The sequence below is a fragment of the Ixodes scapularis genome, unplaced genomic scaffold, assembly GCF_016920785.2.
Source record: "Ixodes scapularis isolate PalLabHiFi unplaced genomic scaffold, ASM1692078v2 PGA_scaffold11__112_contigs__length_91849675, whole genome shotgun sequence".
Classification (NCBI taxonomy): domain Eukaryota; kingdom Metazoa; phylum Arthropoda; class Arachnida; order Ixodida; family Ixodidae; genus Ixodes; species Ixodes scapularis.
Genome location: NW_024609837.1, coordinates 86,675,599 through 86,961,108, shown reverse-complemented (window position 1 = coordinate 86,961,108; position 285,510 = coordinate 86,675,599). Strand labels below are relative to the sequence as shown.

Sequence of the window (285,510 nt, the reverse complement as noted above, 5' to 3'; positions counted from 1 at the left end):
CATCAGTGATGATGACGATGTGGATGCCGGGTGACGTCATCAGTGATGATGACGATGACGATGTGGATGCCGGTGACGTCATCAGTGATGATGACGATGATGATGTGGATGCCGGTGACGTCATCAGTGATGATGACGATGACGATGTGGATGCCGGTGACGTCATCAGCGATGATGACGATGACGATGCGGATACCGGTGACGTCATCAGTGATGATGACGATGACGATGTGGATGCCGGTGACGTCATCAGTGATGATGACGATGACGATGTGGATGCCGGTGACGTCATCAGTGATGATGACGATGACGATGTGGATGCCGGTGACGTCATCAGTGATGATGACGATGACGATGTGGATGCCGGTGACGTCATCAGTGAGGATGACGTCATCGGGGGGCTCACGCGACATCGGCGGGGGTCACGTGACCTCGGGGGGTCACGTGACCTCGAGGAGGGGGTCACGTGACCTCAGGGGAGTCACGTGACTTCGGGGGGTCACGTGACCTCGGGGGGTCACGTGCCCCCCACGAGGTCACGTGACCCCGGTGGGGGGCTCGCGCGGTGCATTATGGGACATTTCCCATGATGCACCGGGGTCACGTGACCTCGGGGGGGTCACGTGCCCCCCACGAGGTCACGTGACCCCGGTGGGGGGGCTCGCGCGGTGCATTATGGGACATTTCCCATGATGCACCGCGCGGTTACGCCGACGCCGACGCCGACGCCGACGGCGACGGCGACGCCGACGGCGACGCCGACGCCGACGGCGACGCCGCTCAAGCCGGAAACGGGCCCCTAAGAGCTGCGCTCTAAAATGAAAGCCGTTTACAAATCCCTGTAACGCCGAATTGGAGCGCAGCTCTTGAGGAGGAGTAGGGAAGGGTACTGAGGGGGGTCACGTCACCTGCGGGTAGTCGCGTGACCCAGAAGGGGTCACGTGATCTCGGGGGAGGGGGGGGTGCCACATGACCTCGGGAAAGGGGGGGGGGGGGGGTGGGGGGGGGGGTCACGTGACCCCCCCCCCCCCCCCCCCCCCCCCCCCCCCCCCACGGTTACGCCGACGCCGCTCAGGCTGGAAACGGGCCCCTAAGAGCTGCGCTCTAAAAAATGCATGTGTCAGAAGGCACTTATAGTAACAGCCAGGGGTTGGGTTTCAACAAAGGCTACCTCGTGCCATTTATACTAACTGGCAAAGGCTCAGTTTCTCATGACAATGTTTCCCAACAACACCCTTTTCCTGCTTTTCGCAATGCCACAAACTTTTCAAATAATAATACACAAACGTGGTGCTGAAAATCTATTTGACAGTTGCTGTAGTCAGATTGAATCACCTGGAATAGAAATCATTCCCCTCAGCCAAAACAATGCATGCCAGCAAGAATGACTTTTCTTAATGACTCAAGTGAACTTGTTTGTTAGGGCAGTTTCTCAAAACAAAGCAGAGTTTGTGCACAACTATCAGTTCCAGCTCTATGTTGAGTTGCGACTTGTATGCTGCTTTCGTCGACGCCACCACTGAAGTCAAGTTCACATTATTTCAAGTTCCCGGCTGCTTCGCAACCTCCCCCCCACCCCACCCTTGCCGAATCTATCGTGACCCCGAGGGGAGTCATGACGCACATCTGGGAAACACTGCCTTGCGAGATAAAGTCAGACTCCAATAACTTCCGCCAAACTTATGACTGTACAAGGCCACAAGATGATGATGATGATGATTAGGAGTTTATTGGCGCAGCAGCAACGAGGGCCATAATGCGCCAAACTTAATGTATTTAGAGCATATTATAACAAAAGTTTACTTTGAGGCTACATATTTACAAATGGTATAAATATCCAGTTTGTTTTAAAAAGTCTAAGACACGGCTGAATGGAACTAAAGGTTTATCACCAAGCAAAAAAGAGGGATGAAATGGGAGATGATCCCTAAAAAGTTCAAGAAAACATGATTGACGGAGTGGTTGATGGGACGAACAATGCCACAAAATGTGCAACACGGTCAGAAGCTCTCCACAATGTTCACATAGTGCAACATCCTCACCACGAAGCAGATACTGATGTGTCACACGGGAGTGACCTATTCTTAGACGGCATAGAAGAACCTCCACACGACGTTCCCTGTTGTAAGAGCTCTCCCAAACGCCCAAACGGGCTTGATAATGTAAAGTTTATTGTTGCTCTCTGTATCCCATTCAAGCTGCCATTTGAGAAAAATAGATTTCCTCAGAAGTGGTTTCAAGTCTTGGTAAGGTAAGCAATTGAATGTTATAGACGTGCCTTGGGCAGACACGGCCAATTTATCCGCCTCTTCATTGCCCAAAATCCCAACGTGGCTTGGCACCCAGCAGAACTTAATGTCCCGACCGCGTCGCAGGGCGCTATTGATCTTACCATGTAGATGTTGTGCAAGGCGGTTCTTTGTGGGCATCAGGGAGGACACAGCCAATAAGGCACTCTATGAGTCGACAAAAATTACAGCTTTCATTATACTATTGTCGAGTATATGTTCGACCGCTAGTAAAATAGCATAAAGCTCTGCAGTGAAAATGCTTGCCCTAGAGTCAACTTCTGTGGCTTTGCTGTAGGAGGCGGAATAGAAAGCACACCCTACAAAAGACAACGATTTGGACCCATCTGTATAAAACTCCAGGTAGTCTGCATATTTTTGTTGCAAGGAGAGGAACTCCTGCCGGAGGATTTGTGGTGAAATGACCCTCTTACTGTATTTTGCAAGTGACCAGTCACAGAAAATCGGCAGAACATCCCATGGAGCAACCCTATGAGTGTTTTTAAGCAAGGGAATCTCATGGAGGGGGATATTAAGGGATTGACAAGTACTTTGCAAACGGAGGCTTAATGGTCTAACAATGCTCGGCTTGTTTTCGAAAAGTTGTGAACTTCTGCAAGCATGAAGGGCACTGTAGGAGGGATGCTTTGGATTTGAAAATACTTTGTAAGCATAAGAGACGCTGAGGTACTGCCTCCGTTTCTCAAGGAACATTTGATGCGTATCAGCATACAAACTCTTCACAGGAGATGTGCGAAATGCACCTGTAGAAAGTCGCAGTCCAAGGTGGTGTACTGGGTCAAGCATCTTAAGAGCGGATGGCCGCGCTGACCCATATACTACTGCACCATAGTCGAGGCGGGATCGAACTAAGGAGTTATACAGTCGTAGAAGACAGCGCCTATCAGCACCCCACGACATATGCGATAGCACTTTTAGGATGCTTGATGACATCAAGCATTTCCGTTTCAAATTCTTCAGATGGGGTACAAAGGTAAGTTTCTTGTCAAAAATAACACCCAAAAATTTGTGTTCTTGTTGGACTGATATCTCAATGCTATTAAGATGCAAGGAAGGATCAAGAGACAATCCCCGGCGTAATGAAAAAGGAACACAGACTGTTTTTTCAGGAGAAAATTTGAAGCCGTTTTCGTCTGCCCACTTACACATTCTATTGATTGTAAGCTGCATTTGTCGTTCACAACTGGAGAGGTTACAGGAAGACACAGAGATTTGCACATCATCCACATATAGAGAGTAAGTTACTGACGATGGCATAACCTTAGCTAGACTGTTAATCTTTACAGCAAAGAGGGTAACGCTCAACACTCCTCCTTGAGGAACACCATTTTCTTGAGAAAAAACATCTGAAAGTGTGGAGCCCAATCGGACTTGAAAGGTTCTTTCGCTGAGAAAGCTCTGTATGCACTGAAGCATGCGGCCCTGTATACCACAGTTGTACAAGTCACGAAGTATTCCATACCTCCATGTGGTATCATATGCTTTGTGTAAATCAAAAAACACCGAGACACAATGCTGCCGGTGTACAAATGCCTCACGTATAGCGGTCTCTAGGCGAACCAAATGATCGGTGGTCGCTCGTCCCTCCCGAAAGCCGCACTGGTTTACATCAAAAAAATTCTCAGTCTCTAAGAAATGGACAAGACGACGATTCACAAGCCGCTCATAAGTCTTCCCTAAGCAACTTGTGAGTGCGATGGGACGATAGCTCGTAGGAATGGAAGAGTCTCTCCCAGGTTTCAAAAAAGGGATTATGTGGGCATGTTTCCAGCAACGAGGAAAGGCAGCAGCTTGCCATAGATGATTAAAGAAAGTTAACAAACCGTTCATAGATTCAGGGGACAGTTTCCTCAACATTTCATAGTGGAGTCTGTCTGGCCCTGGTGCAGACTGCTTCTTTGCACCAAGAGCAACTTTGAATTCGAACATTGTGAATGGTCTATTGTAAAAAAATGAACCACCCTCCGACATCGAGATGGGCTGCTTTTCAACAGTCGACTGGAACTTCTTGAATTTTTCGCTAAAATTAGAGGAGCTACTAATAAGATGGAAATGCTCCCCAAGAACATTTGCTTGATCTTTCAGGGATACAGAGGGGGAAGAAAACAGAGGAGTTCGGAAAGATTGGTAATCTCCTCGAACTTTCCGCAGGCGATCCCAAACTTCTTTAGCTGGGACAAAGCTATTTAGAGAAGATATATATTTTTCCCATGATGTCCTCTTTGCCTGTTTCCGTGTCCAACGTGCCTTGGCCCTACATTTTTTAAATTCAATCAGGTTCAAAGCAGTGGGATAACGGCGAAATATACCCCATGCCTTGTTCTGTTTCCTGCGAGTGACTGTGCAGTCCTCATTCCACCAGGGTTTGCATCTCCGGGGTAGGACGCCGGATGTTTGCGGAATAGAAGATGCAGCAGCATTAATTAGACATTCAGTGACAAACACCGTCGCCTCCTCGGGGGACATACTGCGAAAAAGCGATGGATCCAGTACGGCATTTAAACCAAAAAGAGCCCAGTCAGCCTTCTCTAATTTCCACTTTGGAAGACGGGTCGAAAGCGAAGGAAGGGGTATTGAACTTTCTAAAATTATGGGGAAATGATCGCTGCCAAATGGATTATCTAAAACCTTCCATGAAAAGCATGGAAGTAAAGCTGATGATGATATGGAAAGGTCTATTGAAGTAAAGGTGTTATGAGCAGCACTAAAAAACGTTGGCTCCTTTTTATTCAGAAGACAGAGCCCGGAGGATAATAAAAGTCGTTCTAAAACTCCACCACGGGAATCCTGACGAACACTACCCCACAGAGGGTGGTGAGCGTTAAAATCACCTAGAATTAAAAAAGGCTTAGGCAGCTGATCTATGAGTCCTTGTAGCTCGTGGAGCTGCAGTGGAACGTTGGGTGGCAGGTAGAGAGAGACGAGGGTGACGAGTCGGTCAAGGAGAACGCGAACTGCTACTGCCTCGAGTGGTGTTTGTAGAGGAACCTGAGCACACACAACCCCGCTCTGCACTACAACTGCGACACCTCCAGAAGGGCTAGGAGAAAGGCGATCCTTCCTAAAAACCTGGTGCCGGCGTAAGACCTGTGTGTGTTTGTCAGTCAGATGGGTTTCCTGCAAACAGAGTGCCACAGGACGAAGCTCATCGAGAAAAAAATTAACGTCATCAATATTACGAAGAAGGCCGCGACAGTTCCACTGCATGATACCTAATTGTTTACTCATAGCAGTGCTAAAATTAAAATAAACTTTACCTTATAAACTGCAAGAATGGGTAAAAACGGGTTACTAAGGTTTAAAATCGATTTTTATGCGCGGAGCGTTTTTCTTTTTCGCGCAGTCATTCTGCTTCCCACTAGAGGTAGTGGGAGCAACGAGGGAGGACTCCGATCCCGAGAGGATAGGCTCGTCGTCGGATCTGAGCCCACACTCTTCCATGGGCTCTTCCGGTGGCGTCGTCGGTTGACCCTTAGGGGCCAACTGCTTCGACGTCTCACCGGGCTTCCTCTGGGGAGCAGAGGAGCGAGGGGGTAGGCCTCGGCCCTTAGGGGCCAAAGGGCCAGGTGGAGCAGGGGGGGGTCAGCCCCTGCCCTGAGGTGGATGCAGAAGAGGCAGCATCCACCTTACGGTTCGAAAGCGGTGTCACTGGCACCGCTCCCGAGGACGGAGACCTCGACGAGAGGCGCAGACTGTCCGTAGACGTCTGCGTTCCCGTCGAAACCATTGGCCGTACCGGTCCCCTGCGTACGGCCTCGGCATAAGAGCCTTTGGATACAAAGGCGAAACGCTTCTTTGCATCAGCGCATGAAATATTTTCGGTAACCTTCAAGGTGAGGATTTCTTTTTCCTGCTTCCACAATGGGCAGGATCGGGAGTTCGCTGGGTGCTTACCGCTACAGTTAGCACAGTGGGGCTCATTCTCGCACACATCAGCAACGTGCTCCTTGCTAGAACACTTGGCACAAGTGTCACTTCCTCGACAGTTCCGTGACCCATGGCCAAACCGTTGGCATTTAAAACACCGCTGAGGGTTTGGCACATAGGGGCGGACGCGGCACTGGAGATATCCTGCCTTCACAACTTCAGGAAGTGTAGTTGACTCAAATGTGAGGATGATGTGCTTCGTCTTGCGTTCAACACCATCGCGGCGAAGGGTAATACGCCGAGCAGCGATTACCCCCCGTGTGGAAAGCCCCTGAACTACTTCGGTTTCTGTACACTCGAGCAGGTCGTCTTCTGAGATCACTCCTTGAATTGTGTTAAATGTTCTATGAGGTGTGACAGTGACTTTGTAATCAGTCACACAGTTTAATGCTAATAGTGAATCACTTTGTTGCTTACTGTGTATCTCCACTAGGAGATCACCAGATGCCATCTTTTTTGCATTGTAGTTCTTCCCAATCACTCCTTCAAGAACTTTTGAAATGAGGAAAGGGGACAACTTGCCAAGCGGTTTTTCATCCTCAGAATGCATGACAAGAAACTTGGGGAACTTTGAAAATGTGTATGTTGGTTTTTCTATCTGTAGTGCTTCGGTGCGGACCCTTTTCGGGGCCCGATCAAAAGGTGTTTTAGCTTGAGAACCCATATGAAGGGGGAGGGTTTTCGGAAACTGTGGTGCACCGCCCACCACCGAGCCCAACAAGGGAATAGGTAACGCTCCATAACAAGAATGGCTTGGCTGAAGACGTTACGCTATTAGTGCTGCCCAGTCTCTATAACCAAGAGTGGTTCTGGACAAGGTGTCTGTCGCCACCCAAGGTTAGCCCTCGCCGCCAAAGGAGTTGAAAAGGAAAGAAGAGAAATGAGAAGAGTGAAAAGGAGGAGAAGACAAGGGTGAAAGCAGAGAGGGGATAGTAGAAGTGGCGACTAGACTGAATCATCCTGGCCGGGCCTTACCAGGACTCCCGTCTACGAGAAGCAGGGGCCGAAGTGGTGTATTGCCTCACCCGGGGGGCCCCGAAGGGTCCAAACCTACCCCGGGCTCGGCTCAACCACCAGGATGCCCTTTTCCCCGGACACGGGAAAGCCACGCACAGCCAGACGTGGGGGGGGCGAACCCGCATGGCTCGGGGTCCGTGGAGACGCCACTCTCCAAACACCTGCTTTCACAGGTGCCCCCTGCGGGGGTACAAGGCCACAAGGATTTCTCCATACTTCGTTTCAACTGAAGTCCCGACGCAGCCGACGCTACGAGCTAATGGACCAATCAAACAGTGTCAAAGCGCAAGTTACTGTGCCTTATCTGTTTATAGTTAGTTCAGCGATGATAGAACACTATGAATACCATGAAAGTGCACTTTTGACACTGTTTGATTGGTCCCACCAGCTTGTAGCGTCGGCTGCATCTGACCTGAAACGAAGTAGTCACTCTTCTCTCATGCTCGCCCACAATTGTAAACATCAATAAAAGAGAGGTGACACACGTGCAACCTGCCACGAGAGGCGACTTCCAGCTGCAGCTTCAAGGGACCAACTGTGCTTTCCAAGTCCTTCATTAACCCTTTGGGATCATCTGTCGGGTATCTCCCGACGAATAAATTATTCACATCCTCGACAAGTGTAAAGGCTGCCCCGACAGGTCAATTTCTCCTTTGCGGTCAAGATCAGGCGCCTCCCAAGAATTTCAACTTGCGCCATTTTTTATCGGGTATGTAAACTACGCTGCCGTAAGAGGTGCGACAATCTCTTTTAACTTTTGCTAGATGCATGGACGGGCGTTTTGCACGCACTTTTGGATGTTCAAGATGGCAGCCTTTACTCCGTCTGCGTTTTACGGACTGTACAGTTCTGCAGTGACAGGAAAGTCAAAAGGCAAAGACGTGAAAATGTTTTCTACTGTAAAACCTACACTCGACACCCTGGCTTGCACTCCGACATTTGCTTTCAAAAGTATCAAACGCTGCGAATATTGCTAGTATAGTTCAGTAATTCAAATGAAAACATTCAGGACAATGCAGAGTTATTTCAAACTGAACATAGTGAATTTTAAAATTTGGTCTGAAAGGTTCAGTCTCTATTGATAACACTAAAAATGCGAAATCAAACAAGGGGGCAGTGTTACTCGTTTCTCATGGGTTACAAGACGTTTGATGGTGTGAGCAATCTCACGCCAGCAAAACAAAACAAAATGTGCAAAATATTGTGTTTCTTAGCGTGCCTCCTCGACTTGCAAGTCGCATATCAATGCAATGTCTCCCCACTGGAGAACGTGAAGAAATCTGAATGTTGGTTTCGACGTAACCATTGCTTGCTGTTTTCCCTATAGCTATTTTGAATTCAGAAACCTCAATGGTAGACTTTTCTTAGACTGTGGGATGCCCTGAGAAGGTATGAAAGAACCGCCCCCATGTCTAACAAATTAGTGCTTGCATGACGGTGTTGTCAAAGTATGCGTCTGCCACGCGGAGAAACGAGGTTCAAACACAGCTCCACCCGGTTCTTTCTTTTAAGGTTTTCTCTACTCTTCTGGAAAGTTCCAGGCCTTTCTCAGCTGTCATTGTGCGTTCTGGTTTGGAATGTTCCTTAACTTACCGCTTGTGTAAAAGCGGCAGTAACGGGCTGCTCTGGGCAGTCACTCTACCGTCACTGAGTCAGGATGCTCAATATCTTCCGTTTTGGCTCCCAGGCACAAGTTTGCCTCATTAAACATCTATTTTAAGTTCTACATTAGTCTACCATTTTCCATCTGTGACATATTCGTTGTCCTTAGCCTATTAATCGTGTGTAACGTAAGCCCAAGGGCCTGATTCTCGACTTCGTCACAGCGTGAGGTATGTCTGATACATCTCTGGTTCACAAACGACGTCGAAACTAGCAATGTTTACCAATCAAGGCGGGTAAAAGATAAGCCTTCTTGGACAGTTCCGTGTGAGATAGGACATTCACTTGTGTTGCACTGGATATTTCTAGTTTCAGCATTGCACAAGCGCAGTCAACGTGCTTTTGCTTTTACGGAGTTTACTCAGTTTCTGCAATAAATAAGTGCAGTACCTATATGCTGATATAAAAAAGGCATCGGACTATATACATTCACAAATGCGACTAGATAGCAAATACCACTGCTAAGAGAAAAAACAAGCCACAAATTAGGTTTCTGGGAAGATGTGGTGAGAGATGAGAAGAAACCTGCAAAGCATTTGTGTTGACCCTCGGAGATATTAATGGCAAAGACCCAGGGGCAGCGTTATCAGTGAGGTCATGTCACGATTAGTGATATCGCTATCTTCCCGACCATGAAACCAAAAGCGGCAGCCTTGAGCACATCACCTTTAAACAACACCATGGACGAAGGGGGCAGGCAGTGGCCAAGTTGTCAAGTAAGCAGAGAAAAACATTCCAAGCAAATGGCAACAGACAACACCCCACAGGACATCATCTGCAATGCAAGCTACACTGCTCCATACTGGTATGGCCAATATCACACACAGCTACGAGCTGGAGCCACACTTTCTCCATGCTGAACATCAATTGGGTCACCAGACAACCTGCTTAAGCAACTCCACTCAATTTAGGAGAAACTGTTAAAGGGACACTGACAGGGTTTTTATTTGTTTGTGACATATGAGAGCCCAACTACCCAGAACAGAAATTGCGGCTCGAAATTCGGTTTCTTTTTTGCCCAAAAACCACCGATCGAGAACTGGCCGGTTTGAGTCGCGCTCACTCTCATCTCCGTGGTCACGGGCCGTTGTCTAAGGTTCAGATACAGCCACCAAATCGAATCAAAGTCGTAGGTCATCGAAGGCACGTACACAATATTAAGAATAGAAAAGAAATATGATACCCATTTTTTGTGGCTTGTAAGAAGCTACAAATGCGTTGCTTGGTAAGAAAAAAGTATCACGGGCCACGTGACTTCCGTCACCTTTCTCCTCCTCTATATTTCTTCTTCCTCCCCAGTCCAGTTTCCGTTTCGAGGAGTTGCGTTTTTTTACTTTATTAAAGATATATGTGATGCTGTAGCAAAACAGTGATTGGGTAGTCTTTCGACATCATAATAAATCGCCCGGCAAAAAATAAAAAATTAATTTCGGGGGGTGTCAGTGTCTCTTTAAAGCGGGTGATTTGACATTGATAAGTATTAATGAATGGCTCTACACCATTTCATTCTCGAAAAGATTAATATTTTTCAAACAGCCTTTGATTTAGATATGACCACAAAGCCAAAAGTTTGGTTGCAGTGGGCAACATTGGCTCCAGACAGTGAAATAGCACACCCACGTGGCACAATCAGTCCCACGATCCACCAAGCAAGCGGGCGCAGCACAAGTGTCACCTGCATCCAACCACGCCGGAGCTACTGCGGCCCGTGCGCGTCTGGTTCGGGAACACGTCCGAAGTTTGTGAGCAAAACGGCATCGATGCAGAAGAGACATACACCATGTCGGGATTAATCTCTAGCAGGTGGCCAGTGCAATGTGTTTGTGACGTTGCGTCCAAAGCGCAGGCACGTGCACATCCCGCAAAGCGTGAATGCTGCTGCTGTGCCACCTGTGGGCTTTGTCCGGGAAAGTAAAAAAACAACCCAAAAAATAGTGAGGTCTTTGATGTAGTCAATGTCAGACATCACGAACAGATATAGCAGATTTCATTCACTTCCGACATCTCGAACTTTGCTGACCAATTCAATAAACATTTAGACTAACACAAATCAAGCGGAGTCCCCCGTTTAGGAACAAACGTAAAAGAACCTGATCGGCAGAGCTCGAATAACCACGTCGTTGTTGCCACCCCACTCAAAACCTATCTGTTGCAGCACAGTATAAAGTCCGAACTACAAAAAGCTCTGGTTTTTGTACAAGGTAGGTAAGCAGCATGAGAAAAGAAAGCAATTACAATGCCAAACAGCTCCTATTGGTAGCTTTAGTCTCTACTGCAAAGTTAAAAATAAAAAGGAAACAATAAAACTCGCAATGCCAATGCGCCATCTGCAAGAAACTGAACCTACACTCAAGGGTAGAGTTCGTCACGAAAGCTAATCAGTTCCATCCCGCTCCCCTCTCCTTGCAATACAGTATGCACCACTTTGAGCTAACACGTATGTGTGTAGAGTGCAGGCATCGGTCACATCTAGTTGTATGTAAGGGACATGCCAGGACAAAGCCACAGGAACCTGATCCGGAGAGCCAAGAAAGCCAATCTACTAAAGGCATCGCCCTGCTGTTCCAATGTGCACAAGTCATCTTAGCAGAAAATTAGCAAGCAATCTAAGCACATGACTTGAAAGAAATCTTAGTAGACGAACAGTAAATTATCAAATTCAAGATGCTGCCTACGATCTTTCGGATTGTAATCTAGAAAATGTATGGTTTGGGATTTGAACTTGAAAGTTCGCTTGTCCTACATTTAGCAAAAATGGCACCAGAGTGTCTCAGGTTGATTGGCGCTCTTGTTTTTTGTGGGCCCCAAGATCCTAAGTGCTGTGAATATGTTACATGGTGTTTTCTCGTGAAGGTACTTGCATTCCATTTTTAGTTTTTGCCGAGGAAGCCGATAACTTGGAGCCTAAAGACACCCTCACGGCCCAAAGAAGGCCAAGCAATTTCAACGCTGCCCCCAACCCATGATGCTGAATCTTGAACAGACACAAACAATGAGAATGAAGAAGCGCTGAGCATGAGTTTTTCCTTCTGATTCCAAAACAGTCAGTCCTCATTAAACCACTAACAGGAACAGACTCTCTTTGTGATAGTTATCTCTGTGACGTGGCGCTGAACTCGAGTATGCACAATATACAAAAAGCGCACAAAAGGCGGGACAGAAAAGAAAACGCACACGACAAAAAAGCAACGAGGGATTGTGCTTGTAGCTAAGTGATCATGATCAGTTTTTCAGGTAGTCTTGAAAAGAGAATGGGGATAGTAGCTCTTATGAAATTAAAGCCAAGGGATTGTAATGCGCATTAACAAACTGGGGTTGGTTTTTTTTTTTTTTTTTCATTGTGCACGACGTTTTAATGAGCAATCACTTGCGAACAAGCAACTGTCTGTCGTGCTTTTTTTTTTTTTGTGTGTTCTTGTTTGTATGCTTTTTCTAGACCATTAACCTATACCAACGTGCCCCATTCTTCACCACTCTGCGGTTCAGAGCGCATCAAATTAAACAACTATAACTAAATCTTCCGCTTTATAACGTGAAAAAAAAAAAAAAAAAAGCAAGATCATGCTTTGTTGATATTGTCCGCGCAAACAATTTATGTACCCGAACCAAATCTTTTTCCAATGATCGGATTTCCAGGAGGTCAATAATCAGTATATGTTAGCAAAACAGATATTAACAAAAAAATTAATTAATTGTTTGGTGTCAGGCGGAGAGCTAAAAATGCTTGCATGGCCATTTCTTAGCAGACAGCACGACACAGCCCCAACGCGGCCATCATTCACAACTCTGGAGATTTCGCAGAGAGAATGGGCAGGTCACGACTTCCCCAGCAAACCAGCTGAAACCAGGCGAAGGCTATCCGATGACACAACCAACAACCTCTGAGCCAGCAAAGCGATCATGGATACAGCGTCAACCCGCGGGAGCGCCAGACCTTGAAAAGCGGTCAGCGTGTGATCGCCGAGGCCGCTACAGAGTCACGCTCGCTGGCTCACTGCTTGAGGCGCGCACAGCTCACACACAGGCTAAGGTCGCGGCTGTGAAACGCAGCTCACCAACCAGTCGCGAAAACCATCCCATAGCGACCTTTAAATAGAGCAGTTTGAAAAGCGCGTTGCGTAGGCCTAGTCCAAACCGGGGTGATCTCCCCCTACCCCGTCCTGTGCCCGCTTTGTTTACCTTGAAGTATCCGCCTTCGTATAGCGTGTCCGGCGGTCCGAAGATGGCCACTTCCCACTCGAAAAGATTGTCCTCGTTTACCAGTTTCACACGGAAACCTTCCACGGGCTCCTCTTGCAAACCCTTGAATTCGAGTCCCAGCGCACGTAGAGCGCTGCTTGTCGGCTGTTGAGCCATGGCGTGCCTGCTTCCGAGGAAAGGTGCCGCCAAGCTGCCGGGGAACTTGTAAAAAAAAAAAAAAAGAACACACGGACCACCCTTGCTGTGTTCGCGTTTGAGCACCGACACAAAAATCGTTTCCGCAGTATGAACAATGAAATCGCCGTCTCCCTGCGTCAAAAAACACCAACAAAGATGGCCGCCAATGACGTCAGAGGAAATTGCAGAACAAACCGGAAGTCGCGTGCCGGTGATGATGATGAGCGCTGAGCCTCCGCACGCGGCCACGCCGCCACGCGGCGACGGCGGCGACCTAGCGCCAGGGGGGTAAAGGTGGGTGAGGAGGAGTGGCAAATCAACACGGCAAATCCCGTGCGCCGACACCCGGGGTCGCGAGTGAACGATCGCAAAAGAGAGCGTCAGAACACGAGAGAAAGAAAGCAACGTTGCCATGGTAAACGCGAAGAGTGAAAACTCTCAGCAATATAAACAGTGATAATTTAACATTGTAAACTAAATTCTGAGCTATCCTAACGCTTATAAAAAGCAATAAAGTCATTACGCTGCATTAACTTCCCTTCTGTCGAAATCTCGGATATCTGGTGGTTGCGCAGTTTCGTATTCCTCAACCGCGCCCACTCGCGCCCCACTTGCGAAGCCGGGTATATGGTTTAGTTTAGCGTTAACGCGAGGCCGTACATCTGCGCGCTATGCAAAAAGAAAGCTTCGAAAGGAACGCGAATATCTTTCCACCGGTAAGTTCGTGGATTGTTGAAGTTCACGAAACTGCTCTGATGATGTAACCGTGTTTGGGACCCCGAGGGTCTGCCTGGATGATCCGCCGCTTGCGGCAGCCAGAATGTATGGGAAAATGGCGGACCTTTTCCTCTAGAGTTAGTACAAGTATGTATGATCTCTATGCCTAGCGCATACTAGAGCACTATATAGCTCCTTCGGAGCAGAGTAGCGTAGAGTGCCTTCATACACACGCGCGCCTTTGCTTGAGTGATGACATCTCAGCCATTTTTCCGCTCAATTGTTTTTCATGCCTTTTGAAGTGCGCGCAATCCGGTGTCAGTCAGCTCGAGCGCGTAGCTTTGGCTAATGCATAGACGCCATTTTACCGCCCAAGTCATGCAGCGAGTGCGCGAGAGCGTCACGCGCTGGCACATTCAGTGCAACAATGGATGTCTTCACCCTGAGACAGACAGACATGCAGGCACCCTCTGGAGTAGCGCAATCTAGAACGCCGCCTCTCGGCGACTAGCGGCGAACGCCCGGGGGTTCCAACTGCGGTGAGAAATGCATGGAGAACGTGAGAAAATCGTTGTTTCTTCAGTTTTGTGGGGATGTGCGGAATGGAAATCATTTTTGACATAATAATGAAACATTTTAGAATAATGTGCGATAAGTTTTGTGCCGTACAAGGACGTAACTTTTTTTAAAAAATTGCCTGAGCGGCATCATGCAGCAGACGACACGGCGACGTCACACCATTCACGTGACCCGCTCCGGCCAACCCGAAAAGCCCATCTCCGCTGCGAGCAAACATCGTCTGCTTCAAACGCCATTGCCTTGGAAATTGCCTTCTCAAAATCTGCACACGCATCCGATATTATTAAAACTTTGATAAAGTGTTTAGCGCTTTAATAATAATAATAATAATAATTTTTATTTGCACGAGAAAGTTTGCCCACTCAGCGGCGTGCAAGGCTAGACAGAAAGGTTTGTACCCTTACGCATGTGCGCCTGCTAGCCCGCCGCTGAGTAGGTGTAAACATAAACAGTAGTCGTAAATACAAGATAACATATATACATGTATAAAAACAACGAATAATCATAACCCAGAGGGGAAGATATGAAACCTCGCTGTGCCCCACCCCACGGCGGAGGCCCCAGCCACAAGCCCAAACACGCGAGCGCACCGCTGTGTGCGGTGCAACCCGCGCAGCCGAGCCCGCAACCGCGGCCCCCGCCACGCCCCGCCCCAGGGTGACACGGAGCACGCGCGAAACCCTTGGGCGAACCTCTTACGGGCCATCAACTTGTGAACAGATGCTGGCCGTATCGTTTGCATAGCTCATGGGATTCCTCCCTGCCCCGCGGAAGAGGCTTGCGCTCCCTCAGCGGAACAGAGAGAAGCTCACTTACGCCTGTAGGGATCGCGGACAGACCATGTCTTACAGTCCTGGCATGCAGTGGCTCAGGCTGGCCAGTACGTCTATTCACACGCACTGCCGTTGATAGGTACGACCCGGTCAGTGAGCCGTCCAGCGTGCGGCAAACCAGGCGCACGCGAGCCATTCGCCGACGTTGCTCAAGTGGCCGCCACCCCGCAAGTTTAAGCGTGGTTGAATAATCTGCGTCCGTGGAGCCCGAAGCGCGTGCGCAAAGAATCCGGGAACCGCGTCTCTGCACGCTCTCAATGCGGTCCACGAGATGCCGCTGAGACGGGGACCACACTGAGCTACAATACTCCAATGACGGCAGCACGATCGATGTATACAAGGTGCGGAAGGCCGAGGGTCCACATGGCCTGGACACCCGAGACACAAACCCCATGGATCGTCGAGCCTTGGCCACGACACTGGCTATGTGGACAGAAAAATCCAGTGTTCTCGTAAATGTGACCCCTAAGATGGTGAGAGAGTCGCATGTGGCTAGTGGCACACCGAGCAGATGGTAACAGGGTTTTTCCACCTTACGGCCGCTGCTAAAGCGCATCACGGCACTTTTCGCGGGGCTAAGCCGCAGGCAATTGTCAATCGCCCAGCCCTTTATGTTGTTGATGTAGTCTTGGAGGAGGAGGCAGGTGTCGGGGGAAGTAAGTGGGGCCAATATCGACGTGTCGTCCGCGTACTGGACGAGGGGGAACCTGTCGTCCCGGGGCATGTCATTGACGTAGATTAAAAATAATGTAGGACCCAGGACCGACCCTTGTGGCACACCGGAGGGAACGTTCATCGCAGCCGAGCGCGCACCTCGGTAAACGACTTGTTGGCTTCTTCCGCTCAGAAAGTTCGACAGCCACTTCAACAGGAAACCTTGGATGCCGGCGCCCGACACCTTGCGCCGCAGGAGACCGATGTCGAGGGTGTCGAACGCGTTCCTGAGATCAAGCTGAACGAGATTTGTCTCTGTGCGATTGTCGATGCAGTTGCTTACGAAATGGCTCAGGGTCGCCAGGGCCGTCTCACAGCTACGGTTGTGTCTGAAACCATGCTGTGACTGCGATAGGTAGCCAGCGCCCTCGAGGAAGTCGAGAAGTTGGCCGTTCACCACGCGTTCGAATGTGCGGCAGATGATCGATGTTATTGAAACCGGCCGATAATGCGTGACGTCGTCTGTAGGCTTTCCTTTTCCCTTGTGGATAGGGGTAACCAAGGCGTGTTGCCAGGAAGCAGGAACAGCTCCCACGTCGAAAAGTATCTGAAGCACACGGGCGAGCGAGGGCAAAGTGTGATCCGTGATCATCTTGAAAAAGGCAGGTGCCACACCGTCTGGGCCAGGACATTGCGAATGCTTGATCTTGGACACCGCAATGCTCAGTGCTTCGGTTGAGAAAGTGATCTCCTCCAGGCTCGATGCGTCGGTGCCAGATGATGATGGTGCGAAAGCAGCGGAATGCGCAGACAGCCGCTGTCCGTCGGTGTTGTAGACAGACGAGAAGTGGTCTGCGAAGAGTGCAGCAATCTCACCGGGGGCATCGATCATTCTTCCGTTGGCGCTGAAGCTGGGACGTTGGCAAGGCCTTCTGAGGCGACTTACGTACGACCAGAAAACCTTAGGGTCGTCCTTTGCTTTTTGTGCTATCGTGGAGGTGTAGCGCTGGTGTGCGACATGTATGGCAGCCTTTAGAGCGCGCTGGTGGTCTTTTGCAGCGCGTAAAGCCACGGGACAGTTGGAGCGGGAGGCCTTCCTGAAGAGTCCCCTCTTTATTCTCGCTGCCTTCATTATGTCGGGGATGATCCATGGGCAATAATTTCGTCCCGAGGAGCGGGTGCGGAAGGGCACGCACTCCTTCTGAATTGCTCCCGCCAGGTCGCACCACAGATCGAAATTACCGAGGGGGTCATTGCCAGTCGTCGTCATGCACCAAGGTGCGAGGTGTGCCAGGCGTGCTAGGTGTCCGTGGTCGGTCTGGTCGAACTTCCATAGTGTGCGTGCATGGTGCCCCCTACGTGGCAGCACAGCGGCGTACGTCACCTCGATCGCCAGGTGGTCGCTACCGGGCAGTCCCTCAGAAGTCTCACAGGAAACTATTCGGGTCGGGTCTACCACGAAGAGAAGGTCTAGAAAGCTGGAAGTTCCGTCGCGAGTTGAGTACGTCGATCCAGTTCACGCCTGCTTGAGGCCAGCTGATGACGCAATGTCGAGTAAGAAGTCATCCGAACGATCGCGGGGAACAGGCTCCTCGTGTGTGAACCAGTCAATGTGCGAGTTGAAGTCGCCGAATACCAGTATGTTCTCATAGTTCCTGAGAGAAGCGGCCCGTAGCGATACCTCCAGGAGCCTGTATGACTCCTCCCGTATCGACGGCGGGCAGTAGACACAGCCCACTAGGACTGTGCTGTGAGGCAGGCAGAGCTCCACGAAGAGTGCTTCGAGATCGTGGTGTTCAAGGTCCGTGCGACGAAAAACGCGTGCCGACGCCGGGAAAGCCAATAGGACACCTCCCCCCCTGCCACACCTGTCTTTCCGGAACACGGTGTAAGCATTCGTGTCGAAAAGTTCGCTGTCTGCTACACCTACGTCGAGCCAAGTCTCCGTGAGCAACACAACAGAACCTGGGGGCAACGAAGACACGTGTGCCTGGAGGTCTACCACCTTGTTTCGAATGCTTCGGCAGTTGCCGTCATAGGTCGGCATTTCAAGCTGTCCTCACTCAAACTCACGATCACCATTTTTTCCTCAATCAGAACTCACGCCCACTCACGATCACGATTTATTCAAAATAGGGTCATCACCCGGACTCACCCTCACGGTTCAACGCAAAACCAAAACTCACTCGCCGTCATCATCACGGTCGTCACGCTCACAGATCATCACGGTCATCACGCTCACAGGTCATCACGAATCATCAAACTCACAGGTCATCACACTCACAGGTCATCACACTCACAGATCCTCACGGTCCTCATACTCACAGGTCATCACGGTCCTCACGGCACTCACACTCACAGCTCCTCACGGTCCTCACACTCACAGGTCATCATGCTCATCACACTCACAGGTTCTCACGGTCCTCACACTCACAGCTCCTCACACTCGCAGGTCCTCGCGGTCCTCACACTCACACAGGTCCTCACGGTCCTCACACAGGTCTTCACGCTCATCACACTCACAGGTCCTCACTCTCACAGGTCATCACGCTTGCCGGTTGCTTTCTTTGTGCTTTTCTTTTGTTTCTCTCAAGCCGTTGGTTTGTCTTCGCGTGAGTCGTGCGGCGGGGAAACTACCCCAAAACAGTGAACATTTGAGCTACTAATCCAATGTGAAAGAAATGTACTATGTTAATGTTTATGCTCCGCAAATTTCTACCAAATTTCGTAAACCTGGATGAATTACGAAAGAAACTAAATGCAAGCTGACGAAAGTGGGTGTGTTTAACTCTCGCCCGCTGACAAGGGTGGCGGAAAAACACAAACGCGCCTTCCGACCGGTTACACAGACAACGTCGCAGTGATTAGAGCATCGCCTCGCTGTGCATTCCTCGCTCATTTACACACAGATAAGCAATTACTACATATATCACCCCCGTTTCTTTTTTTGTGCCACCCACACGTACTTCTACGGAAGTTTATGCAGAATGTATACATAGTAAACATACGCATCGACAATTTTTTTTTTCTTGGGCGGGGGGGGGGGGGGGGGGGGGAGGAGGGAGGGAGGGGAGGGCGGAAATATTAGGTAGGGTGGTTTCACGTGACGGCGGTTTGAAATCTCACCATAATCCCTGTTTACACTGGTGTCTGTCAGTCGTATGCTATTCTATGAACAGAGGCCGCGGTGGCCGAGTTTTCTTCTCACTCAAGTTGCTTCTGCTTTTGTTGATCGACCGTGCTTGCCGGAATAGGCTGCGATTTAGGGAATCATCCACCGGCATTGTTTTTCAGTCATCTCGGCCTTTATAAAATACTGTCAGCATTTATTATCTTCATACATGCAGCCGTCCTTGAATTGATTTCGTTTGGAGTGGTTTGACTTTGGCATGACTTTGCATGGTTTGGTTTGGGGGTTTGGGACCGTCCCCATGTGGCTCTTTGTCGCGCTCTCGATGATGTAGGGCGCACCACTTTCCATGTGGCAAGCCGCGTCATTCTTGACGCGCAGTTTTATAATGGGCAATCAGTTCGTCGAACAAGGTTTCATAGACAGATTGTTTCAGCGACACTGCGATGTTTCATCGGAAGATCGTTTCTTCGACATTTGTTTCATCGATGTGTCATCCGAAGATCGTTTCTTCGACATTCGATGCTCGACAGAGCTTACTACTCAGCCACCATATTACTACATTTCGTCGACACTTTTTTTGTTCTTTTTGTTTTACTCGTACGTCTAACAACATTTCTCTTTCTCTTTCATCGACGCATCGCTGGCTCCTTGACGTTATGCGTTCTTCGCGTGTTCGCAGCGCACTACGGTGTCCGCTTCGGACAGGGCGCAGGTGGCGGAAGCGCAAATGCTCCTCACTCTTTGTACGCATGCAGTGCAGTGTGCCGTGCGTGGTGTTGGCTGTGCGCTTACGTCGCTTACGTTGCTGGAGTGGTGCGTGCGGTGCGGCGGCCTTTTGCACACGTATGGCCGTTTGGGCGCGTGCTCGGCCTGTCTAGCAGATATTTGTTTACGTAAGGAGCGTGCCCTATATGAGAAGCTGAGGCTCGGCACTCGGCAGCCAGACGGCCGGACGTAATTGTTGCTTTTTGTCGTGCTTTTGGCCGCGTGCACACTCAAAGCTCGCGAGATGCTGAATCATTCTAAACTTTTTCTAAAAGGAGTGTTTCTCGACGCAGTGGTGGCTTAGTATACCGCTCATTTTTTGTAGAATCATGTGAGGCTTATTTTGTGCCCAGTAATGCACGCGAAATACCAAAACTGACGTTTTGCATTCTCGTCTTTCGAGTGTTCCGAAATAGGTAGTGACGTAGAGATTAATCTGTCGGTTTCGGTAGTCTTTAAAGGCGCGTTCACACTCTTGCAACCGAGTACGACCGAGAAAGACTTCTTGAGGCCGGATGCGCTGAGCGGAGCTGGTCCTAAGAGATCGCAAGAGGCTTGAAAACCGGTTTGATCTCTCTCGGTCGTACTCGGTTGCAAGAGTGTGATTGGGCCTTAATAGAGCACTATATAGCTCCTATACGGAGCAGAGTAACGCAATCCTTTGATCCGCGTGTTTCGCCGACAACATGGCGCACGCAGCAGCGCGGCGCGAGTCACGTGGTATTCGGGGTTCCAGGAGGCAGCCCGCCCTATGGGAGAATACATGGAGATCGACTCCACACGGCTGATTAAAAAATAAACGCCAACTTCACACTTTTCGAAACTAGTCTGTCGTGAAGCTGGTAAAGCAATAAACATTTTATCAACGTTTTCATAATATCGGATACGTGTGAAAATTTTGAGAAGGCAATTTCCAAGGCAATGGCGTTTGAAGCAGACGATTTTTGTAGGCAGCGGAGATTAACTTTCTGGGTTGGCCGTAGCGGGTCACGTGGACGGTGCGACGTCACCGCGTCGTCTGCAACAACTTAGCGCAAATTATTCTAAACTGCTCTTTTATTATGTCAAAAACTATTGACGTTCCGCACATCTCCACAATATTGAGGAAACAATGATTTTTTCACGTTCCCCTTGCATTTCTGACCGGAGTTGGAGCCCCCGGGCGTTCGCCGCTAGTCGCCAAGAGATGGCGTTCTAGATTGCGCTAGGCCAGTGCGCTAGGCTAGAGTTCCTGTATATGCTACCTACGGTTTCGGGGGAGCTATACAGGAACTCTACGCTAGGCTGCTCCGAAGGAGTAGGGAGGCTCAAGTGAGGGTGGGTGCAACTGCTAGATCGGCGATCACGGGACATGGACGCCATTTAATTGCTAAATTTTGCTGGGAGTCTATGGGGCAAAGGGTCGTTTTCTTTCCTAACTCTGGTCATAACAGCCCATTAAGGTGCTTGAATAATTTACACAAGGTATAAATGATTACTTTTCCATAGCCACCAGTTTTGTTGCGATAGGTTAAGTATTTTTTTAACGCGAAAAATGGTAAATTCCGCCATCTTGGACGTTGCTGCTTGTCTGGCAACTTTGCTTTCTCCGCTCGACGTTTGCAATTCTCGGAGCGAGAAGGAAGCGAGAGAGGCTGCGCCAAGGCGCTCGTTGCTTGCAATGGGAGGCGAGAGGAGGAAAGGCGCATGGAGCAACAGAGCTGCAACAGAGCGGGCGCCTGCTCTCGTGCAGGCAACACTGGCACATATCCTTTCTCGAATCCTCTCCCTCAGGCGCCGCCATTAAATTGCAAACGCTCTCAAGGTTTTGAGTTGCGCCCACCCTCACTACAGCCTCCCTACGAAGGAGAAGCGCACGCGGCGCCGCTAGCGGAGGAGCTGGCGTTCGACAGTGAGGCGCGTTCAGCAGCCTGCGGCGCCTTTTCGCATGCCAAGCTGTGGCGGCGTAAGCGCGCACGGACGAAACTTTTGCTTTTTGAGCCGATACGTTGAGGGTGACGTTGCACGAGTGCTGGGGCAGTAGGGCATTTAGCTGTTCTCCATTTCTTATATATTGAGTTTGAGTCGTTACTAAGGGTAATTTCTCTAGTTGCGGCCGAAAAAGGAGTTGGAGCAATTTTCCGAAAAACAAGACGGCCGCTACCATAATTGCTCTGAGTGGGAAATTTATTTCGCTCGTCGCTGTAAACGTAGGACTGCTGGAACGATGATATTTTGAGGCGAGTGAGATGTTCACTAAGTTTGTGCACGAAGTGTGCCAAGTTTCATTAAGACAGCAGGTGTGAAAGTTATGTTTCTAACGAATAAAGAAATAAAGCTGTACGGGATATCCAATATTGGACCCAAAATGTTGTGTTATAGCGGGCTGTGCAAAGCGGAGATTTGGGCACACAGGTGCTTGGACCTGACAAAAACGTGACACAGCACTTTTATACCAAAAAGGGCATAGGGAAACCAGGTGGAAATTTGATTTGGGCGGCATAACTCAATGGGAACCGGTTTTGACCATGAAAGGGCTGTCAAGAGAATACTACTGGGCGTGGGAGGTGGAGATTTTACAGGTCGGAAGGAACTAGTGGACTGTACTTGCAATTGAAACAACTTTACGAAAAGTGGTTCCAAAGCCGAGAAAACAAAGTTGTTGGCCAACACACGGTTTGGCCATCAAGGGCCTTTGTGGTCGGCTGTTCTGTAATAACCTGTTGTTCGAGGTGCTGATTTTCGGCGCACAGGTACTTTGACATGACCGTAACTTGACACAACACTTATTATACCAAAAAAAAAGGTAGCATAGCGAAACCAAGTGGAAATTTAGTTTGGGCGGCGCGTAACTAAATGGGAACCAGTTTTGCCCGTCAAAGGCTGTTAAGATAATGCCACTCATCGTGGGAGGTGCACACTTTACAGGTAGGAAGGGACCAGTGGACGGTACTTCTAGTTCGAACAACTTTGTGATAGGTGGCTCTAAAGCCGAGAAAAAAAATTGTCTACAGAACTCGGGGTGTCAGCGTTTCCACATCTAAATGGAGCCTGATCAAAAACGAAAGCACACCACATAAACTTCCATACTCAATCGTCGATTCTCCAGTGATTCCGAGTTTCATTGTTGTTTTCTTTAGATTCATATTTGTCACTTTTGTTTTTGCCGTTCGAATCTTTCTTCATGAAGTACAGATTGCGTGCCATACTTGTCCGGAAATATCATCGACACGTACGATGGGGACGAAACTTCTTTGGAGGGCATTCCTCCAACGAAATTGACACTGCATACCCGCGAGTGTGGGATGGCATTTCAGTTCGTCCCATCGGCGCTGACACATGTAGGCGTTACTGGTACGAAAACAAACGCAGAGCGCAAAGCGGCAGTGTAGATTATGTCAGCCGTGCCGACAGAGTAGCAGACATATTCGGGAGACCAAATGTCTCGCGTCCTACGGCACGGGTCCATCATTGCCGCTGTCCCACCAAACATCGGCGAGGTGAAAAACTGTGAAACTTTGTTCCCACGAGATACGACGCATAACTATTGAAGCACTTCATGCTGTGAACCCAGCGCAACTGCACAGCTCCGGCTTCAATGCGTACCAACGTACGCGGCGTGGTTTCGGTTTCGTTTTCTCTGGGGTTCTCACTACCTACCTTCGGTACCTGCCGCGCGGCGGCGCGCCAGTCGCGTCGCACGGGGTGTATATAGTGCTCTAGTCTTTAGAAGTCCAATGAACGAGGTATTTGCATTGTTGTAGAGTCGGAGCATGAGGAGTTTCAGCGAATATAGGGGGCGCTCTGATCGATCCAACATGGCGGAAAAGAGGGGGATAGATTGGATAGATTTGCGACGCCCGTAGACCGGTAGCGTATAAATTAAACAAAGCGTGTCGTTCTCTGTTTGCTTACGTTTGCGAGACGATCATCGCTTCAACCAAGACCTACCGTGATGCTACAAATGAAGTGTTCAAGCCAGTCGAAGGCAAGAAATCTTGCCATAGTCAAGATATGTGTGCAAGTGTTCGACGTGAGCTCTCACGCTTGTGCAGCTGTCATCAAGTTGAACCGAATGTATTCGGGTCCAAAGAAAAGTGCATATCAACAATGTTGGCGCGTTGAAATTATGACGCGTACTTTATCTAAAACTAAACTTATCGGTCTGCGGCTACAAACATTTTTGTTGACGTTGCTTAGATGAAGTAACCATTCGGGCCTCGCATTAAACGGTGTTGCGAACTCTTCGGTTCTAGTTACTTGTGCTAAAAAGCGGTTGGATGGAAAGTATGACAGCTACAGCATACAAGGGAGGATTGAGGTCTTTATACTGCGTTCTATCCCGAAGGAAAAATCCACCAATGTAACGCTGCTTGGCAGTCAATGTTTTCTAGTGGACCGCTGACTGTGCCTGACTGTACGTCAAGCATGTCTGATTGGCCAACAAGTTACTCTGACCGACAGTCAAACTCCAGTCAGACCCCGCTTGTCGGCTTTCTGATGGTTTCCTGGTGGCAGTCGGCCGCCGCGAAATGCCATCAGGATGTCCTGGTGGTGATTCTGACTGTACATCGATTGTCTCTGACTGTACGTCAGAAAGCTTTGACGTGCAGACAGAAGTACGGTCAAAAGACGTAAAGTTCGTTCGGATACCACTATTTCGTCAAATCTATGAATACGAAAAGTAATCTATGCACGAGAAAACGATTTCGGGACGTGAGCCCATAAAACCGCTGACGTTAGAGATGTGACACGCAACCGACCGACAACCTTGATCAGAAGACCGCCGAAGCCGCCGAAGCTGCCGAAGCGTCGAACGCTCGGCAGCTTCGCACTTCGCTTCGCCCATGGAGGCTTCGCCGAGCTTTCATGAACGATCGCTCTCGACTCGTTTTGTTTGCCCGCTTGCTCCAACCTGTCGATTCTGCCCGGGCTCTACAATGTCTTACGTTTTAGTAGAATTTCTACTCGACAAGACCCAGCCTGTTGTGAGTTCCGACAATGTAAGGCACTTTAGCGGTGTAGTTGAAGACGACAAGGTGTACTACTGGGCCGGAGACGCTCCAACGAAAGGAGGATTCTACGACGCGAAACTACTGTGCTTGGCAGGTGAGTAGAACTGAAGTACGGCGATTGATGTACGATTGCTTGGTTTAACTGCATATGCAGCCGAAGCACTTTTTAGAGCGATGCACTCATTGTCGGAACCTCTCGCTGCAATACTGAAATGCTCTTGACTCGGTCCGAGAGGTTTAGGCAAGAAAGCTTATCTCTTTCTATCAGGTGTGCACGGTAAAAACGTTCCGTAAAAAAACGTAGAGCTTCTCATTAAAAGCTACGGAGAAGCATCCGTAATCTGAAATACGATTGACTTGTCCGTAAATCTAAAGTTACGATTCTTTAAACAACTAAAATTGTTTGCGACAAGCTGAAAGTTGTTTTATTTGGTTTAGACTAATAGACAACGGTTCTCACATTTTAAAGAATAATTTATTGCACTGTCAATCAACTAATGATAAACGTTCCGAAACGAGGTAGCGCTAGTTACCGCTCAACTGAAAAGCACGAGGTAAGACTTTTGTCTAGTATAATCACACTGCCGCTATCTCTTCATCTACCCATCTCCGCTCGGTCGTTTTGCTGCCGTTACGGCCGTTACTGCCGCGCTTGTTTTGTCGAGGGGTAGAGGTACTTGGTGGTTTTTGTGCGAGCTTTCCTTGTTGTTATCAAAACGGTGAGTTTGTTCTGCTCTTTTTATTAACATTGATGGGGGACTGTCGTATATACGTTCGTATTTTTGACACTTCTTTCCTCGAAAGAAACGAAACCACGGATTTGCGTCGCTTGAAACTTTCGGGTTCAATGACTGTCGCTGCTATCTCAGTTCGTGTTTGACGTTCTCAGAGTTGAAAGCTCAAGTCGGGTGCTCGTTTGAACTTTGTGTCATGTCGTGAGCTCGCTGGGACCAATGGGACGCGCGGTTCGTGTTTTGTAGCGATTGGGAGGCTATTCGCGCGTGCTGGCTCGCAAGAGTTGCAGTAAAGCACGTGACAACCCATCGTCTGAGTGCGTGAGTGCGCTTTACGAGTTTCGCATCGTTGTTCGCGCTTCCTGTAGCCTTCTCAGTTCGCCGAGGGGTCCATATCGTTTCGTCGAAATTCGTTTCGCGGCAGTACGTGTCGTGGACAACTTTTTATGGACACGTTTCGTCGACACGAACGTTTCATCGACACTCGTTACGCGAATTTCATGCTGCAGTGACGTTTCGCCACTCGTGTATCACTGAAGTGCGCGTAAACCCACACCCCCGCCTGCGTTCACACCACTTCGCGGCGACAGTCTGCGGCTGCTCGTTACAAAAATGTTAACCCACCTAACCGACCCGTACAGGTCGCTTCGCGGCGATAGTCTCATGCAGCTTACCCCCCCCCCCCCCCCCCCCCCCTCGAAAAAAAAAAAAAAAAAAGAAAAGAAAAAAAAAAGAAGGTTAATTCGAGCTGTCGATGAAACGATCTGTCGAGGAAACGTCGTTCGATGAACTGATTCCCCATTGGTGTATCACCACAGCGTACCTCACGTTCACTGGTTGGTTAGCAGTCATAATGCAGCCAATGAATTTCTCATTTCACAGAATGCACTTGTGTCACTGTACGCTGATTCCCCCCAACCAGATGGTCTAAGATCATCGTATTGATATTCATTTTTATGCTCATAATATTCTATGTGTATATTAAAGCAATATACCTCCGCTCAATACTTGCACGGCGCCACTCCGGCGGGCACGTAATACCACTGTTCCACGGACTGCAAAATTGTGTGCATTAATCTTGGCTCCTCAGTCAGACTGTTTGTAAGGAACATAGCCACCGTTCCTGCAGTTTCAAATTGTCTGAGATGCAAGCTCATATTTTTTTCAGGAGGCGTCTTCAACGACAATTGCTTCCTTGTCACTGAGCATCGGCCAATGTTTAAAGAGCCTATGCCATTCTTGAAGGCGGTATGCGTCTTGTTTTGAGCTTTTTACGTGTTGAATATACCTATTCAACGGAAGCCTTGGCCACTCTCGAGTTTATGCAAATGTGAGAAAATCTTGAAATGCGTCAAGTCCACAGGATGTGTCATAGAATGACATAATCTAGATTACCCTATCATTTATCCTGCCGTAGCGCCCTTTTTCACAACTCGCACAAACATTTGAGCTGTACTAATTTTACAAAGAATTACGCTGCTGCATATTTATAATGAATTGATAACGTGGGAACACTGGTTGTCATTAGGCTGTAACTTTCAAGTCAGGGAAGCATGGTTATCTTGTATAGACCAGAACGCAGCACTGACGTCACGCAGCTGTGGTGGCGCTGTCGGCGGCACAAATTCGCGTAAAGTGAAGCGCAGACGCTTCACTTTACGCGAATTTGGTTTTTGCGCACGCACAGTGCTCACACCTGTGTGGGCAAACGCGGACTTGCTTATAAACAGGGTGTCGGTCTATAGAATGTGTGCTTGTTCAGCAGTCATTCAGGTTTAACATGTTCCAACACTACCATAGTCTGACTTGATAGTAGAAAATAAATGGCTTCACCTTCACCAGGCTGAGTATGCTTGAAGCAGGCATGGCATTAATGTTAGATGATGCAATATATCCTCCTAGACCAATCTTCCAAATCAACCTGGAGAAGGGCTTGAAGAGAATGGGAGCAGTGAAGCGAACGACGGCCCAGCTCAAGATTTTAGCGATGCTGAAGGGCTTCAAATGAAGTCTCCACAGAAATTCCTTGAACCTGTATGTTTTTTTATGGTAAGTGCAAATTTGAATTCCTACACATCTAGCATGTACCTAAGAGGAAGACAACTCTAATGTGACTGATGCCAATCTTTTGAGAAGCGTAACAAAGGGCTTTGTGAGTATTCAGAACTTTCAGATATCGAAGCGAATGATGTCATATTTTATTTATACTTTCATCGGATAGGACGGTTCGGCAGTTGTACGAATTTTCAATCTGAGAATGCTCCAGGACACACCATCGTAAAAAAGCAACTGAAACGACTCACAAAAGCCCACACAGAAGTCTGGGAACTGTATGCAAATAAAACTTATTTCAACTCGTTTATTTAGAACGGGAAGGCATCCTGTAATTGTAACCACAGATGGTTGATCTGTAAAATGTTTGAACCCCCAGAGCCAATACATGATTTGCTGCGGTATGCTGCTGTGAACCGGTGATGCATGCATGCAGTGCGAGTGCTACAGTGTCAAGGCAGATGTGGGCGACATGATATGGTATTCATATCCCGTGTTATTAGGAGTCTGCGTCTGTTTAATTACAGCAACCGGCATCCTGCCACTTTACAAATTATCTCCTTGCAACTTTTTTGCCCCTTGCTCTCGCACAAAATAATTATTCGTTTGATATTTAAATGTATTATTATTAGAGGGGGGGTGCAACGATTTTATGATTAAGAGAATTTGCATCTCGTCATTTTTATGTTGTTTATCACGTCCCGGAGGATACAGAAAACATCTCCTTCATTAAGAATGTTGCGATTCTGCTGCATAATCGCAAAACAAAAGCCAAGCTTTTTCCCCCACCTGCAGCCGCAAGTGGCAGCCGAAGGAACTACGGCTAGAAGATTACGTGCCCTCGCTCGGCTCCAAGCTGCAGCATAACGCCCGCTAATGTCAGCAGAGAGAGGGAGAGGAAGCGTCCTCCGAGATAGCACACGGGAACCTACACGGCACTCCGAATGACGTCACTAGGAGTGCGACCAGGTGTGACCCTGAAGATTGGGAGTGAGTTGAGGGGTGCCCGAAATGCCAATAGCTGTCTTTTTTTTTTACGCAACAACTAGGACGCGCAGGTGAAATCGGTTTCCTGTTCTTTACTTCAGAAGTGTCAGAGAGCAACCTCCACAAATTTTTGACCGAAGTCCGGAAATCGTTGCACCCCCCTTTAAATAGTAACTTTTAAGCTTTGAACTAAGTGAAGCCTCATGGTTCTTTCTTTTTGTTTTATAGAGGTTTTTCAAAGCACAAGTCGGCCGGTCTGCCAGCCACCTGCAGCCATGCTTGCACTGCATGATTACTTAGCATGTCCAGTGCCAACTGCTATTTAAGCTGCTCTAACCTGATTAAATTGACAGTCTGACAATCTTGTGTCTTGTTTTTCAGAAAATACAGTGTGCACCTCAAGACGTCGAGCTATGTTTGACGATTTAACCATTCGAACCAGTTGAATTACGGAGTCAACTTCGCTTTTGTATTTTTTTTGTGGTAAGTCTCCAGTCTGAGTTTTTACAGAATGAGCATGTCCCTGAGGGGGAGGCAACGCTGATGTAGCTGATGTCACTTTTTCGACAACTGTTGTAGCAATATCAGCCACATCTAACATGTTGCCCGTAAAGCCCCAGTTTGAACATGTATCAAGCCTTTTTCTAATGCATATTTTAGCAGATTATGAGTTAACATCAAAATGGAACTGCATGGTTTATTCTTGTTTTGTAGAGGTTTTTCAGGGCACAAGTTGGCTGATCTCTTGCAGCCTCCTTCAGCCATGCTTGGACTGCAGGGTTACTTTGCATGTCCAATGCCAACTGCGGTTTAAGCTACTCTCACTTGCTTTAACTGGCATTCTGACAGTCTTCTGTATGTCTTGTTTTTCAGAAGATACGAAATGTCGAGCAACGTTTTATGATTTAACTATTTGAACAAGTCGAGTTACGGAGTCAACTTCGCTGGTGTATTTTCATGGTAAGTAAAAAGTGAGTTATTACAGATCGAGCACGACTCTGAGAGGGAGACAACGCTGATCCAGCTGGTGTCACTTCCGACAAGTTTTGTAGTAGTGTCCGTCGCATGTAACATTGTTTTGACCCCAACTGGTGTTACTATTCACTATAGCTAGATTCAAACCTAATATGCTAAATTCATTTGAATCTAGTTACTATAGCTAAATTCAAACATACTAGGTCACCTGCTGCTGGCTTTTTGTAGCCGATGAACTTGCCACGTTTGAATCGCAGGTAGTATTAAGTAGTGACACGTTGCAAGCGACATATTGATGTAACAATTGTTTTCTTGGTAACACTAACTGTCACACGCTAAGTTTGTGGGAAGTAAGTTCTGTATCACATTATTTTTACTGAATAAAAAAGTAGCAATGTTCTTTTGGAGTTAATTTTCTAATTACAGTTACATTGAGGAGCATGATGTGATGCATACCTTATATCTAGATTGTCATGGATAGACAATGACCAAAAAGATTATGCACTTCGGATTATGGATGACAAGTGCCAATGACAAAGCGCAGCTGGCAATGCAGAGAAAACACTGACAACAGATAAACAAGGAGAATATTTTTTCAACTCCCTCCAAAAGTTGTGCTTACAGTGAGGAGCAGTGGTGGAGAAAGGTAACCTCGGAGGCAATGGCTTTGTATATTGTTGAGGTTTTAACCAGGAACAAATCCTTGTGCATGCAAGCCATTCCACCAAGTGTGCCAGTTGAAAGCTTGTTCAGCGATGGAAATGGATGTGCTTGCCTTCAGTAATGTAAAACTTTTGGATGAAAATTTAGAAAAGCAACTGCTGCTTCAGTATAAGATGTAATAACACTGATACAGGCACTTTGTGCAAAAAACCTGAGCATAGCCGGTTCCTAGTTTTCCTTGTTTATTTGTTTAATAAAAGAAGTAAAGTAGGATAATGGAATTACCTCTTAGGAGTAACCAATATAGGCTACGTTTTTCTTAACTAGCTTAATTAGGTAGTCTTTTTATATAAAGTATCTTGCCCAAGGCGACAAATATTGTAAGGGTCCTCTAATCGCATAATTTTTTCGCTTAGTTTATGTCGATGCCTACAAGGTCTTGCTCTAAGATTTGAAATCTGTTTTCTTGTATATTCTAACACATTATAAGGTAACCTTTAAGTAAAGGGAACTGCATGGTTCTTAAGTCTTGTTTGTAGGAATTTCTTGGAGCACAAGTCAGCTGATTTCTGGCAGTCTCCTGTGGCCATTGTACTGCAGGATTACCTTGGATGGTTATAGCCAGCTACGATTTTAGCAACTCTCATTTGTATTGATTGTCATTCGTGTTTGTCTTTTTTTTTTTTTTTTTTTTCAGGAACTACATTTGGAATTGTACAACGTGGAGCAGTTTTTTGACGATTGGTCACTTTGAAAAAGTCATTTTGTGGAGTTGGCTGCACATGTTTTTTGCTGGCAAGTAAATAGTTCAGTTTTTAAAATCTAGCATGGTCTGAGAGAAAAGCAAACTTGATGTGACTGACAGCACCCTTCTGAAAACTGTTTAAACAATATTGATCACATCTAACCAGGGTTTTTCTCACAGTGGGTGGCAGTGGTTTCGCTGCCCACTAGTCCTGCTAGCTGCCCAATTCTTTAAAAAATGTCTTGTGGCCTTCATGTCTTGGCACAGAAATCGCTGTGCTCGGCGGACTTCTGTGCCAAGACATGCAGGTACAGGTCCCCACAACCCAAATTAATACGACTTGGTCGAGGTGCACGCAGAAGAAAGATGCAACTGCTGCCTTTGTCCCCCTCCCCTCCACAGTCATAGTCGGATGCCTATTTGTCCACAATGTATGGAGAAAAATCTGTGTCTAACATTTATTCTATCCTAACTTGTACAGCTTCGCTAGATCAAAGGCCACAGTTATTAAGAAGGCCTTCCACAAGATTGGCTTTTTCCTCATCTGTGCAGATCCGATATGGTCTCTATAAATTAATTTTATGCGGTTGGCTTCGCATATTTATTTCTTGTAGATATAAAATAACTGGTGTAATGAAAGTTTCATGGTACCTTTTTTTTAATGGGTTGCTCGTCTCGGCTTGACCTATTTTCACTTTAAATTCGACAGCATTTGTGGGCGAACATTTTTGTCACTTTTCATTAGTCGGTTGGTCTGTTTTATGGTTTGTGTGACCGATTTGACTCTAGCACAGGCAACGGCAGAGGCACATGATGACAGCTTGGTTTGTATGAGCGCTCACGCAGAGAGAAAGCTTTTTAAAATCGTGCATCTGACCCTATGCTTTTGTCAGCTCCAAATCCAACTTGTAAATTGGAGTATATGGCATGCAGGTACACCAAAATGCATCGTTCGCACACATCGGAACAGTCTCTCAGAGAAAATTATGAAGAAGGGTCCGCCTTTCAACGGGCAACAAAAGAAATGCGCAGCCAGAATGCGCTGACGAGGTGGCCAAGCAAGCTCCTTGAGTGGTAGGCACTCGGGGCAAAGGGAATGGCTAGATCACATTTTGGGGGTAATCAGGTGCACTAAGTGTGGAGCTTGCAAACAGACTTGCATGCCATATATAAATACTCTAAATTTTTACCACTCGCTCAACTCAAAAGCGTGTGCACAGGTGTGCTCAAACGTGGGTAGGATGGAGCTCCCAAATTGTAAGATTGGGGACTATGGACTAAGCTACTGCTTAGTCCCCAGTTTTTTTATAGCAGTTTTAGTACACATGCACTCTTTCACCCGCTCAGTTCTGTGAAAACCTTCAGGGATATCTTAAGAGAAAATCAAGTTTCTATGTTCCCACACTCTAAGCACTCGAGGCTGACCACCTGATTCGACAACGAGAAAGAGTGCAACTAGCCCTTCGTCCTAATGGGAGATTTTGAGTGGCTGCCCAAACTTATGAAAGTCTGGGATATGAGCTTAGCCAGTTTTACATAGACTCTTCTGCAACATCTCATGAACCTTAGAAATAAAGCATTACTCAAACTGAATCGAGTTTTCCGGTTGGTTCATCAGTTCTCAAGAAATGCTTCACATTATAAACCAAATCACTATTGCAATTCCGGCCTTGCATTTTTTTCTAAGTTTCGAACGAATTTAGGCTTTAAGTGTATCGGTTTTGACTAAGGAACGGGAGAACAAGACCCTCAAGTCAAACATTGGTTTTAGATATCGGGTCACAGGATGAACAATTAGATGCAATGTCCATTTGACTTTTGTATAAGATTCATGGCTAATAATTAAATGGACTGAGGGGGCTGTGTTTTATGCACAAGCTCAATTTGCATCTGATATAGATATTTAATTATTTTTTCTCTGTTTTCTCTTTAGCACATCATGCTACATGCAGCATCTGAAAACAAAGGCCAAACACCACGGGGGGCTCTACTTTGGCTCTTCAAGGACCCACATAAAGTGTTCGAAGGTACTTTTCTTATTTTCTCATTAATTATTCAGGTGACATTGCATGATTGCTGCAAGCAGCATAGGAAAGAGTACTCAGTATTCGTTTAAAGAGATCCTTTTCCAATTCAAAATTCTGTAACTTTTTTTTTATAGAAAACCTGGTTGTATCAGCGTCATAATGAACATTACTTTATGTATAGGGCAGCATCACTAAGGGACTGGCTGTTAAATGAACTGGAGAAATCTGTACCTACAAGCATTGAGCTCATTTTCTTAACAAAGGTCTATTTTAGCAGTGAACACCATTGTGACATGTAAAGGCACAGCTCCGTCTCTGTAGAATGTGAAAACAGCATTCTCTTTATTTTCAAGCATGAGTGCCGACGCAGATGAGTGAGAGTAACGTTTGGTGTTGCCGAGAAGGTGCTTTATATCGCTGTTTAAAAATGCAATGACTGGGGTGGTCAGTCAGACTACAGATAATGTTTTGTAATCCCACTACCTTCTATAATTCTGCACATTGATCTGAATGCCAGAACTGACAGAAGAAAAAACAACTGACATTGAGAAAACTTGCTGCAGATGCATTGCTCAGCTGTGTTGCCTGCTTTCCACAACAGGTTGTGGCAGCTCGCGATTGTATACATTGGTGCCCATTGTCAAATTTAAATAATGTAGTTCTATTTTTCACAGACTGGAGTTGCACCTTAAAAGTTTTCATGGGAATCTGTGTCTCAAAAAGAAAACCTTTGATAAGTTCAGCTTGCTAGATGAAGGCATTGATTCTTGCTCATTTTACAGCCTACCTTTCTATGGACACCGCCCTATGCGGAGAGTAAGTCGTCTGCTTTTGCACAGACATTACGGTGATGTGAGAAGGGTGACGATCTCTCATTGGCTTTGATTGGAAGGATATAGTGGGTAGACCAGAATGCTAGACACCATGAGGTCTACGCACTATTTTTTTTGTTCAATCAGACAATAAGAGCTTGGCCTTCTGACATTACCGCAACCCCTGTGCAAGAAGCAGACAAACTTGTGCTCCGCATAGGATTACGGATACTCAAGAGTGCTTTCCGTAATATAAGTTACGGAAAGCCTACTCTGTTTGCCCTTTTACCGACAACGTTTAAGCACTTTTACGGATACTGGAGCGATTTCCGTAATAGGTTTTACGGAATGCATATTCCAGTCCGTTGTTTTATGGACAGCTCTTGAATAGCGTTAAGGATAGTAGAGCACTTTCCGTAATCTGTTTTGCGGAATGTCCTTTTATTTACGGATAGTGTATATGTTTCAAAGGATTTTCCCGTTATTAGAATTACGGATGACCTTTCCGGCGGCATAGGTGCCAGAGAATTTCTCCATAAAAGAGGCAAATTTTTTTACAGATGGGCTATTGGCATTACCGCTATGTCGCAGCTCATTATTATTGTTTCATGAAGAGCGCAGACAAAAAGCATCCGTGAGCATAGTTCAGATATGTCTGCTGCTCGTGTTCATCCGTGGAAGCAAGGGACTGCCTGTCGTAGCATGCATGCTTGCCTCTAGCTTCAGCTGAGTCGCATATGTTTTGTGAATTAAAGTATACGGTCGTCCCGAAAGGTTCAGACATCGAGGGCGTTTCTCTGAAACATGCTTTGGGTGCACGTGGGCCCGTTTGTGAAGGAATGTCCCTGTTGCCTAAAAAATCAAATTTCAAAAGTGAAAGAAAAAAAAACAAGAAATAAGGACGGGTACACACTTATTCCCTTGTTCGAATTCAATATGAGCAGCTGTCACCATTGCTGAGAAACCCTCAGCTCCGGCATTAGGTTCCAAGTTGTTATAGCATTTTTGAACTTCTGCATTGGAAATGACGCAATAACATTGGTAAAATGTTTGCTCCAAAAGTGAGAATGTCTGCCCCAAAACCAGTTTTTGCCTGCTACAAGAGCTCCAAATCACCATTTGTCAGTTCCACCATTGCAGTTACCACTTGCTTTAACTTAATTTATTCTAACTGTGCTGTTTGTTTTACCTTTTCAGATTGAGCATCGCTCAAGGCAGGCGTTTTCTGTGACCTAATAAAGATACAACAGGTTTGATTTTGCATTTTACTTGTCATTTTATTGGCTGTTCTCCTTGAAGTTAACTTACAGTGATCCTATGGCAGTCGAAAGTATGTAATAGTTTCTCTGGCAACGCTGCAATTTGGTTAGGCTATCCTATCAGCTCAGCAGTGATCACAATCACACCTTCCATCAAATATGTTCCATCAAAGACCACCGCAATACGTTCCATCAAAGACCACCACAATACGTTCCATCAAAGACCACCACAGTACGTTCCATCAAAGACCACCACATACGTAATTTGGGACATTCCATCAGTGGCAGTCAGACGTCGTCTGATGGACCATCAGGGCACGTTCCACCAGGGCTGCTGACTGGCAGTCAGTGTCCCAAATTACGTACCTTGATGGAATTTTCAATAGGGATGTATGGAAACATCGGTATCCTTGGTGTTATATTGCGATCAGCTGGTCGCCGATCGTCCTGTTTTTATGCATAATGTAAACAAGCCCCGGAAGCGCCAATCTCATTTCGATGTGCTTGTGCACCCCTATAAGCCTCCTTATGGCTTTTGTGGAAAGCTTTATTATAATAGCAATAGTCTCATCGGCCGTTCGAGTTGTATGTACCACGGTGATATCTGCTGTGTGTGATGTGCAATATAAACAAGTCTGTATTAAATGCCAGAAGGAGAACAAAGATAAAGCTTTTTTTAACTTTTTTTTCTTTTTACAAAACAGGGCAAAGTTTTAAAAGCAAGAGCGACCTAAGCTGATAGTTGAGTGTGCTCAAGAATGAATGGCAAAAGGTGCTTATGCTAAGTGGTAGATGTACACAGTTGATTTTTTTTTTTGCCTCTGCTTTGTAAATTGGAAGATATGTATCAGCAGAAGGCACGTGTCCTTTTGAAAAGGTATTTTATTAGGGCAAAAATAGGTTTTCATACACAACCAAAGAGTTCGCAACACCATTTAATGCACGGCCAGAATGGTTACACCATCTAAGCAACGTCAACGAAAATGTTTGTAGCCGCAGACCGATAAATTTAGGTTCAGATAGTACGCGTCATAGTTTCAGCCTCAAACGCCAAACAATATTGATCCGTACCTTTCTTGATGACAACTGCACCAACGTGAGAGAGCCCACGTCGCCGAAAACTTGCACACATATCATGACTATGACATGACTAAAGGGTGAAAAAGGGTGTATCGTTACACCTTTTGTCCCATATAATACACCCCAAAACTTAATTTCGACGTGCAGAGCCCTATAGTCGAACAGACAACCACAAATTTTACGAGGGGCTTGATAACGGCGCGATATACCTTTTTAAATAGCTGAAGTACGTATCAAAGACCACACAAAGAAAGCACCGAGCTTTTACAGTAGGGCCAAGAAAACCCCGATTATTTTTTTCGTAGTCAGTAACACGTACATTAGCTACTTTATTATGTTGTACCACACGGCTACCAAGCCGCTCGTAAAATTTCGGGCCGTCTGTTCGACTGTAGGGCGCTGTACGTTGAATTAAAGTTTTGGGATGTATTATATGGGACAAAGGGTGTAACGATACACCCTTTTACACCCCTTTTTCTTGAGAGTGTATGGCAAGATTTCTTGCTTGAAGTGAAGATCATCTCGCTACGACTAGCTATGACCACCCACCGCAGCGATGCAGGCGTCGAAGGGGCGCAACGCAGTCAGTCGCCGTCACCCGACGCTGCTCGTTCACGGCTTTCCGCCCAGGTTCTTCGTTTGTACTTGGCACCGAGTGTTATTTTCTGTGCTTGTGTGTGTGCTCAGTGGCTGGATATGGGCCTCAAGAGCAGTTCTTCAGGGTCAATACAATTCGCCGAAGAAATTGGGAAGAAAATGCCACCCAGGAAAAAAAGCACTAAGACACAACGCACCAGCTTGGCGGACTATGCACTGGGCGCGGAAACCAGGCCCTGCGGATTATACACCAAACACAAACTATCTGAAAAAAAAAAAAACATTTTTTTCGGCTCAAATTGGCTTTTGCGGACTATACGCCTGGACACTGCCTGTTATTATGCATTGTATATTCACTACTGTTTGTTGCGGCTTGAGATTGCCTTCCTGTAATGATGCAGAGGGGTCAACTGTAAACCTTGAAATAAACATATTTAAGCACATCTAGACGCGATGTTCCATGAAGCCAGATGGTCAGGGAAAAGGTGTGCCATTACCTAATTTGCCGACAGCACACCAATGGTCACAATCAAAACTCACCGAGTCAATGGGCAGTTTTCCACCGCAATATTTATCGCCGTGTATTCACCCATTTGGACCATTAAAAACCTTAAAGGTGTAGCCACGAGCACACCCATTCTGGATCTGCAAAGCTTATGCTGTAGACATGCATCATCACATGAGCATGTTTCTTATCAATCTTAAACGTAAAACGCTAGTTATGCAACGAAATTCCCATATCATCACATTTTTAGCGAACTGAATGGTCCCACCTGTTACACTTTTAGCTTTGGAAGTAAACCAGTTCACAATACCACCAGTGGCATACATCGTGCCAAGCATTAGTGCCGCGTGTGGCAGCAAAATGTCTTAACTATAGGGAAGCAAACCTAATCGATCGTGTTGATTAAAGCACCTAGATACGGGAGAAACTATCGATCAATCAAAGAAGGTCACTCGAAAGGGAAGTTTTCTCGCCGAACGAACATTACTTTTTATTGGGCGTTCCGCAATGTAAGGCCGAAGTCATTCACTCCGTGATCGGTACAGAAGCATTTGCTTAGTAGTCGGTCGTGTGTGATAAAAAGAACAACAAAAACAAAGGTGGATTAGAAACGCGATAGATTCGCCTTTGCACGGAGTACTTAAACTTAAAATCGTGTCAACATAAAGCGACTATGGTCCACGATGCTAGCAGGTATCTTAAAATTTACCCGTGTAGTCGTCACACCCGTGCACCAATCGAAAGCGTTGCTGCAAGCCCCTCCGCCGTCAACTTTGAGTCGCTGTTGAGCTCGACGAACTGCTCTATGAGGTCCATATCCAACCACTGAGCACATACACAAGCGCAGGAAATAATACTCGGTTCCAAGTACAAACGAAGAATCCGGGGCGGAAAGCCCTGAATGCCAAACGATCTGCGTCGGGCGACGGCGACTGATTGCGTAGTACACAGGTTTCGCTCCTTTGACGTCTGCATCGCTGCGGCGGGTGGTCGTCGCTAGTCGTAGTAGATCGTGTCAGCTCTGTTGCTCGTACCGGAAAACTAGAGCCACGTAATATTCTTGCTGCCGAAGTTTATAAGCCTACGTTCGCGGCCAACGCATTTACACAAAGCCAACGCCCAGCGAACCTATCCCCCTCTTTCTCTTTCGGCGACCGGCCGCCAGGGCGGTGACACCGTCGCTGAAACTCCTCAATCGTATACGTCGTCTTCTTTGCCATAGGGCAGCTGACCGATTCTACGTGCGCGAGCTCTCGCTGGAAGCGTAATCCTATTTATATAGTGCTCATCCGTGTGTACTGTAGTGAATATTTCAGGCCCAACATATCAATAGTTTATTGTTATCAACCAGGAAAACGCAATATCTGTAAACACCCCCCGACAAAGAAAGAAAACGAGAGCGCGCCGTTCGCTTTGACCAATAGACCGATCTCACCAACTGCCTGGAGCGTGCCTGACGCAGCCATAGTTGTACTTCACAGGAGGCAGCGGTAGTGCACGAGACGGCTCGTGATCGACACGCGCAAAGTGGTGTTTACCCTCGTGCGGAAAGACCACCATTGCGACAGAGAAGGCGTTGCGAAACTGGCGGCGAGGTCGGTCTATAGTATCCCAAGCCCGGTTCACAAATCTGCGTTTCGAGCGACAGAAACGACAAAAACAACACGAACGACATGACACCGGGACGATTATGTTCTTATTACAGAGCGTGACAGATAATGCAATGAGCAGCTTTTTCAAGCAATCACGTGTCACGGTTGTCCCGGTGTCATGTCGTTCGTGTCGTTTCTGTCGTTCCTGTAGCTCGGAACGCAGATGTGTGAACCGGCCTTTACGAGCCTACTCTGATGGTACTAGGGATGCCGCGAACTTTTTTCGAATCGAAGTTTCGATGATCGAATCAAGCGGTTCGAGAGGTTCGAAAGATTTCGATTTTTCGAACTGTCTATATCGTGAAATTCGACGGAGGTCGAATTTTCGAACTTGTTAAGCTAAGAGGTTCGACGCTTTTCGAACCGTCGAACTTATTACGCTAAAAAATTCGATCTTTTTCGAACTTTCGAACTTATTGCGATGCAAGGTTCGATGCTTGTCGAACTTTCAAACTTGACTGACCAAAAAATCGATAAATTTCGAACTTTCGAGCTTATTTATCAAGAGAATTCGAAAAGTTTCGAACTTTTGAATTCTGAAAAGTCAGAAGTTCGACGAACTTCGAAAGACCGGCGGACGGTTTCATTTGATTTCAAGTAGTGGGGTACATTTGTAATTTTTTTTTTCGAACTTTTACACGCGGTGTTGCGTTCCTTACGAAAGAAAATGTCGTTTATTTCAATTTTCTGGCACGCTAAGGTTTAAAGAAATAAATCCCCGAAGGGGCGAGGAAGGACGACGGGTTTTTGACGATTATCGTTTGTGCCAGATTTGAAGCACGCTGCAGCCGGAGCTATTTATGGTGGACTTGTTATACTTTTTTAAGAATGATCTATGTATAGCTTGGTAAGTGCCGTCTTAAGATGTGATTATTGTTATTCAACGTGAGTTTCGAAGAAATGTCCAAACGTTTATCTGCATGCAATTTTGACCTAAACTTGATATTTATTTTCGTCTAAGTTGTTTGAGGTATCGCATTTAAATTAACACCACAGACAGTACATATCATTGCCATCTGCAGAATACAAAATAATATGTTTATTGTTTTTTCACGTTAAGGAATAAATTAACTCATGGGAGAAGATTTCTAATAGTGTTCAAGTTCAGCACGTCATTAAAAGAAAACCTTTTTTTTTCGCTTCACGTTCCTGGGACGTGTTTCTTTTAGCCTGTACACATCTTGGTAAAAGAAACTTGTTTAGAAGTTCTGAACTTCTGAATATGCAAGAATAGAACACTTCCGACGAATTCTTTACAGTTTTTTTTTCTCCTGCTTTTTACTCCCGCATTTTTTTTTTTTTTTTTTTTTGTTACTATCGGCACAGGTATGTAGGTCGAAAAGACAGCTTTGAACTTCCGAACCACTAAGCATGTGACGAGTAGTGCCTTCCGACAACAAGTTTCTAACAATGACCATCTACGCAACCTTTTATGCAGTGAAGAGCGACAGTAGCTATACATATGCATAAATAATTTCAGATTAAAATAAGCTCGACCACGCCCTCTTTCCCCGTATTGCTTTCTTTAACAGTCCGAAATACCTGCAAGGTAGAGAAGAAGGCTGAAGAATTGAATTGTAAAAAGTTGGTTATCAGATATATTATTTTTGTTTTACAAGAAATTCTTGCCTCACTCTGAGCACCTATGTATTCGGCCATAATAACGTAAAAAAGAAACATGAGTAAACAACGGCCAAGGGGAGCACAGCGTCATGCACGGAGCCCGAGAAGCCCGGGCAATTGGCGCCTCGGAGTCGCGTCCAGCCGGCGCGCCGGCCACCCGGCCGTGGCCGTGGGGCGGGCGCCGCGACGTTGCGGCCACCGCGCGCCTCCGTCATCGAAGGAAAACGGCACACGGCGAATTCTACGAATCCCGATAAGCCAGTAGATTTATTGGAGTGAAACACGTGACAGCGTCTCACAGGCGTCCATTCTAGATGCTCTAACTCACAGTTTGCTAATAGCGAGTTCGTTTCACGGCACTCGTGTCCACGCGTGCCCACTCGCGGCGTAAAACGAGTTCGTTTCGGCAGGCACTCCACGAGTAGTTGCACTCTCCGAGTTCGTTTCAGCGGCGGCACCCCACGTGCGCATGCACTCGCTGCACCGAGAAAATCGGGCGTGCGCCAAGAGGGTCCATATCACAATAGACGGATGGATGGATGGATGGATGGATGAATACGGCTGAGCCCTTTGGATCGGGCGGTAGCTTACGCCACGGGTACTTATTTATTATTAGCGCCATCTCTCGGCGGCCACGGGTACTATCAGAGGTTCGGTGTCATCTTTGAGGCTTCGCCTCCCCGCCGTCCGCCGTAGTACGAACCCCTCGCCGCGCGTTGCGTTCGTGCATGTTCTAGGGTGCCTAGATGTCTGTCTGTCTCAGGGTGAAGACATCCATTGTTGTCCGGAATGTGCCAGCGCGTGACGCTCTCGCGCACTCGGTGCGTGACTTGGGCGGTAAGATGGCGTCTATGCATCAGCCAAAGCTACGCGCTCGAGCTGAGTGACACCGGATTGCGCGCACTTCAAGATGCATAAAAAAACGATTGGGCGGAAAAATGGCTGAGATGTCACCACTCAAGCAAAAGCGCGCGTGTGTATGAAGGCACTCTAGCATGTTCCTGCGTTTTCCTTTTCTTTCTTTTTTTTTTTTTTTTTTTTTTTATATTGATGGTGTTAGTTGCTCGAGAATAACTTGCGAATATTAAGCTCAAGTTTGTTTTCAGCGGTTTCACTAAGAATCTATTTTTATAAAAATGAGCTTCATTCCAGCACCAGAGCAGGCCGACTCACGCACTTTTTTTAGTATCGTGCGTTAAGTTGCCTGATAAGCCGATTATGCCTGTTCGCACAAAGACGATTTATAGGATAATAATACAAAAAAATAAATTCAGTACTAGTGCATATCTTGGCCCCTTGAGAGAAAATGCATTAAATAAATGTCCGCGATATTTTAATGTGCTCCTCCTGATAGCGCGGTTCCATAGGGTTAAATTTCATGCTTACTCGCAATAGAATATGACTAGTGCTCATCATAGTGGCTGATTGCAGTATTGGCTCCAAATAAAAAAGCTTCTCCCGCAGCGCGAGCCCAATTTGTTGGGAAGCGAGCAAGCGCGACTGTTGAACTCGCCAACAGGTCCAGGTTAGCAGTCAAGAAGAGCCCGCTCCTATGCTTTCGTCTACATCTGGAAAATGTTTCTCGAAATGTGAGAGTCGAGTGATAATGATACAGCGTAAAGTAAGCGGGCGTTCACCTTCGGTTTTTAGCACCGTTGTCTTTATCACTCATGTGTTAAACGAAGTTGTTACGTTGCCAAGCTCTTCTGCACTTTTCACCGGCCTTCAGTCGGATGTAAAAGACTTACTTGAGCGAGAAAAAAAAACATCAATCTCGAACCAGTGTATCTGAGTGATGTTGACTGGACCTCGCCGTTCCTCTGCGCGAGCGAAGCTACGATGCTAGCCAGCATCGAGCTCCCAAAACATCACATGAAATAATAGATGCTCGCTGTTGCTACATGCAAATATCCAAGCCCTTCATGCCATGGTGGAGAGTGTCATATATTAAAAGCGGTTTAAAAGCCTTGTAAAAGCACACAACACTAACGCGCGGGTGGCTCTTGTTAGGAGCATAAATAGCGCAGCAAAGCGCTACGGCTATTCAAACGTTGGCTATAATACCTTTAACTTGAAAAGAAAACAATAGGATTCGAATCTTTACATCGGTTGTTTTTCATTTGATTTCCTCGTTGAATACGAGAGCGGAACAGAGCAGTCGTGCGGTCGCTGCGCGTCGCTTTCACGCGCCGCAAACGGCCACAGCGCTTTGCCAGTCGCCTCAAAGATGGCGTCGGAAGGAAGGTTGGAGCCACGTCCGGTAGATGGCGCGCAAATCTGAATAAGGTCTATTGCGAATGACATTTTAGCGAACGGCGACATTTGAGCGAATGGTCGTTTTAGCGAATAACGGGGGCGCGCGTTAACCCATCCGTCGCGCTGCGCTTTACGCCGCTTCGCGACGACAGTCTGCGGCAACTCATTACAAAAATATGAACTCACTCGGCCCACCCGAAAACGCCGCTTCGCGGCGTCCGACTATTCGCTAAAGTGTCGTTCGATGAAACGTGGGCGTTCGCTAAAACGTCATTCGATCAAGTGAGTGCCTCCCGCTGAGATCGGGGTCGCCGCCGCTCGCCACGGCCCGACGGGCAGACTGGCCGACCCATTAACACAGACACCTCCGCTTGTGGCGCTGAATGCAGCACTCTTGTGGAGCCGCCTGGCCATTGCCGGCTGGCTATCATGCACTTGCGCCAACTTGCCCCAAACGACACTTAAAAGCATGATATCGCACAATGTGAAAGACCTCACTCGGAGCTTCGATCGATCATGACACCGCCTTTGTTGCACTTCCTGAGTGATGACTCATTTGCGAAAGGTACGTTGAGGTGCGCGAAAAAATAAAATTCCGGGTGCTGATGAGGACCATGCGAGTCATTTAATTTTATTGCAGCCGTGCGAACGTTATAGTTGACGCAATCATACAATTCTGCGCCCACTGACACCAACTTGACAACAGGAGCCGAAATCCACATGAGCCTTTCTATGCCACAGAGAGAGGAGCGCTAACCGTTTGGAGAGTTTCCCCAACTCCGACGTTACCGTGCCGCCTCGAGGCGCCATCAGCCCGTCGGCGTCTCGCCGTCTGCCGGGAAGCGAAGAGCGAACGCCGAGGAGAGACGAAAGCAACCCCCCCCCCCCCCCCCTCATACCCCCTCTGCCCTCTAGAGGTAGTTGAGAGATTGCGGAGGGCGCTGGCAAGGAGGAGCCTGCAAGAACAAGCACCTCCCTCCCCCCTTCTCCCTCCAAAGGAACCGGCGCGTTTACATGGCGAAGGAGCAGGCGAGCGACACCCAAACCAACCCTGAAGGCCTGAACCCCACGCAGTAGTTGCGAAGCGAGAGTCTCCTCGCCCACTAAGACGGCCCGGGAGCTCACGTGACCAACCCAGCTAAGATAATACCAGCGCTCACCGCGACTCATCATGGCCATGGTCCTCAGGCTCACGTCATCACGCAGACTAATGCGATCACCGGACTCATATCCACCCTAAGACTCACGTCTTGATTCAGGCTCATGCTCATGAGCCTCGAAACTCACAATCACACTCAAGAGACCTCAAAACTCACTCATGAGTACTTCACTTAGCGCTCAAGCTCACACTCACACTCAAGAGTTTTAAGAACTCACAATCACACTCACGATCAAACTCACGCGCATGAGTTCGCAGGGCTCACACTCGCACTCACACTCATTTGTTCCCAGAACTCACGATCACACTCACGGTCAGACTCACGCTCGTCAGTTCTCAGGACTCACACTCACACTCGCACTCATGAGTTCACGTAACTTACGATCACACTCACACTCACGCTCACCATTTTTCGAGACTCGCGGCCTCACTCACGATCACCTCAAATCTGACGGTGAGCGTGAGTGATCGTGAGTGATCGCACTCATGAGTGAGAATGCCGAGGTATGGTTGCCGTACCAGAACGTCGTCACTTTCCTCCCTCCGCCGGACGATCTCCCGGTTGCAACAGGCGTAGGTACCGTAGGAGGCTGTATCGTGGAGGCCACGGGAAGGTCAAACAAGTCGTCCGCGAAAGGGGGCAGGGAGCAACCCAGGCAATACCACAAATCGTTGCTGGAGCTCAACTTCCTGTACTCCGGCAGAGAGACATACACGCATGCACGGTGGGACCAGCGGTCACATGCATCACAGCACAGCGCGGTCTGGCAATCCAGAACACGTTTGGTACAACGGGTGCAGGTGGGGTGCTGAGGTCCTGGGTTTTAAGCGACTTCACGACAGGCTAGTTTTGAAAAATGTGAACTCGTCGTTAGTTTTTTAATCAGCCATGTTATGTCGATCTCCATGTATTCTCCCATAGGGCGGGCCGCCTCCTGGAACCCTGAGTACCACGTGACTCGCGCCGAGCCGCTCTGTCGGCCATGTTGTCGGCAAAACATGGGGTTCAAAGGATTGCGCTACTCTGCTCCGTAGGAGCTATATAGTGCTCTAGCGCATACCAGCGCGTTTCTTTCGAAAGGTGTATTTTTGTCGTCTGGGCTAACGTTGGTCTGTTTGGGCAACCTGCTAAGTTTTCGAAACTTTCTTTCGTCACATACACCGTTTTAAGCCGGAGAAGCGGGACGAACACTGATCTCTATTTTAGTAGGCTGGATCGCGGATCGGGAGCCCGTCGGTGTCGCCACCGGCGGCCATTGCTTGACACCAGGCAATACACGCAAGTCTATGGGAGAAACGCACAGAACCAAACATATTGAAGCATGTACGCTGTGCTCGGAGGCGGGTATTTTATTGTGCGCTGCGATCCTTATGTCGGGTGTTTGGAGATCGAATCGGTATTTTGTAGTATTTCAATTTTTTCATTTAAGTAGTTCTCGCCACACTAGCCAGATGGCGCCACCGTTACACCATTGTCCGTGTTATCAGGGTTGCGTCCCCGTGGCGCTCAACCCCCACGTTGTTGACCGTTAAATAAATGAGTTACGACCCAGCCACCGACCGCGTCGGACGACTCTCTCTCTCCGTCCGGGGCTCCCGCGCTCGGACCCGCCGGTGTTCGCCGCCGTTCACCTCTTCGGCATGTAAGACCCCTCGTTTACGCAGGCCCACGCAGGCCCTGCTCTTCTTTGTTTTTACGGGTGTCCGAGTTTTTCATTATTACAACATTTTTGGCGCATCCCGAGCATGGGAAAAAAAATTATCCCGAGCATGGGATAATTTTTTTTCCGCATTTCGAACCCCCGCGCCCCCTGAGGCTTCGTTTCGCCGCTTTTCGTCGCGGCTCTACTCTTTTTAGCATCGTTTTTGAGAGCGTCCGAGCGGTTGGTGGGTCGTACTCCGCGTCTAGACGGGACGTGCATTTTTTTTTTAACAAGGAACGGCGCTTTTGTCCGCCTTTTTCAAGATGGCGGCTGCGCAGGGTCGCGTTCCCGCCGAATTTCTTCCCACGCCCGGCGAACCGTCAATGCCGTGGCAGACTTGGAAGCGCGGCTTCCTCAATCACCTCGAGGCGATCGACGCCGAGGATTTTCCGCCGAAGCGGAAGAGGGCTATTTTGTTATCTTTTTTAGGAAAGGAAGGAAATCGCGTCGTAGAAGCGTTCAACCTAGCGGGTCCAGCCGTCAACGCGGCACAAGATGAGTTTCAGGGTTTGTTGTCCGTTTTGGACACCCACTTCGCTTCCGCTCAAAACGTCGTAGTTGAGCGTAGAAAGTTCGCCATGAGGGTCCAGGGTCCAGAAGAGACCGTCCTCGAGTATCTTGGGGCGCTTAGACGCCTAGCATCTTTCTGCGACTACGGAGAGTCGTTGGAGAGCCGCGTCGCGGAAATGTTTATTTCGGGGATCCGTAGCGCGGAAGTCCAAGATCGTTTAATCAGAGAGTCCGACGGAACTAAGGCACCTAGCCTCGAGCGTGCTGTCCAGTTAGCGCAGCAGTTCGAGCGGACGTCTCGTGATTGCGATCACTTCCAACGCTTGTCGTTAGACGCAAGTCCGAACACGCCGCACGTGGTCGATCGGATTCAAGATGGACGCGGTCGCGACCGAAATGGTCAACATGGCGGGCAGTCACCCCGCCACCGCGAATCTTCTTCCCCGAGGCGTGAGCGTCTTCCTCCTCCCCCTTCCCCGTCAACACGCGAGCCATCTCGCTCCTGTCGTCCGAGGCGCGAGCCTCCCCCTCCTTCGTCGGGATGGATGGATGGATGGATGAATACGGCTGAGCCCTTTGGATCGGGCGGTAGCTTACGCCACCTAGCCATTTTGTTTTACCATTTTGTTTTACCATTTAAGCTTAGAATATTTAAATGTGAAATCTATATTCACTCCGCAGTGCAAAGAAAGTGAGGCTATGAAACCCCCTTGCCATCAGTGATTACGAAAATACCTACGCGAGCTACGCCAACACCACCTAGAGGAGAAGGCCAGCACACGCCTCCGGTGACGTCACGGCAGCAGGCTGACGAGCGCCGCGCTATAGAGCTGAGCTGAAGGCTTCGCGCGTAGCTTTGACGTCGTAGAAACGCGGGTTTTCGCACAATTTATTTTTTATGAGCTAACGTGAGAGCTGTGAACGCCGAGTGATATAAAGAACCTATTTTAGAACGCAGGAAAATTCTTATAACCTACAATTATTGTAGTCAAATACAAGAAAGTGATATCTTGAGACAGATGTGTTATTTTTTTTAAGCGATAAACTTGGTGGTGCAATTATCTCTGAACGACATGGGACTTGTGTAGTAAAAAAGAATTCCTATGAAATGACAATAATCGAAGTAGTAGGACCAGATAAAATTAACTAAAGTAACAACTGGAAAAATGATGCAGAGGCATTCATTTCATTTCATTTATTCACCTCAAAGGCATCCAAAGACGCATTACATCAGGGGAAATTAAAAAAAAAAAATAAGACAAAATAGTAATTGAACATAAAAAAGACACCAACAAAAAGAAAATGTCACACACACACACAAAACCGCTTTTTAGCATGTTATTGTTATGATGCAGTTTTACAAATCAAAGTTTTGTTACACAAATTGATGCACTTTTTAAATGAAATGGGATATCTCTCAGTTACAATATGGTCAGGTAGTTTGTTCTAGTCAGTGTTGCGAAGTACTAAGGAAGAGGAAAGTGCAACTATGGCACTGAAATGGTTCAATCTTGAAGGAATTATCTAATATGAATGATATGAAATGGGCAGCCCAGCAGTAAGTAGATTGAAAATTGGAATCTGAGTAATATACATCTTAAAAAAAAAAAAAAAAAAAAAAAAAAACACAATTAGACTATTTTTTGTCTTCTTTCTGGATTAGGAAGATTATGCTAGCTTTTAAAGCGGAGACACTTGTTTCGGATGAATAATCACTACATATAAATCTGTCTGCTTTGTTCTGAAGATTCGCGCCTCTAGATTATAGGTAACTTATTAGTGGATTCCAAATTATGCTCGCATATTCTAAAGGTGGAAGGTTTTGTATGCAAGTAGTTTTGCTTTAATAAGAGCTAGATCCCTACTGAAAAATCTTATTTGTATGAGAAACTTCTGTGTCCAATAAACACATATGAATCATACAAGATATATAAGAACATATAAGAGCCCTATAAGAAGTAGATTAGAATATAAGAAATTTGTAAGAAGTTTCTTATATAGTTCTTATATGGTTATTATATATCTTGCATGATTCATGCGTTTATTGAACACAAGAATTTTCTTGTACAAATGGCTTTTTTCACAAATTAAGTGTTTTTAGTGCACTATTTGTTATTTGCTCAATCCATGATAATGAGTTTGTAAAATACACGCCCAAATACTTGTACGACAGTGAGTGTTCTAGTGGTTCGGAAAGTAACAAGTACTGGGTTAGAGTTTTAGTGGAGGACTTAATTATGGACATTTCTTTGCATTTATATCTGTTAATGTTCATCTGCCACAGGGAACACCATGGTGATATTGTATCTAAATCGTCTTGGACAATATTGTGATTAATAGAGGAGTAACTCAAGCATTAGCAAAACGTCTAATTGTCGATTTAATTGATAATGGTAGGTCATTGATATATATTACAAACAATAGAGGCCCGAGTACACTACCCTTAGGGACATCTGATGCAACAGCAACGGGACCCGAATTGCCAGACAAGTATAAAAGTAATAACATTCTAAAATTGTGATGTGCTGGTTTGAAAAATGTATTGCACATAGTTTGAAAAACGTATTGCGCATATTTTGGCAAACTTTTCTTAGACCTGTGATCAACCTGCATAGGTTTAGCAATTCAAAGCACTCTGCCTGTTCAAATATAGTACTTGTTTTGCAGCAAGCAACCTATCTGGTTACTACATCGAAAAACACCTGTGACCTATTTCTTTGCAATGTCATAATGTGAAAACTTTATATTTCCAAAAAAAGTACCGTAATACCCAAGCGTTGCCCCATATGCAGATGTACTTCGACAGTACCGAGTCTGTGAAACGACACAGTTAGGGCGGCTAAAAACAAGTTTTGCACACAAACAGAAGTGGGCATGGGAGCTTGATATTCAAAGTTGCTTGCATTTACGATGCAGAAGAGTCATAAAGAAGAAATTGGTCACCTTTGAACACTGCGAAACGAGCCTCCTGGTATCCATAAGTTCTGATAATGTCCGTCTTCAAAAACATTTACACACATGCATCTTAGATGCTGTAGATTATGTGACACCGAGACACACAATATCTGTGCAGCATGTTGGCATTTCCGTTGTAGCACCACAAGATACCCAACAGACTGCTACAAGGACACCGATTATCTGCACACACACACACACAGATCCACCGACTTCAGAGAGCAGTTGCCTTTGCATGAGGATGAAGCGCAAGCATGTTGCTGGCCGGACACGAACTAATTTGTTTAGCCTTGACCTCTCAGCGTATCTTGCAACAAAGGTTCCTCAGTTGAAAGTTTTCACTGCAGTCCAGCACATGCTTCAGCTCGAACTCACGATGGGTTCATCATCACAGGCGTCAGACATACTCTTCCTTGGTCCGAGTTCGCTTCTTGACATCCATGACGGTTGGCAGCGAGTGTCTTTGATCGAGTTTCAGCTTTTCATTTCTTCTGTTTAGCATTCTTGGCATTAATGCAAACATTCATTTCGCTACAGCATTTACACCAGCTTCGTCTTCCTGTGCGAGCAAACTGTAGCCAACTTGTTTCGTGCTGTCGACGCGGCCTTGCATTTTTCGCCCCTTAGGTTTTTTAAAATGGTGTAGACTGCACAGCTGGCCACATAGCCCAAGGCCGGGAGGCTGTGCCTTATTTTTTTACAGCCCAGGGCCACATTGCAGGTATACCACGTTGCAGGTAGGGCGTCAAGTATCCGCTCGCTTGGGAAGATCTTTCTAGTTTCCATTGCTAGCTGTAGTGACCGTTGACATTGAGCTCCACAGCAGTATTCTGTTTTCATCTTTGCAAATGTGCCTTGTAGACACGTGATATTAGAAGCAAGCCAGTTGTCTATACATTCCGAAGTACTCTTCTAAGGTGTCAGTTTTCAGCTTGTCCCATGGAGGCCGTAGAGTAGCCAGAGTCCATCAAAGCAGTATCCGGGATGTGTGACCGCTTCTGCAGGAAATAGAACGAAAAAGGAGGAAATCATATTAACCTAAAGAAAGGTAATGTAATCAAAAATGGTTATAAAAAGAAAAAAAAAGGAGAAAGAATGCTCTTCTTTAAGCTGAAGTGGTTCCGTATTTGAGAAAAAAACACTGGCAGTGTTTTGATCTGGTACTTTGGATCACAAAAATAATAATAATTAATAGAGCTTCCTGGTGCGTGGTGGGATTCCTTGGGGAGCCTGAAGTGGCTCCAGCTAAATCGTTAGTATATGGCTCTGGTGTATGGATAAATAACTGATCAATGAACCATATTCCGGCTTGCGTGCACTCCAAACTACTGCTCAGAGACCCGCTAAAATATAGGTCTTACTAGTTAGTTGTAGCGGATCATGTCTGCGCTCCGATGAGGATACGCAGAAAAGACACAATGTACTTCTGTTGTTGTTGTTTTTTAATTGATGTGCTGGTTGCAACCGCGGTAACCTATCACTTGCGTACCTTGCGAAAACATTCCAACATGAACTCATAAGTCGGGTCATTTTTATTTAGTTCTGCACCTGCAAGTAGCGCCAGCATTTGAATGTGTTGCTTCCAGGCCACAACCAAATCACTCCCAAGCATGCATTCAGCGAAAAGTAAAAACAAGAAACGAAACCACGATCATAAAAATTAAAAAGTTCTTACCCTGCCATGCCGTCAAGGAGCGAGATCTTCCCATCGATTCGCTGTATAGTCCACGCTTTCGCAGTCATCCTTGCAGAAATTCAAATATGGACACTTTCACATCCAGTTTTCCGTCAATGCACGAATAAACAACATCTGTACCGAATGACAGCACCGACCACGCACCGACAACCGAAAAGCTGCTTTCACTGCTTTCACGTCCACACACGAGGCCGCGAGAGGACATTCCAAAATGTGCTCGATCTCACTCGAGAGTTGGACTTCTGACCCTCGACGTCCAAAAACATACTCGCGTCCAGAGTTGTTCTAGTTGATTCCTCCAGCTTTATTGTCACGTGACTCAACCCGCAGGAGTAAGTAAAATAAGCCGTCGATGAAAGGAACGCGACAAACGACCGTTGAAAAGAAAAAAAAAAAAAAAAAAAAAAAAAAAAAAACGCGACGCCGTGGCGCCTTTTTTTTTTTTTTGCGCCCCGTTGAGCGCAGAGGGAAAGAAAGGAAAAAACAAAAGAGAACGCGCATTGCAAAGAAGCCAACTGTCAAGGGGAGCCTTGCGGAGAAGCGCACTACCAGTTCAGCCTACTCATGCCGACGCTCCTTGAAGGGAGAGAGGGAAGCGCTCCGGCTTTCCATCTAGGTGGTGTTGGCTACGCGAGCGGCCCTTTCCTCCTTTCCCGCCGCGTCGAGAGCGCGACCGCCGGCAGTCGCGAGCTCCCTCCCGACCGTTCTTCCGTGCGCGCCCACGCGACCCTCCCCCCGGGGCGCGTCGTGTCGTTCGCGACGACGGTTGTTTTTTCTGTGGCAGACGAAGCCACCCCCGAGATGAGTGCCCAGCATCCGGAGCCACATGTTTCTCGTGTGGCCGTGAGGGACATTTTGCAAATGTGTGTCGAAGCCGACCGAGGCACGACCGGGATCATCGTCAACTGGCCCTTCCTGCTGGCCGGCGGGTCTCTGCCCGCGGCTACTACGAGCATCGGCAAGCAAGGCCTGGTCCTACAAGGATTCAAGGCATCACCTTCCCGGACTACGAGCTCCCGGCAACAATCTACACCGTCGTGCCGCCCGATGATTTTCCGGAGCGGTGCCGTTTCTGTGGTGGCCCCTGCCACCCGAGGAAGTTTTGTCCGGCCGCACACCGTCGCTGCTTCTCCTGCCAGAAGCAAGGTCATCTAGACCGTGTCTGCGAGAGTCGACCCCGGTGGCCACGACTCGACCGTGGGGGGCCTAGCAACCCTCCCACCGTGTTCGCGTCCGCCCACCGGAGGCATCGAGAGATGCGTCACTTTTCGGCGCCCCGAGCGCCATGGTCCCGGCCCCGGGGAAGTACCTTGCCCCCGGAGCCCCCAGTTCCTGCTGCAGCCCCGCCTGCAGTTCTTCTTGCTGCAGCCCCGCCTGCAGCCCGGCCGGCTCCCCAAGAGCCGCCTGTTCCTGTTCTTGGTCCGGCCAGCCCGGACACCACCAATCCAGACCCCGAGGGTCCACAACCAGCCTCGAGTTCCCGAGGCCCCCCCCTCTTCTTCCTGAGGGTCCTGTTCCAACTGAGAGTGTATCTTCCAGCACCTCCTTTGAGGGTGCACCAGAACCAGTGCCAGTGCAATCACCTGTGAGTGGGTGTTCGGTACCCATCACAACGCAGCCCAAGCCGTTCCCCAGACCGGAGCCACCAGAGCCCCAGGGTCCAGACGCCTCCGCGCAAGAGTGTCGTCGGCGGCTACCAGACGTCCTGAAGGACTATTTTATTAACTCTTTTGGACTGGGTTCAAGATATTTGTGAACATTCAGTGAATTTTTTTCTTATCCAGCTTACTGCCCCAGCGCAGCCTTTTCCATTGTGTGCTTTCCGCAAATCTTTTGCGACGTGCTTTTTCCTTTTCATTAATTTCACATTTTCCAGTGTCTTGACATAGAAATGTCATTTCATTTCAGTACATTTCCATACTTCCCAACTGCCCTGCAGTTTGGCGTCAGTTTTCGGGAAAAAAGTCTATTCAATTTTTTTTCCTAAGAGAGGGAAGGATAGGTAGTTATTTTTTTTTAAGGAAAAGAAAGTGTATTTCAATTTTTTCATTTAAGTAGTTCTCGCCACACTAGCCAGATGGCGCCACCGTTACACCATTGTCCGTGTTATCAGGGTTGCGTCCCCGTGGCGCTCAACCCCCACGTTGTTGACCGTTAAATAAATGAGTTACGACCCAGCCACCGACCGCGTCGGACGTCTCTCTCTCTCCGTCCGGGGCTCCCGCGCTCGGACCCGCCGGTGTTCGCCGCCGTTCACCTCTTCGGCATGTAAGACCCCTCGTTTACGCAGGCCCACGCAGGCCCTGCTCTTCTTTATTTTTACGGGTGTCCGAGTTTTTCATTATTACAACATATTTGTCAAACGTCCGGTCGCCGAATAAAAAAATCAAACGTACCGGAGCACCTACGGCTGAGCAGGGAAGCTTGCTCTCGTAATGAAGTAAACAAAGGAACTTGCCGTCAATTAGACCGTCCTCAGGGAAGGCCAGAGGTTGATGAATGACAAAGAAGTTCCATCTCGACAGCGGCTTTCCCGGAGTCAGCGAATTCCGCGTTGCAAAGCCTTCGAGCTTGTCGTCTGCTAAACCCAACTCAACGAAACCGCCCCCGACTCCGCGGTAACTCTAGGTAACTCGCATCATTGAGCTGCACTACTGCGGAGTCACTCTCGACCACAAAATATTTATTTATAAGAATTGAGAGGGCTGTCAGTTTTAATGTTTGTAAGCAAGCTATTTGACGGGCTTATCGAAAAGCACCCAAAAAGTTTCAGTGCCGAGAACAGCTTAGAAGCAGGGGAAAACGGCACTTTTTCTCGTTCTTCCCATAGAGTCCCATGCATTGGCTGGTGTCAATGAATGGCCGCCGGTGGCGACACTCGGCCCTGTTCGGAACGTTCGGAACGGACGACGGCCAAGTGACAGCAGCTCAGCTCGTGACCACAACCAAAAAAGCCCTTTAATCTCACGCGCCGCTCCTTATATAATCCTCTATAAATGATGGTGTCCTCTGGTGAGCAATAAGAAAAAACACCATCACTTCAGTAGCGCCCGCTACATCTCCCCTCTTAAGATCTATAAGTCCAATCGCCTTGGCGGTCGAATCTCACGACCGCAACGTGTGCGTCTCAGCCGAAGTCCTTCTTGCTGAGGCTCTTGCGATGATACTCGTTGACCCTCAACAGGCATAGACTGCTGTGAACTAGCCGACGGTTCTTCTTCTGCTTGGCCGTTTGAGAAAGGGACAAGATGCTGACGGTTTCGCTGCAGAGTGCCCCTGGGCGTTTCCACCATATATGACCGTGGTCGCTGAGCGGGGCTGAGTATACGGCCTCGACAATTGACGTCCTTAACCCACACGTCCTCCCCCAACTTCAAGGGAGTCAGAGGACTTGAACTATGCCGGCGATTGTAGTTCTTTGCCTGCTGTAACTTGTTTGCGGCATCTCTTGCCTTAAAGTTCTGATGGCTGGGCAATGCTGGCTCAAGTCGTTCGGGTAAAGCAGGAAGTCGAGTTTGGAGTTTTCTCCCCATTAACAACTGTGCAGGAGACACGCCATTGACACCAGGTGTGTCTCGGTAGGCTAGGAGGGCCAGGTACGGATCAGAACTTTTTGCGAACAAGTCCTTCACGGTACGCACCATACGCTCTACTTCGCCGTTACTCTGGGGGTACCGCGGGCTGCTAGTCTCATGGCGAAATCCGTACGCCTGAGCAAAGTTTGCAAACTCGTGAGATGCAAACTGCGGTCCGTTATCTGACCGCACGACGTCCGGGATCCCATAGCGAGCCATGCAACTCCTGACAGCCGAGATGACTGCTTGCGCAGAGATCCGAGAGAGATGACCTCAGGAAACCTTGAGTAGTAGTCTACAATCAGAACGTAATCACGTCCTTTTAGCTGGAAAAGGTCTATCCCGAGGCGCTGCCACGGTCTTTCTGGCGTTGGAGTCTGCATCATCGGCTCAGAGTGTACCACACGAGTTTCGGCGCATTTGGCACACTCGGCTACAAGATGTTCGATGTGTAAATTGCAGTTCGGTCACCAAACGCTTTCTCTGGCGCGTTCTTGACAGCGGCGAACGCCCTGGTGCCCTTCGTGCAGTAAGGCCATTATACTCTGTCGGAGAGCGGACGGAATGACGATGCGGCGATCTAGAAGTAGTACGCCTTTGTAGACGCTCAATCGTTCTCTCTCCTTCCAATACGGAGCAATGTGAGCTGGCACTTTGTTTTTGCTGGGCCAACCTCTTCCACAGTAAGTTACTACCATGGAACACTCCCCATCTTGCGTTTGGTGCTGGCGGACGTCTTCCAGTCGACTCGCCACCGCTGGCGGCAGGTCTTTGAAGACTTCGCCAATGAAGAGTTCCACACTCCCTACTTCTTTCGAAGCTGGCGCGTCACAAGGTGCTCGTGAGAGTGTGTCGGCAGTCGCCAAGAGCTTTCCCGGTACATACTTCATGTTGTACTGATAACGCATCAGCTTGATTCGCATGCGTTGCACCCGCGGTGGCAAAAGCTCCAGGTCCTTTCCCCCGAGAAGGGCGACAAGAGGAAGGTGATCTGTCTCGACCTCGAAGTTCAGACCACGAATATACTGGTCGAACCGTAAGACGGCCCACGTTACGGCTAGAGACTCCTTCTCCGTTTGACTGTAGCGACCCTCCGTGGGAGTGAGGGATCTGGAAGCAAAGGCGACAGCCCGCCGAGTCCCCGAAGGTTGCTCTTGAAGCAGCACGGCTCCCAAACCCAAACCATAAGAACTGGCATCTGCAGATACTACGGTAGGGTAGCGCGGGTGGTACTTTGCCATGCATGTTTCAGAGCTAAGCAGTGACTTGAGGCGGGCGAAAGCCTCCTCTTGGCTAGGACCCCACATCCAGACGCTGTTCTTGTTTAACAGAGAGCGAATTGGTGTGGTAACGTCAGCAAGGTGTGGAATGAACCGTCCGATGTGATTAGCCATCCCAAGCAACCGGCGTACACCGCTGATATCTTCTGGTGGCATCAAATTCTTGATGGCTTTGATCTTGTCTGGATCTGGCGAAATTCCTTCGGCATCCACGACAACGCCTAGGAACTTGACAGAGGTGACGCCGAATTCACACTTTTTCTCGTTCAGTGTAACCCCAGCTTGTTCCAGGCGACTCAAGACATCGGCCTGACGTTGATCGTGTTCGCGACGATCCCTCCCAAAGATTAGAATGTCGTCAATCATGTTGACGACACCCGAGAGACCTTCAAGAAGTCTTGACATCAGGCGTTGAAAGTACTCCGGTGCCGATGCGATGCCAAATGGAAGACGCTTGTAGCAATACCGGCCGAAGGGAGTGATGAACGTCGTGAGCTCTTCACTGTCACGACTAAGTTTCACCTGATGGAAGCTGGACCTAGCATCGAGCTTGGAAAATATCTGAGCTTCACCCAACTGACCCAGTATGTATTCGACAGTTGGCAAGACGTAACGTTCTCGCTGAATCACTTGATTCAGCTTTGTCAAGTCCACGCACAGTCTCTACCCGCCTGATGGTTTGGGAACAACGACTAGACCGAAACACCACTGAGTTGGCGTGTCGATTTTTCGAATGACACCTTGGGCCTCCATGTCATCCAGTTCCTTTTTCACGACACCTAGCAGAGGGATTGGAATCCGTCTTGGAACGCTCAGAGAAAATGGACGAACATTCGGCTGGAGACGGATGTGATACTCCTCTTGGAGTTCCCCCAAGCCTTGAAAAATCTCGGCTTGAGTTGATGGAACGTATTCCGTCGAGTCCAGGAACTGAATAACGCCCAGAGCTTCAATGGCAGGCAGTCCGAGAAGAGACGTGTGCTGATTTTGCACGACGTAGAGACGCTGGACCGTGAACTTGCCACGCCACTCCAAGGTAGCCTTGAAAGTCCCCAGAACGTTCAGACGTAGGTTGCCGGGACCCGACACCTCGCCGTCGGCTTCGTCCAGGACAATAGGAAGCCCCGGAAAAGAGGGTGAAACAACGGTGACCTCCGCACCCGAGTCAATTTTGAAGTTGGAAAGATGACCATTCACGCGCACCTCGGTGTATCTTGCATGCCGTGTGCTGACTGCGTGAAGCTCCACGGAGCCCAAGAGTTCTTTTCTCTTCTTAGCTTTGCAAACTTCTGCAAAATGGCCCTGCTTCTTGCAGAAATGGCAAGACGATTTCCGCGCTGGGCAATCTTTCCGCAGGTGAGGGTGACGTCCGCAATACTCTCAAGTTGAACTGGCGGACTGCTCAGATTTGCCGTGATAGCGTGCCGATTGACTGGTCGCTATCTTCTTGCGTCTCGCGGTGTCGACGTTCAGGTTTTCGGGGGCGGTATTCCCGCGGGCAACACTGGAGCGTGACAGCCGCTCTTTTTCGGCGTCCTTGTGAACACGGGCCTGACAGAGCGCTTCTTCCGCAGAGAGCCTCGTAGAACGACACAACTGGTCAGAGAGCTTGTCATCCCGCAACCCCACGACGAATTTGTCACGTACCAGGCGGTCTTCGACGTCCGCACTGTTGTAACCGCAGCGCTTGACCAGGTTACGAAGCGACGTGAAGAAGTCGTCGACAGACTCGCCTTGCTCTTGCGTCCGACGGTGGAACCGGCGACTCTCGCATATTTCGTTGACGGGATGCACGAAATGCGCGGCCAACTTCTCTTTGACGACCGCGAACGACAGGGTCTCTGGAGTTGGCGCTCCCAACGACGACAGGACGCTTCGAGCTTGCGGTCCCATGCAGTACAAGAGCGTGCGTACCTGCGCCTCGTCGCTGGCAGTATCGAGACCGGCTGCGAAGGCGTAGTCCTGATAAGTCGCGATCCATGTCGGCCATTCCGCCGGGCTGGTGAAAGTGAATGGAGCCGGAGGATGAAGTCCCGACGCTCCGACGCGAACCACTTGGATACGGGGTTCACCTTCCGCCATAGTGACGGCGTTAACCAGCTTCTGACACCATGTTCGGAACGTTCGGAACGGACGACGGCCAAGTGACAGCAGCTCAGCTCGTGACCACAACCAAAAAAGCCCTTTAATCTCACGCGCCGCTCCTTATATAATCCTCTATAAATGATGGTGTCCTCTGGTGAGCAATAAGAAAAAACACCATCACTTCAGTAGCGCCCACTACAGGCCCCAGCTGCCGACGCCGCGATCCATAGGGACGAAAGCTCTCATACCTCCGGTAGCTCTACAACCACTGGATCATCCGTGGGTCATATGACAACAAATGACTACAACGAAATTTCGACGCTTATTTCTTGGTCTATTGGTGTTCAAGGGAGCATTATCACATCAGACACACCAATCTCTTGTTGAAAAGACACGAAAATTAATTTTAAAACGAATTAAATTATTATCAACTAGCACCTAGTGGATGTCGCTACCGCCTCGTTTGTAATTGACTCCGTAAGTGTGACGTCATGGGTCCAAGCAAACCGTTGCTAGGGTCGTTGTTATGGACAAATACATGTGGCTAGGTTTCGCTACGAAAACCAGACCGTTCAAAAATCAGGAGTAGGATTTAAACTTCTAAAAATCACAGATATAGAAAGCTTGAATGTCATATATGTTTCGGCAGAAGTGCTCTAGTAATCGCTTGTTTCTGAAATATTTCCGGTTCTCAAGATGCCGGCAGCCGACGACGAATGCAAGAAGAATGCCGACTGCCACACGCCCGCCGGCCAAGCCGGCGCCGGCGTCTGAATCGGGTGAATAAAGACGATATTCTGATATTGCATTTGTTTGAAATATAATGAGTTTCAGACACTTATAAGAATTTATAGTGGGGTGCGATGGAAAAATATGGTTTGTCGAAAGTCCGGGCGTCGATCGAGATGATCGTCTGCTAAAAGATCGCAATGCACCCGTGAGAAAAGCACTTCAGGCGATCGGTAGAGATCCCAAATTTTGTTTGCAGACTCGCGCTATGGGAGGGTGCTTCGTACCTGGTTGTAACCATCGCGTGGAGAAAGATTCTTGCAGTTTCTTCAGATTTCCGCAAAACCCCAAAACGTGAAAGAACTGGATAAAAACATAAGGTGAGTTTATTACAGATTGTACTCTCATCGCGGGTTCGAGGAGGTCTTCACCGAAAGAGCACATCCACAAAATTTAATGTATACAAAAAAAAAAAAAAAAAAAAAATTGCGAAATTGCGATAGACATGCAACTTTTAATAACCTGACAACCTCAATAATAATAATGCTAGCAAACGATTTACCTCGACGGCGTACGATTCGTTTCTCATGCTGGCCTGCACTACGCCGGTAATGCACTCCAGGTCGTCGTCGTAACTTATCTGCAGGACGTGGTTTGATTTTACGGAATTTTCGCCCTTCTGAACTAAACTGGGTCCTTCAAAAAAAAAAAAAAAAAAAAAAAAAAAACGCACATTGCGGAGGCCTTTACGGTTACGGCGATGCACTTGCTTGTGTTGCTTGTGTCGTCTGCTACCAAAGCAAAGCGGAGTGGAATACTTCAGAAATTGCTTTCATCGTTGCAATGCGACGTTGAGATGACAAGAACATTTTCATAATTAGATATCAAGAAGTTAGGTTGCTTAACAAAAATTATTTACTTACTTGTAAGCGAAAATCTAGCCTCGTGTGGAATCTCCATGCATTAGTGGTAGTCCATAGCAACGTCCCTAGCAACGGTTTGTTTGGACCCAGACGCCATGTTGTGATGTCATCATTTACGGGGTCAATGCTCGTCTAGAAACTTTGTGAGGTAGTGACGGTAACCACAGGTCTCTGTGACAATTGCTGGATCGCGCTTCCCCGCACCGAAAAATCGGCCACCGTCGGCCATCTTACGAGATTCGCTCTAGCGCTGTCAAGCCTAGACTAGGGTGCCTACACAGCGGAGCGGCGGAAACATGTAGGCACCCTAGTCCTTACTTGCCAGACGCGGGGTTCCAGAAAGTCAAGATCGGGGAAGCATCGAGAAATCGCCGATACACGTCCTATATTTTTCGCTGTCATCGGACGAGCTCCTTTCCCGAAAACGGGAAAACAAGAGGCGAAACCTGCTCGCCTGTCAGCAGTGAATCCGCATCCGAGCGGGGGAACGGAAAGAGGTCCCCCCGAGACAGAGTGAGGGGAGGGCACTCCAAGGCAGGGGACCCTCCGCTTCACGAACAGGTCGGTGCTCACGGCAAAGGAGGCCGAGCGTTCCGATCAGCGACCGTTATCGCGGCCATTGGGGAAGGGAGATCACAGGAATCCCCACATCTTTAATTTAATTTAACCAATATGCAGCGCCTTCCTGTGAAACAGTACTTTTATGGTACATTCGGATGGTGACTTTCGAGCGCTCCAATCATCCGAGTCGGAGCTACCACCCCAAGGAGGTTAGAAGTACTAGGAGGGGGCACGTTGCAATACTGGTGAAGCCTAGTCATAAAAAGTTTAAACGATTCTGTGCCCAGCGTGACCGCAGATCTCTCTGGCGATTGGTGCGCGTGACATGTCACGTGTGAGATGGATGGTTGCCCGAAGGAAAAATCCATCAATGTAACCCTGTTTGGCAGTCAATGTTTTCTAGTGGACCGCTGACTGTGCCTGACTGTACGTCAAGCATGTCTGATTGGCCAACAAGTTACTCTGACCGACAGTCAAACTCCAGTCAGACTCCGCCTGTCGGCTTTCTGATGGTTTCCTGGTGGCAGTCGGCCGCCGCGAAATGCCATCAGGATGTCTTGGTGGCGATTCTGATTGTACATCGACTGTCTCTGACTGTACGTCAAAACGCTTTGACGTGCAGACAGACGTACGGTCAAAGGACGTAAAGTTCGTTCGGATACACTATTTCGTCAAATCTATGAATACGAAAAGTAATCTATGCACGAGAAAACGATTTTGGGACGTGAGCCCATAAAACCGCTGAAGTTAGAGATTTGACACGCAACCGACCGACAACCTTGATCAGAAGCCCGCCGGAGCGCCGAACACGACCAACACAACACTTCGCACTTCGCTTCGCCCATAGAGGCTTCGCCGCTTCGCCGAGCTTTCATGAACGATCGCTCTCGACTCGTTTTGTTTGCTCGCTTGCTCCAACCTGTCGATCCTGCCCGGGCTCTACAATGTCTTATGTTTTAGTAGAATTTCTACTCGACAAGACCCAGCCTGTTGTGAGTTCCGTCGATGTAAGGGACTTTAGCGGTGTAGTTGAAGACGACAGGGTGTACCAGGTCTACCGGGCCGGTGATGCGCGAACAAAAGGATCGTTCTACGACGCGAAAGTACTCTACATGGCAGGTGAGTAGAACTGAAGTACGGCGAGTGATGTACGAGTGCTTTGCATAACATGCTGACGGCTTAACTGCATTTGCTGCCAAAGCATTTTGTATAAAACGAATAGTCAAATCGAGTTTCTCTAGCGGTGGGGCGTAGCATGGGGAGAAAGAAGAAGACGCCGTTTCGAACGGACGTGTTTTCATGATCTCCAAGGAAAATCATCAATCGGCCTCAGGCCGAGGAAACCCCAGTACTTCAAGTTTAAATGGCAATAACGATCTTCGAATGATGCACCCGGAGAATACTGTGGCGACACACATAGGCCCAGGAAATGCCCAGGCTCAGGCGGTAAGCCAAGAGGAGTACCGAATTCTGCTTCCACGATTTCCGCCGGCGGCTTTGTGCCTTAACTCTGTGTTTCTTCATGCTGACCTCACTGGTCGTCCTTACCGTGCGATGGACTTTCGCGACGGCCTAAAAGATGTGATAGATCTGAGTGAGGTGCTGTCCCTCGGGCAGTTCCAAATGAGCCACTTCTGGATGGCAACGATGTCAAATCCTGCAGCCGCGGAAAAGCTAAAGGCGGTGAAAGAACTCAAGGTAAAAGGGAAAAAGTGCCTCATTATTGATCCCAATTCGAAAGATGTCAAGATCAAACTGCTCTGGCTACCGTTGCACTTGGACGAGAAAAAGGTCGCTGAAGCCTTGGCGCCTTTTGGAACGGTGCGGAGTGTCGCGAGAGAGAAGTGGCGCGTTCCCGGGATGGAGAACATGGAGACAATGAACAGAGAGGTCTGCATGACTCTTCACGACACCGCGACTTCAGAAAGCATTCCTCATCTGTTAAAAGTTGCCGGATCGCAGACTCTTGTCGTCATGTCCGGACGGCCGCCCTTGTGTCTGAGATGCAAGAGAGTTGGCCACATTCGACGACAATGTCGTACTCCAAAATGTGCCCGATGCAACAGATACGGACACCAAAGCGATGAGTGCTATTCCAGCTACGCAAGCATACTTCGAGGCCCCGGCGCTGAAGCAGATTCCAACTCCGAGCTGTTGATGGACATCTCAGAGGTTGTGGATGCCAGTGGAGACATCCTTCCCACCCAAGGGGTAACGGCAGAACACACGCCCTCAAGTCCCAATGAGTGTCAGGCGTCGGCTGAGAAGAACATCGAACCGCCTCAAATCGGCGTAGCGACGGAAGGTGAAGCTCCATCTACACAGGAGTGTAACGACGAAAGAACTCCGCAACCATCGGAAGCACCGAGGCAGTCGGCGGACCCCGCAGGCAAGCCCACGGATTACGACAACGAAGATGACCCTGAAGCCACCATGGACACAACCCTCAGCACATCAAAGGACACTAATGAGAGCAAACGAAAAAAAGAAGTACCGCCAGACACCATCGCGAGTAAGCGGAAAACATCACTTGCGCGCTAGATGATAATATAACCCCTCCTCCCCACCCCCACCCCCCTCACCCCCATACCTCCCCTACCTCCTCCCCCTCCTTTTTCTCACGAGGGCATTCGTTTTATGACCTTGAATGTTAGAGGCTTCAATTCCCGCAAAAAGCAATATCATTTAAAGCGCCTCCTTGACGATAAGGATTTTGACTTTGTGGCACTGCAAGAAACAAAATTGTCAACAGAGGAACACGTAGAAAATGCCTTGAATATTTTCCTCCATCAGTATGAAATATGTTTTAGCCATGCTGTTGGTTTCTCTGGCGGTGTCATGTTGTTTATTAAGAAGTCTTTTCAGTTATCTGAATTAATGGTCACGACAGATCTTTGCGGGCGCTTCATCATGTGCGACTTTCGAGTTACTGACGTATATTGGCGTGTAATATGTGTTTACGCACCAAATGACGTTAATCAAAGAGTAGCGTTCTTTCATCATCTACGACCCTATTTAATTTGTAACAAATTGGTAGTTCTTCTAGGAGATTTCAACTGTGTTTGTGAGGAAGCAGACAGGACGCCTACTAAATCGCGCATTGACAAAAGTGCACAAATACTGCTAAATATGGTTGACGAGAGCAATATTTTTGACGCAGCTTCATTTCAACAAGGAGGAAAGCAACTGCAGTTTACGCATTTTCAAAACTCCTCTCACGCACGCTTAGATAGAATTTATTGTTCCGTAGACCTTATCAACTGTCTAGGGAGTTATACGGTGGATCCAGTATTTTTCACTGATCACTGTGTGGTCTCGTTAACAGTAGGGAAGAAGATAAGAAAAAAGGAAATAAACTGGAAGCTATTGAAACTCAACTGCCAACTACTAAAAGACGAACATTTTTTGGCCACTTCTAAAGATCTCTTAAAACAAGTAGGAGAAATGACTGAGCACATTTTTGTTAAGTGGGAACTATATAAGCAAGATTTAAAACAGTTAGCAATTGAGAGGAGCAGTATTCTGAAATTTGAGAAGTCAGAAACAGAAAAAGCACTGCTACGTAATTTACGCGTCTTGGTCGAACTTGAATGCACAAACCCCGGACAGGGATTTGAAGACATAACTCGCATGAAAGCCGAATTAGATACATTGTACCAGGATCGTTACCAAGGAGCTGTTGTGCGCACGCGCACAGAAAAGTATCTTATGGGAGAACAGCCTACAAAAAGAGCAATGGAGGAGGAGAAGAGGTATGCCATAACTAAAGAAATTACGGAAATAGAAGATAATAACTTGATAATCACAGATAAGGAAACCATAGCCCACGTCTTTGTTAAACATTACCGAAAGATGTTTGGGAAAAGTGCTTCATCGATAGATAACGACTACCTTAAGGAACTGGTAGCTTTACTGCCCCAATTAGATGAGGAGTGCAGAAAGGGGCTTGAGGAACCCATCAGCTTACAAGAAATAGAAAAAGCCATTGATGACCTTCCGAAAGGAAAAACTCCTGGTCCAGATGGTATCACAGGGGAATTTTATAAACTGCGTAAAAATGCTTTAGCTCCCATTCTGTTAGAAATCTTTCAAGAGGCTTACAAGGCAAACACATTACCCCCCTCTTTTTTGCATACTCATACTATTCTCATACCAAAGACTGACAACAAAACCAAACTTCTGCACGTGAGTGGTTATCGGCCCATCACGTTATGCAATGTAGATTATAAGGTCTTCGCAAAAGTTTTGACCAACAGATTACAACATGTTATTTGTGCTTTAGTCGGGGATCACCAGACTTGTGGGATTCGTGGGAGGGCTATACAGACCAATGTTCACATTGCGAGAAGTGTACTAGAGTGCGCCACGAGTAATAACGACCAAATTGCGATGCTCCAAGTTGATCTAGCGAAAGCATTCGACCGTGTTTGTCATACCGTTCTGTTCATGATTTTGTCGCACGTTGGTATCGGAGATATTGTTTTTCAGGGTGTTCAAATGTCTTACCGCAACTGTTCCACAAGTTTAATCATAAATAACAGTGTCACAGAGAGCATCCCAGTGCGTTCTTCAGTTCGCCAGGGCTGCCCCCTTTCTCCTTTACTGTTTACTTTGTATTTGGAACCCCCATGCCAAAGTATAATTAGAAGTAAAGACGTCTACGGTTTCACTCTATGCAAAACCGAAATTAAGGTCCTGGCTTATGCAGACGATATTGCCTACTTTTGCAAAGACAAGAAATGTGTGACCAAGGCAGTTGAACTCACACGTAACTTTTGTGAGGTTACTGGGGCTTCAGTGAATTTAGAAAAGTGCAAAGGATTCTGGCATGGAGCGTGGGCCACGACGCCTGAACATTACGAAGACATACAATGGAGTTGTATTCCCTGTGACTATCTCGGAGTGCCCTTAAGACACTTCCGGAACAGCAGGACCTACTGGTCTGGAGTGGCGAACGATTTAGAAAAGCGAACGAAAGGCTGGTCCCACAGGAATTTGTCAATTTTCGCCCGTTCCACAGTCTGTAACGTATTTTTGGCGGCTAAACTGTGGTACGTTCTACAGGTACTGCATTGTGCCCGGACAAATATACAAAGACTGCATAGGGTGTTCGCCGTTTTTGTATGGAAATCTGTTTGGGAACCAATGCGTCGAGATAACTTGTTTCGCCGGGTACCTGACGGAGGGATCGGACTTCCGCATATGTTTGTTCGCCAATTGGTTTCCCGCTTTCTTTTTCTAAGAGACCAAGAACATCCCTTTCTTCGAGAAATAGTACAGAATAGACTGGCAAGCTCTCTTACTGACTATATTGTATCTTCGGGTGGATACCAAGAAACTGTACTGGTCGGATATTTAAAAGAGGTGGTCGAGGCATTTCAGTTTTTATCGGTAAGATTTACTAGAGACTACCTAACGAGTGTAACGCGGAAGAAGTTGGCAAGAGATCTTTTAAGTATTTTGTTTCCTCTACCAATTTACCGAACGATGGCTGACGGTGGATCCAGTTGCGATGTCCTAAGCCGGGTCAAAAAGATGTGCATCCCACCCGCAGCAAAAACTTTCTTTTTTAAACTACATTGTTTAAACTACATACCTACAAAATCATGGCTCAGAGAAAAGGGTTTATTTGTTCCATGGTCAGAAAATTGTACGCTATGTAAATCGCCAGAAACAGTTGAGCACGTTTTCATCCACTGCTGGGATGCTGTATTTTTCTGGGATGTTCTGCAACGCACTTTAAAAAAAGATATCGATATCACTTTGTTTACCATTCGTTTCCTACCTGTGTCCTCTAGAGACGCCTTCCCTTATGACCTTGTAATGCTGCTTTCATTATACAGCATGTGGAAGTCCCGTATGGACATTAGAAACGAGAACTTACACCCTAAGACTGTAAGACTTCATTTCATTGAGCTTGTTACCCGCATCAAAAGTGTTTATGAAACCCAAACTGTTGTACCTGAATGGGTATCCTTATTTAATACTCTTCAACATATAAAAGATTTTTGATGTAAAAACAATGATGTTAATCAGATATTGACCTAAAAAGGTATTTTGTATACTCATCGTACTTTCTTCCATGCAATAAAGAAAGAAAAAAAAAAGGTAGGGCGTAGCATAGCGGTTATGGTGTCCGATTTGTACGCATATGGTCGCGGGTTCGATGCGCGGTGGTGCTGCTTCTTTTTTTTTTTTTTTTCGAACTTTTTGTTTTATCGAGGCATTTGGCGATATTTATGAGTGCGTATAGCTTTACTCTTATATAAATGCTGCCCTTGTTGACGAAATTCCCTTGGCAGTGGCAGTCAGAAGTCATCTGATGGACCATCAGATGACGTCTGATGGTCCATCACGTTCCACCAAGGCTGCTGACTGGCAGTCAGTGTCCCAAATTACGTAGCTTGATGGAATTTTCAATAGGGTGATTGTAGAAGGACTCCTTGCAGGCTTGCGCGCGCTCCGTCCGGTAGGTTTTATCAGGTCGAGGTCTAGACTGTGGTGTATTCTAGTACCCCACAGCAAGACGAAGGCTAGCTACGGCCACGTGATGTGGTCACGTTGGCATGGTAAGTGAGGAGAGTAAGGAGAAAAATGAGAAAGAGGCGAGGCGTCAAGGGAGCATGGCTTGTGGAGGCTACGCGGCCGACGTCGTGCCCTCTCCTACCCTTCTATTCTCCATGTACCACCCGGAGCGCCTCCGCATCGGAGCGAGAGAATCGGCGCGCCCAGCCAACACCATCTAGAGTTGCCCAGCCGAACGCTGCTCAATTTTTCGGAGCTGCAAGCCGAGCGGATAGAGGGTGGCCTGCGCCACTAGAGGACGGCGCGAGCCGCTCTCTAGCGGAACTTTTGCTTCTCGGATTCAAAGGGTTCATCACTGACCTCTATGACAATTGCTGGATCGCGCTTCCCCGCTTGTTCGCTGCAGCGCAAGTGAAGCCACCGGACTTCACTCGCTTGGGATACGATTTGCCGTTTTAGCTCGCCTTTGCTGCGGTTTTCCAGCGTGCTGTAGACACGTTTTCTACTCGTTCATCGTCATTCGCCAAAGACGTTTTTTGAAAACTCTGTGTATTGTTGAGACTTGCCGTTGTGAACACGTGGAAAATTTTACGAAAGTGCAGTGTCGCAGGAAAAAGGCACAACGCGTCGAAAGGAAGGGCTGGCAACGTGTTCAAAGCTTCCTTGGCACGCCGAAGTGCCGTGTCTCTGTGCCTTCGCACGCTTGGATACCGACCAAAAACCGACGCCGTGTGTATGTGTTTAGCGAGTGCAATGTGCGTGAAGCTGTTCGTGCCTCTGGATTAGCGTCTTTTCCCCCTCGCGGTTTAGGAACGAGCTTAATCCAGCGTCCACTAGCGACGGAAGATGGGGGGAAGGTACGTCTTTTTTTCGTCCTTAGACGATTTACACAATACCGTGCACAACAGCTCCTCATCACTGATCAGTGCTGGCTTATTATCAACCTACTTAATTGCACTTGACGTTTGAGCGCGGCTCGCCTAATTGTAATTGGTCAACAGATTGCACACGACCATATCGGCCGCGCTTCAAAGATTTTCATTCTCGCCGTCTTGTACTTTTGCTTTCGAAAACCCCCCTGGCTCCACAACGTTGCCCTATTCGTGCTCCCACGGAATCTATTAGAGGACATAGCCATGGTTAATATAGTACATAAGAACACGTACAGATCTCCCCCTTTTATTGATAGCAACTCACCGGAACAGCTGGACGATCCAGAACTCCGTGGCCGATATATATAAATGATCTAAAGGCATCTACGCGCGACGTCAATTCTTGACCGGTATCCAAGCGTGCGAAGACACAAAGATGCATCACTCGGCGTGCCAAGGAAGCTTTGATCACGCCGCGACACCGGCGACACGTTTTCGGCGAGTTGTACCTTTTGATACGGCTTCACGCAGGAAGGCACTCACTTGATCGAATGACGTTTTAGCGAACGCCCACGTTTCATCGAACGACACTGTTGTGTGTCCGCCGACAAAGGAGATACTTTGGTACGGAACGTGTCTTTATTCCGCAACCAACATGGGGAGCGACTTGCTCCGTAGCGTCCAGCTCAAGCGGCCCAATGAAACAGACTACTCGCCGCCCGGGTGCCCCACCCCAGAGTTCCCCGCGGCGTTGTACCCAGGGTGACCCGACCCGAACCTCACTCCGCCAAACACCACATTCTTCCGCACTTGATTGAGTAAGTCCCCCTTAGGTCAGTCCCCCGGTGAATAACGATCAGGAGGGCTGCGCACTCTTGTTGGATAGCGCTGAGTCGGCGTTCGAGGCCTTGAAATACTGGTCGACCCCGGGTCCGTTGAGGCACTTGTAGGTGGGCTGGCAGGGGGAGGCTGCGCTTGGCTTGCTGTACTTAAAGCTTGCGGTATGAAGCTAGCTCCATCTTCCTCCCGCGACGCCGGCGTTCCAACTTCCTGGTCCCCCTCCTGCCGAATGTGATCCTGATGGCGTCGCCAGATGACTGTGTCATGGTCCCGGTACACACGCAGCTTGTACGAGACAGGACCGCTCCTTGACAGTATAGTTGCCTTTAGCCACTTGTCTGCCCGATGGGGGTTCCACACACGTACCCGGTCCTTTATTTTAAACTCTCGGGTGCGGCAGCTTCTTTGCAACATCTGGCGGAACTGATGCCTGGCCACTCTCTTTTCTACAGATGGCTTGAGAACATCCAGTCTAGTGCGAAGGCGTCTTCCCAAAAACAAAACTGCTGGCGCCTCCCCCGTTGTTGCATGTGGAATGTTTCGGTAGGTTTGCAAAAACTTTCCTAAGGTCTGCTGCAGTGGCTCCGAGGCAACTCCCTTGCGCAGCGCCGATTTTAAGGTTTGCACAAATCTCTCCGCCAGGCCGTTGCTACTGGGGTGATACGGTGCTGTTAACACATGACGTGTTCCGATCCGTTTTAGAAAGTCCTTGAACTCGTTTGACGTAAACTGTGTACCTATGTCAGAAACCAACGTCTCGGGCATTCCAAAACGCGCAAACACCTCCTGTAGCTTTTCAATAGTCTTTGCCGAGGTTGTCGCTTGCATAATAAACACCTCTGGCCATTTTGAGTGGGCATCCACAATTACCAAAAACATAGCTCCTCGAAATGGTCCAGCGTAGTCTACATGTACCCGCTGCCATGGTTTGGTGGGCCACGACCAAGGATGCAAAGGCGCTTGCGTAGGCAGATTACGCTGTTGCTGACACTGCTCACACGCCTTCACATGGTTTTCCACATCCTGGTCCACTGAGGGCCACCAAAAATAACTCCTAGCTAGCTCCTTGGCTCGCACTACTCCTGGATGCCCTTCATGGATTTCGTCCAGCAGCACGCTCCGTAGCTTTTCCGGCACTACCACTCGCAGTCCTAACATAAGGCAGCCCTGTTGTGCCGACAGCTCCGTGTTACGTTGAAACCAAGGTTCCAGCGCTTGGTCTCCCACGTAAGGAGGCCACCCCTTCAAGACGTAGTCGTACACCCGCCTCAGCAACGGGTCTCGTGCGGTTTCTCTTGCAATGTCCCGACTGTCCACCGGCAAGGACAGTAATCTTAAGGAACAAAAAGACTCCACTTTTTCGTCACTCTCTTGCCGCCCTTCCACTGGAAGTCTGGAGAAACAGTCCGCTTTAACATTCTCAGTCGACCGCTTGAACACCAAAGAATACCTGTAGGCAGACAGGGTCACTGCCCACCTTTGCAGACGTGCAGCCGCCATTGCCGGGATCCCAGTCTTTGGTCCAAAAATAGTCTGCAAGGGCTTATGGTCCGTCACAAGCTTAAACGTGCGTCCATAAAGCAACGCCAGCGCTTCCTTTTCCAACTGGCTGTACCCTTTTTCTGCAGACGTCAGTGTCCGTGACGCGTATGCGACTGGCCGCGCAGTTCCATCTTCCAATATGTGAGACAACACAGCTCCAACACCGTAAGATGATGCGTCACACGCCAGTTGTAAGGGTGCTGTTGGGTCGTAGTGTACAAGCACTTCTGAGGACATCAACAACTTTTTGACTCGTTGGAAGGCCTCTTGACATGTACGGTCCCAGTGCCACTTCACATCTTGATGTAGTAGCTTGTAGAGTGGAGCCACTATGGTTGCCAGTTGAGGAACAAACTTGCCGTAGTAGTTCACGGCTCCCAGAAGCGATTTCAGCTGCGACACGTCTGCTGGTGCTGGTGCCTTTACGATAGCAGCCACCTTCTCCTCCGACGTCCTTATTCCTTCAGGACTTATCACATGTCCCAGGTACTGCAACTGATCCTGGAAGAAGGCACACTTTTCTCGCTTGATGCGAACGCCTCGTTCCGCAAAACGCTTGAACACCTCCTCCAGACTTCTTAGATGCTCCTCCTGCGATTTTCCGGTAATTAGCACGTCATCCAAATAACATGCCACCCCTGGGATTCCTTTCAGCATGTTATCCATTACCCTCTGGAAAATTGCTGGGGCCGACGCTATTCCAAAAGGTAAGCGATTCATGAGGTATAGGCCTTTGTGTGTCGTGATGGTCAGTAATCGTCGGGACTCCTCACTCATGACAACCTGCTGATATGCTCTGTTGAGGTCAATTTTTGAAAAACTCTGACCTCCCGCCAACACTGAGAAGAGCTCATCTACTCTCGGCAAGGGATAACGCTCAACATCCAACATCGGATTCAATGTCATCTTGTAATCGCAGCACAATCGTATGGTGCCATCCTTCTTGGGAACAGGCACTAATGGTGTCGCAAACTCGCTACTGGTTGTCGGTGTGATGACACCAAGGGCTTCTAGGTTCGACAGTTCCTTTTCTACAGCTGGAACCAATACAAAGGGTACACTCCTGGCCTTCAAAAACTTGTGATGACGTCCTTCTTTAAGGAACAGCCTCGCTTCCTCTCCAGAGATCTTCCCCAGTTCGTCCTTGAAGATGGCCTGATACCTGTCTAGTAATACTTGCAACTTGTCCACTGGCATCGGACTTGCCCCTTGTGTGCTCCTCTGAAGATTGTTGAAGCCCGTCACTTGCTTCCAGTTCAACCGCAGCCTCTGTAGCCACTCCCGGCCAAGAAGTGGTGGCCCTGACTGGTTCAGGACATACAATGGCAGGACTCTTGTTTCCTCTTGATGCGAAACTTTAACTTCCAGAACTCCACAGGGCTTGACAGTTTCCCCGGTGTACGTCTTCAACCGCAGCGCCGTCGGCTTCAAGTTCAATGCCGCAAACCTCTCACGGTACTGCTGCTTTGAGATGACTGATACCGCCGCTCCGGTATCGATTTCCATTGTCACCGGCGAATTCTCAACCAGCACTTCTACCGTCAATGGCTGGTCCTTTGGAGCTGTAATGCGGTTGACATGGGCGTCCTTAGTCACCGTTAAAGTTTTCAGCGACTTCTTCCTTCCTTGCGGCTTCCTCTCCTGAAATGAGCGGCATGCTCGCTGAATATGCCCCACTTTCTGGCATTTGTAACAGGTCGCCTCGCTGTGTATGCACGTGCGTGCGAGATGCTTGCTTGACCCGCAACGGTAACAAGCCACCCCTCGCTTCTTAGTATCTTCCTTGTCACCTTTCAACTTGTGGACGCTGGCGCTTTCCACTTGGTCGCTGTTGCCACCAGACCCGTGCACCTCGGATGTGCTTTTTATCGCTGTCTCCAAAGCCACGGCCCGGTCAACCGCTTTCTGGAAGGTCAACGTCTTATCTTCGGCGAAAAGTGCTCGCTGAATATCCACGCGGCGCATTCCGCAAACGAACCGGTCACGCAATGACTCATCCAAAAACGTGCCAAAGTCGCACGTTCGTGCGAGCGTCCTTAGCGCGGCGACGAACTGCGCAATAGTCTCGCCCTCCTCTTGAATTCGGCGATGAAATCTGGCTCGCTCTGCAATAACAGACGGCTTGGGTTCTAGATGGTCTCGTACACTCTTAAAAAAAAGGGTACTGTAGTACCCTCCTTGAGGGGGAAACTGACGAGCACACAGGGCAACCCCTTTTGGAGGTAACGTTACCGCCTGCAACGAGGGTGCAAACTTACCTCCTTGGTTAGGGTGCAACATTGCCTCCTTTTGGAGGTAACCTTAGTTCCTTTTGGAGTTAAAAGTGCATCCTTTCAGGGTCAGCCTTTACCTCCTTTAGGGGGTAATTTCAACCCTTTTGGGAGGTAAGACGACATAATTGAGGGCGCTGCTTTTACCTCCTTTTGGAGGGAACTATGATCCACTTTGGGGTTAAATGTACACGACGAGGAAAACTGCTCAGAAAACGCGCGCTACGAGGAACAAACACGTCAGGACAGTGCTGTCCTGTCGTGTTTGTTCTTCGTAGTCCGCGATTTCCGAGCTGTCTTTCCCATCATGTATAACAGCAACCAACTGGCCCAGTTCACCCCCTAATACAGGTTAAATGCACACTTGATGGAATCACTTTTGCCCCCTAAAACAAGGTACTGTGGCCCTTTGTGGGTGTGATAGTACATGTTTCAATGGTGGGCCTTACAATAGATGAAGACGGCCTAGTTCTGAAAGTAAATGACAATGTTTTATTGTGGCTGTCACAGACAAAATGGCATAAAAATCAATGGCATGACTATACATCTTATAAAAATTCTAAGATGAAACCACTAAGCGCCATAAAGGCATCGGGAACAACACTTTCGGGCCTCTAGTTCGCGACAGTCAATAAAATTATCACAAAAAGTACATAAACAATCGATGTCTACCCGGAAAATAACAGTGAATGCTTGGAACACTGCTTGGAATAGCGAAGCTTCACTGGGGTGAACTCAAATGACTGAGTTTTGTACAAACCAGAATCAAAATGAACGCACTGTGATATAAAATAGATTCTTTATCATATATATTGCAAACAGCAATACAAACCAATACACGACTAGCAATGACTAGTACGTTGCAACTCAAGGAGAGCAGTACACTATGCCCGTCCTATCCACAGTAGTGGAATGAACGCTGGAGTGGAGGAAATCAGACTCCGGGATTTGCTCTTCCAATGTGGAAAGAAGAAAGGGCTTGTATCTCCTGCTGCTAATGAGCTGTATTTAAACCTTGCAAGCACAAATCAGTGTGAACATGGAACCACAACCCTCGAATGCTTTGAGGCACCAAGTATGAAGTACACTGAAATAAATTAAGTATGCCAATGCTGCACAAAGCAAAAAGCTGTGAGTTCGAAAATTACAAAAATGTGACTCTAAAGCAATATCATTGACCTTCTGTAACTCTCAGAATCAACCATCCTGCCTTATGTCAGACAAAAAAAAAAAAAAAAAAAAAAACATTAAACAAGTGACATAAAAAATTCCTAAACCTGCATAAAAAGGCATTAAAAGAGAAACTACTTTTTGGCATTTCGTTTAGGTTCGAAAGCAATTCGTTGCACGTGACTCCACATTTGAGTGTTTCAGATCAATGAAGTACTCTAGTGCAATGAATCTGCCCCTGAACTGGTGATGATACGTGTAGTCAAAGATGAAGTAGAGGCAGAATGCAACCAGGACTGCCTCAGCAGGCGACGCGGCTTCGAGGTCTCCCTCCACTGCCACATCGCTGAGCGCCCCAGGATTACTTAGGCTTGAGCTGACAGCCACCGGGTAGATTGCACCGCCTACCTGGAACCAAAAAAATGTGGAAATCATGTGATATGAAGTTGAAACATATCATCTCCAATTTAAATAAACTGTGAAGAAATATTAGATTTTTCTAAGACGCATTTTGAGCATTTGATGGGCCACTGATTCTAGCATTATAAAGCATCAACCATACTTACCAGACGTGACTAGTTTAACTGTTGACTAACCACCACTGACTGAAATTATCATATGGCTGGTGGAAATCGTAGATTAGTAAGCACTTTGTATTCGCCGGTCATGTTTAAATTTAATGTCACCCCGATTTACTTAGAAGACTAACAAATCTTAGTCAAAGGGGTACAACTACTGTAGCAGGTTAGTATATACAAGTGCTGATTGTTGGGCGAGTTGGTATCGTACGTGAAAAAACATGAGTGCGCTTTAAGACAACGACAGAGGAAGAACGTACACCACAGAGCGCTACACCACATTAGCTACTCAGCACCACAGCAGACCCACATGACCGCCAACCCTAACTGCCGAACTTCGGCAAATATGCAAATATTTTTGCCGAAGTGCTCTGCCAGATTAAAATTGAATGTATGTTTTATTTGAACATGAGAAGAACAGTACACAAGGACGAAAACAAAGAAAAAGAACACACCCAAAAAGAACACACCAAAAAAGACACGCTCAAGCGCCTTGTGTGTCCTACTCTAATTTATTTACTCGAAGTATACCCTCAATTTTCTCTGGAAAATGAACGAACACCACACACACACAAAGAAAATATTAAAATCAAGAACCTCATTTCAAGTGCCCAAATGCGAACAAGAACATCAAAATAATATACCTGACTACGCTTACCTGCAGTTGCGTCCAAGGTAGCAGGCATCCAGTACCCTCGACGAAATCACCCTACAACGTTGACGCAGTAGGAAAGAAATATATTCAATCAACTTCAAATAATGCAAACTTGAGCCATCTGACTCGCCCACTGCATGACCAGCTTTTAAAAATGCCTGATCAGACGCAAAAAAGAAAAATGCCAAGACAACAATATAGTTTCTAGTCTCTCTGCCGACAATAACTTAATGACCTTATTCAGTAATATACTAGTACTAATGTTTGCGAAGCGCACGAATAATTTCTAACTGCCGAATGTTGAACTTCGACAAATATGTAAATTTTGTTGCCGAAGAACTTTGCCAGATTAAAATTTAAAATTGAATGTATGTTTTATTTAGACATGAGAAGAACAGCACACAAGGACGAAAACACAAAAAAGAACACAGAAAAAGACGCACTGAAGCGCCTTGTGTGTCTTACTGTAATTTATTTACTCGAAGTATACCCTCAATTTTCTCTCAGAAATGAAAAGAACAGCACACACACAAAATAAACATAAAGATCAAGAGCCCCATTTCAAGTGCACAAATGGGAACAAGGAAATCAAAATAAAATATCGTACTACGCTTGCCTGCAGTAAGCAGTATTAAGAACGGTCACGGGATTTGTCCAAGGTAGCAGGCATCCAGTAACCTCGACGAAATCACCCTGCACTTAACGTTGCCGCACGACGAAAGAAATATATTCAATCAACTTCAAATAATGCAAACTTGAGCCATACCTAAAGCGCCTACTGAAAGATTAGACTTTTAAAGAAACCTAATCACACGCAAAAAAAAAAAAAAGTCATGACGACATTATAATTGCTAGTCTCTCTGCCGGCAACAATTTAATGACCTTATTCCGTAATATACTACTTTTAATGATTGCGGAGCGCACGAATAATTTCTAATTGCCGAATGTCGAACTTCGGCAAATATGTAAATATTTTAGCCGAAGTGATTTGCCTGATTAAAATTCAATGTATGTTTTATTTAGACATGAGGAGAACAGCGCACAAGGACGAAAACACAAAAAAAGAACACCGAAAGAGACGCACGCAAGCGCCTTGTGTGTCTTACCCTAATTTATTTACTCTAAATACCCTCAATTTTCTCTCGGAAATTAACAAACAGCACACACACAAAATAAACATAAAGATCAAGAGCCCCATTTCAACTGCACAAATGGGAACTAGAAAATCAGAGTAAAATGTCGAACTACACTTACCTGCAGTTAACAGTGTTAAGAACTGTCACGAGATGAGTCCAAGGTAGCAGGCATCCAGTACCCTCAACGAAATCACCCTACAACGTTGCCGCAGGACGAAAGAAATATATTCAATCAACTTCAAATAATGCAAACTTGAGTTATATTGTTTTAGAAATGCCTGATCACACGCAAAGAAAATGCCAAGACAATATAATTGCTTGTGGTGTTACTGCAATCTAGTTGAGTTTGGACTTGCTTGGGTTAGCCGCATCGCGTTGGCATCAGTCTGTGCCGTGTGTGTTTTTCTTCCTTTTTTGTTTTGGACTCGTTCGATCTGGGATCACCATGTAACGCGCTACTACGAAGCACCGTCTTTTACGGTGGTTGTTATGGATATAAAAGTACAGTTTTTCTATGACATCCAGTCGTTCGCTACCTGAGGAGTGGCCGTTCGGAGGCGCGCCATGGAATCAGAATAGTAAAAGACGGTGAACGCCAAGTGAGCGCGTCGGAACGTTAGGCCTCGCCACCTCGGTTCAGCTCGAACTCGAACGCGGGACGCCGCCACGGAAGCTTGGACGAGATGGACCCTTCGGACGGGGACTCGGCGGCTGGTCACGTGAGTGAGAACGCCATAAAGGATCAACCGCCACAAGACTCGAGACCGCGAAGAAAAAAAACGTTGTCGCAGAAGGCCTTGCTTAATTACGAAGCGAACCGGGACGAGCAACGTCAAAAGCTCGACTGCGTCTGGGAGCGCATCGCAAACGATCTTCGGGAAGTTGAACAGGCTACAAACGCCGAAACGCAGCAAGCGGCGACGGGCCGTATCCGAAAAGAGTACGGTCGTTACCAAGCGCTGTCGGAACGCTACGTGGCCTACTTGTCGGGGATCAACGCGGAACAAAGCCAGCTAGAGCTAGCCCTTCAGAAGACAACGGATCGCGACAGAGCTCGCGCGGTTCAGAAAGCCTTGATGGACACCGGAAAGACGCCCGACCGCGCCACGAAGTCTCGGGACTCGGAACACGCTAACTCGGAGCACTCGTCGAAGTCTGCCGGGCCACGACTTCACGGCTCGAGACGTTCTGGAGGGTCGACGCGTTCGGAACACTCGATTGCGACCACGACAAGCACGGCTGCAACGAGGGCACGCGCCGAGGCTGCAGCGGCGCGCACTCGTGCTTCTTTCACCAGAAAGGAAGTGGCCATGAAACTCGAAAGAGCAAGGCTCGAAGAAAAGGAGAAGAGTGCGGCTGCGGCTAACGAGCGCAGAAAAGCAGAACTAGACGCTGAGTTACAGATCCTACAGCTGGAAAGGGAAGCGGCTGCTATGGAAGTTCAAGCAGAAATCCTGCAAGCGGCTGCAGAACAGCACGGCGGGGAGCATCGCTCTGACCGAACCATCTCAGATGTATCAGAAGTCCGTGCTCAGCGCACTGTAGACTATGTGCACAACCAGGCTGCCGTCCACGATGGCTCAAACGAACTGCCTGCTGGGCAGGTTGCCCCAGAATTGAGTGGTGTGCTGAAATACCTGGTCCGTCGAGATTTGGTCAGCACAGGACTCGTCAAGTTTGATGACCACCCCGAGAATTACAGAGTATGGAAAGCCACATTCAAAAGTATGGTGCAAACTCTGGAAGTTACGGCAAATGAAGAGTTAGATCTTCTCGTGAACTGGCTGGGCCGTGAGTCTTCGGTCTATGCAAAGAGGCTGCGTTCAGTACATGTCGACAACCCCGCGGCGGGGTTAGAGATAGTCTGGGAAAGACTGGAGGACTGCTACGGGCGACCCGAAGTAATAGAAGATGCGCTCTTCAAGAGGATCGGGAGCTTTCCTAAATTCTCCGACAAAGACACTCACAAACTACGGGAACTGGGAGATCTGCTTCTGGAACTGGAAGCCGCAAAAGCTGATCCCCACTTGACAGGACTCAGCTATTTGGATACGGCAAGAGGGGTGAACCCCATCGTGGAGAAGTTGCCACACCGTCTCCAAGAGATGTGGATCTCGAAAGGCTCAAGGTACAAAGAAGATCATCACGTCTCTTTTCCCCCTTTCTCGTTCTTCTCGAAGTTTGTCCGAGACCAGGCCAGGATGCGGAACGACCCGAGCTTTGCTTTTGGCACAACGGGAAGCACCTTTCCGAGGTTCCCAAAGAATGAGAAGGTCACGGCAAGAGAAGGCTTCAGAAACACGCCCGTTTCAGTCCATGCGACCGACGTTACTCCAGAAGCCGTCGACCATTATTCGCCAGCCACAGCCGAGAGGATGGAGGACCCTAACAGACAGTGCCCGCTTCACAAGAAACCTCACCCTCTACGAAAGTGCCGTGTGTTCAGAGAGAAACCACTGCAAGAACGCAAGTCTCTGCTGAAACAATTTGGGATCTGCTTCAGGTGTTGCTCCTCTACAAACCACCTCGCAAGGGACTGTAAAGTTGTGATCAAGTGTGACGACTGTGACAGCACTGAACATACCAGAGCGCTTCACCCGGACAGTTCCAAACCTTTGTCTTCGAGCCTCAGACAAGATCCCGAAGATGACAGCATTCATCACGGACTATCACCTGACGTATCTTCCAAGTGCACCGAGGTGTGTGGGGAAGGTTACGGTGGAAGGTCTTGTTCCAAGATTTGTTTGGTGAGTGTGTGTCACTCAAGCACACCTCAAAAGGCTGTGAGAATGTATGCCATCTTGGACGACCAAAGCAATAGGTCACTGGCTAGGACAGAATTCTTCAACCTCTTTGATGTCCAGGGAGAGAGTTCGCCATATACCCTCAAGACATGTGCTGGAACAGCAGAAACGACAGGAAGGAGAGCCTCTGGGTTTCTGGTTGCAAATATTGATGGCAGCGTGAAACTATCTCTCCCAACCCTAATTGAATGCAATCAGATGATCAACAACAGGAACGAGATTCCGACACCAGACGCTGCACGTCATCACCCACATCTAAAGGCTATAGAGAGCCTCATACCGCCATTGGATACGGAAGCTCAGATTCTGCTTCTACTGGGAAGAGACATCCTGAGAGTCCACAAGGTGCGTCAGCAGTGCAATGGGCCTCCTGATGCGCCCTTCGCTCAACGACTAGACCTAGGATGGGTGATCATAGGAGACGTCTGCCTAGGTCGCACACGCAAGCCGGACTGTGTCACCAACTTCAAGACAAATGTGCTCGAAAATGGACGACCCTCCCTTTTTGAACCATGCCGCAACCATTTTCTCGTCAAGGAGAAATTCACTGATCCCGTCAATCCAACCCAGCATGTACCACCTACCCAAGGTGTACCCATCAAAGACTACTCCGTCGAAGAAACGACAGACACGTTGTTCCAGACGACAAAGGACGATGACCAACCAGCTCCATCGGTGGAGGACAGAAAATTCCTAAACATCATGGACAATGAAGTCTTCAAAGATGAGTCATGCAGTTGGGTAGCCCCTCTTCCTTTCCGCGTGCCAAGACCTCGGCTTCCTAATAATAAGGAGCTTGCACAGTCTCGTCTTGCATCACTGCGACGCACACTGCAGAAGCGACCAGAGATGAAGGAGCATTTTGCGACATTCATGAACAAGATGTTCAGGAATGGCCACGCAGAAGAAGCCCCACCGCTAAGAGAAGAAGAGGAATGCTGGTATCTTCCAATCTTTGGTGTGTATCACCCACGCAAACCAGGCGAAACCAGGGTCGTGTTCGACTCAAGTGCTCAGTTCAAGGGAACTTCTCTGAACAATGTTCTTCTCACAGGACCAGACTTGACCAACAACCTGCTGGGCGTCCTGATTCGTTTTAGGAAAGACTGCTTCGCTGTCACAGTGGACATTCAGCAGATGTTCTACTGCTTCCTGGTACGAGAAGACCATCGAAACTACCTGAGGTTCTTGTGGTTTCGCAACAATGACATCCACGACAAAGTGGTGGAATATCGGATGAGAGTGCATGTCTTTGGTAACAGTCCATCACCAGCAGTGGCTACATATGGACTCCGGAAGACAGCACAGGAAGGAGAGGAAGAATTCGGCAAAGATGCCAGGGAGTTCGTCGAAAAGAACTTCTACGTAGACGACGGGTTGAAGTCTCTCCCTACGGCAGATGGTGTCATCGACCTGGTGAAACGCACGCAACAAATGTTGGCAGTTTGTAACCTAAGGCTTCACAAGATAGTATCAAACAGCAGCAGAGTGATGGAAGCTTTCCCCAAGGAGGACCACACAAAAGATCTAAGGGAACTCGACCTGAGTCACGACATTCCACCAATCCAACGCAGTCTTGGAATTTGCTGGGACGTAAAGAAGGACGTCTTCACCTTCAGGGTTCCAGTTCAGGACACACCATTCACCCGGCGTGGTGTCTTGTCAATGGTGAACAGCGTGTACGACCCATTTGGATTCGTGGCTCCAGTTACCATACAAGGGAAGTCTCTCCTACGAGAACTCGTCACAGAAACCTGCGAGTGGGATTCCCCACTTCCTGAAAACAAGAGGAAAGAGTGGGAGAACTGGAAGGATTCCCTTCAGGCTTTCGAGCAGCTAGAAGTGCCTCGCACTTATGCGGCCGTTTCACTTAGCACAGCTCAGCAGAAGGAAGTGCACATCTTCTCAGACGCCTCGACCAAGGCTGTAGCAGCTGTGGCGTATCTGAGAGCCACAGACTCGGATGGTGCGTGTCATGTCGGCTTTATAATGGGCAAGGCTAAGCTAGCACCGCGTCCACAACACACCATTCCAAGGCTCGAACTGTGCGGTGCGGTGCTGGCTGTGGAGCTGGCAGAGCTCATTCAGAAAGAAATAGACACACAACTAGATGTGGTGCATTTCTACACCGACAGCAAGGTGGTTTTGGGCTACATACACAACCAAACAAGAAGATTTTACGTGTATGTCGGCAACAGGGTCGAACGCATCAGAAAATCTACACAACCAGAACAATGGCATTACGTTCGGACCGATGCAAATCCTGCAGATCTTGCTACAAGATTCGTGCCCGCAGCCCGGCTACAGGAGACGGCTTGGCTGACTGGTCCAGAGTTCTTAAATCGTCAAGAAGAGTCTTCATGCGTCTTGCAGAACGAGTTTGAGCTGATGGACCCAAACACTGATGCCGAAATCCGGCCCGAAGCAAGCGTCTCAGCCACCAGTGTGACCACAAATGGACTCGGGACTAATCGTTTCAGTCGTTTTTCAAGCTGGCCTAGACTGATGCGTGCAGTGCCATACCTCATACGTGCTGCTGGCAACTTTCGGTGCCCTTCTCGAGCCGACGAAGCTGACCTGCCACGTGGCTGCCTTCAAGCAGGACAGCTATCTGTCGAGCATTTGTCTCTTGCAAAGAATCTCGTCATTCGCTCCGTCCAACTAGAAGCATATGCAAATGAGCTCGAGTGTTTGTCACAGGGGAAAGGAGTCCAGAAATCAAGTCCACTTTGGAAACTGGATCCTCGTATTGATGACAAGGGCTTGCTGAGAGTCGGTGGTCGCCTCAACAACGCACAGCTGAGTCAAGAGGAGCGGAGACCTCTAATCATACCTGGTAAACACCACGTCGCCTTGCTGCTTGTAAGGTACTACCATGAGCAGATCAAGCACCAAGGTCGACACATTACTGAGGGAGCAATCAGATCCGCAGGTTTCTGGATCATCGGAGCAAAACGCTGCATAGCGTCGTACATACACGGGTGCGTCATGTGCTGCAGACTGCGAGGAAGACAGCTGGACCAGAAGATGGCAGACTTGCCAGTTGATCGACTCAGTACAGAACCCGCATTCACATATGTGGGGGTTGACGTTTTTGGACCATGGAACGTGACTGCACGTCGAACTAGAGGTGGAGAAGCCAGCAGCAAACGGTGGGCTGTGCTGTTTACGTGCATGAGCATTCGGGCGGTCCACATTGAAGTCATAGAGTCCATGGATGCTTCAAGTTTTATTAACGCTCTCAGGGGATTTTTCGCACTCAGAGGACCTGCGAAACAGCTGCGATCCGACTGTGGAACCAATTTCGTCGGAGCATGTTCAGAGCTCAACCTGAGAACTAGTGGTCTCGACAACGACAAAGTACAAGCATTCCTTTCAAGCCAAAATTGCAGTTGGGTGTTCAACCCTCCTCATTCTTCCCACTTTGGAGGAGCTTGGGAGCGGATGATCGGAATCGCACGTCGTATTTTGGATTCCATGTTGTTGGAACACGGACCGAGCCGTCTCAGCCATGAAGTTCTGGTGACATTTTTGGCAGAAGTTTCAGCAATCATAAATGCTAGACCTCTTGTTCCTGTTTCGATGGATCCGGAATGCTGGGACATCTTGTCTCCGTCTACACTCCTTACCCAGAAGGTTGGTGGAGACACGTTACCACCCAGCGAGTTCAACGTCAAGGATCTCTACAGAAGTCAGTGGCGTCAAGTGCAGTGGTTGGCAGACTCCTTTTGGCACCGTTGGCGACGTGAGTTCCTGACAACGCTTCAGAGCCGTCGCAAGTGGCAGGATAGCCGTCGAGACCTCAAGGAGGGTGACATTGTGCTCCTAAGGGACAAACAGGTTCACCGCAACGAGTGGCCTATGGGTGTGATTGTGAACACTTTCCCGAGTGCGGACGGAAAAGTACGGAAAGTCGAAATCAAGACGGCGACCAGAGGAGAACTAAAAACTTTCCGACGGCCAGTCACTGAGACTGTCCTTCTCATCTCAAAAGAAGACTGATCCAAAACTTCAGTGCGTGTCCAGTTTGTAAACTTTGCGTTATGGTGTCATAGTGGTATCTCGTGATACCAGACGGGGAGTGTGGTGTTACTGCAATCTAGTTGAGTTTGGACTTGCTAGGGTTAGCCGCATCGCGTTGGCATCAGTCTGTGCCGTGTGTGTTTTTCTTCCTTTTTTGTTTTGGACTCGTTCGATCTGGGATCACCATGTAACGCGCTACTACGAAGCACCGTCTTTTACGGTGGTTGTTATGGATATAAAAGTACAGTTTTTCTATGACATCCAGTCGTTCGCTACCTGAGGAGTGGCCGTTCGGAGGCGCGCCATGGAATCAGAATATTGCTAGTCTCGCTGCCGGCAACACCTTCATGACCTCATTCCGTAATATACTACTATTAATGTTTGTGAAGCGCACGAATAATTAGCTCAGACATTTATATTCGGTATTTCATAACGTGACATTTTGCCAAACTATTTATTAAACCTCGTTAAATTAAAAACAAACAAACAAAAACGTTGCTATTAAAAATCAGTGTTCAACACTGACTTTTACAAATATCAACGACGTTGAGAATTAATCGCGCCTGTTTGCCGGTGCCGCCAATGAATGCCTGATCGACTACTGCTCTGCGAAAAAAAAAAGACACCAACCACCTTATGAGATTTTCAAATATTTGATCAGATCCTCAATTTAACGTCCGACGCGACACACCAACGGCCCCAAAAAGAGAAAACCTCCTACCCCCTCACGCCTTAAACCTAGGCGACCCCCGATTCAAAAGGCGCCTTGTCGCCCGGCCGCCCCGCTCGCCGAACCGCCGCTCTCCCCTTTCTCCACCCGCACGCACATACACCGGGAAAAACTGCTGGTTACACCACTGGTTAGCGAATGTCAACCTTCTAAATATGCGCTAGTGCAAGCGACAGTCATTTCTGTTCTTGCTCTTTATGAATTTCGATGGTCTAAACCGTGTCTGCGTTCGCGCCACACACTAATTTTATCGAACGCTCGACGCCTTCAAACGTGCCAACATGTCCGCCAAGCCTTTGTCTAAGGAAGACGGAGGTCGCCTTCCCGGGCGGTCATAACCGACGCCAACTGCCGCCCGCGCAGAATATTTCCTTACCTGCATACGGTGCACACGACTTGGATCTTCGACTGAAGTCAATGCAGTGCTCTCAGTGACCTCGTAAGAAGAGACTGAGCCGAACAGAACAATAAGGAACGTTCCTGCCCAGGGACGCCTCCGTCGAACGTTCGAGAAGAAAGACCGTTATGCCGTTATGACCGGGAGCGTCGACGGGGAAGGCGCCGACCTGTGGCGCCGACGCTCCCGGTCGGCCGGGCGAGAGCTCTCCCACGCATGCGCGAAGAATGACGTGTCATACGAGGAGACCAATTAGCGAACTGGTTTGCGCCTTTCCACAGCCAATCGCAGCGCCCAGGCTTTGGCAGTGCTCGAACACGTGCACCCTCTGGGAGGTAATATTTACCTCTTTGGTGCCCCTTCGAGGCGAACTTCACCTTGTAGCACCGCATTCCTAGTGTCCGCTGCGCCTGAGGAGGTAACAATCGGAGCGCTTCCCCCCTGGCCGGGAGGAGGGTGGTAAAGGTGGTCTGTTACCTCCTTTTGGTCCCCTTTTTTCTAAGAGTGCAGTAGCTGCGTTAGCTCGTCGAAGGACTTCGTTACTGGTAGCTGAGGAGCTGTTAGCGACTTGAGTAAGTTGTACGTCGTAGGCCCAATTAGGCTTAAAAAGGCGTCAACCTGGTCGGTTTCCGGCACATGGTTCGCTCTCAAAAACGACGCTAGTCTTTCTTCGTATGACGACCATGAGCACAACGAAGCGTCAAAATGTTCGACTTGCCCGAACTTGGCCATGGCTCTGCACCATTCCGCTGCGTCGCTTGCTCCTCCCTACCCGCCGCAGTTGCTGTCTTCTCAGGCCTACACGGCGTCCACCAGTTGCTGCTCGAGTTCTGCTCGCATGGGTGGTCGGTCGAAAGTCCTCGTCGCCACTTTATGTTGTGTGTCCGCCGACAAAGGAGAGACTTTGGTACGGAACGTGTCTTTATTCCGCAACCAACATGGGGAGCGACTTGCTCCGTAGCGTCCAGCTCAAGCGGCCCAATGAAACAGACTACTCGCCGCCCGGGTGCCCCATCCCAGAGTTCCCCGCGGCGTTGTACCCAGGGTGACCCGACCCGAACCTCACTCCGCCAAACACCACAGACACTTTAGCGAATAGTCGGACGCCGCGAAGCGGCGTTTTCGGGTGGGTCAAGTGAGTTCATATTTTTGTAATGAGTTGCCGCAGACTGTCGCCGCGAAGCGGCGTAAAGCGCAGCGCGACGGATGGGTTAACGCGCGCCCCCGTTATTCGCTAAAACGACCATTCGCTCAAATGTCGCCATTCGCTAAAATGTCATTCGCTCTTGTGATATGGACCCCTTCACGCACATTGCACTCGCTAAACACATTCACACGGCGTCGGTTCTTGGTCGGTATCCAAGCGCACGAAGGCAAAGAGACACGGCACTTCGGCGTGCCCAGGAAGCTTTGAACACGCCGCCAGCCCTTCCTTTCGACGCGTTGTGCCTCTTTCCTGCGACACTGCACTTTCGTAAAATTTTCCACGTGTTCACAACGGCAAGTCTCAACAATACACAGAGTCTCAAAAAACTTCCTCGGCGAATGACGACGAACGAGTAGAAAACGTGTCTACAGCACGCTGGAAAACCGCAGCAAAAGGCTAGCAAAACGGGAAATCGTATCCCAGCGGGGTTGGGTCCGGTGGCTTCACTTGCGGGAGCGGCAAGCGCGATCCAGCAATTGTCATTGAGATCAGTGGGTTCAGCAGTATTCAGTGATCCATCCATCCGTCAATCCTTGAAAAATAGCAGCCGTCAACGCGGACGCTGATAAGGTCATCGCAAGCCAGCCGTGCCAAGCGGAAGTTCCTGCGAAACTATAAAAAAAGACAGCATTACAGCTTGAAAACTCTCGTACTTCTGTTCTTACCGCTTTGTGCGAGTAGGTTCGCACTACAGAAACATAGGCCTTGACCTTGGGCACCGTACAAAGTGCGTCAAACAACTCGGCAAATTGTTATTGTAGGAGAAGCGCTAAGTAGATTCACTCACCCTCAAACTCACACTCACACTTAGCGCTTCTCCTACAATATGAATATCCAACTCGCCCAAGCATCCATTCTAAGAACTCGGCAAACTTCGCTTCGTAAACACGGCCCTCGTCGTCGTCGTCCGAGCTGCTTGTGTTGTCGCTGTCAGCTAGCTTCGCCAGCAGCACTGACAGTGCCACCCCTAACATTAAACGTCTTCGTTTCAACAACATGTTACCTCAATGGACCTTTTTCACATACCGACGGCACCAGGCGGTGGCTGCACGAACTAAAAATCGAGGAAGTGACCTACCTGCGCTACCAATCGATAATGGGAGCTACGCTACCATTTTCTTCGCTCTCTGAGCAGTGGCGCCTGCCCAACGCGGCTTTTAAGAGGGGCATCCGTGGCGTCCACCCAAACATCGTGTTTTCCTTTCCGTCGACGTTCTTTTCTTGTGTAACACAATTATATATATATGCTGCAGTTACGTGTTCTACTCGCTGACATACAGCCTTCTTCCGAATTTCCTCGATTTTTCGTTCCCACTTCCGCCGCTTTGCATCGGGCGCTCGCACGTGCGCAGAACGCTTCTCAAAAAAGGTCCATTCGGGCAGCACAACACAACGGTGACAGCGTCGAGACTGACGGCTGTTTTTCGCAGACCTTTTTCTGCGGAGTAGTTGCGTTCTCGCCGTCCGCTTCCGACACAAAAGCAAAATGGCGGAATGGCTGGAGTCACGTGACCGGTCGGCAGCCAGATCTCTCGCGCGCTCCCACTTCCAAGTCAGAGCGCCTCAAATTGCTCCGATTCGGAGGACGGCGAAAGTCGGAGCTTCAAGAGCGCTCCGAAAGAACCAGGCGAATATACTTGGAGCGCCTGGCATTGACCAGGCGAATGCACACCGGCTTTTCAGAGCGCTCCAAGAGGCTGAAAAGTAACTGAAAAGCGACCGGCCGAATATACAATTAAACAAAACCTCAAAACTAGAAAAAAAAAAAACTTTTTTTTTTCGCCAGTTTCGCGGTTTTTACTTAAAATGTTCAACCATCCCCAGTTAATTGGAGCCATATAGCTTTTTGTTCATTGAAGCTTCCCCCTAGAAGATTAGCCCGTCGTTCAAAATTCCGACTAGTTGCTTTCCCCACCCCGTTCACCCCGAAGCTGACAGTGCTGTGGAAGCTACGTGCTCGTTGGACCAGCCACACTTTTGCCACGTGATCATGCTCTCTCGCGCATACCGCGACCCGCAGAGAATGAGGTCAGGTGATGAAAGGGAGACGGCTGATTGGTCCGGCAAGCGCGTAGCTTCCACCGCAATGTCAGCTTAGGGGTAAAGGGATTAAGTGAGGTCCGGTGTTGTGTGACGTGCGCTTGGGCCCTGGTGACGCGCTGCGGGGGCCCGGTTATGGCGGCTAGTAGCCCGGTGACGCGCTGCGGGGTCCGCGGATGTATCACAGTGAAAAGGCGGAGAGTTTACGAAGGGAAGGAGGTACGAAGTAGTCCGCTATGTTTTGCAAATTTTCGGAGCGAAAGTCAGGCTTCTGACTTTCTACCTTTGTTCTTTTGGCCCACTGAACGATGTGCTATTAGTAAAATCCCAATATAAATTGATTTACCCCAGCCCAAAATTCGTTTCATGGGTCCTTTAAAGGGACACTGACAGGGTATTTATGCTCGCTGAGGTTTTTAGTTGTACGTGACATATGAGAGCTCAACTACCCAGAACAGAATTTGCGGCTCGAAATTCGGTTTCTTTCCGCCCGAAAACCGCCGATCAAGAACTGGCCGGTTCGAGTCTCGCTCACTCTCTTTTTCGCGGTCACGGGCCGTTTCCTAAGGTATCGATGCGACCACCAAATTTAATCGAAGTCGTGGGTCACTGAAGGCACGCACTCAATATTAAAAATAGAAAAAAATATGAAACCCATTTTTTGTGGCTTCTAAAAAGCTGTAAATACGTTGATTGAAAAAAAAAGTTCCACAGACAACCGGAAGCATTCTGTGCGTTCGTCGTTTCGCGTATCGTGGGACTCGCGGGGACGGCGATGGCAGCGGACGACGGGCGTGGGACCTCTATTTCAGAACTGTCGTTCGCGGTACCGGCGAGTTCTGTCTACCGTTAAAAGAGAAATTTGGGACTGATAAAAAGAATTGGTATTCATCTCGTACGAGACGCCCGGCCACCAAGCCGATTTGCACGAAGACGTCGCCGAGCCGTCGCTCCCTTCTCGTGGCTGAAGACATCGCTCCCGCAAACGTCAAGCACGACCTGTCTACCTCGAGTTCAATATGCACGCGTACGATTTCTTTACTAGGTGCGAATGTCCCCAAAGCGTGGTGCTTCCCGACTTCGACCCGGGAGCGCTTTTGCTAGAGAAAAATCGACAGCAAACTTTCCAACTTACAGTTTACCGGCTGAATTATTACCAAGGAAAGAGATCCACCAGAAAAGCGATGCCCCAGTAGCTGGAGAAAGAAGAAGACGCCGTTTCGAACGGTCGTGCTTTCATGTTCTCCGTTGAAAATCAACAATCGGCCTCAGGCCGAGGAAACCCATCTACCTCTGCTTCTTATACTGGTAACGAAAATCACAAGATGTACTCGGAGAACACTGCAGCGGCACCCGTGACCCCAAGAAACATTCCTGTTCCGGCAACCGGCCAAGATGAGTATAAGATTATACTTCCACGTTTTCCACCTGGAGCCTTGTGCGTAAACTCGGTCTTCCTCCACGCTGACCTCACGGGTCGGCCCTACCGTGCAGTTGACTTTCGTGATGGACTTAGAGGAGTCGTCGATCTGAACGAAGTGGTATCTCTTGGACAGTTTCAGATGAGCCATGTGTGGATGGCGACGCTGGCTAGTCCAGAAGCCACAGAAAAGTTAAAAACCGCGAAAGAACTCAGCGTGAAAGGGAAAAAGTGTTTAATCATCGATCCGAACTCAAAGGATGTGAAGCTCAAGCTACTGTGGCTGCCGTCATACTTGGAAGAAAAAAAATCGTCGACGCCTTAGCACCGTTCGGCACGGTTCGAACCATCGCGCGAGAAAAGTGGCGCGTGCCAGGAATGGAGAACATGGAGACGCTGAATAGGGAGGTCTGCCTAACACTGCACGACACCGTGACGTCCGAAGACGTCCCTCACCTACTGAAGGTTTATGGCATACAATCCCTTCTGGTAATGTCAGGACGACCGCCCTTGTGCCTACGTTGTAAGAAGGTTGGTCATATTCGACGACACCGAAATGCGCTCGTTGTAATAGATTTGGGCATGAAAGTGACGAGTGCTTTTCAAGTTATGCAACCGTACTACGAGGCTCTGGCAACGACCCTGACGCCAACCCGGAACTTTTGATGGACATCTCCGATGTCGTGGACGCTAGCGGAGATGTTCTCTCCACTCAAGCGCAGCCCAGAGAGACACTGCCTCAGAGTTCAGGTGAGAGCAAAACACAAGATGAAAAGGAAGCTTCGGAGATACTCCAAGACACAGCACCGACAGAAGCCGTGAAAGCAGCTCCCCAGGAAGAACCGACCAATGACATCTCTTCAACGCCGGAAACGGAAGTACCGAAACAGTCAGCGGTTCCTGCAGACGGACTTGCAACGTTCGACAACAAAAGTGACCCGTCAGCAATGGACTTGAGCCCTAGCACGTGCAAGGACAGTAGTGACACCAAGAGGAAAAAACACCCGCCTGACACCATCGCGAGTAAGCGAAAACCCTCCCCTGCACACTAGAGTATAAATGAAAAAACCCCACCCTACCCCCTCCCCTCGCCCTTCCTCCTCCCTCCCCTCTACCCCATCCTCATTCCTCTCCTCTTTCATTACCTCTAACTGATAGCCTTCGTATTGTTACCCTAAATGTAAGAGGATTTAACTCCCGAAAGAAGCAATATCATTTAAAACGTTTACTTGAAGACAAAGAGGTAGACTTTCTAGCCGCACAGGAAACAAAACTGTCAACGGTAGAACAGGTAGAACAGGCCATACAATATTTCCTGTCTGACTACGAGGTATGCGTTAGCCATGCTGTAGGTCTTTCCGCAGGATGTTTATTGTTTATTAGAAAGTCTTTTCATTTGTCTGATTTAGTAATCACGACAGACCTTTGCGGGCGCTTCATTATGTGCGACTTCCGAGTTTCCGACATAATGTGGAGAGTGTTATGCGTTTATGCGCCGAATGAGGTGAATGCCAGAGTAACTTTTTTAATCAACTGCGACCTTATTTACTTTGCGATAGAATGGTAGTTCTGCTTGGAGACTTTAACTGCGTTTGCGACGGAGCAGACAGAGCACCATATAAATTTCGAATTGACAAAAGTGAACGACTGCTACAGGACATTGTGGACGAGTCGAATATTTTTGATGTTGCATCTTTTCAGCTAAAGGAAAAACACTTACCATATACCCATTTTCAAAACACATCACACGCAAGACTTGATAGAATTTACTGCTCAGTAGACCTTACTGACAATTGAAACGGTTATGCCGTAGATCCAGTTTTTTTCACAGACCATTGCATGGTATCAATAACAATTGGAAGGAAACGAAGAAAAAAGAGTATAAACTGGAAACTATGGAAACTTAATAACCAACTGTTAAAAGATGAAAACTTTGTAGCAACTGTAACCGATCTTTTTGAGCAAATAGGGAAAACAACTGAACATATATCTGTTAAATGGGAGCTTTTTAAACAAGAGTTAAAACAAACTGCAACTGAGAGAGCTAGTGTTATAAAATTCCAAAAGTCTGAGACCGAGAGGACGTTGATAAGTAATTTGCGAGCCTTAGTTCAACTTGAATGTCAAAACTCTGGACAGGGTTGGAAGATATTATCCGCATAAAAGCTGAGCTCGATAAATTTTACCAAGAGCGTTATCAAGGCGCTGTTATACGTTCTCGTGCTGTAAAATATTTTTTGGGAGAACAGTCGACAAAAAAGGTTATGGGGGAGGAGAAAAGGTATGCGATGACTAAAGAAATTCAAGAGATAAAGCAAAACAACATGATTATTAGAGATAGCGACGCTATAGCCGAAGTCTTCTTTGAACATTACAAAAAAATATTCGGCACAAAGATTGCCGCCACAGATAAAGATCACCTAAAGGAACTTGTAACGTTGCTTCCCCAGTTAGAAAAAGATCAAACAAAAGAATTGGAAGAATCGATCAGCTTAGCTGAGGTAGAAAGCGCTGTGGATGCACTTCCAACAAACAAAACCCCAGGACCGGATGGTATTACTTCAGAATTTTATAAACTTCGCAAAAACACCTTATGCCCCATCTTGCAGGAGATTTTTCAAGAGGCATACAAAAACAAAAGTCTACCGTCCTCCTTTCTGCATACACACACTATTCTTATTCCAAAGACAGATTACAAAAACAAACTTTCACAAGTGACTGGCTATCGACCAATCACATTATGCAACGTGGACTATAAAATATTTGCAAAAATACTGACTAATAGATTGCAGCGCGTCATTTGCGATTTAGTAGGGGATCACCAGACGTGTGGGATTCGTGGAAGGTCCATTCAGACAAATATTCATATTGCGAGGAGCGTATTAGAGTGTGTTACCAACAGCAGTTCTCAGGTAGCAATGCTTCAAGTTGATCTCGCAAAGGCATTCGACCGTGTAAGTCATAATGTTCTTTTTAGGATTTTGTCGCACATTGGCGTTGGTGATATTATACTCCATGGCGTTAAAATGTCATACACAAACTGTTGTACACGCTTAATCATAAATAACAAAGTTACAGGAAGCATCCCAATTTGTTCTTCAGTTCGACAGGGCTGTCCGTTATCTCCATTACTTTTCACTCTTTATCTAGAACCGTTGTGCCAAAGCATAATAAGAAGTAAAAAAAATACAAGGCTTTACTTTGAGCAACACTGAAATTAAAGTCCTAGCATATGCCGACGATGTCGCATATTTTTGTAAAGACAAGAAAAGCGTTACCAGTGCCATGGATCTCACTCGCAGCTTTTGTGAGGCCACTGGAGCCGCAGTAAATCTAGACAAGTGTCTAGGTTTCTGGCATGGAGCATGGGCGACGACGCCCAAGCAATACGAAAGCATAGATTGGAGCTGCACGCCATGTAACTACCTAGGAGTGCCATTGAAGCACTACCGAAACAGCACGTCCTACTGGTCCGGAGCTGCGACTGAATTGAAACGACGAGCCAATAACTGGTCACAAAAAAATTTGTCAGTGTTTGCACTTTCGACCATCTGTAATTTATTTTTGGCGGCTAAAGTATGGTATGTCTTGCAGGTACTGCCCTGTACACGGACAAGTATTCAAAAATTGCACAGGGTTTTTGCCGTTTTAGTATGGAAGTCCACTTGGGAACCCATGCGTCGCGACAATCTGTTCCGTCGTGTATCAGATGGTGGACTCGGCCTTCCCCATTTATTTATACGTCAGTTGGTTTCACGTTTTCTTTTCCTAAGAGACCAGGAGCACCTTTTCCTTCGTGAAGTCATTCAGAACAGACTGGCATGTTCTCTACCTGACTTTATCGTATCCTCCGTGGCAGACCAAACCTGTGTGTTAGTAGGGTATCTTAGAGAAGTAGTTGATGCTTTTCAGTTTTTATCAGTAAGGTTTTCAAAAGAATATTTAATGTCTGTTTCACGTAAAACGTTGACTAGAGATCTTGTGAATATCCTATTTCCAATTCCAATTTACCGCTCAGTGTTCAGCGACGCGTCCCAACACGATATACTGCGCCGGGTAAAGAAGATGTGTATCCCCCCTTCAGCGAAAACATTCTTTTTCAAATTACATTGTTCAGTGTTACCCACCAAAGTGTGGCTACGAGAAAAAGGAATATTTGTCCCGTGGTCAACACACTGTACATTATGTAAAACACCTGAAACAATTGAACATATTTTTATTCACTGTTGGGATGCCATTTTTTTCTGGGATGTCCTGCAGCGCACTCTAAAAAAGGATATTGATATTACACCTATTCAATTCGTTTCCTACCTGTATCATCTAGAGATAACTTCCCGTATGACACTGTAATGCTCCTAGCATTGTATTGGCGGCGTGTGCGAACTACAGGGGGCGCTTCTCTAGCTATCATCATCATCGTTTGCGACGTCATGGGTAGGACAGACTGGGACAGACCTCGCAGATCTTGGATCCGTCGGCTCGACAGCTCGCGTCATGCACTGTTGGGGTAACGCGCGGCAATACCTGTTTCACGCGTTGTGTTTATTGGTATAAAGTGATATTTGCAGCAGGGCATTTTACCAAAGTTTGAAACCGCATGTGGCACGCGTAGTCGTGCCAACAAACACCTTCGGAGCTGAGGTGTCGAAGCGCACGGATGGTGGTGTGCTGTTCACTGCCCCAGTACAAAAAGCTGGGTGATGAAACTAGAATATCCAGCGCTTTATCCCAATACATCTACCACGGTGAATAGGGTGTACTTTGTGTTATGATTCGGACAAAATAAAAAAGGAATGTCTCATCAAATTGAAAATATAGAAAGTGCAATTCAAGACCCTCTCGCGTGTGTAATAAACACGTCAGTGAAAGCAAGTCCGTGTATCCTGTTGGTTCCAATACGTTCTGTGAGTGCTGCTCTCTTATTAGTTCCGAATTGATTCCTCTTTGAGTTTTGTAAACCAGTAAACGAACATTTCCTCGAAATAACTGGCAGAGAGAAGCGCTGGCTGGCTTCCGGAGTTGTTTCAACTTAATCTCTCCTTATTTACCCGGTCGATGCAAAACGTGCGAGATTACCTCGCGATAGAAGTATTAAATGTGAGTCAATGACAGCTCAGCGTCCCAGAAAATGAGGAATACACCTGCAAGGAATTGCTACCTTTTTATGTTTAATTTTTGCGGATTCAAAGGTGCATCATGCGTGATGCGCTACTCAGAAAGTTATTTTAAATTTCTAAACAATTCTTAGTAAGAATAGGACGGAACAAATTAATCAATCGTCTGAATTTTCCGGGCCATGGCCGACCCCCCTCCCCAATTTAAGAATTTCTACTGTTCTTTCGAGTAGAAGCCGCGATGTGACAAACTTCTTTGCCGCGTATTCGATGTGGGAGGAACTAAGCGTCAGTTGCTGACGAGCATTTGCTCGGCGGCAACTGTCGAGTCACACTTGGATAAACGCATCGTTATCGGCAAGCTCAATGCAGCTGAAGCAAGTGTGCAGCGCTTTGCAACACAACACCGCGCGTGCACAGCTACGACAGCACGTCATTTACTCTGGTGAATGTAAAACCTTTTTCTACAGCAGCATCCACAGATACGAAATAACAAGTATCGGAGTGGCTGTGAATAGCCCTGACGCAGGCCGCGCAAGCTGTAATGTGAAGCTCCTAGCTTGTTTTTGAAGATTTCAGTCTCTTTTAATAATATAAAAAAGCAACTTCGAGGCACTATTATTAATTACAAATATCACTCACAAAAACCTTATACGGATTTGTCTATTAAATAAACCGTTTTTAATCGGCATAGGTGCGAACTAACATAGCCACACCGTGCTTTGACATCGCGCGTCGTCTGCTCGCATCCTACCAGCTGCGTCACAGGAGGGCGCCCGCGAGGTGGCGCCACCAAAACATCTCGTCGCCGCATGTGGAAGTCCCGCCTCGACATAAGGAATGAGAATTTGCACCCTAAAACTGTACGCCTACATTTCATTGAGCTTGTAATCCGCGTCAAAAGCGTGTATGATATTCAAACAGTAGTTCCAGACTGGCTGCCTCTGTTTAACAGTCTCCAGAACATCAAAGAGTTTTAACGTGTCTACCATGATTGTGTAGAGTTGAACCTGAACGACCACGTTGCGAGCCTATCGTTTCTTCTTCCATGTAATAAAAAAAAAAGATGCCCCAGTAGCTCAGTCGGAAAGACGTCCGGTTCACACGCGGTAGGACCGAATTCGATCCCCCGTGAAACTTTTTTTTTTTTTTCAAACATTTTTCGATGTTTATATATATATATATATATATATATATATATATATATATATATATATATATATATATATATATATATATATATATATATATATATATATATATATATATATATATATGTGTGTGTATGTTTACAATCATCACTGAAGAAACAAACAAAAATAACGAACTAATGTTGTGGACGATACTTCGCTGAATTAAATGCTATGGGATTTCCGTTTTGACACCTGCGAGCTCAATGTAATCACTTTCCACAAAATGCAAGGAGCATATAAATCAGGTAGCGTCCGCTTTCCGAGGTGCCCGTATATGTTCTACAGGAATTGCAGCCAGCCGTTGGTCCCGATCCCATTGATCTTTCGGAAACTCTGTCGCACAATGCCACTTTTTTTCGGATGCAGGAAATGTGAGCCAGCTGTTCACGCAACATCTTGGGTGTATTATTTTCGGAGCCGATCATGGAAATTCACCACGGGCACTCACTTCTCATCTCCAACTCCTCAATGTACAAAACAACTCATCTTGGAGTACAGAACAACGAGCGGAACAAACATAACTGCAAAAAAAAAAAATCGCACGGCGAGCAGTTCCCGCACGTCGCATCGCACGCCGCATGTCCTGTCGTCTGCTACGGGAGAGGAGAAAAAAAAATGCACGGTCGGGTGTAGCCACGTGACTTCCGCCACTCACTCTCTTCTCTCCACTTCTCCGACCTCCGTCGGGTTTCGGTTTCGGTTTCGAGGAGTTGCGTCTTTTGGCTTTATTAAAAAAATACGCTACTTTGTTGAAAATATTAATTGGGTAGTCCTCCGACACCATAATAAAGCGCCTGGCAAAAAATAAAAAAAATTTTTTGGGGGGTGTCCCTGTCCCTTTAAGTTCATATCAGAAAATAAAAGCCTCCCAGCTTGATATCCCCCGATAGATGAGCTGGCTGGGCTAGCTTGTTTTGTTTAGCAGCCGAGTAAACTAGGAAGCGATGTCACCGCGGGAGTAGCGGGAGAGAGCACGCGGTGAACGTGCTCAGGGAACTAGCCGGAACATCGGTGCCACGAGCCACTGTCTCTCGTCGTCACCATGAATTGGTACCGCTTCCTAGGGGTCTAAGCTTCTTCAAGATAGCCGCCATGGGACCTCAGCCTGAAAGCCCTGAGCTTGTCTCAAGACTCACGCGCCTGTGCCTTTGTTTGCGCTGTAGACATTTGTAAGGTAAAATGTACCTGTGTGTGCGTATGTGTACACATATGTGAGTGGGGAGAGGGGTGCTCCTTTTGCCCCTTTGAATGCACGCGGGCGCTCGTGCAACGAACGTCCTCCAGGAGCACGGGCTCGCGCTCGTGCCCTTTACGCGCATCCCAACTACAGTATACGCTAGACACTCGAACGAGCGCGTGCCGAGAGACGCCATTGTGAGCCACGTGAACGAGTTCTCCGCTGTGCCACACCGGAGCTGCGCTGTTCTCGGAGAGACAAAGGTCGGTCTGCAGCGAAGAAGGCGAACCATGGAACGAGTGCATGAGGCGGACATGCGGCCGTGGATTAGCGAGAGGATCAAGGTCCTGGAGTTCCAGCAGGAATGGCTCTCCGCCATGAGTGCCGGCCAAGAGGCGCGCTCTCAGAACACTCTCCTGGAGAAGATCACCAAGGCCATGGACATTCCAGAATCTGTCGCCGTGGCCCTGGAGAACGAGTGCGGGTCAGTAGGAATATGCCACGCGATTGACGTGTGTGTGTGCGTGTGTGTGGGGGGGGGGGGGGGGGTGATTTGTGGCCGATTGTGTTATGTATATACCAACACCACCTAAAATAATCAAAACCTCCGCATCGCCTTCTCTCCCTTCATGAAATGTCATAACAGTCCTATCTAGGAATGTCGCGAACCACCCTAGGTTTGAATTCGAAAGGTTTCGATATTTTCGAACCGAACTGAGGTTCGAATTCGAAAGCTTTCGATATTTTCGAACCGTACCGAGGTTCGAAATCGAAAATTCCGCAACTTCCAAACACGGTGGAGTTCCGATTTCGAAAGGTTCGAAGCATTCACGGTTTCTAAAAGTTCAGGTTCGAATATTTTGAATATTGTTTTTTAGTTGAGGTTTGAGAAATTCGAAGATTTCGAACTTTCCTAAGTTGAAAAATCAAGAGATTCGAACATTTTAAATTTTGTGGGGTCTGAAGTACGAAAAATCGAAGATTTCGAATATCGTTGAATCTGAAATTCGAAAAATCGAAGATCTCGAATTTCTTTGGATCTGAAATTTGAAAAATAGAACGTTTCGAATTTTTATAGACATAAAGTTCGTTTTAATTTCTATCGAACAAAGTTCTAAGGTTTTAATACTTTTTTAGGGCTAAATGCGAAGAAAAAAAACTTGGAAGATTTCGAATTGCTTTTAAGTCCAAGTTCGCAAAGTTTGAAGTCTGGTTTTCATGTTCCTCCACAGTTTCAGTTTCAAATAACGTTTTTACGCCTCACTGGTTTTCACGAAATCAGGTTTAGAAAATTTCGGGTGTGATATTTAGACTGCGAGAAGTTGGTCAGGCAATTAAATGAGACGACGAGTGTCCCGGATGTGCTGGAATATTTGCCAGTGCAGAGTGCCGTGTGCACCATAGATCAGTAGTTGTGACCGCCAGCCTGGGGGGGTCTTTAACGTGCATCATGCAGTAGTGATCACACGAACGCACCGCCAGCCCGGGGGGGGGGGGGGGGGGGTGCGTTCGTGTGATCACACGAACCCACTGTTGTACGATACTCATCCAGTTCGAAACGGCCAGGGGCAGGCATGAGGGGTGAGGCTCAGAAAAACCTTGAAGCGATCTGGCAAAGCTACCTGCCCACCCCATTGCACGCTGGTAGTAATCAGATCGAACGCCGCCCGAGTGACGCTGGCATATAGTAAGTTTAGTTTGTCATTGTTCTGGAGGTTTATTTTCCGGGACGGAGGAGACGCCGAGCAAAAAGCACGGAAGCCGACACAACTCGAGGTCGAGGAATAGCAGTGACGTCAAAAGAAGAACAAAAAAAAAAAAAAAGGGGGGGGGGGGAGGGGGGGGAGCCCCCCCCCCCCCCCCCCTCGATACTTTGAACTGTTAAAGAGAACAATACGGGGAAGAGGGCGTGGTCGAGTCGATTTTAATCTGTAATTATTTATGCATATATTTAGCTGTGTCGCTCTTCACTGCATAAAAGATCGCTTAGATCAGGGGTCTCCAAACGTTTTGGCTAAGGGGCCGGATGGAGGCTCTGGCTTTGTCTCGAGGGCCGGAAATATAAATGGGCAGATGTAAATGAGGAAAATCTAAGCATTCAAATATACAATATTCAAATTTATAGTAAACATAAAACAAAAAGATTCTAAGGTGGACGAACGCATTCACTTTGTTATGAAATTGAATTATTTAGCTGCTTATGACGTCACGCAATAATTGGAGCCCAGAAAACATACCAGCATAATCCAGAGCGGATAGGAACTTTGGCACACAGGGGAGAAGACTAGTGAGAACGATATAAGTTATGCGCCAGTTTGAGCCGCCATAGCCGACCTTCTCTTGTTTTACCAAAATGCCGAGTCACTGAAGCGGGCGTTTACAAACCTTCAGAGAGGCCTATGCTGGGGAGAAGGACGCAGTAATACCTAAAGTGGCGATAACCTGTGCTGCTCTTGTAATGATGAAGTGAAGCAAACGGAATAAGAGGAAACAAAAACTGAAGGTCGGTTATGGCGGCGCCTATGCACAGCTGCCTAAAAGCGCGTCTATTTAATAGCTACGACACAGTACACCAAGCACAATATACATAGGGACGTAAATTAATTTGAACCTTACTTAGTTACCCAGATATGGAACAGGGGACTAGGAGTGTGGATTCTGCTAATGACAGTGTCCAATTACCAATATGACCAGAGGACACGCCTTACGGTAGACAGTTTTCTCTCGTTTTTCTCTGGTAACTTCGTTTACGCGGTCGGTGTGCGCCGCGGCGGTTATTTCTTCGCCAGTAGCAGCGGGCGTGCTGGAAGCGGGCCGTGGGCCGGGCTCCATTGGGAGGACTGCAGCCAGCCACGGGCCGGTCGGAAGACCTCCGCGGGCCGGGGTTTGGAGACCCCTGGCTTAGATGATCATTGTCGGAAACTCGTTGTCAAAAGGCACTATTTGTCACATGCTTAGTGGTTCGGAGGTTCAAAGCAATGTCTTTTCCACCTAAATAACTGTGCCATTAAAAAAAAACAAAAAAAAAAAAACATAACAATAAATGCAAAAATAGAGAGCTGAAAAAAAAAAAAAAAAACTATCAGGAACCCGCCGGAAGTGTTGTATTCTTGCATATTCAGAGGCTAAGAACTTCAAAACAAGTTTATCCTACCAAAATGTGTACAGGCTAAAAAAAAGAGAAAAAAAAACACGTCCCAAAACGTAAAGCAAAAAACAAAAAAAAACAGAAAAAAAGTTTTTTTTTTTTTTAATGGCGTGCTCAACTTGAACAATATTAGAAATCTTCCCCCATAAGGTAATTCATTCCTCAACGTGAAAAAACAACAAATACATTATTTTGTACAGATGGCAATGATATGCACTGTCTGTGGTGTTAATTTAAATGCGATACCTCAAACAATTTAGACGAACAAATTACCAAGTTTAGGGCATAATTGCCCGTACACACATGTTCGGACACTTCTTCGAACCTCACATTGAATAACAGGAATCATATCTTAAGACGGGACTTACCTAGGCTGTGCATAGATCATTCTTAAAAAGTTTAACATCTCTACCATAAATAGCTCCGGCTATAGCGCGCTTCAAGTATGGCGCAAACGACAATGGTGAAAAACCCGTCGTCCTTCCTTGTTCCTTCAAGAATGTTTACATGCGGCACCGCATGTGAAAATTCGAGAAAAAATATTGCCAATGTACCTTCCTGCTTGAATCCAAATGAAACCGCCTGCCGGTATTCCGAAGGTCGACGAACTTCGAACTCTTACCCTAAAAGGTCGAAGTTTGTCGAAATTTTTACTTTTAGGAACCGAAAATTTTGAAATGTTCGGTTCCTAAACCGAAAATTTCAAATTGAAAATTTCTGAATTCTCTAGATGAATAAGTTCGAAAGTTAGAAAATTATAGAATTTCTTAGCGAGGAAGTTCGAAAGTTAAAAAAGTTTTGAACGTTTTAGTTCAAGAAGTTGAGAAGTTCGAAAATCATAAATTTTTTAGTCTTTCAAGTTCGAAAGTTCGACAAGCATCGATTTCGCAGCATAATAAGTTTGGAAAGTTGGGAAATTATCGAATTTTTTTAGCGTAATAAGGTCGAAGGTTCGAAAAACACTGCATTTCTGAACGTGCAAAGCTCGAAATTCGAAAAGCGTCGAACTCCTTAGCTACACAAGTTGGAAAATTCGACTTCCGTCGAATTTTTCATTATATAAAGCTTGAAAATTCGGAATATTTCGAACCGCTTGGTTCGATCATCGCAACTTGGGTTCGAAAGAAGTTGGCGGCATCCCTATAGTCGTATGGCGCTAACTCGGCTATGGGGCCCGAGTCCGACCTTCGACGTGCTGATTGAACACAAGCTCCGGCCGAACACTGACGAAGCACTCGTGCCCAATCTCAGGCCGGTTTCGACCTGCAGGAGCATCGTACCGGCGTGCGAGCGTGTTATTCTACTACCTTCGTGGTGCATGTTGAAGACCCCGGGCTAGTAGTGGTACTCACTCAGATATCAGGCACCCAATAGGGCTGACTCACTTCCCCCTGTCAAGACAAGCATACATTTTTTTCGAGTGTTCACAGAGCAAGAGGTCAGTCTATCTTTGAGATATTGCGATACTGGGCATTATACGACCGTCAATCTCGTCTTTCATCACGCAGAGACTGCACGAATTGCCAACCGGGGTGTTGCTTTTGTTCCTCTTTGCCGTGGATGATTTGCTAAGAGACAGCTTTAGGGACAATGCCGGCTTCCACTTTGAGGCGTCCGGAGGGTTACCTTTTAAAGTCCTCTGCGACAACTTTCATGATTTGCTTCGATATCGCTCTTATACTGTACTTCAAATTTTATATTTACTATGCTCGGGGACACCTTTCGATTTGTTCCCAGGTCATCCTTAGAAAGATGCTCGACGACAACTTATTCTGGCGTCTGAGTAGAGGCTACACCTCGTGTGCACATCTTTTGACGACGGAGCCATAGAGTGCACGGTCGCAGATTTGGAGCGCGAGGACCTGGTAGCACATAGCATTTCTCGGGAAACCTGGACGTCAGCGCACAGCTTTTGCAGCGGCGAGGACCCGAAACATGGTTTTCAAACCCGACGAGAAAAGAAGCGGTAGCGCGAGGAACGCGAGGAGCACAAGCGGACATTCCATCGCTCGGGAGAAGTGTGTTTTGGCGTCTCGCCGTAGCGGGGCGCCCGTCACGTGGCTCACTCAGAGCCGTCTATTGGGAGAGTTTGGCCATACATTGGTATGAACAGGCGAGCATCTCGGTGTTAACCACAGGCCTCGAAACAGCCCCTAGCGGTGGTCGTGAGCTCTAAAGATGCGACAAGGCTAATTTAAGCCGTTTTAGCGTCGCTAGAGTGAAAAGGTATTAGCCCCGAGAAGTTTGCGTGGCGCCCTTTTACGGCGAACCGGGGTGACGTCACGGCGAGGACAGAATTTTTGCCTGACTAGCTCCGCTCGCCCTGTGGAGGTTGTAACGTTAACTTTCAACGCGCTCGTTTTTTTTTTTTTTTTTTTTGCGCGTTTTTTGTAAGTGTAAATTTTCATATGTGGCTTTATTGAGGTATTGCATGTAGCTGCAGACGAAACTTCAACCAACATTTCAGGCATGGTTGATAGGGTAGGCAACGCATGAATCGCAGCTGGTATATGAAAATGAAGAAATATGGCCACAGTTGCAGAGCATCGCTATAGATTCACATCTCACACAATCAATGCTACTGATGGACTGAATGAATTGGCAGGTTGTGTATACTATTTCGTTTTTTTTTTTTTTATCTCTGTGTTTAAACAAAAGCGCCGACGCAGAAAACTGCGTGCTGCTCGCGCAACATGTTAAATGTAATCTAGGCCATATAGAGATAATCACAAGCGAGACTTTCCAAGTAGAGGGATAAAGTAAAAAAATAGTGAACACACGCATATACCGTTATTTGTTTTTATCGCTCGCATTTGGGCTTTGCTGGATTCGGATAGTATTTCAATGGACTCGACTGGTGCTCTCTGTGGACTTCTTTATCACTCAAGTAATGTAAAGCAAACGTACGTGAAAGTGTCTACTCGTTATTAGTCCCTTAGGCTGTAAAATTGAGATTTTAGCTAAATCAAATTTCCCTGAAGCTAAAATACCAGAAGCTTTAATCTCGCAAACTGTCGCCCTTCACAGGTTCCACATTTTTTTTAGTGCAGCAGCTACCACTGGACAGTCGTTCGAATTGCTCGCTGTTCCTCCAGTTTTCCTCTGTTGTCAAAGAGTCCAGCTGTAGGGAGTTTGGAGCATAGGCGCAGACTACGGGGGGGGGGGCATCGGGGCTCGTGCCCCCCCTGGTGAAATCCAAAGGGGGGTGGGGGCAAAGCCCCCCCCCCTTCCCCCGGGCCATGATCCTTACCGAGACGCTGTTTACGTGCCATGTAACGAGCTTCTAGTAGTGGCATGTAAACAAAATAACGCCCACTTTGCCTTTATTGACAAAATAATGAGATATTGAATACCAGCGTGCCTTTCGTTAGCTTCAATCTCCAGTTCTGGCAAGAAGTTAAAGCGCAGACCCCCATCCTCTCCCCCCCCCCCCCCCCCCCCCTTCCCCCCGGGAAAATGGAAAGTCTACGCCGCTGGTTTGGAGGCTGAGAAAGCTTTTGGAGACCTGCAGCAGTGTCTTTTCAATTGGAAATGACAATTCATACGAAGCGGTGTATTTTCCGAATACAAAAGGCTGGAATAAAGGAAGAACGCTAGGATAAAGTGTAAACATTCCAAAGTACTCTTGCTGCGCATATTTTGGGCAGTTCAACGCATCTCATACAGGCAACTGGGGGCAATTTGGTCGTTTTTCCTGCTACCATACAAGCTATTTGCCAATAATTATGCGTGTTTTAAAAAATAAAACATGCCCGCATACGTGTACGAACTATAACATTAATTTACGAGGAAGCTACATTGATATGAAACCCGTTTCAAAGCACTTCAAAGGTCTTCAGACTGATGGCTTTTAAGACATCTGCGAACCAGCGCACGCAGAGTGGCACGCGCAGAGTCGGGGTCGCGGGCTAATTTGCCGACTGCCCAAAGGCCCTTGATATAACAGCGTCTGAAACATTTACGCCACCACTTCACCAACCCCTCGCACGATGGCCTTGTGCCGTGTAGACCGACAGGGAGGTTCATCGGCGGAATTTCCTCCGCCGATAGCTTTCGGAATTTTTAACCCAATTATAAAGGTCAAAGTGACAAGCTCGCTTATAAAAGGCACGGAAGCACGTCGGTATCGGCCTAACCCAGCGTCTTGTACGCCGGGTAGACGAGGTCCCGCTCCTCGAAATACTTGCGGCACACAACGACCAGGCCAGATTCACGAAGAGCTTCTTAGTTTACGAAAACTTAGCTGAGGAGTTCGTAAGTTAAGAACATCGTAAGAAGAGGAGAAATCGGTATTCACGAACGCGTTCTTAAGAGGAGGAAAGCGACGTTCTCGTATGGAAAAACTAGAACTTACCGGTGCTGTTGCTATGACGACGGCGTCTTCGGCAGCACGAACAACCAATCGGAGTGCTCGGCATGGTTCGGAGCAGTTTGGAGCACGTGGATTTTTAATAACAAACCCGCGGCCTCCGCCACCGCTTGTCTGGGGCTCTTGTCCGTGCAGTGATACGTCAACGCTAACACGATTTAAACGCGCCCGGATGTGTAACCGCCTTCGTGGACTGCTACGAACTCGATCGAGAAGTCAACACAACTGTCTTCGTTGGTAAAAGACGGCCCGTGTCAGCAAAGCGACGTAGATGGAAACAAATTGCCGTGGCCTTTTTCGCGGCCTCGGATCTGCAGGAGCGAGCCGACGTTAAAAAAGATGCGTTTAAACTACGAGGGTGTTAGCAAAAGCGCGTCCACTCCGTGTTCACAGTCGGAGAGGACGCGCGCGTTTGATCGAAGTGCTGCATTCGCGCTGTTGGACCGCGAATCGGTAGGCGCTTCGGGAGCGATCTTTTACGATTGCAACTCGACACTGACGTGACACTCGACAATGAAAGGTTGAACCAGCATTGTGTAGCTCTTATGAACTGTTATAGCTCGACAGTGACGTACAGTCATGTCAGTACAAAAATTGCATACTAATAACAGAGAGTACATACCGTGTTGCGAAGGTAATCCATACGGCGTTTACTTGAGCTCTATATAACACACAAAACAAGGAGATAGAATCGACAAGAATCCCTTTTCGACGACAGCATTCGTCACCGTTGCCTCGGAAAACAAGGAAATGACAAGGGGAAGAGATTGATCTCTTAATCGAAAATTCAGGTCAGCGATCAAACTATAATACGGAAAGGGTCCACAAGCGTCGCACGGGCATATTCCATTCGGCAAGCCAGCCGGTCGTGGGCAGACGGTCTTGCCAAGGACCGTCGGAGCAACGCTGCGCCGAGTCGGAGTGCCTGCTAGGCCTATATTCTGCCGAGCTCGCTTGGTCGGGGTCGGTAGAATCGTGGCCGTTGGAGCTTTTTCCAGGTGTTTGTGGATCCAGCGTTCTTTTTCGTCATGGTCTGTTTCAAGTACTTTTTTTCTTGCTGCTTGAAGTCGGCACGCGCAATAGGAGCACGTAGAAAAAAAAAAAAGTCCGTTGGTCGTCGCAATTAAGTAACTGAGCGACGCTGTCGGCCATGCTGATTTGATCGTAAGAAGTACGTAAGACAGCTTCGGAGCTGTCGTAGGATTCCGTCGTAACCTGCGCAAAACTTACGATAATTTCGTTTCGTGAATACGAATTTGTTCTTACGTTTTGTCTTACGCACATTTTTGGCGTAAGATCGTTTCGTGAGCCCGGGAAACCGGGGTAGTGAAGCGAGCCGGATGCGAGATCGCGAAGCGGAGTCTTTCCCGACGTCACGGTACACCTTACACAATCAGGGCGTAGGGAGGCTGAAGTGAGGGTGGGTGCAACTGCTAGATCGGGGATCACGGGACATGGACGCCATTTAATTGCTAAATTTTGCTGGGAGTCTATGGGGCAAAAGGTCGTTTTCTTCTCTAACTCAGGTCATAAGAGCCCATCAAGGTGCTTGAATAATTTACGCAAGGTATAATTGATTACCTTTCCATAGCCACCAGTTTTGTTCCGATAGGCCAAGTATTTGTTTAACGCGAAAAATGGTAAATTGCGCCATCTTGGACGTTGCTTTTTGTCTGGCAACCTTGCTCTTGGAGCGAGAAGGAAGCGAGAGAGGCTGCGCCAAGGCGCTCGTTGCTTGCAATGGGAGGCGAGAGGAGGAAAGGCGCATGGAGCAACAGAGTTGCAAGAGAGCGGGCGTCTGCTCTCGTGCAGGCAACATTGGCGCATATCCTTTCTCGATTGCTCTCCCTCAGGCGCCGCCATTAAATTGCAAACGCTCTCCAGGCTTTGAGTTGCGCCCACCCTCACTAGAGCCTCCCTATCAGGGCGCGGCGACAGCAGCGACGCTTGTGTTCGCTCTCGGGGCTAATAACTCTCGGTGACTGAAAACTTGGCGCATGTGAGGTTTTCGTCACGTTCATATTCAACGGCAGAATGAACGAGCGTGCTTTCCGAACCAGACCAAACTGCGTGGTTGCGGTGCGGAGCACGACTAGAGCCCGACTCTTTGTGTGGCTCCTTTTCTGGTACCACTCATCAGTGCGTCAACAACTTCCGTGATAGACTTTCACATACAGGTGTATTCGTCCACGTCTGCTCGGTGAAAGCGTGTAATTTTCACTTTCTTTTGGTTCGTACAAATGTTACCGATCAACCGGTTAAAATAATTAATTGCGATTAAAGCATTAATCGGTAGGTTAATCGATCAATTGCCCAGCCCTACTTTAAATCATTGCGCTTTGACACCAACAGTGCCAACACTGTCAGACCTGAAGTTCTTACATTACTCTTATTTCTGTCGATGAGAAAACCTTTGCTGACGTCATAGTCAGCAATCGGCCAATCCTGGAAGGCCGACCACCGCGGCGCTTTCGATTGCGCACGTCGCCAATAACGTCCCGTGTGTCTACCCACTATATCGGCTAGCGCTTCTTTAGCGCCGATCAAAGCACTCGCACTTTCACTTGTATACCACAGGAAATTATACTCGGAGTCAACTATTGCGTGCTATCACTGTAAAAAATAAGTGTAAACAAAAAGACGTTTACAACACTTTGTAACACCGAACTAGAGCGCACCTCTTGGGGAAGATGAAAGACGGATACACCACTCCTCCTTCCTCCTCCTCCATCATTTTCCGCTCCTCGTTCCTCTCCCCCTCCTCCTCCCCCCTCCTCCCTCCCGCGCGGTGCATTATGGGACACGTCCCATGATGCGACGCGCGCGTCACCGCGGTGCATTATGGGACGTGTCTCATAATGCAGCACACGGTTACGGCGACGCCGACGCGTTACGGTTACGCCGACGGCGACGCCGACGCTGCTCAAGCCGGAAACGGGCGCCTAAGAGCTGCGCTCTAAAAAATTTTCCCACAGGTCCCGGTCGGAAGCACTACATTTTGTACGGGGACTGAGTGAATAGCGGCGGAGCACCCGCTCGTGGCACATGTCTTGCGCTCACAGGAGCAAACAAGAACGGAAATTTTGTATGAAAAAATGAAAGCCGTTTACAACTCCCCGTAACGCCGAATTAGAGCGCAGCTCTTGAGGAGGAGGAGGGAACGGTACTGGGGGGGTCAGTTGACCTCGGAAGGGGGGGGGGTCACGTGACCTGGGAGATCACGTGACCTCGGGGGGGTCACGTGACGATGACGTTATCCGTGATAATGACGTCATCAGTGACGTCATTGATGACGTCATCGTCATCCGCATCGTCATCGTCATCATCACTGATGACGTCATCAGTGACGTCACTGATGACGTCATTGGCATCCGCATCGTCATCGTCATCATCACTGATGACGTCATCGTCACGTGACCCCCAGGTCACGTGAACCCCCCCCCCCCCCCCAGGTCCTCCCGAAGGAACCCGAGGTCCTCCCGAAGGAGCCCGAGGTCCTCCCGAGGGCCTCCCGCATGAACCCGAGGTCCTCCCGAGGTCCTCCCGGAGGAACCCGAAGTCCTTCCGAGGTCCTCCCGAAGAAACCCGAGGTCCTCCCGAAGGAACCCGAGGTTCTCCCGAGGTCCTTCCGAAGGAACCCGAGGTCCTCCCGATGTCCTCCCGAAGGAACCCGAGGTCCTTCGAGAAGACCTCGGGTTTTTCGGGAAAATTTACCCATAATGCACCGCGCGGTTACGCCGACGGCGACGGCGACGGCAACGGCGACGCCGACGCCGCTCAAGCCGAAAACGGGCGCCTAAAGGCCCGACCACAGTAGCGTGAACGGCGCCGCCGGGCGGCGCCGCCGGGCGGTACTGCCGTCCGGCGTCCCAACGCGAGGAGTCCACATTGGCCTCCGTTTTGCAGGCGTCACGTGACAGCACTGGTTCCCGCGATCGCGCCTCCCGTCGGATTTCCCGCTCTTTCGTCGTCTGCTCTTCGTTAGATTCTTCCGTTCCGCACTCGCTGTCTAGACGGCAGAGTTCATAATGACCTGGTGATCAGCGTGAATGTGATTATCCTAACCTGCTCGTTGATCTTGCGACGTCGCCGCGCTCTGAAGGGAAGGAGGCGCAGGTTTTGGGTCCGGCCGGGTTGGTTCTACCGAAACACCGAAGGACAGGAGAGGTCTGGCGCGCCGCCGGGGCTTTGCTGCCCCGGCGGCGCGCCAGAGACGAAGGCTACTTTCGAAAGTGTCACCAAATCAACACGACATCCGTCACAACAGAGACGACATGCAACAAGTGCCACGGAGAAACTCACTTGTAATTCCGAATTGGTTAGTTTCAAGGAACCGCTCCGTTGGGGAAGGCATCGGGGGGAAATAGGGGGAGCAGACGACACCAAACACGTCCTTCGCTTCGAGAGGCGCCGAGGACCGGCTTGAGCGTTGCCATGGCATCGCGACGTCACTATCTACGCCACCTCCCATTGGCTCCTCTCTTCTGCGGCGTGCGGCGTCAAGCTCTGAACCGCGCACGGAGCGGTTGGGTGTGCGGCGCCGCACGTCGTGACGTTGAAGCCGAAAACTGGTTTCCGCCGGCAACCGGCAGCGACGACCGTCGCGCCGCAGGCCTCCGAAACGCCAATGTGGTCGCGCCTTAAGAGCTGCGCTCTAAAAATAAAAGCCGTTTACAACTCCCTGTAACGCCGGATTAGAGCGCAGCTCTTGAGAAGGAGGATGGAAGGGTACTGAGGGAGAGGTGACTCCCTGAGGTCACGTGACCTCTGGGGGTGGTCAAGTGACCTCAGGGAGGTGTCACATGACCTCAGGGGGTCGCGTGTCCTCAGGGGAGGGTTACGTGAGGGTAACTCTCGTAACCCTCTTGACCCTCGTGAGGGTAACCTTGGTGAGAGCAACCTTCGCGAGGGTAACCCTTTTGAGGGTAACTAACCTTCGCAACCCTCGTGAGGTAACGCTCGTGACCCTCGTGAGGATAACCCTCGTGAGGGTTAACCCTCGTGATCCCCGTGAGGGTAACCCTCGTGAGAGTGACCCTCGTAACCCTCACGAGGGTAACCCTCGTGACGTCATTATGGGAAACTACCCATAATGCAACGCGCGGTTGTGCCGCTTGCATGCAGACTTTGCATGCGCGTTGCACCCGCGTTGCATGCGACGCGCGGTTACGCCGACGGCGACGGCGACGCCGCTCAAGCCGGAAACGGGTGCCTAAAGGCTGCGCTCTAAAAAAAAAAAAAGAAGCTAAGCAGCTCTTTTGCCATAAAATGTTTGTTTTCGTCTGTTTCTCTGTTTCCCTAATTTTTGTTAAGAAATAACATTTTCGTTTCTTGTCCTTTCTGTAAAATGAACGACCTTCTGGTGCCCAGCGTAGTAGAAAAATAGTTTCCGTTCTTAAAAATGTAAAACATGGGGTATTTTTTTACATCAGTTTTTGGCTTGGCATTTTTTTCGAGAAAACATTCTTTTTTATATATATAATTTTAGTCAAACTCCCGAGACGGGAAAAGACGAAGGACAACAGAATGCACAGAGTCTCTTGAGACTCTGTGTGCTTTGTTGTCCTTCGTCTCTTCACCAGTCTCGGGAGTTTGACTAAAATTATGTTAAATCTTCAATAGCACGTTTGCGCCCTAACGTTTTCTTGTTTTATTTTTAACAAGAAACGTTTTACAGCGATAAATACTCGCGAACTGCGTCGCTTGTATTTACCTCGCCATTTAAGCTCTAAATACACAGACAAGCGAGAATATACGATACAATTCGCTTACATATGCGAACAGATCAACCCACAAATAACAGCAACACAACAGCCAAACAAATCACGCGCCCTCCTCTACGGATTTCATGTTCGCCCGATCGCTATATATGGCAGTCTTATTCTTGAATTCAACTTGGCCGGTTACTGCGATATTGGTCGCATAAACACGCCGAGGCTCATCAAATATATTGTCCGGTAAAAATTTGTCTCTAGGAAAACAATTAAATTGTATCGTCATTGCTTTTAGAAATATCAACCGCACAGCATCTGATTTTTAATCCTCCGCCGCGCAAGTAATTTCTCGTTAAGCCCAACTGCTCAGATTGAACGCGCAAACCACGCGGCGTTTTCGCTGGCAACAACGGAAGCTCTGATGTGACATCATGCAAAGAGAGTCACAATTAAAGCGCAGACCGCATGGCACGTTTTTTTCTGCACGCGAAAACGCGACGCGCTATGAACGCTCGCGCGGAAGCTGACGTGGGGCCACCCGCATGCAGACAAAGCCAAGCACTGCCGGCCGCGCGTCATTAGCGTTGCCAGATAACAGAATTCTCAACATGCGATTTAAATGTTGACGCAAATACTACAGCATGAGAATTAAATGAACAAATAAGTAAATAAAACGGGTTTGTGTGTCAAAAGAAACACCTTTCATATTTTTATATGGAAAATACAAATGCTTTTGAACAGTTTGAAATGTGCTGAATACGAAACAGCGTACTGTGCAGGATCACGTGATAGTTCGACCGGCCCTCATTGGACGAGAGCCGCCTCGACGCCTCGGCGCGCGCGTCTTGTTCTGGGTCGGTTAGAAACCAACGCTCCCGGGAAAACGCGCGCCCGCGCGCAGGAAATGACGTCAGTTTGACGCCGACGCGCCTGAATGGCGAGCAAAAACGCGCCATGCGGTCTGCGCTTAACAGCTCTTTACTGCTATTCCAGTAAAACAGCCTCGTTCTGAGAAAGAACAGATCTTTGTACGCCCCATCAATCATGTTGGTCCCAACCGGGGATCGGTGGCCGAGTGGGCGCACACCCAACTCGACGCGCGTGGAGCGAAAGCTCGCGCTGCAGAACCTAGGGATACTGGGTTCGAGTCCCACCCCTGCCCGTTTCGATCTGGATGAGCATCGTACCGGCATGCGGTCGTGTATCACTACTGCGTGGTGCACGTTAAAGACCCCAGGCTAGCGGTTGTACTGCACTGGCTAAATTGCTCAGCTACAGCTTGTGACTCGTCGCAACTTTCATGGCTGACCAACTACACGCTGTCTAAATATCCCCAAGCCATAACCCAATTGGTCGAAACCGGAAATAAGACAACACCCGCGCGACGTTTCCATGCCCTTCGTGACGTCACGACACGACCAGCCATGCATACTATTAGCCCCGAGAAGTTCGTGTGGCGCCCCCTTACGGCAAACCGGGGTGACGTCACGACGAGCAGAGAATTTTTCCCCGACTCGCCTCGCTCACCCTGTGGAGGCTGTAACGACTCTAGCTGTCGGCGCGCTCGTTTCTATTTAATTTTTTTTGCGTGTTTTTCGTAGGAAGTGTAATTTCTTTTTTATGTGCCGTTATTGAGGTATGACCTGTAGCTGCAGGCGAAACTTCAACCAACATTTTAAGCATGGTTGACAGGGCAGGCAACGCATGAATCGGAGCTGGTATATGAAAATAAAGAAATATGGCCACAATTGCAGGAGCATCACTATAGATTTACATCTCGCACAATAAATGCTACTGATGGTCTGAATGAATTGGCAGGTTATGTATATTATTTTTTTTGTATCTCTGTTTTTAAACAAGATCGCCGAAGCAGAAAAGCTGCATACTGCTCGAGCAACATGCCGAATACAGTATGGGCCATGGGGAGAGAATCACAAGTAAGACAGCCCAAGTGCAGGGGCAAAGTAAAAAACACAAGGAACATTTATTATATACATTGCTCGCATTTGACCTTTGCTGGATTCGGATAGTATTTCAATGGACTACACGGGTGGTATCAACCCTCAAGTAATGTATAACGAACGTAAGCGAAGGTGCCTAGCTCGTTATTGGTCCCTTAAGCCCTAAAATTGAGATTTTACTTAAATCGAGTTGTTCTGAAGCTAAAATACCAGAAGCTTTTCTCACGCAGACTGTCGCCCTTCACAGGTTCCACGTTTTCTGCTACTATAGTGCTGCATCTATACCACTGGACATACGTTCGAATGCTTGCTTTCACTCCTGTTTTCCTCTGTTGTCAGAGAGCCCAGCTGTAGGGAGTTTGGAGAATGAGGAAGCTTTTGGAGACCTGCAGCAGTGTATCTTTTAATTGGAAGTGACAATTCAGACTAAACGGTGTATTTTCCGGATACCCAAGGCTGGAATGAAAATGTCAGGAAAAAGTACAACATTCCAAATTACGGCACTATTGCTGTACATATTTTGGGCAGTTCAATACATGCATATCATACAGGCAACTGGGGGCAATTCGCCGTCTTTGCTGCTACCATACAAACTAATTTCCAGTAATTGTGCATCCTCTAAGAAATATGCCTTCATACATGTATAAACTATATAATTAAATCACGAAGAAGCTACATTTATGTAAAGCAACCCTGTTCTACAAGCACTTCAAAGATAATCAGACACAGGGCCTTTAAAGCATCTGCGAACCAGCGCATGCAGAGTGGCAGCGCAAAGTCGGGGTCGCGAGCTAATTTGCCGACCACCCAAAGGCTCATCATATAAATGCCACTTCAAATGCCTTGAAAGCGGGATGTAATATCGTCCAAAATTATGAACACGCAGGGAACGGAATTCCAACGTCTGAAACACTTGCGCCACCGCTTCACCGATCCCTCGCAAAATTGCCCTGTGTCATGTGGACGAACGGGGAGGTTCATCGGCGGAATTGCCTCCGCCGATAGCTTTGGGATTTGTAACCCAATTTTAAAGGTAAAAGAGACGAGCAGGCTTATAAAATGTACGGAAGCACGTCAATATCGGCCTAACTCAACGTCTTGTACAGCGGGTAAACGAAGTCTAGCTCCTCGAAGAGCTTGCGGCACACAACGCCAAACCAGGAAACCGGTGCTGGGAAGCGAGCCGATGCGAGATCGCGGAGCGGAGTCCTTCCCCTGACGTCACGGTACACCTCACCCAATCAGGGCGCGGCGACCGCAGCGACGCTTGTGTTCGCTCTCGGGGCTAATAGCGAAATTTGGCGTGAAGTCTCGTATGCGGAGCGCAAATTCGTCTGCTTCTTTTGCAGGGGTTGTGGTGACGTCAGGACGCCGAGCTCTGATTGGCTCTGACTAAAATGGGTAGACCTCAGAGCAAGCTGCCTTGAGGTCTGGCCCCTTCATGCAGACCAATCAAACCCCGGCGCTCTGACGTCACCAGAACCCCTGCAAAAGGAGCAGACGAATTTTCGCTCCATTGATGTTCATAATTAATTTAACGAATGTTGGGCCGTCCTTTAATGAAATAAATATAAATTCTGACCATATGTACGCCCTGTCTACGTGACCTGCGTAAAGATTTAGTAATGTCGAAATATCACCGGACAATCTCTTTAATATTTATTTGAAATGTTCCGAGTGAATAGTTCATATTTCCCGTTCCAGGACCCTCAGAAAAACCACGGTAGATCAGTTGACTAAAATTCATTAATTAACTTTAAATATTGATCGAATGAATCGTGTTAAAAATGCAGTATTGACGCGGATTCTTGTACTAGAGACGATACGAATGATTAGATTTTAATTGATTATTATTCAATTACCACGACGATCCTTCTCCCATCTAACGTCCTCCGAGCCCCAAGACAGACAGTGAAGAGCCGGCATTCATGCAAAGTCGGCCGTAAGAAAAGATTAGCCCAAGTGATTCGTGGCTGGTGCGGTGAAACTGCCACAGGCGGCGCTCTATCTCGCGACAACACGGGGAGTGAGAGTGGCCCGGGACGCTCCCACCTTCGAATCGCAGGGGTGCCTCGAGGTATACACGTTTGCAAGAAAGGTTCCTGTGCGCTGCCATTTTGAGCGATGCTGGCGCCCCGTACCGTTTCCGCCATGCTGGGGTGCACCAAGGGCATGTCAGTGGGGTGCGCGATGACAAGGTGGTGCCGTTTGCTGCATCGCCGATGGCTAAAGTTAGCGGCACACTTACTGTCTCGGAACGCAGGAGGAGGTATCCACACAGTATCGTAGCATCACATATTGTAGGACGGGACATCTTTAAGGGTTGGAGCTGACTTTATAACGATCGCAGCCTCTGTTCCTGCATGTTGTGGAAGCCAGAGCTGCCGCGAGCGCAGCCATCGTTGATGCAAAGGCCATGCGACTTGTGGCGCATTCTGAAGAGCGCCTTGAGACTTTAGATATTTTTGAAATTTTTTTATTTGTTACCGGTTTAAGCATTCTATTTAACTGTTCTTGCTCTTTCGCGGTCGAAGACGACACGTGTACGTTTTATAATTATTTTTTAAATTTCTTTCTGCGCTCAATGGTGTACGCTTCGGCGAGAGACGCTTGGCAACATTGTACGACAACCAGCAAACGTCCTGGCTGGAGAGTAGGTCCGCCTCACCTTGGCGCACGGTTCGAGGTTAAGCCGGGATCCCACTTGCAAAGGTGTATAGAATTATCGCTTGTAGCAAGCTTTCTCTTTTCTTGCTGCCGGCCTTTTTTTCTTTTCGAGGGTGACGGGTCACGCGTGGCACGACGCTTTGCATTAACAGGGACCCTTAGCGAACCGCTGCCGTGCTCCTTATGATGTACCGCAGGAAAAGCTACAAGCGCGAGCTCCTTGCCCAGGGCACAGTCTAGGCGGCACAAACTCTCGTGAATTAAGAGCAGCTCCCAACGCTATGAGCTCGCGCTTCTAGCCTTCGCTGCGGTACAATATAAGGTGAAACGAAGTATACCCGAGCCTTTGAAGCACGCTTTTTAGCGCGCTCCCCGCGGTCACGGTACCCCCCGGCCGCGCGCGCTTAAAAGCATGCTTCAAAGGCTCCGGTAGTGTGGGTATATACGCGGAGCACGGCAGCGGTTCGCTAAAGGTCCCTAATATCATCAAACAGTTCTAATATTCTTGGCAACGTAGACAGTGCTACTTATATAATCTGCCAGCCTTACCAGTTCAGCGTCAAGGAATTGTAAATGACGGTGAAACACCTACAAAAAAAAAAAAAAAATAATAGCGCTATTTTTGACGAGCTAGCAAAACCAGAACTCATGTGTGCAGTCACACGGTGTCGCTTCGAAAGCGCGCCTCGGGTCTTCGGGGACGGCTTCGATGTGCCGACGTCCCCCGAGCATCTAAGAGTGGACTAATCCGGCAATCACGGCCCCAGCGTGCTTACGCTTCGGACGTCGGATCGGCGACGGCCATTGTGGCAGGGCCGGCCCTGCACCATCAAGCGCTCTAAGCAAACTCCGGCCGTGGCGCCACTCGGGGCGCGACGCTCGAATCTCCTCCCTAGAGAGGGCTGTTCGCCGAGTTTCTGCCGTAAACTCGGAACACCCTCCATTACGACGGGGGCACGGTGTAGGGTCTCCACCTGGACGCGAAGCTGGTCAGGTGGCTTGGGTTTCCAGCCTGGGTTCCTTCCACCGATAGGTCGAAGAGAGGGCCCATCAGAAGCTACGGGGGAGCGTTTGCAATCTAATGGCGGACGCCCCCTGCGGCGATTGGCCGGGAGTGCGCGTGAGCCGCGTTTTCGCGTGGCAAGGAGGAAAGTGGGCGGAAAGGCGGAGTCGTTCGCAGACTCGATCGACGCTTTCGGCGGCGCCTCCACGCATCACGCATTGCAGATGCGGCCCGTCAACCACCTGACCCCTATGGGGCAGTTGGAAACCCTCTTTAATAAGGCTCCCTACTCCTCCCCAATAGGCAGGCTGATCACGAAGGTAAAAAGAAAAAAAAAAAAGCTTCAATCTCTTCCAGAAGCGCAACATTGAATTCACCGTTTTGGCTAACAGTATACCGCAAACAATTCCAGTTGAGCCCCCCAGTTGAGCCTAATTGCAAAATGCGCGCTCCACATTCGAGGAGCGCGCATTTTTCATTTGCTCGTCGTGTTCACTCGCTCTGTCCTTTTCAGACCCCACACCCTTTGTTGCGGAGAAGAGACAATGGACATGGCGGAAGTACCGGACAACGTGGACCTCATGACCCTGAGGTGCGTGAATGCTGGTGCGGTGCCTCGTGGCAGTCAGTCCCAGGTCACTACGGTTCTATGGACAGGACGTTGCTGGGACATTGTAACATTCCGAGGACTCATGGAAAACCGTGTGAGCTGCTTGGAAAAAAATGTGCATGAACCTCCGAAGTAAAAGGAGCCGGTGCTTGACGCAGAAGACCAGAGTAGCTTTGCTAACATATTCCTTGTGTACTCGGGGATTCTAGAGCAAACTATTAAATTCGTATGTTAACTGGACACTTAACGAGTAAATATTGCCGCGTGATTGCCATTTTTCGTCTCCACACTCTTAGAAAAAAGGGTCAGTATAGTCCTCCCTAAAGGGAGGAACGCTCTTGACACATATGTTCCTTCAGAAAGGGAGAAACTTTCGTCCCTCAAGCAGGGGAGCAAAAGTTCCTCCGTCGACTCCATCTCATTATGGCGGCCACGAATCGAGCAAATCGAGCTCGATAAGGCTTAACGAGAACACTAAGTCTATTGTACGAAGCGAGAGGAGCAGCAAATAAAAACGTAACACGAGTTTTCCGCGAACTGTATTTATTTCCGAAGTTTCTTTCCCCCTGCAGGTAAAGAAACTTACGTTTCGAAAGCATGCAGTCACTCAGTCTTCTCATCGTCAGCACTGCGATGTTCAACGGAGACAACCGGCACCCGGTTCGCGCACTTTATGTCTTACCTTTGCTATTCCTCGAGCTACAATTCCTTCGTCAACCGTTGCGCCAACCGCACATCACGGAGGAGTAAAGATCATTCGCCCGCAAAACCAAAAGCCGCTCTCAAAAAAAAAAAAGCAAATCCGAAGCAACCTCTTGGCTTACCTCAGCACGGTAACACGAAATAATGGCGCAGCCGCGTAGCGTAAAAGGATGTTAAATCGCTTGCCACAAGATGGCAGGGTCAAACAGAGTAATCGCAAGTAGCTAGGCTAGGTGGCGCTAGGTACCGCCCAATTCATGTTTTTACAAAAAAAAATATTTTTAAATTCTTACGCTACAATTGCGTTTCCTTTTCTTCGGGAATCTCTAACACATGTAGACAAGGAGGTTCTATAGAAGTTCTGGAGTGGCGGTCCCCCATAGCCGCCTATGCGAGCGGGTGAAGCCAAGCCAACCCGGCGGCGGCCATATTGGAAGGGGCAAAAGCGGGCGGCGCGGTCTTGTTGCGGGCGGGAGTCTGTGCGAGTGGTTTATTGCTGTTGTGCGCAGGGTAGATTCCCCATGAAGAAAAAGCAAATATTAGCCGTCTACATACCTACTGTTATTTTATTCTGCTCTAGGAAGTCTTCACATCCAATAGATTAAACAAAATGCTTAGTGTCACGATAAACATAGCACCCGTTCGTCTGAGTCGAGCCCGAGTAGAGGTCATACTTTGTAAAACGGAAATACCGACTCCTTTTAAGAGTGCCACATGCTTTCAAATTGGCCATATTTTTTTTTAGCTTTTACTTCGTAGCGTGGAGACTCAAACACTGCAATCTTTATCGCGCAAACGCATCAATACCCGTTCATGGAAATTTTCCACCAGGTTCGTCTTGTTCCCAATTTTCGAGCCAAATTGACGTTGGGGTGCAAACTTTCTTTTAAAATACGTGGTTTATAGCTGCTTCAGAGTGTAAACATAACCAAAGCATTTAGTGAAAGGACAAGAAAATAGTTATTTAGAAGTTTTAATGACTAATGGCCCAATACTCCTGACAGGTACTACAATCGAATTCTCATATTATAAGCTTCAAACATGTCTTGTTCAAGGCACTGCAAGTAAGAAACGTTGCAAAAACAGCCTGCAACATCCTTGTAACCAAAAGTGATTTTATTTGGACAAAAATTAGAAATGTGTGAAATGAGCTCGGAAAATAGTGAAGCACCTGCGTAAACCTTGCACGTCGCATGACTGCACAGCCACTTGGAAGTTCCTGACTAGTTATTGGTTCTTAAATATTATCAACCTGGACAGCACTGTCCGCATGCTGTTTTTGCAATTCGCCCTGTTAACCTCTTTGGTGATGTGATGAATTCGTATCATCAAGTAATACTCGACAATCTTCTTTGATAACTTGTAGATGTGATTATCTAATGGGTCGCAGTCAAGTAGGTGGGGCTCAAGTTGTGCAAACAATGCCCTCTCGAAAACCATAGTCAAGATTTCTATAACCAGGCTCTTGCACTTTACATGCAACATTTTCGTGTTGGAGCACTGAGTCTGCAAAACCCTGAGGCCTCTCTCTGCAGCGTCGCAAATGGCAAGTGCATCCTTTGAGGGGGCCACAAGTCCGCCATGGCTCTTTGCTTTGATGAGCGCAGGAAGCTCGTTCGAGTGGAGAGCAGTAAGGCAGTCTTCACAAGACGTACTAGAGGCAACTTTGCGGACTACAAATCCTGCAATGTATGGCACGACTGACTCAACCACTCCTGACAGGCTTTGTGGCAGGTCCACCCGATAGGTATAGTCATGGTCATCATCGAAAGCTCCAAGAGTGGAACATTTTCTCTGCTGAGTAACAGCAGTGGACGGTTCGACGTCTGTTACACCACTTGACACGCTTAATACTGTCACTACATCCGCAGAACAGTTGCCTGCTTCGGACGACTTGACCACTGTTTGAATAAGCAGGCGTTTGTAGGCCGCTTTGAATTGCCAGGCAGTTGGATTGTTGTTATACCCTCCCTTTCCCCTGATGGAGCCGAAAAATATCTCCAGGTGATCTTGGCACATTTTGTGTGTTAAGATGTATTTGAGCTTCCCTGTTGCTACCAGGTCATCAAAAAGAACTTCAATGCTCTTGATGCAGGCTAATAAGCCAAGAAATCCAGTTTTCTTTAACCCATCAATGATAGGTTGTCCGTTTGCATCCCTCAGCCCTTTGATGTAGCTCTCCGCTTCTTGCAGAAATGCCTTCCACGCAGCTGCGTTCCTTTGGCCCAGTGGTGCTTTGTAAGACCTGGCCAAAGGATTTCTTGAATTTAGAAGGTCAAACGGTCGGTCGAAAATACGTATGAACCGCGCTGTGGCGTGTGCACCCTGGAACTGGGGCAGCTTCAGAGTAAATTCACAGAAGTCAAGCGCATCTGCGACTGAGGAACTCAAAGCTTGTACCGCGAGCTTGACTTTCATTTTCTGCTTCGTCCATTCGAGATGAACCTTCGTGAGTTTGTTTCCAAGGTGTAAACCTTCGTGTGCTTGTAGGGCTTCCAAGGCCACAATGTACGACCATTTCACAGGCGAGCCTTTGTCGTCCAGTAGGTGACTGACAGACCCCAGACAGTTCCGAATTAATTTAATCATGTGGCAAGCGTCTAGAACTACAGACACTTTCTTCGATGCGTCTGCTGGATGGTCGAAACCAATCTTCATTGTATGACTGCTGATGTCGGCACCAAGACACTTGGCCATTTTGAAGTTGGAGGCTGCTCCGTCAAAAGTGAGTGACACAATGTGGACTCCTGTTGACTCAACCCTTAGAAGGCATTCTTTCGTGAATTCTGCTCTTTGTGAGCCTGAAAGAGAATCGATGAGAAAGTATCCAAGGGGCAGTTTGAGCCCCATATTGAATGCCACAAGCATGTAGACACAGACGTTTGTTGCCTCTGGAAGGCTGTCGTCAGGAATCTCTCTGCCAAAATCAATGTAGCCAACAACTTTGTTGCCGACAAGCTGAACGTGCTTCTTTATGGCCATGTCATCCACCATGAGTGCTGCCAGCAGAGGCTCATTCCTACCTTGCGCCACGTTCTTCAAGAAGTCCATTGCTTCAGATGTGAATCTAGGTTCACCGTTCACTGCCTTATACCACTCACGCAGGGTGCGCTGTGAGGGCAAAGCATTATTAAACTTTGTGCGCACATATTCATAGGCAGCTGCAGAATAAAAGTGCAATATTAAAGCGAATGCGCGTAGTTCAGGGGGAAATATTTTGTTGCCCTTTTCTGCAGCTCTTGAAAGCAGCTGCTGGATGTCAGGTGAAAAGGTAGCTTCAAAGACTTCCAGGCCTTTCTCAGACAAAAGCTGTTGATCTTTAAGTTCCTTCAGGAGCTCTTGAGCATTGCTGTAGCGCAACGACAGCCTCCGCCTGGTTTGCTGTAGGGTCTTCACCTTTTTCTTGAGTTGCTGGAGTTTGTCCTCAGACTCCTTTATTTTTTGCCGGTACCAATCTTTTGTTGGTGACGTCACTTCAGGCTCTACATCAGGTCCCGGTTCAGCGGCAATATCAGGTGGTGCCACGGGTGCCATCTCCCGACACTTGGGAGGTTCTCGTTTTCGCTTTTGCTGGATAAAAAGAATGCAGGAGAAACGAAACAACTTTTAGTCTCTTACGATAATTTTGTTGACAAAGTCTGCAGTTTGCTGCAGAAGGACACAGTGCGTGCCAAGTACGATACGGGTCTTCATTACATAGTACACGCAAAGAAGATTTTTTATTCATGCGCTGCTATATTTTGTAAGTTAAATATTACTAAAGGTATTTAACCAATCCAGGTACTCACAGGCTTCTGCAGATGTGCTGGGAATGCTGGGAAGTTAGTAGGTAGGCTGCCAGGTCGCAGTCTCACTGTTTGCCAAGTTTTGTCGAAACAATGAGGTTCGAAGTGAACTGAGCAAAGACGGTCGTTGTCCTTTGGTTTCCAGCAATCTCGCCGCACAGCACGTTCCCAGGCAGCACGAGCACTACTTTCTTTGGGAAATCTGCAAACACGGGCGATATGTAGCGCACGTTTCATGCTTTCATTTGAACGCATTCACTGCTTTGACCTGCACGGAAGCCTTACAGAAGCACATATGCGAACAGACTGCTAATGTTTGCAAAAAAACCTCATGCTTAAAGTGCTAAGGGAACCATACGACAGGAAACAAAAGCAAGTTCAGTACATGGGACAACTGCTGTGAGCAAAATTAATACACGGAGGAGCTCGACGACCTTACCAGGCGAAAATGATAAAGTGCTCACTGAATTCACGCCAGATATTGCTACTTTGCGCACCCCGTAAACCCCCCCACCCCCCAAGCACATATAAAGAAACGCGCACGCTATTTAAATTAACTGACCGGCGGCGAGCTTGTTAACTGCCTCTAACGTGCACATTAGGACCAACGCGAGCAGCTGGCGGACCGGGAAATCGCAAACAAGATGCGTTTAGCGCTTACACTTGTTGGTTTACGTATACAGCAAAACGGAAGGACGAGAGGTCATGCATACTTACGAGTGAAATGTTATCCCTGGCGTCTTCACACGATTCGTGCACCCAAACGCGACGCACGAACCAACCATAATCAGTTGAAGTGCTTTCAGCCTGGCAAGAAAGCAATCAAAACACACCACGTAAAACCACAATCAATCCATGCCACCAATTAATCGAGAAATCGCTGTACGCCTTGACTTCTTCTCACGGGGCCTACGACATTGGCGACTATATGCTATATATCGGGGACCGCCACTCCACCCCTCCTTGGCTACGACGGTTCACGGCGCTTTTTGCCCTTCGCAAGATGGCGGGGCGTCGGCGTCAGCGCGAGGGCGCCCCCTCCACTCCAGAAGTTGTTTATAACCTCCTTGCATGTAGACAAGTTACACACACTACAAGCATCAGGTGAACATATGTCGAGCGCATACACAGGCATCGCACATACAAGCATTAATACAACAGCCACAACAGCACACTAACCCGATCACTACTCCCGAGCCCTGCGTTTCCGTCTTTTATACTGGTCGTTTTGAACGTACGGAATTTTTCGGTGACTCCCTAAGAAATAAAAAATATTCCGAACATGTTCATTTTTTTCCAGCAATGTTATACATCTGAGAATATTTTTAATGGCTCAGGGGATGAATCTCTTATTAAAAAGAAAACGCTCGATCATGCCGTAATTATTTGAAAGCCAATAAATCGTGCCGCTCCAATGTGGTTCCAAGCCATGAGTTTGTTTTCCCGCACGGCTCTTCGTAGCCAGTATTTATATTGTAGTGTTTGTTTTTCTATTTGTAGTGTTCGCGCACGGCTACAATTGCCGTCTTGAATTAATCTTTGTAGAGCGGATATTCACTCAGCTGGAAGTGATGCTTCACGGGCAGAGAAATCTCTTTTCGATCAACTTGAATGCTGTCAAAGCCGCGACTTGCGACAACTGTTAAAGTGTACGGAGCTACGCCGTTGCGAGCTCGAACACTTCTAGCGCTCATCCCAGCGCGCCACTTGGAGGGCAGTTTCTACAGGAACCGTAATATATTTAAACAGTAAAATAAAGGATAGCTTTTTTTGTTGTTTTTTTTCGATTTTACCTGTTTTTGTTTTTTTATGCTAAACTTCCGTTGTAAATATACGTACTTTCCGTCATACTTTCGTACTGTTCAGTCTTTTCCCCAGAGCGCAATCGCTCTCGGGGACCGACAGTCACATTGGCCACTGTACATAGGAGCTTACCGTTCAGACCAGCGTTCAACATGACTATCCACACGTCGATCGACTGCACCTAATCCCTCAAGTGGTTTTAAACTCTTTAATGTAAAGCGGAATGTCATCCTGCGACACCCCGCCCCCTCCGTACACGGCCCGACCAGCGGCATCAATGCCCGACAGTTTACGTCATCTCATCTTGTTGTTACACCACTGATACGCGAACACACGGTCACATCGGCGACAATTCCAGTCTTCTGTTTACAACCCACAACACTGCCATCACGATGTCGCTGACACGCAGAAATACAGGACCACGTTGACGATGTTGCTGACACGCAGAAATACAGAATCACGTTGAACGCCGGTTGGCACTCGGCACGGGACAACAGAACCGAACTCAGCATGGAAGGCACCCAGGCAGCCGGCAGGAAAATCTGCCTTCCTTGGACGCAGTTTCCGCGATTTCCATAACGTCGAAAACGTCGACACAATTCCTCGTGGTTTCGCTGCTGTAGTTCCGCTATGGTTCCGCGTGTGTCCCGCAAATCGGAGACGGCCGTCTTACCGGTCTTACCCAGTGTATGTAGCGCTGCTGGCACTGCTCCGGAACTTCGCTGTTTCTAGCGGCTTCGTTAGACCGTTTGATAAAATTAGTGGTAAAAACCACTGATCTCTACTATAGGGGGCTGGATGGCGCTTAGCTGCTCTCCGAGCCTGGCGCAAGTGAAGCCACCGGAAGTTCGATGCTTGTCCCGGAAGTCGGGTGTGCGCTGGGCTTCCTAGTGCATTCAGTCGATATTTTGGACCATGCTTCTTTGTGTCTTTGATTGGGTTTTAATACTCCCGTTCTGGATTAAATACCGAAAATGAGGTATTTGAATTCGGGACATATTCACAACTTCATCAACTAGAATCTCAAAATGTTTACATTGGATGGCTTCCCGTGATACTTTTCGGGTCCGCATGCGCTCTTACTGCGCAACAAGCAGTATCTCTTGAGGGAACAAGTGAAAATCCAGCGCCTTCGGCGCTTTTCGAACCAGTACTCGGAAGGGTTACAAAGCCTGCCAAGCGCTCACTTCCGGGACAAGCCGTTCACTTCCGGTGGCTTCATACCTGTTGGCTCAATGCGCCATCCAGCCCCCTCTAGTGGAGATCAGTGGTAAAAACGTCAATGCAACCGAAATGTTCTGCACATTTGGACTACAAGACGGAATTATAGGCGGCCTTCGCTGCCGCTGAAGCTCAATCAGCTAAACATTAATTTATTAAACAACGTGCGCGATGTGCTCGAAAAACGAAACCGAAAGAAGATGAGTCGGGAGGGCGAAAGCTTTTTCCCGTATGCTTGGAGAAGGAGGAAAACGTCTCGGTGAATAATAAGGACTTTAATTTTCCTTTCCTCGGTCTGGGTTTGTTTATGTGTGTTTTGTTAAATAAAAAAAAAAAATCTTTTCAGAAAACAAAATAAAAAAAAAAAACCGCTCCTCTAGGGATCGAACCTTTGACCACTTGGTCAGTAGCACTAGCGCGATGTTTTACCTCTGCGCCAACTGAACAAGGAGGAACTCGCCCTCCTCCTTTCATCTGAATTGCCGTTCCTCCCTTCTCTGGGCAACTTGTCCGCAACAAGGAGGAACAGTCGCTGTTGCTACCTTTCTGCTCCTTTTTTTCTTAGAGTGCAATATCACAGTTAAGAGGGTGATAATTTTACACCGCGTACTCGGTATTATATTGAAAAGTGGACGAGTTTTTTTAGTTTTTTTTTTACATGGTTTCGTCTTTAAGTGTTTTTTTTATAATAGGCTCTATTGTAGAAGTCATAAATTTTTAAAAACCTAATTGAAAACAAAATGTGTAGAAAAGCTCTCGTCCACCTTTTGGCAGTGGCGTAGCCAGGATTTTATTACGGGGAGGGGGGGAGGAAGCTTAAAGCCCCCCCCCCCCCCCCCCCCCCCCCCCCCCAGTGACGACTGGTGAGCTCGGCGGTACGGACGCTCGGGCAAAGATTAGGTAGACGCTGTTAAAATAAAACAGCTAAAGCTGCATTGACATTTTTTAAAACGGAGCAGGCTTCATTCACAGGAATACGGGCGTGATGGCTCACTGCTCTACTGTCATCGTAGCTGCGGGCGCGGCTGACCAACTTCACTAGCTTCCTCACAGCACACAACTCCCCCCGCTTTTTGAGGTAGCACTGCAATACCAACGCGTGAAGGCCAAAAGAAACACAAGAATTGCTATACTGTCACAAAAAAAAAATTGAACAGTAAAGAAAAAAAAAGATGTTGACGCTGAAAAATGAGAAAAAGTGACCACGCACAAACACTAGGGGCCCATATAGAGGGCGAAGGTAATCCTGAACAATCACAAAACCAAAATCTATTATTTATTAAAGGTTTAACAAATTCGTGCAACAGAACCAGGTGCCGAAAGAAAGAGAGTCTTATCTTTGCTTGATCGCTATATCTTGCAGCGTGGTTCAAAGGCAGCAGCAGCGTCTCCTCGGGGTGAGGAGAAGTTATCACACCACACACAAACACGCAAACCACATACCGAACGTGGAAACGAACTTGACCACCCGTGCGCCTATGCGTAGTAAGAATATGAAGGCTTGTATCTTCGGAGTTTCTGATGTTCTGTGCAAAAAAGAGATTAGTATAATAAGGAATTGCATCAGATGCCACCTTGACAACGAAAGCAGAAAGCAAGACGGGCTTCATCGCACCGGCGAGCGACCATCGACCACTGGAGGGATATTTTGCAAAGTGAGGGAAATTTTTCCAAAAATTAGGAGATTTTAGGCATCCAATGCAAAAGTGAGAAACGTGAAACGCCCGTCACGTCTGCGCCATAAGCGGTCGCCGTCTGACCGGAAGCCTTATTCCGGAACGTTCAAAGTCTCCTAGAGATCCTATCGCGACCCTGCCCGTAAGAAGGGCGGAAGCTGAGCGCTCGTTCTCTTCACTACTGGTTGAAAACATACCTGAGGCCGCCCACTTCGAATGAGGGACTGCTCGGCATAGCGCTTTTGAATGTTCACCGCGACATTCAAGTTCAAGCGGAGGACGTCGTGGATATTTTTTTTTTTTTTGCCGTGAATGCAGGCGGCTGCATCTTATGATGTAGGCGCTTGGCATAAATGAGATGGCCAAGTGAGCCTGTAAATTGCTTTTTGAAATAACTAGTCAAAGTTACCTTTTTATTCGTGGTAATTTCTAGTTGAAAGCACGTAATTCTGATCAGTACACAACGTGTGCTTCAGCGCAGCGCCACCAGTTGTTTACACTGCGATTGTTTTTACAAATCATTTTATATTTTTACATCACTGACATTGTTTTACATTATCACCATGTGTTGGTTTTATTATGTTCACTTTGGTTTGATTGAAGTGTGTATTTCAGGGACATTTTCCTAAAACAGGGTATTTCAAGGTAAAGTATGACATTTTTGTCATACCTTACCTTGAAATTGCCATCCTTCAACCCACAATATCCGTTCTCTGTATATCTGAGATCAAGTTCCGCATCCCATCAAATAAACATGAATGAAGCAATATTGCCTTTTTTTATTTATTTGAGCATTTTCTACCCCAGAAACATTTTTTCCCGGTCCCCCGTTGCTCCTAGGGAGCCTTCATGTGCGCACATGAAGGCACCCCAGTTGCTCCGTGCCTCGCGCAAAACCGACTGCGTGAACAGGGGAGCGAGTCGGTCCCGGGGGAGGGGGTAAGCTTCGTCATTTTCAGGGGGGGAGTGCGTGCCTACCCTTGAACCCCCCCTCCGCGTATGCCGGTGCCTTTTGATAGCTGTTACTTACCCAACGCGTGCGTGTACCAGGATGATCTGGGTACTTTGAATAGGCTGCGGCGGATCATGTTCGGTGAAACAAGTTGAATGGGCCAATGTGTAAATAAATGAGTCGATATTTGACAAAATGACGCAAAACTGACGCGCCTGTATATACTTTCGTTATTCGCATTCAGGTATCGTTTGAACGCGGTTTTCTCGTCTCCATCCCCTCTCCTCTTGCCATCAATGCACAACATCAAAAACGTGCATTTCTCTTCTCTTTAGTCTGTTCTTTGTACTGTACTGTACTGCAAAAACGTCTTGGCTTGTTTTTTTTTTTTTTTTTTTTTTTTTTTTTGCAGCTAACGTTTTTGTTGTAGAATGGGGGTTGTCAAAACGACATAGTTTGGGACCGCACTTCGAACCACTAAAAATTGCACGGTCCATAGCATTTACCTGGATCGACCTTACTACATTAATTGCCGCAATTACCGGTGGTTTTGGCATTTTATCAAGACGTTGGTAGTATATTTGACGTGCGTAAATGGCCGTTACTGTTATATCATACTCCTTCTGCGATGATTACACTGTGCGGATTAAATGAATAAAAATTAGTATAAAAATGAATTGTTCCGGTGGCAATTGCCTCTAGGCTCCAGAAGCAAGACCTGGAGCACCGTGCATCGAACGAGATCTACCGCACCAAGGTTGCCCGGATGTTCAGGAAGACCAACTACATCTCCAAAGTGGTGAGGACTTGTTCCTTCATTCAGGTCATTCTTTTAGTAGCGCCCAAGAGGAATTATCTCGGGAGCATGGTCAAGATGAGTGCTAACTTTGTAAGAATTGTCCATTGTGCACATGCACAGAAATGTACATTTTTGTGTATCTATGTCAGGGGTGGCCAAGCTGCGGCTCTTCGCGTCTTAAAGTACGGCTTGCGGCTCCACCCCCTACCCCCCCCCCCCCTCCACACCCACACGCACACACTCCCCGTTCTCCCTCCCGATCAGACGATCACTTCCCCAAAAAGAGAAATGCAACGCGTTTTAAATCGAAAGACAGGTTGCAGTTTGGTAGTCACGTGCTACTGGTACCTTACGTACAGATGGACTGCTTTTGACTTGGATAGATTTATCTTTTATTGTTCTGGACAAGATTCCCCCCCCCCCCCCCCCCCTCCCCCCTGCGGCTCTTGGAAGTTTCGTGGTTTTGTTTGCTATGTGCATGTTTGTTTTTCCCTGATAGTTCATTATTGCCTATTAAGAAACCAAATAAACACGACAAGCAGGCAGATACGTAAGCATAGAAAAGCTTTGAAATCAAACACTCCCCCCCCCCCTTCCCTTCCCAAATCCCCCCCCCCCCCAAAAAAAAAAAGAAAGTTCGTTTTAATATTTTTATTAGAGATAGACAAACCGTATACGATGTCACGCCATAGAAGGAATCAAATTTTATTTCGGGATTGTCCAGAATTATATTCGGCAGAGTAATAAAAAAAATGCGCACCTAGACGGCTAAACAAAACGCTCATATGAGAAAAAAACAACCACCTTGATACTAGGGACAACAATTTAACAACACAGCACCGTCTCAAAACATAGCTGCAAAATTTCTCACAACTCCTCAAAGAACTCTAATGCCAACAACTGTCAACCTCAAACACAGTCAGGTGGACAAGGTCCAAGTATAGACCTTTTTTTTCGTTTACTCTGGTCCCCAGCCACCTTGTAGGCATATCCTGTATGGGCGTCAAAAAAACAGTGAAACATTTCATCCTGCAAATAGTAAAATATTAAAGGTTAGGGGAAGGACGAACGAGAATGGGTGATGGTTGCTCGAATCCTAAATGTATTCTGTTGGCGTGGCGACGGCAAAACTATGTTTTAACCCATACTAGAACTCAAAATCTTTTAAGATGGCGGCGCCCCTATGGAAAAGGTTTATAAGGACCTTAGATCCAAGCGGTCAAAAAAGAACCCTCTCCCCTAAAACTGTCAACCCCACAGCAGCCAGGTAAACAAAACTCAAGCAACTGGAAAAAAAAAAAAAAAAAAAGTAAAGGGATAGAGAGAGAGAGAGGAAGAAAGAGAGAGAGACGCGTACCTGACTGTGTGTAGAGGTGACGGCTGTTGGTGCTAGGGTCGTTTGAGGAGTTGTAAAATACATTTTGCAGCTGAGTTTTGAGATGGTGGTCTTCATTTTTTGTCCCTACTTGGGGACAATTTTTCCGGGCTAAGAAGCCAAAGATATATGGGTACCCGTGCGCTCGAGCACATTGGACACCGATCACAGATGCGCTCGAGGGATCTCCACTTTTCGGGAATGTCAGCAAAAAGTATCCCCAAATATAATCTCTTTTTTTTTTTTAAAGATTGTTTACTAGCATACCTGCGCAGTAACCCTGATTTCAGTAGACAGAGTGGTCGCTGTGATCGGTCCGAAAGTTGGATTTTGTTGTCTTATTTTTTGGTCGGGCCCGTGATAAAAGGGCAAGCGCAATTGGCACAGACGAGAACATGAAGTAGACAGGATAGCGTTAATTCACGTCCACGTCTGTCCCTTGGAACTTTATATTTTCAGTATGTTGATTTAACTATCCCACTTTAATATTTTTTAGACTGATTAATATATCTGTCTGATTGGTAAGGGGAGGGAGAACCCCCAAAAATATGCAGTCACAATTCTTACTCAACAATTATTTGGTTCCTCACCATCTTGGTCGCAATGACGATGATCTTGATGATTTATTAGAACCCCCTTTGTAATGGGGTGGGTGACCCAAACGAGCGAGCTCTACATTTATCCGTAAAGTTATCTCTAAACTCTCTCCATTTATCTGACAAAAAAAATGAAAGCCGCTTACAACTCCCTGTAACGCCGAATTAGAGCGCAGCTCTTGAGGAGGAGGAGGGAAGGGCACTGGGGGGGGGGGGGGGTTAAACTAACCAGGGGGGGGGTCACGTTACCTTGGGGGTCACGTGACCCCCAATGCCGATGATGTCATCACTGACGTCACTGATGACGTCATCAGTGACGATGACGATGCGGGTACCGATGACGTCATTAGTGACGTCACTGATGACTTCACCAGTGATGATGACGATGACGATGCGAATGTCGGTGACGTCATCAGTGACGTCGCTGATCACGTCATCAGTGATGATGACGATGACGATGCGGATGCCGGTGACGACATCAGTGACGTCACTGATGACGTCATCAGTGATGATGACGATGACAATGCGGATGTCGGTGACGTCATCAGTGATGATGACGATGACGATGTGGATGCCGGTGACGTCATCAGTGATGATGACGATGTGGATGCCGGTGACGTCATCAGTGATGATGACGATGACGATGTGGATGCCGGTGACGTCATCAGTGATGATGACGATGACGATGCGGATGCCGGTGACGTCATCAGTGATGATGACGATGACGATGTGGATGCCGGTGACGTCATCAGTGATGATGACGATGACGATGTGGATGCCGGTGACGTCATCAGTGATGATGACGATGACGATGCGGATGCCGGTGACTCATCAGTGATGACGATGACGATGTGGATGCCGGTGACGTCATCAGTGATGATGACGATGACGATGTGGATGCCGGTGACGTCATCAGTGATGATGACGATGACGATGTGGATGCCGGTGACGTCATCAGTGACGATGACGTCATCGGGGGGTCACGCGACATCGGCGGGGGTCACGTGACCTCGAGGAGGGGGCCACGTGACCTCAGGGGAGTCACGTGACTTCGGGGGGTCACGTGACCCCCCACGAGGTCACGTGACCTTGGTGGGGGGCTCGCGCGGTGCATTATGGGACATTTCCCATGATGCACCGCGCGGTTACGCCGACGCCGACGGCGACGGCGACGGCGACGCCGACGCCGACGGCGACGCCGCTCAAGTCGGAAACGGGCCCCTAAGAGCTGCGCTCTAAAAGTTAAAAGCGATTAACGGGAATTTTCAACGAGAAATAGTGACAGCTACAGAGAAAGGGCCCCATTTTTTATAGAAAAGTTACCGAAGGTAGTTTCTTTTGGATACCAGAAATTTAATATCGGGTCTCATTTTTTTAAAAGAAAATTGTGAGAACACTTGGGCTTCTTTCGCAACAATTCTAACGTTACGGCGTTTTCAAGTCTCATAATTTAATCGCTCACTATAGCTGTTCGTGAAGGCGCCGCAAGTAGGGGGTGAATTTTGTACTCGAAAAACCGGCTTGTCTTTCATCTTTCTCAGGATAAATGCTTCCCGAGTCTATCCTTATTAGAGCGCAGCTCTTAGGGGCCCGTTTCCAGCCTGAGCGGCGTCGCCGTTGGCGTCGGCGTCGCCGTCGGCGTCGGCGTCGGCGTCGGCGTCGGCGTAACCGCGCCCCTCCCTCTCCTCCTCCTCCCTCTCCTTCTCCCCCTCCTCCTCCCCTTCTCCTCCTCCCCTCCACCTCCCCCCTCTTCCTCCTCCCCCTCCTTCTCCTCCTCCTCCCCTCATTGTCCGGCTTGAGCGGCAAGGAGGAAAGCAGTACGAAGGTGGAGGAGGGGGGAGGAGAGACGAGGAGGCGGAGGCGAGGGGAGGGGAGGAGCTTGAAGGACGAGGAGGTGGTAAAGGAGAGGGAGGGGGAGCAGGAGGGGAGGAGGACTAGCAGGCATGATCACGAGGGAGGAGGAGGAATATACCCTCCACTCCTCCTCCTCAAGAGCTGCGCTCCAATTCGGCGTTACAGGAAGTTGTAAACGGCTTTCACTTTTTTTTCTCGAACATTTTGTTTTGTCGAGGCATTTGGCGATATTTACATTTCTTTTTTATTTTGAATATTCAGACGAATACTTTAAGAACTATATATCTGAATACAGTTACAACAGTTCGATTTATAAATAGGCTCCTTCGTGAAGTCAGTTCCGGATCCTATGCTCAGCGAGCGCTTCAATGACGCAGCACTTTACATATTCACTGGTAACATACGAATATTCATTAGCTTAGGAGTAAGACGATGTGTTTTGAGAGTTTATTTGTCGTTAATTTCGGAGTATGTTTTTGGGGAGTTCATTTTTTTGCTGAAAATTCGGGTTTTTTAGGAGTTTATAGTTTCCCGATTCTCTGCAATTCGGATATCAATTTTTTTCGGTTTCTAATTTTTCAGAATTAGAAATAAGGATAAATAATATCCGGACACAAAAGTACCTTTACAAAATTCGTAAAAAAAAAAAGAAGAAAAAAACTCACTAAGAATTATTTGTTTTATTTGGTTAAAGCGGCGACTTTATTCTTTCCTTGTTCAGTTTGACATTTCTGCACCGAATGGAGTGTCCGCAGCACCATTTGGCATTGGCGCCCGCCATTGCCACTACCGACTGTCCCACGACAAATCTTGCAATGCATGGAATGTCGATACCGTGAAATAACTAAACACCTGGACACAGTCTAGCGTCTATAGGGAGCGCAAGTTCGTCTGATTCTTGCACACGGGCTGCGATGATGTCAGAACGTCGAGCTCTTATTGGCTGTTCGAACAAAAATAGTGGGTAGACTTCGAGGCATCCAGCATTTAGGTCTAGCCACTATCCTTTCAATAAAAGCCAATCGGAGCTCAGCGTCTCTTTGTCGTCATAGCAACTCCTGCCCAAGAAGCAGACGACTCTGCCTTCGCATAGGCCCTCCATCGAAGCGCTTCGTGCTCTGTGTCCCAGCACAGGATGTGTTTTTAGGTCTAAACATATTTCCGGCCTCGTGATTGCCCCAAGCTCTCAACGCAGACTGTAACGATTGGCTCGCTCGTGTGTTTTGTGGGAAAGCAGACGCTCCGGACTTCTTAGTCATGCGTACAGTCGTTGGGAAGCGAGAAAGCTGCCCTGGCATAAAATATACAGGTTCGTAGAGACCTTTGCAAAAATTGCCTTCTGCGGGCTGCCATCTTTGTCTGCTGGGCTGTGGATCGCCTTCTGAGCATGCGCTGTTGGTCTGCTGTGCGGTATATCAGATGCTGCGCATGCGTTTACAGCTCAGTGACTCAGCATTCGAGACTGCCGTTGGAAAGGTCTATAGCTTCCAACGTTATTTATTTATTCATTTATTTCTTTACATACCTCGAAAGGATCTAAAAGAAATTACATAGAGGGGGGTGTCTTATAAACTGTTACATAATCATACAACAAGGTTTCACAAGAAAAACAAAAACAGAAAACATCGTGTCACGCTAACCAGAACCACGAAGGGAAGACATATTGCATAACAAAAAAGCCAGACACGCACTCACGTCATTGGAGGCAGTCGACGTGCTAGAAAGAACAATAAAGCAATAAATAAACTGCCAGCGAGCGACTAAAAACATACAGTGCAAGATATGATTCAGTCACCCTAAAGATTCACGCAATAACAACATAAAAGTATCATGATCAGTGACCGTCGGAATTTCGCTTGCCAACTCATTCGATTCGGTCGCCGCTTGTACGAACGGAGAATATTTGAACAGATTAGTTCTTGCAAATGGAATATGAACTTTGTAACAATGATCATGACGAGGGGAAATGCGAGCCGGTAGGAGAATGTTGTTTTGACGGAAATCTGAGGAACTATGATAGAGTTTATGAAAATGGGATAACCTTGCGAGGTATCTTCGCTGGTAGAGCGTCAATAAACCAAGTGAACTCTTAAGTTCTAGATTATTACTTAAATATTTTTGATGCGGGTTTCAAATTATAGCTGCATATTCCAGCTTTGACCTAATGAGGGTAGAGTACGTAATTATTTTGGTTTCTGCTGTTGCCATATATAAATGCCTTCTAAAGAAACCAAGTGACTGGTTAGCGTTCCTAACCGCCGAATTCAGAAACCTCACTCAAACTACACTCAAACTGAAGGGCCCCTCCACTTCCTCGAGGAAGGCGCGAGGGTCGGCGCTGGCCAATCGCGAGGACGGATCCGCCGTCGCGATTGGCCAGCGCCGGCCCTCGCACCTTCCTCGAGGACCTGGAGGGGCCCTTTAATTTAAGTGTAGTTTGAGTGAGGTTTCTGAATTCGGAGTTAACGATATAATCTAAATGAGTGTTCCAGGAGAGGTTGAAAGTTAAATGAACTCCTAAATATTTATATGTGAATAATTTATCTAATTTTGAATCTATAACTTTGTAGTCGTATTGAAAAGGTGAGCGACGATTGGTAAATGTCATTGTTTTTGTTTTATCTATATTTATCTGCATTCGCCACGTGTCACACCATGAAAGTATGATATCCAAATCACTTTGAAGAGTTGGGCAGTCGTTTTGACTAGCTATTTGACGATATATACCACACAGTCGTCTGCAAATAGGCGAATCTGAAGAAATGTTGTTGGGGAGGTCATTTATATAAATTAAAAACAAAAGTGTTCCAATAACAAATCCCCGAGGGACACCAAATTTGACATGTATAGGTGGTGAGGTGATGTCATTTGCAATTACTGATTGATTTCTATCGTGCAAAAACTCATGAATCCAAGTAATTACCTTATCATTAATTTTGTGATATTGCAGTTTTTTTTTATCAGACGACTGTGTGGTACACGATCAAAGGCCTTTGAAGAGTCTATAAAAATATCGTCGATTTGTGCGATTGAGTGAGTATGCAAATCTGTTACCAGTTCAAACAGTTGGGTTTTGCACGAAAGACCACGTTGAAAGCCATGCTGATTGGGAAATGGCAGGTTATTTGAGACTAGCTGTTTCATAACAGATTAATATTACATGTTCTAAATAAAAGTTTACAAGAAACAAAGGTCAATGAAATTGGTTTAAAATTTGTTGGACAATTTCGATTACCAGATTTATAAATCGGAACGACATTAGCCGATTTCCATCCGTTCGGAATGCGACTGGTATCAAGCGATTGCTGGAATGAGCTGGCAGGCACGGCACCTGACGCACGCCTTGTTAGCTTAAGCAACTTCAAGCATACGCCATCAGGACCCGAGCTGGATTTTTTCGGCAAGCGGTCGATGGCACTGATGACACCACCAATATTAATTTGCACATCGTCCATTTCTGAAACGACGATTGTAGGTGTAACATGGAGGTCAGATAAAGGGAGCTCGTCGGTAAACACTTCGCCGAAGAATGTGTTAAGTTTCAAAGCTGACTGGGATGCAGAAAGCTTTACGTCACCCTCTTGAAGTAAAGGAAATGTTTTCTTTTCTTTGCATGCCAGAACTTCTTTGGACTGGTTTTTAGTATGCTAGATAAATCGTCGTTGAAAAAACTATTCTTTGCTTTTCTTATCTCATTGTTTGCATAAGCGCGCACAATCTTCGTGCGACTGCCAGTCACGGTCTGCATTTGAAAAACTCGCCTTTCTGAAAAGTCTCTTCTTTTTGAAGATCAAGCATTTCACGTTTCGGGAAAACCAGGGACAACCCTCACTCGGGGTAATGACCAACTTAGGAGAAAAGCTTCACGTGTATAAATTAGTTTGTTTTTTATTGAGACACACAACCCCTCCTGCCCCTAAAGGCCCTGTCACACTGAGGCAACACGACGGCAACAGCAACACAACACGTTGTCCAACAGTCGGGCAACTTGTTGCTCGCTCCCCGTGTTGTCCGACAAAGCTGTCACACCGCGGCAACAGCACGACAACATGGACGACAACTAAAATGTTGCCTCGGTATGACAGCTTTCGGCAACAAAAACAGCAGCAACTTGTGTTGGACAACGAGTGTTGCCCTGATCGCTGGCTGAGCGAATTTCGGGCCGGCAACACGACAACATAGATAGCTTCGATGGTAGAGTTTGTCCCCTATCAATAAAGTTTTACTCAAACAAAGGCTTGGAAAACGTTATTTAACAATAATTAGGGCTGGCGTGCAGCTAAAATATTTTCGATTAATGTTTTTGCTGCGTAGTTACGGAAAGCGATTTTCGAAATGGTCCCAGCTACGGTCGTGAACGTTCAGACTGGTTTTGAAATTGGAACTCCCGAGAGACCAGCACACATTACGGAAAGTGAAATAAAATGGCATGCCTACTCACCCACTAATAAAGTATAATAAAAATAATCCAGAAAACCTAAGATTAAAAAATCGAAGCATAAAACGATCACTCTGATCATGACTGTTGATGCTTGGAACTTGGGAACAGCCGCTACCAGACACCTGATTTGTTTTAAAAATACCCAGGTCGTTTTGTCTGAATGAAGCGATCACGTAGCAGCGGTAGGCCAGTAGACAGCGTTGAAAAATATTTATTTCACCGATTGTTATGAAGGCCGATGGTGTCGGTGTCGCAGTTTTGAAGCACTGTCAGTTCAGCTCAACACCACGTTACAAAAGACGCTTTGGGGTACTGCCGGTGCTAACGCAATTTTACAGTAGAAATAGAAATTGCGTGAAAGAACCGGACAGAATCACTTCATACGGTGGCGTAAATCCCGAACATACCTCAGCGATGTCACTTTCCTCGGTTAGGGCTATCTGCTTTGTCAGCGAATGAAGAACATTTCGATAAAATAAAGAGCAAAAAATACTCCCTGTGTCAAGTTTTCTAATCACAGTCACTGGTTGATGTCGTACCGTGGTAATTCCCGGCCCCTCGAACGCACTAGCACTTTGTAGAGTCACATTTCCAGCGATTCCGCGCCGCACACGAACGAAGGTAAACAATCAAGATGGCGGAGTATTCCCCGTGTTGTCCTCGCCGTCAGCGCGGTGTGACAGGGTTGTCGGACAACAAACCGGGCAACACGGTTGCCGGGCGGCAGCAACATGTTGCCCGACTGTTGTTGTTGCCTTGATGTGACAGGGTCGCCGGCAACACGACTTCCCCGTGTTGCCGGATAGAGTTGTCCAACTGTTGCCTCAGTGTGACAGGGCTTTTAGAATCCCAAATAGTACGCTGGAAACTGGAAACAGGAACAGAGGCTTTTGTCGTGACCTAGAAGTACTAGGAGCCGTTGTTCTGAACGAACCACAACAAGACAAACGCTGAACTCCCGCTTTTTTTTTGTTTATATAGTCCGATATTTTAAAGGAAATTCAGGTGGCCTGTCCTCAGGATCACCGACTTTGTGCTCTCACACAATTTATTTGTAAACTACAGTTTTTTTCCCCATTGTGACATTGAAAATTTACCAGCCAGTGTTTTTGGAGTTGTCCGAAAACACGGCACCCTACATAACTCATATTCAATAAATACAAAAAAAAAAAAACTAATTAAAAATAAAACTGACCGTATTTTATGCTTTGTTTTTTTCTTTCTTTGAAATGACGGTTATTTCACTGAAGAAGTGCATGCAGCGTAAAACCAGCTTTTTATCTGTGAAAGCAGAAACCTCGTAGAAACACGGTCCTGTCTTCCTAAAGGATCAAACTGCCTAAAAGCACGGTTACGGTATGTTTCTTTGTAAAAGCGCCACCCATGTAAGAAACGAAACAAAACAAAGCAAAATTCTTCTCTCCGTAAAAAAAGAGAGAGAGAAAAAAAACATGTCGCAATTTTTTGTAAAAAAGGAGTCTCTCCCTTTCTCCCGGCAGGACTTTGTGAGCGGCAAGACAAAGTCACCGTCGGAGCAGCGGGCGTCCTTGGCCGAGGTGGTGATGGCCGTCCAGATCTACAAGCCCATCAAAATGCCCGCAGGGCCACGCAAAGTGCGCATGGGTGGATGCCTCTCGTACAAGGCGAGTATTGAAGTTGCCGCATGGAAGTAGGAAGCTTCTGGAGGCCACGTGACAACACCAGAGGTGAAGACAGGCGTGGCTTCCGATTTGTGTGTGTGTGAGCGTTGTAAGTGAAGAGGGGGGGGGGGGGGGGGGAAAGGGGCCAGGGTTGGGCAGTATCGCGATACAAATGTGTCGCGACTCGCGATAGTATTTCAGAAATACATTTCGTATCTGTATTGCTGTATCGCGATACCTAGCTTTTTTCACCAGTATCTGTATTCCTGTATCGAAATACATTTCTAATGTTTCTTTGAATCGCATAGTTTTCCGACTATAGTTTTCACCTGAAGAACCGCAGTAATAACAGTCCGGCTCCTTGCGGAGCCTTACTAATTTCTAGCTTTTTCTAGAGAATTCCCGTACGAAATTGTCAGATACAGGCCGGAATGAAAAATGCCGGTTCCGCCTAGACCCAAAATTGGGGCACCAGTTTGTATCCAACCTGGAACCGCGCATTTCCAGCTCCAATTTTAAACCCAGGCGGTGCACCGCCGGAATTCCCGCTGCGCTCACCACTGGACTCTACGAAAGTATTTCGCGCGATGCCCTTAGCCGTTACAAGCGACAGATCGTCGCGATTTCAGACCCAGGCTGTTCCGCCTGGGTCTGATGGCCAGGCGTCGTCACCAGACACGGTGCGCAAAACACACACAGCACGCACAAGCACAGTATCCAGTGTTGAGTGCATCGGGAAGTTCCGGCGGGCATGCGGTATCCGAGTTGTCCGAGTATTGTCACCAAGCACACCAGCGCATCCAGATGCCGAGCCAAACTACAATGGGTCGGCAACCTCACACTATAGACCATTCCATTTAGCGCTCTCTGGGCGGCACCATTTTGTTCGACCGCAGCGTCCTCTCTACACATCCGGGAAGTTCAGCGGGTTCGGCGGGGTAAAACGAGAGAGAGGGCACGCGCCCGACTCCGCTAGCAGACGACAAACCGGGAGGTTGCCGTTCTCCATCTTTGGGCTGTATCGGCGGGCTCTACCGAACATCGAACTCTTGCTCGTGGCTGCCGTTGTGAAGTGGTTCGCGTTCTTAGAATAGTTGTGGCTACTCCAAAATCAGCCTATAGCTCTCTGTTGTTCTATTTTGCTAAATGATCAAGTAGCATATCTTTTTTCCGTTACTTAAATAACAGTTGAGTCAGCCGGCAGTACTACCCTCAACTACTGCTTGTATTGCAGCAGGAGAGCACGTTTTATTTATAATTTCAGACTTCCACTCATGGTCGCTAAATTCCTACACCAGTACGAACTTAGTATAGTAAAAAAGGTACAGCAACCGGATTTTCTTTTCGCCAGAGACCGGCCAATCTGACACGGTTTTCACTATTTTTGTTTTTTATTTGCACGCAGGTAATATCGCAATTGGACCCTGTGAGTCTTTTATCTAGCATAGTGTTACACGATAACTGGCATACCAAAATCTGCGCTTTTACCCTCTCTGCTATGACCCTAATGGAAATTAGGGTCATAGCAGAGAGGGTAAAAGAGAAAAAAATGCACTCCCCCTCTCACCCCGCGTTCCGTCCGCTCCGCCGAGTGGGCTGTAGCTAGCGTCCGGCTGGCGTGCAAACTCTGTTTAAAATCGCGCCATTTTGGAGGTTTCAAGCGCAGATGCGCAGATTTTGGTATCCCAGTTGTCGTGTATTACTATGCTAGATAAAAAGACTCACAGGGTCCAATTGCGCTGTTACCTGCGTGCAAATTAAAAAAAAAAAAAAAAATAGGGAAACTGTGTTCGGTTGACCGGTCTCTTTGGCGAAAAGTAAATCCGGTTGCTGTACCTTTTTTACTATCCTAAGTTCGTACTGGTGTAAGCCTTTAGCGACCATGAGTGGAAGTCTGAAATAATAAATAAAACGTGCTCTCCTGCCGCAATACACGCAGTAGTTGAGGGTAGTACTGCCGGCTGACTGAACTGCTATTTAAGTAACGGAAAAAAGATATGTCAGTTGATCATTTACCGAAGTAGAACAACAGAGAGCTATAGGCTGATTTTGGAGTAGTCACAACTGTTCTAAGAACGGGAACCACTTCACAACGGCAGCCACGAGCGAGAGTTCGATGTTCCGTGCTGCCCGCCGATACAGCCCAAAGATGGAGAACGGCAACGTCCCGGCTTGTCGTCTGCTAGCGGAGTCGGGCGCGTGCCCTCTCTCTCGTTTTACCCCGCTGAACTTCCCGGATGTGTGGAGAGGGCGCTGCGGTCGAACAAAATGGTGCTGCCCAGAGAGTGCTAAATGGAATGGTCTATATAAAGATTCAAAGCCGAGGTCAGGGGGTATCCATCCAGGGAAAAGATAGGCGTGTCAGTATCCGTGCGCCCGCAGCGCGAACATCGCCGCCCGGCGAGCGCCGACTGACAGTCCGACGACAGCGAAGAAACTAAAGCGCGATCCAAACCAACGCTTCTTTTTGCGCCTGTAGGTCGTGCGGCTGCGGATCTGACGTATTTTCGTGATGTCGCGCCACTTCTTCGCTCCTTCCGGGCGCGCACAAAAAAGTTGGTTGATTTCAACTTCTTTCTCAACGCGCACAAAAACGCGCGGTGACGTAGTAGGGCGCTCCTGTGTCCCGGCCAATCGGTGGAGGGCAAGCTAGTTCCGGCTCCGCGTTTCTCGCCGTCTGGCTGCCCTCTCCTCCCCCCCTTTTATTCTCTTCCAACATGACAACGCGATCTCTCTCTCTCTCTCTTTCTCTCGACATCTCGCTGGCCAGTCTGTCGCAGTTGCACTTTGCTTGTGCGCGCGTTTTTGCGTGCGCGCGTGCGCGCTCGCCCGAAGTTTCGCCCGTCCAAACCAAAGCGCACGGTTCTGACTCAGAAAGCGCGCCCGGAAACAGCAAAAACGCCACGAAATGCGTCACATCCGCAGCCGCAGGACCTACAGGCGCAAAAAGAAGCGTTGGTTTGGATCGCAAACTGACTAAACTCTCGGCGCTGCGCCGCTGCGCTACCGCCGACTGCAACAGACAACAGACAAAGCCAGGCGCGCGCGAGGAGAACGCCCGCTCGCAGCGCCTGCTAAGCGGATGCGCCTGTCCCTAACACGTGACCATGGCCGACCCCCGACCTCCCCCCCCCCCCCCGTTCCGCCCCTCCTCCAGTCACGCATGTGCGCGCCCGCTGGCTGGGAGCAGACCCTACAGGAACAAGGGGAGCGGATCGGATCCACCGATCACCGTGCGATTCCAGTGCGTTGCGTCTCACTGGATCCGACTGGTCACACCACAATCGCGCGGATCGGAACTGTCCACAAATTTAGAACCCCGCGGATCCGAACTGGAACCGCTCCGATGTGACATTTTCGTACGGGTTCAGATATATGTGGGTAAATATTTTAGATTAGATTTTTCATTTTTTTTTTCATTTTATTACCCTTACATCGCCCATTCCGGGGCTTTACATAAGGGGGGGGGGGGGCGGGTTACAAAATAAGAATGAAAACTTACATAAATACAATACGATTCAACAACTGGCACACAGGTCGTGCGTTTTCAGCGCATCTTTGAACTCATCCGAATAATACGATTCAACAACTGGCACACAGGTCGTGCGTTTTCAGCGCATCTTTGAACTCATCCGAATTTGCTAGAATAACAATGTCATTCGGCAGCTTGTTCCACAGAGCGGTCGACTGTTGCAATTGCGAGTACTTGTATAGATTCGTTCGTGGCGTGGATAAATGAAGTTTGCAACAATTATCAGTTCGCGCTGATATGTGATGCACAGGTTTACAATATTTTTGCTTGATCAACCCCGGGGAATGATAATACAGTCTATGTAACATCATAAGGCCCGCACGAGCTCTTCGGTACTTCAAAAGGGGAATGTTAACTGTATCTTTCATTCCTGTCCAGTACGAAATGATCAGATACAGGCCGGAATGAAAAATGCCGGTTCCGCCTGGACCCGAAATTGGGGCACCAGTTTGTATCCAGCCTGGAAATGCGCAGTTCCAGACTGGTGCCCTAATTTCAAACCCAGGCGGTGGTGTGACCAGGTACAAACTGGTGCCCTAATTTTAGATCCGGGCGGAACCGGCTGGTTCCAGTGGCGGTGCCCTAATTTCAAACCCAGGCGGTGCGCCGCCGGGTCTGAAATCACGACGGCCTATCGCTTGTAACGGCAAAGGGTAGCGAGCGAAATACTTTTGTAGTCCAGTGGTGAGCGCAGCGGTAATTCCGGCGGCGCAGACGGTCGTCCAAGCGTAGTCACGAAGCACGGTGCACGGAACACACACACACAGCACGCACGTGCACAGCATATAGTGTTGAGTGCATCGGGAAGTTCCGGCGGGCAAGTGGTATCCGAGTTGTCCAAGTATTGTCACCAAGCACACCGGCGCCAAGCGCATCCAGATGCCGAGCCAAAGTGCAATGGGTCGGCAGCTTCACACTATATGAAGGTTCAAGGTCGAGGTCAGTGGGTATCCATCCGGGGAAATCGATGCTCGCATCAGCTTCCGTACGCCTGCAGCGCGAACGTCGCCGTCGGGCGAGCGCCGACCGACAGTTCGACAGGAGGGAAGAACTTAAACTCTCGGAGCGTTGCCGCCGACTGCAACAGACAATGCGAGACGCGGGTGCGGAGAACGCCCGCTCGCAGCGCCTGCGTAGCGGATGCGCCTGTCCCTAACACGTGACCTGCAAGAGACCGCCCCCTCCTCCAGTCACTCATGTGCGCGCCCGCTGGCTGGGAGCAGACTCTGCTGGAACCAAGGGAACGGATCGGATCAATTCATCACCGTGCGGTTCCAGTGCGTTGCGTCTCACTGGATCCGACTGGTTCCACCCAGAACCGCGCGGTACCAGATCGGATTCGCGCGGATCTGAACTGTCCACAAGTCTAGAACCGCGCGGGTCCGACCTGGAACCGCTCCGATCTGACATTTTCGTACGGGGTTACACTGTTTTAACGTTTAAAATCTTGAAATATGAAACGCGCAGCTTTGTTTTCTACCGATTCAAGCAGGTCTATTAAGCAAGACTGATGGGGGTTCCATACTGACGAAGCAAATTCAAACTGTGATTTCACAAAATAGTTAAAGGCAATAAGCTTCGTTTCAGGCGCAGCTGACTTCAAATGGCGTTTAATGTAAGCTAACGATATGCTTGTTGTCATAACTATGCTCGTTAAATGGGTTTCTCAGTTAAGGTTAGCTGTCAAAAACACGCTAAGGTAATTATAACTAGTAACTTTCTCTATTACACTGTTGTGAAGTATGCAAGAAAGGTCTTACATTTAGTTGTAAAGGATATACACTTTGTCTTCGTTACATTAACTTCCATATATGGTACCTTATCAAGGCGTACACGTTTGACACGCTGCAAAACATCGCTTCTTCCCGAGACAACCAAATCTTGTAGGAGAGCTAACGCTGGAGAGGAGGTCGCCTCCTCTCCAGCGTTTGCTCTGCTGATGTGGAAAGAGGTAGGGGAGCCTCCCCTGAACTCTTAAAGGGATACTGAACCGAAATTTGAATTTCGCAAAATAAGGCTCTAGAAGCGTTGAACGGGACTCTACGAACTCCGAAACATTGCTCGTACATCGATATCTCAAACGGATGGCTGCACTTTTCGAAAAGAAGGGCGCGATCAAGCGAGGCCTCTGACATCACTGTCCTCCGGGAGAATTCGAGAATGAGCGGGAGCGGCCTCGCTTCTCTCCTCCTCGCTTCGGTTCACCAGCTCGACACGGGACGTAGTGAGGAGGAGAGGGAATAAGAATCGTGACGTCCCTTGCCTTGTCGGCCTCGTCGGCCGGGTTCAGTCGGGCGCTTCTTTTCTAAAAATATGGCGATCCGTTAGAGATATCGCTGTATGAGTGATGTTTTTGGGTTTTGCAACGTCCCGCCTATCTGTCCAGCCTTGTTTTGTGAGTTCGAAATTTCGGTTCAGTATCCCTTTAACCTATTACTGACTAGAGATTTAATTATAGGTTACCTCCGTGATCGCTGTCAGTGTCTATAAATAAATAAGAAGAGATCTGACCTCAGACCACAAACAGCTGACGTGCCGCAAGGTTATATATTCGGGCCACTTCTCTTTAATTTGTACGTAAATTACATTGTAGATGTCAATGATAATGTAAGCTGTATTATTTATAATGGCACGAGCGTATTTTGTTTTTCAGGGAACGACATCGATTAAATTATTGCTAGAGCAAGTTATTGTTTTAATAAGCTGGATGCTTGGACGGTCTCTAACTCTTTAAAAATATAATTCAATAAAACAAAAACACATTTTGTTCATATCTCGAAAAGCAAGTTGCTTGTATACGTTCATCCTTTCTGTTGGTGAGCATACGATGTAAATAATAGAAAGTGTAGAAGTGTTCAGTAGGGGTATATATAGTTAGGCTTCATCAGTACATGATATGGGGACGAGGCGGCGCAACATATATATATACAGGGTGTTTTTTTTTTTTTTTTTTATGCTTAACATAATTTTTTTTCGAAAATAATGCGGTCTGCGCAAGTGAGTTATACGGCCAGGGGGACATAATATAGGAGGCTAATCGTAACGATCAGTCGGCTGATAAGTTAAAATTCGTTAAGAACTTTTTAATTAATGAAAATAGACATATAGTTTTAATTAGAAACTTGCTGGGCGTCATCGAAAACCCCCAAATCAGTCATTTTCAGAAAGAAAATGACTGAGAAGAAATGACACGTGAGAAGCGTAGAAGTGCACTAAAGTTAGCACTCGTGGAGCACGTACAAAGCTAGCGGTTGCGATAAGGCGCCCGCGCAATTTTTCTGCCTCTTATCTAGCCCCAGCCTTGAACCTGCTCCACGAGCGGTAACTTTAGTGCACTACTACGCTTCTCACGCGTTCAAAGTCTTTCTGAAAATGACTGATTTAGTGGTTTTCGATGACGGTGAGCAAGTTTATGATTGGAACTATATGTCTATGTTCATTAATTAAAAAGTTAATTAACGAATTTTAACTAATTAGCCGTCTGATCGTTACGATTATCCCTTTATACTATGTCCCCCTGGCCGTATAACTCACCTGCGCAGACTGCATTAACCTAGCTTTCATGGTTTCTTTTTAAAAATTCTGTAAAGCTTAAAAAAACACCCTGTATATATACACACACACACACATATATATATATACATATATATATATATATCGGTGAGGAGATGGCATACATCTCCTGACGAATCCGAGCTTCTCGGCGAAACTGTCGTAATACATACAATAAACTCCTAGCACAGCAACTCCGCAAGTACAGATCTCTGACCTATATATATGTCAGAAACTGCCCAGAGCTGTAGGTATTATGGACAAATATCCCCATATGTGTCCTTTCCCAACTATCCTTCTTACAACTGTTCACCTAACCCCAGTGCAGGGTACAGCCAGCCAGGACAAAGGTCCAGACTGACCTCTTTGTCTTCTCGTCATTAAAATAAACCAATCAGTGTGTAGCATGCATATATGAGTTAGAAGCGACATCCCCCATGTTGCTACTCTCAGGTTCAGGCGGAGGTGGCGGTTCTCGGTGAACAGACGCTGCAGAGCCTGCGCGAGAAGATCAGCTGCGTGTCGGACGTCCTCTCGCCGGGAGACTTCAGCGAGAACCCGGGCAGGCCCCAGACACCGAAGGCCATGGTGAGGGACTGTTCAGTCTGGCCTCACGTCCTGAGGTCACCTGAGTTAAACACCAATTCACTTTGCCGGCTAAATTTAGCGGAGAAATTGACGTCACCTCACTTGACGTCGTGTGCCCTATAGGAGGAATAGGGGTTTCCCGCTAAATTTGGAGGGGAAATTGACGATACGTGACGTAACGTCACGTGACCTGTGCATCAATTCACTTTAATATCAAGCTAAATATCGCGGCGAAATTAAGGTCACGGGACATCTAAAACAATTCAGTTTCCCAACTAAGTTTAGTAGAGAAACTGGTGTTACGTGGTTTACGCAACAAATCAGTTTCCCCCCTCTAAATTTCGTGGAGAAACGGACGTCACGTGATCTATATGCGCCATTTTAACGGAAAAATTTATTTCGATGTATATATAGATATATAGGTTCTTCACTCCTCGTAGCGGCTGCTTAATGCCTTCTAAACAAAATTAAACGATCTCCCCTTAAATACTGCATATTCTATGCATAATTATATAACTTAAAATATACAGGTCACCGCCATTTTTTTTTTAAATCAACAATTAGCCTTTACAATAATAATATACAAAAGATCAAGGATAAACCTAATAATACTTCTACAAATTACTATCCGCGCGAAGGAAAGCGCCCCCTTCGCCAATGGGTGAGCGCACCCCTTTTTGCCAACTAATCGCCAGGAGACGAACTAGTGTACCAAGATTGAGGAGTGTTCCTTCCAACGGCTCGATCAGGCTCACCTGGTTTACGGGCCGCGTTTGCAATACGAGCTGCGAGGAGGTGACGAACGCGTTGGTTGTCTGCAAAGGTCTCCACCCGCTTACCTCCTTTCCACGCGACAACCCAACACGTGTGCACTTGGGGCCAATTTGCCCACGATGCGTCTGTCATTACATTGCAAAGGCTCTCCGTGTTTTGAGTTGCTTCCTCTCTAAAATATTGGCTCCCTAAAGAATAGTAACTCGAGGCGACGCCACCTAGCGGAAACGACGTGAAAGGGGCCATGAAACGATTTTTCTACTTTCGCTAAGTACTGCTTAGAATCACTCCCTAACGTTAATAACAGGAAATAGACTCGCCTTCGTTCTTCTTCCTAAGCAATGGGAGTCAACGAAGAAATGCGAGTAATATGATCATCGTTCATCCCCTGAACTCGTAGCCAGAAGGAGCGGCCACGTGGTCTGGAGCCTGTCCTATATGCCGCCAACGTTAATCACGTATATCTACGCGCATGGAGTCGGCGAAGTAGAAAACCCGTGCTGAGCTCCAGATATTGTTAGAGTTCGGCTATTCTCAACACCGCAGTGGTTGGACACGACCCACTAGCCGAGTGTCCGCCGAGGCATTGATTGTTACGAGCCGAAGTCGAGTGCTCACGCAGCTCTAGTGTCCATTTCATGAGCCGCGCTTGACTGTCGTCAGGCAGGTGGTTTCGATCCCCCAATGACGTCACCAAGCTTCGCAAAGGCAAGGCTGAAAGAAATAGTCCCCCTTTACCCTCGCAATGTTACCGCGACCAAAAAAGTTTCTGAATCGGTGGCGGTCCGTGCGCGTATACTTTGGCCAGACTAGGACCAGTACGCCTCTGCAAAGTCACGAACAATCGAACCCGATATCGTTTCATGACCCTCTGAAGGAGAGAAGCGAGGCGCTGCCACCTGTCGAAGTGCGCAGCGAAAACTGGCGATGTGTGGAAGAGTGGGAAGGGCATTAGAAGGAAAGGGGTTCAGGGAGGCAGCAGACAGAGAAAGGAAAGAACAGCGATTCTGAGGTCACTCCGATGCGGTGGCACTGCCGTCGGCGCAGACACTTCGCGCGAATGTCGCTTCTGCGCACGCGCAGTGCCCACACCTGGTGGTGGGCAAACGCGGCGTGTAGACTGCGTGTTGGTCCATAGGGACCATTCCACTGCTCACCTTCTGCGCGCTGCCATCTTTGTCGACTGGGCTGTGGAAGACGTTCTGATCATGCGCTCTGGCTCTCCGCGCACGCGTCTACAGCTCAGTGACTTCGCATTTTGGCCGGGGTGAACGCTGGAAGATGTGCAGCCTATACAGGGTGTTTCACCGACTGAAATTAATTTAAATTTTTACACTGAAATTAAGAAAAAAAAAAGATTCCGTACGAATAGTGATTTTATTTTAAGTATTTTTTTGGATGCTACGTAGACGTCAGACAAACCACGATCTACTTTGCAGCTGTACCCAGGGTGTCGAACCGGAACCGAACCGAACCGAAAACCGGAACAGAACCGTTATTTTTAGCCAAACCGGAACTGAACCGAACCGAAATCTTTGCCGCCATCTTGGAACTGAACCGGAACCGAACCGAAAAAAATATAACGGTAACCGGTTCAAAACGGTTCAAGGTAATATTTCTTTTTTGTCTCTTCTGTTAGTATTACAAAATGAACATATGTGAATAAAAAATTGGCGGCTGTATTTCTATCTATGGATCAAATCGTCATACACAGAACTGAAAAGTATGGTAAGTTGTGGGTTTTCATGACACTATGATTAACCATGTGTCACGTTGTCACGTGACGCCATGGTGTCAATACATGTTATCACGTGACCTCGTGACGTCACGTGACTCACTGCGTCAACTCGATTTCATTTGAGAAAGTCACTATATTTATTAACATTGTTGACAGCATGACGTAACATGACATCACGATTTCGCAACGAGAGTCACGTCACACCGTGACGTAAGCGATTTTCATAACCCCTAGTCGATCGCTCTGGTTCATGAAAATCAGCACCGCCAAACATTCGGGTGACGGCTCATGTCAATTACTAATGGTAATAGCCCAACCCTGACCATATCTGAAGCTCGGCCCAAGCTTTTGCTTTCCAAACCCTAGCCGCCTAGAGCATGACTGTGATCAACACTGGCGGTAGAGGAGATATCGACAGCTGTCTCTTTCTTTTATTTTTTCTGCATCTGCTATTAGGGGAAAACTAATGGATGTTTCCTCAAGCTATCAACGGTGGGGTTTATTGCTTAACGCTATTTATTGAAAGTATAAGAAAAAATGTTGCAAGACCCATTTTACACTATTGAGGCACCCAAATATTTTTTTCGTTGTTGCTGAACTGCATCCGAAAGACGTCCCTGAGAATAGAAGTACTGGAATTACTAAATACGACTTATTAATATGACGTTACATAGAACTAAACGTTTGTACGGAAAGAATTAAAAAAATAGGATATTTTAGTGACCTCAGAGAGACAGCCGAACGTTGGCAGTCGCTGTAAGTCTCACACAAGCGTCGTTCTAAAGTTATTGCACAAGTTTCGACTCTTTCTGCACATGCTTAAAGGAGCTATAAAAATATTTCTATACATTACTAAATACTACTCAGGATAACTCCCTAACGTAATAACTGCTTGAACTTGGCTTTGCTCGTTTTTCTAGGCAATGGCAGTCGCCAAAAAATTCGAAAAATATGAGCATCGTTCATCTCCTCAACTCGGAGCCAGAAGCGGCCACGAGGCCTGGTGCCTATCTTATGCCGCCAACGTTAATCATACCCCCGCGCTGGAATTTTAAAGGAAGAAAACGCGTGCTCAGCTCCAGGCATTGTTAGAGTTTGGCTATCTTCATCACCGCAGTGGTTGGACACGAGCCACTACCCAAATGCCTGCCAAGACATTGAGTGTTACGAGCCGATGTACGGTGCTCACGCAGTCCTCCTGTCCAATCCATGAGCCAACCTCGACTGTCGTCAGGCGGGTGGTTATGATTCTACAATAGCGACATCAAGCAAGCAGGGAAGGCAAGACTAAAAGAAATAGTCTCATTTAATCCTCGCAATTTCACCGCGACAAAGAAGCTTCTGAATTGGTGGTGGCCTGTGCGAGTATACTTGGGCCAGAGGACCAGTACGCCTCGGAAAAGTCATGAACATTCCAACCCGATGTCGTTTTACGACCTATCTAAACTTCACGTGGTGCAAAATAAAAGCAATGAAGGGTTGCGGTTAACAAGTGTCAAATAAAATTGTCGAATGAACACACACAAATGGAGGAGGCAATTCCTCAGAAATACTTTCAGCCTTTCCACTGTGGCGACGAAGGAAGACCAGCGAAGCTGTACTGTCGTGGGAATGAAGGAATGGCCGCCCGCAAGTCGGCAAGCCCGAGTGGAAAGGCTGGACAGCTACCGCTATCTATGAGCGACGGTGGCAACCAGACAACCGACAAGTCGGTTGTCTGGTTGCCGTCGTCATTTATAGATGGCGGTAGCTGTCCAGAGTTTAGTGTCATCATTTGTTTGCTGACGGTCACGACACTGAGGAAGCTAGCCCTTAACAGCTCTGCTCTATAAAGAAGTGCGCGCGTGTGTGTGTGTGGGGGGGGGGGGGGGGGTAAGCGGGAGAGGGGGAGTTTTAAAAGCATACTGTGTTGTAAAGGTTCCTCTTCCCTGCATCTTTGGCGCAGACCAAAAAGCGTGACTCCGGAAGCTACTTTGCTTGCAAAAACGCTCTTACCAAAAAGCACGTTTTTGTCGTGCCAGACGCTCGCGCCGTTCCTAGTGAAAATCGTCTGACTCGCAACTAAAGGGTTGTGGGATCGAATCCCACCAAAAAATTCTTAATTTTTTTTCGTTAAGGTGAAATAATTACTTTCAAAAGTGAAATTATTTGAGACATACGGCGACCTTTAATTCGCATTACATGTCATGTTTTAATCACTCTCATTCTACGCGTGATGTCACGTTTCACATGAGCATTGTGGGAAACTTGAAATTCTTGCGCGAGGGTATGCAGCTCTCACCCCATGAACCTATCGACCCATCAGGATTTTCCAGTCACGCCACCGACGTCAGCTTTTTTGCGACATGAGCTCCTTAACGCTGTCGAGTTAAAATCATCAGTTAGCAAAGGTGATGCTCATTTGCAAATTAAATTGACCGGCATGTTGTCAAGAACAAACCTCAACTGCCAGGCTATGCCAGTTTGTTCTGCAGAAGAAAATATTCACTTGGGCAAGCGCTATTTTGGGCCAGATTCGATCTGAGTGTGAAGGTGAGTATAGAGTGAATAATTGCGATTACTTCTTGCTGCATGATTAGTGGCACGCATGCGGTGCTGAGTGTAAATAATGTTTGGTTAGAACAACAAGCATTTGGATTGCCGCACGGTGTTTCTATAAAAGAAATAGACTGAAAGGAATTATCCTAAAACTTTTGTAACATTCTGAAAATTTCATTGCTTTTAGCTCAGTTGTGTCGTCAACATATAAATATATATTGTGGAGTGTATTTTGTAAACCTTATTTCATAAGTAGCATGAGCACCGAGGTGCTCATTTCATAATTTTATGGGATGTAATTAGTTCCGTAGTTCAAGGACAGAATCGCGATTTCCTTTTTAACACTGCGACACAAATTTGTACCAACCACGGGTATTTTAGGCGACCTACCACACTTTGCGACACCATTTTATACCGTGTAAATAGATCAGCTTGAACTTTAGAATTTTACTTAAACACGAAGAAAGCACAATAAAATACAGTATAGTTCTAAATTTGAAGATGATGTATCTACATTTGTGTACCAACCAGCTCAACTTTTTACACTTGTACTTAAACATTTTGATTCAGGTAAAATATATGTTACTGGTAAACAAAGGGATGTTGAGTCGTATGAACACGACGTTATGTACGTTAATGTAGATTTTATTCCACTCTTGCGTCAAAATTAAATAACTGAATTTCATATTTTGGTACCTAAAACAAAAGTAAATTGGACAGACGATCGAAGAAACTATATAGCTTATCGTTTCCCGGCGCAAATAGTGTATATTGCAAGAACAACGCGAAAAATATATTCTCAATTTAGCGGTTCAAACCGGTTCGAACCGGTTCGAACCGGTTTGAACCGATATTTTTCCTCCCCGGAACTGAACCGGAACCGAACCGAAAGCCGTGAACCCGAACCCGAACCGAACCGATAAAAATTTCGGTTCGACACTCTGGCTGTACCACAGGACGTTCACAGACCACCCAGACCTGGACCTGCAACCTGGTTTGCTGTAGTTTGTGCCAGCGGCGCCGAAACAGAGGGGGTTGGGGGGAGGGGGTGTATGAACAACTTTTACGAATAAACAGACGTTTCATATAGACACGTACACGTTTCGTCGACACCCGTTTTGTCGAAACTGTAACGTATACACAAGCTCTTGCGACGTTTTGTCAACAGTGCTCTGTTTTTTTTTCGTTGTTAAGTTGATTAAGTTGCATGGATTACTGGCTTGACCTTGTTCCCTGGAAGTGCCGGGACTAAAGCGAACTCACCCAGACGGCGGCTACGATTGGGGGAAAACAAGTTAACGAGACTTGATCCCAAGCTTCCCAACGCGCGGTCACCCCCGCTTCTCTCCGCTCCTCTCGGGATGAAAAATTGAATGGAATCTCAAGTCCGAGCTTTCAGCTGCAGGTTGAATGGGAACCGCTAAGGGTTCGGCCAGCTAGGCTACCATCCGGATGCCGACGACGGAGACGATGTGGGCGGAAAGACGTTTCCGACGACACGTCGGAAGGTGTGTCGATCAAAGGAACACGGGAACTGTCGACAAAATGTTGCAGCGTCGACGAAACAATATGTCGATGAAACGTCGTTCTACGAACTGATTGGCACCAACCAACCCCAACCCCAAGACATTTTTGATTCCAGTACACGATCCGAGGGAACGGGAGGGAAATTTCCCTTCCCCTCCCGTGGACCCCTATGCTCCGAACACATCCAACGCCTCTGACTGTGGTCTTTATTTTATCTTTTTTTTTTCTTCCAGGATTTGTACAAGTCTGGATTCTTTTTCATCGGTAATACTTTCTACAACGACATGTCAAGCTCATCTTGCAAGGACTACAGCCAGTGAGTCACCTTTGCGAATTGTCCATCGGGCACGCTGAACTGCCATAAAAAGAAGAGACCGATCCGCCAAAACAAAACAGCAATAATGAAGAGAGACGATGAGGTTAACCGTCTTAGAGAAAGTGAATATAGCAGCCTGAAAGTGGCGATCGTATAAATATAAACACATAAGAAAATGGCCGGTTCAGTAAAAAAAATAATACCACCCTTCATACTTCGTTTTCGAGCGTGTGGCCCTGAACACTGCACGAGCGCGCGTGCTTGGCAGTGACGCTGAAAGCCCCCAAAGAAATCTCAAAACAAATAATCAACGCAAGTACTGTAAGCGAAGTAATTTTTGCAATGACCTAAAGGGTGTTTTCACATGACGTCAATCCGCCATTTTGTTGTTAGATGCCAGCGTGATGAAACTTATGAGCTTTCGTGCACTACCAGTCTGAGGGTGTGATCTGAATCTTCGTAGCACTTGCCTTCTGCACGCGCCAGAGTGCTCCTAACAACAAAATGGTGGACTAAATGACGTCGGTAAAAAAACCTCGTATAGTCTCAGCAAATTTTTAGACTTCAAAAATATCGTGAAAAAGTTTATCGCGAATACCATTATAACTTAGAAACTTACTAACTTACAAGGTTGTGACGTATTGCGCTTTATTATAGACCGGCGATCGCTTTTTTCTCGCTGTGCGTTAATGTAATCATGTTTCATACATTTGCGTTTGACTGTGATCGATTGCGCTAGAACACACTGGCACGCTGCCGCCATATATGACCTATCACTGGAACCCTTGCGATTTGCGTATTACTAAACAGTATGGTCTTCAACTGCGAGATTAATTTTACGCGCTATCTATGATAAATTACGAGGCTCTTATAACATTGTAAGAATTATGTCAAAACTCATGGTGATTGAATGGTGCGTAAACTACACGCAGATCTGAAGCGTTCCAGGCCAACCCGTTAGATGGCCCCAGTGTGTTATCTCGTCGTTACGATTTACGACATGGGGAGGAGATCACACCGTGGCGCCCCAAGCGGTTAACCCAGACCACACGCATGGGGACAACACATACAATGACTCAGCGCTGGGTTGACTTAACCGAACGCGGCGTCAGCGTTCGGCTGGAGTTCGTGTTCTCCGGTGAGGGGGAGGAAGACTCTTTTGTTACCACTCCGGCCTGCATGAACAATGCAGCGTGCACGATGCCCAGCTGAGTACAAAGGTCAAAGTGGGTCAAGCTGGCATTCTCTGACGACTGCTTTCGGGAGAAATCCGCCCTTTAACGTCACTTCGATTTTTGTCAGTATTTTTACGTTATACTATTGAAGATGACATATGCCCATGCCCACAAGGCCTTTGGGCAGTGCACAGGCCTTGTGTTGGGTAAACACCATGGTGTAAGGACAACAAACGGGTCTGAGCGCCCCCTATACACCAACTCATGTTTACAAACAAACCGGAGCGCCCCTAGCGGAAGCCACCGGCGCCGCGCATGCGCGATGGAGTGTGGGCAAGAAGCTCGCCGGCGCCCATAAACAAACCATTGAATTTTTTTATTATTATTTATTTATAACATACTGCAGACCAAGATGGTCCAAGCAGGAGTGAATAAGAAAGAGTTCATCACACACCGTGCATGACAATATGCAAGCAATACCTTCGACAGGAAGTACAAATAAAGATTTTTTATACAGAGCACAAAAAGCCACCACCAGCGGAAGGAAATGTAGCAGTGAAGACTTATGAAGTCATGAACTGGGAAGAAACGGATAACTGAGTGGGAAGAGAATTCCAGTAACTAATTGTCCTGGGGAAAAAAGAAAATTTAAAAAAATTGGTGCCATCAAAGTAAGATGCCAGTAAATGTGGCTGATAATGTCTGGTCTGTCTCGTTGTAACGGGTTGTAGTATGAGTGCCCATTAATAGAAAGCTCACCATTTGCAAGAAGATACAAGATCTTCAGCCTAACCTTTTTTTCTTATTTGTAAGCAGTGATAGAGTGCAGGCGAGCTGGTAATTAATCGACACCTTGTAAACCCTGAGATGGGGAACGATAAAAAACGGTCGAACACAACAAAATCTCAAACGCAGCTTTGTAACTGCACTTGCGTTATATAAATAACGCATATAAATAACGCAGCTGCGTTAGAGATTTTGTTGTGTTCGTCCGTTTTTTTATCGTTCCCCATCTCAGGGTTTACAAGGTGTCGCTTTTTTCTTCTTTCCTGAAACAAATCAATTTGGTTTATTTGCATTAGTGAGGAGGGAGAGTCGGATCGTTTTAATTTATCGTAAATGAAGCCACGGCCGGACTGGAGGCGCGCGATCTCTTTCTCTTCTCAAGGCCCGTGCGCACATTCGCGTTTGAGCGCGGTGCCTTCCGTAGCGGCAAGCGGACGCGTTGCGTTGCGAAGACCGCTTGCGCCAAACTTGTACGCACAGTTGCGTTGACACGCAGTCAACCGCAGTCAAGAGCCAGTAAGAACGCGCTATCGTCGCTAGTGGCTCACCAATAGTAAGCGAAATCCAAGGCAACATGGCGGCGCACGGTGACAGCGTCGAAGTATTCGATCTTGGGATAATCTCGCCGGCTTCCCCGACGTTTTGTTAACTTGAACCATCGCAGCCTTGGAAAATACAGTCCCCACCAATTACCCAAAACGAAAAAGCAAGCACTGCGACCGGCGAACCGGATACGTCTCGCCGAGTCGGCCGGGTGGGGCGAGTGAACACGTCACCGCCTCTCCTCTTTCGGCTTCTGATTGGTCGAACGCACCCGAACGCACCGCAACGCTTCGGAAAGTTGAGCGAGTCTCTACTTGCTTGCGTCGCACTACCGAGCGTTGCGGGAGGGCGCGCGTCGCTCCGCAAGCGACCGCGCCGGGCCGCAAGGACTCCGCAACGCACTCAAACGCGTTCAAACGCGAATGTGCGTATGGACCTTTACGGCCTTTGCAATTGGGGCAATCGCCACCTCCCGCCGCAATTCGCGGGGGGCGCTGTCACCTCACCCCCTGGCAAAGCCGCCCCTGGGCTACCCTCTGCCATTTGCACAGAGCGCGTCCGACAGTGTATCTCAGCGCTGTCGCAACTTGCGGCCGAGATTTTTATAGTCTTTGACACCTGATCCTTACGCTTAGGCCCTCAGCCACTATCTAACGCGCTTCTGATGAGCCCAAAACGGTGAATATTTGACGCACATCCCCGAGAGATTCGGGAGTAAAAAGTAGTAAGTAGAGACAGCAAATGCAATTGCGGAAAAACTATACTCGTCTTTACCTCCAGGACTTCTGCTGCAACTCAAGAACAGGAAGAGACGGACCCCTTGTACGAGGAGGAACTTTAAATGATAAATAATTCGTACACTCTCGTGAAATGTATGCCGGCCAGTCTATCTATTGGCGTGGTCTGCATCATCATTTCATAGGCTGCAGCTGCTCTAGACGAGGGTGTAGTAGCCTGTACAATTTTCGCACAGTGCATATACAGACTAAAGTGCTTCCTCGAGGGCTTGTGCACATATCCAGCTGATTTTTCGTTTCTGTTCGTGACCGTCTTTGCATGATTAATCCGAAGTGTTCTGAGGAACTTGTTGCAAAGTAAACCACTGCCAAAACAACAACCTAGGAAGCTTGAACACCAGCGCAAAGCAGGTGGAAGGGACTCTCCCAGTGGGGTGAAGTGGGGGTGAGGTGGTTGCGGCCCTGGCGGCAAGCGAGTGAACTACATGCGGAGAAAAAAATGCCATTGACTCCCGGGCGATTGCAAAGGCCGTAAGAAGAGAAAGAGAGCGCGCGCTTCCAGTCCGGCCGTGATAAAGCTGACTGCCCGCCTTTGAACTCGTTCTAGCTTATTTATATCTTCTTTGGTAAAGGGGTCCCATACAATGCTGGCGTATTCAAGCTTAGGTCTTACGAGTGAGTTGTACGCTAAATAATTTTACATTAGAGAGTGTATTCTGTAGTTTGTGCTTAATCAATCCAACCTTCCTAAAAGCAGCAGATATTATGTTGTCTATATGTTTAGACCAGCTCAAATGTTTGTCAAATGTCAGTCCAAGATACTTATAATTATCTACCTCAAAAACGTTATAGTTCCTTATTTTGTACTGAAAGGAAACGTTTTTTTTTTTTTGTTCGTGACTCTAAGAAAAAACAGTTTTCTTAATATTCAGGCTCATCTTCCATTGGTCGCACCAATCCTGTATAGAATTTAAACTCAAATTCAGTGGCAACTTGATCACTCGGACACTTTACTTCTTTAAACAACGCACAGTCATCCGCGAATAAACGGATGCTCACACCTGGGGCAACAATAGAAACAAAATCATTAATATATATAAAAAACAACCGCATCTCCACGTGGTGATTGATGCTGATTGGGGCGAAGCTCTGGTGGTGCTTGTCTGCGTAGTCCCTGAGCCGCAGCATGCCGAGCCTTTCGTTCGTTTTCATCCATGTCAGAAAGAGAATGTGTGGTATGGAACGTGGTTATATACGCATTTGACCGCAGCGCCCTCTCGTCTATAAACGTTGAGCCAATGCATGCAAAGTTTAAAGCGATTATATACGCATTTGGCCGCAGCGCCCTCTCCTGTATAGACGTTGAGCGGCTACATGCAACGTTTCATCCGTGATAGAAACCCCAGCTCTTGAGTTACTACCCCATCTCAGAGCCCCTTACTCGTCCCGGAGTCGTGGCCGAGTGGTTAAGGCGATGGACTAGAAATCCATTGGGGTCTCCCCGCACAGGTTCGAACCCTGCCAACTGCGCAAACATTTTTTTTTTCTCATCATTTTCGTTTTTGCCTTACACGAGCACGTGAGCTCACGAGCATGAGCATCAGCAAGATCGATGTGAGCAAGGACGACGGACGGACAAGGCTACCCTAAGGAGCATCGCCCCCAAAACAGTAATGGCCCCAGGACACTTCCTTGGGGTATTCCGAAAGTCACATCATGCATCTCTGAACAGCCGGCTCCAACCTCTACATACTGTTTACGGCCACGCAGATAAGAGCCAATCAATTTTAATATGGCTGAATCAAGGCCAATAGTTTGCAATTTCAGGAGTAGTTTTTCATGAGGTACTTTGTCAAGTCTTTCTGAAGTCGAGGAATAAAACATCCGTCTGTCCAGATTTGTCCAACGTGGAGGCGAATTCGCGTACTGTCGTAACAAGCTGAGTTACTGTTGAGTACCCATGCAATGCTGTCGGCGTCGGTGTGAGTCCCCCTGCCCTTTTTCGCGTTCGAATTGTTGATTCTACGTCCTCCTGGCGATGTCTGACTATCTTGAGCGGCGGCAGCAAATTACCGAGGCTCGTTACACCGCAAAACTTCGCGTGAATAATGTGACATGTGGCGATTCATTCCGCGTGGACGCCGCAGTATGTACGCTAAAGCCTGATTCGCATGCTGCGATTTCGCTCGCAATTTTCAGTCCCGACGCCGCTCGGGCTGCGAAAGCCTGAACCGTAGCTGAGATGATCGACGTCGATACTGAAAATCGCAAGCAGAATCGGACCAAGTGAATTAGGGATAACAAGTCGGTGATGGTCACTGATAACAATGATCAACATCTCCTTGTATCTACCGCTTACATCGAGCCTGCTTACCAACTGCTTACCAACCTTCAAATTTAGGTCTTTTGAGGTCTGCACTTACTTCTTATCGCAAATACCGGGTCTACATTTGGTCTACGGGCCGGCGTCGTCTAAGAGAGCAGACGTCAAGCAGAAACGTTTGAAAGAGCAGACGACAGTTAGAACGATCAGGCGGCCGTTTTGAAAGCGCACTGAACGTAGTCCGCAGGTGGTCCGTTCAACTTGACGGTTTTCCTGCATTCGTGTTGGAACGAAACAAATAAATCTGATGACGACTAGTATCCGCGAATTCGACCCAAAGTGCTTCCCGCCCAGGCAATCGTGGTCCGATGGCGTCTGGTTTTCAATTTTCACGGCACCTATCCACGTTCTCGGACAAACCGAGCATATGAAAACTGATCTTCAAACCTTTCTCGACTCTTTTGGTAGAGCCCCAGTCGCGGCGTTTTGACGAGAAGGCAGGTTTTGGTCAGGTTCCTTTCAAAACAACGCAGGAATGCACGTCTCACATGGGGACTTCTGTCCACAGCCCCAGACCGGGAGTGCGCCCGACGCGCCACCACGTGAGGTAACAGAGATGAGTTCCTGTGTAGCTTAATCTCCTCGCCAATAAGGTACGAAGGCTCGATGACCTCCAAGGAGGAACTGCAACAAAGAAAGCTGATCATGGAGTCACACCTTGACTACGTCGAGTCATTGAACCTGACACAACAGATATAATCTCATGCCAGCACCCCGCCCAACATCCCCAACCTCACTAGATAAGATATAATTCTAATCAAAATATCTATTTCTTTTTTCTTTTTTGTTTTAATAAACGTATTTTGCTACTACTAGCCGTCACAAGAGGTCGACTAGCGCAGTCAATCGCATTAGAGAACCTGAACATACGCTCCTCTCGCGGAGCAAATATCACAGTGGTTTCAATTTTTTTTTTTTTTACTTCAAATATTGCGGGAGAAGTGAAAGTCGCCCTTTCAGGGTACGCAACGGGTGCGACATGAGGCGTGGTTCAACGTACATGCGCTGTCGTAAATCCTTCGGAAGAGAGCGCGCGCGAGGACGCTTGGTCGTCATGGTCATCGTGTCGTCTGCTTGCTCACGGCCACTTTGTAACTGCACTCGCGTTATATAAGTAACGCATATAGAGATATCTAAGTGGCACATAAAATTCCCGAATGTTCAAAAATCTTTCTGCTCGTCATACTTCGGTGCAAGATCTACATTTGGCGAGCGCAACGCGAACGTGCACGTATGCTTCACCCCAAACCGGGCGCTCCTCAAGGCGGCTTCCCCACAAGCGCGAAAGTCAAATTTGGCGCATGTGAGCCCTTCTCCGCCAATGACGAGTTCGCGGCGGAAGGAAAACGAAGGCGATGCACGTGGATCGTCTATTTAGTTATACTCTAGATCACAATCAAATGCAGCTGTGTGAGCCAGCCTTCATAAAGGGATACTTCGGCGTTTTCGTCATGGTCCTTAATTTGCCTGAAAATTTGCTAAACACACCAAAAAAACATCGCTGAAATAGCACCCCAAATACTAGGCCAAAAGGTTTTTTTTTTCGAAGTTACTGAATTTAGAATTTTGGTCCTCGCCGCGCTTTTCAAACTTTACTGGCTAGAAGGAAGAAGTGATGGCAGCGGCAGGCAGGGTTTTCATACCTTGGGTCGTAGTGTTTGTTCCCACCTGATTACGAGCAGTTTCATGACGTAAAATGAATCCGTTGGAAGCTCGTTCCAGCACCCGCGCAGCTGCACGAAACAAACGCTCGGCATACTCCGTTCTTTAGACTTCCTGCTCGACCTGCAAGCCCGCCCACACTGACGTCACGGCACTGAAAAGCGCGTGAACATTTGAAAGTTAGTTTCGGCATCATTTCCATCGGCCGATTTCACAATAACTATGCTAAATTTCGCGATACTAGAGAGTTTTAGTAGATCGTTCCGATACCTCCGATAACGATACTATACGATACATGCACAAAGGCGGCGACGGAGTATCCGGTATGGTTATCGGACTCATCGGAACGATTTACTAAACCCTCCTCCTAAACAGCATAGCGGAAAGGTTCAAGGTCTGGGGATTCAAGCAAACACTGTCTAGGTAGTTAAAAAAACAAGTCGCTTAAACTGTTCCCCGCAGGGTGATCCGGGACTGGGCCCAGAACAGCCGTCGCGAGGTGGGTCCGTTCGAGGCGCGGCGCATGGACACGACGCGCTTCGTGGACCTCGAGCTGCGCCTGGGCTACCCCTACGTGTACCTGCACCAGGGACACTGCGAGCACCTGCTCGTCTTCTCCGACCTCAGGTGAATCCCTCGGAGTGGCTCGGGGAGGTCGAAGAAAACTTTAGCCAAATTAGGAAAGCGCCCGCAAACAAAGCTAGCAGTCGCAAAACTATACTCAGCCCACGCGGACAGACGGCCAACTCTAAAAAAAAGGAGCACTTAGCCTTGTTTGCGACTCTTCGAAAGACAGGAACCTTCTGCGCATGCGCAGTAGCAATAGCAGCGCCACCGCAGTGGTGCGATATCAGAGAGTTGAGTTGGTGTATGCAGACAGGTGGTTTTTACTTAGGATTTGCATATCTTTTGAACGACGTGAAAGCTACACTAACGCTGTTTGTGCAGGTGAGTTCCGGGGAGACATAATATAAGAGACTAATCGTAATGATGAGTCGGCTAATTAACTAGAATATTTTGATTAACTTTTTAATGGGTGAAAATAAACACATGGTTCCAATTAGAAACTGCCTGATCGTCATCGAAAACACTCGGTCAATTTTCGAAAGACTTGGAGCACGTATAGAAAGCACGGTGGAGCGCTAAAGTTGCCAGTCGTGCAGCAGGAGTAAGGCTATCGGTGCGATACCGCACCCGTGCTGTTTTTCTGTCTCTTACTATCTCTGCTTCGAATCGAATTGGTTCTATTTAAATCTCTGCTTCGAATTGAATTAAATTGGTTCTATTTAGATGCTAGGACTAGGTTAACAGGACGAAAGGCAGATTGATTCAGCCTGATGTTCACCCGTTTACACTGCTCAGCAGGCGAAGACAAAAACAAACATTAAAGAGGTACACGAAGATACAATAGCCCATCAATAACAATCAACACAGAATATTTTGTACAGACCTTACACAATCGTTAGTGCACTTGTTAACACTTTAGAAATAAGTGAACCGGGCAGCACAACTCATACGCAATGAAGATACAATCTAAAGTTATTTGCCCAACGTGACATGAAAGAAGGTACCGCTTTATACTATTTTTAAAGCTGGTGGTGTCAATTGGTGGTGTCAATTGTTCGTCCTAGACCAGTCTCACCGCTAGCCTTGGGCCTGTTGCACGAGTTGTAACTTGAGCGCTTCCCGGGCGCTCAAAGTTTCTCTGAAAATGTCTAATGATTAAGTGGTTTTCGATGACGCTCAGCGGGTTTGTAATTGGAACCCAATGCTTATTTTCACTAATTAAATAAATCTTAGCTGAGTCAATTACGAGCAGGGTACAGGAACTTCTCATATTCGTTTAGCGCTCTGCGCGTGACTCATTTGGCATTTTTGCAGCAGGTTGTGACGTAAATTTTTTCCGCGACATTTATCTTGCTGCAATATGCTAGTTTCGTAAACCAGTATCATCATCATCGTCGGTGCAGACAATAAAAGATGGCGTGTTATTGGAATAACGGCCACTGCTTCTGTTCTCGCATCCTTGACCGAAACATACGCTTGTCACCAAGCACGAAACTTACACACCTCATGCGCATCGTATCTCATGCATGAATACAACTCATGAGCATCGTACCGGCGTGTGACCCTGTATCACCAAAACCCCCATGCTAGGGTTCTACTGCACCGGCTAAACTTCTCACTTACAGCTGAGACACCAGACGTCCGTTGGGGCTGACTGACTTCCGGTTGCATAAACGTACACACAACACAACTGCTAACTGTTTGTACATAAAATGTATAAACTGTTGCACGAGATGAGCTATCGAAGAAAAATCCAGCACCTGCCTCGCGCGGCACTAAAATCGTATTCCTCGCACGGAACTAAAAGCACATCCTGCTCCTTGGTGAGAGAACCATTCTGCCAAAGGTCTATTCCAACGAGAATGCTCCAGACTAATTAATACTACCTGTCAAACACGTTCGAATGCGAGAGTCAAACGCGAGATGCCTGCGTTTCGTGTTTTAACGCTTTCGATGAGTCCAGTACATAAAGTTGTTGCAATAAACGCTAGAGGCTGAGCTGGCGCTAGTGTCTACGGTACTTGCGGTGGCAAATTGAAGCACACAGCAACCAGTCTACTTTTCCAGTCTTCCCGTTTTTTTCCTATGGGAAAACGTACGTGATATTTTTCTCTTCGCCAGGGAATAATAGAAATCAGCGTAGTTTCTTTACTCGTAACGGGTACTATATAGCTTTATTCACATTGTAATTTATTAGTTAATGTTTTTTTTTATTACTGAGCGATGTTCATGTTAGCAAAAATTGAGGCCAGCTCTATGTTGTACAGCATGATATTTCAATACAAGTTATAAATTCAAGCAAAAAGAGCAACTAAAAAGTGAGCAGGGTTTATTCAAGCTGTAATTATTTCTGATTATTCAAGCACATTTTGTTACTAATCCAGTAAATGTTCTTCGAACCATAACTCCATGCTTCGTTCTTGTCGTCTGTCTTGATTGTTTCATTTGGCATATATTAGCGTCATTCATACATTAGCATCATTTTAGTGTTTGTCAAGCTGATACACTCTGTGTAATTCATAGCATTGACTACATTCGTAAATACGTGCCCTATAATAGCAGTCTGTAACGTCAACACATACTATACATCTGCATCGGGCTATCTTAGCGCAGTGTTCGACGCCATGAATTCTAAAGAAAAATGCCCTAACTGACACATATTTTTGTACATGCGATTGTAAAACGTTCCAAACTTTTTATTCTGTCACAATACCAAGCGAAATTTGCTGTTATAATCGAGCGCGAAGAGAAAACGCATTTGCGTTTTCCCATAGGAATGCACTACCGGAAGTCAAATCTAAACTGGTTGCTGTCTACTTTAAAATGCAACAACACACTAGCGCCATCTGAACCTCCAGCGTTTATTGTAATAACACTATGGTGTAGTAATGTTTGACGTAGAAAAAAAAAAGTACAGTTTGTGGTTTTAGCGTTTTATCGAAACGCCAAAAAATGAATTCCTTTCAACTGTTTTGTTCGTGTTTTCTTTCATTACGCCTTAAAGCAACGTGAAGGTTCGGATAAGAATGCGACATAAAAAATAATCGATTTTGCTCGTGAGGGGCGTTGGTCCAAACTTGAGGGCTACATGCCTATTGTCCTTGCCAATAATCGTCTTCAGGTTGCTTCCATCCTGCTCACTCTGCTATGGCAGACTTCCCGAGCACGCGGTGTATTCTGCGAAATATCAGACGCCGTGCACAGCCCAGTGACTCGGCATATTTTCGTCAGGGTCATAAGCATTGGCATTTCCAAAAAAAGAAAGAAAAAACTGCTAAGCAACTTAGAAGTCCTCTGGACGACGTCATCGTTCGCAGATCCCAGCCCCAAGTGGCAGACAGTCAGACACGCTGAACTAAACAAGAGCCGCGCCACTGTAAGTGGCAGACGCGACCATCTTGGCTTCGCCGCGCGCTACAGTCACCCTCGTTGCGAAACGCTGCAATTCCAGCGTTCTCTCTCCTAAAGTGGCAAGAGTTGCTGGCCATTTTCTTCCAAATAAAAAGCCCTACCACCGATGCTTCCGGAGGAAACTCCCGATGCCCGCTTCGTACGCAGGATGCTCCACCCGGACGACAGCCAGAACCCACACGACTACCCGCTGCGGCTCAAGAGCTTTCCCTTTGGCAAGAGGGTGCTCTGCATGCTTTGCCACACCACCATCGCCAAGTAAGGCACAACGGGCTGAGAGTTGGTGCTTAAGCTGTAAGAGTATATTCGATTTCCCTGCACCTCCTGCACCGGTGCAGAAAAGTGCAAGGCTGTGTACTTCCAGTCGTATCTGAATACACATACCAGAAGTGCAGTCCTACAGTTTTCTGCACCGTTGCAGGTAAATCGACCGAAGATACTGCTGAGTCTATGGAACACCGGAGCCAGGACTATTGCAAGGAAGTTAACGGAGAAGAACGGGCTTTGGTAGTTGGTATTATAAACGAACCGGATCAGATGTTTCACCAACTGACAATACTTTTTTTAATTTTTTTTATGAACTTTTGAAGTAAGGAAATAATTTCTTCGAGGTTGACCACGGTCCACGGTGGACATCAGATAGAAAGTGTTGAGTGATAATTGAGGGTCTACCTGCACAAGGGTACAAGAGCGCCTTTTCAGTTCAACCCTGCCGGCCTAGAGTAAAAAGCCAGGCTCTCTTCCCGTGTAGTCCGGCCGTTGTTCAGCTCCAGTTCACATGGCCGCTTGTTCGGACTGAGTTGAGAGGTGAACGCTGCCGGGTTAACCAACTTTTCTCTATTCTTTTTTTGTACGATGTGTATTGCGTGTAAGAGAAGAGTAATGCGCGTGTTACAAATACTGCCAATAGGTGGATTCAGCAAGATTCCTCTGAACCTCTCGGCGTTCCTCTGCAGGTGGGTGACTTACGGGAACGAGCGGGTAACGGACGACCCCTTCTTCTTCTGCGACGTCTGCTTCCACTCGTATAACTACACGGCCGACAATAAGAAGATCGGACACTTCCGGGCCGAACCCTTCCTCGACTGGAACGCCGTGCTCTGAGCTCCCGTCCAACTGCAGCCCAAGCCTATGCTCGTCAAGCGAGAGCCGAGCGGTTCCAGTATACGCGTGTGGTACCTCGTAATCGGTGCCGTACGAATCCACCGAGCCATGCGGGTTCTGCTAGCTAGGTGGCGCAAGCTTCTGCCCGATTCGAAAGGCGTTGGTGGTTCGTAAGTCAATAAAAATACACACCGTCAGATGTATCTTTCAAGCCTTCCTACGCTGCTCAACAGGAACGTTGCGAAATGCAAGCTACTCCTCCCACAACACCCTCCAAGTTTTTTTTGTCTTCTTTTTCCTTCTTTGCACGCACAGAGGCGCGACGTGCAAATAGTTTAAATAATAATAATAATAATAATAATAATTTTACTGCAAATGCACAAAACGTATGTTAAGTCTGAAATGCCTAAGCCACATTGGGCTTGACTGGCAGCGCCTTAAAATCATTGAAACCATGCCGTTTGCAAAAGGAAACATGTAAAATAAAATCCACACAAAGAAATCAGAATAACAAAAGCAAACTAGTGAGCACTTCACGATCTAAGATTTCTCAGGGCTTTCTTGAGCTTGTATGTTGTTCTTAAATTTAGAATGCTTCACTAATGAAATTCGTTGTGCAACCAGATCGTAACATTGCGCAACACCGTTCACAAACGGGACATAGCGTTTTTTGGGTTTTTTTTTTTTTTTTGCTTCTCATTTTACTTTGAACGAGTAAAGGCGAGTATTAATTTTTTCCCGCTTAGGTTAATGTTCCAAGTGAGCACTCCCCACCGCACAGGCACGATGCTTGGAACGTGCGTCTCCGACTGCAGTGCTGCCACAAGGTGGAGAAAGATGTGTCAAGAAAGTTTGTTAAAAAATCTGGATATTTCTGTAGATATCAGAAGGGCAAAATTTAATATTATTTCTCTCAAAGTGTCTCAAAAAGTTTACTTCGATTTGCGGCTTACTTTGTGTAAACCTATTTGGATTACCAGCTTTCTTTGGATATAAAACGTGAGAATTTGTGAACATATTAGTCTGTTGACTATAGGTGACGCAAGTTAAGGGCGGTTCAAACAGACTCGGAATACGGAACCCGGGAGCCGGAACCCGTACTGACGTAATCACTTCCGGCTCCCGTTTACGGGAGCTGACGTCACGGTTTGATTTGAACGGCGCGCGGCGCGGGCAGCCGGGCAGCGCGGGTCTCCGTATAGACCTTTTCACCCTCCACCGCATGGGCGCTGCCATCTTGGAATCACGTGATGCGGCCGCCATTAGGTTGCTTCAGCTTGTTGCTCCGCTCTCCCGTCCGCGCCTTGGCGGATGCGTTGAATTCGTGTTTTTCGTCGCGTTTCACCGCGTCTCTTGCCTTACTCCGTAAAGTGTCGTCCGATACTTATACTTACCATGCAATTGCATGACATCATTATGCGCGCAACTTCTGTAGTTGATTTTGTAACACGTTTTGAATATTTTTTACCGTCGGCGTTCGGGATACGTGTGAAAAGGTTTTATAGGAACAGGAATCAGCGTGAGCACTTGCACACATTGAATACATATATAACTTGAAGAGAGCCTATACCAATAACTTATGAGAACTGAGGTTTGGTTACTAATAAGGGCGGAACATTTGCAATAGAAAACCAAATGTTCTTATATATATGAGTGCGCATTGGTGTCAAGGAAGGAAATAAAAACACTCAGCGTAATTGGCCAAGGGTTTTTTTCTGAAAGCATGGTGTTTTGTAGTTACAACAGATCGAAAACGGTTTCTTTTGATTACACTAGGGAACTTGTGGACAAGACGCGGGAACAAACATTTAGTTTGAATTATTTTTTATGCTAGGAATAATGGTACCTTAACAATAGGCAACTTGTTTGTTCGCAATATCACACCTACATCTGTTTTACCTTCTTAATCGCGTGTGTGATATAAGCATTCGCTTTATCGATTTATTTAGAAATTTTACGGAATTGTATATCGTGCTTGGTCCCATGTCCATAGTCTTTCAGTTGCTTGAGTCATTTTTTTAAATATAACTTGCAGTTTCAAATAATTTATTTCAACACAAATATTTGAACTTCCCGCGTACGAAACTGTCATAGACAGCTTGATAGTGCCTATGATTTACAAAATGCTACGCCGAAAAGAATCGTTCTGCATGAAAATCACCCGAGTGCAGCCGGTTGTCGACGGCGAATAGGGATTTACTTTCAGTAGCTGCCGACGTCAAAATGTGCAAAGCGCATCCCTTCAAATCAGTGAACAACTTTCTACACAGGTCCATTGAGTGGCGCCTGGCATTCGACTTGAACCAAACTTATCGAAGATCGATGATTTCTTTTGTGCTCTCCAATTTCATTCGGCAAATTTTACGGAAGATGAATATCAAACATTATTTGAAGTCTGGCATTCACCATTCTCATACATTGAGAACGTCGTAAGCAAATGTCCTTATAACAAAAAGTTTATTTCATAAGGCCAATATTTTGAAATGCTGTAAATGAGTACTTTAGCTAAAAAAATTTTCCAGTCAGCCTAGGCTGGTCTATTAATATATGTCTCAAGCGCTTAATTTCTTTAAATAAAACAGACCGAGACCATATCACTTTTTTATAATGTCTACGTGATTATATGAAATTTTTCTAGTCATTATAAAAGACGTTTCGAGTCTCGAAGTTAGAAAAGATTGAGGTACGGAAACCAAACATCGAACAGTAAAGTCGTCAGTTCATCTGTTCTTGGTGACTCAGCAGATTGTTGATCATGCTGTCGACCAGCTTTTTCACTAAGCACTGATGCAATATAGTCTGTTGCAATATAAGATGATCAGTTCAATATCTGACTTGAGAGCGAGCTATCTACCTTCCGCACCGCTCGGTGCACGCACAGCCAAAGCACGGCGGCAGGCAACGAGCGCACGCTGGAGGCGGTGCTTGTCCTGCTTTTTATTTTATTTTTTTTTCTTAAAATTAGTGTCCGCGGGTACGGCCGTGGACAATGGTGCTCCTCCCTGTGCATCAGTGCAGTTGTTTCACCGCCGAACCTGGCCGAAGTTAACGATGGACGGAATCAGACGCACATAGTGTTCGTAAAACAAGATCGCAATTTACGCTCGAAACCACTTCGTGGTTTCCCAAGTGGCTCAATACTATTGTTTCATTCGCTGTGTGCTACTAGAAAGAAATTCATATCGCGAAATTAATCGAAAGTGACATGAAACAGCATCACAACCGCGTGCGCGTTGAAACCGAAACCGACCAAATTGAAGCAACCTAATGGCGGCGAGTGCGCCAGCGCCCTCTACCCGCCGGTCAGGCGACTACTGAAATGAAAAGGTCTATAGGTTGTTTTCATATGACGTGAATCCGCCATTTTGTTGTTAGTTTATTTTTTCAAACAAATTCACTAATGTGAAGGATTACATCGCAACCTGTTGAGGAGATGCCAGCATGGTAAGACTTGTAATCTTCTGTGCTCTACGCATTTAAGGGGTCATGCAAATCCTTGGGATACTTGCCTTCTGCACACGCTAAATAGCTCAAAACAACAAAATGGGGGATAAAATTACGTCAGTGAAAACTCCCTATACGGTAGCTGACGTCACGGCGGCTCCCCAGGCAGCCAATCAGCGGCTGTCGTCAAGCCGGGTCGTCGCCCGGGCGGCCCGGACGCGCGGCGCGCTCTGTCTCTCGCTTTGTTTCGTGATGGCGTCGCCTCGGCAGGATCCCGGCTACGAAGCTCGAATTGCCTCACTTATGAACCTTTGTGTAGTGAGGTGCGTCACAAATGCAAGAACTATCACCTGGCGTCGGCTGACTACTTTCGCGGCTGCGTGTGAGCAGTACCTACGGAGCGTGAAGAAACAGAAGAAGCGAAAGGCCGTCCGCGAGCTCCTGAAGCCTCGAAAAATGCTCGACGAGTATGCCACCATCGTGAGACTACAGTCCTACAGTGTTGTGAGACAGATGTTCGAAGACTCCGACGGCCGGGAATTCTTCGAGTGCTTCCGAATGTCACGAGCCAGGTAGGGTGTGCTGCTTTTTATTTTGGATTATTTTTATGTTATATATCAAGTGGCGTTCCACATGGGCCCGCGCGTCGCTCGCAGGAATACTCACCTGGAGCGTGCGCTCCCGCAGTGAAAGCACGTCGTCGTGTTTCTTCCACCCAGTCTCAGGTGGTAAAAAATGGTGAACTTACACCAGCTCGCCTGCGCCCTAACTGTTTTTTCATTACGTTTATATCATTTTTAACGCGGCAGGATCACGAGAGCAGCTTTCGTAACAGTCACATGCTTGTCAAATTTTACTGCTCTGTGCTATAAAAGAAATAGCAATGGCATCCACATGTGCAGCTCGTATACGACACACTCTTTCGGTCCACTAAATTTGGTCACGGTGTTGTGCTCCTTTGAGTGCATGTATGAGGGAAGCCCGTTGTGCTTCCTTGTCCTTTGTGCTAGCTAGGATGTGTGCTTACAAGCTGCTTATGAGTGAACTCTGCACGAAAGCTCGAGCTGCAGAACCCAGGGATCTTGGGTTCAATCCCCACCCCTGCCCGTTTCGATCTGGATGAGCATCGTACCAGCAGACGTTCGCGTTTCACTACTGCGTGACGGGTGTTAAAGACCCTAGGCTAGCGGTCGTACAGTACTGCCTAAAAAGTGGTCTACAGCGCGTACCAGTGTCGTTGACCTTTTTAACATTTTAAGTGTCGGATGTAGCTCGCACGCACAATGGTTGCAGCTGGGCACGTAGCCAGGATTTTGTTTCGGGGGGGGGGGGGGGGGGGGGGGGGGAGGAGATTTTGTCGGTCGCAGAGTGCCCGAGGCTGGTAAAACATTGTGTATAAAAAAAAAGAAAATGAGCAAATGAATTGCTTCATTACAATTGTAGTGAACAAGCATGCCCTCAAAGCTTGAAGCTTAGCACATTTGCTTATTAATAACCTCCCACTGCCATTCCGGTCTCTTTGCAGCCAGCAGGCCAACCACTGCCTGCCTCTACAAACGGCCTTTCTAAAGGCCACTCATATTTGCATTGAAGATGCCGTTTCATAGGGTTGCAACCACCTCCCGTGTCTCCGAAACCGTGTCAATAAATTATTAAAAGCAGTATCGAGTTCTTTCACTTGTCCCGGTCCCTGTGGTCGCTACGATACCTGTCGTAGATCGAGGGGTACCGCTGAACTACCTAACTAATCCATAGGCTTTCTCGGGTACGGCAAACGCAGCGGCACTTTTCTTTGCAGCTTGAGCTGCTTGCCTCGCGTCGGAGACGGGCGGGAAGTTCATCGCCGGAGCTTTCCTTGCAAGCAAGCACGGAGCGACTGAGGCATTCGCACGCGGAACCACGTGAACGCTGGTGGCAAGAAAAGCGGAGGAGGGAAGCGCGCTGCGCTGATTGGCCGCGGAGAAAATACGAAAACCTACGTCACGACCCGGGCAGGAAAAAGTTGAAGAAATTTCAACTCTTCAATCCGGGAGCCGGAAGCCGTAATTACGTCACCACCCGTACGGAGGGGGCGCTGACGTCACTACGGGTTCCGGCTCCCGTCTCTGCATTCCGGGTCTGTTTGAACCGGGCTTTACCGTCTTCTTGCAGCTCCATTGCACTAATCACTGAAGTCTGCGTGCAGCTGGCGCTACGAGCAGATGGGACCAATCTAGCAGTGTAGAAAACAAAACAATGATATTTTTAAACATTTGTGTGTGCTTTATTACCCGGTTAATCCAAAAAAAGAACAGTGAGTGCGCCGCAAATAACTTTCAGCCTTGTACAGTGCTCTGACCTACGAGGAAACGAAGATTAGAAACTATGTGGCTAAATATCGGTTGCCATGGAGCTGAATGAGCGATCATATGAATTCAATGAACTCTTGGGTTGCGCTAGTTTCCTAAAAAAATATATTATGAAATGGTTCATTACATTAAACTCAACATTATAACGTGTTGAATACAGAATTAATGTAGCAGCTCACTAAAACCATTAAAGAGCGCTTGAGGTGTAAAGAAATTCACCTGGGACAATTTTGTCCGCGTTTACACTTAGGACCATTTGGTTCGGGACCATTTCAACCACATCATTAGCAACCACACGGATATTCATTTTTAAATTAAACATACAAGGTGTGTGCTCATTTTGCTTTGGTGAAATAGTATTGCTTATGTAGTTTTGTTCCCTTTCATTTGTATTTTGTTCGATGCTTCTCTACGTGCGAACACCCCGGACCAGACAAGCATCGTTTTGGAAACTGCCCGGTGTCCTCAGCATAAATTTTTGTAAATAAAATTATTTAATGCACCTGATTTCAAAGAGATTCCGCCATATTATAGGTGCGCGACTGAGTAGGAGATTGGGTGGCTAGAAAGTCGTGCACGGAGTGCTGCGTGAGTACTCGACTTCGAGTCAAGTTTGAGCCGAACGTTGACGCAAATCACGGTGTCCAATCTGTGACCAGCGTTGGCCTTCGCTGATAACGACGTCTCTATCAGCAACAAGACTTTGTTATCTAGAAGGTGTTGAGAAAAGCGACGCCCCGAACACACAAGAAAGGGTCGGGGTGTCATGATTTGGGAAAAGAAAAGGAAGAAAGAGAAGGGAAGAGAAAGAAGAGCGGTATCGCGGGTGCGAAGGGATTCGAAGCTGAACGAAGAGCCGCGACGGTTGGCTGCTCGAAGGGTGCGCTACCCGGCTCCGTCCCGGCGTCAGTGTGGTCGACGTAACCGGCTTCGTCCCGGCCCCAACGCGCTGAGAATCAACGCGCCTGGCTCCGTCCAGGCTGCAGGGAAGCTGAACCTCAACGTAACCGGCTTCAGCACGGTGACCAGGATCGCTAGGTTGGACATTTGAGAAAAGGTACATGGAAGTGACGTAATGCAAAGGAGGAGCGTATCCTAGCAACACTCACGTGGCGGCTCTGCCCACTTTGACGCCGCTACGTCATCGCAAACTTGACACCCGTCACCCGTTTCAGCGACGTCCGGAGCCAACCACCGACGAGCGGAAGTAGCTACGCATTCCCTGAGGCGTCCCTACGCGCGGGATACGGGGTAGGATTTACTACGACGCGGGGAGCAGTTCCCGCGTTTAGCGAAGGAACGGCAACCAATCCTGTCCGTCGCTGGCCGTCGCATCTGTTCTAGTACAGGTAAAAGTATTGAAAAACAATCAAAACCTTTTGGGCGTTGTTAAAACAAACCGCTTTTTTGTACCCTTTTGCAATACATTTAAGAATTAATTGGAGAGAAAGTTGTTCCAATATTATGCGGGATGTGCGCTACGCGGCTTCTTCAAACCAAAATTTCGAACCACGAGGAGCCGGGTGTGCCGGGGGCAGCGGAGGGGTCGGCGGAACCAACGGGGAGAGCGCGAGTGACGGCTGCTTTAGTCAGAAACAATTTTTTTATCTTTCGAAAACTTGCTATTTTTGTGCTCAAATAAGAATGTTTGGCGCAACATCTGTGATAATTCTTTCAAAGTGGTCCAGTGTTAATATGGTGGTATGCTAGTCAGAGAATATATATATTTTTTTTTCCTTTCGAAATTTAACTATTGTGCTCAAATAAGACCAGAGTGTTCAACAAGATATCTGTGATATATACTTAAGATTGCCCAATTGCTTACATGGTTCCAGTCGATGCTCAGTTTTACTTTCAAGATTGAAATATTACATTCCATGTTATCACACTTTTATTCATGAAGTCACAGGTTTTCTTTAATAAGCAATTTTCAGAACAAACTACACGTGCACTGTCGTGAGATAACACAATCACCTAACTTTGATGAAGTACCATAAAAGAGATAATAAAATGGAGCAGAAGGCAAGACGCTTTGAAGCATTTGTAAAATGAAACAATGTCCATGACAACAATATCCCTGGTTCAATCAGCAACTAAGAAAGCAATCTCTGCAAAAGCAAGCATTTCTTTCTAGAGGTAGTCTAAATTACTTTTGTGTTCTTTGCAGGGGCAATCCAGATGACCTGTTGGTCTGGCAACTAAACCTCCGAACCTTTTCTGTCACTGTCGACTGCGTCTCGTGCCTTCTGCTCATAAAAATTAAAAAAAAAAGGCTGTATCGATTTCACCGCGATGCACTCGACACGTATCCGGAGGCAGCACGCTGGCTGTGCGACGAACTTCACAAGGTGTAGGAGCTGAAGAGAGTATGTAGCTTGTGGACGGCCATGACTGTGGAGCAGGAAGCGAAGTGTGCACTTTACGGCTTCCACGGGGAGGGCTTCACTGAGGGCAAGGATGTGACGGGGTCCTTGGTGGTCAGGACCTCAGTCGTGGTGGCGAGAGGTTCCCTGTCGCTGGCGGCGTCCGTGCTGGGCACCACCGCAGCGAGGGCGCTGAGGGGCTTCCCGACGGTGTCCCTGGTGGTCGGGACTACCGTCGTGGCGGCGGACCCCTTGCGTGTGGCGCTCCGCACGGGCACGTCTGCGGCGGGTTCCGAACCGGGCGACAAGGCGCTGCCTCAGAGCCTTCCCCCTGTCCGAGAGGCCGACCGGAAGGCCGACCGGAGGGCCGGCAGGAGCCAGCCTCTCGGGAGCCGACGCTGACCTCTCCGAGCTCGGCTCAGAACCGTCCGAGCTCTGCTCAGACTCCAACTCTGACTCTTCAGGGTCGGAGTCTGACTCCGGTTCTGGCTCGCTCGATGCAAGGCAGATGTTGTGGAGCACTGCACATGCCGAAATAATGGCGGTGGCTGTTGAAGGGTGGTAATACAGAGCCCGGTGCCTTTGCAGACACCGGAATCTGTTTTTCAACAGCCCGATGCAGCGCTCCACAACAGACCTGATCGAGGAATGCGCCTTATTAAACCGGCCGCAAGCGGTGGAGGTCGCGTGGTTCCCGGGGACAGGGGTGATGAGCCAAGGCTCCAAGGGGTAGCCGCTGTCACCTGCACATGTAGAGGATGGAACATATTACATTCTTTACTTTTTTAAATAAAAGGCAGGAAAACAGCTGTGTGCAACTATGTCAATTATAATGTAAATTAAGTGTGACTTAAAAGTGTGTTAATATTTCTGCACTACAGTATCAGTTTACATTATGATTAATTAGCACCAGCTTGCCTGCAAACTCCCTGTTATTCCATGTAACTATGTGTTTCCCTGGTGGGTTGTATGGGATGTGTGCACGATTCCTTAGGGGTGCTGTGTTGTATGCAAGTGCATTATGAGGCCCTTGCATCCGAGAGATAAAAGCTCTGTTGCTTTTGGGAGTGTGGCCGTGACCTTAGGCACGGGCAGAGCAGAACACGCTGGCCTTGTCTTTGGCAAGCAAGGGGATAAGGCGCCAGTTCGACGAACCTCTTTCCTAGTTTTCGGTGGAGATGGGGAAAAGAGAGGGGGCGGTTAGATTGGAAAGGAGTCAGGTCCTGTTGGGACACGGAGGGTCTGATAGGAGGAGCTATATAGGCAGACCGAAGAAGAAGGGTCAGGGAAAAGAATCCAGTGTGTGGGACAGAGACGACCCGAGGACAGATTTGGCGAGCCCCAAGTGGCCAAGGAGGAATTGATCCCATTCCGTACAAACTGACGACCGTCAAAGCGACCAGGCGAGCCCCCAGGTATCAGTGAAAGAGCTCCAACTTCATGCAAAAACCAACCAGCAAGAGGGTACAGGCAGACAGTAACAGTGAGTGGGCCGAACCGGACAGCGACTCGCACTGCGGTCGCATGTCTTGCATAGTCTATCACTGTCGCGAGATTGGTGTAGTGTGGCTTTCGTAGCCTGCAGAGTGTGAGAGTTATGTGGACATAAAGAGAGATTAATGGCCAAACTTTGGGTGTTGTCTCACTTCAAGGAGTTCCAGCAACTGTGTCTGTGTGCCTCACAACAAGCACAGTACGTGTGGTACTGTGGCTTTCAAGCAGTGGGAACCACCGTGTGCGTAAGGAATGAATTTAGTATGCTCACCAAGCAGGAACCGGCCGTCGCGTGGCAGCTGCCCTTGCTCGAGTTGGTTTCGGAGCCAGGAAAATTGCCACACGAAGGAGTCGTGCACCGACCCGGGATACCGTGGGTCGATGCACATTATCCGGCAGTCGGCGTCACACACCTGAAAGTGAGAGAGATATTGACATGTAATTACCTGAATCCACAAGTAGTAGATTGTACTTATGGTTCACAAAGCAGTCGTAATTTCAGAACCTTTTAAGTTATTTTGTCTGACACATGCATGTCAACACACCTTCCTGGATGCAAGGTGCAACTAACTACCTTAAAACAAAAATAATGTATTTTTTTTTTTTTTTACGGAAGCTTGCACGTTTTAGCAGACAAGTATTATTTTTGGGAGAAGCGTCTCACGGCTCACATGCTACGTAGAGCACACGCTCGCGCAGTCGTGAGACCCCCCGCAGTCATAAAACGGCATACTTAAACCGTTTCGGCAATACGTGTTTTTTTTCTACAGATTTGGGGCGCGTTTTGACAACGTAACATGAGTGTACTTACCACCATCACGTTGAGGGCGTAGAAGTACTTGCGGCACCAGTATGCCGCCTTCGTGACGGTGGGGTCGTTCTTGGACGGGCCGACGATGGAGACCATGGTCCCGTCCACGCAACCGATGACGCCGGGTATCCTGCCGAGCAGCCTGAAGCCCTTCTCCGCGTCGAACCTCTCGCTCGGCGTCTCGGGGAAGTGGATCCAGCCACGCTGGACCCCGAGACGACGCACGATAGCGACGGACACGGCGCGGACCGCAACGCTGACTGTCTTTTGGTCCCGCGCTACGTGTTCGTCGCTCGCCACCATGCCTTGGAAGCTCCCCGTGCCGTAGAAGCGCAGTGCACACAACACTTGAAGCTCCACAGTCATGACGTGGTACGCACTCTCCTCACCTCCGGTTCCTCGCGAAGTTCGTCGCACAACCACCGCACCACGATCTTGGGCAGGCGGTATTGCTTCCGAAAGATCTCCTCCGGGAGCTCGAATGCATCGCGGTGTTCCCGATACAGCCTTTCTGGCGAAAAAAAAAAGCTCTATGAAAGAAGAAGTCGAAGTGACGAGACGGCGACGCCTCGCCGCTGAAAACATGCTGCCAATGACACCTAGTTCCGAGCAAGTACCTTTTGAAACGTACTCGGTACAAAACGAAACGTCATTTTGTTGTCACGTCCGGTAGCCGACTCCGCCCAGTTTTGCCGACTCCGCCCACATTTTTCTAGGGAAATTACGTCACTTTTGCTTCCAACCAATCAGACGTGATGACGTCACTTCCGTGTACTAAAAAAAGGAACATGCACAATGTCGAACCTAGCTATCCAGGGGTGCTATTCTGGTCACAAACAGTCACGTTCGTGTTTCTCGAAAACGCCTCCCCCCTACGAACCGTGCGCTCCTATCGGCCGCAGCCCGCGTGACAATTCCACGCGGTTCCCATGGGAACGTTCGCGAAACACGAAAGCAACCGTTTGCCGTAACTGTCGCTTTTCGAGTTCGGACCGTGACGACAAAGGGACGTATGACCACGTCCGACCTACGTAGCGCATAGCGGAAGTCGCGTCACTAGGTTAACTGCGGTATTACTCGACACACCTATACTCTCTGTTTCACTATGAGTGCGAGCTAGTGCGGGTGTAGGAGCTACAAGAACGTGCTCCGGGCTTTCAACGTCCCTGTCGAGCAGGCGCGCATGCGCAGTGCAAGCCAACGTTCGTGCAAGATCGGATTCTAGAGCGTAGAAGGATTCTAGAGCGTAGAAAATGGCGGCGATGCTTGTTGCTCAACGATGGCTCGACCAACGCGTACAATGACGGGTTTTCCGCGAGCACCCGGTTGCCTTCGCGATGCACGACGACTGTTTCTGACGACAATACCGCTTGTCGAAAAGCACCGTGTGATCGCAGCGTGACAACGAGAGACGGCGACGATGAGAGATGATGATCGTCGAGCAGCAGCTACTAATTGAATCGCACTGAGATTTTTCGCAACGGGGAACTACAAGGGCGCGGTTGCCCCCTATGATCACATAGCTAATGCCCAGTGGATGGTGATCACAGCCGTGACGGCCGTCGTGAGTATCGCTGTCAACCGGCTGGGAAGAGACGGTTGGGTCGACAAAACCCCGAACCGAGGCAGCTGAGGCATGTGCGAAAGAAGGCTTTCGTCGCCACCATGACAAGCACACCGACGTCGTCGGGTGCGTTGACTAAACTTAGACTCTTACTAAACCTTCGTCACCGTCATCATCGGTCTGAAGGAGACCGTCACCATTCTGAAGGACTCCAACACTTTGCCGCAAACACCATTTTGCCATTAACAACATGGTGGTAAGTTGACGTTTAAACTTCGGGGTTTTTACCGCTTCGAAGTTAGTGCACGCTTAGTACGTATGTCTTCAGTTGACAATTTGTTGCGGTCTGTAGCTACTGTCAATCACGCAATAAAATCTGGATGGGTTGCTGATGGCATTTTTTTGTATCAATTAGATATTTTACTTTTTCACGCCAAGATGCTGGAATTGCAAGTCAGTCATCGGAAAGTCATAAGAACACTTTTCGATGCCCTGCAATAAACCACGAACACGTCTGTCCTAAAATGAATCGTTACTTGTCTAGACAGCAGCAGTTTAGTCTGACAGAGTATGGTAACATTGTTACCCACTGTAGACGAGAAATTTAGCCAGTGTTTTGTGGATGGTTGTCATCTTCGTGACCAAAAAAAAAACAATAAAAATAAAATTGTCCTACATTCAACAAACGTGTGTTTAATGTAAAGGTTATTATAGCAATTAAATAGATTGTCGTTTCAAAAGTGACAGTAACTCATTGAAATTAAAGAGTAGTGTGAGCTGGTTTTTTGAAATTTGCCTGTGATGCAGAGCAAATACGCACTGTTGGCTTATCACCATCAAGCATAAACGACAAGCGGAGGCAGAGTAGATGTGTGAAGGAAAAGCGAGCATATGTACTAAAGAAAGAACTGCTACGTAACGTGAGGAATGTCAGCAACTATCTTGCCATTGTGGTACGAGCTCAGTGGCTATGCACATGCTTATAGCAGCCTGTGAATGTAGGATGCTCCCCTTATGTGGCAAAGCCAGAGGGGGGGGGGGGGGGGGGGGCGAGGGGGGGGAGGTTATGGGGCTTCGCTCCTTCCCTCCCCAAATCCGGCGGGCCCTAGTATATACACCAACTCATGTTTACAAACAAACCAGAGCGCCCCTAGCGGACGAGGGGGGTGTGGGCAAGAAGCTCGCCGTCGCCCATAGACAAACCATTCAAAAGGGATGTTATCGGCGTCGCTGTGAGTCCCCCTGCTCTTTTTCGCGTTCGAGTTGTTGATTTTACGTCTTCCTGGCGATATCTGACTACTTGAGCGGCGTCAGCGAAATTACCAAGGCTCGTTACACCGCGAAACTTCGCGCGAATAATGTGACATGTGGCGATTCATTCCGCGTGGACGCCGCAGTATGTACGCTAAAACCTGATTCGCATGATGAGATTTCGCTCGCAATTTTCAGTCGCGACGCTGCTCGGGCTGCAAAAGCGTGAACCGCAGCTGAGATGGTCGACGTCGATACTGAAAATCGCAAGCAGAATCGGACCAAGTCAATTAGGCATAGCAAGTCAGTGATAGTCACTGGTAACAATGATCAACATCTTGTATTTACTGTTTACATCGAGCCTGCTTACCAACCTTCAAACGTAAGTCTTTTGAGGTCTGCACTTACTTCTTATCGCAAGTACCGGGCCAACATATACGGGCCGGCGTCGTCTAAGAGAGCAGACGACAAGCAGAAACGTTTGAGAGAGCAGACGACAGCTCGAATGATCAGGCGGCCGTTTGAACTTGAAGACGCACTGAACGTAGTCCGCAGGTGGTCCGCACAACTTGATGGTTTTCTTGAGTTCATGTTGCAACAAAACAAATAAATCTGATGACCACAAGTATCCGTGAATTCAACCCAAAGTGCTTCCCGCCCAAGCAATCGTTGTCCGAAGGCCTTTTTACGGCACATATCCAGATTCTCGGACGAACCGAGCACCTGAAAACTGACCTTCAAACCTATCTCGACACTTTTGGTACGGCCCCAGTCGCGGCATTTTGACGAAAAAGCCGGTTTTTGTCAGTTCCTTTCAAAACAACGCAGGAATACACGTCTGGCATGGGGACTTCTGCCCACCGCCCCAGACCGGAAGTGCGACCGACGCGCCACCACCGCGCCGTGACGTCACAGGGATGAGTTGGTGTATACACACAAATTCCGACACCATCCCCCCCGCACCCCAAGTCATGAACATCCCAGCCGCCTCAACCCCCCTCCATCCTCACTCCCTTAGAAGTTCCTAGCTACGCCACTACTATCAACAGCACTCAATAGTGTGGGGATTGTGATCCCTCAACATTCTGTCGCGTCAGCGTTTTGGCGCGCCGTGGCGGCCGCGCTGGCGTAGCGAGAGGCGGCGCTGCTTACCACTGTGAGTTAAAGTTCCTCGATGTTTTTTCACTGCGTTTTACAAGTACCGTCATTCTTTGCCGCGCCGACATCTGTTTCTATTGGAGGAGAGCGATGTCACGTGATTTCCGGAATTGTCGGCACTTCCGTCCGCCATTTGCTTCCAAGCTGCTCGGCTGCTCCGTCCGCTCCCGTGTTTCGTGATACTCGCCGATGACTTTAGCTCGACGTCCTGGTGTTTCTGGACCGTAATGAGGCAAGTGAACTAGTAAGCGTTTGTGTTAGATGACGGGGTGTTGCGCTTTTGCGTGCAGCCAGAGTTCTGGTAGTGGAAAAAAGTTGTTCGCCTTTCCGCTTCGGAAAGCCGATCTGAAGAGGCAGAAGGCATGGCTCCACATGATTGGGAGAAAAAACTTCGTCCCTACCAGAAGCAGCAAGCTTTGTGAGGTAAGCATTTCTGGGCTAGTTACCTCTTCCACAGACGTTCACATAGGTACGCATGCAATGTTTTTCCTGACGCGCCTGACTGCCGAACTCGGTCTCAGCTGAAATGCGGCCTCGGTGCTCTGCCGTTTTAGCCTGTTGTTTTTCACTCGGAAATCCGGTTGTTCGCCGGTAAAGTTTTTCGCGTAGTCTGAGTTTTTAAGGGACACGATATGAATGGATGAAGCCGCCGATTGGCCGCTTCAGCTGTGAGTCTCTCGCAGTGAACCTCTAGGAAACACGAAACGCTACTACCGAGGACAATATGAGCCGAAAACCCATTTCATGCTTCTTTGACTTACCACCTGTTTTTGAGAGAGCTGTGGTCTGAACTAGGAATAGAAAGCGAAGTTGAGGAATAATGGAGCTTGTGGGAGTCGCAGAAAAAGGTAGGATCGGGTGTTCCAGCTCGTACTGTCCGCGCGCGGGGAAGGCGTACAATGCGCGGCACTGTTAGCGCGAACAGAGCATCGGTGTCTCTACGTATTTTACTTCCATGGAGTGTTGCTTTGCACCAAATTTTACCACTTAGGTTAGCGTCCCAAATTAGCCCTTGCCACCGCACTAGCTGTTTTGTTGACGAATTTTTGATTTCGATAGAGAAAAAAGCGGCGATCACTCTTCTGTACTAACAGTGTGCCGCTCTCTACCTCCAAACAAAGTCGAATTTCTCAGTGTTCTCGGTGCACTGTCCCGTGAATTGCGAGTTAGCCCTGTTCATTCTCGACAGGACCATTTTGCACCGGATCAGTTTGAACCTCGGATCTGGCAGAGCCATGGCATCAAAAAACTTAAACCAGACGCTGTCCCCACCAAGTTTAGCCATAGGCTGCCAAAGCCAGTTCGAAGACCACCGCGAGAAAGGGAAATATCCAAGGTAAGTTGGCACAGTCAGAGATATTGAATTTGCTGTCACTTGGTTGCTAGATTTGGTATTAAAGTGCTACCTGTTTTGAGCAGGGGAGCCAATGCAGGAGGAAGACAGCATCCAGACGCTTCCATCTCTGAATTAAACTGCTGCTCTCACAGGTGTTGTATTTCCTCCACAGATTATTGAGAATATGCTTGTCCAAGGTGATGAATTAATGCAAGTAGCATTGAACTGCATACTGACAAAGTTTACAATTTCAGCACAAGCCTTGCCCACGCACACAGAGGCACAATCCAGCAAAGTGCAAAACTGCGACCAGGAGTCTGTGCCTCAGGCGGGCCCTCCAGTTGGTGAGTCAGACGCAATTCCAGCATTTAGTAGCCGGACACACGCAGCGACATGCAGTCACAATCATCCTTAACTCGAGCGTGTGCCAGGCATACTCTGGGCTAATTCTTCCGTTCCTTCTTTTTCGGCCTGTATTTGCTCATCTCAAATGTGGTATGTGCTTTCTTGGGCATTCCTGCAACAATTGACTATCCTGCCATGCGTATATGTGCAGTATGTACCCAGGACATCATAAAAAAGTTTATGTCCTAAATTTTACACATGCAAAAATCAAGAGGGGGGTCAGGACATCCGGACCCCCCCCCCCCCCCTCTAAATCCGCCCCTGGTCGCTGCTGTAATGAACAGCGCGAGTGGAATTTAACTGCCTGCTGATAAAATTCCCGGCTTCAGCACGAGCCTTGCTCATACTCACAGCCACCCACTCCAGCGAGATGCAAAGCTGCGACTGGGAGTTTGTGCCCAATGCGGATGCTGCAGTTGCTGAGTAACATGATGGCCAGACACAAATACTGCATGACATTGTTAGTGCGAGTACAACTGCGGCACTCTTTGCATTTTACTTTGAATTAGTAAATGCTGGCACCAAATAATAGGGTGCAACTTTGTGCCCCATATGAACATTTTTCATCCCTTGTTTGCATTAACAGTGTCGCACTATGTTAGGTCAGAACCATCCTTAACACCAGTGGGGTGAGGCGTACAAAATTCATGCCATAGACCGATCTCACCAGCCAGTTCGACTACGCGCCATCGCTGTCGCAATGCATTGAGGGAACTTCAGTCTTTCTGCACGTGCCCGAAACACTGGAACTCTGCGCGTGAGACAGCACAAGCCGTTTCGGGCACCACCGTCTACCTATTGTGAACTAAAGTTATGGCACCTTCATGCATGCGCCGAACGCTTGGTGAGGTGGGTCTATTGGTGGAAGCACGACAACAATTTCTTTTTTTTTTGTCTCTATTGGTCCCTCTCAAAACAAATGCATTTCTGTGACCATTGACTACTCTGCCATACAAATGTCTGCTGCATGCACCATATTGTGGGGTTTCATTTTGTGCCTTCAAAATTTACAGGTTCACTGCAAGTCTCAGTACAAAAATCGAACATGGCAGGCTCCATCCTAATAAGAACTGCTGGTCAGCGCTCTGTGCTTAAACAAAGTAAGTCAATGCCAAAGGGTGCAATATTGCTTTTGCATGAAATTACACACAGAACATATAAGTGCTTTATGCCCATTCTCGATTAATGCTGCAGGAAGCAGCTCCCTCCACTATTATGAGCATTCCTTATAAAAGTACAAATGACAGCCGTGTGTAGAAGTGAACGACAGAACTGACGCTGGCTGTTCTCTTTGCTCGATACTCAGGAGCGGTTCCCTCATTCCTGGCAGCAGGCTCCTCCGTCCAGCCATGTACACCGCAGGGGACGACTGCCTCAAAGGGTGAGACGTTTCCCTGATTGAATGGCAGCCATGTGTAGAAGTGAACGACAGGACTGATGCTGGTTGTGCTCTTTGCTCGCTACTCAGGTGCGGTTCCCTCATCCCTGGCAGCAGGCTCCTTCTTCCAGCCAGGTACACCGCAGGGGACGAGTGGACGAGTGCCTCGAAGGATAAGGCATTTCCCTGAACGAATGACAGTCGTGTGTAGAAGTGAACGGTAGGGCTGATGCTGGCTGTGCTCTTTGCTTGCTACTCGGGTGCGGTTCCCTCATTCCTGGCAGCAGGCTCCTCCGTCCAGTCATGTACATCGCAGTCATGCACACCTCCCCTGGGTCCAATAGGTCAATTCTTGGTGCTCCCCTTCTTCGTCATCGGTTGCCCAGATTCCTTGCTAGAAAGTAATCACCTAATCAACATCAGTGTTCTCGTCCATCTCCTTTTGGTCTTCATCAAGTTTCCGGTAGAAGGCAGACCGATTGAGCTCGAACAGCTTGTTCGTTTTCCGATACTCAATTTGGTTTGCCGCAGTGACCGGTTTTTTGTGAAAGACTGCCCTTTCCTCTTCGATCTGGTCCTCAAGCTTCTTCAACTGGTCCTTGTTGTTAGAGTGGTACTGGTTGGCTTTGCAAATTCGTTTTAATGCTCTCGAGGGAGCCTTGTTCTGTTTGACTGGTGACAATTTGCAGCTGTTGACTAAGCTCCTTTATCTTTATTTTAATGGCCCCCTTTCAGTTCAACTTCCTTTTGTCACCTCCTCATATAACAGCTGGCATGCGCAGATCAAATCATTCAGCTCTGCTAGAATATTCACCTTCTTTTCCAGCTCGATCCCGATAACCTGATAGTTTACTTCCTGACTGTATACCTTTCTTGTTCTCTTTCAGTCAGTTTGGTGATTAAGGGCCAGCTCAATGTTACCGGCCTGCAGATTCTTTATATTGGTGTACAGTTTGCTGTTTGTTATGGCCGCTGGCAACGGCCATTCTCTTTCTTCGGCCGCCTGACCACTGCCCGATTGAGTAGGCTGTTGTTGATTTTTGCACTGTGTATGCCTGTTTTTCATCGTTGTCGACGTTACATTCTGGTTATGCTTCCGATTATACTTGATTGTTATTTCTGGCCACCAACCATTGGGCATCCGTCCATGTGGTCCTTTACTTCGCTTGATCACCAGGGCCAACCATCTTTCTGGTGTTGTCGTTTCCCTGTCGGCTCGCCTCACAATCGCCGCAAAAGCCACTTCTCTGTCACTGAAAATTCTCATCATCATCGCCATTCAGGTCGGTTGGTGGTTATCGCCGGTTGGGTTGGCACTTTTGTTATCATCGGCAATGGCAGTAACCGTTGCCGATGGCAATGGCAATGGCAATGGCAGTGGCCGTTGCACTCGCGAGACGTCGTTGATTTCGGAGGAATTTTCAGTTCCAACGCTCGGAGAATTTTTATTTAGTGTTTCCATCCCTATTTGGCAGTGACACAGTCGTTGGTTTTCCGATAAACACCAGAAAACCAGTATTTCGGCACTCACAAAATTGGAAACACAACCACCATGGACATCTTGATCTTTTTGAGTGCTAATAGGCGAAAGAGAGGACACACTTATATGAAGAGAAAGACAAGGACTTGATCACATGCAAGAAAAACATTCCATGGCGTCTTCTCTGCTGTAAGAGTGCTGGTAGAGTGGGCTGGAGGGGTATGGTGTGCTCATTTTCTGCTTTGGCATAGTAGGCTGGAAGTCATGCTGTGGGTGCTCTTCTTCACACTTCCATCCTGGATTACTAAAATGGAGCGAAGTAGGCAATGAGCACACATCCCCCTCTAGCTCACCCTAGTAGCTGTTTCTTTTTGTGTTATCCTTTTTTTTAAGCATATTCTCCTAATCTCCTGTGGGATGACTTGTTCGACTGCAACATTGATTACTTCCTAAAAAGATCTTGAATAAAAAATAAAAAATCTGTGTTGTCTTATTCAAGACACTTTCTTATCTTCACTACCATGAATACACAAACTGCATACATATCATAACATGTGGCAGTTCAATTAAATTACAACAAAGTTGGGCTCTTCCCATATTTACTATTAATGTGCTTTGCATTTGAATGAACTCAATTACATTAATTATATCTTACTGCACTGCTCATGAGTTTCAACACTTGTTTTTTGATATATACAGTATATATAATCGCACGACAAGAGCTGAAATAAAGAAAAATATCTGCACAATGCATGTGCTTCGTGTTGTGTTTTCCTTCCTTCCCCCAGTTTCAGGGGTTTTGTCTAAAAAAATATCTACGTGGATGTTACAGTGGAAGCTAGGCAGCAAAAGGTAGACAGAGACATTAAACACGTTCATAACGAATTCCTTGAACGCGATCTAATAAAATTGGTCTTGGATTCACCGTTTAAGGTGGCGAAATAATAAAAGTTGTACGCCACATTTCTTCACTGCACGCTGAAGGTATGCTATCCAGCAATTAAAAACAGCGAAAGTTGCCAACTAGAATCCTTCACAGAGTTATTTAAGACCAAACACGGCTCCGCAGTAGAGGTTCGAGGACGAGATTGCCCGTTATCGCATGTGGGGATAACACGTGCATTGGTGTAACTTCACGCAAAATATTGTTTGGGACTGGTGAGTTAAGTGCTGTAAATTCATCCGCACGGATCTCGCACCGTCCAAACTCGTCAAGGTCACTACTTTGCACGACGTTTGTTTTCCATCCAAACACTGCTACTAGTACTTATAACAAAATGCGTGTTGAAGTCATGTAGATACACTCCAAAATAATGAGTTCCAGACGCGTTTGCGTCTACACCGTGCACACGTTTGCGTAGCATTACCAACGCTCGCCACGAGGGAGAATGGTTGCAAACAAAATAGAGTTCTCAGAATAGCTTAACCATGCGGCTCTATCGACGACGGAATGAAATTTTCACAAGGCATGTCTTTATTAGAAATATAGTTTATTGTAACGCAGGCGCGCACATACCTAGCATCGCCGAGAGCATTGCTCGCGAAAGCTCTCGCTGCGGTATGATAGGGATTGCGGCAAAATATTAATATATATATATGTGCTTTTGCGGAAATAACAGCTTACCTTCGATTCACCTAAGTAACCCGATGATATCCACATTAATTTCACGCGCTGGAATTTACCAAAACAAGGAACACTACACTACTGCTAACCACATAACAACACAACGCAACCGCCCTCCCGTCTGACGTTAGGAAGCGAATGGCGGCGCTAGAAAGGGAGAGGAGAAAATTTTGTGGGGAAAGAGGAATCGTAGATGGAGAGGAGGAAAGTTGTCGCTACCTGTAAAAACGAAAAAAATATCCAGGGACGTTACTGTGAGTGGCTTCCTCCTCTCCCCCCTAGGGGCGATTTCCGTAACGAACCCCCTCACAAAGGAGATCGACGTGTCGCTCCTTGATTGGCCACTTCGCCCCGCCGTTAAAACCAGCGGACAGCAGTCTCGCTGGGCTAGGGAGGAAGTGGCCGAGTGGGCTAACGCGTCTCAGCTCGGAGCGTGGAGCGAAAGCTTGCGCTGGGAACCTCCTGGGTTCGATCCCCGCCGCCCCCGCCCGTTTCGATCTGGATGAGTTTCGTACCGGCACGCGTTCGTGTGATCACTACTGCGTGATGCACGTTAAAAACCCCAGGTTAGCGGTTGTACCGCACTGGCCAAATTTCTCATCTACAGCTAAGAGACCGATTACCCGTTGAGGCGCATCTCCATCAAAGAGCAAGCCAATTTTTTTTCTCGCTGGGCTCTTCTTCCTGGGATTCGGCGGCGACGACAGCGGGGAACCTTCCGGCGCACCGGTGAGCGTTTACCCCGTCCTTTGTACATTTGTGAACGACCGTTCGGCCGTGGGCAATCTCCACACCGACGGCGTTCACCAGCTTATTGCCGCTGTTTTGTTGTTATTTGTTTCTTTGTAAATAAACAGAGTTTATCACCTTAAAGGTGTATCCACACGACGGACCAAATTGCTGTTTTGGTCCGCGGGCCGCGCATCACGTGATCTTACGTCACCGGTTTTCGAGGTCCGCCGGCGGTCCGCGGCCCGCGCTTGTGAGAAATGCCAAGCACTTTTCTAGCCCGGACCTTGGCGGCGGACCGCGGCGTTTTTAGTATAATTGAAGTGCTAAGTCTGGCAACAAGCTGACTTTTGTTGTTTGGATTGGAATCCAAATCCAAAGTCGTGTTCTTTTGGCGCCAACTGTTGAAGACGAAGAAGAGGAACCTTTTGTTGTACGACGATGGCGGCATTGTGCGACGATGCAACTTTTTACTTCATCGCGCTCGTGGAGCGATTCCCCGCCCTGTGGGACAATAGATGCATGCCCTTTTCGCTTCACTTAAGTCCTCCTCGTCCTCAATAGTCAACGCCAGAACCACCGCGGCCAAACGTCTCTTTCGTTCAATCTCCATCTTGGCTCCTTACAAATAGCCTCAAAGCAGCTCGCTGCATGCGTTTGGCGGAGCTGTGAGGTCGAGAGTTAAACCGGCCCGTTCACTCTGTCGTCTGCTCTTTTGGTCCGCCGTGTGGATGCTCATTGCAGCCAGGCGGCCCGCGGACCGAGCATCACGTGATCAGTCGGTCCGCGGCCCGGTCCGTCGTGTGGATACACCTTTACCAACGTGACTGGTGTCTCATTGCGCTCGACGAGCAGCATGCCACGCGAGTACGAACCCGCTTCGAGGTAGAGCGTCTCGCCGCGAACGTGGTACTCCCAAAGGCAGTGGCCCCAAGGAGAACCACAATAGATAGTCAACATTATCAAGATGAACGAAATTTCTTTTATTTTATGCACCATATAGGCAGTGTTTTTTGTCTTTATATGCATGCAGCCAAAGCACACACTGTAGAAAACGGGTGTAGGAAAAAATGTCCCCGGAATAAATGTCCCCGGAAAAAATGTCCCCGGAAAAAAAGGCCCCGGAAAAAAAGGCCCCGGAAAAAAAGGCCCCAGATGGAAAGTAGGAAAAAATGTCCCCAAAGGATTTTCTATCTTTGGGTTTCCCTGATCCTCATGTGCTTCGGGCGGTCCGGTCATATGTCCTGGGAAAAAAGGCACCGTGTGGCATGTAGGGGAAAACGGCTCCGAAAGAGGATTAGTGAGAACGAAATTTTACCGTTTGCATTATATCCCCAAATAAGCACCTTCAATACCTATAATAACTTTGATGACAATTAACCTCTCGTTTTTATAAAAAAATGACCGCATCTCCACGTGGTGAATTATGTTGATTGGGGTGAAGCTCTGGTGGTGCTGATGATACTGATTTTATTGTTCATAGGTAGTGCTGATGGTGCTGATTTTTTTTTATTGCTCATAGGTATTGCTGAGTTCCGGGTTGCGTTTCGACTTCATTATTACTGCTTTATGGTCGGTGAAATGCAGAGCCAGTGGTTCTTCTAGCGGATCAGCATGGATCCGCTGGATGCCGTGGGAAGGCATCTCCACGTCCATGTCAGAAAGAGAATGTGTGGTATAGAACCTGGTTATATACGCATTTGAGCATTTGACCGCAGCGCCCTCCGCCCTCTCCTCTATAAACGTTGAGCCAATGCATGCAAAGTTTAACGCGATTACATACGCATTTGACCGCAGCGCCCTCTGTTGTATAGACGTTGAGCGTCTACGTGCAACGTTTCATCCATGACATCCCCAGCTCTTGAGTTACTACCACATCTCAGAGCCCCCTACTCGTCCCGCAGTTAAGGCGATGGACTAGAAATCCATTGGGGTCTCCCGCACAGGTTTGAATCCTGTCGACTGCGCAAACAGTTTTTCTTTTTTTAAGAAGACAGATGGGATGGCAATCGATGTGAGCACGGACGCCGGACGGACAAGGCTAAACCCTAAGGAGCTTCGCCCCTTAAAAAAAAAAAAAAAAAAAAAACTAGCGATCGCTTGTTCGTGTTAAGTGTCACGCTTTTTACCTATTTGGAAAAGGGTACACAAGTACCTCTCAAATTTCCCGACACAATAATTTGGTTTTATTTGTTTTATTCACAATGAAAAACAAACACAAACAGTTGAGATGCAATGTTGCAAAATCAGGAATGAAATGACAAACTCTTGATTCATACACAAAAGTCAAAAACGGATTGTACTTGAAGTGGAAAAAATGTCCCTTTGGGGACATTTTTTCCTACTTTCCACCTGGGGCCTTTTTTTCCGGGGACATTTTTTCCGGGGCCTTTTTTTCCGGGGACATTTTTTCCGGGGACGTTTTTTCCGGGGACATTTCTTCCGGAACCCGTAGAAAACACTTGTGTGAAGCCTGCGTTCACAATGCGGTCCCCGTCAAACTTTCAAGGCGTTAACGAATTCCACAAATTAAATTTTCAACGAAACGAATTAGTTTTCCAAAACGCTGGCAAACTTACGTTGCGTTTTACATCATTCACCTTTGTCGTCCGATGAATCAGTAGTCAACACTACACAAACCTCAATGAGCTTGTCGTTTGTTTTCTTGCCGTTGGGGCGATCGCTGGCGGTCGTGGCGGCGGCACAATTCTTTCTCAGACCGTTGGCTGCTGCCTCCGTGCTCGCGGAAACGTGGTTCCCTTTGTGTCAAGGTGAGGTTTTGAATCTTAATGCACGGCAACGCTGAATAAAGGTCTATTACCGTCTTATAATCTCAGCAACGCTACCGTACGAGCCACAACACCACCACTTTCAAGCTTCATAACACCGGCACAAATAGAAGCCAAGTCTTGCATCTCGCCAAGCGTTACATCGGAAACGTTAAACGCCAGCTCACTGTGCTCTTCGACCCGGTCCTGCCGCCGAATGGGCTCATCCAACAGCACGAAAGTATTCGTGTGCGCGTTGATCAAGTGACCGATCGCATGTCAAACCCCAGCCGCGGTCGATCCGACGAGCATCGCGGCCATGTTCTTTCGAGTGATAGTGATAGTGATAGTGATAGTACTTTATTGCACTTAAAAGTTTGTGGTGCCGTTCGGTGTACTCGCCAAGGGTACGGTTGTCGAGTTAAAACAATGCAAATAGTCCCGTGCATTCTTGTTCTTACGTCATTTTGTCGTCACAACCCGAACTCGAAAAATGACTGTTATACCCCTGTTACACGGGCACACTTAACCGCGGTTAACTCAACTTAACTGCTGTTTCGCGGCACCACAGATACCGCACTATACTCTCTGACAGCTATATCAGAAAAAAGTGAAGAGCGCGAGCGCGTTGCTTCGATAGATGCTCAAGATCCTCGAGCGCACGTTCGCCCATAGCTTTGACTGCATAGCCGCAGAATGTTGTCCGCAAGTATTGTGCGCTATCTGTGGCTTAGCGTAACTGCAGTTAAAGGGACACTGACACCCCCCAAAATTTTTTTTTAATTTTTTGCCAGGCGCTTCATTATGGTGTCGGAGGACTACCCAATCAATATTTTGCAACAGAGTAGCGTATTTTTTTAATAAAGCCAAAAGATGCAACTGCTCGAAATCGAAACCGAAACCCGACGGAGGTCGGAGAAGTGGAGAGAAGAGAGTGTGTGGCGGAAGTCACGTGGCTACACCCAACCGTGTTTTTTTTTTTTTTTTGTTCTCCTTCCCGGTAGCAGACGACATGCGGCGTATGGGAACTGGTCGCCGTGGGATTCTTTTGCAATTATGTATGTTCCGCTCGTTGTTCTGTACTCCAAGATGAGTTGTTTTGTACATTGAGGAGTTGGAGATGAGTAGTGAGTGCCCGTGGTGGATTTTGATCGGCTCCGAAAAGAATACACCCAAGATGTTGCGTGAAGAGCTGGCTCACATGTCCTGCGTCCGAAACAGAAGTGGCACTGTGCGACAGAGTTTCCGAAAGATCAACGGGATCGGGACCAATGGCTGGCTGCAATTCCTGTAGACCATTTACGGGCACCTCGGAAAGCGGACGCTACCTGATTTATATGCTCCTTGCATTTTGTGGAAAGTGATTACATTGAGTTCGCAGGTGTCAAAAAGGAAATCTCATACCATTTAATTCAGCGACGTGTCGTCCACAAAATTTGTTTCTTATATTGTTTTTTTGTTTCTTCAGTGATGATTGTAAAAAAAAAAGAAAAAGATATGTAAACATCAAAAAATGTTTGAAAAAAAAAAAAAAATGAGGTTTCACGGGGGATCGAACCCGGTCCCCACGCGTGCGAACTGGACGTCTTTCCCACTGAGCTACTAGGGGATCTCTTTGCTGGTGGATCTCTTTCCTTAGTAATAATGCAGCCGGTAAACTGTAAGTTGGAAAGTTTGCTGTCGATTTTTCTCTAGCAAAAGCACTCCCGGGTCGTAGTCGGGATGCACCACGCATTGGCGACATTCTCACCTAGTAAAGAAATCGTACGCGTGCATATTCAAGTCGAAGTAGACACGTCGCGCTTGACGTTTGCGCGAGCGATGTCTTCAGCCACAAGAAGGGAGCGACGGCTCGGCGACGTCTTCGTGCAAATCGGCTTGGTGGTCGGGCGTGTCGTACGGGATGAATACTAATTCTTTTGACCAGTCCCAAATTTCTCTTTTAAAGGCAGACAAAATTCGCCGGTACCGCGAACGACAGTTCTGAAATAGTCGTCCGCTGCCAACGCCGTCCCTGCGAGTCCCACGATACGCGAAACGACGCACGCACAGAATGCTTCCGGTTGTCTGTGGAACTTTTTTTTCAATCAACGTATTTGCAGCTTTTTAGAAGCCACAAAAAATGGGTTTCATATTTTTTTCTATTTTTAATATTGAGTGTGTGCTTTCAGTGACCCACGACTTTGATTAAATTTGGTGGTCGCATCGATACCTTAGAAAACGGCCCGTGACCGCGAGAAAGAGAGTGAGCGAGACTCGAACCGGCCAGTTCTTGATCGGCGGTTTTCGGGCGGAAAGAAACCGAATTTCGAGCTGCAAATTCTGTTCTGGGTAGTTGAGCTCTCATATGTCACGTACAACTTAAAACCTCGGCGAGCATAAATACCCTGTCAGTGTCCCTTTAAATGTGTATTAGCGGCAAACAGAGGCTTTCTAGTTTCACGAACGTTTCCATGGCAAATGGCGTTGAATCGTCACGCGCAATGAAGCCAATGGGAAAGCGAGGTATACCTATGTAGGGACGTGTAAAAACGTAAAAGCCGTTTTTTTTTTTTTTTTTTTTTTTTTGCAGGAGCTATTTTGCAAATAAAAATAAGTAAAAAAGACTGCCCGAGATTATAGGTCTGTTCGATTCGCCTGAACTGGCTGAACTAGTTCAACAGTGCAGGAACTGGTGCATTCGATTCAACCGGAAGTTGTACGGCCGCTGCACTGGCGCGTTCGATTCATCCCAGTCCTGAACGAGTTCCTCAAAATCTTGCACCGGCTCCGGAGTCAGTTCAGCGTCCGTGCAGAAGCAGACGACAAGAGCAGACGGCGATAGTAGACGACACTCCTCGTCCGTCTCTGCTCGCGGTGCCATTTTTCGCAGCACTTGCTCAAATGTCTGCGATGTGTAACATTAACGCTGATACGGAGGTTGCGTTTTCTCTCATTTATGATAATAAATGAGACACGGAAATGAGATTATAACCGAGGGTAGGAATTTAGTTGATTATGATATTCTGAAAGCGTTTTAGGCACCTGCTCGTGTAGGTTTGGCTACCTGTGGTAAGTGTTAAAATATTGGCTCACGTAAATTGTTTCTTTTTGATGTGAGGATTCAAAGTGTTGATATTTTTCCTTACAGGAACGGGAAAGGTATTGCGCTCTTGGTAGTCCCCGACCTCAACTGCTCTTGGATGCATACTGATGACTCCGACACATTGCAGATGTCTGGGATTTAGTACATTGGCACTCGGATGCCTCGTAGCTGAGCATAATACTGCATGCTTTGTCCGCTGGTATCTGTGGACGTTCACTAGCGAGCCTGAGAAAAACGTCGAGAATCGGAATTGGCTTGGTAGTTCCACGCAGGTCTTTCTTGAGAATCAGAATAAACGCTTCAGCTTGACGCCAAAGTTACGGCCGATAACTGTCTTGGCCAAAACGCTATCGTCAGGCCTTCGTCTTCGAGGTGACCGCTACCGACCGCGCGCGGCCGCCAGTGAATCCCGGTGCAAAATCATCCTGATGCCGCGAACCTATCGTCAAAATGCGAAACTCGAGAGACTTGGAGTGAATCTACTATTGCTAAATGAATGTGAAGGATACGAACGCTTACGGAAACGACAGGAACCGAACGGCCGTTAAAAATGCAGACAGAAACACATTTCGTGCAGAAAACGTTTTAGTACACTCGGAAAAAAAAATATTCACAGAAAAGATTTGGTTATTATACTTTAAAAATAAGGAAACGCGAATGGTCTCATCAAACCGCGACTAATTAAATGTAGCATACAACGTGGTGTGGAGAAACAAGAGCCAACAGATGCTGCAGACGACGCCCTGCGCCTCCGCTCGGAAAGCCGATCACAGCGCCAGTCCTAGCGCGGCGGCTGCACTGGTTCTGCGCCGCCGCTGCACGACTCCTGCACTCCTCTGAACTCGGACAGAACCGGTTCAGAACTTTCTGCCCGAATCGAACGGACCTTATGCCGTCGCGTGCATTTCTTCAGCGCCGAAAGAGAAGAGCATGGCTTATGGAGACTATACCGGCATAATCACTGCAGTGAGCAAAGGAGCAAAGCATTATTAAAACTGCCCGAAGAAACTTTCCTGCATCATCCACAGAATGCTCACAACCGTTGCACTTTGCGTCGATCTCATGACTTGTCATATACTACCACAGAGTCGTCGTCAGCTCTGTATCCATTTGAAGTCTCCTTCACAAGCAAACAGGAAATTTCATTTGCAGCTTATGTTCACGGCGGCTTCACAAAGGATGATCGGTGTCGCAGCGTACCTTCATGTGATATATTCTTTTTTCTCGTAATGCCATCTGTATCGTGCAGAAGCAGGGAAAGCAACGACGCAAACGAGACACAAACACCACAAGGTCGTTACCGCGGTTTTCGCCATGTTTGTTTTCAAAGACCGTAGCAAAAGACTTTGATAAAACAAGCTGAGATATCTTAGCTAAATTTATTTTACGTCATAATTATTGAAATAATCTTTCGTATTTTATAAAAAGATAATATTATTTTTCTCTGTTTCGTTCCATTTTTCGGAAGGTAGCCTTTTCTCCGTTATTCGCTCGTTCTAAGTCCCGGAGGAAAGGAAGAAGATAACAAAAAGAACAGGGGGAAATGCGGGGATTTCTTCGCCCCAACTGAGCGGACACGTCACCGCGACGTAGGGCATCGTCAGATTCTAGCTGACCGCGTGCGTGAACCCGAACGTTGGGGCGGAGCCTCAAGGCGAATTCCACTGGGCGTTTTGGAGCGCGCCGGGATCAGTTGACCAGATCCGGATTGAAGCACAAGATCCGAACGGGGTCGCGCCGCCTAGGGATCCTCAGTGGAACATGACCACTGCTCCGGGATCGGCGGATACCTTCCCGTCATTCAACTGCCCGGGAATCCCCTTTTCGCGGCCGCCGCGGTCGTTTCGAAGACGTTTTCGCTACGCGGAGCTAACACGTGTTCGACGCACGAGTGGCAGGAATGGCTCAGGAGCGTCTAGCAAAGATTGCCGGAATGCCCGTAGCGCGGCAAAACCCTTCTCTTCTCTTCTCCTTCCTGGAAAACGAACCGGCTGTCGAGCCAAGGGGTAAGCAAGCGGCCATTACGAATTCTTCTGATGTCGAGACAATCTAGGAGCCCAGCCCGCGACGTGCTTCTTCTTCTTCTGAGGCGAGATCGGCGAGATCAGGCGAGATGCCCCACGAGAAAGGAAGTCACGTGTGTGCGCCGAGGGCTCCGAAATCGTGGGAGCGACTTTTCTGGTGGCGAATTCCACGGGTCGTTTTGGAGCGCGCCGGGATCGATTTTTCCGGAGCGAGCCTATTTCACTGGGCGATCGGGATCGAGACGAACTTGTTCCACTGGTTGTTTTGGATTAGCTCCCGCTCCAGATCTCGATCTGGATCCGAGAAAAGTCGCTCCCCCCGATTTCGGCGGACTCAACCGGAAGCCAGCCGGGTCAGCCCTCGGCCCACACACGTGACTTCCTTTCTCGCGGGCATCTCGCCTGATCTCGCCTCAGAAGAAATGGTAATGGCCGCTTGCTTACCCCTTGGCTCGACAGCCGGTTCGTTTTCCAGGAAGGAGAAGAGAAGAGAAGGGTTTTGCAGCGCTACGGGCATTCCGGCAATCTTTGCTAGACACTCCTGAGCCATTCCTGCCGCTCGTGCGTCGAACACGTGTTAGCACCGCGATCTCGAAAACGCTGATGCTTGGAACTTGGAACCAGCCGCTACCAGACACCTGATCTGTTTAAAAAAAAACCAGGACGTTTTGGGGGAATGAATCGATCACATAGCAGGCGGTAGACAAGTAGACAGCGTTGAAAAAATATTTATTCCACCGATTGTTATGAAGGCCGATGGGGGGCTATGTTGCGCTTTTTGCACTCCCAGGAGACTAGGGAGAGGGAAGTGACGTCAATGACACAGCAAATGCAGATTGGATGTTGACAGAAGAAAACGAAATCAACACCCAATCTGTGTTTGCTGTGTCGTTGACGTCACTTCCCTCTCCCTAGTCTCCTGGGAGTCCAAAAAGCGCAACATAGCACCCATGGTGTCGGTGTCGCAGTTTTGAAGCACTGTCATTTCAGCTCAACACCACGTTACAAAAGACGGTTTGGGTCACTGCCGGTGCTAACGCAATTTCACAGTAGAAACAGGAATTGCGTGAAAGAACCGGACAGAAACACTTCATACGGTGGCGTAAATGCCGAACATATATCAGCGATGTCACTTTCCTCGGTTAGGGCTATCTGCCTTGTCAGCGAATGAAGAACATCTCGATAAAATAAAGAGCGGAAAATACTCCCCGTGTCAAGTTTTCTAATTACAGCCACTGGTTGATGTCGTACCGTGGTAATTCCCGGCCCTTCGGACGCACTGGCGCTTTGTAGAGTCACATTTCCAGCGATTCCGCGCCGCACACGAACGAAGTTAAACATTCAAGATGGCGGAGTGTTCCCCGTGTTGTCCTTGGTTGTCCTCGCCGTCAGCACGGTGTGACAGGGTTGTCGGACAACAAATCGGGCAACACTGTTGCCAGGCGGCAGCAACACGTTGCCCGACTGTTGTTGTTGCCGCGATGTGACAGGGTCGCCGGCCACACGACTTCCCCGTGTTGCCGGATAGAGTTGTCCAACTGTCTCCTCAGTGTGACAGGGCCTTTACCCCTTGGCTCGACAGCCTGTTCGTTTTCCAGGAAGGAGAAGATAAGGTTTTGGCCGCGCTACGGGCATTCCGGCAATCTTTGCTAGAAGCTCCTGAGCCATTCCTGCCGCTCGTGCGTCTAACACGAGTTAGCACCGCGATTGCGAAAACGTCTTCGAAACGACCGCGGCAGCCGCGGAAAGGGGATTGCCCGGCAGTTGAATGACATGAAGGCAAATGCCGATCCCGAAGCAGTGGTCATGTTCCACATGGGGATCCATCGCCGGCGCGACCCCGTTCGGATTGTGAGCTCTATTCAGGATCTGGTCAACTGATCCCGGCGCGCTCCAAAATGCCCAGTGGAATTCGCCATCGGATCCAGATCAAGATCTGGAGCGGGAGCTAATCCAAAACGACCAGTGAAACATGTCGGTCTCAATCCCGATCGCCCAGTGAAATAGGCTCGCTCCAGAAAAGTCAATCCCGGCGCGCTCCAAAACGACCAGTGGAATTCGCCATCAGACAAGAATCATTCTAGTTTGAGGCTCCGCCCCTTCTTTCTCGATACGTCACAACTCGAAAGGTACCCGTTTGCGACCAGAATAGCACCGATCGCTAGGTTGGACATTTGAGAAAAGGTACATGGAAGTGACGTAATGCAAAGGAGGAGCGTATCCTAGCAACACTCACGTGGCGGCTCTGCCCACTTTGACGCCGCTACGTCATCGCAAACTTGACACCCGTCACCCGTTTCAGCGACGTCCGGAGCCAACCACCGACGACCAGAAGTAGCTACGCATTCCCTGAGGCGTCCCTACGCGCGGGATACGGGGTAGGATTTACTACGACGCGGGGAGCAGTTCCTGCGTTTAGCGAAGGAACGGCAACCAATCCTGTGCGTCGCTGGCCGTCGCATCTGTTCTAGTACAGGTAAAAGTATTGAAAAACAATCAAAACCTTTTGGGCGTTGTTAAAACGAACCGCTTTTTTGTACCCTTTTGCAATACATTTAAGAAATAATTGGAGAGAAAGTTGTCCCAATATTATGCGGGATGTGCGCTACGCGCCTTCTTCAAACCAAAATGTCGAACCACGAGGAGCCGGGTGTGCCGGGGGCAGCGGAGGGGTCGGCGGAACCAACGGGGAGCGCGCGAGTGACGGCTGCTTTAGTCAGAAACAATTTTTTTATATTTCGAGAACTTGCTATTGCTGTGCTCAAATGAGAATGTTTGGCGCAACATCTGTGATAATTCTTTCAAAGTGGTTCAGTGTTTATATGGTGGTATGCTAGTCAGAGAATATATATATATTTTTTTTTTCCTTTCGAAATTTAACTATTGTGCTCAAATAAGACCAGAGTGTTCGACAAGATATCTGTGATATATACTTAAGATTGCCCAATTGCTTACATGGTTCCAGTCGATGCTCAGTTTTACTTCCAAGAATGAAATATTACATTCCATGTTATCACACTTTTATTCATGAAGTCACAGGTTTTTCTTTAAGAAATAAAGCAATTTTCAAAACAAACTACATGTGCACTGTCTTGAGATAACACAATCACCTAACTTTGATGAAGTACCATAAAAGAGATAATAAAATGGAGGAGAAGGCAAGACGCTTTGAAGCATTTGTAAAATGAAAAAATGTCCATGACAACAATATCCCTGGTTCAATCAGCAACTAAGAAAGCAATCTCTGCAAAAGCAAGCATTTCTTTCTAGAGGTAGTATAAATTACTTCTGAGTTCTTTGCAGGGGCAATCCAGATGATCTGTTGGTCTGGCAACTAAACCTCCGAACCTTTTCTGTCACTGTCGACTGCGTCTCGTGCCTTCTGCTCATAAAAATAAAAAAAAGGCTGTATCGATTTCACCGCGATGCACTCGACACGTATCCGGAGGCAGCACGCTGGCTGTGCGACGAACTTCACAAGGTGTAAGAGCTGAAGAGAGTATGTAGCTTGTGGACGGCCATGACTGTGGAGCAGGAAGCGAAGTGTGCACTTTACGGCTTCCACGGGGAGGGCTTCACTGAGGGCAAGGATGTGACGGGGTCCTTGGTGGTCAGGACCTCAGTCGTGTTGGCGAGAGGTTCCCTGTCGCTGGCGGCGTCCGTGCTGGGCACCACCGCAGCGAGGGCGCTGAGGGGCTTCCCGACGGTGTCCCTGGTGGTCGGGACTACCGTCGTGGCGGCGGACCCCTTGCGTGTGGCGCTCTGCACGGGCACGTCTGCGGCGGGTTCCGAACCGGGCGGACAGGGGGAAGGCTCAGAGCCTTCCCCCTGTCCGAGAGGCCGACCGGAAGGCCGACCGGAGGGCCGGCAGGAGCCAGCCTCTCGGGAGCCGACGCTGACCTCTCCGAGCTCGGCTCAGAACCGTCCGAGCTCGGCTCAGACTCCAACTCTGACTCTTCAGGGTCGGAGTCTGACTCCGGTTCTGGCTCGCTCGATGCAAGGCAGATGTTGTGGAGCACTGCACATGCCGAAATAATGGCGGTGGCTGTTGAAGGGTGGTAATACAGAGCCCGGTGCCTTTGCAGACACCGGAATCTGTTTTTCAACAGCCCGATGCAGCGCTCCACAACAGACCTGATCGAGGAATGCGCCTTATTAAACCGGCCGCAAGCGGTGGAGGTCGCGTGGTTCCCGGGGACAGGGGTGACGAGCCAAGGCTCCAAGGGGTAGTCGCTGTCACCTGCACATGTAGAGGATGGAGCATATTACATTCTTTACTTTTTTAAAATAAAAGGCAAGAAAACAGCTGTGTGCAACCATGTCAATTATAATGTAACTTAAGTGTGACTTAAAAGTGTGTTAATATTTCTGCACTACAGTATCAGTTTACATTATAATTAATTAGCACCAGCTTGCCTGCAAACTCCCTGTTATTTCATGTAACTATGTGTTTCCCTGGTGGGTTGTATGGGATGTGTGCACGATTCCTTAGGGGTGCTGTGTTGTATGCAAGTGCATTATTAGGCCCTTGCATCCGACAGATAAAAGCTCTGTTGCTTTTGGGAGTGTGGCCGTGACCTTAGGCACGGGCAGAGCAGAACACGCTGGCCTTGTCTTTGGCAAGCAAGGGGATAAGGCGCCAGTTCGACGAACCTCTTTCCTAATCCTCGGTGGAGTTGGAGATGGGGAAAAGAGAGGGGGTGGTTAGATTGGAAAGGAGTCAGGTCCTGTTGGGACACGGAGGCTCTAATAGGAGGAGCTATATAGGCAGACCGAAGAAGAAGGGTCAGGGAAAAGATTCCAGTGTGTGGGACAGAGACGACCCGAGGACAGGTTTGGCGAGCCCCAAGTGGCCAAGGAGGAATTGATCCCATTCCGTACAAACTGGCGACCGTCAAAGCGACCAGGCGAGCCCCCAGGGATTAGCGAAACAGCTCCAACTTCATGCAAAAACCAACCAGCAAGCGGGTACAGGCAAGCAGTAACAGTGAGTGGGCCGAACCGGACAGCGAATCGCACTGCGGTTGCATGCCTTGCGCAGTCTATCACTGTCGTGAGACTGGTGTAGTGTGGCTTTCGTAGCCTGCAGAGTGTGAGACTTATGTGGACATAAACAGAGATTAATGGCCAAACTTTGGGTGTTGTCTCACTTCAAGGAGTTCCAGCAACTGTGTCTGTGTGCCTCACAACAAGCACAGTACGTGTGGTACTGTGGCTTTCAGGCAGTGGGAGCCACCGTATGCGTAAGGAATGAATTTAGTATGCTCACCAAGCAGGAACCGGCCGTCGCGTGGCAGCTGCCCTTGCTCGAGTTGGTTTCGGAGCCAGGAAAATTGCCACACGAAGGAGTCGTGCACCGACCCGGGATACCGTGGGTCGATGCACATTATCCGGCAGTCGGCGTCACACACCTGAAAATGAGAGAGATATTGACATGCAATTACCTGAATCCACAAGTAGTAGATTGTACTTATGGTTCTTAAAGCAGTCGTAATTTCAGAACCTTTTAAGTTATTTTGTCTGACACATGCATGTCAACACACCTTCCTGGATGCAAGGTACAACTAACTACCTTGAAACAAAAATAATGTTTTTTGTTTTTGTTTTTGTTTTTTACGGAAGCTTTAACAGACAAGTATTATTTTTGGGAGAAGCGTCTCACGGCTCACATGCTACGTAGAGCACACGCTCGCGCAGTCGTGAGACCCCGCAGCCCGCAGTCATAAAACGGCATACTTAAACCGTATCGTCAATACGTATTTTTTTTTCTACAGATTTGGGGCGCGTTTTGACAACGTAACATGAGTGTACTTACCACCATCACGTTGAGGGCGTAGAAGTACTTGCGGCACCAGTACGCCGCCTTCATGACGGTGGGGTCGTTCTTGGACGGGCCGACGATGGAGACCATGGTCCCGTCCACGCAACCGATGACGCCGGGTATCCTGCCGAGCAGCCTGAAGCCCTTCTCCGCGTCGAACCTCTCGCTCGGCGTCTCGGGGAAGTGGATCCAGCCACGCTGGACCCCGAGACGACGCACGATAGCGACGGACACGGCGCGGACCGCAACGCTGACTGTCTTTTGGTCCCGCGCTACGTGTTCGTCGCTCGCCACCGTGCCTTGGAAGCTCCCCGTGCCGTAGAAGCGCAGTGCACACAACACTTGAAGCTCCACAGTCATGACCGTCCACGAGGTACGCACTCTCCTCACCTCCGGTTCCTCGCGAAGTTCGTCGCACAACCACCGCACCACGATCTTGGGCAGGCGGTATTGCTTCCGAAAGATCTCCTCCGGGAGCTCGAATGCATCGCGGTGTTCCCGATACAGCCTTTCGGGCGAAAAAAAAAAGCTCTATTAAAGAAAAAGTCGAATTGACGAGACGGCGACGCCTCGCCGCCGAAAACATGCTGCCAATGACACCTAGTTCCAAGCAAGTACCTTTTGAAACGTACTCGGTACAAAACGAAGCGTCATTTTGTTGTCACGTCCGGTAGCCGACTCCGCCCAGTTTTGCCGACTCCGCCCACATTTTTCTAGGGAAATTACGTCACTTTTGTTTCCAACCAATCAGACGTGATGACGTCACTTCCGTGTACTAAAAAAAGGTACATGTACAATGTCGAACCTAGCTGTCCAGGGGTGCTATGTTGCGCTTTTTGGACTCCCAGGAGACTAGGGAGAGGGAAGTGACGTCAACGACACAGCAAACGCAGATTGGGTGTTGATTTCGTTTTCTTCTGTCAACATCCAATCTGCGTTTGCTGTGTTGTTGACGTCACTTCCCTCTTCCAAGTCTCCTGGGAGTCCAAAAAGCGCAACATAGCCCCCCAGCAGCGCAACCGGCTCCGTCCCGGGATCAAGGAAACCCGTACCCGAGATAACCAGCCCCCTCCCGACATCGCGGCACGCTCTACTTCACCAACGATCAAGAGGGCGAACCAGCAAGGGCAACAGCGACCCGAGCTACGACCCCAGGGGTGACTATACTGCCTACCGGACGTGCTTGGACGGTCGAATGGTTGCTTTTCTTTTGCCTTTCTAACGTTGCCTTTTTTTTTTATTTTTACTTCCTCACTTGAATATATATAGATTTGTTTTTTCCTCATGCATCTGTCTCAGTCTCCCGATCCTTCCTCTCACCACCCCGGACGAACCTGACACCGGGTAAGGGGCGAGTTCCTCCTTCCCCTCATCTTCAACTCCTTGGGTTACGCTGTCGCCCATGTCCGTGCACCGAAATGCCCGCGCACCGAAAAGTCCCACATCGAAAAGTCCGTGCACCGAAATGTCCGCGCGCCGAAATGTCCGTGCACCGAAATGTCCGCGCACCGAAAAGTCCGTGCACCGAAAGACCGTACCGAAACGCCCTACCGAAACGTCCGCATCCCACACACAGCGCGTCATGGCATATGCCAGCCGTACTCTTTCCAAGTCTAAAAGAAACTTTTCTACCACAAAAAAAAAAAAAAAGTGCTTGGCCGTTATTTGTGCAATTTCAAAATTTCGCCCATACTTCTACAGCTTTTTCTTCCGGATAGTAACCGATCACCACGCACTTTGCTGGTTTGCTACTCTCAAGAATCCCTCGGGGCTACTTGGCCGACGGTCCCTGAAACTACAGGAATTCGATTTTACAGTTGTATGCCAATCAGGCCGAAAACATCTTGATGGTGACAGCTTATCCCGATGTTTACTTCCTTCTAACACACCAGCTCCGAAGAATCCCTCTACACTCCATAGCACTGCTACTGCCACGCTAGATAGCGTCAATATACACTCCTACCAGATGGAAGATGGTACACTAAGACCACTACTTCACTATCTTGAAGGAATCCGGACGCCCTCCACCACCCCACGCATGAAGCGTCACTCTCGCCTCCTTCAACTTCACGACGGCGTCCTCTACAGAAGAAATTATGAGCTACAAGGATTACCCTGGCTACTCGTCGTTCCCCGCCGCGAAACCTAAAGGAAATCATAAAAGCGAATCGCGATGACCCAACTTCTGGTAATCTCGGATTCTTGAAATTATAAACCGCAAGGGACAGACACGGACATGAAGTAGACAAAAGCAAATTGTTGTGCGTATGTTCATACAGCCTGAAGGTAGTGTGCCTCAGTGGGCGTCTGGTGTCTCAGCTTTAGAAGAGCAGCTTTGCTAGTGCAGTACAACTGCTAACCTGGGTTAGCGATTGTACCGTAACGACAAAGTTACGAACTTTTGAGTACTCCCGAAGCAAAATGTTCGTAAGTCATGCGTAAGTTACGACGAAATCCGTAACTTACGCAAAATTTACGAACATTTTGCTTCGGGAATACTCAAAAGTTCGTAACTTCGTCGTAAGATAAATTTACGAACTTTCTGGAATCTGGCCTCAGTTCATTATCATCGTCTCTTTACCTTCATCCGTGACCATACGTAAACGGCAGCAACTGTCTCTCACAGGTGCATTGCGGGAAAGTAAACGCTTCAGATTCCTTAGAGTGTCCTTGGAAAGAAAGCTATCGACCGCGTGGGAGTCAGGTTGGGAGAAGGGTTCTTAAAGTAACTTCAGAAATGTACCTAAGACACAGTTACAGTTACTCATAAGAAAAGGTACCTAGGTACGCACCTAGTTACTCGCTTAAAAATGTACCTAAGTATAGGTACAGTTACTTCAAAGACACTTTATTTATTTTCCCCAAATTTGTCACACTATATTGGAAGTAAAGCTTTTTATACTAAGGATATCCACTAAAAATGACTTCGATAACATGTGCTTTATTGGTGTCAATGCGATGTCCAGATCAAAGTTGAGTCCTCACGTGCCTTATCCCTACGCTCTAATTGGTTCACCGAGGCCACAGCATCCATCGTTTACCATGTCACCACGTCACGCCGAAACCGTCGAAACTCACTTGTTGAAGTCCTTGCCCTCAGAGCCGATGCTAACGTCGACGGGCCCATAAGACGTCGGCCGCAAGAAGAAACGCGTGAATCTAGTGCATATGCCTCCTCGATTTTTATTTTTTTATTTTTTTTTATCAGTCGGAAGAAAGATAACCTTTTTTTTCAGAACTTTTTCAGTTTTGATAACTGAAAATTTTTAATCAGATTTATTGAGTGGAAACTATATTATATACGCGATATTCATGGCTTTACGATTGTAATTATAATTTATTTTCAATTATATTATATATTGTATTTATGGCAGAAGAAAGCCAACACCAGGACAAGATACAAGCAACAGACACGCAATGAAGTCGATTTCGGTTTGAGATGAGGGAAGCAGGTCGCTACTTTTCCCTAAACAGAGTTCCGAAGCGATTCAATAAATTGGTGTCGCTAGAACGGCATCGCTAATCCACCGTTCGCTCAAATGAACAACGCCATTCGCTAAGACGTCGTTCGCTGAAACATCATGGGCGGGGCTTCGTTCACTAAAACGTCGTTCGATCAAGTCAGTGCCTCCCAGGTCGTACCTAACTCAACGTTAATCACGGCACACGATAGTGTGTTAATAAATATTTCAAGATTTATAGTTTCTGCCATTTTGAAGAAAGTGAATAGAAAATGACCTGTAAATTGTAACTTCAGTTAGTTACAAGTTGCTGGAATGTGGATACAGATACAAAAAAACGAGAAATGAAAGTAACTAGGTTTGTACCTCACAAGAAAAGTACCTAGGTACCGACTTCCCGCTACTTGTACCTATGTACTTTACAACCCTCGTTACGAGTAGAAAGTGATCATTAGCAATTTAATTAAATAATTTGAATTAACGTTGAAATATGCACTTTAGCTGTCGTATTTGAAGTAAATATGTTGTTGCCTTTCTTCAAAGTACTGCATAGCTCTTCTGTGAATTAACACAACTAATTTCTGCTCGGAGCAGATAGAGGTGCCGTGAGAGAAGTAGGGGAGGTTGTTCTAGCCCTACTTATATCACGTGATTGTTTGAACTGCGTAGGTTTATTGTAGCATAGCAATACAGATAGGTGTGAGTCGTGTCGTGCCTGGTCGCGATCTGGTGGAGAGAGGGTCCGCGCGCGGAAGCGGCGGGCAGAGTCCAGGGTCAACCGGCGGTGGTGGCGATGATGATGATGACGGCGATGGCGATGATGATGATCTCCCGACAACATGTAAGCCTAAAATTTCTAAATTCAGCGGAGTTGCCCTTTCAGTGGAAGGGGCGGTATCTGGGGGAGAAGATAGAGGCGAGAGTGGCCAAACTCCAGGCCGTCTCGAAGGGGATGCACATTGTGTCGTGCACCATCCCAAAGGTCCAGGGCCGGTGGTAGCCAGGCAAATTATTGAAGCGAACAGAGTTATATGGAAGATGAGGGAGGGGGGGGGGGGGGGGGGCCTTAGGCACGAGGTGATGGAGGATTTGATGCACAAGTAATTCTGAAGATGGCTTTAATGCTTCTGTTCTAATTCCCATGGACCTCCACAGGCTGAACGGGCGGGTGACATTTCAGGTAACTGAACAGGTCACATACCTATGTATCAAGTGCAGAGAAGGGAACAGTGAACAAAAAGGCACCAGGACAAGGTCTCTACATTTTGAAACCAAGTTCTGCATGGGTTTTTATAGACGCTTTGCAGCAGCTGTGCATGGACGCCGCCATGCACAGCTGCTGCTGTTTTTGTTTCCTCTTATCTCGTTTATTTCACTACATCATTACCATAGCAGACTAGGTTATTGCCACATTAGATTCAACTGTGTCTTTTTCTAAAGCATCGGCCTTTGTAGAGGATCGTCAACTACCGTTTCAGTTGCTCGGCATCTCGGTAAGACAACAGAAGGTCAGCAGTGGCGGCTGTAATTTGGCGCGTGTGTAAAGCGTCTATATCGTACTTCATTCTGTGCTTCTTGGGGTCAAAAAGACATATTAGAGCAGTCCTCGCTCGCCTCCAGTGCTGATCAAAGTAACACGACGTGAAGTAATAATAGGCGTAAGAAACAAACAGCCTGAAACCAATTCGCGTCCTTTTAATTTCACAAAACTTGGTAAGCGCAAAATAGCCTAAAACTTGTACAAACCAAAGCAGTCTGTGCAATAAAACGTGAAAATACGGCAGGAAAAGTAAACACTTGCGGGGCGTAAAACCGCGGAAGTAAATTCGTTCATGGCAACCTTGTTCAGCGACAAACACGTGTTTGTTCAGCGACAAACACGTGTTCATTCAGCTGTGAAGCATTGAAGTGGGAATAAAATCTGGATAGCGTTTCAGAGCAAGAAAAACAGCGAATTAATTGAGCAGTACGATTGACAGCATTGCGGGCGCTACGCGGGCGCGTAGGAAGGCGAGAAGGCTTACTTTGACAAGAGCCACACGGAAAACGTAGACACCGGCCACACACGCTGTGCAGGGCTATCGTTTTCGCTTCTTGAATTACGGTTGAAAAACACTGCGCATTAGCACTGCAAGCACTCCCCGTGTACACGATTTCAATTACGGAACAGCTAGAGCAGCGAGGCCTACTTCATTCGAGCTTGAGTAAAGAATCGGCGAGGTTGGAGCAGTCGAACTATGGACATCGGCATGCTGCGTAACTTCTGCTACCGACTTTTATGCGCGTGATATGCGGAATAACTCAGTGGGTATGCACTGGCAGATGAAACAACGCGTAATCTACACAACAGCGTGTCCACCAAGTCACCACAGCACCAAAGTATCCGCCGGAGTGTAGCAGACGCTCCTGCCGGCGACCGGCGCCGTATATTGGCCGTATGTGCGTCGCCGTCAATATTTTTTGCGGCGGTAATCTGGCCAATCAGAGCACACCGCTCCGCGGCAGATCTGGAAGGGCCAGGTCTTGGAAATACGCGGCCCGGGGTGCAGATAGGTTTTTGTCAGTGGGTGTCGGAAAGATCGCAGGAAAGGCAGTTGACACCGGGAACACTAGCGGACGAGATGGTCAGCGGGTGTCGGGTAAACTAGCGGAAATTGCGGTTGACACCGGGAACGCTGGCAGGCGAGTTAATGAGCACTATGATTTGTAACTGCTGGGCCAAGACGGCTAGTTGCCTCGCGTCATTCCAACAATCGATGAAGGGCAGAGGAACGGCTCTCCCTTCAGGGGGGTTGTCCCTATAGAAAACTAGAGCCGACTTAAAGGATGCTTTTGCGACCTCACTCTGGCCGGTCGTGTCAGTGACAGCAAGACTTTTAATGAGCTATGTCGCGTCAAGACCTGGCCGGGGGTGAGGCGGTAAACATTAGGTGGCTTGTAGCTGTCCAGCTTGCCTTGAAGCGTGAACGGTTCAAACGGGCTTGCTCGCTGAGCTGCAGCCCTTCCGAGGACCGACCATCCCCTAGAGCTCGTATGCACGTGGACGGAACAGAACGCTGACGCTTACATCGAGTAGCACATGGTATACGTAGTCGTTGCGGAACGCGGGTATGGTATATGGCCATTCCGCCACAGGCTTTGGATCCCTTTGCTTGCGCAAAAGATGGACTGGGTTTACACTGTCGCTACCTGTTCTAAAGGAAACTCACGCTTTCAGAAACACAGCTAGTGGTTTTGCCGCATCGCTTGCTCCGAGGTGAGAAGGGCACCCGAGGTATAAAGACGCGAGTGTCGTGTCTTAATTCTAGGCTTACTCGGCGAGACATAAACGAGGAGGCGTGCCCTGTTCACATCGCTGACATGAAAGGATACTACCGCCGTCGCGATGGGGAAGACGATTAACATGAGGTTGCGGTAGGATACAAGAAATCTTTTCCTGGCAACCCAGGAGCGAGCTCTGGAATGCGGACTCACCGAGTTAGCCGCATGGTACACGAACCCGTCGGCAAGCAAGTTGGCGGTGGAAGCTATGGCCACGGCCACAATTGGCGGCATTGTATTTGTTCGTTGTGTGTTGTTTTAACACTTTGTTCTGCGCAGAGTGGCTTCTTGCAAAGACGGCTGTAGACGGCGTAATCCAGAAAGTCCACCGGGATGTTTTCCCAAGTGCTCAGAGTGGCTGACACTTGTTCGGCCTGGCGAACGGTTCAGGCGGGCAGTTCTAAGCACGCTGCGACCTGTAAGCGGAACGTGGCAGGTCCGTCCGCGTCGGGGGGACCAGCTTAGAGCAGGCTGCCAGCTGCATCGCGGTGAGTGGGACAGCGAGCGACGGACAGGTCGTCATTGTCTGCCGGCTTGGCTAGAAGAGCCGGCTGATGCCGGCACCAAGAAAGACCAACGCCGAGGGTCCCACCACCACCTACGCCCCTTTCGGACGCTGCAACGTGGCCACTCCGGCAACAGCAACAGCGGCCGCCTCTTCGACACCTCACACGGCTCCTGTACCTCCCGGTTGCCTGTCGTCGAGAGCCGGCAGTCCAGGCACGCCGACCCTTGTCGCCCGCCGTTCAGAGCTCGCAGTCGGAGTCCGTGTCCAGGCTTGCGGATCGCCCATCAAACGCCAGCGTTGCGTAGGCTGGCTGTCCCGGGCTATCACTGCCCGAGTCTCGCTGCGGAACCCCCCCGGGGTCGTCATAGCCCAGGTCGGTATGGCCAGGGCCCGCCGTTTCCACCGCTTCGTCTCCCAACCTCGCTGGTGGACCGCTCCAAGGTTCGCCATGGGCCAGGCCAGGCAGCCCGGCTCCGACGTTCCTGCCCAGCTCCAGCTTTGCACAGCACGCACTGTCCCGCGCCAGCTCGTGTATTCTCCGCCGACCGCCTTTTACGTTTCCTGTGCCTCGTCTTTCACCCTCGGCTCCAACTCTCTCCCCTCCCTCAAGTACGGGACTTCGGGGCTCTTCCGATACACGGGACTTCATTGGCAGATCAGGCGGCATTGCACGTGGTTAGCATCTGGTTCTCAGGGTTTGCAAGGAAACGCCAGAGGCCGGTGCCACTAATCAGGTCCTCTGAGTCGAGGATGCCGGCCGCTGCCGAGGCCCAGCATCAGTGTGCCGACAGGGCGGAAATTGTGGCCGGCGACCGCGTGGCGATTACCCCGTCGGCGTGTCGGGCTCAGAGCACGACACCTGAGAAGGGCCCGTACGTGCGAGTAGAGATCGGTGTAAAATATATTCGGCACTAATTGATACTGGCTCTACTCTTTCTGCAATTGGCGATATTGTGCACCAAGACTGCAGTAACAGAAACCTTTCGCGCGGGAACTTGTAACTCCGCCGCGTTTAGCGACACGATTGGCCGAAGTGCAAGGAGCGATGCGCCTTCACCTTGGCCTTGACGGCAGACAGGCAACGTTTCGTTTACTTGCCCGGTATGTCAATTCCTGTTATTTTGGGGCAAGACTTCGTCTGTCGTGAGGACATAATCCTGGACTTGATGAACAACGGGTATCGCTATATAGTGTGTTTCCCCCTCTTATTCTCTTTGTTGCCCCATCATCTCTGGCGCAGGGAATGGAACGTTCGCTCGCTGCGTCACACCAGAAGCAGGTATTAGCTCTGCGAGTCGTGCCCGGGAACGTCGAAATGATAATTGCGTCTTTCGATGGGCCTGCCGACCGACGGTGGATGCTAGCGAATGCCTTGTCCCGACACGCAGCTATGTTTACCGGGAGACCGGGGCTTACGACTGTTTTACAACATAGGATAGATTCAGGAGAGGCCAGGCCGTGGGGGTGTAATCCTAGACCACCAGGCCTACATAGACGGGCTCTTAACGACGGTTCTCGAGGAGATGCTGGACACAGGGGCGGTGCGGCCAACGCAGAGTCCCTGGGCGTTTCCAGTAGTTTCGGCGCCAAAGAAAGACAGCACCGCGCACCTTTGCGTTCATTACCGAATACTTAATGAGGTCGCTGCAAGGGACGCGTATCCTTTTCCCTCTATTGAGTCTACAATATAATGGCTTGGAGGCGCGAGGGTTTTAAGAACGCTTGATTGTAGCAGGGGTTTTCTTCAGATCCAGGTGGCGCCAGACGAGGTCCAAAAGACGGCACTCACCTGTTACAGAGGGTTATTTGAGTTTACCTGGCTTCCGTTTGGGTTGTCCAACTCGCCGTCGAGTTTCCAACGGCTCACGGACATCGTACTAGGTGATGCGAAATTTAACTTTCCTACGGCCTACATGGACAACGTTGTGGTATTCTCCAAGTCATTCAAAGAGCACCTAATTCATCTCGAGATCGTCTTAAGTCGAATGAGTGAGGCCGGTCTAACAATTAATCCAAAAAAGGTGCAGCTGGCCGCCTCAAAGGTAAATCTTTTAGGCTTTGTCGTGGACAAGGGTACCTTGAAGCCGAACGATGATAAATTGAGGGCCATTCTCGATTATGCACCACCGCACGATGTAAAGAGCCTTCAAAGGTTTCTGGGGATGGTTGGCTTTTACCGGCAGTTCATCCCGATGTGCGTGGAGCTGGCGCGGCCATTGAATCTGCTGCTTCGGAAAGGCTCAAGGTGGGCCTGGGGTCCAGAGCAGGGTGCTGCCTTCTCTTCTCTCGCGAGGGCAATAGCAAGCACCGCTAGCTTTCGGTTACTAGATCTTAATCGGCATTTTGTTGTGCAGGCAGATGCGAGCGACTACGGTATCGGAGCAGTATTGCTACAGGAGCACGATGGACCGTCACGCCCTGCGGCATTCGCTAGTCGAACGCTCACACCGTCGGAACGCAACTACAGCGTCACGGAAAAGTATGGAAATAGATGAGGAAGGAACAAAAAGCTTAGGGAGTGACCACAAACGAATTAAGATTATATTTGGAGCATCCAAACGAGAACAACAAGCCCAGGAACGAGCGGGTAAACCAAAACTAAGTGAAGCTCAAATACAAAGAGTATCGAAAAGTATTGAGAACGTAGTATCCGAACAACCAGAAAGAGAGTGGACGTGTGAGGGTCTAATAGGAATCTTTAAAAGAAAGCTAGAGAAGCATCAAATTAAACAAAGAGAAAAGCGAAAACGAAGACACAAACCAAAAAAAGCTGGTGGGTAAGGAGGTCAAAGCAGCCATATTGCGGTGCCAAGAGGCATCTGAGCATAGGTGGGCAAAGAAAAGGGGAGCCTTGCCAGTTGAAGTAGCTTCAAAATGGGAGAACTTCTAAGAGCGGAAAAGGGAAGCATCAGCTTTAATACAGCCCAAAATTTGAAGTGCAGGAGTGCAGTGGATGATGGAAGTAACTAAAAAAAAAAAAGATAGGAATGCGGCAAAAAGGTTTTGGGAGCACATAAAGCGCAGGGGAGAAAGAAAGAGGGTAACACTTACTGACCACACAGGAGGGGGGAAGAGTAAAGGGGGAAGAGGCTGATGAATATATCAGACAATCGAAGAGGCTTTCCCCCAGCTTGAGCAGAGGGGGACAGTGAACAGCACGGTCAGCGGCAGTGTTGAGGAGGAACAGCATTGTCTAAGGATGGAGACGACTACGAAAGAATGGGACAAGGCAGAAAGTAAGGTTCCAGCAGGTACGGCGACAGGCCCGGACAACATTCCCATAAAACTCATAAAGACACCAGGAAAAACGAGCAAATGGAAGTTACGGCATGTGACTAACCAAGTAATCATGGGAGGAGAGGTACCCAATGATTGGAAACTAAGTAAAATGAGACTATAATATATAAAGGCAAAGGAAAAAAAGGGAGCATTAAGTCATATCGCCCGATAACGGTAACTTCAGTTCTATACAGATCAGCTTTGCAGATAGTGAAGTGTAGAATGGAGCAATGGACAGAAGATATGCAAATACTGGCCGAGCTCCAAAATGGATTCCGAAGAGATTGAAGACTGGAAGATAACTTATTCGTCACCATTCAATGTATAGAAATAGCAATGAAGAACCAAACTTCTTTATGGTTAGCTTCTTTATACACTGTTAGCAAGTCCCGTGTATTTGGCGAATATTTGGGGTGAAAAACACGCTATTTACACAAATTACCATAAATTTACACGATGCGTAACGGATAATTTGTTCAGAAATCATGCGAGGTTGTAAAAAACGTGTTTTGGTTCGGTCATACAGGCATAACCGTGTAGCCGACCTCGATAACACGCATCGCCCCCGGCGACGACCGCGGCATTGCCGGCTATCGAAGCACCGGAATGATTGGGGACACACTTAGAAAGGACCGTCGAGACAAATGCCGCGGAAATAAACATGTCTCGGAGACAGATATGCACCAAAAGCAATTGCGCCGCCATGTCGCAGGACGTTGGCGAAACCCGCGCTTACCGTGCTCGCCGCCATCTTCTGGTCGATGGCAATGCGGCTTCCCTCATGTCGCCCATGTTTGTATATAGTTTAGGGGTCCTGATAACAGTTTCTTAGACACCACAAATAAAGTCATCGGTCTAATTATTCGGTCCAAACAGTTAAAATAGATATAAAAAGCGTGTCCTCGATGTGGACACGTGACATTGCAGTTGGTTTCGTTTTTGCTTCAACCTTCAACTGCAAGCGATCTGGCCACGGCGCAAGCGCAACGCCGACGTACGCTAAAAGCAAGCGCCGGTTGGCTTTCGTTGTTTTTGTTTGACCGGAGAAAATCTGGCAAGTACGCATGGCGCCGCTACTGTTTTGGTTTGACGGGACGCGAGAAGCTTCGCATAGAGCTTCGGAGTTTGCGAGCACATAGTGAAGACGTGACCGGAGAAGTGCCCCTGTGATGTTCCTGGAAGACGGAAAGTAGCATTCGTAATCGTCGTGTGTGCTTTGAAAGCGAAGGGAGTCACAGGGTCCACGAGTTCGCAACCACAAGCCAAGGTTCACGACAGCGCGGCGTTGACTTCGGCGATCTCGTTCTGTTTGGTGCAACCCGGCGATGCGAAAAAGAGCTGAAACATTCGTCGTGTGTGGTGCGGTGCTTTGTATTCCGGGTCTGTTTGAACCACGCTTTTAACACGGAGCGCAAATTGTTTGTTGCGTGGTGGAGGTTCAACGGGTACACTCTAAAAAAAAAGGTGTCGATTTAACTCTTTTTGGAGTGTAACTGGCTTGTCACAGAATCCACTCTTTTAAAGAGTAACTATAACTCTTCGGAGGCAAGTGTATGTTTAACTCTTCCATACAAGTGTTCATTTAACTCTTCTATAGAGAGTCACGCCAATACCTTTGAGAGAGTCAGGGCTACTCTTTTGATGTGTAAGTGTAAGTGTTACCTTCACTCCTTTGTGTAGAGTAACTATAACTCCATGAGAAGTGTTGCCTAAACTCTTTGATGAGAGTAAATTTCACCTTTTTGTGTAGAGTGACTATAACTCTATCAGGAGTGTTGCCGAAACTCCTTGTTGACGAGTGAAGGATACTCTCCAGGAAGAGTTACCTTCATTCCTTCGTGTAGGGTAACTACAACTCTATTACAATGTTGCCTGAACTCTGTATTCAAGAGTTACGCGTACTCGCCAGGAAGAGTTACCCTCACTCCATCGTGTAGAGTAGCCACAACTCTATTAGAAGTGTTGCCTAAACTCTGTATGCAAGAGTTAAACATGTTCTCCGGGAAGAGTTGAATCCACTCGTTTGTGGAGAGTAATGACAACTCCATTAGAAGTGTTGCCTGAACTCTATATTTAAGAGTTATGCACGCTCTCCAGGAAGGGTAGTTTTAACCTTATTGCGGAGTAAATACAACTCCATTTGTATTGTACCTTGAGTCCTTGAGTCCGTATTAAAGAGTTAACTCTGCTCTCTACCAAGAGTTAATGTCACATAGCAGCACACTTGGGCAGTTTGTATGACCCCTCCTTAGATAGTACTTAACTCTTTAATACAGAGTTTAGGCAACACTTGAATGGGACTGTAATTATACAGAAATAATTGTGTACAGTAAGTACAGACCCATCTGATGTGTTGCCTAAACTCTGTATAAAAGAATTAGCACCCTCTTCAGGAAGCCCTAAAATCTAAAAGCAGCTATGCACATGTTCACAAGGAGATGAGTGCAAAGTAAATGTGGAACTGCAGCTGAAAAATGACAAAATATAAAGCATGAGCCTGCACAGAGGCTATAGGTTCTCATAAAAAGCCAGCACTGAAATAAAACAGTAGAAGAGAGTTGAATAAACCAAAATTTTAATTTCAGCACATGGCAAAAAAGGCAAAACCGTCACACAAATTTCCTCCGGCTAACAAGTTTTTTTTTTTTTAACTTCGTAATCAAGTCTAAAGCCAAGACGGACCTTATATGTACTTCAAACTAAAGAAGTGCCCAATCACTGCGAGTGACTGGCTTGCTTTTTGACGGTAAGAAATGTCGTCGACTCCGTGCGATGCAAGAACGAGCGCTGCACCAGCCCGTCACCTCAAAGAAGTGGTCCTCCAACACCACAGTTATGGCGCTTGAGTCCTCTTCGTCAATTCTCGTCACCGGATAGGTCGATCGGCCGTGTCCTTCCTCCTGTGAAGAATGAATGCTTAAATGCAGAGTCAGCAATATTAAAAAAGAGGAAACAGCTCGCGAAGTACTTTTAGTTAATACCAGTGCACTCATTTGCGAGACAATAGACCATTTTCGAAAATCCCAGGAGCCATTCATAGGATGCGCTCCAATAATTGGCTGGGGCTCGATCGCTTTCTTGCCGATTGAATAAGAGTCCCAACCGAACACTAAGGCAGCACTGATTGCTAGCTCGCTCAGCCGCAAAAATCCAAAACCGTTCGTATCCCCTGCTATGAACACCTAAGAGAAAGATAAACCACATCCCTCGCTCTCTCTCTATTTGTTTCCTTTGTATGCAATAGCAGCCATAAGCGGTTGCATTCATTTGTGGTATCCTCAAGTTTGCACCCCATCAGAAAAAGGGGGCAAGGAGAGGGGGCAGTTCCCCCTCCCCTTCTCCCTGACTTTTGAAACAATTATAACAGGCAATATGGGAGTGAGGGACAGAGTTTAGCTTCCTTGCACATCACCCCTCCACCTTCCAAACAGTAGCAAATCAGCTGGCCTCTGCCCATAGCGGTGCAAGACACAGCTTTATTATATAGACACTAGACTGAGGGGTAGGACGAATGCAATTTCTTAACATCTGCATTTGTCCAAGTTGCATACAATATGTTAGGAACATTTTTATAGATAAATTAGTGTAAACAACGTATTGCGTTTCAGTGCTGACTGCCATATATTATAGTTTATTTCACAACTTTAGAAAGGAAGCTAACGAATGCAAGTAACATCTAAGTTTGGGGAGATCAATCATTAAATATTGTAACTACAACTCTACCAGGGGATAATTCGCCATAAAGTACCATTGAACCTTAATAAAAAAAAAGTTGTACCTACTAAAATTCACGAATTCTAAACAAAACAAAACAAGAAGAAAAAGAAATTTAAAAGTAGGCCATATCAAGAACATACCAATTAAGATTGGCGAGTATTAAAATAACTGATAAATATGCTACATGTCAAAACAGAACATGCATCGCGGCGAGCTTAAGTTCTACCACAACCGACACTACTAGAAAGTCAGCGAGCTGCTCATGTGTGCCAATTCATCGTGCTGCTTCGCAAGAGATGTGGGCTCTATGTTTTTTATTGCATGCGGATGAACTGGTTGCACCACTCTGAATGCAGGGGCAGGCACATGCATTGAAAGGTCGAATTTAGAGCTCTTTTTTTTCCACATAGTAGAAAGGTTAATCTATAAATTGCTTAGCCCTACTCTGGCAGCATCACAGCGTCTCTCAATCTTTCATCTAAACTTAAAACATTTTTATTGCAATCTCGACACTTAAGTTCACACCTATATTTCTACGTTGATTTGAAAGAAAAAAAAGAAACAGTTTTAAGGAATCGCGGTGTTTGCGGCGCAGAAATATGTAGTTATAAATGTACGCATATTGGGGGGGGGGGGGGGGGGGCCTCTATATTATTTACAAGTCATAAATCAAATCGCTGGCCTCCCCTTCAGCTCACCAGTGTCAAATGTACTTTTAAATTATCAGTCCAATAAATACCCTGTTATACAAACAAAATATGACAGTTCAACGGAACATGATGCTTGAATCAATAAATCACTCACGTAAAAAAAAAAAAAAAAAACTTGTCGAGTAAAGACGATTACTGGCAAATACGCTCGCATAGCGCAGTGACATAGCTGACACTCCACAACCACCCGACTAGCTGAATCTTGGCAAAGAAGGACTACTGAACGCCCCGTGCAATTCGGCTTTGGACATACTGGGAGGACTTTACTACAGCACACATCTACCTTCAAGAAGACTGCCATATTTTAACAGAAAAAATGAACTAAATGACTTCAATCACGAAAATACCCAATCAGAACGTCTTTTACAGACTATTGGAATAAAAGGAATTTACAAATAACGCTGTACAGGACCTTTCAGGCCGATCGCTGTGGACTACACGCGGGACTCGTCGGAGACTCCCGGCCCAGAGTTAGACACGGTTCAAACGGATCGGATCACGACAAAATGTACATTATGTAGCAAGATCACATGTCTCCGATGGTCAAGAAGAAGGAGAGGATCCTCTCACTGTCACTCACGTGCAAAACAAAGTGGTCCGTCGTGTCTTCGGTCCGTCGAAGCTGGTCGTGACATGTATGGCCACAACAAAGGAAGATCACGGGTGTGTAGGCGCTGCCGAGAGAATATCCAAGGTCTTGACATTCCGCATGTTGAAGATCGCACTTGGCAATAAGCCATCGTTCTTACCGGTTCCAGTTGGGGAAGCGTGGATAAAGGAGATGCCGAGCCGGTTCACCCGATAAAAAAATAAAAATAAATGTCCGCTAAGCAATCAAATGAACCTAAACAACTTAAGAAACTGACACCATGGTGTCCTGATATGGGCATGTTGATCTTGCCATTCTTGAAAAGAGCTATCTCTGCCAGAAAAAAAAACTCCATAAATTGCGAAGCGCCTCTGCCCCTTTCCAGTTCGCGGATGCGCGTGTTGGACATTGAGGGGACCGTCCCCACCGTTGTCCAGTCCCTACGTTATCGTTAGGCCTTGGTTCACGCGACTCCACTTTCTGTGTGTGTGTGTGCGCGCGCTTCGCGGGCTGGACTCCGTCACTCCTAAGCTGAAAGTGAAGAGGAAGCTAAGGTGTTCGGTGAGCCAATCGTACATTTGGCTTTAATCACATGATCACGCTCCCTCCCGTAACCACGCGCAGAGAGCGGAGCACGCGATAACTGGCATGGCGGGCTCGACGGTCCTCCGACACTGTCAGCTTAGGTATCAAGGGAGCCCTCCTCCTTCAAGGACGCGGACGCCGAGTCCCCTAGGCTCACAAGAGATTTGGAGGGATTAGTGATGGTCGGTGGGGAAAACGGGAGGGAAATTATTTTCTCAGCACCTTCTCTCGCCCTTTTCGAGGGAGAGATAGAGCTCTTGCGCCAGGCCGAGGGACCTTCGTAAGCAACCCGTTTCGAGGCCATAGGCGCGCCCCTCCACTACGCTCTTCCGTCTCTCGAATTCGTCGGTTTGTCTCAGCTGGTATTTGCTATCCGAGTATCCAAAGAAACAATATAGTAGAGATTGCTTACACATGATAACTCTAGAACAAGGGGACAAAAAGGAATTGACAGACACGAAGCACTGAACTCAGCTTGAAGACTCGTCAAAATAAAAAAAAGATAATGATAAATCAAATGTCTCCCAACGAAAAGAAAAGGGGTGATATAAATTGCAAGAAGATTGTCGGCCACTTGGCGTTCCCTCAGAGCACCAGTGAAGCTAACTAGCGTATGCCTCAAAATACACAAAACAGGAGAGCATGCGCTCAAAGAGACATGCACACAAACATGAGGAATGCGCCACATCGGTAGTCTAAAATATCAACGACATGTGGGCGATCGTACGGGTGTAGTATTATAGTTCCACGTGCAGAATCCTTGTACACGCTTGAACCGCCGTGGTTTCATTTCATAACCTAATATCTTGAGGGTCTACAAATGACGGCATGATTACCTTCCACGCGCTCGCGTGCGCACTAGCTGTCTCTTAATTAAAAGCAGAATGCTCCGCCGTCACAGTGAGGACCAGGCCACATGATCTGGGAATTCGCGTCATGGGCTTCTGATAAAACTAGCCATTTGAAGGCAGGGCAAAAGGGCGGGTGTCAGTCGTGGGGCATTTGATATCGGGTGCTTTCGTGCACCACCCGATCGCACATAGGGCATGAACTTTCTGTAAAGCGGTCTTCTTTAGGGAACTTGGCAGTCCACTGTGATAAATGTTCGTACGACCCTTTGCTGGATAAAACACAGATTCCGGGCAAGTAGGAACAGAAAACAGAGGGGGAAAATTTCGAGGCGTTCAAAATCAGTGTAAAGGAAGATGACAGTTGCATCAGTGCGTCGTCGCTCCTTTCATCAAATAAGAAATTCAGATTCATTTGGCTTGAGGTATAATAAAGTGTGTATCAGTGGCGTAGCCAGGGAATTTTTTTCATGGGTGTTTTTCTTTGCTTAAGCTGTTTGAAAGACACAAAGAAAAGAAGAGACCGGGAAAAGAAACTGCCCAAACACAATTTTGTTTGCTATTTTCCTGTTTCTTAGACGACAAAAGTCCAACCTTCTTTTCCACCATCTCGTTCGTCCAGTATTTAAAAAAAGGAGAATTTAATGTTAAACGACGAAAGAACGCAGTCAGAAAATATTATAATTGACTTCGAGCAAAAAAGTCTAAACAGGCTCACAAAAAATTACGGTCCGTGCACTTCAATGCGGAATACTCGGGTATCCAATGACTGAAAACTATGGAAAAATTGCCAGAGAATAGCGAAGTTTAGAATACGATTGAACACAAAAACTGCTATGCGCAGAGGGGCTATGAGTGAAGTGAATAGTGAAGCGTCACGCTCATTGCTCCTGCGCGGATCACATTTTTTCAGAAAATATTGTTGTATAGTCATGTTTTAGGCTATTTCCGTTCTTCGTTGTTGTTTTACGAGAAAGTGTGAGAAAAATACCAGTTTCTATCATTTTGTGGGGTCTAAACATTTAGTGGAAGCCGCCGTCTGTCGATTGGAAGAAGTGAGGCCTGGTTCACACTTACAGCTAATCCGCTGCCGCCGAAGCGGAATTGGCCGCGGCAATGCACAGGGGACGCTACGCCCGGCGGCCGAATTCTTGCAGATTCGCCCGCCGATTTGCAAGTGTGAACCAGGCCTGAGAGTACCCTTTCGGTGCTGATTTGCATATTTCGGTGAATGTTCAAAAGCGCAGCCCCTATTAGAGGCGAGATGTTTTGGTGGCGCCCTCCTATGGTTTCCTCTCGTGACGTCATTACCTTACGGACAACAAGTTCGACGGTGTTTATAATTAGCATGGTGGAAGCTATTGCGCTAAGCAGGCTTGTTAAGCTAAGCAGGCGGGTTACATTAGGATACAAAGCCTCTAGGCAAATGCAAGTTGCCTGTACCGCCGAGACGCGCTACGCGGTGCGGTCCCTCCACATCTCTGTCAAAACCAGCACTTCCCCAGGAAGTGTATTTAATAAAACCAATGCTCCGCACAGGCCGACGATTTGATCGAAGTCGAGGCTTGCGACATAGAGACCGACGTCGTTGGCCACAACATCGCTCTCGCCTAGGGCGGACGATGCTGCCTGACGTGAATGTGCCGGCTCTAGCTGTTGGAGACGGTGATGACACGCTTGAAGTTGTAGGTCAATAATCATTCTTAAAAAAAAGAAACAAAAAAAAAAAAAGAACGTCAAGAACGGCTTGGCTTTTGAACTCATTTTTGAAAAAAGTTCCACGACTCACGTGCTGAACGCAAGCAGGTAAACATTACCCACTTCGGCGATTAAAGAAGTCAACTAGATACGCTTTGAAACCAAGTGATTATGAGCATTACAAATATGCTTCAACAGTGCATATGCTGTCGCTTTTCTCTGTTGCTTCTTTTCTTTTTTAACGATGGGGATGTTTGTGTGTGTGTGTTTTTTGCATTTTTGTGCCATATTGAAGCTAAATAAGCGCAAGCGAGTGAACCGTAAAAAAAAAAAAAAAGACGGAGCAAAAAAAAACAAAAAAAAAAACGCTAAGCTATTTGTTATTTTGTCGTCCGGTTTTCTCCGCATTGTAGGGTTCGTAAAGTCAAATCATTGCTATTTTGGAATTTTGTTGTGCTGCCCTGAAATTGTCGTCGAGCCCTTGACACTCAAAGGGAAGGGGAACTTTAGTTAAGCCGCCTGCATCCCCCGAAGCGAGGCCAGCGTTTTTCAAGGTCAGGATTTCGCGGCTTTTATGACGTCGGGAGCTAAGCCATTCGCACCTGCGAGCCTGAAGAAAGGCTTCGGTTACAAACGTGGCCGAGTTTGGAGAGGGCTGTTCGAAGAGCCGGAGCCGGAGATGTGTTTTTCACGCAGTCCACGGACAGCGTCGTCTTTTTCGTTTTGCTTCGGTATGTTGTGGGCATGCACCACCCCTCGCCGCAGTGGATTGTCGAAACGAAACACACACACAAAAAAATACTGACATTGGAAAAGCGGAAGGGGTAAAGGTAACAATGAAACTTCGGCGGTGTTCCGACCCTTCAACACCCAACACCCCGTACCCTGGCTACGCCGCTGGTGTGCAAATATGTTCGTGTTTCCCAAATAAAATTGAGCTGCCGGTAGCCGCTCTGAGTTTGCACTACTACTTCTTTCAGTTCGGTTGTTTGTTTTTTCTGGCGCTTCTAAGTATAGAGTCTATTCACATGACCTCAGACCGCCTTTTAATGTCGAGTCATTACACACAAGCATGGCCGCCGAATGCCATAGCGGTTTGCCGATAGGCGAGTTTGCTTTGCATTCTTTTATTTTTCACCAAACTCACGAATAAAAGTTCCGCTTTATCGCTCGGCGGCCATGTTTGTGGGTGATGACTCAACAAGTGAATAGACCCTTTAGGTTTGTTGCGGCTGACGTCACTTCCGGCTAATCTGTAGGTCAAAACCAACATTGTCGTCTACTATCAGTGCCTTGTCACCATGTTGGAGGCAAAAATAATTCTCCTGACACGAAGTGCAGTCCATAAACCCGTAGTTAGGGTGCGAAGCTTTTCTATCAAGATCATAAGTCAACATAATAATCTAAAGCGAGAGTCCCATGCGTTTGGCCGCGACGGGAGGGCGATGCATAGACGCGGACATCGTTCGGCCTCATTTGGTGGTCCCTATAAGGTCCTATCGCTGGCGACGCATATGCACAAAGGAGCAGCAAAAAACCACCTGTAGATTCTGCACTTTTTTTTTTAATTAGCAGAAAAAACATTTGAATTGCGCGTTGCCAAATTTAATATAAAGATAGGCTGTATCAACTCACTTATTCAAATATCCTTGCCCATCTTCCCCCCCCCCCACCCCCCCCCCCCCCAAAAAAAAAAGAAGCGGCTAGGGAAAAAAAAAACCTTCCCCGGAAAAACAAAAAACACGACAACAACAAAAATCTGCGCCGAGCAGCGTCGAAAATGCGCCGACCCCATAGCGGCGCCATCTGTTGACAACCCGTGATATCGCGAGGAGAAACTAACTCTGGCTACAGTTACTCTAGAGCTCGAGTGAGGGTTAAGGGAGAGTACCATCGAAAGAAGCGGTCGCGAAAGAGTAACTTTGATGAAGAGAGGGTTAAAGTAGGGTAACTTAGGGCAGTTACTCTCCTTTGACACCTTTTTTTTTGGAGTGTACAGTCCCGTCGTCGTCAGCTGATCCGGTCCAGCTGGTCCGGGAGGACGCAGCGAGCGTTTTTAAAAGTAAATCTTCCTTCGTTCCGTTTCAAACTGTGGAAGTATCCCGACACATACCGTGAGTAAGAAGCAGCGGGCGTTTTAAACAAAATTACGTTGCTTTAATTGAATAATGGACTCCGGATTGTTGTCTTAAATCTGCCGTTTTTTATGCTTCGTGTTGGACTGCGTTTGCATAGCGACGCACACCGCTCGAGTAGATGATTCGGTCCTGCAACGAGTTTGTTGCGCCAATCATGCGGCGTGAATAAATTAGGGCAAGGTTTCCTACCTGCCCACAGATGCATGTACTGAGACCATTTTTTATGTTGTGAACGTAGTGCTCTTTCTTTATTTTGGAAGACGCGTTGGTGCATTTATTATGGTACAATCACTTGAGAGTAGAGAAATTGGAGAGCGAGCAAGCTTTCTCAACTTTGTCTCTTTCTCTCTGGCACTGCCCTGTTTCAGTTTCAGTAGGCATATCTACTAGCAGGTACAAACTGCTCTAAAGCAGGTAAAAAACGGGAAGCTTAGGACGGTGCGGACTCCGTGTTTCGCGCTTTTCGCAAGGTGACAGGGTAAATGCTTTTGTGAGATATGCGGAATATGCAAGCGATTTTGTTATGCCCGTCGTTTGCGTCTCTCCAGCAAAACGAATAAGATGATCTACTACAAAGGCGCAATCACAAGCCAAGATTTAAGATAGCAGTCGTTTGCTTTGGTGATCCGTGTAGCTGTATTTTACCCTGCTCTCTGCAACACCGTGTCATGACGAAGAGCTGGAACGGTCATGGTTTGTGCTGGCCTCCCGGTTGACAGAAACCCGCGTCGCCCCCATCGGCACCGAGTGCGCTTGGGCTGTTGATGCTCAAGCCTTTCATCCGCGGCTTGTCGCCAGCTCATCCTGCTGCTCAGCGGTGAGGAAGCGGCGAGAGTAACCTCGGAAGTGAATGTAAATCCTCGTTCATCCAGTTATCCGGTGTCAAAGTGTGGAAGATGTCCAACGTGTACTGAGGGCGGGAACTACGAGCGTTTTGCCTTGCTTTTATAACCGAAACCAGACCAACGAGATAACTGCCTTGCGTACTCTAAAATGACGGAAGCAATAAGTTTCAACAGGTCGAGTACGTCACCGGGGATGTAGGCGAGACGGTGCACACTGTTTAAACGCTTGCAGTATCCACGAGTGGTGCCAGGAAAGCGACGTCAACAGAGAAAAAGCTCGCAATTCAGCATAATGCACTGCTACGGGCCCGTGTATCTTCAAAGTTCGGGGTGGTGGCAGTATAAAAAAAAAATACGCATCAGCGCCCCACACCAGTGTTCACGAATAACACCGGTCACAAACCCCCAAGCCCCACCGCTCTTCTTGACGCCGACACGACATACGACAACAAACTGCATCAAAACGCCCCAAAAGTGAAGGCGTCTGCTGCCGTACTGCAACTGCTGCAACTAGCGGAAGTGAAGTGTTGGGCGGATGTCCGGATGTCCTTCACAAAAATATATAAAAAATGCTTTGCGCAAGGATAATTTTCATTTATTATTGTATACGTAATGACAAAATCCCAATAATTTGTTTTCCTATCTGGTTCAAGCTAGTCCGACTGCTCATGACACTGGTCAAGCAAGAAAATTACAAAAATTTGAACTTTTTCATGACCGGTTTAAGATTTATTGCTAACATCTCGTTATTTATTGCAACGGACTAACATTATAGATTTTGCCTCCATACTTTTTAAATGCAAACAGTTCTAACACACGGCTGTCCATTGCGCCGTGTTTTGTGTATTCTTCTATAAATCTGTAATGGTCAGCGACCAAAGAGCTCACCCGCACATGTCAAGCTTATATTGTCACGGGTGGTGACTAATAAACAAGAAATAAACAGGAATAAATAAACGTTTAATGTGGCGAACTTGTGCCAAAAATAAAAGGGTACAAAAGATAATAACAGAGCGTCGCGGGCGTCGAAGTCGGCGTAGCAGCAGAGTCGAACGCTAGGGCGAAACTGACTGCGGCTCGCCACGCGGAGCCCCTTATGTACATGCGTGGTCTTCTGGAATAATCGGCGTAGAAACTTCGACGCGTGGAACATTCAAGCCTGGAACAAGCAACATGATTCTCGAATTCTCCAGAACACTAAATTACAGGAATAAACAAAAGACACGTCGCTCCCAGGATTCGAACCCTAGCTTTTCGCGTGGGAGGCAGGCGCGATAACCATTAGGCCACGCGCGCGCTGCCTACTTGGCCAGCGCGCGCAGCATTACTCCCCCCTTTAAAAAGTGCATCGCCCCGATGCAGCACAAAACAAAACAAAGCAAACAAAAAGAACGGTAAACTAAAGAGTCATTTGGAATACGTAAGGTCCACTGTCCTATCGAGCGTAGTACGGCTTCATGCGCACGACGTGGACGACTTCTGGTCGTGGAGGGCGGCGTGATGAAGTCCGTGTTCCATCGGGCATCACCTCGTAGTTCAGATCACCGAGTCGACGAAGCACTATGTAGGGTCCAAAGTAGCGCTTCAGGAGTTTCTCGCTGAGACCACGGCGGCGGATCGGTGTCCACACCCACACCCTGTCTCCGGGCTGGAAGTGGACGTCCCGGCGACGAAGGTTGTAGCGGCCAGTGTCGATAGGTTGTTGGGCTTGAATCCGGAGTCTGGCGAGCTGACGGACTTCTTCTGCCCGTTGGGCAACCACCTGGGTGTCGTCGCTTCCGTCGACAGCCGGTTCGTGGGGTAACATTGCGTCCAGCATTGTCGTCACTTTGCGACCATGAACCAGTTGAAAGGGTGTAACCCCGGTGGTTTCTTGCACGGCCGTATTGTAGGCAATGGTGACATACGGCAACACCTCATCCCATGTCTTGTGCTCCACGTCGACGTACATGGAAATCATGTCGGCGATGGTCTTGTTGAGTCTTTCCGTCAGCCCGTTGGTCTGAGGGTGGTACGCCGTGGTGCGACGATGGCTGGTGTGGCTGAGACGAAGGACTCCTTGTGTCAGCTGGGCCATGAACGAAGATCCACGATCCGAGATCAGGACTTCGGGAGCGCCGTGCCGGAGGACGATGGATTCAATGAAAAACTTGGCAACTTCCATAGCAGTTCCGGAAGGAAGGGCTTTCGTTTCGGCGTACCGAAACGAAAGCCTAGACAACTGGAAAGTCCCCAGTTGCAGAACAACCTATGGTGAGCAAATGCTATCCAACGTTCTTCCGACCCTACTTAATTACCTTAATACTCATCATATTGATCCTTTAACATCAACAGTAAAATATATCAGAGAATTTTTCTTTCTTGTAGAGTGAATTGCATAGCAAGTGAATATTCCACTGAACGTCCTCATTTATATGTTACATTTATATTCGTTTCGAAGGAATTTAGTGGATGAGTGTAGTATTACATACTCGTGCTATATATCTTGAATCTTGATTGTCTTTAATATCTTGAACCCTTAAATTTGCACATAAACCGTTTGTTTAGCAGTGCTAATTTATCTGCTACATTGGAATGGTATACATTGATTTACTAACCTGCGTTTTTTTTTTGTGTGTGTTTTTTTCTCGTTTTGTTTACAAAGTGATGCATATCTTTTGTGACCTGCCGCTGTTGCCAATTGGGGAGGGGGCTCAGGACTCGTCAAGCTGCACAAATGCAGCTTTTTTCCTCCGTCCCCTTCCATCATGTACTTGTGCTTGATGGAAATAAACATTATTATTATTATTATTATTATCATCTGTGGCGACGATGATCCAGCGATTTCCCGACGTCGATGGCGGAAAAGGGCCAAGTAGATCCATTCCGATCTGCTGGAAGGGTGCCGTTGGCGCAGGAATTGACTGCAAGAGTCCGGCCGGCTTCGTTGGAGGTTTCTTTCGTCGCTGGCATTCATGGCATGATCGTGTGTATAAGTGGACGGTCTTGGGGAGCTTGGGCCAGTAATACTTTTCACGAATACGGGCCAGTGTCCGGCTGTAACCAAGGTGTCCGGACGTCGGGTCGTCGTGGCAGGCTTGGAAGATCTCCTCTCGAAGGTCGGTCGGGATTACCAGCAGCCACGTCGAGTTGTTGTTGCCGAAGTTCTCTTTGTAGAGAACTCCTTGTCTAATGGCGAAGGTCGGCAGGGCTCGTGAGAAAACACGTGGTATGGCACTCCCACGCCCTTCTAGGTGCTCTATTAGTGCGCGCAGCTCAGGATCGTCTCGTTGTCGTCGGGCCATGTCGTCGCTGTTCACTGCGCCTAGAAAACACTCGTCGTCATCGTCGTCGCTGCTGTCGGAAGGTGTTTCGACGGGAGCTCTGGACAGGCAGTCGGCGTCGCTGTGCTTGCGGCCTGACTTGTAGACTACGGTCATGTTGAACTCTTGTAGTCGGAGACTCCATCGCGCAAGGCGTCCTGATGGGTCCTTGATGTTCGCAAGCCAGCAGAGCGAATGGTGGTCCGTGACTACGCGGAACGGGCTTCCGTATAAGTACGGACGAAACTTCGTGATCGCCCAGACGACCGCAAGGCATTCTTTTTCAGTCGTGGAGTAATTTCGCTCCGCCTTGGACAATGTCCGACTTGCGTAGGCGATGACTCGCTCGGTGCCTTCTTGTACTTGAACCAGTACCGCGCCAAGTCCTGCGTTACTTGCGTCCGTGTGGATCTCGGTTTCCGCATCCTGGTCGAAATGTCCAAGAACAGGAGGCGCCTGCAGTCGTCGCTTCAGCTCGTTGAATGCCTGCTGCTGCTCCTCGGCCCATTCGAACTTCACGGCGTCCCTCGTGAGGCTTGTGAGCGGTGCGGAAATCCTTGCGAAATCTCGAACGAAGCGCCGATAGTAGGCACATAGCCCAAGGAACCTTCGCACGGCCTTCTTGTCTCTTGGCACTGGAAATGCTGCGACGGCGCGAGTCTTCTCTGGGTCTGGACGAATGCCTTCGTTACTAACCACGTGACCTAGGAACTTCAGTTCGTCATAGGCGAACCGACACTTCGACGGCTTGAGGGTGAGTCCGGCGGTCCGTATGGCTTGGAGAACAGCTCGGAGTCGTCGCAAGTGCTCGTCGAAGTCGCCGGAAAACACTACGACGTCGTCGAGGTAGACAAGACAGCTCTGCCACTTCAGTCCTGCCAGTACGGTGTCCATGACACGCTGGAAAGTTGCTGGCGCCGTGCATAGTCCGAAGGGCATCACCTTAAACTCGTACAGCCCATCCGGTGTGACGAAGGCTGTCTTCTCTCGGTCCCGTTCGTCGACTTCGATCTGCCAGCAGCCGCTCTTCAGGTCCATCGATGAAAAGTATCAAGAATGGCGCAGCCGGTCTAACGTGTCGTCGATGCGCTGGAGTGGATAGACGTCTTTCTTCGTCACTGCGTTCAGCTGCCGGTAGTCCACGCAGAACCTAAGCGTCCCGTCTTTCTTCTTAACCAGTACGACTGGGGAGGCCCAAGGACTGCTTGAGGGTTGAATTATGTCGTCCTTCAGCATCTCTTGAACTTGCTCCTGGATCACCTGCCTTTCTTTGACGGAGACTCTGTATGGAGATCGGTGCACAGGGCGCGCGTCGTCCTCGGTAACGATGCGGTGCTTCGCAACGGCGGTTTGGCGCACCTTCGACGACGTCGCAAAGCAGTCGCGGTATTCGGCGAGAAGGTTAAACAGCTGACGTCGTTTCGGGTCCGGAAGCTTAGGGTCAATGTCGAGCTGCGCTGGCGACGTACTTTCTTGCTGGGGTGGCGAGGATTCGTCAGCAATGGCGGCGATTTCTGCGGAGTTTCGGAGTTCCTCGACGTGGCCAACGGCTGCCCCTTTCGTAAGGTGTTGCGCTTCGTTTCGGAAATTCGTCATGAGGACCACAGTGCGGCCATCCTGAAGTTCAGCTACACCTCTTGCGACGCCTATTCCTCTTCCTAGGAGCATCTGGAGGCTCCCCTCGAGCAGAACTTCGCCGCAGAAAGCTTCGGTGATCCCGACAGGTACGAAAACACTCGACCGCGGCGGTACGTTTACGTGACTTGCGAGGACTCGGACCGCGGATGACGTCGCTTTCGGTTCCTTCGGTGGTGAAACAGGTTTTCGTAGAGTTAGCCGGTTTGCTATGAGGTCGATGACGGCGCCATACTCGCCGAGGAAGTCCATTCCGAGGATAACGTCCCTCGAACAGTCCTGCAGAACGACGAACTTCACAGGGCACGTCTCACCGTGGATCTCGACGCGAGCAGTGCATCTCCCTACTGGTGTGATGAGGTGCCCTCCGGCGGTTCGTATTTGAGGGCCTTCCCAAGGCGTTGTCACTTTTCGCAAGCGGCGAGAGAGCCTCCCACTCAAGACTGAGTAGTCTGCTCCGGTGTCCACGAGTGCCGATGCGTCGTGGCCGTCGATAATGATGTTTAGGTTGTTGGACACCGATGCAGGGACGTCGTTGTGATGCGTAGCGTCGAGAGAGTGGGAGCGCTCCGGTGTTCTTGGAGGCTCTTTACTTCGGTCGTCTTCGGCAACGCCACCTCCAGGCGTTGCCGCACTTAGTTTTCCCGGCGACGCAAGGGCGACATGCTCTCTCGGCGGGGTCGTGGCGCTGGAGACGCTGAACGTCTGGGCGACGGTGAGCGGGACTCACGGCGGAGCGGCGTTGAAGATGGCGAACGTCGGAGGTACTCCTCGATGTCACGAGGGCGTTCGTCGTACCTTGGGCGCGGGTCGTTCGGGTGGAACCCGCGGAGCCCCAGTTGTCGGTAGGGGCATCGACGGTAAATGTGGCCCGCTTCACCGCAGTGGTAACACAACGGGCGTCGATCGGCCGTTCTCCACACGTCGGTCTTTCGTGGAGCAGCTTGTTCTGGGCGGTCGTACGCCCGATCTTCATGGCGTCGTGAATACTGCGGCGCTAGAGGTTCACGTCGAGGTGGCGCCGTATACGGGTGAGCAGGGGGCGGCGGTCGTCGCGTAGCTGCGGCGTAGCTCAGCTTCGGTGGTTCAGGAGCGGCGCTGGCGAGAACTTCTGGCTGCAGCGCCTGCTGAAGTTCTTCCCGGACAATTTCAGCGACTGAGGGCGTAGCCGGGCTTCTGGCAGCAGGTAGCAGCTTCCTGATTTCCTCCCGCACAACGTCCCGGATTATCTCGCGGATGTCCGTGGGGTTGTAGCCGGAAGATGAAAAGTCAGCGACGCCGGGGACTCGGTGATAGTGGGCGGCGCGTGCTTGTAGGGCACGTTCGATGTTGGTGGCCTCTGTGTTGAAACCTTCGACGGTGGTAGGCGGGCTCCGAACAAGGCCTCCGAAAATGTTTTCCTTGACGCCGCGCATCAAGACCCGGAGCTTTTTCTCTTCGGGAGCGTTTGGGTCGGCCCGATTCATCATGTGGAGAACGTCTTCGACGAAGCTCGTGACGCTTTCGGTCGGCCCTTGGGTTCTCGCTCGCAGGAGTTCTTCGGCACGCTGTCGTCAGTGCTGGTTGGCAAAGGTGCGTCGCAGCTCGGCCTGGAATTCTTCGCACGACGAAATCGACGCTTCGTGGTTCTCGAACTAGGTGCGTGCCGTGCCTTCCAGAGCGAAGTAGACGTTCTGAAGGCACTGCTCCGGTGTCCATGTGTTATGGCGAGCAACTCGTTCGTAATGTTGCAGCCAATCTTCGACGTCCTCGTGCACCTCCCCGTGGAATGGCGTCGGAGTCCGGGGTGCGACGGGAAGGTATACGACGGCGGCGGTGGACGGGTTCTGCGACGACTGGTTGTCCATCGTCGGCCTCGTTGGCTGCCTGGTCCGGGGTGGCAGAAGTCCGTATTACGGGTGTAGACCTTGGGTACGGCGACTGGTCCGAGTTTCAGGTTCCGCGTTGAGTGGTCTTCTCACCGGACTTGGAATCGGGCTTGCACTGCGGACCCTGGGAGGGGAACGCTGCACGGGCATGCGGTACCCCGCACCTCCACCAAGATGACACGGGTGGTGACTAATAAACAAGAAATAAACAGGAATAAATAAACGTTTAATGTGGCGAACTTGTGCCAAAAATAAAAGGGCACAAAAGATAATAACAGAGCGTAGCGGGCGTCGAAGTCGGCGTAGCAGCAGAGTCGAACGCTAGGGCGAAACTGACTGCGGCTCGCCACGCGGAGCCCCTTATGTACATGCGTGGTCTTCTGGAATTATCGGCGTAGAAACTTCGACGCGTGGAACATTCAAGCCTGGAACAAGCAACATGATTCTCGAATTCTCCAGAACACTAAATTACAGGAATAAACAAAAGACACGTCGCTCCCAGGATTCGAACCCTAGCTTTTCGCGTGGGAGGCAGGCGCGATAACCATTAGGCCACGCGCGCGCTGCCTACTTGGCCAGCGCGCGCGGCAATATGCGCCGCGGGGAGAAATGGATATCGAGTAGGAAGTGTCGGGCGTAGTGTCGGTTGTTGCGTTTGTGTACATGTCGGTGCTGTGTAGCTGTGTGCTGTGTTGCCTGCGTTGTATGTAGGGTTGCTGTGCAGTCGTGGTCGTTCGCAGTGTTAACAGACTCGTCTTTTTTTTTTTAAAACAGACTGCTAGAAATGTTGATAGGTGGCGCAAGTTACCGCCCAATTCTAAATAGTTTGCTCAAGTTATTTATCTATGCAAGTTCGGCATTCTCTTTTTTTTTTTTTTTTTTTTTTTTTTTTTGTCTAGCGGTTTGTTGAAGCTATTGACGCCGCCGGCCGCCGACCGCCGACAACGCACGTACGTACCTTTGCAAGTAGCTACGTCCGCCGCTTGGAGACTTTACTGTGCATAAAAGACATCGAACGAGAACTAACGCGCCCTGTGTGCTTTCAATTCGGCTGAAAGGCGCGCGGCTCGCTGGGCTCGTCTCTCGCCTGTTCTCGGCCGCTGGCCGCCAAGTTTCACAAGGAACACGCTCGAAACGGTTTTGCGGAAGGCAGACACGGTGTAGCGTGTTAAGTTTACACAGCACCTCATGTGTACACGAAAAACACAGATGGCCTCGTGTAAAACGAACACGTTTCGACGTGTCCGCTATGGGACAACGGTTTACACGTCTGGGCGTGTTATTTTTGCTAACAGTGTACATCAAAGGCGCGTATGATAATGTGAATTAGGAAAAACTCTGGGGTCAGCTGAAGGAGTGTAATTTAGATACAAATTTGGTTAGGTTTCTTCCAGTGTCAGACAAAATACTCGATAAAAGTATTTAAGTTACTAAATACCTGTTTCATAAAGTATTTAAAATACTACTCAAGTTACTTTCACTGTAAAGTATCCTTGAGCAGCATACAAATACATATAAATGTAATTATACTACTTTTGAAGATACTTCCGCCTTAACTAATTTGAATCGACGTCCGTGAAAACGACAATTATACAGTTGCGCAAATCTGGTTTACCAGAATGGTTTATTTGTGCGCAAAAACAAAAACAAAAAACGGCAAAAAAACAACAACAACATTGCAGGGCTTTTTTATGCAGTCCAACTATAAGGAGCAGAATATTGTCACGAATGACAAATTATCAGGCGGCGAATAACTGGTGAAATTAAACGTTTAATGGGGGCGAACTAGTGCCAGAAACAAAATACAGAAAGGCTAGCGTCGAAGGCGTCGATATCGGCGAAACAACAAGATCGAGCGCTAAAACAAAACTGACTCCGGGAAAAAAAATTGGCTTGCTTTTGTATGTTTATACAGCCTTGATGTTGGTACGCCTCAACGGGTGACCGGTCGTTTAGCTGTAGATGAGAAACTTAGCCAATGCAGCACAACCGCTAACCTGTGGTTTTTAACGTGCCTCACGCAGTAGTGATTACATGAACGCGTGCCGGTACCAAACTCATCCAGATCGAAACGGGCGGGTTCGGTGGGGATCGAACCAGTGAGGTTCCCAACGCAAGCTTTCGCTACCGCCACGCGGAGCACATTTTGCACACTCGTGGGTTTCTGGAACATTCAGCGTAGAACGTTCCGTGCGTAGAACATTCGTAACTCGATCACACGACAAGGTTCTCGAACTCCCGAGAATGTCAAGTTGAAAGAATAAATAAAATAGGAGTCCGCTCTCCGGAATCGAACCCGGAGGCTCCGCGCGAGAGCCAAGCGCGGTAAAGGCCCATACGCACATTCGCGTTTGAACGCGTTTGAGTGCGTTGCGGACCAGGCGGGTTTTTACGGTCGCGCACCAGTCACCTAGCTGTGTTTGGAGATTTGTGTTTGTCCTTTGTCCCTCTTGTTCCCCTTCTCCGGGGATTATTTTCATCATTCTTGTCCAGCTCGCTTGCTCCTTTGCATTTAATTGCATCATAATCATAACCTTAAATTGCAAGCTTCGCCCTTAGACTGGTGGCAGCTGATAAATCCCGTTTGCTCTACTGACGTCTAACCCCTGGTTAGCTCAGTTGGTAGAGCGCTTCACCTGTAATGCAGAGGTCTCGGGTTCGATACTCAGACCAGGCGGGTTTTTACGGTCACGCACCAGCCACCTAGCTGTGTTTGGAGATTTGTGTTTGTCCTTTGTCCCTCTTGTTCCCCTTCTCCGGGGATTGTTTTCATCATTCTTGTTCAGCTCGCTTGCTCCTTTGCATTTAATTGCATCATAATCATAACTTTAAATTGCAAGCTTCGCCCTTAGACTGGTGGCAGCTGATAAATCCCGTTTGCTCTACTGACGTCTAACCCCTGGTTAGCTCAGTTGGTAGAGCGCTCCACCTGTAATGCACAGGTCTCGGGTTCGATACTCAGACCAGGCGGGTTTTTACGGTCGCGCACCAGTCACCTAGCTGTGTTTGGAGATTTGTGTTTGTCCTTTGTCCCTCTTGTTCCCCTTCTCCGGGGATTATTTTCATGATTCTTGTCCAGCTCGCTTGCTCCTTTGCATTTAATTGCACCATAATCATAACTTTAAATTGCAAGCTTCGCCCTTAGACTGGTGGCAGCTGATAAAACCCGTTTGCTCTACTGACGTCTAACCCCTGGTTAGCTCAGTTGGTAGAGCGCTCCACCTGTAATGCAGAGGTCTCGGGTTCGATACTCAGACCAGGCGGGTTTTTACGGTCGCGCACCAGCCATCTAGCTGTGTTTGGAGATTTGTGTTTGTCCTTCGTCCCTCTTGTTCCCCTTCTCCGGGGATTGTTTTCATCATTCTTGTCCAGCTCGCTTGCTCCTTTGCATTTAATTGCATCATAATCATAACTTTAAATTGCAAGCTTCGCCCTTAGACTGGTGGCAGCTGATAAATCCCGTTTGCTCTACTGACGTCTAACCCCTGGTTAGCTCAGTTGGTAGAGCGCTCCACCTGTAATGCAGAGGTCTCGGGTTCGATACTCAGACCAGGCGGGTTTTTACGGTCGCGCACCAGTCACCTAGCTGTGTTTGGAGATTTGTGTTTGTCCTTTGTCCCTCTTGTTCCCCTTCTCCGGGGATTATTTTCATGATTCTTGTCCAGCTCGCTTGCTCCTTTGCATTTAATTGCATTATAATCATAACCTTAAATTGCAAGCTTCGCCCTTAGACTGGTGGCAGCTGATAAATCCCGTTTGCTCTACTGACGTCTAACCCCTGGTTAGCTCAGTTGGTAGAGCGCTCCACCTGTAATGCAGAGGTCTCGGGTTCGATACTCAGACCAGGCGGGTTTTTACGGTCGCGCACCAGTCACCTAGCTGTGTTTGGAGATTTGTGTTTGTCCTTTGTCCCTCTTGTTCCCCTTCTCCGGGGATTGTTTTCATCATTCTTGTTCAGCTCGCTTGCTCCTTTGCATTTAATTGTATCATAATCATAACTTTAAATTGCAAGCTTCGCCCTTAGACTGGTGGCAGCTGATAAATCCCGTTTGCTCTACTGACGTCTAACCCCTGGTTAGCTCAGTTGGTAGAGCGCTTCACCTGTAATGCAGAGGTCTCGGGTTCGATACTCAGACCAGGCGGGTTTTTACGGTCGCGCACCAGTCACCTAGCTGTGTTTGGAGATTTGTGTTTGTCCTTTGTCCCTCTTGTTCCCCTTCTCCGGGGATTGTTTTCATCATTCTTGTCCAGCTCGCTTGCTCCTTTGCATTTAATTGCATTATAATCATAACCTTAAATTGCAAGCTTCGCCCTTAGACTGGTGGCAGCTGATAAATCCCGTTTGCTCTACTGACGTCTAACCCCTGGTTAGCTCAGTTGGTAGAGCGCTCCACCTGTAATGCAGAGGTCTCGGGTTCGATACTCAGACCAGGCGGGTTTTTACGGTCACGCACCAGCCACCTAGCTGTGTTTGGAGATTTGTGTTTGTCCTTTGTCCCTCTTGTTCCCCTTCTCCGGGGATTGTTTTCATCATTCTTGTTCAGCTCGCTTGCTCCTTTGCATTTAATTGCATCATAATCATAACTTTAAATTGCAAGCTTCGCCCTTAGACTGGTGGCAGCTGATAAATCCCGTTTGCTCTACTGACGTCTAACCCCTGGTTAGCTCAGCTGGTAGAGCGCTCCACCTGTAATGCAGAGGTCTCGGGTTCGATACTCAGACCAGGCGGGTTTTTACGGTCGCGCACCAGTCACCTAGCTGTGTTTGGAGATTTGTGTTTGTCCTTTGTCCCTCTTGTTCCCCTTCTCCGGGGATTATTTTCATGATTCTTGTCCAGCTCGCTTGCTCCTTTGCATTTAATTGCATTATAATCATAACCTTAAATTGCAAGCTTCGCCCCTAGACTGGTGGCAGCTGATAAATCCCGTTTGCTCTACCGACGTCTAACCCCTGGTTAGCTCAGTTGGTAGAGCGCTTCACCTGTAATGCAGAGGTCTCGGGTTCGATACTCAGACCAGGCGGGTTTTTACGGTCACGCACCAGCCACCTAGCTGTGTTTGGAGATTTGTGTTTGTCCTTTGTCCCTCTTGTTCCCCTTCTCCGGGGATTGTTTTCATCATTCTTGTTCAGCTCGCTTGCTCCTTTGCATTTAATTGCATAATAATCATAACTTTAAATTGCAAGCTTCGCCCTTAGACTGGTGGCAGCTGATAAATCCCGTTTGCTCTACTGACGTCTAACCCCTGGTTAGCTCAGTTGGTAGAGCGCTCCACCTGTAATGCAGAGGTCTCGGGTTCGATACTCAGACCAGGCGGGTTTTTACGGTCGCGCACCAGCCATCTAGCTGTGTTTGGAGATTTGTGTTTGTCCTTTGTCCCTCTTGTTCCCCTTCTCCGGGGATTGTTTTCATCATTCTTGTCCAGCTCGCTTGCTCCTTTGCATTTAATTGCATCATAATCATAACTTTAAATTGCAAGCTTCGCCCTTAGACTGGTGGCAGCTGATAAAACCCGTTTGCTCTACTGACGTCTAACCCCTGGTTAGCTCAGTTGGTAGAGCGCTCCACCTGTAATGCAGAGGTCTCGGGTTCGATACTCAGACCAGGCGGGTTTTTACGGTCGCGCACCAGTCACCTAGCTGTGTTTGGAGATTTGTGTTTGTCCTTTGTCCGTCTTGTTCCCCTTCTCCGGGGATTATTTTCATCATTCTTGTCCAGCTCGCTTGCTCCTTTGCATTTAATTGCATCATAATCATAACCTTAAATTGCAAGCTTCGCCCTTAGACTGGTGGCAGCTGATAAATCCCGTTTGCTCTACTGACGTCTAACCCCTGGTTAGCTCAGTTGGTAGAGCGCTCCACCTGTAATGCAGAGGTCTCGGGTTCGATACTCAGACCAGGCGGGTTTTTACGGTCGCGCACCAGCCACCTAGCTGTGTTTGGAGATTTGTGTTTGACCTTTGTCCCTCTTGTTCCCCTTCTCCGGGGATTATTTTCATCATTCTTGTCCAGCTCGCTTGCTCCTTTGCATTTAATTGCATCATAATCATAACCTTAAATTGCAAGCTTCGCCCTTAGACTGGTGGCAGGTGATAAAACCCGTTTGCTCTACTGACGTCTAACCCCTGGTTAGCTCAGTTGGTAGAGCGCTCCACCTGTAATGCAGAGGTCTCGGGTTCGATACTCAGACCAGGCGGGTTTTTACGGTCGCGCACCAGCCACCTAGCTGTGTTTGGAGATTTGTGTTTGTCCTTTGTCCCTCTTGTTCCCCTTCTTCGGGGATTATTTTCATCATTCTTGTCCAGCTCGCTTGCTCCTTTGCATTTAATTGCATCATAATCATAACTTTAAATTGCAAGCTTCGCCCTTAGACTGGTGGCAGCTGATAAAACCCGTTTGCTCTACTGACGTCTAACCCCTGGTTAGCTCAGTTGGTAGAGCGCTCCACCTGTAATGCAGAGGTCTCGGGTTCGATACTCAGACCAGGCGGGTTTTTACGGTCGCGCACCAGTCACCTAGCTGTGTTTGGAGATTTGTGTTTGTCCTTTGTCCCTCTTGTTCCCCTTCTCCGGGGATTATTTTCATCATTCTTGTCCAGCTCGCTTGCTCCTTTGCATTTAATTGCATCATAATCATAACTTTAAATTTCAAGCTTCGCCCTTAGACTGGTGGCAGCTGATAAAACCCGTTTGCTCTACTGACGTCTAACCCCTGGTTAGCTCAGTTGGTAGAGCGCTCCACCTGTAATGCAGAGGTCTCGGGTTCGATACTCAGACCAGGCGGGTTTTTACGGTCGCGCACCAGCCACCTAGCTGTGTTTGGAGATTTGTGTTTGTCCTTTGTCCCTCTTGTTCCCCTTCTCCGGGGATTATTTTCATTATTCTTGTCCAGCTCGCTTGCTCCTTTGCATTTAATTGCATCATAATCAAAACTTTAAATTGCAAGCTTCGCCCTTAGACTGGTGGCAGCTGATAAAACCCGTTTGCTCTACTGACGTCTAACCCCTGGTTAGCTCAGTTAGCAGAGCAGCCACCTGTAATGCAGAGGTCTCGGGTTCGATACTCAGACCAGGCGGGTTTTTACGGTCGCGCACCAGCCACCTAGCTGTGTTTGGAGATTTGTGTTTGTCCTTTGTCCCTCTTGTTCCCCTTCTCCGGGGATTATTTTCATCATTCTTGTCCAGCTCGCTTGCTCCTTTGCATTTAATTGCATCATAATCATAACCTTAAATTGCAAGCTTCGCCCTTAGACTGGTGGCAGCTGATAAAACCCGTTTGCTCTACTGACGTCTAACCCCTGGTTAGCTCAGTTGGTAGAGCGCTCCACCTGTAATGCAGAGGTCTCGGGTTCGATACTCAGACCAGGCGAGTTTTTACGGTCGCGCACCAGTCACCTAGCTGTGTTTGGAGATTTGTGTTTGTCCTTTGTCCCTCTTGTTCCCCTTCTCCGGGGATTATTTTCATCATTCTTGTCCAGCTCGCTTGCTCCTTTGCATTTAATTGGATCATAATCATAACCTTAAATTGCAAGTTTCGCCCTTAGACTGGTGGCAGCTGATAAAACCCGTTTGCTCTACTGACGTCTAACCCCTGGTTAGCTCAGTTGGTAGAGCGCTCCACCTGTAATGGAGAGGTCTCGGGTTCGATACTCAGACCAGGCGGGTTTTTACGGTCGCGCACCAGCCACCTAGCTGTGTTTGGAGATTTGTGTTTGTCCTTTGTCCCTCTTGTTCCCCTTCTCCGGGGATTATTTTCATCATTCTTGTCCAGCTCGCTTGCTCCTTTGCATTTAATTGCATCATAATCATAACTTTAAATTGCAAGCTTCGCCCTTAGACTGGTGGCAGCTGATAAAACCCGTTTGCTCTACTGACGTCTAACCCCTGGTTAGCTCAGTTGGTAGAGCGCTCCACCTGTAATGGAGAGGTCTCGGGTTCGATACTCAGACAAGGCGAGTTTTTACGGTCGCGCACCAGTCACCTAGCTGTGTTTGGAGATTTGTGTTTGTCCTTTGTCCCTCTTGTTCCCCTTCTCCGGGGATTATTTTCATCATTCTTGTCCAGCTCGCTTGCTCCTTTGCATTTAATTGCATCATAATCATAGCTTTAAATTGCAAGCTTCGCCCTTAGACAGGTGGCAGCTGATAAAACCCGTTTGCTCTACTGACGTCTAACCCCTGGTTAGCTCAGTTGGTAGAGCGCTCCACCTGTAATACAGAGGTCTCGGGTTCGATACTCAGACCAGGCGGGTTTTTACGGTCGCGCACCAGCCACCTAGCTGTGTTTGGAGATTTGTGTTTGTCCTTTGTCCCTCTTGTTCCCCTTCTCCGGGGATTATTTTCATCATTCTTGTCCAGCTCGCTTGCTCCTTTGCATTTAATTGCATCATAATCATAACTTTAAATTGCAAGCTTCGCCCTTAGACTGGTGGCAGCTGATAAAACCCGTTTGCTCTACTGACGTCTAACCCCTGGTTAGCTCAGTTGGTAGAGCGCTCCACCTGTAATGCAGATGTCTCGGGTTCGATACTCAGACCAGGCGGGTTTTTACGGTCGCGCACCAGCCACCTAGCTGTGTTTGGAGATTTGTGTTTGTCCTTTGTCCCTCTTGTTCCCCTTCTCCGGGGATTATTTTCATCATTCTTGTCCAGCTCGCTTGCTCCTTTGCATTTAATTGCATCATAATCATAACCTTAAATTGCAAGCTTCGCCCTTAGACTGGTGGCAGCTGATAAAACCCGTTTGCTCTACTGACATCTAACCCCTGGTTAGCTCAGTTGGTAGAGCGCTCCACCTGTAATGCAGAGGTCTCGGGTTCGATACTCAGACCAGGCGGGTTTTTACGGTCGCGCACCAGCCACCTAGCTGTGTTTGGAGATTTGTGTTTGTCCTTTGTCCCTTTGTTCCCCTTCTCCGGGGATTATTTTCATCATTCTTGTCCAGCTCGCTTGCTCCTTTGCATTTAATTGCATCATAATCATAACCTTAAATTGCAAGCTTCGCCCTTAGACTGGTGGCAGCTGATAAAACCCGTTTGCTCTACTGACGTCTAACCCCTGGTTAGCTGAGTTGGTAGAGCGCTCCACCTGTAATGGAGAGGTCCCGGGTTCGATACTCAGACCAGGCGGGTTTTTACGGTCGCGCACCAGTCACCTAGCTGTGTTTGGAGATTTGTGTTTGTCCTTTGTCCCTCTTGTTCCCCTTCTCCGGGGATTATTTTCATCATTCTTGTCCAGCTCGCTTGCTCCTTTGCATTTAATTGCATCATAATCATAACCTTAAATTGCAAGCTTCGCCCTTAGACTGGTGGCAGCTGATAAAACCCGTCTGCTCTACTGACGTCTAACCCCTGGTTAGCTCAGTTGGTAGAGCGCTCCACCTGTAATGGAGAGGTCCCGGGTTCGATACTCAGACCAGGCGGGTCTTTACGGTCGCGCACCAGTCACCTAGCTGTGTTTGGAGATTTGTGTTTGTCCTTTGTCCCTCTTGTTCCCCTTCTCCGGGGATTATTTTCATCATTCTTGTCCAGCTCGCTTGCTCCTTTGCATTTAATTGCATCATAATCATAACCTTAAATTGCAAGCTTCGCCCTTAGACTGGTGGCAGCTGATAAAACCCGTTTGCTCTACTGACGTCTAACCCCTGGTTAGCTGAGTTGGTAGAGCGCTCCACCTGTAATGGAGAGGTCCCGGGTTCGATACTCAGACCAGGCGGGTCTTTACGGTCGCGCACCAGTCACCTAGCTGTGTTTGGAGATTTGTGTTTGTCCTTTGTCCCTCTTGTTCCCCTTCTCCGGGGATTATTTTCATCATTCTTGTCCAGCTCGCTTGCTCCTTTGCATTTAATTGCATCATAATCATAACCTTAAATTGCAAGCTTCGCCCTTAGACTGGTGGCAGCTGATAAAACCCGTTTGCTCTACTGACGTCTAACCCCTGGTTAGCTGAGTTGGTAGAGCGCTCCACCTGTAATGGAGAGGTCCCGGGTTCGATACTCAGACCAGGCGGGTCTTTACGGTCGCGCACCAGTCACCTAGCTGTGTTTGGAGATTTGTGTTTGTCCTTTGTCCCTCTTGTTCCCCTTCTCCGGGGATTATTGTCATCATTCTTGTCCAGCTCGCTTGCTCCTTTGCATTTAATTGCATCATAATCATAACCTTAAATTGCAAGCGTCGCCCTTAGACTGGTGGCAGCTGATAAAACCCGTTTGCTCTACTGACGTCTAACCCCTGGTTAGCTGAGTTGGTAGAGCGCTCCACCTGTAATGGAGAGGTCCCGGGTTCGATACTCAGACCAGGCGGGTTTTTACGGTCGCGCACCAGTCACCTAGCTGTGTTTGGAGATTTGTGATTGTCCTTTGTCCCTCTTGTTCCCCTTCTCCGGGGATTATTTTCATCATTCTTGTCCAGCTCGCTTGCTCCTTTGCATTTAATTGCATCATAATCATAACCTTAAATTGCAAGCTTCGCCCTTAGACTGGTGGCAGCTGATAAAACCCGTTTGCTCTACGTCTAACCCCTGGTTAGCTCAGTTGGTAGAGCGCTCCACCTGTAATGCAGAGGTCCCGGGTTCGATACTCAGACCAGGCGAGTTTTTACGGTCGCGCACCAGTCACCTAGCTGTGTTTGGAGATTTGTGTTTGTCCTTTGTCCCTCTTGTTCCCCTTTTCCGGGGATTATTTTCATCATTCTTGTCCAGCTCGCTTGCTCCTTTGCATTTAATTGCATCATAATCATAACCTTAAATTGCAAGTTTCGCCCTTAGACTGGTGGCAGCTGATAAAACCCGTTTGCTCTACTGACGTCTAACCCCTGGTTAGCTCAGTTGGTAGAGCGCTCCACCTGTAATGGAGAGGTCTCGGGTTCGATACTCAGACCAGGCGGGTTTTTACGGTCGCGCACCAGCCACCTAGCTGTGTTTGGAGATTTGTGTTTGTCCTTTGTCCCTCTTGTTCCCCTTCTCCGGGGATTATTTTCATCATTCTTGTCCAGCTCGCTTGCTCCTTTGCATTTAATTGCATCATAATCATAACTTTAAATTGCAAGCTTCGCCCTTAGACTGGTGGCAGCTGATAAAACCCGTTTGCTCTACTGACGTCTAACCCCTGGTTAGCTCAGTTGGTAGAGCGCTCCACCTGTAATGGAGAGGTCTCGGGTTCGATACTCAGACAAGGCGAGTTTTTACGGTCGCGCACCAGTCACCTAGCTGTGTTTGGAGATTTGTGTTTGTCCTTTGTCCCTCTTGTTCCCCTTCTCCGGGGATTATTTTCATCATTCTTGTCCAGCTCGCTTGCTCCTTTGCATTTAATTGCATCATAATCATAACTTTAAATTGCAAGCTTCGCCCTTAGACTGGTGGCAGCTGATAAAACCCGTTTGCTCTACTGACGTCTAACCCCTGGTTAGCTCAGTTGGTAGAGCGCTCCACCTGTAATACAGAGGTCTCGGGTTCGATACTCAGACCAGGCGGGTTTTTACGGTCGCGCACCAGCCACCTAGCTGTGTTTGGAGATTTGTGTTTGTCCTTTGTCCCTCTTGTTCCCCTTCTCCGGGGATTATTTTCATCATTCTTGTCCAGCTCGCTTGCTCCTTTGCATTTAATTGCATCATAATCATAACTTTAAATTGCAAGCTTCGCCCTTAGACTGGTGGCAGCTGATAAAACCCGTTTGCTCTACTGACGTCTAACCCCTGGTTAGCTCAGTTGGTAGAGCGCTCCACCTGTAATGCAGATGTCTCGGGTTCGATACTCAGACCAGGCGGGTTTTTACGGTCGCGCACCAGTCACCTAGCTGTGTTTGGAGATTTGTGTTTGTCCTTTGTCCCTCTTGTTCCCCTTCTCCGGGGATTATTTTCATCATTCTTGTCCAGCTCGCTTGCTCCTTTGCATTTAATTGCATCATAATCATAACCTTAAATTGCAAGCTTCGCCCTTAGACTGGTGGCAGCTGATAAAACCCGTCTGCTCTACTGACGTCTAACCCCTGGTTAGCTCAGTTGGTAGAGCGCTCCACCTGTAATGGAGAGGTCCCGGGTTCGATACTCAGACCAGGCGGGTCTTTACGGTCGCGCACCAGTCACCTAGCTGTGTTTGGAGATTTGTGTTTGTCCTTTGTCCCTCTTGTTCCCCTTCTCCGGGGATTATTTTCATCATTCTTGTCCAGCTCGCTTGCTCCTTTGCATTTAATTGCATCATAATCATAACCTTAAATTGCAAGCTTCGCCCTTAGACTGGTGGCAGCTGATAAAACCCGTCTGCTCTACTGACGTCTAACCCCTGGTTAGCTCAGTTGGTAGAGCGCTCCACCTGTAATGCAGAGGTCTCGGGTTCGATACTCAGACCAGGCGGGTTTTTACGGTCGCGCACCAGCCACCTAGCTGTGTTTGGAGATTTGTGTTTGTCCTTTGTCCCTCTTGTTCCCCTTCTCCATGGATTATTTTCATCATTCTTGTCCAGCTCGCTTGCTCCTTTGCATTTAATTGCATCATAATCATAACCTTAAATTGCAAGCTTCGCCCTTAGACTGGTGGCAGCTGATAAAACCCGTTTGCTCTACTGACGTCTAACCCCTGGTTAGCTCAGTTGGTAGAGCGCTCCACCTGTAATGCAGAGGTCTCGGGTTCGATACTCAGACCAGGCGGGTTTTTACGGTCGCGCACCAGCCACCTAGCTGTGTTTCGAGATTTGTGTTTGTCCTTTGTCCCTCTTGTTCCCCTTCTCCGGGGATTATCTTCATCATTCTTGTCCAGCTCGCTTGCTCCTTTGCATTTAATTGCATCATAATCATAACCTTAAATTGCAAGCGTCGCCCTTAGACTGGTGGCAGCTGATAAAACCCGTTTGCTCTACTGACGTCTAACCCCTGGTTAGCTGAGTTGGTAGAGCGCTCCACCTGTAATGGAGAGGTCCCGGGTTCGATACTCAGACCAGGTGGGTTTTTATGGTCGCGCACCAGTCACCTAGCTGTGTTTGGAGATTTTTGATTGTCCTTTGTCCCTCTTGTTCCCCTTCTCCGGGGATTATTTTCATCATTCTTGTCCAGCTCGCTTGCTCCTTTGCATTTAATTGCATCATAATCATAACTTTAAATTGCAAGCTTCGCCCTTAGACTGGTGGCAGCTGATAAAACCCGTTTGCTCTACTGACGTCTAACCACTGGTTAGCTCAGTTGGTAGAGCGCTCCACCTGTAATGGAGAGGTCTCGGGTTCGATACTCAGACCAGGCGGGTTTTTACGGTCGCGCACCAGCCACCTAGCTGTGTTTGGAGATTTGTGTTTGTCCTTTGTCCCTCTTGTTCCCCTTCTCCGGGGATTATTTTCATCATTCTTGTCCAGCTCGCTTGCTCCTTTGCATTTAATTGCATCATAATCATAACTTTAAATTGCAAGCTTCGCCCTTAGACTGGTGGCAGCTGATAAAACCCGTTTGCTCTACTGACGTCTAACCCCTGGTTAGCTCAGTTGGTAGAGCGCTCCACCTGTAATGGAGAGGTCTCGGGTTCGATACTCAGACCAGGCGAGTTTTTACGGTCGCGCACCAGTCACCTAGCTGTGTTTGGAGATTTGTGTTTGTCCTTTGTCCCTCTTGTTCCCCTTCTCCGGGGATTATTTTCATCATTCTTGTCCAGCTCGCTTGCTCCTTTGCATTTAATTGCATCATAATCATAACTTTAAATTGCAAGCTTCGCCCTTATACTGGTGGCAGCTGATAAAACCCGTTTGCTCTACTGACGTCTAACCCCTGGTTAGCTCAGTTGGTAGAGCGCTCCACCTGTAATGGAGAGGTCTCGGGTTCGATACTCAGACCAGGCGGGTTTTTACGGTCGCGCACCAGCCACCTAGCTGTGTTTGGAGATTTGTGTTTGTCCTTTGTCCCTCTTGTTCCCCTTCTCCGGGGATTATTTTCATCATTCTTGTCCAGCTCGCTTGCTCCTTTGCATTTAATTGCATCATAATCATAACTTTAAATTGCAAGCTTCGCCCTTAGACTGGTGGCAGCTGATAAAACCCGTTTGCTCTACTGACGTCTAAACCCTGGTTAGCTCAGTTGGTAGAGCGCTCCACCTGTAATGCAGAGGTCTCGGGTTCGATACTCAGACCAGGCGGGTTTTTACGGTCGCGCACCAGCCACCTAGCTGTGTTTGGAGATTTGTGTTTGTCCTTTGTCCCTCTTGTTCCCCTTCTCCGGGGATTATTTTCATCATTCTTGTCCAGCTCGCTTGCTCCTTTGCATTTAATTGCATCATAATCATAACCTTAAATTGCAAGCTTCGCCCTTAGACTGGTGGCAGCTGATAAAACCCGTTTGCTCTACTGACGTCTAACCCCTGGTTAGCTGAGTTGGTAGAGCGCTCCACCTGTAATGGAGAGGTCCCGGGTTCGATACTCAGACCAGGCGGGTTTTTACGGTCGCGCACCAGCCACCTAGCTGTGTTTGGAGATTTGTGTTTGTCCTTTGTCCCTCTTGTTCCCCTTCTCCGGGGATTATTTTCATCATTCTTGTCCAGCTCGCTTGCTCCTTTGCATTTAATTGCATCATAATCATAACCTTAAATTGCAAGCTTCGCCCTTAGACTGGTGGCAGCTGATAAAACCCGTTTGCTCTACTGACGTCTAACCCCTGGTTAGCTGAGTTGGTAGAGCGCTCCACCTGTAATGGAGAGGTCCCGGGTTCGATACTCAGACCAGGCGGGTTTTTACGGTCGCGCACCAGTCACCTAGCTGTGTTTGGAGATTTGTGTTTGTCCTTTGTCCCTCTTGTTCCCCTTCTCCGGGGATTATTTTCATCATTCTTGTCCAGCTCGCTTGCTCCTTTGCATTTAATTGCATCATAATCATAACCTTAAATTGCAAGTTTCGCCCTTAGACTGGTGGCAGCTGATAAAACCCGTTTGCTCTACGTCTAACCCCTGGTTAGCTCAGTTGGTAGAGCGCTCCACCTGTAATGCAGAGGTCCCGGGTTCGATACTCAGACCAGGAGAGTTTTTACGGTCGCGCACCAGTCACCTAGCTGTGTTTGGAGATTTGTGTTTGTCCTTTGTCCCTCTTGTTCCCCTTCTCCGGGGATTATTTTCATCATTCTTGTCCAGCTCGCTTGCTCCTTTGCATTTAATTGCATCATAATCATAACCTTAAATTGCAAGCTTCGCCCTTAGACTGGTGGCAGCTGATAAAACCCGTCTGCTCTACTGACGTCTAACCCCTGGTTAGCTCAGTTGGTAGAGCGCTCCACCTGTAATGGAGAGGTCCCGGGTTCGATACTCAGACCAGGCGGGTCTTTACGGTCGCGCACCAGTCACCTAGCTGTGTTTGGAGATTTGTGTTTGTCCTTTGTCCCTCTTGTTCCCCTTCTCCGGGGATTATTTTCATCATTCTTGTCCAGCTCGCTTGCTCCTTTGCATTTAATTGCATCATAATCATAACCTTAAATTGCAAGCTTCGCCCTTAGACTGGTGGCAGCTGATAAAACCCGTCTGCTCTACTGACGTCTAACCCCTGGTTAGCTCAGTTGGTAGAGCGCTCCACCTGTAATGCAGAGGTCTCGGGTTCGATACTCAGACCAGGCGGGTTTTTACGGTCGCGCACCAGCCACCTAGCTGTGTTTGGAGATTTGTGTTTGTCCTTTGTCCCTCTTGTTCCCCTTCTCCATGGATTATTTTCATCATTCTTGTCCAGCTCGCTTGCTCCTTTGCATTTAATTGCATCATAATCATAACCTTAAATTGCAAGCTTCGCCCTTAGACTGGTGGCAGCTGATAAAACCCGTTTGCTCTACTGACGTCTAACCCCTGGTTAGCTCAGTTGGTAGAGCGCTCCACCTGTAATGCAGAGGTCTCGGGTTCGATACTCAGACCAGGCGGGTTTTTACGGTCGCGCACCAGCCACCTAGCTGTGTTTCGAGATTTGTGTTTGTCCTTTGTCCCTCTTGTTCCCCTTCTCCGGGGATTATCTTCATCATTCTTGTCCAGCTCGCTTGCTCCTTTGCATTTAATTGCATCATAATCATAACCTTAAATTGCAAGCGTCGCCCTTAGACTGGTGGCAGCTGATAAAACCCGTTTGCTCTACTGACGTCTAACCCCTGGTTAGCTGAGTTGGTAGAGCGCTCCACCTGTAATGGAGAGGTCCCGGGTTCGATACTCAGACCAGGTGGGTTTTTATGGTCGCGCACCAGTCACCTAGCTGTGTTTGGAGATTTTTGATTGTCCTTTGTCCCTCTTGTTCCCCTTCTCCGGGGATTATTTTCATCATTCTTGTCCAGCTCGCTTGCTCCTTTGCATTTAATTGCATCATAATCATAACTTTAAATTGCAAGCTTCGCCCTTAGACTGGTGGCAGCTGATAAAACCCGTTTGCTCTACTGACGTCTAACCACTGGTTAGCTCAGTTGGTAGAGCGCTCCACCTGTAATGGAGAGGTCTCGGGTTCGATACTCAGACCAGGCGGGTTTTTACGGTCGCGCACCAGCCACCTAGCTGTGTTTGGAGATTTGTGTTTGTCCTTTGTCCCTCTTGTTCCCCTTCTCCGGGGATTATTTTCATCATTCTTGTCCAGCTCGCTTGCTCCTTTGCATTTAATTGCATCATAATCATAACTTTAAATTGCAAGCTTCGCCCTTAGACTGGTGGCAGCTGATAAAACCCGTTTGCTCTACTGACGTCTAACCCCTGGTTAGCTCAGTTGGTAGAGCGCTCCACCTGTAATGGAGAGGTCTCGGGTTCGATACTCAGACCAGGCGAGTTTTTACGGTCGCGCACCAGTCACCTAGCTGTGTTTGGAGATTTGTGTTTGTCCTTTGTCCCTCTTGTTCCCCTTCTCCGGGGATTATTTTCATCATTCTTGTCCAGCTCGCTTGCTCCTTTGCATTTAATTGCATCATAATCATAACTTTAAATTGCAAGCTTCGCCCTTATACTGGTGGCAGCTGATAAAACCCGTTTGCTCTACTGACGTCTAACCCCTGGTTAGCTCAGTTGGTAGAGCGCTCCACCTGTAATGGAGAGGTCTCGGGTTCGATACTCAGACCAGGCGGGTTTTTACGGTCGCGCACCAGCCACCTAGCTGTGTTTGGAGATTTGTGTTTGTCCTTTGTCCCTCTTGTTCCCCTTCTCCGGGGATTATTTTCATCATTCTTGTCCAGCTCGCTTGCTCCTTTGCATTTAATTGCATCATAATCATAACTTTAAATTGCAAGCTTCGCCCTTAGACTGGTGGCAGCTGATAAAACCCGTTTGCTCTACTGACGTCTAAACCCTGGTTAGCTCAGTTGGTAGAGCGCTCCACCTGTAATGCAGAGGTCTCGGGTTCGATACTCAGACCAGGCGGGTTTTTACGGTCGCGCACCAGCCACCTAGCTGTGTTTGGAGATTTGTGTTTGTCCTTTGTCCCTCTTGTTCCCCTTCTCCGGGGATTATTTTCATCATTCTTGTCCAGCTCGCTTGCTCCTTTGCATTTAATTGCATCATAATCATAACCTTAAATTGCAAGCTTCGCCCTTAGACTGGTGGCAGCTGATAAAACCCGTTTGCTCTACTGACGTCTAACCCCTGGTTAGCTGAGTTGGTAGAGCGCTCCACCTGTAATGGAGAGGTCCCGGGTTCGATACTCAGACCAGGCGGGTTTTTACGGTCGCGCACCAGCCACCTAGCTGTGTTTGGAGATTTGTGTTTGTCCTTTGTCCCTCTTGTTCCCCTTCTCCGGGGATTATTTTCATCATTCTTGTCCAGCTCGCTTGCTCCTTTGCATTTAATTGCATCATAATCATAACCTTAAATTGCAAGCTTCGCCCTTAGACTGGTGGCAGCTGATAAAACCCGTTTGCTCTACTGACGTCTAACCCCTGGTTAGCTGAGTTGGTAGAGCGCTCCACCTGTAATGGAGAGGTCCCGGGTTCGATACTCAGACCAGGCGGGTTTTTACGGTCGCGCACCAGTCACCTAGCTGTGTTTGGAGATTTGTGTTTGTCCTTTGTCCCTCTTGTTCCCCTTCTCCGGGGATTATTTTCATCATTCTTGTCCAGCTCGCTTGCTCCTTTGCATTTAATTGCATCATAATCATAACCTTAAATTGCAAGTTTCGCCCTTAGACTGGTGGCAGCTGATAAAACCCGTTTGCTCTACGTCTAACCCCTGGTTAGCTCAGTTGGTAGAGCGCTCCACCTGTAATGCAGAGGTCCCGGGTTCGATACTCAGACCAGGAGAGTTTTTACGGTCGCGCACCAGTCACCTAGCTGTGTTTGGAGATTTGTGTTTGTCCTTTGTCCCTCTTGTTCCCCTTCTCCGGGGATTATTTTCATCATTCTTGTCCAGCTCGCTTGCTCCTTTGCATTTAATTGCATCATAATCATAACCTTAAATTGCAAGCTTCGCCCTTAGACTGGTGGCAGCTGATAAAACCCGTTTGCTCTACTGACGTCTAACCGTTGGTTAGCTCAGTTGGTAGAGCGCTCCACCTGTAATGGAGAGGTCCCGGGTTCGATACTCAGACCACGCGGGTTTTTACGGTCGCGCACCAGTCACCTAGCTGTGTTTGGAGATTTGTGTTTGTCCTTTGTCCCTCTTGTTCCCCTTCTCCAGGGATTATTTTCATCATTCTTGTCCAGCTCGCTTGCTCCTTTGCATTTAATTGCATCATAATCATAACCTTAAATTGCAAGCTTCGCCCTTAGACTGGTGGCAGCTGATAAACCCGTTTGCTCTACTGACGTCTAACCCCTGGTTAGCTCAGTTGGTAGAGCGCTCCACCTGTAATGCAGAGGTCCCGGGTTCGATACTCAGACCAGGCGGGTCTTTACGGTCGCGCACCAGTCACCTAGCTGTGTTTGGAGATTTGTGTTTGTCCTTTGTCCCTCTTGTTCCCCTTCTCCGGGGATTATTTTCATCATTCTTGTCCAGCTCGCTTGCTCCTTTGCATTTAATTGCATCATAATCATAACCTTAAATTGCAAGCTTCGCCCTTAGACTGGTGGCAGCTGATAAAACCCGTCTGCTCTACTGACGTCTAACCCCTGGTTAGCTCAGTTGGTAGAGCGCTCCACCTGTAATGCAGAGGTCCCGGGTTCGATACTCAGACCAGGCGGGTTTTTACGGTCGCGCACCAGTCACCTAGCTGTGTTTGGAGATTTGTGTTTGTCCTTTTTCCCTCTTGTTCCCCTTCTCCGGGGATTATTTTCATCATTCTTGTCCAGCTCGCTTGCTCCTTTGCATTTAATTGCATCATAATCATAACCTTAAATTGCAAGCTTCGCCCTTAGACTGGTGGCAGCTGATAAAACCCGTTTGCTCTACTGACGTCTAACCGTTGGTTAGCTCAGTTGGTAGAGCGCTCCACCTGTAATGGAGAGGTCCCGGGTTCGATACTCAGACCACGCGGGTTTTTACGGTCGCGCACCAGTCACCTAGCTGTGTTTGGAGATTTGTGTTTGTCCTTTGTCCCTCTTGTTCCCCTTCTCCGGGGATTATTTTCATCATTCTTGTCCAGCTCGCTTGCTCTTTTGCATTTAATTGCATCATAATCATAACCTTAAATTGCAAGCTTCGCCCTTAGACTGGTGGCAGCTGATAAAACCCGTTTGCTCTACTGACGTCTAACCGTTGGTTAGCTCAGTTGGTAGAGCGCTCCACCTGTAATGGAGAGGTCCCGGGTTCGATACTCAGACCACGCGGGTTTTTACGGTCGCGCACCAGTCACCTAGCTGTGTTTGGAGATTTGTGTTTGTCCTTTGTCCCTCTTGTTCCCCTTCTCCAGGGATTATTTTCATCATTCTTGTCCAGCTCGCTTGCTCCTTTGCATTTAATTGCATCATAATCATAACCTTAAATTGCAAGCTTCGCCCTTAGACTGGTGGCAGCTGATAAAACCCGTTTGCTCTACTGACGTCTAACCCCTGGTTAGCTCAGTTGGTAGAGCGCTCCACCTGTAATGCAGAGGTCCCGGGTTCGATACTCAGACCAGGCGGGTCTTTACGGTCGCGCACCAGTCACCTAGCTGTGTTTGGAGATTTGTGTTTGTCCTTTTTCCCTCTTGTTCCCCTTCTCCGGGGATTATTTTCATCATTCTTGTCCAGCTCGCTTGCTCCTTTGCATTTAATTGCATCATAATCGTAACCTTAAATTGCAAGCTTCGCCCTTAGACTGGTGGCAGCTGATAAAACCCGTCTGCTCTACTGACGTCTAACCCCTGGTTAGCTCAGTTGGTAGAGCGCTCCACCTGTAATGCAGAGGTCCCGGGTTCGATACTCAGACCAGGCGGGTCTTTACGGTCGCGCACCAGTCACCTAGCTGTGTTTGGAGATTTGTGTTTGTCCTTTGTCCCTCTTGTTCCCCTTCTCCGGGGATTATTTTCATCATTCTTGTCCAGCTCGCCTGCTCCTTTGCATTTAATAGCATCATAATCGTAACCTTAAATTGCAAGCTTCGCCCTTAGACTGGTGGCAGCTGATAAAACCCGTTTGCTCTACTGACGTCTAACCCCTGGTTAGCTCAGTTGGTAGAGCGCTCCACCTGTAATGCAGAGGTCCCGGGTTCGATACTCAGACCAGGCGGGTCTTTACGGTCGCGCACCAGTCACCTAGCTGTGTTTGGAGATTTGTGTTTGTCCTTTGTCCCTCTTGTTCCCCTTCTCCGGGGATTATTTTCATCATTCTTGTCCAGCTCGCTTGCTCCTTTGCATTTAATAGCATCATAAACGTAACCTTAAATTGCAAGCTTCGCCCTTAGACTGGTGGCAGCTGATAAAACCCGTTTGCTCTACTGACGTCTAACCCCTGGTTAGCTCAGTTGGTAGAGCGCTCCACCTGTAATGCAGAGGTCCCGGGTTCGATACTCAGACCAGGCGGGTTTTTACGGTCGCGCACCAGTCACCTAGCTGTGTTTGGAGATTTGTGTTTGTCCTTTGTCCCTCTTGTTCCCCTTCTCCGGGGATTATTTTCATCATTCTTGTCCAGCTCGCTTGCTCCTTTGCATTTAATAGCATCATAATCGTAACCTTAAATTGCAAGCTTCGCCCTTAGACTGGTGGCAGCTGATAAAACCCGTTTGCTCTACTGACGTCTAACCCCTGGTTAGCTCAGTTGGTAGAGCGCTCCACCTGTAATGCAGAGGTCCCGGGTTCGATACTCAGACCAGGCGGGTCTTTACGGTCGCGCACCAGTCACCTAGCTGTGTTTGGAGATTTGTGTTTGTCCTTTGTCCCTCTTGTTCCCCTTCTCCGGGGATTATTTTCATCATTCTTGTCCAGCTCGCTTGCTCCTTTGCATTTAATAGCATCATAATCGTAACCTTAAATTGCAAGCTTCGCCCTTAGACTGGTGGCAGCTGATAAAACCCGTCTGCTCTACTGACGTCTAACCCCTGGTTAGCTCAGTTGGTAGAGCGCTCCACCTGTAATGCAGAGGTCCCGGGTTCGATACTCAGACCAGGCGGGTTTTTACGGTCGCGCACCAGTCACCTAGCTGTGTTTGGAGATTTGTGTTTGTCCTTTTTCCCTCTTGTTCCCCTTCTCCGGGGATTATTTTCATCATTCTTGTCCAGCTCGCTTGCTCCTTTGCATTTAATAGCATCATAATCGTAACCTTAAATTGCAAGCTTCGCCCTTAGACTGGTGGCAGCTGATAAAACCCGTTTGCTCTACTGACGTCTAACCCCTGGTTAGCTCAGTTGGTAGAGCGCTCCACCTGTAATGCAGAGGTCCCGGGTTCGATACTCAGACCAGGCGGGTCTTTACGGTCGCGCACCAGTCACCTAGCTGTGTTTGGAGATTTGTGTTTGTCCTTTGTCCCTCTTGTTCCCCTTCTCCGGGGATTATTTTCATCATTCTTGTCCAGCTCGCTTGCTCCTTTGCATTTAATAGCATCATAATCGTAACCTTAAATTGCAAGCTTCGCCCTTAGACTGGTGGCAGCTGATAAAACCCGTCTGCTCTACTGACGTCTAACCCCTGGTTAGCTCAGTTGGTAGAGCGCTCCACCTGTAATGCAGAGGTCCCGGGTTCGATACTCAGACCAGGCGGGTCTTTACGGTCGCGCACCAGTCACCTAGCTGTGTTTGGAGATTTGTGTTTGTCCTTTTTCCCTCTTGTTCCCCTTCTCCGGGGATTATTTTCATCATTCTTGTCCAGCTCGCTTGCTCCTTTGCATTTAATAGCATCATAATCGTAACCTTAAATTGCAAGCTTCGCCCTTAGACTGGTGGCAGCTGATAAAACCCGTTTGCTCTACTGACGTCTAACCCCTGGTTAGCTCAGTTGGTAGAGCGCTCCACCTGTAATGCAGAGGTCCCGGGTTCGATACTCAGACCAGGCGGGTTTTTACGGTCGCGCACCAGTCACCTAGCTGTGTTTGGAGATTTGTGTTTGTTCTTTGTCCCTCTTGTTCCCCTTCTCCAGGGATTATTTTCATCATTCTTGTCCAGCTCGCTTGCTCCTTTGCATTTAATTGCATCATAATCGTAACCTTAAATTGCAAGCTTCGCCCTTAGACTGGTGGCAGCTGATAAAACCCGTCTGCTCTACTGACGTCTAACCCCTGGTTAGCTCAGTTGGTAGAGCGCTCCAACTGTAATGGAGAGGTCCCGGGTTCGATACTCAGACCAGGCGGGTCTTTACGGTCGCGCACCAGTCACCTAGCTGTGTTTGGAGATTTGTGTTTGTTCTTTGTCCCTCTTGTTCCCCTTCTCCAGGGATTATTTTCATCATTCTTGTCCAGCTCGCTTGCTCCTTTGCATTTAATTGCATCATAATCGTAACCTTAAATTGCAAGCTTCGCCCTTAGACTGGTGGCAGCTGATAAAACCCGTCTGCTCTACTGACGTCTAACCCCTGGTTAGCTCAGTTGGTAGAGCGCTCCACCTGTAATGGAGAGGTCCCGGGTTCGATGCTCAGACCAGGCGGGTCTTTACGGTCGCGCACCAGTCACCTAGCTGTGTTTGGAGATTTGTGTTTGTTCTTTGTCCCTCTTGTTCCCCTTCTCCAGGGATTATTTTCATCATTCTTGTCCAGCTCGCTTGCTCCTTTGCATTTAATTGCATCATAATCATAACCTTAAATTGCAAGCTTCGCCCTTAGACTGGTGGCAGCTGATAAAACCCGTCTGCTCTACTGACGTCTAACCCCTGGTTAGCTCAGTTGGTAGAGCGCTCCACCTGTAATGGAGAGGTCCCGGGTTCGATACTCAGACCAGGCGGGTCTTTACGGTCGCGCACCAGTCACCTAGCTGTGTTTGGAGATTTGTGTTTGTTCTTTGTCCCTCTTGTTCCCCTTCTCCAGGGATTATTTTCATCATTCTTGTCCAGCTCGCTTGCTCCTTTGCATTTAATTGCATCATAATCGTAACCTTAAATTGCAAGCTTCGCCCTTAGACTGGTGGCAGCTGATAAAACCCGTCTGCTCTACTGACGTCTAACCCCTGGTTAGCTCAGTTGGTAGAGCGCTCCAACTGTAATGGAGAGGTCCCGGGTTCGATGCTCAGACCAGGCGGGTCTTTACGGTCGCGCACCAGTCACCTAGCTGTGTTTGGAGATTTGTGTTTGTTCTTTGTCCCTCTTGTTCCCCTTCTCCAGGGATTATTTTCATCATTCTTGTCCAGCTCGCTTGCTCCTTTGCATTTAATTGCATCATAATCGTAACCTTAAATTGCAAGCTTCGCCCTTAGACTGGTGGCAGCTGATAAAACCCGTCTGCTCTACTGACGTCTAACCCCTGGTTAGCTCAGTTGGTAGAGCGCTCCACCTGTAATGGAGAGGTCCCGGGTTCGATACTCAGACCAGGCGGGTCTTTACGGTCGCGCACCAGTCACCTAGCTGTGTTTGGAAATTTGTGTTTGTCCTTTGTCCCTCTTGTTCCCCTTCTCCGGGGATTATTTTCATCATTCTTGTCCAGCTCGCTTGCTCCTTTGCATTTAATTGCATCATAATCATAACCTTAAATTGCAAGCTTCGCCCTTAGACTGGTGGCAGCTGATAAAACCAGTTTGCTCTACTGACGTCTAACCCCTGGTTAGCCCAGTTGGTAGAGCACTCCACCTGTAATGGAGAGGTCCCGGGTTCGATACTCAGACCAGGCGGGTTATTACGGTCGCGTACCAGTCACCTAGCTGTGTTTGGAGATTTGTGTTTGTCCTTTGTCCCTCTTGTTCCCCTTCTCCGGGGATTATTTTCATCATTCTTGTCCAGCTCGCTTGCTCCTTTGCATTCAATTGCATCATAATCATAACCCTAAATTGCAAGCTTCGCCCTTAGACTGGTGGCAGCTGATAAAACCCGTTTGCTCTACTGACGTCTAACCCTGGTTAGCTCAGTTGGTAGAGCGCTCCACCTGTAATGCAGAGGTCCCGGGTTCGATACTCAGACCAGGCGGGTTTTTACGGTCGCGCACCAGTCACCTAGCTGTGTTTGGAGATTTGTGTTTGTCCTTTGTCCCTCTTGTTCCCCTTCTCCGGGGATTATTTTCATCATTCTTGTCCAGCTCGCTTGCTCCTTTGCATTTAATTGCATCATAATCATAGCCTTAAATTGCAAGCTTCGCCCTTAGACTGGTGGCAGCTGATAAAACCCGTTTGCTCTACTGACGTCTAACCCCTGGTTAGCTCAGTTGGTAGAGCGCTCCATCTGTAATGGAGAGGTCCCGGGTTCGATACTCAGACCACGCGGGTTTTTACGGTCGCGCACCAGTCACCTAGCTGTGTTTGGAGATTTGTGTTTGTCCTTTGTCCCTCTTGTTCCCCTTCTCCAGGGATTATTTTCATCATTCTTGTCCAGCTCGCTTGCTCCTTTGCATTTAATTGCATCATAATCATAACCTTAAATTGCAAGCTTCGCCCTTAGACTGGTGGCAGCTGATAAAACCCGTCTGCTCTACTGACGTCTAACCCCTGGTTAGCTCAGTTGGTAGAGCGCTCCACCTGTAATGGAGAGGTCCCGGGTTCGATACTCAGACCAGGCGGGTTTTTACGGTCGCGCACCAGTCACCTAGCTGTGTTTGGAGATTTGTGTTTGTCCTTTGTCCCTCTTGTTCCCCTTCTCCGGGGATTATTTTCATCATTCTCGTCCAGCTCGCTTGCTCCTTTGCATTTAATTGCATCATAATCATAACCCTAAATTGCAAGCTTCGCCCTTAGACTGGTGGCAGCTGATAAAACACGTTTGCTCTACTGACGTCTAACCCCTGGTTAGCTCAGTTGGTAGAGCGCTCCACCTGTAATGGAGAGGTCCCCGGTTCGATACTCAGAGCAGGCGGGTTTTTACGGTCGCGCACCAGTCACCTGGCTGTGTTTGGAGATTTCTGTTTGTCCTTTGTCCCTCTTGTTCCCCTTCTCCAGGGATTATTTTCATCATTCTTGTCCAGCTCGCTTGCTCCTTTGCATTTAATTGCATCATAATCATAACCCTAAATTGCAAGCTTCGCCCTTAGACTGGTGGCAGCTCATAAAACCCGTTTGCTCTACTGACGTCTAACCCCTGGTTAGCTCAGTTGGTAGAGCGCTCCACCTGTAATGGAGAGGTCCCGGGTTCGATACTCAGACCAGGCGGGTTTTTACGGGCGCGCACCAGTCTCCTAGCTGTGTTTGGAGATTTGTGCTTGTACATTGTCCCTCTTGTTCCCCTTCTCCGGGGATTATTTTCATCATTCTTGTCCAGCTCGCTTGCTCCTTTGCATTTAATTGCATCATAATCATAACCTTAAATTGCAAGCTTCGCCCTTAGACTGGTGGCAGCTGATAAAACCCGTTTGCTCTGCTGACCTTTAACCCCTGGTTAGCTCAGTTGGTAGAGCGCTCCACCTGTAATGGAGAGGTCAAGGGTTCGATACTCAGACCAGGCGGGTTTTTACGGTCGCGCACCAGTCACCTAGCTGTGTTTGGAGATTTGTGTTTGTCCTTTGTCCCTCTTGTTCCCCTTCTCCGGGGATTATTTTCATCATTCTTGTCCAGCTCGCTTGCTCCTTTGCATTTAATTGCATCATAATCGTAACCTTAAATTGCAAGCTTCGCCCTTAGACTGGTGGCAGCTGATAAAACCCGTTTGCTCTACTGACGTCTAACCCCTGGTTAGCTCAGTTGGTAGAGCGCTCCACCTGTAATGGAGAGGTCCCCGGTTCGATACTCAGAGCAGGCGGGTTTTTACGGTCGCGCACCAGTCACCTGGCTGTGTTTGGAGATTTGTGTTTGTCCTTTGTCCCTCTTGTTCCCCTTCTCCAGGGATTATTTTCATCATTCTTGTCCAGCTCGCTTGCTCCTTTGCATTTAATTGCATCATAATCATAACCCTAAATTGCAAGCTTCGCCCTTAGACTGGTGGCAGCTCATAAAACCCGTTTGCTCTACTGACGTCTAACCCCTGGTTAGCTCAGTTGTTAGAGCGCTCCACCTGTAATGGAGAGGTCCCGGGTTCGATACTCAGACCAGGCGGGTTTTTACGGGCGCGCACCAGTCTCCTAGCTGTGTTTGGAGATTTGTGCTTGTACATTGTCCCTCTTGTTCCCCTTCTCCGGGGATTATTATCACCATTCTTGTCCAGCTCGCTTGCTCCTTTGCATTTAATTGCATCATAATCATAACCTTAAATTGCAAGCTTCGCCCTTAGACTGCTGGCAGCTGATAAAACCCGTTTGCTTTACTGACGTCTAACCCCTGGTTAGCTCAGTTGGTAGAGCGCTCCACCTGTAATGGAGAGGTCCCGGGTTCGATACTCAGACCAGGCGGGTTTTTACGGTCGCGCACCAGTCACCTAGCTGTGTTTGGAGATTTGTGTTTGTCCTTTGTCCCTCTTGTTCCCCTTCTCCGGGGATTATTTTCATCATTCTTGTCCAGCTCGCTTGCTCCTTTGCATTTAATTGCATCATAATCGTAACCTTAAATTGCAAGCTTCGCCCTTAGACTGGTGGCAGCTGATAAAACCCGTTTGCTCTACTGACGTCTTACCCCTGGTTAGCTCAGTTGGTAGAGCGCTCCACCTGTAATGGAGAGGTCCCGGGTTCGATACTCAGACCAGGCGGGTTTTTACGGTCGCGCACCAGTCACCTAGCTGTGTTTGGAGATTTGTGTTTGTCCTTTGTCCCTCTTGTTCCCCTTCTCCAGGGATTATTTTCATCATTCTTGTCCAGCTCGCTTGCTCCTTTGCATTTAATTGCATCATAATCATAACCCTAAATTGCAAGCTTCGCCCTTAGACTGGTGGCAGCTGATAAAACCCGTTTGCTCTACTGACGTCTAACCCCTGGTTAGCTCAGTTGGTAGAGCGCTCCACCGGTAATGGAGAGGTCCCGGGTTCGATACTCAGACCAGGCGGGTCTTTACGGTCGCGCACCAGTCACCTAGCTGTGTTTGGAGATTTGTGTTTGTCCTTTGTCCCTCTTGTTCCCCTTCTCCGGGGATTATTTTCATCATTCTTGTCCAGCTCGCTTGCTCCTTTGCATTTAATTGCATCATAATCATAACCTTAAATTGCAAGCTTCGCCCTTAGACTGGTGGCAGCTGATAAAACCCGTCTGCTCTACTGACGTGTAACCCCTGGTTAGCTCAGTTGGTAGAGCGCTCCACCTGTAATGGAGAGGTCCCGGGTTCGATACTCAGACCAGGCGGGTCTTTACGGTCGCGCACCAGTCACCTAGCTGTGTTTGGAGATTTGTGTTTGTTCTTTGTCCCTCTTGTTCCCCTTCTCCAGGGATTATTTTCACCATTCTTGTCCAGCTCGCTTGCTCCTTTGCATTTAATTGCATCATAATCATAACCTTAAATTGCAAGCTTCGCCCTTAGACTGCTGGCAGCTGATAAAACCCGTTTGCTTTACTGACGTCTAACCCCTGGTTAGCTCAGTTGGTAGAGCGCTCCACCTGTAATGGAGAGGTCCCGGGTTCGATACTCAGACCAGGCGGGTTTTTACGGTCGCGCACCAGTCACCTAGCTGTGTTTGGAGATTTGTGTTTGTCCTTCGTCCCTCTTGTTCCCCTTCTCCGGGGATTATTTTCATCATTCTTGTCCAGCTCGCTTGCTCCTTTGCATTTAATTGCATCATAATCGTAATCTTAAATTGCAAGCTTTGCCCTTAGACTGGTGGCAGCTGATAAAACCCGTTTGCTTTACTGACGTCTAACCCCTGGTTAGCTCAGTTGGTAGAGCGCTCCACCTGTAATGGAGAGGTCCCGGGTTCGATACTCAGACCAGGCGGGTTTTTACGGCCGCGCACCAGTCACCTAGCTGTGTTTGGAGATTTGTGTTTGTCCTTTGTCCCTCTTGTTCCCCTCCTCCGGGGATTATTTTCATCATTCTTGTCCAGCTCGCTTGCTCCTTTGCATTTAATTGCATCATAATCATAACCTTAAATTGCAAGCTTCGCCCTTAGACTGGTGGCAGCTGATAAAACCCGTTTGCTTTACTGACGTCTAACCCCTGGTTAGCTCAGTTGGTAGAGCGCTCCACCTGTAATGGAGAGGTCCCGGGTTCGATACTCAGACCAGGCGGGTTTTTACGGCCGCGCACCAGTCACCTAGCTGTGTTTGGAGATTTGTGTTTGTCCTTTGTCCCTCTTGTTCCCCTTCTCCGGGGATTATTTTCATCCTTCTTGTCCAGCTCGCTTGCTCCTTTGCATTTAATTGCATCATAATCGTAACCTTAAATTGCAAGCTTCGCCCTTAGACTGGTGGCAGCTGATAAAACCCGTTTGCTCTACTGACGTTTAATCCCTGGTTAGCTCAGTTGGTAGAGCGCTCCACCTGTAATGGAGAGGTGCCGGGTTCGATACTCAGACCAGGCGGGTTTTTACGGCCGCGCACCAGTCACCTAGCTGTGTTTGGAGATTTGTGTTTGTCCTTTGTCCCTCTTGTTCCCCTTCTCCGGGGATTATTTTCATCATTCTTGTCCAGCTCGCTTGCTCCTTTGCATTTAATTGCATCATAATCGTAACCTTAAATTGCAAGCTTCGCCCTTAGACTGGTGGCAGCTGATAAAACCCGTTTGCTCTACTGACGTCTAACCCCTGGTTAGCTCAGTTGGTAGAGCGCTCCACCTGTAATGGAGAGGTCCCGGGTTCGATACTCAGACCAGGCGGGTCTTTACGGTCGCGCACCAGTCACCTAGCTGTGTTTGGAGATTTGTGTTTGTCCTTTGTCCCTCTTGTTCCCCTTCTCCAGGGATTATTTTCATCATTCTTGTCCAGCTCGCTTGCTCCTTTGCATTTAATTGCATCATAATCGTAACCTTAAATTGCAAGCTTCGCCCTTAGACTGGTGGCAGCTGATAAAACCCGTTTGCTCTACTGACGTCTAACCCCTGGTTAGCTCAGTTGGTAGAGCGCTCCACCTGTAATGGAGAGGTCCCGGGTTCGATACTCAGACCAGGCGGGTCTTTACGGTCGCGCACCAGTCACCTAGCTGTGTTTGGAGATTTGTGTTTGTTCTTTGTCCCTCTTGTTCCCCTTCTCCAGGGATTATTTTCATCATTCTTGTCCAGCTCGCTTGCTCCTTTGCATTTAATTGCATCATAATCGTAACCTTAAATTGCAAGCTTCGCCCTTAGACTGGTGGCAGCTGATAAAACCCGTTTGCTCTACTGACGTCTAACCCCTGGTTAGCTCAGTTGGTAGAGCGCTCCACCTGTAATGGAGAGGTCCCGGGTTCGATACTCAGACCAGGCGGGTTTTTACGGCCGCGCACCAGTCACCTAGCTGTGTTTGGAGATTTGTGTTTGTCCTTTGTCCCTCTTGTTCCCCTTCTCCGGGGATTATTTTCATCATTCTTGTCCAGCTCGCTTGCTCCTTTGCATTTAATTGCATCATAATCGTAACCTTAAATTGCAAGCTTCGCCCTTAGACTGGTGGCAGCTGATAAAACCCGTTTGCTCTACTGACGTCTAACCCCTGGTTAGCTCAGTTGGTAGAGCGCTCCACCTGTAATGGAGAGGTCCCGGGTTCGATACTCAGACCAGGCGGGTCTTTACGGTCGCGCACCAGTCACCTAGCTGTGTTTGGAGATTTGTGTTTGTCCTTTGTCCCTCTTGCTCCCCTTCTCCAGGGATTATTTTCATCATTCTTGTCCAGCTCGCTTGCTCCTTTGCATTTAATTGCATCATAATCGTAACCTTAAATTGCAAGCTTCGCCCTTAGACTGGTGGCAGCTGATAAAACCCGTTTGCTCTACTGACGTCTAACCCCTGGTTAGCTCAGTTGGTAGAGCGCTCCACCTGTAATGGAGAGGTCCCGGGTTCGATACTCAGACCAGGCGGGTCTTTACGGTCGCGCACCAGTCACCTAGCTGTGTTTGGAGATTTGTGTTTGTTCTTTGTCCCTCTTGTTCCCTTTCTCCAGGGATTATTTTCATCATTCTTGTCCAGCTCGCTTGCTCCTTTGCATTTAATTGCATCATAATCGTAACCTTAAATTGCAAGCTTCGCCCTTAGACTGGTGGCAGCTGATAAAACCCGTTTGCTCTACTGACGTCTAACCCCTGGTTAGCTCAGTTGGTAGAGCGCTCCACCTGTAATGGAGAGGTCCCGGGTTCGATACTCAGACCAGGCGGGTTTTTACGGCCGCGCACCAGTCACCTAGCTGTGTTTGGAGATTTGTGTTTGTCCTTTGTCCCTCTTGTTCCCCTTCTCCGGGGATTATTTTCATCATTCTTGTCCAGCTCGCTTGCTCCTTTGCATTTAATTGCATCATAATCGTAACCTTAAATTGCAAGCTTCGCCCTTAGACTGGTGGCAGCTGATAAAACCCGTTTGCTCTACTGACGTCTAACCCCTGGTTAGCTCAGTTGGTAGAGCGCTCCACCTGTAATGGAGAGGTCCCGGGTTCGATACTCAGACCAGGCGGGTTTTTACGGTCGCGCACCAGTCACCTAGCTGTGTTTGGAGATTTGTGTTTGTCCTTTGTCCCTCTTGTTCCCCTTCTCCGGGGATTATTTTCATCATTCTTGTCCAGCTCGCTTGCTCCTTTGCATTTAATTGCATCATAATCGTAACCTTAAATTGCAAGCTTCGCCCTTAGACTGGTGGCAGCTGATAAAACCCGTTTGCTCTACTGACGTCTAACCCCTGGTTAGCTCAGTTGGTAGAGCGCTCCACCTGTAATGGAGAGGTCCCGGGTTCGATACTCAGACCAGGCGGGTTTTTACGGCCGCGCACCAGTCACCTAGCTGTGTTTGGAGATTTGTGTTTGTCCTTTGTCCCTCTTGTTCCCCTTCTCCGGGGATTATTTTCATCATTCTTGTCCAGCTCGCTTGCTCCTTTGCATTTAATTGCATCATAATCGTAACCTTAAATTGCAAGCTTCGCCCTTAGACTGGTGGCAGCTGATAAAACCCGTTTGCTCTACTGACGTCTAACCCCTGGTTAGCTCAGTTGGTAGAGCGCTCCACCTGTAATGGAGAGGTCCCGGGTTCGCTACTCAGACCAGGCGGGTTTTTACGGTCGCGCACCAGTCACCTAGCTGTGTTTGGAGATTTGTGTTTGTCCTTTGTCCCTCTTGTTCCCCTTCTCCGGGGATTATTTTCATCATTCTTGTCCAGCTCGCTTGCTCCTTTGCATTTAATTGCATCATAATCGTAACCTTAAATTGCAAGCTTCGCCCTTAGACTGGTGGCAGCTGATAAAACCCGTTTGCTCTACTGACGTCTAACCCCTGGTTAGCTCAGTTGGTAGAGCGCTCCACCTGTAATGGAGAGGTCCCGGGTTCGATACTCAGACCAGGCGGGTTTTTACGGTCGCGCACCAGTCACCTAGCTGTGTTTGGAGATTCGTGTTTGTCCTTTGTCCCTCTTGTTCCCCTTCTCCGGGGATTATTTTCATCATTCTTGTCCAGCTCGCTTGCTCCTTTGCATTTAATTGCATCATAATCGTAACCTTAAATTGCAAGCTTCGCCCTTAGACTGGTGGCAGCTGATAAAACCCGTTTGCTCTACTGACGTCTAACCCCTGGTTAGCTCAGTTGGTAGAGCGCTCCACCTGTAATGGAGAGGTCCCGGGTTCGATACTCAGACCAGGCGGGTTTTTACGGTCGCGCACCAGTCACCTAGCTGTGTTTGGAGATTTGTGTTTGTTCTTTGTCCCTCTTGTTCCCCTTCTCCGGGGATTATTTTCATCATTCTTGTCCAGCTCGCTTGCTCCTTTGCATTTAATTGCATCATAATCGTAACCTTAAATTGCAAGCTTCGCCCTTAGACTGGTGGCAGCTGATAAAACCCGTTTGCTTTACTGACGTCTAACCCCTGGTTAGCTCAGTTGGTAGAGCGCTCCACCTGTAATGGAGAGGTCCCGGGTTCGATACTCAGACCAGGCGGGTTTTTACGGCCGCGCACCAGTCACCTAGCTGTGTTTGGAGATTTGTGTTTGTTCTTTGTCCCTCTTGTTCCCCTCCTCCGGGGATTATTTTCATCATTCTTGTCCAGCTCGCTTGCTCCTTTGCATTTAATTGCATCATAATCATAACCTTAAATTGCAAGCTTCGCCCTTAGACTGGTGGCAGCTGATAAAACCCGTTTGCTTTACTGACGTCTAACCCCTGGTTAGCTCAGTTGGTAGAGCGCTCCACCTGTAATGGAGAGGTCCCGGGTTCGATACTCAGACCAGGCGGGTTTTTACGGCCGCGCACCAGTCACCTAGCTGTGTTTGGAGATTTGTGTTTGTCCTTTGTCCCTCTTGTTCCCCTTCTCCGGGGAATATTTTCATCATTCTTGTCCAGCTCGCTTGCTCCTTTGCATTTAATTGCATCATAATCGTAACCTTAAATTGCAAGCTTCGCCCTTAGACTGGTGGCAGCTGATAAAACCCGTTTGCTCTACTGACGTTTAATCCCTGGTTAGCTCAGTTGGAAGAGCGCTCCACCTGTAATGGAGAGGTCCCGGGTTCGATACTCAGACCAGGCGGGTTTTTACGGCCGCTCACCAGTCACCTAGCTGTGTTTGGAGATTTGTGTTTGTCCTTTGTCCCTCTTGTTCCCCTTCTCCGGGGATTTTTTTCATCATTCTTGTCCAGCTCGCTTGCTCCTTTGCATTTAATTGCATCATAATCGTAACCTTAAATTGCAAGCTTCGCCCTTAGACTGGTGGCAGCTGATAAAACCCGTTTGCTCTACTCACGTCTAACCCCTGGTTAGGTCAGTTGGTAGAGCGCTCCACCTGTAATGGAGAGGTCCCGGGTTCGATACTCAGACCAGGCGGGTCTTTACGGTCGCGCACCAGTCACCTAGCTGTGTTTGGAGATTTGTGTTTGTCCTTTGTCCCTCTTGTTCCCCTTCTCCAGGGATTATTTTCATCATTCTTGTCCAGCTCGCTTGCTCCTTTGCATTTAATTGCATCATAATCGTAACCTTAAATTGCAAGCTTCGCCCTTAGACTGGTGGCAGCTGATAAAACCCGTTTGCTCTACTGACGTCTAACCCCTGGTTAGCTCAGTTGGTAGAGCGCTCCACCTGTAATGGAGAGGTCCCGGGTTCGATACTCAGACCAGGCGGGTCTTTACGCTCGCGCACCAGTCACCTAGCTGTGTTTGGAGATTTGTGTTTGTTCTTTGTCCCTCTTGTTCCCCTTCTCCAGGGATTATTTTCATCATTCTTGTCCAGCTCGCTTGCTCCTTTGCATTTAATTGCATCATAATCGTAACCTTAAATTGCAAGCTTCGCCCTTAGACTGGTGGCAGCTGATAAAACCCGTTTGCTCTACTGACGTCTAACCCCTGGTTAGCTCAGTTGGTAGAGCGCTCCACCTGTAATGGAGAGGTCCCGGGTTCGATACTCAGACCAGGCGGGTTTTTACGGCCGCGCACCAGTCACCTAGCTGTGTTTGGAGATTTGTGTTTGTCCTTTGTCCCTCTTGTTCCCCTTCTCCGGGGATTATTTTCATCATTCTTGTCCAGCTCGCTTGCTCCTTTGCATTTAATTGCATCATAATCGTAACCTTAAATTGCAAGCTTCGCCCTTAGACTGGTGGCAGCTGATAAAACCCGTTTGCTCTACTGACGTCTAAACCCTGGTTAGCTCAGTTGGTAGAGCGCTCCACCTGTAATGGAGAGGTCCCGGGTTCGATACTCAGACCAGGCGGGTTTTTACGGTCGCGCACCAGTCACCTAGCTGTGTTTGGAGATTTGTGTTTGTCCTTTGTCCCTCTTGTTCCCCTTCTCCGTGGATTATTTTCATCATTCTTGTCCAGCTCGCTTGCTCCTTTGCATTTAATTGCATCATAATCGTAACCTTAAATTGCAAGCTTCGCCCTTAGACTGGTGGCAGCTGATAAAACCCGTTTGCTCTACTGACGTCTAACCCCTGGTTAGCTCAGTTGGTAGAGCGCTCCACCTGTAATGGAGAGGTCCCGGGTTCGATACTCAGACCAGGCGGGTTTTTACGGCCGCGCACCAGTCACCTAGCTGTGTTTGGAGATTTGTTTTTGTCCTTTGTCCCTCTTGTTCCCCTTCTCCGGGGATTATTTTCATCATTCTTGTCCAGCTCGCTTGCACCTTTGCATTTAATTGCATCATAATCGTAACCTTAAATTGCAAGCTTCGCCCTTAGACTGGTGGCAGCTGATAAAACCCGTTTGCTCTACTGACGTCTAACCCCTGGTTAGCTCAGTTGGTAGAGCGCTCCACCTGTAATGGAGAGGTCCCGGGTTCGATACTCAGACCAGGCGGGTTTTTACGGTCGCGCACCAGTCACCTAGCTGTGTTTGGAGATTTGTGTTTGTCCTTTGTCCCTCTTGTTCCCCTTCTCCGGGGATTATTTTCTTAATTCTTGTCCAGCTCGCTTGCTCCTTTGCATTTAATTGCATCATAATCGTAACCTTAAATTGCAAGCTTCGCCCTTAGACTGGTGGCAGCTGATAAAACCCGTTTGCTCTACTGACATCTAACCCCTGGTTAGCTCAGTTGGTAGAGCGCTCCACCTGTAATGGAGAGGTCCCGGGTTCGATACTCAGACCAGGCGGGTTTTTACGGCCGCGCACCAGTCACCTAGCTGTGTTTGGAGATTTGTGTTTGTCCTTTGTCCCTCTTGTTCCCCTTCTCCGGGGATTATTTTCATCATTCTTGTCCAGCTCGCTTGCTCCTTTGCATTTAATTGCATCATAATCGTAACCTTAAATTGCAAGCTTCGCCCTTAGACTGGTGGCAGCTGATAAAACCCGTTTGCTCTACTGACGTCTAACCCCTGGTTAGCTCAGTTGGTAGAGCGCTCCACCTGTAATGGAGAGGTCCCGGGTTCGATACTCAGACCAGGCGGGTTTTTACGGTCGCGCACCAGTCACCTAGCTGTGTTTGGAGATTTGTGTTTGTTCTTTGTCCCTCTTGTTCCCCTTCTCCGGGGATTATTTTCATCATTCTTGTACAGCTCGCTTGCTCCTTTGCATTTAATTGCATCATAATCGTAACCTTAAATTGCAAGCTTCGCCCTTAGACTGGTGGCAGCTGATAAAACCCGTTTGCTCTACTGACGTCTAACCCCTGGTTAGCTCAGTTGGTAGAGCGCTCCACCTGTAATGGAGAGGTCCCGGGTTCGATACTCAGACCAGGCGGGTTTTTACGGCCGCGCACCAGTCACCTAGCTGTGTATGGAGATTTGTGTTTGTCCTTTGTCCCTCTTGTTCCCCTTCTCCGGGGATTATTTTCATCATTCTTGTCCAGCTCGCTTGCTCCTTTGCATTTAATTGCATCATAATCGTAACCTTAAATTGCAAGCTTCGCCCTTAGACTGGTGGCAGCTGATAAAACCCGTTTGCTCTACTGACGTTTAATCCCTGGTTAGCTCAGTTGGTAGAGCGCTCCACCTGTAATGGAGAGGTCCCGGGTTCGATACTCAGACCAGGCGGGTTTTTACGGCCGCGCACCAGTCACCTAGCTGTGTTTGGAGATTTGTGTTTGTCCTTTGTCCCTCTTGTTCCCCTTCTCCGGGGATTATTTTCATCATTCTTGTCCAGCTCGCTTGCTCCTTTGCATTTAATTGCATCATAATCGTAACCTTAAATTGCAAGCTTCGCCCTTAGACTGGTGGCAGCTGATAAAACCCGTTTGCTCTACTGACGTCTAACCCCTGGTTAGCTCAGTTGGTAGAGCGCTCCACCTGTAATGGAGAGGTCCCGGGTTCGATACTCAGACCAGGCGGGTTTTTACGGTCGCGCACCAGTCACCTAGCTGTGTTTGGAGATTTGTGTTTGTCCTTTGTCCCTCTTGTTCCCCTTCTCCGGGGATTATTTTCATCATTCTTGTCCAGCTCGCTTGCTCCTTTGCATTTAATTGCATCATAATCGTAACCTTAAATTGCAAGCTTCGCCCTTAGACTGGTGGCAGCTGATAAAACCCGTTTGCTCTACTGACGTCTAACCCCTGGTTAGCTCAGTTGGTAGAGCGCTCCACCTGTAATGGAGAGGTCCCGGGTTCGATACTCAGACCAGGCGGGTCTTTACGGTCGCGCACCAGTCACCTAGCTGTGTTTGGAGATTTGTGTTTGTTCTTTGTCCCTCTTGTTCCCCTTCTCCAGGGATTATTTTCATCATTCTTGTCCAGCTCGCTTGCTCCTTTGCATTTAATTGCATCATAATCGTAACCTTAAATTGCAAGCTTCGCCCTTAGACTGGTGGCAGCTGATAAAACCCGTTTGCTCTACTGACGTCTAACCCCTGGTTAGCTCAGTTGGTAGAGCGCTCCACCTGTAATGGAGAGGTCCCGGGTTCGATACTCAGACCAGGCGGGTTTTTACGGCCGCGCACCAGTCACCTAGCTGTGTTTGGAGATTTGTGTTTGTCCTTTGTCCCTCTTGTTCCCCTTCTCCGGGGATTATTTTCATCATTCTTGTCCAGCTCGCTTGCTCCTTTGCATTTAATTGCATCATAATCGTAACCTTAAATTGCAAGCTTCGCCCTTAGACTGGTGGCAGCTGATAAAACCCGTTTGCTCTACTGACGTCTAACCCCTGGTTAGCTCAGTTGGTAGAGCGCTCCACCTGTAATGGAGAGGTCCCGGGTTCGATACTCAGACCAGGCGGGTTTTTACGGTCGCGCACCAGTCACCTAGCTGTGTTTGGAGATTTGTGTTTGTCCTTTGTCCCTCTTGTTCCCCTTTTCCGGGGATTATTTTCATCATTCTTGTCCAGCTCGCTTGCTCCTTTGCATTTAATTGCATCATAATCGTAACCTTAAATTGCAAGCTTCGCCCTTAGACTGGTGGCAGCTGATAAAACCCGTTTGCTCTACTGACGTCTAACCCCTGGTTAGCTCAGTTGGTAGAGCGCTCCACCTGTAATGGAGAGGTCCCGGGTTCGATACTCAGACCAGGCGGGTCTTTACGGTCGCGCACCAGTCACCTAGCTGTGTTTGGAGATTTGTGTTTGTTCTTTGTCCCTCTTGTTCCCCTTCTCCTGGGATTATTTTCATCATTCTTGTCCAGCTCGCTTGCTCCTTTGCATTTAATTGCATCATAATCGTAACCTTAAATTGCAAGCTTCGCCCTTAGACTGGTGGCAGCTGATAAAACCCGTTTGCTCTACTGACGTCTAACCCCTGGTTAGCTCAGTTGGTAGAGCGCTCCACCTGTAATGGAGAGGTCCCGGGTTCGATACTCAGACCAGGCGGGTTTTTACGGCCGCGCACCAGTCACCTAGCTGTGTTTGGAGATTTGTGTTTGTCCTTTGTCCCTCTTGTTCCCCTTCTCCGGGGATTATTTTCATCATTCTTGTCCAGCTCGCTTGCTCCTTTGCATTTAATTGCATCATAATCGTAACCTTAAATTGCAAGCTTCGCCCTTAGACTGGTGGCAGCTGATAAAACCCGTTTGCTCTACTGACGTCTAACCCCTGGTTAGCTCAGTTGGTAGAGCGCTCCACCTGTAATGGAGAGGTCCCGGGTTCGATACTCAGACCAGGCGGGTTTTTACGGTCGCGCACCAGTCACCTAGCTGTATTTGGAGATTTGTGTTTGTCCTTTGTCCCTCTTGTTCCCCTTCTCCGGGGATTATTTTCATCATTCTTGTCCAGCTCGCTTGCTCCTTTGCATTTAATTGCATCATAATCGTAACCTTAAATTGCAAGCTTCGCCCTTAGACTGGTGGCAGCTGATAAAACCCGTTTGCTCTACTGACGTTTAATCCCTGGTTAGCTCAGTTGGTAGAGCGCTCCACCTGTAATGGAGAGGTCCCGGGTTCGATACTCAGACCAGGCGGGTTTTTACGGTCGCGCACCAGTCACCTAGCTGTGTTTGGAGATTTGTGTTTGTCCTTTGTCCCTCTTGTTCCCCTTCTCCGGGGATTATTTTCATCATTCTTGTCCAGCTCGCTTGCTCCTTTGCATTTAATTGCATCATAATCATAACCTTAAATTGCAAGCTTCGCCCTTAGACTGGTGGCAGCTGATAAAACCCGTTTGCTCTACTGACGTCTAACCCCTGGTTAGCTCAGTTGGTAGAGCGCTCCACCTGTAATGGAGAGGTCCCGGGTTCGATACTCAGACCAGGCGGGTTTTTACGGTCGCGCACCAGTCACCTAGCTGTGTTTGGAGATTTGTGTTTGTCCTTTGTCCCTCTTGTTCCCCTTCTCCGGGGATTATTTTCATCATTCTTGTCCAGCTCGCTTGCTCCTTTGCATTTAATTGCATCATAATCGTAACCTTAAATTGCAAGCTTCGCCCTTAGACTGGTGGCAGCTGATAAAACCCGTTTGCTCTACTGACGTCTAACCCCTGGTTAGCTCAGTTGGTAGAGCGCTCCACCTGTAATGGAGAGGTCCCGGGTTCGATACTCAGACCAGGCGGGTTTTTACGGTCGCTCACCAGTCACCTAGCTGTGTTTGGAGATTTGTGTTTGTCCTTTGTCCCTCTTGTTCCCCTTCTCCGGGGATTATTTTCATCATTCTTGTCCAGCTCGCTTGCTCCTTTGCATTTAATTGCATCATAATCGTAACCTTAAATTGCAAGCTTCGCCCTTAGACTGGTGGCAGCTGATAAAACCCGTTTGCTCTACTGACGTCTAACCCCTGGTTAGCTCAGTTGGTAGAGCGCTCCACCTGTAATGGAGAGGTCCCGGTTTCGATACTCAGACCAGGCGGGTCTTTACGGTCGCGCACCAGTCACCTAGCTGTGTTTGGAGATTTGTGTTTGTTCTTTGTCCCTCTTGTTCCCCTTCTCCGGGGATTATTTTCATCATTCTTGTCCAGCTCGCTTGCTCCTTTGCATTTAATTGCATCATAATCGTAACCTTAAATTGCAAGCTTCGCCCTTAGACTGGTGGCAGCTGATAAAACCCGTTTGCTCTACTGACGTCTAACCCCTGGTTAGCTCAGTTGGTAGAGCGCTCCACCTGTAATGGAGAGGTCCCGGGTTCGATACTCAGACCAGGCGGGTTTTTACGGTCGCGCACCAGTCACCTAGCTGTGTTTGGAGATTTGTGTTTGTCCTTTGTCCCTCTTGTTCCCCTTCTCCGGGGATTATTTTCATCATTCTTGTCCAGCTCGCTTGCTCCTTTGCATTTAATTGCATCATAATCGTAACCTTAAATTGCAAGCTTCGCCCTTAGACTGGTGGCAGCTGATAAAACCCGTTTGCTCTACTGACGTTTAATCCCTGGTTAGCTCAGTTGGTAGAGCGCTCCACCTGTAATGGAGAGGTCCCGGGTTCGATACTCAGACCAGGCGGGTTTTTACCGTCGCGCACCAGTCACCTAGCTGTGTTTGGAGATTTGTGTTTGTCCTTTGTCCCTCTTGTTCCCCTTCTCCGGGGATTATTTTCATCATTCTTGTCCAGCTCGCTTGCTCCTTTGCATTTAATTGCATCATAATCGTAACCTTAAATTGCAAGCTTCGCCCTTAGACTGGTGGCAGCTGATAAAACCCGTTTGCTCTACTGACGTCTAACCCCTGGTTAGCTCAGTTGGTAGAGCGCTCCACCTGTAATGGAGAGGTCCCGGGTTCGATACTCAGACCAGGCGGGTTTTTACGGTCGCGCACCAGTCACCTAGCTGTGTTTGGAGATTTGTGTTTGTCCTTTGTCCCTCTTGTTCCCCTTCTCCGGGGATTATTTTCATCATTCTTGTCCAGCTCGCTTGCTCCTTTGCATTTAATTGCATCATAATCGTAACCTTAAATTGCAAGCTTCGCCCTTAGACTGGTGGCAGCTGATAAAACCCGTTTGCTCTACTGACGTCTAACCCCTGGTTAGCTCAGTTGGTAGAGCGCTCCACCTGTAATGGAGAGGTCCCGGGTTCGATACTCAGACCAGGCGGGTCTTTACGGTCGCGCACCAGTCACCTAGCTGTGTTTGGAGATTTGTGTTTGTTCTTTGTCCCTCTTGTTCCCCTTCTCCGGGGATTATTTTCATCATTCTTGTCCAGCTCGCTTGCTCCTTTGCATTTAATTGCATCATAATCGTAACCTTAAATTGCAAGCTTCGCCCTTAGACTGGTGGCAGCTGATAAAACCCGTTTGCTCTACTGACGTCTAACCCCTGGTTAGCTCAGTTGGTAGAGCGCTCCACCTGTAATGGAGAGGTCCCGGGTTCGATACTCAGACCAGGCGGGTTTTTACGGTCGCGCACCAGTCACCTAGCTGTGTTTGGAGATTTGTGTTTGTCCTTTGTCCCTCTTGTTCCCCTTCTCCAGGGATTATTTTCATCATTCTTGTCCAGCTCGCTTGCTCCTTTGCATTTAATTGCATCATAATCGTAACCTTAAATTGCAAGCTTCGCCCTTAGACTGGTGGCAGCTGATAAAACCCGTTTGCTCTACTGACGTCTAACCCCTGGTTAGCTCAGTTGGTAGAGCGCTCCACCTGTAATGGAGAGGTCCCGGGTTCGATACTCAGACCAGGCGGGTTTTTACGGCCGCGCACCAGTCACCTAGCTGTGTTTGGAGATTTGTGTTTGTCCTTTGTCCCTCTTGTTCCCCTTCTCCGGGGATTATTTTCATCATTCTTGTCCAGCTCGCTTGCTCCTTTGCATTTAATTGCATCATAATCGTAACCTTAAATTGCAAGCTTCGCCCTTAGACTGGTGGCAGCTGATAAAACCCGTTTGCTCTACTGACGTCTAACCCCTGGTTAGCTCAGTTGGTAGAGCGCTCCACCTGTAATGGAGAGGTCCCGGGTTCGATACTCAGACCAGGCGGGTCTTTACGGTCGCGCACCAGTCACCTAGCTGTGTTTGGAGATTTGTGTTTGTTCTTTGTCCCTCTTGTTCCCCTTCTCCGGGGATTATTTTCATCATTCTTGTCCAGCTCGCTTGCTCCTTTGCATTTAATTGCATCATAATCGTAACCTTAAATTGCAAGCTTCGCCCTTAGACTGGTGGCAGCTGATAAAACCCGTTTGCTCTACTGACGTCTAACCCCTGGTTAGCTCAGTTGGTAGAGCGCTCCACCTGTAATGGAGAGGTCCCGGGTTCGATACTCAGACCAGGCGGGTTTTTACGGTCGCGCACCAGTCACCTAGCTGTGTTTGGAGATTTGTGTTTGTTCTTTGTCCCTCTTGTTCCCCTTCTCCGGGGATTATTTTCATCATTCTTGTCCAGCTCGCTTGCTCCTTTGCATTTAATTGCATCATAATCGTAACCTTAAATTGCAAGCTTCGCCCTTAGACTGGTGGCAGCTGATAAAACCCGTTTGCTCTACTGACGTCTAACCCCTGGTTAGCTCAGTTGGTAGAGCGCTCCACCTGTAATGGAGAGGTCCCGGGTTCGATACTCAGACCAGGCGGGTTTTTACGGTCGCGCACCAGTCACCTAGCTGTGTTTGGAGATTTGTGTTTGTCCTTTGTCCCTCTTGTTCCCCTTCTCCGGGGATTATTTTCATCATTCTTGTCCAGCTCGCTTGCTCCTTTGCATTTAATTGCATCATAATCGTAACCTTAAATTGCAAGCTTCGCCCTTAGACTGGTGGCAGCTGATAAAACCCGTTTGCTCTACTGACGTCTAACCCCTGGTTAGCTCAGTTGGTAGAGCGCTCCACCTGTAATGGAGAGGTCCCGGGTTCGATACTCAGACCAGGCGGGTTTTTACGGTCGCGCACCAGTCACCTAGCTGTGTTTGGAGATTTGTGTTTGTTCTTTGTCCCTCTTGTTCCCCTTCTCCGGGGATTATTTTCATCATTCTTGTCCAGCTCGCTTGCTCCTTTGCATTTAATTGCATCATAATCGTAACCTTAAATTGCAAGCTTCGCCCTTAGACTGGTGGCAGCTGATAAAACCCGTTTGCTCTACTGACGTCTAACCCCTGGTTAGCTCAGTTGGTAGAGCGCTCCACCTGTAATGGAGAGGTCCCGGGTTCGATACTCAGACCAGGCGGGTTTTTACGGTCGCGCACCAGTCACCTAGCTGTGTTTGGAGATTTGTGTTTGTCCTTTGTCCCTCTTGTTCCCCTTCTCCAGGGATTATTTTCATCATTCTTGTCCAGCTCGCTTGCTCCTTTGCATTTAATTGCATCATAATCGTAACCTTAAATTGCAAGCTTCGCCCTTAGACTGGTGGCAGCTGATAAAACCCGTTTGCTCTACTGACGTTTAATCCCTGGTTAGCTCAGTTGGTAGAGCGCTCCACCTGTAATGGAGAGGTCCCGGGTTCGATACTCAGACCAGGCGGGTTTTTACCGTCGCGCACCAGTCACCTAGCTGTGTTTGGAGATTTGTGTTTGTCCTTTGTCCCTCTTGTTCCCCTTCTCCGGGGATTATTTTCATCATTCTTGTCCAGCTCGCTTGCTCCTTTGCATTTAATTGCATCATAATCGTAACCTTAAATTGCAAGCTTCGCCCTTAGACTGGTGGCAGCTGATAAAACCCGTTTGCTCTACTGACGTCTAACCCCTGGTTAGCTCAGTTGGTAGAGCGCTCCACCTGTAATGGAGAGGTCCCGGGTTCGATACTCAGACCAGGCGGGTTTTTACGGTCGCGCACCAGTCACCTAGCTGTGTTTGGAGATTTGTGTTTGTCCTTTGTCCCTCTTGTTCCCCTTCTCCGGGGATTATTTTCATCATTCTTGTCCAGCTCGCTTGCTCCTTTGCATTTAATTGCATCATAATCGTAACCTTAAATTGCAAGCTTCGCCCTTAGACTGGTGGCAGCTGATAAAACCCGTTTGCTCTACTGACGTCTAACCCCTGGTTAGCTCAGTTGGTAGAGCGCTCCACCTGTAATGGAGAGGTCCCGGGTTCGATACTCAGACCAGGCGGGTCTTTACGGTCGCGCACCAGTCACCTAGCTGTGTTTGGAGATTTGTGTTTGTTCTTTGTCCCTCTTGTTCCCCTTCTCCGGGGATTATTTTCATCATTCTTGTCCAGCTCGCTTGCTCCTTTGCATTTAATTGCATCATAATCGTAACCTTAAATTGCAAGCTTCGCCCTTAGACTGGTGGCAGCTGATAAAACCCGTTTGCTCTACTGACGTCTAACCCCTGGTTAGCTCAGTTGGTAGAGCGCTCCACCTGTAATGGAGAGGTCCCGGGTTCGATACTCAGACCAGGCGGGTTTTTACGGTCGCGCACCAGTCACCTAGCTGTGTTTGGAGATTTGTGTTTGTCCTTTGTCCCTCTTGTTCCCCTTCTCCAGGGATTATTTTCATCATTCTTGTCCAGCTCGCTTGCTCCTTTGCATTTAATTGCATCATAATCGTAACCTTAAATTGCAAGCTTCGCCCTTAGACTGGTGGCAGCTGATAAAACCCGTTTGCTCTACTGACGTCTAACCCCTGGTTAGCTCAGTTGGTAGAGCGCTCCACCTGTAATGGAGAGGTCCCGGGTTCGATACTCAGACCAGGCGGGTTTTTACGGCCGCGCACCAGTCACCTAGCTGTGTTTGGAGATTTGTGTTTGTCCTTTGTCCCTCTTGTTCCCCTTCTCCGGGGATTATTTTCATCATTCTTGTCCAGCTCGCTTGCTCCTTTGCATTTAATTGCATCATAATCGTAACCTTAAATTGCAAGCTTCGCCCTTAGACTGGTGGCAGCTGATAAAACCCGTTTTGCTCTACTGACGTCTAACCCCTGGTTAGCTCAGTTGGTAGAGCGCTCCACCTGTAATGGAGAGGTCCCGGGTTCGATACTCAGACCAGGCGGGTCTTTACGGTCGCGCACCAGTCACCTAGCTGTGTTTGGAGATTTGTGTTTGTTCTTTGTCCCTCTTGTTCCCCTTCTCCGGGGATTATTTTCATCATTCTTGTCCAGCTCGCTTGCTCCTTTGCATTTAATTGCATCATAATCGTAACCTTAAATTGCAAGCTTCGCCTTTAGACTGGTGGCAGCTGATAAAACCCGTTTGCTCTACTGACGTCTAACCCCTGGTTAGCTCAGTTGGTAGAGCGCTCCACCTGTAATGGAGAGGTCCCGGGTTCGATACTCAGACCAGGCGGGTTTTTACGGTCGCGCACCAGTCACCTAGCTGTGTTTGGAGATTTGTGTTTGTTCTTTGTCCCTCTTGTTCCCCTTCTCCAGGGATTATTTTCATCATTCTTGTCCAGCTCGCTTGCTCCTTTGCATTTAATTGCATCATAATCGTAACCTTAAATTGCAACCTTCGCCCTTAGACTGGTGGCAGCTGATAAAACCCGTTTGCTCTACTGACGTCTAACCCCTGGTTAGCTCAGTTGGTAGAGCGCTCCACCTGTAATGGAGAGGTCCCGGGTTCGATACTCAGACCAGGCGGGTTTTTACGGCCGCGCACCAGTCACCTAGCTGTGTTTGGAGATTTGTGTTTGTCCTTTGTCCCTCTTGTTCCCCTTCTCCGGGGATTATTTTCATCATTCTTGTCCAGCTCGCTTGCTCCTTTGCATTTAATTGCATCATAATCGTAACCTTAAATTGCAAGCTTCGCCCTTAGACTGGTGGCAGCTGATAAAACCCGTTTGCTCTACTGACGTCTAACCCCTGGTTAGCTCAGTTGGTAGAGCGCTCCACCTGTAATGGAGAGGTCCCGGGTTCGATACTCAGACAAGGCGGGTCTTTACGGTCGCGCACCAGTCACCTAGCTGTGTTTGGAGATTTGTGTTTGTTCTTTGTCCCTCTTGTTCCCCTTCTCCGGGGATTATTTTCATCATTCTTGTCCAGCTCGCTTGCTCCTTTGCATTTAATTGCATCATAATCGTAACCTTAAATTGCAAGCTTCGCCCTTAGACTGGTGGCAGCTGATAAAACCCGTTTGCTCTACTGACGTCTAACCCCTGGTTAGCTCAGTTGGTAGAGCGCTCCACCTGTAATGGAGAGGTCCCGGGTTCGATACTCAGACCAGGCGGGTTTTTACGGTCGCGCACCAGTCACCTAGCTGTGTTTGGAGATTTGTGTTTGTTCTTTGTCCCTCTTGTTCCCCTTCTCCAGGGATTATTTTCATCATTCTTGTCCAGCTCGCTTGCTCCTTTGCATTTAATTCCATCATAATCGTAACCTTAAATTGCAAGCTTCGCCCTTAGACTGGTGGCAGCTGATAAAACCCGTTTGCTCTACTGACGTCTAACCCCTGGTTAGCTCAGTTGGTAGAGCGCTCCACCTGTAATGGAGAGGTCACGGGTTCGATACTCAGACCAGGCGGGTTTTTACGGTCGCGCACCAGTCACCTAGCTGTGTTTGGAGATTTGTGTTTATCCTTTGTCCCTCTTGTTCCCCTTCTCCGGGGATTATTTTCGTCATTCTTGTCCAGCTCGCTTGCTCCTTTGCATTTAATTGCATCATAATCATAACCTTAAATTGCAAGCTTCGCCCTTAGACTGGTGGCAGCTGATAAAACCCGTTTGCTCTACTGACGTCTAAATCCTGGTTAGCTCAGTTGGTAGAGCGCTCCACCAGTAATGGAGAGGTCCCGGGTTCGATACTCAGACCAGGCGGGTTTTTACGGTCGCGCACCAGTCACCTAGCTGTGTTTGGAGATTTGTGTTTGTCCTTTGTCCCTCTTGTTCCCCTTCTCCGGGGATTATTTTCATCATTCTTGTCCAGCTCGCTTGCTCCTTTGCATTTAATTGCATCATAACCATAACCTTAAATTGCAAGCTTCGCCCTTAGACTGGTGGCAGCTGATAAAACCCGTTTGCTCTACTGACGTCTAACCCCTGGTTAGCTCAGTTGGTAGAGCGCTCCACCTGTAATGGAGAGGTCCCGGGTTCGATACTCAGACCAGGCGGGTTTTTACGGTCGCGCACCGGTCACCTAGCTGTGTTTGGAGATTTGTGTTTGTCCTTTGTCCCTCTTGTTCCCCTTCTCCGGGGATTATTTTCATCATTCTTGTCCAGCTCGCTTGCTCCTTTGCATTTAATTGCATCATAATCATAACCTTAAAGTGCAAGCTTCGCCCTTAGACTGGTGGCAGCTGATAAAACCCGTTTGCTCTACTGACGTCTAACCCCTGGTTAGCTCAGTTGGCAGAGCGCTCCACCTGTAATGGAGAGGTCCCGGGTTCGATACTCAGACCAGGCGGGTTTTTACGGTCGCGCACCAGTCACCTAGCTGTGTTTGGAGATTTGTGTTTGTCCTTTGTCCCTCTTGTTCCCCTTCTCCGGGGATTATTTTCATCATTCTTGTCCAGCTCGCTTGCTCCTTTGCATTTAATTGCATCATAAACATAACCTTAAATTGGAAGCTTCGCCCTTAGACTGGTGGCAGCTGATAAAACCCGTTTGCTCTACTGACGTCTAACCCCTGGTTAGCTCAGTTGGTAGAGCGCTCCACCTGTAATGGAGAGGTCCCGGGTTCGATACTCAGACCAGGCGGGTTTTTACGGTCGCGCACCAGTCACCTAGCTGTGTTTGGAGATTTGTGTTTGTCCTTTGTCCCTCTTGTTCCCCTTCTCCGGGGATTATTTTCGTCATTCTTGTCCAGCTCGCTTGCTCCTTTGCATTTAATTGCATCATAATCATAACCTTAAATTGCAAGCTTCGCCCTTAGACTGGTGGCAGCTGATAAAACCCGTTTGCTCTACTGACGTCTAACCCCTGGTTAGCTCAGTTGGTAGAGCGCTCCACCAGTAATGGAGAGGTCCCGGGTTCGATACTCAGACCAGGCGGGTTTTTACGGTCGCGCACCAGTCACCTAGCTGTGTTTGGAGATTTGTGTTTTTCCTTTGTCCCTCTTGTTCCCCTTCTCCGGGGATTATTTTCATCATTCTTGTCCAGCTCGCTTGCTCCTTTGCATTTAATTGCATCATAATCATAACCTTAAATTGCAAGCTTCGCCCTTAGACTGGTGGCAGTTGATAAAACCCGTTTGCTCTACTGACGTCTAACCCCTGGTTAGCTCAGTTGGTAGAGCGCTCCACCTGTAATGGAGAGGTCCCGGGTTCGATACTCAGACCAGGCGGGTTTTTACGGTCGCGCACCAGTCACCTAGCTGTGTTTGGAGATTTGTGTTTATCCTTTGTCCCTCTTGTTCCCCTTCTCCGGGGATTATTTTCGTCATTCTTGTCCAGCTCGCTTGCTCCTTTGCATTTAATTGCATCATAATCATAACCTTAAATTGCAAGCTTCGCCCTTAGACTGGTGGCAGCTGATAAAACCCGTTTGCTCTACTGACGTCTAACCCCTGGTTAGCTCAGTTGGTAGAGCGCTCCACCAGTAATGGAGAGGTCCCGGGTTCGATACTCAGACCAGGCGGGTTTTTACGGTCGCGCACCAGTCACCTAGCTGTGTTTGGAGATTTGTGTTTATCCTTTGTCCCTCTTGTTCCCCTTCTCCGGGGATTATTTTCATCATTCTTGTCCAGCTCGCTTGCTCCTTTGCATTTAATTGCATCATAATCATAACCTTAAATTGCAAGCTTCGCCCTTAGACTGGTGGCAGCTGATAAAACCCGTTTGCTCTACTGACGTCTAACCCCTGGTTAGCTCAGTTGGTAGAGCGCTCCACCTGTAATGGAGAGGTCCCGGGTTCGATACTCAGACCAGGCGGGTTTTTACGGTCGCGCACCAGTCACCTAGCTCTGTTTGGAGATTTGTGTTTGTCCTTTGACCCTCTTGTTCCCCTTCTCCGGGGATTATTTTCATCATTCTTGTCCAGCTCGCTTGCTCCTTTGCATTTAATTGCATCATAATCATAACCTTAAATTGCAAGCTTCGCCCTTAGACTGGTGGCAGCTGATAAAACCCGTTTGCTCTACTGACGTCTAACCCCTGGTTAGCTCAGTTGCTAGAGCGCTCCACCTGTAATGGAGAGGTCCCGGGTTCGATACTCAGACCAGGCGGGTTTTTACGGTCGCGCACCAGTCACCTAGCTGTGTTTGGAGATTTGTGTTTATCCTTTGTCCCTCTTGTTCCCCTTCTCCGGGGATTATTTTCGTCATTCTTGTCCAGCTCGCTTGCTCCTTTGCATTTAATTGCATCATAATCATAACCTTAAATTGCAAGCTTCGCCCTTAGACTGGTGGCAGCTGATAAAACCCGTTTGCTCTACTGACGTCTAACCCCTGGTTAGCTCAGTTGGTAGAGCGCTCCACCTGTAATGGAGAGGTCCCGGGTTCGATACTCAGACCAGGCGGATTTTTTCGGTCGCGCACCAGTCACCTAGCTGTGTTTGGAGATTTGTGTTTGTCATTTGTCCCTCTTGTTCTCCTTCTCCGGGGATTATTTTCGTCATTCTTGTCCAGCTCGCTTGCTTCTTTGCATTTAATTGCATTATAATCATAACCTTAAATTGCAAGCTTCGCCCTTAGACTGGTGGCAGCTGATAAAACCCGTTTGCTCTACTGACGTCTAACCCCTGGTTAGCTCAGTTGGTAGAGCGCTCCACCTGTAATGGAGAGGTCCCGGGTTCGATACTCAGACCAGGCGGGTTTTTACGGTCGCGCACCAGTCACCTAGCTGTGTTTGGAGATTTGTGTTTATCCTTTGTCCCTCTTGTTCCCCTTCTCCGGGGATTATTTTCGTCATTCTTGTCCAGCTCGCTTGCTCCTTTGCATTTAATTGCATCATAATCGTAACCTTAAATTGCAAGCTTCGCCCTTAGACTGGTGGCAGCTGATAAAACCCGTTTGCTCTACTGACGTCTAACCCCTGGTTAGCTCAGTTGGTAGAGCGCTCCACCTGTAATGGAGAGGTCCCGGGTTCGATACTCAGACCAGGCGGATTTTTTCGGTCGCGCACCAGTCACCTAGCTGTGTTTGGAGATTTGTGTTTATCCTTTGTCCCTCTTGTTCCCCTTCTCCGGGGATTATTTTCGTCATTCTTGTCCAGCTCGCTTGCTCCTTTGCATTTAATTGCATCATAATCGTAACCTTAAATTGCAAGCTTCGCCCTTAGACTGGTGGCAGCTGATAAAACCCGTTTGCTCTACTGACGTCTAACCCCTGGTTAGCTCAGTTGGTAGAGCGCTCCACCTGTAATGGAGAGGTCCCGGGTTCGATACTCAGACCAGGCGGATTTTTTCGGTCGCGCACCAGTCACCTAGCTGTGTTTGGATATTTGTGTTTGTCATTTGTCCCTCTTGTTCTCCTTCTCCGGGGATTATTTTCGTCATTCTTGTCCAGCTCGCTTGCTTCTTTGCATTTAATTGCATTTTAATCATAACCTTAAATTGCAAGCTTCGCCCTTAGACTGGTGGCAGCTGATAAAACCCGTTTGCTCTACTGACGTCTAACCCCTGGTTAGCTCAGTTGGTAGAGCGCTCCACCTGTAATTGAGAGGTCCCGGGTTCGATACTCAGACCAGGCGGGTTTTTACGGTCGCGCACAAGTCACCTAGCTGTGTTTGGAGATTTGTGTTTGTCCTTTGTTCCTCTTGTTCTCCTTCTCCGGGGATTATTTTCGCCATTCTTGTCCAGCTCGCTTGCTCCTTTGCATTTAATTGCATCATAATCATAACCTTAAATTGCAAGCTTCGCCCTTAGACTGGTGGCAGCTGATAAAACCCGTTTGCTCTACTGACGTCTAACCCCTGGTTAGCTCAGTTGGTAGAGCGCTCCACCTGTAATGGAGAGGTCCCGGGTTCGATACTCAGACCAGGCGGATTTTTTCGGTCGCGCACCAGTCACCTAGCAGTGTTTGGATATTTGTGTTTGTCATTTGTCCCTCTTGTTCTCCTTCTCCGGGGATTATTTTCGTCATTCTTGTCCAGCTCGCTTGCTTCTTTGCATTTAATTGCATTTTAATCATAACCTTAAATTGCAAGCTTCGCCCTTAGACTGGTGGCAGCTGATAAAACCCGTTTGCTCTACTGACGTCTAACCCCTGGTTAGCTCAGTTGGTAGAGCGCTCCACCTGTAATTGAGAGGTCCCGGGTTCGATACTCAGACCAGGCGGATTTTTTCGGTCGCGCACCAGTCACCTAGCTGTGTTTGGAGATTTGTGTTTGTCATTTGTCCCTCTTGTTCTCCTTCTCCGGGGATTATTTTCGCCATTCTTGTCCAGCTCGCTTGCTCCTTTGCATTTAATTGCATCATAATCATAACCTTAAATTGCAAGCTTCGCCCTTAGACTGGTGGCAGCTGATAAAACCCGTTTGCTCTACTGACGTCTAACCCCTGGTTAGCTCAGTTGGTAGAGAGCTCCACCTGTAATGGAGAGGTCCCGGGTTCGATACTCAGACCAGGCGGATTTTTTCGGTCGCGCACCAGTCACCTAGCTGTGTTTGGATATTTGTGTTTGTCATTTGTCCCTCTTGTTCTCCTTCTCCGGGGATTATTTTCGTCATTCTTGTCCAGCTCGCTTGCTTCTTTGCATTTAATTGCATTTTAATCATAACCTTAAATTGCAAGCTTCGCCCTTAGACTGGTGGCAGCTGATAAAACCCGTTTGCTCTACTGACGTCTAACCCCTGGTTAGCTCAGTTGGTAGAGCGCTCCACCTGTAATGGAGAGGTCCCGGGTTCGATACTCAGACCAGGCGGATTTTTTCGGTCGCGCACCAGTCACCTAGCTGTGTTTGGATATTTGTGTTTGTCATTTGTCCCTCTTGTTCTCCTTCTCCGGGGATTATTTTCGTCATTCTTGTCCAGCTCGCTTGCTTCTTTGCATTTAATTGCATTTTAATCATAACCTTAAATTGCAAGCTTCGCCCTTAGACTGGTGGCAGCTGATAAAACCCGTTTGCTCTACTGACGTCTAACCCCTGGTTAGCTCAGTTGGTAGAGCGCTCCACCTGTAATGGAGAGGTCCCGGGTTCGATACTCAGACCAGGCGGATTTTTTCGGTCGCGCACCAGTCACCTAGCTGTGTTTGGATATTTGTGTTTGTCATTTGTCCCTCTTGTTCTCCTTCTCCGGGGATTATTTTCGTCATTCTTGTCCAGCTCGCTTGCTTCTTTGCATTTAATTGCATTTTAATCATAACCTTAAATTGCAAGCTTCGCCCTTAGACTGGTGGCAGCTGATAAAACCCGTTTGCTCTACTGACGTCTAACCCCTGGTTAGCTCAGTTGGTAGAGCGCTCCACCTGTAATGGAGAGGTCCCGGGTTCGATACTCAGACCAGGCGGATTTTTTCGGTCGCGCACCAGTCACCTAGCTGTGTTTGGATATTTGTGTTTGTCATTTGTCCCTCTTGTTCTCCTTCTCCGGGGATTATTTTCGTCATTCTTGTCCAGCTCGCTTGCTCCTTTGCATTTAATTGCATCATAATCGTAACCTTAAATTGCAAGCTTCGCCCTTAGACTGGTGGCAGCTGATAAAACCCGTTTGCTCTACTGACGTCTAACCCCTGGTTAGCTCAGTTGGTAGAGCGCTCCACCTGTAATGGAGAGGTCCCGGGTTCGATACTCAGACCAGGCGGATTTTTTCGGTCGCGCACCAGTCACCTAGCTGTGTTTGGAGATTTGTGTTTGTCATTTGTCCCTCTTGTTCTCCTTCTCCGGGGATTATTTTCGCCATTCTTGTCCAGCTCGCTTGCTCCTTTGCATTTAATTGCATCATAATCATAACCTTAAATTGCAAGCTTCGCCCTTAGACTGGTGGCAGCTGATAAAACCCGTTTGCTCTACTGACGTCTAACCCCTGGTTAGCTCAGTTGGTAGAGAGCTCCACCTGTAATGGAGAGGTCCCGGGTTCGATACTCAGACCAGGCGGATTTTTTCGGTCGCGCACCAGTCACCTAGCTGTGTTTGGATATTTGTGTTTGTCATTTGTCCCTCTTGTTCTCCTTCTCCGGGGATTATTTTCGTCATTCTTGTCCAGCTCGCTTGCTTCTTTGCATTTAATTGCATTTTAATCATAACCTTAAATTGCAAGCTTCGCCCTTAGACTGGTGGCAGCTGATAAAACCCGTTTGCTCTACTGACGTCTAACCCCTGGTTAGCTCAGTTGGTAGAGCGCTCCACCTGTAATGGAGAGGTCCCGGGTTCGATACTCAGACCAGGCGGATTTTTTCGGTCGCGCACCAGTCACCTAGCTGTGTTTGGATATTTGTGTTTGTCATTTGTCCCTCTTGTTCTCCTTCTCCGGGGATTATTTTCGTCATTCTTGTCCAGCTCGCTTGCTTCTTTGCATTTAATTGCATTTTAATCATAACCTTAAATTGCAAGCTTCGCCCTTAGACTGGTGGCAGCTGATAAAACCCGTTTGCTCTACTGACGTCTAACCCCTGGTTAGCTCAGTTGGTAGAGCGCTCCACCTGTAATGGAGAGGTCCCGGGTTCGATACTCAGACCAGGCGGATTTTTTCGGTCGCGCACCAGTCACCTAGCTGTGTTTGGATATTTGTGTTTGTCATTTGTCCCTCTTGTTCTCCTTCTCCGGGGATTATTTTCGTCATTCTTGTCCAGCTCGCTTGCTTCTTTGCATTTAATTGCATTTTAATCATAACCTTAAATTGCAAGCTTCGCCCTTAGACTGGTGGCAGCTGATAAAACCCGTTTGCTCTACTGACGTCTAACCCCTGGTTAGCTCAGTTGGTAGAGCGCTCCACCTGTAATGGAGAGGTCCCGGGTTCGATACTCAGACCAGGCGGATTTTTTCGGTCGCGCACCAGTCACCTAGCTGTGTTTGGATATTTGTGTTTGTCATTTGTCCCTCTTGTTCTCCTTCTCCGGGGATTATTTTCGTCATTCTTGTCCAGCTCGCTTGCTCCTTTGCATTTAATTGCATCATAATCGTAACCTTAAATTGCAAGCTTCGCCCTTAGACTGGTGGCAGCTGATAAAACCCGTTTGCTCTACTGACGTCTAACCCCTGGTTAGCTCAGTTGGTAGAGCGCTCCACCTGTAATGGAGAGGTCCCGGGTTCGATACTCAGACCAGGCGGATTTTTTCGGTCGCGCACCAGTCACCTAGCTGTGTTTGGAGATTTGTGTTTATCCTTTGTCCCTCTTGTTCCCCTTCTCCGGGGATTATTTTCGTCATTCTTGTCCAGCTCGCTTGCTCCTTTGCATTTAATTGCATCATAATCGTAACCTTAAATTGCAAGCTTCGCCCTTAGACTGGTGGCAGCTGATAAAACCCGTTTGCTCTACTGACGTCTAACCCCTGGTTAGCTCAGTTGGTAGAGCGCTCCACCTGTAATGGAGAGGTCCCGGGTTCGATACTCAGACCAGGCGGATTTTTTCGGTCGCGCACCAGTCACCTAGCTGTGTTTGGAGATTTGTGTTTGTCCTTTGTCCCTCTTGTTCCCCTTCTCCGGGGATTATTTTCATCATTCTTGTCCAGCTCGCTTGCTCCTTTGCATTTAATTGCATCATAATCATAACCTTAAATTGCAAGCTTCGCCCTTAGACTGGTGGCAGCTGATAAAACCCGTTTGCTCTACTGACGTCTAACCCCTGGTTAGCTCAGTTGGTAGAGCGCTCCACCTGTAATGGAGAGGTCCCGGGTTCGATACTCAGACCAGGCGGATTTTTTCGGTCGCGCACCAGTCACCTAGCTGTGTTTGGAGATTTGTGTTTGTCCTTTGTCCCTCTTGTTCCCCTTCTCCGGGGATTATTTTCGTCATTCTTGTCCAGCTCGCTTGCTCCTTTGCATTTAATTGCATCATAATCATAACCTTAAATTGCAAGCTTCGCCCTTAGACTGGTGGCAGCTGATAAAACCCGTTTGCTCTACTGACGTCTAACCCCTGGTTAGCTCAGTTGGTAGAGCGCTCCACCTGTAATGGAGAGGTCCCGGGTTCGATACTCAGACCAGGCGGATTTTTTCGGTCGCGCACCAGTCACCTAGCTGTGTTTGGATATTTGTGTTTGTCATTTGTCCCTCTTGTTCTCCTTCTCCGGAGATTATTTTCGTCATTCTTGTCCAGCTCGCTTGCTTCTTTGCATTTAATTGCATTTTAATCATAACCTTAAATTGCAAGCTTCGCCCTTAGACTGGTGGCAGCTGATAAAACCCGTTTGCTCTACTGACGTCTAACCCCTGGTTAGCTCAGTTGGTAGAGCGCTCCACCTGTAATGGAGAGGTCCCGGGTTCGATACTCAGACCAGGCGGGTTTTTACGGTCGCGCACAAGTCACCTAGCTGTGTTTGGAGATTTGTGTTTGTCCTTTGTCCCTCTTGTTCCCCTTCTCCAGGGATTATTTTCATCATTCTTGTCCAGCTCGCTTGCTCCTTTGCATTTAATTGCATCATAATCATAACCTTAAATTGCAAGCTTCGCCCTTAGACTGGTGGCAGCTGATAAAACCCGTTTGCTCTACTGACGTCTAACCCCTGGTTAGCTCAGTTGGTAGAGCGCTCCACCTGTAATGGAGAGGTCCCGGGTTCGATACTCAGACCAGGCGGGTTTTTACGGTCGCGCACCAGTCACCTAGCTGTGTTTGGAGATTTGTGTTTGTCATTTGTCCCTCTTGTTCTCCTTCTCCGGGGATTATTTTCGCCATTCTTGTCCAGCTCGCTTGCTCCTTTGCATTTAATTGCATCATAATCATAACCTTAAATTGCAAGCTTCGCCCTTAGACTGGTGGCAGCTGATAAAACCCGTTTGCTCTACTGACGTCTAACCCCTGGTTAGCTCAGTTGGTAGAGCGCTCCACCTGTAATGGAGAGGTCCCGGGTTCGATACTCAGACCAGGCGGATTTTTTCGGTCGCGCACCAGTCACCTAGCTGTGTTTGGAGATTTGTGTTTGTCCTTTGTCCCTCTTGTTCCCCTTCTCCGGGGATTATTTTCATCATTCTTGTCCAGCTCGCTTGCTCCTTTGCATTTAATTGCATCATAATCATAACCTTAAATTGCAAGCTTCGCCCTTAGACTGGTGGCAGCTGATAAAACCCGTTTGCTCTACTGACGTCTAACCCCTGGTTAGCTCAGTTGGTAGAGCGCTCCACCTGTAATGGAGAGGTCCCGGGTTCGATACTCAGACCAGGCGGATTTTTTCGGTCGCGCACCAGTCACCTAGCTGTGTTTGGAGATTTGTGTTTGTCCTTTGTCCCTCTTGTTCCCCTTCTCCGGGGATTATTTTCGTCATTCTTGTCCAGCTCGCTTGCTCCTTTGCATTTAATTGCATCATAATCATAACCTTAAATTGCAAGCTTCGCCCTTAGACTGGTGGCAGCTGATAAAACCCGTTTGCTCTACTGACGTCTAACCCCTGGTTAGCTCAGTTGGTAGAGCGCTCCACCTGTAATGGAGAGGTCCCGGGTTCGATATTCAGACCAGGCGGGTTTTTACGGTCGCGCACCAGTCACCTACCTGTGTTTGGAGATTTGTGTTTGTCCTTTGTCCCTCTTGTTCCCCTTCTCCAGGGATTATTTTCATCATTCTTGTCCAGCTCGCTTGCTCCTTTGCATTTAATTGCATCATAATCATAACCTTAAATTGCAAGCTTCGCCCTTAGACTGGTGGCAGCTGATAAAACCCGTTTGCTCTACTGACGTCTAACCCCTGGTTAGCTCAGTTGGTAGAGCGCTCCACCTGTAATTGAGAGGTCCCGGGTTCGATACTCAGACCAGGCGGATTTTTTCGGTCGCGCACCAGTCACCTAGCTGTGTTTGGAAATTTGTGTTTGTCCTTTGTCCCTCTTGTTCCCCTTCTCCGGGGATTATTTTCGTCATTCTTGTCCAGCTCGCTTGCTTCTTTGCATTTAATTGCATTATAATCATAACCTTAAATTGCAAGCTTCGCCCTTAGACTGGTGGCAGCTGATAAAACCCGTTTGCTCTACTGACGTCTAACCCCTGGTTAGCTCAGTTGGTAGAGCGCTCCACCTGTAATGGAGAGGTCCCGGGTTCGATACTCAGACCAGGCGGGTTTTTACGGTCACGCACCAGTCACCTAGCTGTGTTTGGAGATTTGTGTTTGTCCTTTGTCCCTCTTGTTCCCCTTCTCCGGGGATTATTTTCATCATTCTTGTCCAGCTCGCTTGCTTCTTTGCATTTAATTGCATTATAATCATAACCTTAAATTGCAAGCTTCGCCCTTAGACTGGTGGCAGCTGATAAAACCCATTTGCTCTACTGACGTCTAACCCCTGGTTAGCTCAGTTGGTAGAGCGCTCCAGCTGTAATGGAGAGGTCCCGGGTTCGATACTCAGACCAGGCGGGTTTTTACGGTCGCGCACCAGTCACCTAGCAGTGTTTGGAGATTTGTGTTTGTCCTTTGTCCCTCTTGTTCCCCTTCTCCAGGGATTATTTTCGTCATTCTTGTCCAGCTCGCTTGCTCCTTTGCATTTAATTGCATCATAATCATAACCTTAAATTGCAAGCTTCGCCCTTAGACTGGTGGCAGCTGATAAAACCCGTTTGCTCTACTGACGTCTAACCCCTGGTTAGCTCAGTTGGTAGAGCGCTCCACCTGTAATGGAGAGGTCCCGGGTTCGATACTCAAACCAGGCGGGTTTTTACGGTCGCGCACCAGTCACCTAGCTGTGTTTGGAGATTTGTGTTTGTCCTTTGTCCCTCTTGTTCCCCTTCTCCGGGGATTATTTTCATCATTCTTGTCCAGCTCGCTTGCTCCTTTGCATTTAATTGCATCATAATCATAACCCTAAATTGCAAGCTTCGCCCTTAGACTGGTGGCAGCTGATAAAACCCCTCGCTTGCTCCTTTGCATTTAATTGCATCATAATCATAACCTTAAATTGCAAGCTTCGCCCTTAGACTGGTGGCAGCTGATAAAACCCGTTTGCTCTACTGACGTCTAACCCCTGGTTAGCTCAGTTGGTAGAGCGCTCCACCTGTAATGGAGAGGTCCCGGGTTCGATATTCAGACCAGGCGGGTTTTTACGGTCGCGCACCAGTCACCTAGCTGTGTTTGGAGATTTGTGTTTGTCCTTTGTCCCTCTTGTTCCCCTTCTCCGGGGATTATTTTCGTCATTCTTGTCCAGCTCGCTTGCTCCTTTGCATTTAATTGCATCATAATCATAACCTTAAATTGCAAGCTTCGCCCTTAGACTGGTGGCAGCTGATAAAACCCGTTTGCTCTACTGACGTCTAACCCCTGGTTAGCTCAGTTGGTAGAGCGCTCCACCTGTAATGGAGAGGTCCCGGGTTCGATACTCAGACCAGGCGGATTTTTTCGGTCGCGCACCAGTCACCTAGCTGTGTTTGGAGATTTGTGTTTGTCCTTTGTCCCTCTTGTTCCCCTTCTCCGGGGATTATTTTCATCATTCTTGTCCAGCTCGCTTGCTCCTTTGCATTTAATTGCATCATAATCATAACCTTAAATTGCAAGCTTCGCCCTTAGACTGGTGGCAGCTGATAAAACCCGTTTACTCTACTGACGTCTAACCCCTGGTTAGCTCAGTTGGTAGAGCGCTCCACCTGTAATGGAGAGGTCCCGGGTTCGATACTCAGACCAGGCGGATTTTTTCGGTCGCGCACCAGTCACCTAGCTGTCTTTGGAGATTTGTGTTTGTCCTTTGTCCCTCTTGTTCCCCTTCTCCGGGGATTATTTTCGTCATTCTTGTCCAGCTCGCTTGCTCCTTTGCATTTAATTGCATCATAATCATAACCTTAAATTGCAAGCTTCGCCCTTAGACTGGTGGCAGCTGATAAAACCCGTTTGCTCTACTGACGTCTAACCCCTGGTTAGCTCAGTTGGTAGAGCGCTCCACCTGTAATGGAGAGGTCCCGGGTTCGATACTCAGACCAGGCGGATTTTTTCGGTCGCGCACCAGTCACCTAGCTGTGTTTGGAGATTTGTGTTTGTCCTTTGTCCCTCTTGTTCCCCTTCTCCAGGGATTATTTTCGTCATTCTTGTCCAGCTCGCTTGCTCTTTTGCATTTAATTGCATCATAATCATAACCTTAAATTGCAAGCTTCGCCCTTAGACTGGTGGCAGCTGATAAAACCCGTTTGCTCTACTGACGTCTAACCCCTGGTTAGCTCAGTTGGTAGAGCGCTCCACCTGTAATGGAGAGGTCCCGGGTTCGATACTCAGACCAGGCGGGTTTTTACGGTCGCGCACCAGTCACCTAGCTGTGTTTGGAGATTTGTGTTTGTCCTTTGTCCCTCTTGTTCCCCTTCTCCGGGGATTATTTTCATCATTCTTGTCCAGCTCGCTTGCTCCTTTGCATTTAATTGCATCATAATCATAACCTTAAATTGCAAGCTTCGCCCTTAGACTGGTGGCAGCTGATAAATCCCGTTTGCTCTACTGACGTCTAACCCCTGGTTAGCTCAGTTGGTAGAGCGCTCCACCTGTAATGGAGAGGTCCCGGGTTCGATACTCAGACCAGGCGAGTTTTTACGGTCGCGCACCAGTCACCTAGCTGTGTTTGGAGATTTGTGTTTATCCTTTGTCCCTCTTGTTCCCCTTCTCCAGGGATTATTTTCATCATTCTTGTCCAGCTCGCTTGCTCCTTTGCATTTAATTGCATCATAATCATAACCTTAAATTGCAAGCTTCGCCCTTAGAGTGGTGGCAGCTGATAAAACACGTTTGCTCTACTGACGTCTAACCCCTGGTTAGCTCAGTTGGTAGAGCGCTCCACCTGTAATGGAGAGGTCCCGGGTTCGATATTCAGACCAGGCGGGTTTTTACGGTCGCGCACCAGTCACCTAGCTGTGTTTGGAGATTTGTGTTTATCCTTTGTCCCTCTTGTTCCCCTTCTCCAAGGATTATTTTCATCATTCTTGTCCAGCTCGCTTGCTCCTTTGCATTTAATTGCATCATAATCATAACCTTAAAT

At 48.1% G+C, this 285,510-nt stretch overlaps 4 protein-coding genes, 2 long non-coding RNA genes and 3 other non-coding genes across 9 annotated transcripts; 8 read left to right on the top strand and 1 right to left on the bottom strand.

The window, feature by feature from the left end:
- The first annotated feature begins 45,645 nt into the window (after window positions 1–45,645).
- Window positions 45,646–47,603, top strand: LOC115312222. The gene has a single exon (XM_040501333.1). It carries the CDS (start codon window positions 46,060–46,062, stop codon window positions 46,999–47,001), a length of 942 nt encoding a protein of 313 aa, XP_040357267.1. The 5' UTR covers window positions 45,646–46,059; the 3' UTR covers window positions 47,002–47,603.
- A 2,098-nt stretch (window positions 47,604–49,701) lies between these two features.
- LOC121835106 lies at window positions 49,702–53,138 on the top strand. Its single transcript, XM_042289044.1, has 3 exons — window positions 49,702–49,714; window positions 51,540–52,208; window positions 52,308–53,138. The coding sequence occupies exons 1-3, from the start codon at window positions 49,702–49,704 to the stop codon at window positions 52,544–52,546; spliced, it is 921 nt and encodes a 306-aa protein (XP_042144978.1). The 3' UTR covers window positions 52,547–53,138.
- A 10-nt stretch (window positions 53,139–53,148) lies between these two features.
- On the top strand, window positions 53,149–163,274 carry LOC8039860 (snRNA-activating protein complex subunit 3). The gene is made up of 9 exons (XM_040211467.1): window positions 53,149–53,225; window positions 115,180–115,257; window positions 126,117–126,213; window positions 135,979–136,122; window positions 143,657–143,791; window positions 150,602–150,684; window positions 158,433–158,597; window positions 162,096–162,206; window positions 162,905–163,274. The coding sequence occupies exons 2-9, from the start codon at window positions 115,211–115,213 to the stop codon at window positions 163,050–163,052; spliced, it is 930 nt and encodes a 309-aa protein (XP_040067401.1). The 5' UTR covers window positions 53,149–53,225; window positions 115,180–115,210; the 3' UTR covers window positions 163,053–163,274.
- Window positions 76,382–82,504, top strand: LOC120840771. The gene has a single exon (XM_040211478.1). It carries the CDS (start codon window positions 76,382–76,384, stop codon window positions 82,502–82,504), a length of 6,123 nt encoding a protein of 2,040 aa, XP_040067412.1.
- On the bottom strand, window positions 119,474–120,662 carry LOC115322618. Its single transcript, XR_003919004.3, has 3 exons — window positions 120,480–120,662; window positions 119,766–119,964; window positions 119,474–119,547 (listed from the first exon to the last, which is right to left on the bottom strand). It is a non-coding gene; the product is annotated as an uncharacterized LOC115322618 (long non-coding RNA).
- Window positions 163,275–180,300: 17,026 nt separating the features above from the next.
- LOC120840773 lies at window positions 180,301–180,761 on the top strand. Its single transcript, XR_005715632.2, has 3 exons — window positions 180,301–180,326; window positions 180,533–180,607; window positions 180,695–180,761. It is a non-coding gene; the product is annotated as an uncharacterized LOC120840773 (long non-coding RNA).
- A 91,538-nt stretch (window positions 180,762–272,299) lies between these two features.
- Window positions 272,300–272,372, top strand: Trnat-agu. Its single transcript has one exon. It is a non-coding gene; the product is annotated as a tRNA-Thr (tRNA).
- Window positions 272,373–273,471: 1,099 nt separating this feature from the next.
- Window positions 273,472–273,544, top strand: Trnat-agu. Its single transcript has one exon. It is a non-coding gene; the product is annotated as a tRNA-Thr (tRNA).
- Window positions 273,545–274,057: 513 nt separating this feature from the next.
- Window positions 274,058–274,130, top strand: Trnat-agu. Its single transcript has one exon. It is a non-coding gene; the product is annotated as a tRNA-Thr (tRNA).
- Window positions 274,131–285,510: the final 11,380 nt, after the last annotated feature.

Bases quoted from the DNA above. Each gene is read 5' to 3' on its own strand.
- LOC115312222 (XM_040501333.1), top strand. From the start codon at position 46,060: ATGGCGGCTGCGCAGGGTCGCGTTCCCGCCGAATTTCTTCCCACGCCC.
- LOC121835106 (XM_042289044.1), top strand. The intron at 52,209-52,307 runs GAGAGATGCGTC...CAGCCCCGCCTG, and splicing joins GTCCGCCCACCGGAGGCATC to CAGTTCTTCTTGCTGCAGCC.
- LOC120840771 (XM_040211478.1), top strand. From the start codon at position 76,382: ATGGACCCTTCGGACGGGGACTCGGCGGCTGGTCACGTGAGTGAGAAC.
- LOC8039860 (XM_040211467.1), top strand. From the start codon at position 115,211: ATGGACATGGCGGAAGTACCGGACAACGTGGACCTCATGACCCTGAG. The intron at 115,258-126,116 runs GTGCGTGAATGC...AATTGCCTCTAG, and splicing joins GTGGACCTCATGACCCTGAG to GCTCCAGAAGCAAGACCTGG. The intron at 143,792-150,601 runs GTGAGGGACTGT...TTTTTCTTCCAG, and splicing joins CCCAGACACCGAAGGCCATG to GATTTGTACAAGTCTGGATT.